Source organism: Vidua chalybeata, chromosome 10 (assembly GCF_026979565.1).
Source record: "Vidua chalybeata isolate OUT-0048 chromosome 10, bVidCha1 merged haplotype, whole genome shotgun sequence".
NCBI lineage: Eukaryota > Metazoa > Chordata > Aves > Passeriformes > Viduidae > Vidua > Vidua chalybeata.
Window position 1 is genome coordinate 22332160 of NC_071539.1, and position 283308 is coordinate 22615467.

The 283308-nt window shown below is 42.8% G+C and overlaps 1 protein-coding gene and 2 long non-coding RNA genes across 4 annotated transcripts; 1 reads left to right on the top strand and 2 right to left on the bottom strand.

The window, feature by feature from the left end:
• Positions 1–24601: 24601 nt before the first annotated feature.
• Positions 24602–212579, bottom strand: HS6ST1 (heparan sulfate 6-O-sulfotransferase 1). Of its 2 annotated transcripts, XM_053951605.1 has the most exons (3): positions 211785–212579; positions 73559–73609; positions 24602–30931 (listed from the first exon to the last, which is right to left on the bottom strand). In XM_053951605.1, exons 1-3 carry the CDS (start codon positions 212300–212302, stop codon positions 30223–30225), a joined length of 1278 nt encoding a protein of 425 aa, XP_053807580.1. In that variant the 5' UTR covers positions 212303–212579; the 3' UTR covers positions 24602–30222. The 2 variants fall into 2 exon arrangements, with proteins under 2 accessions (XP_053807580.1, XP_053807581.1); XM_053951606.1 differs by lacking the exon at positions 73559–73609 and having other exon boundaries at positions 211785–212576.
• LOC128792811 (uncharacterized) lies at positions 40073–56218 on the top strand. The gene is made up of 4 exons (XR_008432566.1): positions 40073–40468; positions 42802–42894; positions 52794–53020; positions 55960–56218. It is a non-coding gene; the product is annotated as an uncharacterized LOC128792811 (long non-coding RNA).
• On the bottom strand, positions 136946–142115 carry LOC128792812 (uncharacterized). Its single transcript, XR_008432567.1, has 3 exons — positions 141957–142115; positions 137480–137535; positions 136946–137077 (listed from the first exon to the last, which is right to left on the bottom strand). It is a non-coding gene; the product is annotated as an uncharacterized LOC128792812 (long non-coding RNA).
• Positions 212580–283308: the final 70729 nt, after the last annotated feature.

Below are 283308 nucleotides of genomic sequence, written 5' to 3' on the forward strand. Positions count from 1 at the left end.
TTGCACTACCTCACTAAAAAGCAAATAACAAGGAAATGAGACTTTAAGATTTCTCTTTCATTTAGCTGTATGGTGATATAAAGAAAATGAATACTTGCACTGACTTAACAAGATGAAAAGTTACTAAAATGCACTTCAGAGTCTGACAGCACCAGTTGTGCTGCCCTTATCCCCTGGGCTTAGACAGGGACAGGGATAACCCATGCTATTGTCCCATGCACTCTGTGCTAATCCTGAAGGGATCCTGCTCCCAAATTGCTGCTTTGGCCCAAACAAGGCACACCTGGCAGTTCCTATGCATACAAAAACATCCCTGAGTTCAGCACACAGCACACACCAGCACTCTCATCTGTGCTCTGGGTGCAGCAGCCCTTCCTGCCCCATCCCCAGGGACTCCTTGCATGCAGCCAGCCCTGCCTGGAGAACCCAGGCCACTGGATTTAATCCCATCCCCAGCAAACAGCTGCAGTCTGCAGCACAAGGGAAACCCTTGAGCCATACAGGGGCTTCTGGCTGGAAGCTCTCTGCAGGCTCTGCACAGCTTGCCAGGTCAGCCCTCCCACCACTCCTTGGTGAAGGTGCCCAGATCGAGGGGCAAACCCTCAGTGAGGATCCAGAACCAGCCCTCAGCAGTCCTGGAAGAGCTGCCTCTGGCTCACATCTCAGCAGCTGCAGCTGGCCAGAACACATCTGCACGTACAAGTGCAGCCTGATCTGCAGTCACTGCAGAAATGCACCCCAGGGAAGCAGTTAAACCTGTAACCTCTGCAAGCAAGCCTCTCCAGTCTGCCATGCCAAACTCAGCAATGGCCACAAAGCCACAAAAATGGCACACGAAGCACAAGGTTCCTCCAGGAACTGACCTTCCCAGAACCTGTCATGCCCCCAGAGCAGCCTTGCAAGTCACCACAAAAAAGTCATTCTGACACTGGATTTACACTTCATGATTCCACCTTGGCTAGCAGTGACAGTGTAAATATCCCAACATTCAAAGCTACCCACAAGGAAATTCCTCTCCATTTAGTCTACCCACCTCCTCTTTGCCACATAACTGTAGTGTCTTATGTTGGAAATGGGGGTGTGTATTCCATTTCCCATCTGTCAGAGCTGGGGCAGTTCTCTGCTGTTCATGGGGCAGTTTTTTCTTTCTCTCTCCCACAACCAATCCTCCCTCCAGGAGATCTCTGCTGTTCATGACCAGTGAGTGTCCCTGCATGGCTGAGAAAATTCCATCATCCCATGGGGAGAGGCTGTGCCCAGGGGAGGAGCCAAGCATTCCTACCTGGATACAATCTGACCTGGAACACCACAGCAGCCTTTGCCCACTGCATTCCCAGAGGAGCAGCTTTCTTCCCCACAGCATTCCCAGAGGAGCAGCTTTCTTCCCCACTGCATTCCCAGAGAAGCAGCTTTCTGCCCCACTGGATTCCCAGAGGAGCAGCTTTCTTCCCCACTGCATTCCCAGAGGAGCAGCTTTCTGCCCCACTGCATTCCCAGAGGAGCAGCTTTCTTCCCCACTGCATTCCCAGAGGGAGCCCAGGCCCATCTCCAGCAGCCCTGGAGCTTCAGAGGAAAACTCCAGCTTTGTCCAGGATCCTACTCTAGCAGAAGCACAGCTGGCACTGTAAGGGCGCAGTGCTGGTCGACTTTCTCCCTGAGAAATTGAGTGGAAAAGCTCTTCCCTAAGAAGTAGATGACTAGAGAGGCAGAATACGCAGCTCCGGAGCTGGCCGAAAGCAAGTGCCGCTTCCCGGCGTCTTTCGGCAAAAGCGGCGCTCCGGAGCGCACCGCTGCCTCTACAGTCATCGGTGCGCCAAGTAGCCGCTTCTGCGCCTCCGGCTGCCTGAGATCGAGTTTGTTTGCAAAAGGCGAAGTACAAAGCCCGAAAGAAGCCATCAAGAAGAGCCTCGAAGCTTGCAGATTGCTGGAAGACGGTGGCTGCTGCTCTCCAGCCTGTAGAATTCACTCTTGGCATGGGATTGGAAGGTGTTCCAGGAAGAAGAACTTTCCTGGGTTTTTACTTAGTCCTCATGCATCCCTCCTTGGAAATTCTTGCTGCTCCCCAGAGGCTCCCAGATGCAGAGAACACGGTGGCAGCTGCTGAAAAGAAGGGCAACTGTGAGTTTGTCAAGAAACAAGAAGGTAGGAAGCCAACTGTGCTTGGCAAGGAGAGGCTGCTGGATTCTTGCAATAATTGCCTTCACTGTGCACAGAAGCCCAGTGCTCTGCTACTTCCTTTTCCGCATTCAGTGAATTACACACTACTGAAGCTGAGCCAGGCTATGCAGCTTTGCTGCGTTTCAGCATCTCAGCTGCCCTTCTGCTCTGCGACAGCTCTCGAGGTTTCTTGCCTTCGCCAGGCTGCAATGTGCTCGCTACTACCAAGAGCTGGGCAGGAGTGGGCAGAGAGGATGCTCATCTGCCAGCAGTTTGCAGGTTGCCCAGGAATGTGCAGCGTACTTGCAATGTGCAGCAAATCCTCTTGCATTTGTAGTTTTAAAATTTTCCTAGGAAAGAACTGTTGTTCCTATTCCCATATATTTGCCTGAGAGGTCCTTAATTTCAAAATCATAGTAATTTAGGGGAGGGGGAAATTTTCCATTTCAAGGGAGGTTCCTGCCTTCCTTAGCAGACACTTGTCTTTTCAAAGCAAGACATTTATTCACCCAACTATGAGTACTGCTTATGGATTGTCCCACACAAATTGATTTTAATATATATATATATATATAATATATAATTACAGATATATTATAGATCCATCTCTTTGGAGTCAACACATGGATGTTCACTAACTTAAAGATCTCTCCCCCAGTGTCTTTCTGACTGCAGCAAGGAACTGGCTGCTCCTTGGAACCCAGGTAATTGAGCAGCATTCCCTAACTGTGACACTAGGAAAATCACTTCTGACTAGCAGCGTTTTTGCTGCCTAGACTTTATTAAGATCACTGCAAAAGAAAGATTGCCTTATTCTTGGGGCACATTGAATTTGTTGCCTATTAGCCAGCTTGGAGATTGGTGAGGAATGAGAGCATCATTTCTTCTGTGTGACGATCTGGAACAAAGAACTCTGCAATCCACCTGATTTTGGCACAGCAGGCTCCTCTCCTGCTCCTAGCCAACAGGAAACATGATCAGAATTCTCCTCCTCTCACAAGTGTTGCTACACCTGAACACAAATACACCTGGAGACTCAGAACCTGCCTTGCCACAGGGCTGTGCCTGGGAACGTGGATTTGCTGAGGATCTGACGAGCCTGCAAGGTGTGGGGGTGTGTGAAGCACTCCCTGGCAGCACCAATGAGAAAGCCAAGAAATGATTGACCTTGTCCAGCTCACAGAGATGAGAGAGAAGGACCAGGACATGCTGGGACCTCTCAGCTGCCTCAGCAGTGCCACAGCTCAGTGCTCTCACCCAAGGCTGCTGTGTTTCTCACCATTCCACCTGTACTCAGCTTTTGGATTCCTCCTAAAAGATACAAAACAGGTTCTCTGCTCTGTTGTTTCCTTAAAATTAATTTTCAGCACTAAAGGTGGTTGGTTTTTGGGTTTTTTTTTCCTCCCCCTTTTCTGGGGAAGATTCCACCACACATCCATCTCTTTTCTCTGCTGGAAAGAGCTGCTCTCAGCTCTTGGACTCTTATTCTCCAACCTTTTCCCTCCATCTAGGTGTTGATTTACTACAATAAATATGCAGTAGGTACTTCCAGACATCAGAATATTTCCCTTAGCCTTTAGACTGTTTTCTTGATAATATCTCCTTTGTTTGGTTGAGCGTTTTTTAATTTAAATAAATAAAATGAAAACTTGTCACCAGAACTGGATAAATTCAATTTCATCCACACTGCATCAAGAAAATATGTTTATGTGCATGTGTATTTCTGTATATCCACCCTCATCCTCTAAGTATTTGCCTTTTATACCATCAAGCTCCACAGGAATCTTTCCACCCAACCCACTGACAATTCCTTATGAACTTCTTTGTCCCAAACAATCCCCAAACCTCCTTGTTGACTCAGGAATTCAGCCCCTCTTTCCTGGAAGTCTTTGTGTTTCATGTTCCTAAACGTGCACTTTAAACTTGCCAAATTACCAAAAGCTTTCTGTGGTTCCCCTGCAGAAAGAGGCCTCAGGGTTTTGTGTGTGATTCTCTGCTGCTCAGCAGCTGCCCCCACAATTGCTTCCAGACCTCCAGGAAAGCGCCAAATAGCACAGGGGAAAAGAATCTCAAACACCTTTTTGGTAGGGATTCCCACTAATTATTACTACTAAAACTTTGCTAACTGGGTTTTAATTCTTTTAACATGTGCCCCAGCAATACAGTAACATTATTTTCTATTAATATTAATAGATGATTATTATTATTTTATATATAACATTTTTATATATTACAGTAACATATATCAAGGTACAAGAAACAAGGATTTTGTGAACTGTTTATGTCCACACTCTGTGTTGCTGTTATCCCAAACCTGTAATTCCTCAAAGTTACACTGCTTTGACAAGAATGATGTCCCATAGCAAATCCCTCAAGAGTTATTTTAGCTCTCCAGGCACCCCTGATCTCCCAGGAGCTTCCCTCTGGTTTCAAATTAATGTTTGGACAAGGAGCTCTTTCTGAGCTTCTCTGAACATGTGCCTTATCTTCCATAGTTTATATCAAAAACCAACTCCACTGGGTCAGTGACTCCTCCAGCCATCTCTGCAGACTTTCTAAATCCCAGCTATTGAGTTGTCCCTTTAGAAAAATCTTAAAATACCAGCTACTCAACATCTACTGCACCAGACTGATGGAAGGTATCCCAGTAGAGGTGATATTTTAAAGATTTTACATGCAGCACATACATACCTATTTCATATCCTGCTTTTTATTCAAACAATTTTGCCATCCTCACGTAATAAAGCTTAATGAGTTAGGAACATTTTCCCAAATGTTCTGCTGCTTGTCCTTAAATTAAACTGCATTTAAGACATGTTCAGGATTGTGTTTTTTTTTCTCTTGGGGAAATAAAGCTTTATCTCTGCTGGCAGCCACCAAGGCCAGTTAGCAGCCCTGCTGACTGAATTATTCCTGCTCCAGCAATGTGCTTCTAACTCTGGATGGAGCCACACTGGTGGGATTTTCTGGGAAAACTCACTGCTGCTGCTCTGTTCAGATCTCTGTAAGAACACATTGCTGTGTTTTCACACACCATCCCTCTGGGGTCTTTCAAAAAAGCCCCAAAAATAAATGAGTGGCTGCTTTTGCCCTCCTGAATCTTGTGATTATTTATCCCAGCATCACTGACTACTGGTTTGCAAGGTCTCACCTGAGTCCCCAAGGCCAGTTCCTTGAGACCAGAGCCACTTTTGCAGAATCTCATTCCCAAAAGTATCCAAATCCCATGAAATGAGCTGGGTTTTCACTCCCACCCTGCTGCTGGGGAGCTGTTCCAACCTCCCCACAGTCAGTGCTGCAGATCTTCCATTTGCCCACCTCACTTACATGTAGCAATATGTAACACTATTTTGGAGCATCACATCAACACTTCCTCTCACATCAACCTCTGACTTCAAATTTACAGCTTTTTTTTTTTTTTTTTCTCTGCCACCACCCCTTTCTGACTGAATAAACCAGCCAGGTTCATTAAAAAAAAAAAAAAAAAGGTGATTTTGTAGTAGGTGACACAATTTTCTGTTGGAAGCTGGCTACTCAGAATCACACTGAGGGAGTTTTTAGCAGTGTGGTACTTTAATTAAGATCCTGAGAAAAAGGATTCTGAGTGTACTGCACAACAATCTCAGATGCTCTGTAGATGGAGCACTTGCACTGCTTTGAAAATCCACAAGTGCCTGCTGACCCCTTCCTGCAATTTCCAGCAATTTTGAAAGTGGGGATTTTTTCCCATGTGGTCTTCTGTGGCCTTCCATGAAAAAAAACCAAAACAAAACAAACACAAACAAACAAACAAAACAAAACAAAACAAAAAACAAACAAAAAAACCCCAAAAAAAACAAACCAAACAAAAAAAAAAAACCACAAAAGAGAAACAAAAAACAGAAAACAAAAAACAAACAAACAAAACAAACAAACAAACAAACCCCAAACACACAAACGTGCCCCACTGTTGCACGGACATTAACACAAGCAATGAGTAGCAGCTCTGTGGAGCACTGATCACTCCCTGGAGTTGCTGCTATTATGTTACAAGGATTTTCAATTAAATTTAAATATAGTTACCTTGAAAAGGTCTCAGTGCTTTCAGGAAAAGAAGCAGCCAAACAGATGAAATCCTGGACCTATTGTGACTGGGTTTTAATTTGTTTGGCTGCTTTGGTGATTGGTTGAGGATTTTTTTTACTGTTTATTAATAATAAAATAAAGTGAAACTGGTATTTCAGCTACCACCAACTTTCTAGGGCAAATCATGAGCCAACACAGAGACGTTGCACTATGTTGAGGTTTATTTGGTCCACTGCCTTGTATCACAACTATCACAAGCTCTTCAAGAGCTGGCAATAAATCTTGTAGAAGGTAATTCAGAAACAATTGCATAGCTCAAGAATCATCTTCCTGCCTCCTCTTTTTCTGGCAGAAAGGACTCAGACTGACCCTCTTATAGGAAGATCCTATTTCCAAAAGAAGCTCTTGTCTCACATCCCACTCAGAGAAACACTTCTGCCTGCATAACATTAACACCTAAGAACTACCATAAGGTTTAAAATCAAAATGTGTCCTTTCCAGACTTTTATTCTGTTCACTGATATAACCAATAAATTTGATTTCTTTAAAGGGTGAGCACTGGATATACAGAGAGTGTTGTGAATGTGTGTCCCCCTTCTTCTGTGTTTGCAGAGCAGCTGAGAGCACGCAGTGGCTGAGTCACAGAATTACCTGGTACCATCAGAGGGGCACAGAGAGCTGAGGAGATGCTTTGTCCACTCTTGGAAGCACTGAGTTTCCACATTTTGCCTGAGTTTCCAAGCCTTTCTGCTTGCTTCTTTTGGACAAACCCACTGGGGAGCAAGATACAATCCTCTTCCTCATTGTCACAGTTCCTGCCTTGCCTGTTTTCCCTCCACCAGAGCTGATGCATGAAAAATCTTGCCAGCTCATATCTGTGGAATAATAAATGTACCTGATCAGTCTGAGTTGCTGATCAAAGCAAGAATTGAATTCTAAAAGCAGAAATGTGATCTGAAGACAGCCAGCCCCATCAAGCATAAACTGAATATTTTAACATCTGGAAGTTGATTTTAAAAGCTCTTCAGCAAAGGCCAGGAATTTCATCAAGGAATGAGGTATTAAAAAGCTCTTACTACAGGGACCCAGCCTTGCAATCACCTAAATGCTGCCCAGCTCCTTTGCTCACTCATTCAGTTACACAGGGCTGTAAAGCTTTCATGTCTGTGCAGCAGAGAACAGGACAGAAGCTGCTCCTGTAAATCAGCAGCTGCTCAGAGCCTTACCCACAGCACTGACCAGAGCCAGTCTGAGAATCCAGCTGCTGCCAGCAGTGGCACCGACTTGGAGGAAGAAATTAATTGCTTTAGGCAACAAATCCCCCAGTCACTACCTTACAGCAGCCACAGAAAATCAGGACTTAAAAGAAATACTTGTTTTACATCCTTTTCCCACTTTCTTCGTGTTTGAGCCCAATACAGAGATGACTCTGAGATACAACCTTTTCATGCCATGGTATGCAATTCACACTCAGACCCAAACTTTCCTCTGTTTGGATCTACAGCTCCCCAGATGGGGAGGGAGGGGACAAGGAGTCACATGCCTGGAGTGCTGCAGGAATCTGCAACTCCAAATGTCTTTCCAAGACACAGAATTCTTAGCCCACCTGTGCTCACCCAGGTGTGTTTGCCAAGAAGAGGGGAGTGGCTCCTCAAGCTGTCTCCTAAGCTTTGTCCAGCAAGAGTTCAGAGGTGTCAGACACTCAAAAAACCAAAAAAGCTCTGCATGCTGCCAGTTTGTGTGCCCCAGGCAAATAATTGAAGAATTACTGAAATCAGTAGCCAGGATACTCTGATAATCGAAATCCAAAACACAGCCAGAAGGAAGGGAAAGAATTAATTCATCATCTAATTATAAAAGCAGCACAGAGCCTTCTCTAACTAATCTAGTAGCAGAAGGCAAGTGATCAAATAAAAACAAGCAGTACTGAACTACAAAGACAGAAAAACAAACCAAAGAAACCCACTGCTGCTGAAATTATGGACTCATGACCTGAAAGCAGATACATTATTTATTTCAACTATTTATGTCCTTTTTTATTCCCTTTTGGCTCCGATTTGCTGTCACTGGTGTGTTACAAGGTCATTAATAATGCATAGCAATAAATAATATATCCACAGTCACACCAAGTGAATTTTGTTTGTAACTATGGCCCTGTGAGCATCTTGAATTTATTATACTTGGGGCCTTTTCTGAATGTTGGCTAAGACCTGTACACACAGACTAGTTCAAACCTATAAAACAACAATATTTTGAGCTAAATTCTGGAGAAAAAGCAGACATGGAAGCAGTCAGTTGTTGGTTTCAGCCCAGAGAGCTGCGAGGAGGCATGAACCGAGGCACCAGAACCTTGGCTAGACAGTTCCACACAAAACACCTCCTCTGTCCTTCAAGCAGCCTTTTGGATCCACAACTTGCAAGAACATTTTCAACTGTTTGTCACAAAAAAATGCACACCCACACCAGCCATAAAATCCACCAGCTTGCATCTCCTCCTGCACTTGAGATGGAGTTCTGTGGGGCAGAAGAAGTTCTCTGGAATGGAAGAGGGGCCATTCCTTCAAAGCCTTATTCCACACAGCACCAGGCAGCTTCACTGTGAGGCCTGAGGGGAAAAGAACCAGCCCAGAACACAGCCCAGTGAGTGACCCATGACAGCCCAGAGTGAGCTCCTCAGCATTTTTATAGGAAGAGGTAAAGCCAGTATGGGAAACATCATTTCCATTCAGGTGAAAGCAGCAAAGTGACCATATTTCTATCCAGAACCAAAAGAGAAGCTCAGTATGTAATAGGAACACAAATTGAGCCATTCTAGCTTTAGAAGGCGAAATTTGGATTTTAAAACAAAACAAAAAACCAAAACAAAACCCCCAAAACAACCAAAAAAGACCCCCCCAAGAAACAACCAACCCTGCACTGTACTAATGCTTTTTACTGTTATTAGCAAAGTAGTAAAATATAAATCAATGCCTTCTGAACATCTCACTGTCAGTAAACTGCACAATGGAGTAACACAGGTACAATCTGAGCTGCATCTACTTCACCTATTATCCCAGGGAGAACTGGTCCCAGCCCTGTTTCTTTCACCCACTGCATTAACTCCACACCTGGAAAGCAAATAGTTTCAGCAAGCTGCTCAGATGAGAATAAATGTTTGGAGCTGGTTTTTTTTTGGTGGGGTTGTTTTTACCAGTCCAACTTTCCAAATGTACTGATTCTAAGGCCACATCATCACTGTGTACAAAAAAGTGGGAGCACATGAATTTAAAAAGAAAAAAGAAACAAACAAAAAAGCCTCCATCTATAGTGGAAGGGCAGAGATGGGACTAAGCTCATTTTTCACAGATGCTGAAAATTACATAAATTAGATGCAAACCTTTAAAGTAAAAGCAAGGAATTAAATGAAGCAATCCTCTAGTTGTTATGAGAATACAAATGAACTTTCTGATGCCTGATCCATGTCACTGCATTAACAACTCGTATCTCCATTGAAGCTGTAAATAAAAACTCCCTTTATATGTGTTCCTCTGCTGTCATGCAATATATTCACCTTCTAAGTATTTACTTAGCAGTCCTCACCTATTATTTAGACACATTTGAATATAGTTATGATCACAATTCAGATCTGCATCAAGTCTGATGGGAAATGCAGAAAGACTCCTAAGCTGTCACTGAACTCTGAGTTAATTAACAAGGAGGTGAGAAATGGAAACACCAAGCACGAGACTGCCAACAAATTTCAAACTTAACAATTATGACACAGCTGCATCAGTGTGCAGAAAAAATATTTATTTGGGCAGTTTAAAAGCGAAGCAAAGTAACTTAACAGAAATTCAGGGTCCTGACCCTGCTTTAAGGTCAACAGAAAAAGAATTTTGATTGAGATAACCATTGCTTATCTGCAAGGAGCTGAGTGCTACATCACCAGGCATCAGCTTTTCAAGCATCTCCTGAGAGCAGGCCCAGAGCAGGTGTCCATTTTCTCTGTTATCACAGAGCCTGTAGCAAAAACCAGAGCTCAGTCTAATCAGCAGTTCCAAGGTAATAATTTCACACCACTTGGCTGAAGCAGAACTTCACAGCTCATCAGGTAACAAGTGGAAAAATCACTTTTGTCCTAAATTAGTTTCTTTTCCCCTAGTGAAGATACCATCAACCCCCCTGTCACCAGGTATTATTGGAGGCCTGTTTAGTGTAGAGGCCACGCACAGGAAGAGATTTCATCACAGAGCTCAACTCTGACATTGAGCAGTGACCACAAATTCTCACTTTCACTCACCAGTGCTTGCTGAGATTTGGATATACAACATTAAGTGTAAAGCCTGTCCTTAATGCAGGCCACAGACACGGTCTGTGTGCAATAAATGGAGAATGTGCTGTTGTAACACAGCAAATAGAGCCCAGGTCACCTCTGGCAGCCTGGAGCTCGCCCTGCAGGCACAGGGACACCTCCCTGATCTGCCTGAAACCTTCCCATCCTGTGGTGGCTTTTCCTGCAGTCCAACCAACAGAAAGATGCTCACATAAAATAGTTCAGAAAAAGCCTGTCTGCCTTGGAGGTTTGAATCCCTCTGTTAGGGCAGGGGCAGGTTAGGAAACTCCAGGCAAACCTTTCTGAGCTGCAGGGACCCCAGCTCCTGCAACCCCTCCCTTGGCAAACAGCACAGCTGATCTGAGCACAGCTGGGTTAGCCACAGTCTTCAATAAAGTCATTGCCCCTCTGGGATCCCTGCAGCTCTCAGCAGTGATCTTGTTTTTATGTTTTTCAACCTAAACCAGTCACATTTAAAGTGACAACGCCACCCATGAAGGTGCAAATTAGAAGTGCAATCCTGCAAGGAGCGGTGTCACAGCAAAGCCACCCAGCAGTACCACATCAGCAGCTGGGCTGACATCAAAACACCCTACCCTGGTTATTCTGACATCCCAGTCTGGTGAGAATTCCACAGATTCCAAGACTCACAGAGTTACTCAACACAAGCCCGTTCCCTGTGCAGTTAAAGCATGACATATGGTGGCACACAATGATCTTGAAAAACTGAAAAACTTGAATTATTAGCCTTCAAAAATAAAAATGGAATCCTGCTGCTCTAGACTGTTTCCATGCCAAAGGCAGTAGCCAAGCAGTGGCTTTTCTTGTATTCATAACCAAAACCAATAGAGAATATCCAGAAAAAAAGATGCACAGTAAATTCCCTGAAAACTGGCTGCAGTTCTAGCTTGTCTCTGTACCACTGGCACCTCTATTATCTCTTAATATGGTGCAGAAAGTCCAAAGCCACGTGTCTGGCCAGGCTCCTGTGGGCATCAGCATCAGAAAACCCCAGGCTCCAGCTAAGAGAGAGGATTTGCTAATTCCAGCCTCTTCCCATCCCTCAAATTTCTTGCTAGTGCTACAATCTCAATATGGGGTTTGGCTCCAGTGGCAGAAAAAGTGAATGTAAGAGCCAAGTTTTCAAACCTAGCCTGGAATATGGAATGTCCTGGAGATCTGCATCCCCTGCCTTGCGTGGTGCTCAAAGATCTGCTCTTCCCAGCCTAGGAAGGGATGTCTGTGACCTGCCCTGTTCTATCCAGAGCTATGGAGAGGCAGGTTTTGCACAGAGTGAAGCCATTCCTGAAAATTTAAACAGCTTTTGGATCAGGACCCTAAATTCTAGGGAACATAAAAGCTTGTCTCAGACTGGGTAGGAGAGCAGACACGAATGAGTGAGGAGAAAAAAACCTTCCTAAACCCTGGTCTGTGAGACCTGACAATGCTCACGTGGTGTGCAGAGACAAACCTTTCCAACAGAGCTGTAGAGAACAGCACCTAATCCTGCAGTGTCCTGTGCACAGGATCTGAGGCCCCTTTATGGAACTGACCCAAAGCTGAGCTGCATCTTCCTATGCAGACCATGAAGTCCAAATGCTTTACTCAGGCTTTGTGCCCTGCTCTATTCAGAAGCATCACACCACGCTGACCAAGTTTTTCAGACAGCCTCAATATAGAGATGGATTTAGGATCTCATCCTCAGTTCTGACCTGCTCTCTCATCCCTCCCTGGTGGGCCAGGTTCCCATGGCTCTGTGCACCTGAGTACTTCAGGTGATGCCTTAGGATTTTAGCTTTTATTTTCCACGTATTTGTAATCCTGCAGTTCTTTAGTGTAGAACTCTAAACTCCACACACAGTGTGAGCTGCTGCTTTCCCATTTTGGTCAGACACAGCAATTCCACTCCAGGCCTGGCAATCAAGGACACCTCACTGCCTCAGGCCCTGAGAGATGGAAACAAAAGTGAGTTGGGGGGAGCAAACTTGGGGTAAATGACTTCATTACCTGAATCTCAAATTGGAAGATTCACCCCCAATATGCAAATGGCCCAAACTTATAAAAGTGTGAAAACCTGTGACCCATGGTTCATTTTTGGGTGCAGCCCCTGCGGGGCTTTGTCTGCCCTTAATGTACTTGAAGGCCCTTCAATAAATAGAACTGCTTTTTATTGGTTTGATTTTGTCTGGCCTCTGTTTTTAGGTAGTCCCAAAAGGCATCACAGGAGCAGTGTCACAGCTGCTCAGCAGCTCACGGATGGGCAGACAGGCTTCCAGACAGGTCACTTACTCCAGCTACCTTTAAACACTCTTTTCCTTCTTCCTCCTCCCTCTTTTCTCAGAGCAGAGCTGTTTTTCTGCCTCTGGGGCTGAAGGGCAGGGAGGCAGCCGTGCGTGCACACATCCAGCAGCTAACTGTGCATGATTCCCTCTGGCAGCCCTGTCAGGACTCTGGTGTTTGTATCCATGAGATGTCACTCTGGGAAAGGCTCTTACACCTGTTCAAAGCCCCTTCAGAATTCACAACCAAGAAATACTCATTACAACCCAAAAGTCTTTTCATTTCAATTCTCATTCCTGGCTGATATTTTTTTCTTTCTTTCTTTTTTTTTTTTTTTTTTTTTTTTTTTTTTTTTTTTTTGAGAGGAGCCTAAGATAAAAGTCGGCTGTGGTCTTCCACAGCAACACATGCATGTTCCCTGAAAAAACCAAAAAAATTCAAAGTCCTGCAGCAAAGTGCATCACATCTCACTGGCCTCAGAAAGCACAGTTTACCACAGTGCTCTCTCAGAGCAGCAGTCTACAAACTGCTCCTGTGGGAAATTCGCTGACCTGGAAAGGAGATTACTCCTTGGACTTCCAACCAGAGGAGATCACTTTCCTTCTCACCAGCACACTTCTGAACAGAGAAGCATGAGTAATTTCTCATCTCTCTTTTCCTTTTTAAGCATGCTTGCAGTTGAGCAGAATGCTTTGAGGACTGAACACAAGCCTCTGTGTTTTTAAGTCTGGCAACAAGCAGGCACAAATACTTCCTCAGGCCTTCCAGGGAGAAGCCCTGAATTACATTTGTGAGCCTTCAGCAGGAACAGCCTCACATGAAGCTGGTGGAAATGCTCTCAAATGCATTCCACATGATGGCTTACCTGATCTGCAGAGCAGGCAATGAGCCATAATTAAATATTCCACAAAACACATGAACACTTGCTCATCACTGTGTGTGGAAGGAGTAGTTCCTACTCAGCTGTCACTTTTGAAAGCAGGAACTGTCTAATCCTTACTTAAACCCTGACTCCCTTTCTCTCCCACAAGAGAGGCTCACTCTGCTTTTCAGAAAATTCACTTATTTCCCCGATTTCTGTGTGAATTTTTCCAGGAGAGTCAATCTGGGCTGGAAATTCCGTCAATTTTGTGTGCTGTGCCAAGTCTCAAAGACTAGAGCAGGGGGTAATTAAAAGGAGCAGATAATTTTGACTGAAAGGCAATGAAACATGAGCTTTGAAAGGAGTGGGGAAGGATTCATTTGCAAGAAGCTGTGCTGTGATAAAAAACTCAAAATAAGCAGGTAGCTTGCAGCAGGATAAGGTGCTGTTGAGTACAGTGGTTACTGTGCTGGACATGCTGCTAGCTGCACAGTTTGTGTACCAGAGCAGGTTCAGGGCCAATCTCTCACTTCTCCATTTGCAATTCAAAAGCAACCCAGGTCTGGCTCCCCAGACCTTCAGCCAACAGCCAGGAATGAACATGACTGCTGAAAACAGTCCATACCTGCACATGGGCTTGAATTCTCCAACAAAAATGTGGGAACAATCTATTTTTCTGCAGCTTTGCAATTACAACTCTTGCTGCTGGGGCTGTCCTAATTTCTCAGTTTGATTTCTGCAGCCTCTCTGTTGGAGTTCTGGATGTTGAGAATTTGAGACTTTCTGTGCTGACAGACTCTGACTCCCAGGAGAGCACTGCATTTGACCTGAGGCTGTGGAGAAGGCTTCCAAAATTGATTGAGAGCACTGAAATTACATGTGTGTAATTTGATTAGAGGTGTGTAATATCACATGGTAGAAAACGTAGAGTTTGGGGTTTTAGAATATAGCAATACATTTGAAACATCTCTCCTCTCCAGCTCTCCCACAGCCACGCTGCCCTCTCGTACCCACATCCATACAAGAGCTGCAGCCCACAGCTTCCTCAGGCTCCCACCTTCTCCTTCCTTCCCTTTCCTCAACTCTTCCTCCTGTTCTGCATGGTATTCCAGCCTGTTTCCCTCAAACTGTCTCCTGGCACATCCCACCCCCTGCCCAGATAACAACATTCACCTTCCTTGAAGTCACTCAGGTCTCCTCCTGCCTTGCAGAAAAGCAACCCAAATGCACATATTAAGAGCTGATCCACAAGTTTGTTTCTACCAACTTACTAAAATCACACCATAATGTTTATAAAACAGATAGCTGGATTTGGGGTAATTGTCCAACTATGCTGTATCTGTTATCTTCAATTTCAGGATTTCAAAATTAAGTAAAAATAAAAAATTTAAATACCCACATTCTTCACCAGCCTTATAAGCTTTCCATCCTTAGGGTATAGGAAATGCTCTGCTACCTAAGGATCTAAAAAAACCCCAAACAAACCATCAACCCCCTCCTCCCCTGGAATGAGAAAACCTTCTGCCAAATTGTTGCTGGCAGCAAAGTGAGAGGCAACATTAACTTTTTACACCACACTTGTGCTCGTTCCTCAAGCCTAGCTGGCCCTAGCAGTGTTAAGGGGCCTGGAGATGCAAAACAAGAAAATATTTTGGTTGTTATAGTGGGTCAGTGTTTCTGAACTGCACACAGCACAGGGACAGGACAGGGACATGGAGCATTTGCAGACTTGGAAGATTTCTCTGTGGAGGGCAGCTGCTACTCAAAGTTGATTTCCAGTTCCCTCAGACATCCCAGCTTTTAGAAAAGACTCCATCCATAAAATGAAAACCCCCCCTCCTATCCTACCAGAGCAAGCAGTGAACAGCCCCACAGACAGAACCCTGGATCTATCCAAGCAGTGCAACTGCTTGTTGAGAGTGGAGAATTTGCTGAGAGAATCTGCTGAGAATTTTAAACCTTCTGTGCTGAAGGGCACAGATGCTCAAGAAAATACTACATTTGACCTGGGGCCATGGAGAAGGCTTCCAAAATTGAATGATAGAACTGGGATTGTGGGTGTGGAGTTTGAATAGAAGTGTGTAATATCACATGGTGAAAAACTTAGAGTTTAAGGTTTTAGAAAAAACCTTAAACCTCTATAAAGCTAAGATGAAGGTTTAAGGGTGGAGGCTGGTCCTTCTTCTTCACCTTCTTCTCCATGGTTTTGGGTGGTATTTTGTAATTGCAGTCTGCATTGCAGGACACGAGGGATTAGTTATTGGGTTAAAAGTGAAAATAATTTAGGTGTCATTTCTTAATTGGATAATTTAGCCTTAAAAGACCTTGCAGAGAAAGGTCATATCAGATATTACTTCCAATACTTCAGCTCAGCTCTCCCAACAACATCCAAGGGAAGTCCAGGCCATCCTCCCCCAGATTCTGCTGACAGCACAGAGAGCCCAGCCTGTGCACATACCCTTAGCATGAAGGAGTTTTTCCAAGTGGAAACTCCCAAATGTATTTTTGGGTCAGCTCTGTGACTGGAGAAGAGACCCTAATATCCTCCATCTAAAGTGTCAATCAGACCTCATAATTTTCTGGGTCTAATTGCATATGAGACTCTGTAGTAGTTGAAACTCCTGAAGCTGTAGTTTCAAATCTTTACTTCTGTGGAATAAAGTATAATCTTGGAAAATTTTTACTCAAAGAAAATAGACTAGTATTTTAAAAACTTAAAAACTATAAAAACCCATAAAACTTCATCTCATAACATGAGAAAGTTTTGAGGGAAGAGGTAGAACAGTCCATCAGGAGATAATAATAAATCTGACAAGGAATTGTGGGATTAAAGGCAGAACTTCACTATATTAGGAAAAATGACTAATTAACTTGTGATTCATGCACCCTAATGGAGTTTGAGAGCCTCATCAGTGTCATCAAATCATTGTCCCCTCAAAATCATGGCTCATTGCCTGCTCTGTAGATAAGGAAAGCATGATAGGGTAACCAGGCATTTAAACAGGATGACAATCATATTAAGGAGGAATTCTGTATTTTTACATGCCCCAAATAGTCCAGTTTCAAAAATACTTTAAGGAAAACCTTTTGAAGTTAGTAACATTCACGTTTCTGAGGGACTAAATGTAAATCTGACAAGAGGCAGCTTTTATTTATTCTCAATGAGACAAGGCTGCAGGTCCTTACAATGATGACAGTGAGAAGCTCCTTTCTCACCTTCCCATTAAAATCATGGATGATGCCAGAGCCCAGGGGTGAGGCAAAACCAATCCTCCTTCCTCAGGATCTGTGTTCCAGGGCCCTGAGGCAGGGGCTCATGTGTTCTGTGTTTTTTTTTGACACAACCAGGGCACATTTAATGAACCAGGATACAAATGCTACAATGCTTCAAAATAACACAATGAATGAAAACCTGCAGCATTTATTATGTATCAAAACCCTAGACAAGGAAAATACTTTTGTGTTTTTTTTTTTTTTTTTAATTTTATTTAAGAGTGAAGCTCTGCAGCAAGAGGAAACAACAGAGTTCTAAAAGAAATGAAAAAACAGCACACTGACCTCCTAGGTCAGTGTTTTAAGCACATTTCTATACAATTCTTTTTTACTACACACCACCGCTTAACAACATGAAGGACCTTAAATATGACAGGAAGAATAATTTGGCTCATGCTCAAGAATTAAATGGAAGCTGCCTGACGAGTCAGACATGCCTGTGGTTATCAAGGTGGCAGAGAGCTTGAGATAGAGTAAGGGAGAGGAGAGATGGGCAGTTAATCAAAGTGATCTTTCCATTTAGTTTATCGTGGAGCATCACTAGAGCTTTGGGTTTCACCCTACCCTTAAAAAGTGTGACACAGTTTGGTGACTACCAGCTCATCTGTCTTTATCCCCTTATGCTCATCCTCTCCAACACTCACTTTCCAGTTTTCCAGACATTTTGGTCACAGAAAACTGTGCCTTAATTACTGAAAGTATGTAAGTGAACATATGGAAGTGCAGAAAGCATCAGACACCTTATAGGCAAAGTTATCCCCATGAGGTGTCTGTGCCAGTAAAAAAGAAATAGAACATCAGTAGGAGAAGAAGGCTTGAGGGGAAAACACCACAGACAAGTCAAAAACAAATTTTGGAGGGTGAGAAACACACCTAAGTGCTTTGAATGCACTAGAGGCTGTTCTGCACTACCGAAGAAATGAATGCTAGAGGCTGGAAGGAGCACACCACTTTCCACCTACCACCTTCCCATCCAAGGAGACAACTGCCTCACATCCTTTCACTGCCAGCTCCTGTGGGCTTTGGCCAGCCCAGACCTGCAGGCCACCTGCACAAAAATGAGGAAGGATGATGAAACAAATGATTTTCACAAAGAAGCCACGAGAGAACGGGGGAAAAAAAATAACCCACAACCAAAAATGTGAGACAGCTAATGAAATTCCCAAACAGACAGAAAACAAACAAACAACAACAACAACAAAAAGAAATATGCTGATGTGGTTTGTAATTCTAGTCCTGCCACAGATGTTACAGGCACTGTGAATTGCTAGTGCCTCTGTTAGTAGAGTTCTTTTCTCTTGACAGGATGAGTAAAATATACACAACTGCAAGAACAGGCCTAGAGCAGAAAGGCCCTAACAAGCAATTGCTAACAAATGGCAGATCACTCGATGAGGAGACAGAAAAGCCTGCTGGGTTGGCATGCCAGCAGAAATCTTTATTTATTGCTGTAATTGTTCCTCCCCACACTGTCCCTGCGGGTGTATGGTTTGATTTTCTTGGGAAAGTCCTTAAATGTACATATAAAAATCCAGACAGCCTGCGCACATCTCCAGAGCTTGGCTGGCAGGCCAGCCCTGCTGGAGGACACCTCTGTCCCCAAAAAAACCCACACCACAAAGCTCAGCTTGGCCAGTGTTTGTGTCCCCGGAGGCTTGTCCCTGTCTCAGTGTGCTGCCATGGCAGTCAGTCCTGGATTTGTCCCTCCCTGGAGAGGGCAGCCATGCTCGGGCCTTTCGCTGCCTGTGGCACAGCCACAGCACTCACCAGGACAGGGGCACACAGACAGCAAAATCAGCCTAAATTACTGACATACTGCCAGGAAAAGCCTGTGTATGCCCTCAGATTAAATACTGTTTCCAAAAGGTTTTGGGTGTCTTTCTCCAAGGGCAACATGAACAACTGGAGATGAGGCTGTGCCCATGAGGGCCAGGACTTCAGTTTTGCGCTTTCCTTTGACAAAGCTTTCTCAGGGGAGAGAAAACAACAGAATTCAGAATAAACACACGAAAAGCCCTGCAGAACAGTTGTGATGAAGGGTCCCTTGATAACATCAGCTAGGCTACTCCTATCAGGTTTCTTCTCCAACAGGACCCCAGTCTCCATTTTCACCTCCAAAACAGCTGAATTTGGTCATTTTAGCTGCTTCAGAAGGCCAGACTGCCCGCAAAACAGAACACCACATACCCCTAATTCTTTGCATGACTTGGCACTTGAGCAAAAACCTAACAAGCAGCAGATCCCTGAGACCAGAAGGGTGCACACCTCTCCCAGCAGCAGTTTTCCAAGCCCCAGGTTCTTCAGGCAGGGAGCAAAGCCTCCATTAATGAACTCCAGTAGCAGCATGGCTTTAGCATTTCCAGCAACACAAAAGGAATGATCACTCACTAACCCAGTAAAATGTAAAAGCCCACGTGAAGTTGTGGCTAATTGGGTTCAGTTTATGAATTCTCACTTAGGATCAAAATATTGGATATGAAGGAAAGAAAAGAACATATGATGAGTAGAAACCAGTCCTGATGGGGGCTGCTGTAGTATGCAAAACATCTGAGCATTCACCAATCTGGCTGAGAGCTCTTGTTCAGAAAACAATGTCTGGCACTAATAATCCAATCCCACAGAAAGGTCTCTACAGGGAAGTTATTTACCATCTCACAGAGGCTGTATGATTTATATGTGTTGTCACAGCCTGTGCCAGAAAACTGATGAGTGATTACCACATACTCATTTGAGGATCAGGTACCCAGCCTGAATTAACTAGATTAGGTCGTGGAATTTCTTTACCATTTACAGCACAACTGAGTATAACATTTGGTTCAAGTCAATAAGGAACTTTTAAATAGAATCCAGTAATAACCAGAGTATGTTAAAGACACTTGAATTAAATGCTTATTATTTATCACTGTTACTCATTCATTGCACAAACATCTGGATTCCAATCTGATAGAATATATTAGTGGGGAAGGACAAAATAAATATAGAAATAAAATCTAGGTCATTAAACATTTGCAAAGCACTGCTACCCCTCATCCATTCCCAGCTCCTAGAGGACAGGTATTCAACTTTTCCATTGTGTTGTTGGCTGAATGTTGTCGTGGTTTGACATGGAAGTGAATTTTTTTTCCAGGAAGTTGGGTCAAACCAATCAGTGGTCAGGTTTGGATATTGGCACCTGGAGTGACCACTGAAAGTATGGACACGCCTCTGAGAACACAGGGGGTTAAAAGCAAGAACTCCCAGGGGAACTGTCTCTTTGGTTCCGGTCGTCAGAGAGTGCAGACTCTCCCCTGCCCAGCCATGGGCTGGGCGGGGGAGGGGAAGCCACGCGGCCTTGTCCAGGTGGGCTGAGGGGCTGAGGGTCTGGAACCGAGCCAGCTCCTGGATGGAAAGGTGGAGAGAAGCGGAGATGCCTTTGTTCCCCCCCCACCCAGAGGGAAAGTGACAGAGAGCCTGGCGGCACCTGGAAATCTGCCGGCAGAGGAGAAGGAGAAGGGGGGGGGGAATGCCCAGCGTGGGAGACGGAACGCTGGACCGAGATATCAGCCGTCCAGGGAGTCTGAACTTTTAACCCTTTCCAGGAAATGAGGGCTTTGTAAAATATTACTCCTCCTTGATTTGTAGTGGAAGAGAGACAGTCCGGGACCTGAGATGTTGGAAGAAGAAATATTTAGGTGGGAGGAGATGATGAAGTAGCTTTTAGCTGGACTTTTCTTGTTAGCCATGGACTGAACCCAAATCTCCTGCAATAGAGACTGCATTTTAGGGGGATGCAGTGGTGACCCAAGGAGACCTGCTTCAGCTTCTAACAGCACAGGAATGGCAAGAACAGAAGAAAGCTGAGGAGGGAATGGTGATACCCTCTGTCTTCGGGAAGAAGATGAGTTCTGTTCTTGGACCCTTGGCCCCAGGGGAAAATGGGGGGGACTGTAGTCCCAAGATGAGAAGCTGAACTGTTATATCTTTGGGTCCGTGGCAAAGCATCCTTAAAGGAGCCCTATGAGCAGTGTGTCCATGCACGGTGGTGAGAGCACTGTGACATGGAATGGAGAGTGTCACACTGGCAGATTTTCTCCGGGTGGTTGCCATGTGTGACAGAGAAACACAGGAGGTGGCAACTGTGTTTCCTGGGGGGTCTGTGGTGCAAGAGAGACTTCTCTGTCCCTTGATAGTTTGAATATGGATTACCTGAAGGATGGTAATTTGATCAGGAATCCCAGGTGATGTTTCATGGTGGGTGTTTTAGGAATTGGGAGGAGGAAGGGTGTTTTAAAAGGTCTTCATCCTGGATTTAGTTTATGTGTTTTCTGTAGTAGTAGTAGTTTAATAAAGTTTTTTTCCCTTTGTTATTAAGCTTGGGCCTGCTCTGCTCTGTTCCTGATAACATCTCACAGCATTTATTTAAGGAAGGTGCATTTTCATGGGGGCGCTGGCATTGCGCCAGTGTCAAACCATGACAATGTTGATTTAAAAGCATCTCAGCTCTGCAGCTCCTTGTGCAAAGGTCACAAGAATCCTTTCAGAGGTGCTGCATGCCCTCCTCTGGGGACAAACCTTCTGTGAAGCAGGAATAGCAGTGGTCCAGAGTAAGGCAGGGACATGAAAGCACTCAGGAGTAAAAAAGCTTATGAGAAGAGCATCACCAAAAGAGAGAAATTAGTAAATTCCCGTTGGACAAAGAATTGCTAAGCCCTAACAAACGTATCACATACAAAAGCTCCTGCTTGTGCTACAGTGTGGTCTGACCAATAAATAGAGACTTATTTTAGGCTTAGAGATGCTTGCAAAATCTGAACATGCATGGTTTCTTTTCCAAGCCACTTAACTTCCCAGATCAATTACAGCAGCCAGGGCCTTGCTAGAGCAGCTTTCCCCCCTTGAACCTCTGATGGCTTTAAGAGATACATAGCAATAATCTATTGTATTATTGCTGCTCAATTAGTGAATATTTCATTGACTACACCCCCTTTATTTGAAGTTTATTAAACAACTGCTGTAGTAAAACTTAAACTGTTAAGTCCACAATATATTTTTTGAGTTTATGTATGAATGTGCCTTGGTTTTCCCCTGCAGCAAAGAGGGGAGCTGTGCCCAAGTCAGCCATTTGGGTTGGAAATTCGAACATTTCCAACTGCAGAAAGCCCATAATTTTATTTTACCTGTGTATAAGTTTATTACATCCCTACTCTAAGTGCCACTGAAGTACTGCATCACAGTGTTACAAACTGCAAGGCCTGGGACTCTCCTAAAATCTGACCATTTTTGCAAAATCCACAGAAATGTGCAGTCACCATTAGATACACATTTAACTATGCAAGGATCCATGTCCCTCTTTCTGCTCTGTGACAACAAAGAACTTCAGCATTACAAGGACCCACACATGGATCCTTAGAAAGACAAAAAGGGAACTTGCATGACCCAAAGATCAATGTGGAAAAACTTTGGCATTATAGTGCTAAAGCAGATTAACTTTGGTTTTCCTTGTCCTCTAGACAGTAGCAAGAGAGGGGTTAGTAAAGAGTTAAAACAGCTCTGTGTGAGTTTGTGAGCCAGAGAGACAAACCAGCCCCTGACAAGATCTCAGCACCACCTTTTCTGATACAGTAGAGTCGGGATCAGCTTCTCCATTCAGGAAGAGCAGGCTGTCACCTGGGGCAGCAGAACAGCCAGGGGCTGTTTATTGTTAGGCTAACAAGAAATCCTCCTTTGCAGGATGCAAAGGAGGGCACTTGCCAACTAACCTGAGCAGCACATCCCCCAGAGGCAGTGCTGGAGAGTGTAAAATCACCAGATAGAACAGAAACATTTTGGATACAAGAATAAAGAAACTGAGTAGTCATCAGTGTAACCAAGAAAAAAAACCCCAAAACTCTGGAGGTTATTCCCTCAGTAATTTCTCAGCTTCTTTAACCCTCCTTCAAGCATCCATTCGGCTCCTCTCCCCTTCTGCAATAGCAGAAGCCTCCCTTCCACCTGCTAGCTAGCTACCCTCCCTCTTCCTCCCTCCTCTCCTTTTCCTGGAGGCTCCTAGCATGGAGAGCAAGAACCATTTTAAAGCTGGTGTAGGACCACCACGTGCAAATCAAAACATTTTATCTGCCCAGACTTCTTGTGGCAGAGCAGCCTCATGGCTTTTGGAGAGGTTGAGGAGGAGACAAAAAGTGCCTTGAACAGGAACAGCAGGGCTCCCACCCAGCATGACAAGCTGTGCCTGCACCTTGGCTGGGTCCAGAGAAATTCCTCCTGCAGCTCAGCAGGACATGAGAGCTCCTGGGCAGTGGCACCAGCACAGCCAGAGAGGCTGACCCAAGGTCTCTGTCCCCTCCCCTCGCAGCTGAGCCCCCTTGGGATCTCAGGTGTCCCCCTTGAGTCAAGGAGTTAAGTTAGAAATATAGTTAGCAAAGATCATATACTGTGATTAGAGCTTAACAAGGAGACTGATTGATACCAGGTGGTATCAATACCATGATGATAGAAGTGGTATCAATACCACCTGGTATCAATTAGTGGATAACTGAAAGAAGGTTGGGAATGACAGGTGATACATCAAGTATGTAAGAGTGCAGGAGCCAGAAATACCATGGGGCTCTAAGAATGAGAGGAGGTTTGGACTGTGACCAGCAGGCCAAGGAGCCCTGCCAGCTTGACACAGGTGAGTTTACCATGAGGAAGAGGTCTTCCTTCCTCCCCAGAAGCCCACTGACCCAATTAAAGGGGACAATTGTGCAGCTGTAGTGGATATTCAGCTAATTATAATATGAGGTGAGAGCTAATGTTTGTTTAAGAGGCATCATAGAAACCATCCTGGAAACCATCTGAATATGTAAAACCTTCTTGGACAGAGAGCAGGAGTTTGTGACTTTTTTACATGTCTTTGGGCAGTTACTCCCCATGTGTCCAGTGCTGTAATAAATATACCCCCTTTTCAACTTTAATTAGTTGAAGAGTTTTCTGTCTGTGCTTCACTCTCACACCATCCCTTACGTGAGTCCTCCAGCAGCACCTGCACAGCCCCTCCCTCCAAATGGGAGCTGTAGTGATGCTTTGGCAAAGTCACAGCTTTGTTACTCACTACAGCTGCATAAATTGTTTTGTTACAGCTTTGCTACTCGCTGCACCTCACCACACCTTATTGTTCTCACTCGGGATGCTGTGAAACACTTTTATCATCATCATCCTCTCACCCCAAACTCACTTTCACTGTGCAAAACAGGACATGTCTCAGCCGGGTAACGGCAAAATGTTTTCACACAACAAAGTACTTCTGAGCATGAAACAAACAAGAAAATCTGTTAATTATTCCACAGTATTTGGTGTAACAACCTCTATTTATTGCCTGCAAATGTGTTCATTGCAGTGCCTCTGAAAAAGAAAACTAAGAAGACTGTACAGCATCAAAGGTAGTATTTAAAAGATGACAGGTTCCATGAGGTTTCAGGGCTTTTTGTAATGTTGGCTCAAATGTAACAATAGGAACCAACAGGTTGTGGTTTCTGCTTGAACATTTCTTGTCCAGGAGTCTGTTTTTGTAGCATAAAACAAATATTCTCCATCAACTGCCCTGGCAACTTTATCTCTCTGTAATAAACAGGCAAGACATATTACACTGAAACAGCATCAAAGGCCAATGCAAGGACAACACACACAACAGATACTCAATTTTAGGGTTTATTTCATCTGCTAACATTCATCCTTGATCTAGACAAAAACAATTAGATGATTTTTTTAAATTTTATTTTTCTTGTGGAAGAAAAAACCTTTTAACACTTTTTGTAAGATGCTATAAATAAATATATAAAGCTTTAAGTCTTACTAGGCTCAAGTTAAAACAGTTGCCTTTTATTTTTTGTTGGTTTTAAGTTCCTGAAGTGGGGGGGAAAGTGCAAACCATACACATTCAGCCCAATGGAATGAGTCCAGCCACAATCACTTTCAGAGAAGCTGAATCTGTTTGATCTACAATATGGAGGATGGGAGGCAGGTGGGGGACAGTTGTATTTTTTTACCCTCAGTCACACAACTCCTAGAGGAACTGAGTTCCTTGGTAAGTAAAGCACTCAAGAAAGGGGAGAGGAAGAAAAAGAAAGTCCTGCCTGCATTGCCCTTTCCCTGCTCTGTGCAGACTGTGCAGCAGAGAGGAAAGAAGAGACAATATAAGCAAAGTCCCAGATGAATGGAAATGACAATGAAAACCAAAATGAGATAGCTGTAGGGATGGTGAGAAATCCTCTGCCTGTCGTGTGTTTGACTGGCAGACTACACATAAACACACAGGAACTTCATATTGAGAGAGGATGGGGAGTTTTGTCTTCTCCTTATGGAAAAAAAAAGATTAAAAGGGGCAATAAAAATAAGTTAAATCATATTCCAATATGTACAAAACAAATCATGCTCAGTAAACCTTTTGAATATAAAATTATTCATTATAGTACAACTCTCTCAATCCAGTCTCAGAACTGACATGTGGGGGAACTGAACAGGGAGGGGGAATTGTGGGGCTCTGAGCAGACAGACTCAAATGCAAATCTGGGGTTTTTTTTCAGCTTGCATGGCTAGGAATTACAGAGCTGGGACAAGACAAGCTTTAACACCCATGTGCTTATCAGGGCTGCATTCACCTTGGCAGAACTCTTGTGGATGGGGTAAAACAAGCAGCCATGGATAGCTGGGACTGTGTGCCCTGGCTCACCTGAGCTGCTGCTCACTGACCTGTGCTACAAAGGCTTGGAACACTCCAGATCAGGCAGTGAACGCCACGCTCACTTCTGCCTCTGGAACATGATCTGCTAGTATTAGTGGAAGTGAAAAGAAGAATAAGAAGAGAACACAGCCAGCCCTGGGATTTGAGTCCAGCAGACAGTGTCAGCTGCACGCCAAGCTCTGGCTCTGGGAATACAGCACTAAGCACAGGCTGGGGGATGAATTCCCGTAGTGCTGCCCCTTTTTGTGATGACTGGAGAAGCCTATGGGATAGGAGGGGTTCTGGGTAACACTGAACACCAGTGAGACACTAGAGATGCTTTTAACCCCAAGGTATGAACCTCAGCCAGGCCCTGTGCTGTGATGCTATCATCACCTTCTGGAGCTGTCCACTGCTCCCTGTGAAGTGACTTGACTGGCTCAGAGGGAAAACTTCCTAATTGTGTGGCCACTGGGGAGTCCTCCTGCCTTGGTCACACTCTCAGCAACTGTACTGCTCTTTTTTGCTCTAACAGGAAGCCCTGGGAGAGAGGATTCAAAACCTAACTGGGATCTTTCTTATGCTGCTTCCCTTGTCATCCCAGTTTTGTAAGCAACTAAGGGACTGTGGGGTGCAAAAACACCAGCTGAAGTGCTCCTTGTTTATTCCAAAATGTTGGGCATAAAGGGAGAAATTCAGACAAGCCAGAAATTCACACTGATTCTTTGATGACTTTTTCTTTTTTTTTTTTTGTTTATGACTTTGAACCCTGTGACAGCCTGGGCTGGCAACCTTACCAATCAATCCTGCATTTTGTGACCTGGATAGGGTGCATGGTGGCACCTGACTGTCTGGAAAACTTTAGATGAGGCAAACTCCTTCAACAGAGCTAACTAGGATGAGAGAAACCAGCAAGAAAATGTTTTCTTCAGCAAGAACACTCACCAAGCAGTGATGTTTACACTGTTTGGGTGACTAAAAGCAAATTGACTTCTTAGCCCTAAGAAGTCACAAAGTCCCTAAGAGACAAGTCCTATCCTGCACCTGCCTGCACTGCTCTCAGACCTCTCCTAACCTGACCTGGATCACGATGCATTGACAGACCCCCTGAACAAACACTTCATGTACTGAACAAGCTCTTGGTGTGTCTGGAAGTCACAGAAAAACATTTTGGAAGACAGGGGCAGATATTGAACAAGAGTCTACTATCTGGCCACTACTTCTGCCAGAGTGCCTTAAAGCTCTTCTCCATTCATCTTAAAACTACACACACACTTGCCATGTTATTGTAGCATTAAAATATCAGTCCTAAAAAGAAAAGAACAGTACCACTTCAAAGTGTGGTACACATAAATCACAAAAAACTACATTCACATTATGTTAAAAAAGTTCCCTTGCACCCACTAAAGGAAGAAGACAGTGCCAGGTATGTCCTGCAACCCATGTGCTGGTACACAGCACTTAAAATAAATTAACAGCCAGAAGCAGAGCAGCACAGCAGCCAGGGTGACGGATGGCTTTGGGGTGATTCTGTTCATTTCCATGACTCAGAATCTGTTTCAAAGTGCCCTATACTTTTCATACCTTGGAGTACCCTTTTAGAGTCCGTGAATTTGTTACTCCCAGTGTAGAGGTGGAGAAACTGAGGCATTTGCATGGGTGCAGGATTTAAATCTAGAAACTTCTGCCTCAGTACTGAGGTCAGCCTTCCTTTTGTGGTTGTAATGAAACGGTTAACTAAAGACAGTTTTCAATATAATTTCATTTCTTTTGCTTGTTGCTGCAATACATTACAAAGAAAATGGTGGAGCAAGGTCTTCTACTGACATGCTTCCAAGGTCAGAGGCTGCTTCTGATTTAGACAACCCTGCAGACAGATTCATTAACATCCAGCTGGTTACTCAGAGCCTGTAACACAGGAACAGCTCAGGCAGACACAGCCTAATCACAACACTGGTCTGAATCCCACAGTCCCAGCAGTGAGACACAAACAGGGATTAGATGCAGGAACCCCTTGTGTGTTATGGATCCACGACACAGGACACACCCTGAAAAGCTTTTGGGGAAAGGTGGAAACTGTGCATGTGGAACAGTTGCTTTTCCTATCTCATGTGCTGGTTTTGTGGGTTAACAGCCTGCAAAGTTGCATTTTTAAAGTACAAATGTTTTCTGCAGTTACAGCAAAATGTGAAAGTGCTGGCAACCAGCAAGCATAGCTTCTCCCAGTCTTGGAATTCAGAGATGAACAAATGGATTTATAATACCTTCTCTTCCCCAAGCCAACCACCAAATACTCCTTCATTTTGCTTCCCAATTTTCACCCAGGAGGAAATGTTTATGGCCAGGCTACACATTTCTGGGAACAGGAGCCATTCTGTGGCAGAAGCACTGGCACAGAAGCCATGGACAGCACCAGCACAAACTGGTACCACCAAATGTGTGGCTGACAGTGTCCTGCTGTGCCTGCAGACAGGTGAGTGCGTTTGCTTGTGCACTTTGCAGCAGCAGGATCAGACCTGACCAAAATCCACCTGAAATCAACATCCTCTGACTCTGTAACAAAATTGTGTTTGACCCCTAAGTGCTCTTTTTGTTTTCTCAAGTTTTTAGCTGTCTTTACTCTTTAGGAGAAAAAGGTCTCCAAAACCAAGGTGTATCCCCCCCAGAAGTCCCTCCTTTGCAAAGCTCAGTCTGAACTTGAAACTGCTGGAAACAGTGCACAGAGGCAGAGAAAGAATTAAAATCCAAACCAAGCAGCACATCAGTGGATTTGTGTGATGGGAAAGGGATGCTGTAAAAATGACATGCTAAAGTTGAGTGTATCAGCTCTCTGCCTCTCCTCCAGTGATTTCAATGGCATATTTGATTTGCAGTTAAAGTGGCCTTTGAAAATCAAAATCATGTTCCATTTGGTTCAGAGTTTACCCTAAACAATAGCTAGTTCAGATCTTAGAGGCTGAGTAATAACGGAGTGAGACATGAACCAGGCAAAAACGGCTTCATTTCCATGCTTCCAGCCAAACAAAGAAGTGCTTGCAACAGCAAAAAAAAATAAGCAATATTTTAATTTGGTGGGTGGAAAGAGGAATTAGAGAAGTCATTGTTGTTCTATGACTCAAAAGTCAATAAGCAGAACCTGGTTAGACTGTCCCCACACTGGAGGATTAAACTTACATGAGGCCCTAAAAAACAGCATTGAAAGAGTTCTGCTTTGAGAGTGGTCTGAGACTAAAAAAACATTATCCATGATTCCCCTTTCCAGTTTTATGAACACAGCTTGTTCATTTAAAGTAAGGGTTGCAGAACAGGCACCCTGCCAAAAGACAATGTGCACTGTCTCATAATTAATTCAGACCCGTAGTCAGAAATTTTCACAGCTCTGGAAGAGAGCCCCATCCTGTTCCCACTTATATCAGTTCTAGTGACTTCACTGGAAGCAGGCTGATGCCCATTACCTCTTGATAAAAGCAAGTAAAAATAACTGAAATAATACAGCTTGGGAAGGTCTGTATGCTTATTCTGGGTCAGTATTTCACATAGCAACAAACATAACAAAATCATCCCCTTGTCACATTCCCATTAGTGACTTATCCTTTGCAGGGTCTGAATTTTGTGCGGATTTATGAAGGAGTAATTAAATTTTTTTTCTTTTTTTTTTTTTTTTTTTTTTTTTTTTTGTAGTATGTAGGATAGGGTTTTCGTGTGCTGTTAACACACAATACTGATAGTGGCTTGAGTGGTAGTGGTGTAAGCTGACAGAACAACATGTGAATGCAGGTTTGAGTCCATGGTTGGCTTTTAACTTGTTTTGGGACCCATCTGGGAAACAAATCTGGGCGTTTTGTGTATGAATTCCCTATTATTTTTGTGATGAAGCTGCATATGTATATGTGATACCAGTGCAGTGAATCAGAACCACTGTGCTAAGTACATTTCCCAGGCCATAGTCAATTTGCTTTAATGTTTCTCATCCTCTGACTGGTTTTCTTCTTTTTTTTTTTTTTTTTATGGTGCTCTACTTTCTGGCAGTGGCTGCCAGCTGAAATGCTGTGACTGCCTGTGTGCTCAGATCCCAGCCTGACAGGATGGCCCATCCTCAACTTAGTCACCATTATCAGTTACTGACAAACAGTGCAATTCCCATCCCACCTCCCCCACAAAAGAAAACCTCTGTTTCCTTGTTTTTGAATTATGTATCTTTAGATCATTAGGCTGAGGGGATAAACAGATTTTTAAAAATCCTACTTCTGCCATTTGTGTTAAAATCGTGAGGATAAGAAACATTCTTCTGTATTTGGCCTTATGCGTGGGTAACTGCATTTGTGCATTTTTTATCTCTGCATTAGCATGTTGACCCTTTTTTTATTTTTATGTATTTATTGGTTTTTTTTAAGAATCTCATCGGTCTTGTAAGAAACAGTAAAAAGACCCTATGCTTAAGGGAGCAATCTATCTTCTGTTTTACAGACTTGTTTTTAAATAAAATATTTTTTGTCAGGGTTTTTTTTTTTTTTTTTTTTTTTTTTTGTCATTTTTACTTCCATGATCTCTTATATGGAAACCCTAGAATATCATTAATATAAAAGTCTGCCTAGGCTACCACTTCTCTATAATATGGCTCATGTAGTCCTCAGTGGGCAAACGTCCTTGCTCTTCGGTCTCTTCCTTGGGAAGTGCTTCGTTGGACCGGTGGAGGAGCCTCTCCTCCCGGTTCTTTATCCTCTGCTCCATCCTCTCCAGCTGCCGCTTGTACTGGTAGCGCTGTTGGAAGAGGTCCTTTGCATAGTCATAGAGCTGCATGTCCAAGTCATTGAGCTCCTCGATCCGGCGGATGGTGTCGTTGTCCACCTCCACCCCGCCCGCCCGCGTGCTGTTGTACTGCATGAAGGGCCGGATGAATTTCAGGTTAAAAGTTCTCTCAAACAGGTACTGAGTCTTTCTCTGGAACTCTGTCAGGCCGAAGAAGGCCATGTCTTTGAGGTTTTTTTTGGCGCTCTCCAGCAGGATCTGCGCTCGCTTGTTCTCTGGGATGAAGGACATGTTGTAGCAGCCCACCAGGCTCAAGTCAGCCAACATCCTCACTTGGCGGTTGTTGGCCAAGTTGTACGGGCAGTCCATGAACTCCTGCAGCGTGCAGCCCGACCAGTCCGTGCCCTCGTAGCACGAGGGCAGCTCTTCAGGAGTTGGTGTCCTGCCATCACACATGTGCAAGGAGGTCTTCCAAGTAGCTCCTCGCTGGACGTGACGCCATTCGCTGAGGTAACGAGATACGGGGTCTCTCAGCAGCGTGATGTAGTAAAATTTTCTACAGGAAGAAGAGAAGACAGAATAAATATTCTGCTAGCAAGGGGACAGATGCTTGGCAGGCAGAGAGCTAGTGCAGACAGCAAAAAACTGAGAGTAAATCAACATCACATCATCCATCCCACTGTACTTGTGGGCAGTTTTTTCCTGCAATATCTCATGCAAAGCCATTTGTGGAACATTAGACCCGTGTTTCTCATTTTAGCCTTGCCAAGTAGACGCACCTTCACCAGGATGTCCGCTGCTCGCAACAGACTACAAAGTCAGAACAAATCACCAGGACTGAACCTGTTCATTGATTTCAGAGAGCAACTGTGGCTCCTGGCACTGCCTGGCCTTTCCCACCAAGCACTGTGTGCCTGCTGTGCCAGCCAGGACCTGCTCTGAAGGACAGCCCAGCAGCCCCTCTGTTTGTGAGCTGGGCCTGTCACCTCCACTCCATGCAGATGCTGACCAGGACACCCACTGCTGGACTGATCTGGCTGCCGAGCTGAAACCTGGGAGTCTGCAGTGAGTAGCAGGATAAAACCACAGGAACATAAATGAAAAACAATGGGAAATCAGGAATGCAATATGCTTTGCAGAAAGAGAAGGCTGAGCTGACAACCAGCAATAATTTATTCCCATTTCAGTCAACCTGGTATTAAATCAAACTTCAGACACACTTTTGACACGAGACTAAATAGAAGGGAAAAGCAAGACAACCAGGAAGAACACACATAATGACATGGGGCGTTCTTGCAGTTCTAAGTACAATGAAGTTCTCAACAATACAAGCTGTCCCTACAGCTGAAAACATGACAGTTGTCTCTAACAGAGACCCTCTGGCTTCAGCCCATGAAGTTCTGGGATTGACAGAGATGTGCAACAGCCCTCTCCACACAGAGGGAAATGGGCTTTTCTTCCCTAACTGCCAGCTGCGTGGGACTGAGGTGTCTTTGTGTTTCCAGGAGGAGGAAATACCTTCTCTAGTTCTTAAAGCTGGCATGTGCTTGCAGGGCATGGGGCTGTGACACTGAGCACACACGGAAGCATCTGGCTTTGGCAGGCAACACACACATGCAGCTGGGAGTGTTTCACACAAGGGTGGTGGAGGATTCATGTCCCCATCAGAAATGCATCTTCAGAATGCTGCTAGGGCTCACTGCCTTGCCAGCAATGTACAGGGACACTGAATAGAATGGCCACTGAGATGGCAGTGAACAGTTTTTTGAGGAAAAAAATATAAAAGTATTCTGTTTTATCCAATTTTAACAGACCTGTGTTTTCCTAGCACTTTCAGTATTATTCTTCCTAGTAAAAACTAAATTTCTGCAGTAAGACCAATTTAGTTTTAAAATAATACATCAAAGCCGTTGCCCAGGAAGTCCCATATTAAGTAATGTTTGCTTTCCTAATTCATTACAAACCTGCTGAAGGGCTGTTCCAAAGCCCTTCAATTTTGGTCTTTCCAACAATGGCAGCGGGTGTGCACTCCAGCTCCAATTCCTCTCCTGCTTTCTGCCTTCATAACTAGGGCTGGTACAGACATTTGTTATTTTCAGAAACTATTCCATCTCTCTTCAATAGCAAGAGTATCTCACTGTCCAGTACTGTCTGTGTTCAGGGACAGGAAGAAAAAGGGGAGCAGACATTTTCTTTTAAAAACTTAAAAAAACCTACCTCTTTTTCCTTCCTTTACCTTGCAGCCTGTAGTGATTCCACCACCTTGACTGAGAGGCAGCCATAATTTATACAGCCTGAGCTAAGAAACCTCCAATGGATGGGATAAAATACAGCAGTGGAAAGAAAAGGAAAGCAGTGATGAATGCCAGATGTTCAATGACAGACAGTGGTGCTAAACACTATCAGCAGTTTTTGACTTGTGAACTGCAGTGGATTTTCGTTTTCACTGATGTAATCCAAAGGTTGCATTTTTCACTGAGCAGGTCAAAGCCATTTATTATTTTGTGGCTACAGAAGCAACTAGAAGGTTGTTTCTCCCTGATCCCTAAGATCAGGGACTCATTAGTGTGTGAGGTAACCACAGACAAAGGAGGAGCTGATTCCTGTCCGAACATGCCACCTGTACAAGTATGGATAGGGAAAAAAAAAAGGAAGAATTGATATCTGCATTTGGCAGACAGGGGAACAACAAATATTAAATGATGTGCATAAAGTCAAATAGAAGTGGCAGAGTTGGCATGAATCTGATTCCTGCAAGGCTGAGTCCAGCTTATCTTCTCTCTGTGTCTCTGTTTAAACTTTAGGAGACTGTTAAGTTAACCAGATTAATAAATATCTGGAGTCCACTGAAACAGAGACATTGAGCAGGACATGGATTGGAGAAAGTTTAAGGAGCAAGAACTTCTTTCTTCACACCTGCACTATAAGAGCTATTACCTTAGTTGAAGTGATACCCTGGTAAATATTTTACCATGAGTGATCTTTCTCAAAGATTCATCTCAATGAATAAGAAGCGCAGGAAATAGGTTACAATTTTAGCAATTCTACTGAATCTAATTTGCCCCTTTCCAGGTCTGTCACGCAGAAAAGTGCTTGAAGGAGAGAGTTCGCCTCCTAACACAGAAATCAGATTTATCTTTGGAAACTGGAACCAGGCCCCTGGAAGTACTTAAGGAAGCTGCCCCAATGGGCACAAAAAAAAATTTAAAAAACAACCCAAAAGCTCCAAACAAACAAAAAAACCCCAACAACAAAAAAAACCCATAACAAAATTAAAAAAAAAAAAACCCAAACCAACCAAACAACAACCCTAACAAACAAAACTAAACAGAGACTTTGAAACAAAAGAACAGTTTTAACTGCCTAAGTTGAGCTGCACCATTGACATAGTGAAAGTCATGCTCCCAAATTTGTATTTAGCTTTCTAGAAAGGTGTTGGTTTCTAAGAAGCAGATTTCCTCAGCCCTCAGGCAAGTGAGCACTACACCTTCCAAGGGACTGAGACCTCAGGAGCCACAGGGATGAGCCACTTGGGTGTTGGAGGGATGAGTGTGCAAGTGTTCACTCAGGAACTACTGAAGTTTCTGTTCTTGAAGTATAACTTGGGATTGCCTTTAAGTTTAGAGAAAAATTAGATAACTGTAAATCATTGTCCATGAGCAGTCAGCAAGCTGGGGGAACTCTGTTCCAGCATGGCTGAGAACACAGGCAATGCCACTTTTTAACAGTGGCTTGAAATTCATGAGGAACCACAAGACTAGTACTTTTTTTTTGTCATCAGAGATAAAATAAACCCATAAAACCCATGCAGCTGTGAGTGCCCTTCATTCAGCAGGGTGTCCCAGACAGCCACTTAACTATAGTGTTCCTAAAGGCTCATTTCAGAAGTGTGGTCTTCTCCTAGCCCAGATGGTTCCACTCAATAGTGCCTCATAAAAAAGCCCCAATTTGGTCATGCAGTGTCATATCTCACTGGCCTTTCTGGACTTAACGAGCTTGAGCAAGACAAATGGACACTGGAGTTAGTAACATTTTTCCTCCCACATGAAGCTGAGCAGAACAGCATTACTGCTCTTGGAGGCTCCCCTTCTACACACCCATGGGGCTGTGATCCCCAGGGGCACAAGGACACGCAGAAGACGAAGTCACACCTCTGCTTTTCCTTGCATTGCTGCTCCTGGCAGTCCCAACATGGAAACCCACCTGAAAATCCACCACTGAGGCATTTGCAGAGCTCACCTCAGACTTGCATGCAAGCTGCACAGTGCCCAAAGAAAGAATCCCTGGCATATTATTTAAACAGAACAAAAGAATGGTTTTGATCAACCCTGTACCTGAACTGAAGTTTCAGAAAGAACAAAATCCAGCATTAGAAAGGAAGGCCAACCTTGTGGTCAAAATATACAAATTAATTCAGGAAGCTTCACTTTAAGTGCCCATTCTGTCAAAATTAGCCCGTTTGCCCCAGACAAATCTCTCTCTCCCCGCCTCTGTTTCCCATGTGTGAAGGGCTGACAATGTCTCCTTTGTCTGTTTTGGAAATTCAAAACATAACATCTTTTGGAGCAGGAGCTGTCTCCTTGCACGATTATGCAAAGCCCCTGTTTCAGCCTGGATTGAGGTCAGAGGACAATGGTTAACTGGAGGCATATTTTCATGACACGGGCGTCAGAGGCACCACTGCCCTACAGGATTCCCACCCAGACCTCTCCTTCCCATTCTCACACAGCAGCACAAAGCAGCTTTAGTTTTGTCAGCAGAGTTTTGGTTGTTTTTAAGCAGGGCCATGCTGCAAATGCAGTCACTGAGGAGCTTGGGGTTAAAAATAACCCTTTCTTGCATGGCTGAAGCTGCCAGTTAGCAATATTCTGTCTTAATTCCTGTCAGTAGGTTCCTCAGCTAATGAAGGGGAAATGAAACCCTTCTTCCTCTAAAAACTCAATTCCTTCTCTTTTGCTAATAACCAGTCAAGATAATTCTGATAAAGTGACAGATTCTAAATATGATGATACCATTTCTCTTCAGTTAATTTCCACTCTTTTTTACATGCCAATGCATCCTTCTTACTGCTGCTGGTCTCTAAATTCTGCCAAGAACTGCTTATTTGACTGTGCAATTCCCTGTTCTTTCCTGTGCTTAAATGCTTCCTCCCACATGGGCATTTTTTTTTTTTTTTAATTTTTACAGGTTCTTTACTGAGCTTTCAAGCATTCCTCCCAGGAAAAGCAAAATATGTAACAAGTCCTTTTTGATTACTGTGGTGGCCTTCCATCAGATAAAGAACAAAATACAGCTAGCCACTTGCAATCATAAATGCTTCATCTGCCTGCCAGGAGGGGGAAGGGGAAGGAAGCTGCATAGGTCAGCTTCAGCCACATAACCCCAATCTGTCAAAGCAACATTCCCCCAGGCTACAATTTTTCTACTGCTAAAAGAAAAAAATAATGAAAAAAAAATCATTCTATATCTTTGTTGAATTAACTGAGCAGGGGGTCTGCCATCTTGCAATAATGAGGAACACTGTGTTTTGTTTAAAGACGTAGTAATGTCAAATTTGTGGCTGATTTAAGGCATCCCTGTAAGTCAAGCCCATGTACTGCACACTCCACAAATCCCTGGTGAGAGTCCTTATTCCATTTACACTGGCTCTCACTGTAAGCAGTTTATCACTGAAACAACCACTGATTTTGCCTCCCAGCAGTGAAATGCACTCGTACACCTGCCCTGCTGTTAGTCTGCAGGGACCAAGGGAAGAAGAAGCAGAGCACTCAGCACCCCCCTGCCATCACCTAAACCCTCCCTTGGCTGGAACACCGAAGGGGATGGCCAGGTAAGGGTTAACTCCACTGAAAAGGAGCAGAGTATCCTTAAGGAACAGGCCCAGCAAGGACTTACAGGTAAGTCAGAAGTATAGGTGAGGGAGGTGTCTCTAATGATGGATGAGCTGAGAATGTGGCAGACGAAAGTCCAGAAAGAATTTATATTATCATTATAAAGTCACACTAAATGTTACCTACAAATAGCAGGTGTATGAAGAACAGTTTCCCCTTTCTGCACAGAGAATAAACTTCTGCTATGATGGGAAACTCTGGGTGAGTCTCCAGCCACCACTGGCTTCAGTAAAAGCTGCCTCCTGCCTTATTTACCAAACCCATTCTTACCACTTTTAAAGCCCCACCTTGCAAAGACTCCACATAGTTCCCTGTTTTCCTTACAGTCGGGTTTCTTGCATAACAAGCACATTCTCAGTTAGAGATTGGAATTTAATATATGTACAATGCTTACTTCCTTTGGTAGCAAATAGCCCTAATTTTCTTCAGTCTATTTCCCCTCATCTGTTGTTCATTTAGACTCTTCCTGCATTTCACACACAATAAACTCTCATTCCTTTAAAAGTCATAGGAACAGAAAGAAAACCCCAAACAAACAAACAAAACAAACGTCTTTTCTGTCCTTTATGTTTAGATAAAGATTGCAACACAAAACCCCAAAAGCCAAGAAACTGAATAGCAAACCCAATCCTCCAGCTCTCAGTTTGGGTAAACACCTTCAGCAGTGATTTCCTTTGCCAGGAAAGGAGGGGCTGTCACTGCTTGCTTTGGGAACCAGGTTTGTTTTGCATAATTGTGTTTGTTTTGCCTGATGGTCTCTGCTCTTGGGACATGGCTGTATTAAAAGACAGGACATTTGGAAATGTAACAACAGCCAACGCTCACACGGGCTCTGCTCACCCTCCAGATCCTCACTCAGGGAGGATCATCCTGGGGGCTGAAATCGTCCTGGGGGCTGATTTCACCACGGGCCAATTCAGAGCCAGCCCTGAAGCAATGCTCAGGCTCAGCTCCAGGAGCTCAATGCTCAGCTCCAGGAGCCTGAGGCAGACGAGAAGAGCCACACCACTCTCTTTTCACCCATGCATTTTATAAAATGTGGGCCACTTGGAATGCTTTGCAGTCCTGGTGATGCAGCCTGTCACCACAGCGTGATGATCCCACCGCAGAGCCTGCCTGGAGAGCAGAGATCCTGTGTGCTGGACCTGGGTGCAGCCAACACCACGGCTGTGTGCAAGAACAGTCTGACAGCGAGAAGGGAGACAAAAGAGCAAGCAAGAGCTCAGGCACTTCACAGGAGGAACACCCACCTCTCCAGCCACTCAAAACAATCTTAAACAAAAGCTCCCTTTTGGTGCTCCAAGCCAGGCATAGGCTGGCTTAAAAACACCAGAGACAGTCAAACACAACTGCAAGGCTTCTCCAGACTGGTGGGGAAGAGACCTGAAGACATGAAACGCAGGAAAAGGTCAGTCTGTGTGCTTGATCCAGCCACGCTGCAGCACTACAGCTGATTTTGGGATCTGCAGGAGCAGTAATGCAGTGTGCCTGCACACAGGGTGAGGTGTCTCTATTTAAAGCTGACCTACAAAGAAAGGTAGGTCTGCAAAGCAATAGTTACAACAGTATTGTGTTCCTGTAACACAGATATTCCTCCTGGAATATACTAGCAAAGGCAGCGGAGCTGCAGTGGAGGCACAAAGGGTATAAGTCAGCCCCAAGGGCACAGGGTTTGTTTGAGACCTGCTTTGTCACAAAGCTGGGAGGGCACATGGAGCCTTGACACCCATGTTGGGAGTGGCAGAGTGCTACAGGCTATTCCATCCTGATTGATATGCATGGTAATGCAAGGGAGCATTTCATGTCTGGGATCAAATGGAGCATCAAGGTAGCTATGGCTGGGCATGAATTTCTCGGAAACCATCAGAAATGGACACTTTCAGGACCACTATCTCCATTTATCTCCATAAATTGAAATGAGGTGCCCTTTTCCCTCAGATCTCAGTGCTGTGCATTGCTGGTACTCACTGTGTTCATACTACACTGTTAGACACTCAGCCCCAGTTCAGATTTGTTAGCTATGTACTAATGGGCTTTTCCCCAGGAAGCAAGTGTGGTCCTATCATCCTCGTGTCTCACGGCTTTTTTATATCCAATTAGCAGAATAGACACAGATAATGAGTTTTAACAACATCTCTGCTTTTCATAAAAATTGCACTGCTGTGTAAGCACAAGAATTTCCTGTTGAACTGTCTCTTTGCAAACAAGTTAATCTAAAAAAAGATACATGGCATGCTATGAACCTTAGGAGTGAACCACCAGCTCATTTTTCAAAATGACAGATACGATGAAAATTGGACAAAAGCTTGGAAAAAAACGTAGGGGTCAGGGTGAGGGGAGCAAATGGGGGTGGAAAGAAAGGCATTCCAGAGCCCTCTGGAGCCTTGGACTCCTCCAGGACCCATTAAAAGCTTATGTTACTTGCACCGTTTATAAACAAGCGCTTTCTTTTGCCATAACTTTCCTCGTGTGAGGAGCTTATTAAGTGTTGACTGCTGTCTTCTACTGCAGCAAGGCACCAAAAATGACAGCAAGTTACAAATCAAATTCCTTTGATTTAGGACCTTTCCCAAGTTCTGGGAGGGTTGTTGTGATTCCTCAGTGACCTCAGCAACCCCCCTAATCGATAGCACGTCGGAATGCTGACAGATGGCAGAGGGAAGTTTCAGTGCCAGAGGGATTACATCAGTGCTGGCAGGGAACAGATGGCAGAAAGGTGGACTGCAACCTGTGCTTATTCTTTGCATTCCTTTGCTTCGATTATTGCCCCTGCTGTCAGCAAGGTAGGAAGCTTCAGGAGGGAAAAACATGGCCATTCTCTGAAAGAAAAAATTTCACTCCCTTCACTTACTGGTTCTGTCATGGAGACTTTCAGTTACATTGATTTTGGCATTACAAAACACAGAGAAGTCAGTAACACATTACACACATATTTACTATAAAATATTTGCTAGAAATGTTTTGCTTTTTATTTTTTTTTTAGTATCTTCCTGTGTGTGGCCACATTAGAACCAAGCAAGTAACAAATCAATCCCTGAAGAGTAATGATACATTTGCAATGAGACACTGAACTTTTCATCTCTATGCCAGAGATCAATGTCCACTGCACATGTAGCATAGGATAGCAGTTTTCACCCCACCACTAGATAAGTGGAAAGCATTTGGGGCCTCATTCCAGCTCCAGTGCTGTCCCCTAACACACTGCCAGTGCAGGCTGCCAAGTCTGTGTCATTGGGGCTGAGCTGCACTGGTTCTGCACAGAAATCTCTGGAGCTTCATGCTTTGTCCTGGGAAGAGAGTGAATGCCAGGGATTTAGCCTCCCCAGGTGTCAAGATGGATGCAAGGAATAAAACAATTGAATACTTTAACTGACAAAGCATTATTTCTGCATCTGATGCCTGCACACTTCAGGATGCAGAAGGAAGAATGACCGGGATATTGCCAAACAGAAAAAAGAAAACCAGAAGCAAGTTGATCTAGAGCAAAGACAAAGCTGATGTAACTATGCAATATGGAAAGATATTTATTTGAAACAGCTGTAAATAAAGCAGATAGGCTAGAATTTGCATTTTCTTTTGAACTGCAAGTCAGCTTCTCTTCTGTGAATCACAGAGAGCTCCAGTGGCTGTGAGATTCAAAAAAGATTCAAGGAAAATGCAACAGCATGATAGGAAATATGGCTCCTTGAAGAAGATGAAATTATAAAGAAACTATAGAGGAAGATGAAGGGAGCAAGAGTAGTCAGAGGAGCAGATACTGATTGCTTGTGCAGGACAATTGAATTCCCTGGCAAAGGGAGGCAATATCTGTGTCAGGCAGCTGCAGCACTGCACCCCTGAGCTGCTCATTGATCAATCCTGTTCCAATCAAAACCTGATGGACGGCCACTTTTATTGATCTGAGTAGGAAGACTCTGGAAACGGAGTGGAGATGCAGAGGATTTTTAAACCAGACTGACAAATCCTGAACATACAAGTAAACACTGTAACTTTCAGCCAGCCAGCCAACATCCAGAAACAAGACATTCTAAGGAAGAAAATACCATCAGCAGCAGAATCCACCCCTGAAAGCAGGTCCAGTGCAAGGACTGGATTCCAAGGAGCTCTGCAAGCCACACAGGGCTGCCAGAAAAAGGGAACAAGTGCTGCCCTGCAAAGCAGTCAGCGTGAGCTGCGTCCTGCCACACACCTCACAGCATCAGGTAGGGGACTGGTCCTAATCCCATTTACCCAGCTCCTTCCTAAAATCAGTGCTGGGGGAGGTTCTCGCATGGATTTTCTTGTGAATAGTCATGCTAGTGGCTTGCAAAGAGCACCAAAGCTCCCTCTCCTCAATTAACTGACTCTCCCTTGCTCAGGAAGAGCAGATGTTGTTAAGCAGCAAAAGATAAACCTCAAGAAAGCAGAGCTACTAATCAGTCACTTTTACATTTAAGATCACTTGGAGTTGCCACTGTCTTATACTGTTTTCCTAATTAATTGCACTGGAATGCACTTAAGTAAGCCCCAGATCAAAGAATCATATGCAGAGATTGAAATAAATCCTGTCTGTGTTGCTAATGCCTCGGAAATGGATGACTTGCTAAGCATTCAAAATCCCGGGTTCCATGGCTCAAAACTACAGATAGTGTGAGATGCTTTCAAAGGAACAGATTTAAGGATGAAAAGAGAAAAGCACCCTTCATTTGCTCGTAAAAGACAATTAAACAAAGGCAATTGTTCAACTAATTTAGTGTGAAGTTTGTGTATCTTAAGTTCCTTATTCTTCACTTTCCTATCACCAGAAATTACAGTTCAGGAGTGTCAATTTTCATTACAGCAAAATTTTATCATCATTACAGATTTTTTAAGATGTGCTTTAATCAAGGGTTGAAATCTTTTCAAAGTCATGATAAATAAAAATGACTGGGGCTGAATGTGTTACCAGTTGGTGCAATAAATCACTGTCTCTTCCTGCATGAGTCTCTTTCTCATGATCTAGAATATCATCAAAATGCTTTGACTGATTTACAGTTTAGTAACCCAGCCATCATCATCCATAATTCTACAATAAACCACACCACTTAATGTAGCTGTTACAGATGTTCAGAAGTTCATTCCCTGCCTTTCAGGAGGAGATATTGACACAGCAGCTGCAGACACCAAGATTAGCTGGGGAAGAAAAATTTGTCTTGGGCACAAAAAACCATCCCATTTTCCTCTAACAATACCCTGTCTTTAAAGCTGAAAGACATGCTGCCAACCTTGATACATCCAGTTTCAATTATTAAACACCAAATATCTATATGCACACACCCACCCCCCTGCCAGCTGGCAGGAGTAACAAGCTGCCTGGCTTCTGTCTGAAACACATCATTTCCTGGGAAATCAAGACATTACTGAAAGCTCTATGCAACAAATACATCAAAGGGTGTGCAGTGAAATCTCAGGCCTTGCCAGCATCAAGAAGCCCAAATTCTGCATGTGGCACTGCCTCCAGTCAGCCCCAAGGAAACAATTGCTGGGATTTGGCTCTTAAAATCACCACCAGAGCCAGGCTGGGCAGGGGGGGGGGGCTCAGCCCCATGAAGACAGAGGGCTGCTCATTATGTTCTCTGTAACCAACATCAGCCCTGCCCTACAGCACCACGGGAGACTGCATGGGCATCATTACTCATTTTTCACAAATTATTGATCTGAAAACAGTAGGTTTGATTCTGGGTTTGAACTCCTTTTGCTTGAGCCTGGAAACAATGCAGCGTTAGCTGGCTTGCAATTAACACTTTGGTTAAAACTGCTTGCTAAAGAAAAGGAGAATATGCAACATGCAAAGCACAAAGTGTGGGTATTTTATCCCAAACAGCTCGAGTGCTTCCTGCCAGCCTCAGCAGCCACTGCTCATTTGGAGCAGGCACACAGACATACCCAACAGGAATTGTCAGAGTGATGGTCTAGCTCACAGAAACAATTTCTCTCCTAAGTGAATCGCCATGCTGAGGAAGCTAACAAAGACTGCAAAATTCATTAACTGAGCAGTGCTGGAAAGGGCTGCTCCAAATCCATCACTGATCTGTCCTGGCCAGCCAGCATCCTGTCTCTGACAGTGACCGGTCCCTGGCGCTGCCGAGAGAGGTGCAAGAACAGCAAAGCTATTTCTAATCACAGGAACCCTCTTTGTTTCCCCTCAGTTGCACGCACAGGAAGCACAAATCAGCCTCGTGGTTTGGGACTTCACATGCACATTTGAGGCTACAAAACGTCAGCAGCCTCAGGATTTCTCTGCTGGGTGATCCCTCAGACCTGTGCATTGTGAGGCTGAGAAAGTTATGAAATATCAAGTGGGTATTTCACAGACAGCAGCCCTGCATTGTGAAGAAGGGATATTTTGCCCTGACAAACCTTGGGTTCTTCTAAGGGTGCTTAATGGGATTCCTTGCCCTGTGGTTAGCAGCAACACTTGTGAATACCAGAAAAGCAGCAATGTGTTGAATGTGATTTTAAGAATCTGATTTTTGATTAACAGATCATTGAAAGACTTTTTTTTATTTAAACACAGGCCAAAATTATTCCCTCATCTCCCATGTGAAGGACTCCAGAGGTGTTCCAGCTGGCCAAAAGGCTGCCAAATTCCTCTGCAGCTCTACTGCAGGTAAGCCTAATTATGTGCTTAAAAGCATATGCTGCATCTCCCGAAGTGCTTCTTTCTACTTGGGAAAGCCTTCTGCCCAAAGAAACCCAGAGGAAGTGCCCAGTGGGACTGTGCTGCTCCTGCTGCAGCCCGGGAATGCCCGGACACCGCAGCGCAGGGGGACCCCGGCTGTGCCCCGTTCCCACTAGATGGCACCTGCCTGCCACGGACTGGCTCCGGCAGGGAGGGACAGCCAGCTCCTCTCGCCAGCACTTCCCTTCTGCTGGGATTTGCCGTGTCTTACACTCTAAGTCCCGGGAACTGGTAACTGGGGCTGTTTCCATCTCCACTGGCGGCAGCGATGCCCGTGTGCCACGCTGGAGTCCCGTGAAGTCACCGGCCGGGTACCGCCCGCACCTCTGCTGGCATGAGCCGGCACAGAGCATCCTCCTACGGCAACCCTCTGCTCGCCCAGCCTTCCTCCCGAGGCTCCGGCAGCCCCTGCCCCGGGCGTTTACACCTCCAGTGTCACAGCCATTCCCTGCTGGCCCCGAGTGCCCTCTGCCTGCGGGGGATGCGGCACCAGAACACGCAGCCCCGGGGGCTGCCTCGGGAGGTTCTAATTGTGCACCGACTGAGCCTTTTGCTGAAGTCTCTGCTTCAGGCCTGACTGAGAAACACCACCTTTAACAGATGTACGCAGGTGTTTTCTCCCTCGTAAGCTCAGGTAGCATGGAAGAGTTTTGCTGGCATAGCTGTAGTGTGAGAAGTGAATAATAAGAGAGCATTGCCGGCCAAACAGCAATGCCAGCAAAAAGTTGTGGGTAGCAATATCCATGTGGTGGTGGGTATGGCTTATTCTGTCTGGGGAAATGGGTTAAATTATGGAGCAGAGGATCCTTGCCAGTGTGAGTTCCTTCCCAAAAAGGGTTTATCAGCACAGCTCCACTGAAATAACCACAGTTTGAGTGCAGGCATGTGCTCTGTCTCCCTGTGAAAACAATTATCACGGAGAAAAACTTTCTTGTGTTTGGTAAATTCTGAGGCAGGTGTGTGGCAATCCACATCCCTGGAGCATGCTGTGCTAAGTCTTTGCCCACTGGGATCTGCTGGACTGGGGCCATTAGCTCTTTCAGATACTCTGGCAAACTGCTGAGCTTGGAGAGGCTTTCAGGTACCACCAACCTGGGGTGAATAAGAGCTGGTGATCTTGTTATATGAGGCTCCATATCCCACAGCTTTGAGTCATTCAATCCCCTGCCTGTCTCTTCACATAATAATTTATCTTTTCTTTGAATATTTTGCCAATGGGAGCTGGAAGGTAGCAGGGCCATTGCAATCCGTTTCTTTCAGTACTCTGGGGGATCTCAGCTCCGTGTATTGCATTTTTTTTTTCATCCTAAAGAGAGGATGTGTGCAAAAGCAAGAGATCTGGAAAGCTTTCAGCATCACAGAACTGCCAGCACTGCTTCCTTTGTCTGCTCCATTTAACCTGGTGATGTTTTTTATTACCAGTTAGCTCAAACACTAGAAACACTCTCAAGTCACCAGTGGGACACGAATATTGGGCTTCAAACTTCCCTTGTTAATCTTTCTGAAAGCTGGGCTGATGCTTGTGCATCCTGTTATTCCAGTCAGCCTGGAGACAAGTGCCAGAGCTGGCACGAAAGGTATGTATGCATCAGCGGTGAATTCCAAAGGTAAATTCCTCCCACTCCATGCTCAGGCTTGGTGTACCTGTTACTACCTGTGTGTGCTCCTTATGCCAGACACAAAAAAGGCAGAAGCAGTTGTGGAGAGGGACAGAAGGGGTCTGCTAATGCAGAAAATTGATACTGAAATAATTAATACAGTAAAGATTCACTCTGGGAAGACAAGGAGTTCCTTCTGCAGAATTCCACAAAGGGAGGAACAGCAGTGACAGATTTGAAAATGATTAAAAAAAAAAAAAAAAAAAAAAGGAAAAAGAAATCCAATCACATCCTCTAGATTTAAAAATTATAAGGACTACCAGATGCAATTACATTCATGACTAAAAGATCTAGCAGAAGCATATTTAAATTCATTAACTTAGTCCACACTTTCCTACCTCAGGAGACCAGCTGCTCCTGGAATACAGGGCACCAAAATACAAACTACATCTTGTTTGTATTTGACCAAAACCTTTTCCAAGTTCCAATGATCTGGCTGTTAACATCTCTTAGGTGATAATTAGGCTCTTGGGGCAGCAAACATTGTTTGGGAAAGAAAATGCACAGAGGAAACATAAGTAATGGAGCTTGCTGCCTGTTGAGGCATCAGTTATTCCACTGTACAAAAAAAGGCACCAGGGGCAAAATGAGGCCATTTTCAAACAGAGCCTCATTTTGCCTGTGTATAGCAGCGATCAGCAGATGCTTTACCTCTGTGTAAACTGTTTAGGTTTTGCTCATTTCTTGCGACATGTGTTTTAACCAAGAGATTCCAGCCCTTGCACACTGTGGCTCACAAGCACGGCTCTCCTCTGGAAAGCAGATGCTGCATGGTTTTTCCATCACTGCTTGACAGACCTTTGGTAGCAGGTACCAGCTGGGGCTGAGATGGTACTTCTCCCAATTCCTGTCCTCTTTGCTCAGGGCATGCTCCAGGGCCTCTGGATGAGGCTCAGGGCGCTTTCAGAGGTACTGTGAAGAGCCAGAACCTCCTTGTGGGATGATGCCTGTTATCAAACCATGCACAGTGATATTCTCCATCTGTCCCAGGAGGACACTAAATTAACAGCAGAGGTACTGACTGACTTCCCTTCTGTTACTGCCAAGGGACCCATTTCCCTCTGATGGGACAGGAGGAGGCTTAATTAAAGACAACTGGGAATTTCTCTTTATGGCTGCATCCGACAGGTAGCTGTCCTCCTCGAGTCTCCCTCCAGGTGCTATGCCTGGTTTTGGTCTCCTCCATCCTGCAAAGCTCACCTCCTCTGGATAATGACCCTTCCTTCTCAAGAGATCTTTAAATATTTCTGCCAGTTGGAGCCTCTGCTGTCCTTGCTGCACAGTCCTCTGTAATCAAGCACAAGAACATCAAAGGACAGAACTGCTCTTTCAGACAGACAGCTATGCCTGAGTCTCAGCTGTCAGTTCAGACATTTTCAGGACCCACTTCAGGATTTTCCTCTTGGCAGTTAGTTCTGATCCACAGCAGAGACCTCTGCACTATAGAAGGGTCTGCTCCCCTTCCTCTCAGAAGTAGGGAGTGCCCCTGGGAAGTTGCAGCATTGCTGAAGAGCTGGAATTCAGCTTGAAACCAACAGATTTAGACTCCAGCCTTTGATGTCATGTGAAAGTCAGTTCCTCACTGTCTGCAAACGTACCTGAAGTGCCCAGCACCTTCCCACCTGGCCAAGGCAGCCCTGGCCATGTGCCCAGGAGCAGGAACACTTTCCTGCTGTCTGTGTCTCTTCATGCCAGTGAAGGCAGTGGAGATGTGGCTGCACCAGCACTGCAATGTCCCACTCAACTTTAGTCCTCCTTTGCCACTGAAGGACTGGAAAAGTCTATTTTATTTTGCTTCAAAAGCCAATAGAAGGCAGCTGACCTGCCTTGAAAAAAAGTTTGGAACCCAAGGATGAGTCAGGTTTCAAAATCAGAGCTTCAGAATGGTCCCTTTTTGAGCACTAGCCTGGGAATACCTCACAGGTGAGAGCATGGAGGGGAGAGCTCCTGAGGGGCTGGAGCAAGACTCTCCTCCAAGACTCATCCCATCCCTCTGGTGAGCAAGCACATAGGGAAGGATTGATCAAAGAAAGTGTAACTAACCAAAAGCAAGAAAATAGTGGGGGAAACAACAGAGAAAAGCGTGGCAAATTGCAGACACTCAAACTCAACTTTAAATTCTAAAACTGTTTCTAGTCATTCAACTCCAGATGTGTGATTCTGGATGTGTTTCTATCTCCTAAGTCTCATGTCTTTGTTCTGACTCAGAGGAACTCCATTTTTTCTTGTTATTTATGGGAATGTGCATCATACATATTACATTGTGTTTCAAATGCAAAGGAAGATTCCCCTTATTGCTGTATTTTTGGGACAAGTCTTCACACTGTTCCAAAAGTCCAAAAAGTACATGCTCAAGTCCATTACAATGTGAGATCACTTTCCTGAATGGCAACCTGGAATTCAACCAGGGATTGAAATTAATTACAACAAAACGTCAACACATTTCATGCAATACCTGTGCTGTGCATGTGACCTTGAAAACAATGATATTTTATTTTGTGAGGAGTTTACATGAAATCATGACTGTTTTCTCCTCTTTCTAGAGCATTTGGTCTCAGAGAAAATGGAGATTATTTCCATAGAAGAGCAAAGTGCCCCTTATCACCATGAACACACAGAACTTTACAGATGAGGCTTCTGATGGCACTGACAGAAACTGGGTGCCAAAGTCCCATACCCAGCACTGTGTCCTGCCCTCATCATCAAGGAGCCTCTAAAGGCTGCTGTGAGCCTTGAGACAGGGAACTGAAGATGATGGATGGCAGATTTATGAATCACATTCCAATTTTTCTAACCCAAAGACTCTTCAATAGCTTTTGCTACCCTTTCCCCTCACAAGAATGTTACCAGTTATCCTTGACAACTGATAGCTCTATATAAGCTTTCATCTATCCCCAGTGAATACATGGAATTTCTTTAACCACAAACTCTCATCTGTCTAAGCCTTTAAGAGTAGCGAAATACTCTGGGAGAAAAAACTCAGAATGATCCAGACGACAGAGTAGGGAAGACAAGGAAGGAAGACAAGAAAAGAGGAGCTTGAGATGAATTGTGATTACATTTGTTAAGTTTAAATTTGATTACATTTGTTAGATTAAATTTGTAAAATTACTTAAGACATATCAGCCTCGAGTACACCATCAGGTCAATCTGGTGGTAAAACAAAGGGCTTCCCTTTTGAAGAGGGGAAATGAAATATATTAGACATTTTCTCTTTTAACACTAGTTTGTGCAGGAGGGGATAAGCTAGGCTGCAAATGACATGACTGGTTCTTTTTGGGGTGAATATTTGGGTGAGGTTAGCTACACACATCATCATCCAAAAGTTTTATTTTTAAAAATGTATTTACTGTAATCTGACCTTTTTCTTTCTGTGGATAAGGTTTTCACAGGTCTTACTTAAAAGCTGCACCGATTCCAGTGTGAGAAAGTGTGACGATGAATTTTTCAAATGATCACCATTAACAGAGGTGAATTACAAACACACCCAGCCTTGCTGCAGGCTGAAAGCTGAACACCTCAGAGGTCGATTGTCACTTTTAATTGACTGAACAAGCCCATAACTCTGACAGAGAACTCCTGTCATTACCAGTGTTTTTCTGGGCACCAGTGCTGACCTCTCTGTTCCTTCCTGTGCTTGGCCTCCCGCACTCAGCTCAAGCTTTTCCAGCCACCATTGGTTTGCTGGAATCTTTTTCCCTGACTTAAGTCACAGCTAGTCTGTTCATTCTTCTGCCAAGTTTTCATTCCATTAGGGCACAATGCAAAGCTCACTGAACTCAGAGGAAAGATCTGCACTGGCTCTTAGGGATTTTGGATCACACTTCACCTGCCTGTCTGCCAAAGGCTTTCCTTGAAGACAAAGCAAATGCTGTGTATGAGTTCTCTTAGGAAAGAGTGACAACTGCTAGGGGAGGACACATGAGGAAACGTGGGGGGAGAAGCCTGTGAGGATTTGCAGCCTGCTGGTGACCCTTGCTGGGGAGCAGCAGTGACAAGAGCAGAGTAAAAGAGAAAACCAGTAAAATCTGTGGAAGAGGGGCAGACAAAAATGATTTCACCATTACACATTATAACAATTGATCCTACAATTGTAACACCTGATCCTGCCTTTTATGCCCAAACCCTTATTTAGAAGAATAATCTGTAGGTAAAGAGGAACTTGGATCTCCATGTTGTTTGGATGCCTTTCTCAGAAAGGAACAGCTAGGACAAAAAAGGGCAGATATGTTTAACTGAGTGTGAGAAATGGATTTGTAAAGAATTCTTAAAACCTGACAGAAAGATCACACAGTCTTGTCTATGTGTATGTAAACACTGAGATAAGGTGTGCTGATTTAGGAAGGCCATGGAATAGAGATGGTATTGTTGAGAGAGAGACTGAGTTAGAAATAAGTTTCAATGAGTTTTAAAATACGTCTTATAAAAAGACTAGATATTTTAGAGAAATAGAATTGTGAAAGATGTATTGTAGTAGGACTATGTGGGAAAAAATATAGGTGATTGATGTTAGAAATAATAGTAGTATTGTGTGGCAAAAGCTAATAGGCTGAAAAACATTTATAAGGATTGGAATACGGAAATAGGTTGAAAATAGTTGAATAGATTGAAAACCAACAACTGAGGACGTGTGGACCCTTCCCAATCCATGCTCAAAGAAATCTTTTGAAAATCAGCTGGAGCTACTTTGCCTTCTGTATCCCCACAGTTCCCTCAGGCTATGTCTACACCAGCAGATGCAGGAACTCTAATCCAGGTGGGATAACCAGTTTGTTCAGAGATGCCCCAGCCACCCTGTGCTGTGTTTTCAATGGGCTGGAGGAGAGCTGTGGGCTGCTCCAGGCAGGTACCCTGTTAGCAGGATAAAGGGATCAGGCTATAAGGAATTGCCACACATATCTCATCCCCTGAACAGAAGCAGCATCAAACATCCTTTGGAAGGACAATTTGAGGGAAAAAAAAAATATTGTCAAGCCTTGTTTAGGGAGCCAAACACTGTTTTCTCCTCAGAATTGTGTCTTATTTGCCATTATCACAATGTCAACCTTGTGTGCCCAGTTTGTCACCTGGGACTCTTGCTGATCTCATTGCCTTTGGCACAAGCACTGGGGTCTCCCAGCTGTTCAGCAGCACCAAGAAAACCAAACTTTTCCCTTGCTAATTCACTAAGAAGCTAGAAGGTAGAGAATAAAAGCCTTAGCAGAAACTTCTCTCAGTTCAGTCCGTGCTCTCCCATGGAAGCACCAGTCTGTCAGTCCATCCTTGTGGCATTTACTGGCTGGGATTCCCACATGCACATGCATATGCAAAGTGGGTTTTACACTGTGGCTGATGGCTATAAAGGCCAAAACATTTATGAATTGCCAGAGTCATGCATTCAGAAAATTTGACTCGGGCCCCTGGAAAACCACTGGACTGGCTGAAAAATTCCAGCACATTAAGCTGACCTCATTCTGCTTAACTCCAAGTACTCTGGCAGGGCAGCCCAGGATCCTTCCAGCTCCAAGTCATTCACTCCAGTAACTACAGGAAAGCTGTGGGAGGAGTCCTCTGCCAAAGCTCCTTCCCTCCAATAGCCATGCCTCTGTTCCTCAGCGAGCAGTCTCCATTTCTGTTAGTTGTGGCCCAGTTCTGCTCTATTTTAGGACTTCCAGAAGCTGTTAAAAACTAATATCCTCTCACTGCCTCCTTCTAGAAACTCATTTATCACTCTGCCTCCTGCACAGTTACAGTTCTCTCTCTCTTAGCTGGCAATTTCTCTCCTATAGTATGAATTCTGGATGACCCTAAGGGTTGTAAGCACATGGGTGCAGTGGACCAGACTACACAGTGGCAGGGAAAGACTTAAGCAACGGGGAGTGCTAGGCAGGGGGGAATTGTGCTAATTAGAAGGGAAAAGGACGGTAAATATCTACAAACAAAAATGCAGAGACCCTCAAGCAGAAGCCCTCCCACCCCCAGCAGTAGCAGAGCTCCCTGTGGTCTCTGCCCCTTTGAAAGAGAGCTATGAAATGCACCAATTTAGTGATAAATTCACACAGAGTGCGTTCCCTGTCATGGCTGCTGACTTGCAGATGTGTCTCATGACAGGTATTTGTAAAGATAAGCAAATGCTAACTACAAGTATGATGTGGAACTAAGAGCAGGCACCTGGCAAGGGAGTTAGTACAGGACAAAGGAAGCTTTACAAAACCATGAAACTAATGAGACTAGGTTATTTCTACATGCCAACTAAAGTGACTGAGCTCCTCCATAAACAGCTCAACCAAAAAATACCTATTTACCTGTGTGCATGAACACCAGGAGGAACTCGGAGAGCCTCTTCCAGGGCAACTGCTTTGTCAGGTTGGATTCCAGGGAAGAAAACTGACCTCCCTCCAAATCTAACGTGGGCTTTTTCTCATCACCAGCACGAGTCTTCATTCACTGATAACCCAGTGGCTTAAAATGCCACAGAAACAATTGCTCAGGGGACTGTAATTTGGTATAAAACATTTGTATGCCTGAAACTCAGTCATCACCAACCTGCTCTGCCCCCAGGCACTGTGGCACATCCTAGAGTGCAGGCAAGGAACATGTGGTACAGCTCCAGAAAGGGCAGAGGAGCTCCTGAATGCCTCTGAACACAAATCTGCCTTATGGCAGCAGTAACTGGCAGTGGTACAAAGGTTGGCTTAGGTTTCCAGGGCTCCTGTGGGACAATAAAGCACCAGGGGATCAGTGGCAGCGTGCAGAGAAACCAACTCCAGCTCCCTGAAAGTGCCACAACACGACTCCAGGACAGAACAGGGCTCCCCTCTGCTGGGATGGGAATTCAGGGATCACTTGCACTGCTGTAAAATCCCTGCCCCAGCACCACTGAGAGTCACAGGGAGCAGCACCAGCCTGGTGTCTGCACCTGGAAGGGCAGTGGAGGGTGAAATACAGCCCACCACGGCCTGATGGAGAGCTCACTGATCACACCACAGACAGCTCTGAGCTCCATTCACTGCTTGCTTTCAGACAATCAATATTCCTTCTGCTTTTTGGTCACATTCTCACACACAAAAAGCAAACAATGCCAAATTTTCCCTGCTTCTCATCTCATTACTGAAATTTTTCTTGCAGCTCACTAATTTTGATCTCTCTCAGGTATGAGCACTCCCAGAAGCAAGTTTCCAGCAGCAAATTAGACAAGCTAAATTACTGAAAGTTTACCAAAGCAAAAGGAAATAAAGACCTCAAACACCTTCTAGACTTTTCTCTCCCTCAAATCAGTAGCTTGTTTATCCAAATAATAATAAAGCAGGCAGAAGGATGTAATTATGTCAAGCACAATTCTTTCCTGTACTAAAATCAAAACCAGAAATCCTGACCTTGAAAGAACATACACACAAAAACACAAGAAAACTTTTATATGTATGATTTTCTAATTTAGGAATGTCCATGTGCTATGTGAGCTGCTCAGCAAATTGAGCCAGGAAATACATTAACTGAGAGCTAATTTAGGGCAGACCTATTTTACCTCATGTTTGTTCCTCAAGGTTATTTCTCTGAAGCAAGGCAGAACATTTGAGAGAGGAGGACGAGTGCAACAAGGAGAAGAGAGAAGGGAGGAGATTTGCACTGTGGGTTTTTGGCTAAAATGGAAACGAAGCTATTTCTGGTGGACTCTCCCACACACATGGTTAATGGATAAATTGTGTAAGAAAAATGTCTCCATTCCAAGGCAGACCCAATTATGTTCTGCATTAACTGAAACATATGGGAACATTTCAGTATAAACAAAACCTGCACTGTATGAGCTTTTTTTCTATGAGCTTTCCAGTTCATTTAACCCTTGATATGGTGCACATTAAGAACAGCCTTGGATTGCTGGTGTAACGCTCTAGTAAGTATTTTTTGGCTCAGATAATGCAGCAGTATCTCTCAGCCTTTACACTGATAAACTGAGGGCCTGCTTGGGGGTTTCAATCCCCTTCTTTGTGCCAGTTTTGCAGCTGAAGGAGGTGGGTGTTATAGTGAGAGCACCAGGTTGAACAAAAGGCAATTTTTTGAATAGAAAGATGGCAACACCATAAAACCATCTACGAGAAGAATGTTACTCACACCAGCTTGGTCGCCCAAATTACTTGTCTGCTTCTGGAAATGCTGCCGCTGTGTAATTCCTAGATTCTCCTTCCTTTTCAGGACTCTGCCCATTCCCCTTCCTGCTGGGATTCCAGAAGCACTTTCTGGTTGCAAGAGTGAACAGCAGGAATTGTGGTGAATCAAGAGGACTCAAACCTGTGCTGAAGTTCGTGCCCCTCTGGGGTTCCACAACACTGAGTCATTTATTTGCCTTTTCATCTCTTTGCCTTCCTTGCCAAGACCTGCCCTGCTGAAATGATCACCTGCCCCATCACTTTTTTCATCAGGTAAATGAGGAGCTATCAAGATTTAGACAATTTTCCTATGTTAAATAGCCTACTTGTACTTCAATGCTAATGTTTACTCTGTCAACTAGTTTACTTTTCTCTTTGAGAGCTCACTGACATTAAATCAGTAAATGCATGTCCAATTTCTCACATCAAGCAAACACCAGCAACTGGGGTTTAGCTCCAATGAAAAGCTTTGGTTTTATATTTTCATATTATTTTATACTTTCATTTATTTTATATTTTCATACATATTTTCATACGATGCATATGGCAGGAAAGAAAACTCACCAATCAAAGCAAAAAGGTCTTTCTGCCTTGGAAAACAAGGGGAGAAAGCTCTTCAGCATCAAGTGACACACTGATTTTCATTTTCTGACCAAATCACTGTGGAAGCAGGAACCTGTCCATCTCACTGCCATTCACCAAAAGTAAAACCACAAAAGATTATTGCAATTTTGACTTCTGAATTACAGGAGCCATTGGGTTTTTGAGACTTTGCTTTTCTCTGAATTCAGCATGTATTCTTGAAATAATCTTACTTCAATTGAACAATTGCCAGCAGTGCTCAGCCTAGTACAATCCAGTGAGTTTTCTACAATCCTCAGCCCATGTTTGTCCAGCTTCATCTGTCTTTAGTCTATTAGTCTTCTGCCAGCCTGCTGTTCTCTTTCCAGACTGCCAATCAACGGCCCTTTAGACTTTGGGTTGAACCCAACAAATTGTGCTCCATCAGCTTCTTCTGGAGGCCTGGTTTCCAGTCTTTTTCTTTCACTTAATTTCCCAAGGAATCCTCCCCTATTTGTTTTCTGCCTTCTCCAGCTGTGGGTACCAGGGCTGAAGAGGGAGAGTGAATGCTACACTCAGAGCTGCAGGGGATGTAGTCACAGTTCCTGGTGGATACTTGTTGTGTACCTATAGTACTTCTCAAGAGGAGACCCATGGCACCAGACCCCACTAATATCCCTTCAGATATTGTTAGGATTGCTGACCCCCTTCAGGTGCTGTTAGGATGAGTGTCATGCTGCTGCTTGAGTATAAAAAGTGCTCATAAACTGATCCCATCTCAGCAAACAGATCGACCTTCTCAAAAAGAGTACAAATGAAGCAACCATAATGATGGAAATACTGACAGGGATATTCTGGACAAATTTCACATTCTGCTACGCAGAGAAACAAGGACTTGAAATTGCTCAGGACTGAAAATGAGATGTTGCAGCATTTGGCTTCTGGATCAGGAATTCTAATCAGATGGAGGAGGGTAATGAACAAAACCTCATTATCATCTAGCAGCCACTAATGTGTGTCAGGAACTAGATGAATACAGGACTTTGCTGACTAGCAGTGGCAGCTCCTATTTTAGCAAGAGCTATGTTTGGGAGAAGGTCTGGAAAAACGAGCCAAAATTCTGGAACCAAGTATTCCTTGGGTACAAAATTCTTGCAAGGTGGCAAGTGTGGGGCAGTGACTTTAATTTTAGGTCACTTGTTTATAAACCAGACTAGAACAAAACAGTAGAGGGAAGCAGTTAATGCTCAGCTGTCTGTGTGTAAATCATTTCCTCTCCAGTCCAGAGGGCAAACTCTCAGCGTGGAGGCCACGAGCAGCATTTCCCCAATACCCATGGAGGGGTAGATGTGCCCAGCTGGCACACTGGGTCAGCTGGGAGGCAGCAGAGGTACCTTCTGAGGAAACCTGGGGCCCAGCTCCTGCTGCTGCTCCAAGTCAGGAAGCTCAGTAGCCCAGAGGCTCTTGCAAAGATCAGCTTTGATGATTTTAATTTGGCTGGCTGGGAGGAGGGAAGGTCAGTATGCAGCTGTCCCCCAAGCTACAATCTCATAAAGATAATTGCACTCTCACTTTTAGAGAGGACTTTCCTCCATAAACACATGCTTTTTTCAAAGCTCTGTGACACAAATGAGTGTGCCCATTGTCCCTCCAAGTGTGGACTGCTCTGGCAGTGCTGTGACACAGGCCAAGCCCCCCTTTCTCTCCCCCATCACTGTTTCCCTGCCTGAGAGGTTTTTACTCTTTTTTCCTAAATGTGTTTTCCTCTTTGTCTATTTTTTCTTTTCTACATGAAATGCAAACCCAGTAAGTAATACTGAAGAAGATGACAACTGTCAGACCTAGAGTGTTCAAGTCAACGAAAATGCTGATGAAATTATTTTCCTTGTCCCTGATCTCCACTGCTGTCAGTTGTGGTGCTTTTCACACAGTTTGAGTTCACTTTCAAATGTGTCATCTTGGCTAAGGCGGGCTCTTTGGGCTCAGAATCACACCCAGGCACCTTAAATCCCTGCATGCCAGAGCAGACTGCTGTGGAGAAGCCTTGTGGGTTTACAGACAGAATTCCTCAACTCCCACAGATGCTCTTTCCACAGGGACAGGCTTGGGAGGAGGAGCAGAATTTTTCCTAGGTATCAAAAATGTTGTAAGAATCTTCTCATAACCTTTTCTCTGTACCCATTAGTTAAACTTGCCCTATTGACCTCCTCCACTCTGTCTGGAGTGTGGTGTAATCACAGACATAAAATCACACAGAGTTCTGCATGAGCAAGCACTTCCACGAGTACAACTCACTCCCTGGGTAACTGGGGATATTAAGAAGTTAAATCCTTCAAACTACTGTTGCGAGCAGCAGCACTTGACATGGTAACCCCAGAGTGGAATAATCCTGGACTCTGATTTAGTCAAGCATCCTTGTCTAATAACTGCCTCAGGCTGTCAGGCTGCAAACCTTGGAAAATAAAGCAGCATCACAAAAAAAAAAAAAAAAATCTTACTTGTGTCACTCCTGGCTAAGAACCTGCTCACCTTGAGCTGCTAGGTCAAACAGGCAGGTCTGAAGAGCTGGGGGTATGGATAGCCAGGCCAGCAACAGACAAATCAGGGTGCAGTTTGTCTGAATGAAAACAATTCCTGCTCTCTTGTTTCAGGGTGTCACACCTGCCCTGTAAGCTCTGCCCCCCTGCTCGGTCAGGGGGGCTCTGCTGAAGGTGGGAGTCTGGCTCTGCTAGGATTCACATCTACACTCACAGCCTGCTTCCAATGGAAATGTAGAGGATTCTTTTCTGGAGCATGCACAGGAAATCCCTGGATGGTGACATTTGGAATTGGGGTCGGGAAAGGCTGCTCTCTGCAGGTCTTGGAGCACACAGCCCTTTCTGGAAGCCAGCATGATCATGGAGACAAGTGCAGGATAAGCAAGAGCCTCCAGTGATGCCACACATCAAGTGGTCCCTAGAGAGCACAGCAAAACTTCAGAGCAGCAGCTTGTAAATAAACAATGAAAAATGAGGAATTTGGAGTAAATTAATAGATAAATTGAGGCCATGACAGACAAGAATTCATGACAACTGGCCCTACTTCCTATCGGTAGCGAGCAGGTTTCCCTGACTCTTCCTCTTTAAAGCACACCATCAGCAGATGAAAACAGCCCTTTGAGAGCACCCCCAGCCTGACAGCCCGGGTAGGATGTGCCTTGCTGTCAGACAGGGACTGAGTGGGAAAGCTGGGCAAGACCAGACCCAGGGACCCTCAGAGAGAGAGACTCCAGGACATCCCTTTGTGCCTTCATCCTGCTTCATCCTCATGCTGAGTCCAGGACAGCACAGAAAAATGGGAGCCTTTGCGGGTCATTTACCACGTGACAGGTGTAACATTCAGAGCTGCTCAGAGTCCTTCCTTTTGCTTTTCAGCAGTGGCTACAGATCAAGGAGACCCTTACAAATTCTTTTTTGTGCACAGTCCTAAGAGCTGCAACTATGCACAGCCACTCCTGGATGGCAGCTAGAAGTGTCAGCAACACTCCCAGGGTTAAGTCCCTTCTTACTGCCAACAATAGCCTAAAGCTCCCCAGGAAATTCTTTGTTCCACACCCTCTACAATGGAGCCCAGTGAAACCCCAGGGCATCCCACAGTGATAATCCAGCCACATGCAAATCGCCTGAGGGCCTGTGAATTAACATTTGCACTGACTGGGTAAGTAAAAAGTTTTCTCTCAGCCATTTTTTGGCACTGCAACACTCATCAGAGCCTTGAGCATACCTCCAGTAGCCACCACTGTGTAATGTTTATTATGGCCTTTTATTCTGTGCACAGGCTTTGGCAAAGATCCAGCATATGATTCCTCTACTCCAAACCATATTTTTCTGGTCTTCTATCAATTAACTTTCTTATAAACACATATCCCACCTCAAAGCCCATTTTAATGGAGAAACCCCAACATTCCTAACAAGTTTTTAGTCTCTGCTGGGCACGACCAACCATTTCCTCAACAAAACCCAGGAACCTTCATACAGTTAATTTAATTTCTTGTGACACACTTGCAGTTTCTGTCATTTTGCCTCTGGCGCTGGCATCCAGCCACAGTGGTGAGTCACTGAAAATTCCATTTCAAGGGTTAAATTTACATGTTTTACATAATGAGTACACACATTTTCCAGTTCCTACTAATGAAATTCATTGAGTCTTCTGTGACTCCACTGTCACTATGTAAATGAAGGCAACCTGACATTGTTGAGAGAGGCACAAGGCTGCTGGGTCCAACCCTCTGTCAGTCAGGCTCTGGAACACAGCCAGGCCTTTGCAGGGTTGTGCAGATGATCCCCACACAACAGCACGCACTTCTGGACCTTTGGGAAGTGGGGGAATTATAAAGTTTGGAAAAATAATAGTCTTTTCCAGATCTGTCATAGACCAGGACTGTCTCTGCACAAGCTGGGACTTCACCATTTGCCACTTGCTGGTTGCATATAAAAGTGCTCATTAAAATAAAATTTCTTACTGCACTTTCTGTTGCTTGTCTTCAGTGGAATTCTGAGCTTGGAAATTGTCAGAAAACACTCGGTCCTGCCTCCCAACATCTGCACATTGCTCAACTTCTCCTGCAAAACATTCTTTTTCCTAAGTGTCCTGGTTCTGGAGGAACACTGAAAAGGCATGGAAAGGCAGCAAGCTCTGGGAAGGACAGGCTGGGAGATGTTTCACCTCAGACTGTGCAGACTCCCAAGTGGCAGAAAATGCAGAGTGAACCAAAGACATACTTGTAACACAGCAACAGGCAGAGAACACAGGCAGCTTTCAGGGACAGACAATGTCCCTGCCTGTCTCTGGACACCTCTCTGTCTCTATTCTGATCTTGACTGGCATCCCTCTCTCTTTTGTCATTTAAACAGGCTGATAGATGTGACCTTTAAATTACTGAGCCACCTCTGACAGCCGCAGCTCTCTGGAACTCCTACAAAAGGGAACTGTCAGGTGACATCAAAGGGAACATCAAGTGGCTGTGTCCTGCCCCTGCAGTCAGTCCTGGGCACATTTGCTGGCTCAGGGCTGCTCTGGTGCCCGCTCTGAGCTGGCAGAGCTGGGTGGCAGCAGGACACAAAGCCCAGCTGGCACAGTGGCACCGTGTCCAGCTGCTGCGGGCTTGCCCAGGAAATCCCAGCCTCCTCTGTTGGGAGCATCCCTACTTCAGATAGTGGTTAGTGAAGACAAAAGAGAAAATGTTCTTCTTAACTGGAGTTCTTGCACTCCAAATATCTCCTTACCAACCTCCTCCCCCAAAGAGCTTTCAAGTTTTATTTCTGTACCTCTGAGACATGTATAATACTGACTGAGGAAATAAAAATCTTACCTTTAAAGAAATGAAGCAGACAGGATCACACAGAGATATCAAAGCCACCAAAAGACAAATCCAGGTCGAATGGGAAAAGGAAAAGAAAAAGAGAGAGAAAAATACAGTTACATTTGTATTTCACTATGAGCAGACCAGCTAAGCAGGGAAAAAAAAAAAAAAAAAAAAAAAAAAAAAAAAAAAAAAAAAAAAGAGACATTTTAATTCAATTTAGTTTGCTTTCTCTGATAAAGTAAAAACAATGGGGCAAATGAAATAGGGTGACACAAAGTGCTTTTGTCAGTGGATAAAGATTTCAAAGATTTATGCAAATCATCTTTTACCAGCATTCCTTCATGACACTACCATGTCATCAAAGGAGTAACAGGAAGGTATTTTGTGTACTATGGAATTTAACCCAGACACACACCACTCCAGCAGAAGTCCTGGGTGCAGAGAGAGGGAGAAGGAAGGGGAGGTATCAATAGATCTGTCTGCACACAGTCAGCAGCATGAGGCCCTTGGCAAAGCTCCAGTTCCCAGTGGTGCCAGCCCAGCCCACTGCATTTGCAGTTATCCCAGAGCCCCGGGCAGAGCTCTGACATCCAGCCCCTTCTCCCTCAATTAGAGGCCACTCCCAGCATAAATAAAGGCAAAGCCTTTGGAGACCTGTTAACACTAAAACAAAAATCCATACAACAACACAAGTTTGGTGCAATGAAGGTGCAGAAAAGGAAGGGGAAGGATTACTTGCAAGAAAAGAAACAAAGAGTGTTTTAAGCCAGAAAATCTGTGAATTTCCTGGGGAATTTATCGGGTTTAAAGGTTTCAAGTATTACTAAGGAAGCTCAATTCCTTTACTGCCTCATCATCAGTGCTCCAACACTGTGCTAAGAAGTTTGACATGAGTGTCTGTGAATAAAGGAAAAAAACCCAAGCAAATGGGAAATTCTTTCTCACAACACCTGTGTCCTCCCCATAATGCCTGCATAAAAATATAATGAATTTGGCATGGTATGTTTGAATTATTTTTATAATTTTTTCCATTTTTGGTAATGATAAAAATTAGAAGCATTTTTTTTTTTTTTTAATCCTAAAAGGAACCTTTTCTGGGAAAGGAAAATCAAGCTGGCTTGAATATTAAAAAACTTTAATTGTTTCTATTTTTTCTACTTGAGCTGCAATGCTTGACCCTAAATGGCACACAACTAAAGAGGTGTTCCTCCAGAGAAATTAAGGTCATAATGTAAGAAAGAAAGATTACAGACAAATACAGAAAACAACTGTGAATGTGCAAATGTGTCTGCCATGGTGGCTGCAGGAAGACAGGCACTCCCTCGTCATGCCAGCCTTGAAGGGAGGTGTCTTAGGTTGGAAATGGGCGTGTGTATTCTGTCACCATCTGTCAGAGCTGGGGCAGTTCTCTGCTGTTCATGGGGCAGTTTTTTCTTTATCTCTCCCACAGCCAATCCTCCCTCCAGGAGATCTCTGCTGTCCATGGCCACTGAGTGTCCCTGCATGGCTGAGAAAATTCCAGCATCCCATGGGGAGAGGCTGTGCCCAGGGGAGGAGCCAAGCATTCCTACCTGGATACAATCTGACCTGGGAACAGCACAGCAGCCTTTGCCCACTGCATTCCCAGAGGAGCAGCTTTCTGCCCCACTGCATTCCCAGAGGAGCAGCTTTCTGCCCCACTGCATTCCCAGAGGAGCAGCTTTCTTCCCCACTGCATTCCCAGAGGAGCAGCTTTCTTCCCCACTGCATTCCCAGAGGAGCAGCTTTCTTCCCCACTGCATTCCCAGAGGAGCAGCTTTCTGCCCCACTGCATTCCCAGAGGAAGCCCAGGCCCATCTCCAGCAGCCCTGGAGCTTCAGAGGAAAACTCCAGCTTTGTCCAGGATCCCTGCTCCAGCAGAAGCACAGCTGGCACTGCAGGAGGGCTGAGCCACCATGGAATGGCACTGCTGCCACCACCCTGACCCACAGGGCGTACTGTGACTCTATCAGTAGGGTTTTTTGTTTGTTTGTTTGTTTGTACTATTACAGTTGTATTTTTTTTCCCTTGTAAAGAACCGTTATTCCTATTCCCATATCTTTGCCTAAGAGCTTCTTAATTTCAAAATCATAATAATTTGGAGGGAGGGGGTTTACATTTTCCATTTCAGGGGAGGCTCCTGCCTTCCTTAAGCAGACACCTGTCTGTTCAAACCAAGACTGGAGATAAGTAGACCCTTGGTGCAGGTGGGTCAGGTTGCTGACTGCTGTCTCCCAGCTAAAAGCCCAACATGCTGTGCCTGGCTGCAGTTCAAAATAATAAATAAATACCCTGAGACAGCAATGCGCCTCTTCTCCTCCCCTGGGCCTGAGCTGGGCGCTGGGAGCACCCTGCAGCCCTGCACACATGTGGGGAGGAGCAGATGAGTTTCAGAGCTGATGCTCCCTCTCCCTCAGTGTGAGGCTGTCAGGAGAACCAGGGCCTTCTGCCAAAGCATTTCTGCCAGAGTATTCTTCCATCCACCTTTTTTGTGTTTATGAAAAAAGACAGGAGGAAATGAAATCTTGGCTAAAGTCACTGTGCTGAAGGACCCAACGGGGCGGAGAGAGCAGAGCTCTAAATGAATTCCAGTTATGATCTCACCCCTCAGTAACTACTGAGCAAAGATGAATGAGAAACGAGCAAGGGCACGAGTAATGAGACATACATTTCATACGGTCACAGAAGGAAGTGGGAACATGAACTGTGTCTGACTTTTACCCCAAAACCTTCACAGGCTGTCTGTTACTACCCTGACACTCATCCATGTACTGAGTTCACTCAGGGAATCCAATCTTTGACAAGGATGCAGTGAGAATCCAGGAAAGAGGTTCAAAAAGCCCTCAGCAGTTAGAGTGAGCCCTGTAAGGCAGGGGAACCCAAAGGGTCTAGAGTTTGGGCAGAGAGTTGGTCTGAGAGCTCCTCCCTCCCACTGAGATCTGTCCCCAGGGCTTTCTTCTCTCTGGGCTGAGGGAAAACCAGTCTGAAAGGGATGGGGAGTTTTGTAAGAACTTCTTTCACAAGATCATTTCTCTCTCCTTCTGTCTCAGCAGAGCCCTGCAGCTCAATTTCCCCATGAGGAGCTGGAACGAATGATGGAGCACATGTCCTCTGCCATGGGGCCTGGAACAGAGCACAGGGATCAAGGAAATTCACTCTCCCCAAGACACTCTGATGCTTGGGGTACAATATTGAGGCTGCACTACAGAACTGGCAGAAGAAGAGTCATACCCAACTCACTCCACAAAAAGATTCCATTTTCTAGGTGAACATGTAATGTTTTGTGTCTCTCCAGTTTTGCTTCCAATTGTGGAAAATGCTGCACTAGTGAAAGACTACACATCAAGGCAGAATGGAATTTCTAGTCTTTATTCCCAGGCCAAGCACTGAATGAGCTCAGTGAACATGGATGCTTATAAAGGCAACAACATATGTGACAACACCCTGACACATCAGAGCATCTCCTGCTGCAGGCTCAGAGGAACCTTGATAGAACATCCATAAAAACACCCTGCAGGATCCTGGAGAAGCTTGCAAAGACTAAGAATTCCAAAAGGCAGGCAGGAAGCAGAAGCCTAAGAGAGCTGTAATGAAGGACACCCAGGAGGTGGATGCACACCCAGCAGCAAAGCCCCCAGCAGGCTCCTGGGCCAGGCAGGGAAGGGCAGCCAGGCTGTGGCAAGGGGCTTGGCAAGGAGGGGAGGGTGAGACATGGTGGCAGCTGAGACCTGGCACTGTGAGCACCCTGCTGCCTGTGTCCCCACCACATGCAGCTTCCTCTGGCTGCTCCCACCTCTGTGGCCATGGCCAGCAGAGGCTGGGGAGCCGGGAGCCCTTGGGGCAGGCGTGCTGCTCTCAATGCATCCTTGCTCTCAATGCGTCCTTGCTGCCGTCTGCATCACCCCCTACCAGCTGCAAAGGAGTAGGAAACAATAATCCTTGCCACGATGGAGCTCAGTTCAGGCTGTATTTGAAGCATCACCACTGTTCCTCTGGTGCTGCCACAGGAGCCAGCACAGCTATTTATACCCCAGCCTTGATCCCAAGAGCACTGCAGCATGGCCATGAAGACCGCAGAGGTATCAGAGGGATTTGTAACTTTATTTTATCTCAGATGGCATGGTACTGATGGAAATATGTTCTGTTACTAGAGATGAGCTGAAGATAATGTGGTTTGTATGGAATTGGACATGCACTCTGTCTCCAGCCCTTGCTCTGAAACAAGAAAGCATTGCTCTCTGTCTGCTGCACTTCACTCCCTGCTGAGCCCAGGGCAGATTCCAGTCATTCCACAGCTCCAGACAGTTTTAAGGGTCTAAGATGCAAGCACATCAAAACTCAGATTTCCTTTTTGTTTATTTCCTTTTATCTCCTGCTGATGGGCACAGTGTCTCCTATCAGCAAAAATAAGAGCATCACCCACTAAATCTCTTTCTGGAGGTCAACATGAGCACACAGAACAATTGTCTAGGGAGAGCAAGATTATTTGCTTAATTCAAAACCACTTTTTTCTCATTAGCTGGCAGAGAAAGGGAAGGGAGTAGGAAAATCAATAAATATAACTTTAATAATAATCACATAGGAAACAGTTGAAGTTAAACAAATGAAGTTTAGTAATGATTTTTAATTACAGGGACTTTCATTTCACTTTTCAAACGGATCTTAAAAACCTTGTCCTTGGAAGCCTCGCTGTATTTATGAAATAATGAATAATTCAACACAGCTGCAGTTGACACTTTACACACCACTGATGGTAATAGCATTGCTGTGATCAATCTGCAGAATGCCTTTCTTTAAAGTTCCCACATCTGGCTGCTCCTACAGCTCTGAGTCACAATGCCTTTTGCAGCCCCTAATTTTGTGAAGACATGCACAGAAGCAGAACTGAACCACTTCCTAAGCTTCTGCATGCCAGCCTACAAAGACTGGATTGCTCCAAGAGACATCTCATTCAGGGCTGGAGTCAAAAGCATGAAAGAGTGGTCTTGGAAATTCCAGCAGGATGGATGCTGGTTCTTGGCTTTGAGCAGGGAGAGGAGAATGCTCAAGAATGTGCCTGCGGGACAAAGCTGCTCCGAATGTGCCCTGGCACGCCAGCTGAACAAGCCAGAGTTTTGTCTCTCTCCCAGGAGAATAATTTTTGGAATCTTCCAAATGGCAAACTGAGGTCTGAACAGGAGAGTAAAGCAGGAGAAGCTCCCTGCTTGACCAGCATAGCAGAAGCCTGCCCCAGCCCCTTTTCCTGGAACACCCTCCATCATCAATGCACTGAGGCATTGTTTGTATTCAGCAAGGAGCAAGCTGCACATGGCTGAAGTGAGCTCTTCACAGCCTGGTGGGACTGTCAGCAAGGTACCAGGGATGTACAACTTCTCAAACATATGGGAAATGGAAGGACTGCCATTAAAAAACAGCAACAACAAAAAACCAAACAACAAAGACATTCAGATTTCTGAAGGAAGTTTTCCATGAGTGAGAGAGCTCTCAGTATGTTTCATGACAGTAAGACAGGATAGAGCTTTAAAGCTCTGCCTTAACCAGAGCAGACCAATGACTTGAGAGTGCATTGTCTATTCTTTATGCTTTTGTTTTTAAGCAACCACTAAATAATTAAGAAATTGTGTGCATATTAATCCAGGTTTTCAGATGGTGGACTCTTAACTCAGTTTTAGGGACAAATCTAAGCCACTTGAATAATTTTTGTACTTCATTTTGTGGACCTTTGGAAACTGGCGAGTTTACAGATGCAGACACTGCTCTATGAACAGCCATGTATTGAACAACTTCATCCACACCATGTGACTCACTGGCAAGCTCATGCTGCAAAATGAGCTCGTTCATTTTGGCTGGATTGGGGTGCCTTGCCATAGACATGGGGGGGAAATAGGGTGTGACTCTATTTCTTGGGGCTCAGAAAACTACTGGCAGCTTATTACAAAACTCTGTGTTTTTCTTCTCATTCCTCTTTGGAATGATGCTTGGCTCTGGGTGGTGTTTGCCATGCAGCAGCACCAGAAGCAGTGCAGTCTGTACACCATTTTGTGACTCACTTCCATAACCACATCCCACAAGGAACAGGTGAGGAGAAGTTCAGATTTCTTTCAGAACCCTCTTGTGGGAAATCCCACAAGCCTTCAATTTTGCTCAAATTCAGTCACTCATTCCTTTCAACTCTTTTCTTGACAACTGATCAGAAAGGCCCTTCAAAACAACTTGTACACTCAACCTTCAATCAAAATTTTAAAAGACATCTAGAACATACTTAGGAAATACTCAAACAGTAATGGCCTTTTCATATGGGGCTAATCCTAGGGAGAAGCCCATGGTCTCTCAGGAGATTTCAGGTTTTATTGATTTTTTAAAAATTTAGACATTTCAATGTAATTCATAAAAACCACTTTGGATGCTTGTGCTCTCATTTACCTGTCAAACCCAACAAAGAAGTAGTGCTAAAGCTTACCAGGGCAGCTGAAAAAAAAATATCCTGAACACCTAGAGGAGAGAAATCTGTGGTGAGAGCCTTTTAGGCATGCTACAGGCAGATTAGAAGATTGGGCTTTGTAGTGGCATCTGTCAAGAGTCCCAGTGGCAGACTCAAGAGGTTTCTGTAATGCTCCCCTGTAATGAGCTCAGAGGTATCTACTGACACAGAGAGAGGAGAGAGTGTGGCTTTGGCTCCTTCCAACACTGGACCAAGTCCAGCAGGGCAGCAGGAAGAAGAACAAACTCTTCTTCTCACAGAGATTTGGGATTTAACTCTTTCTGTTACCTTTTGCCTCGTGCTAGCAAAATGGGATTTCCCCTGTTACAGGGCATGAATACAGTATTGGTCCTAAGGTGTGATACATCATTGTACAAAAAGGTTGGGAATGCTCTAGTTTCCTTTCAAAATTAAAAAAGAAACAACAAAAAGAGCAAGAAGGGGGGATTTAAAAATGAATCCTGCTTTCTCCTGTGTGAAGTCACTGTTAAACTCCAGGAAATGCTTGCAAAGCATGGGAGACCACATACCTGATAAATTCTGTCATCAGCTGGGGATCCTTTTGTTACAGCTTGGCCAGAAAGTATGGATTAAACCTATCTGAAATGCTGATAAAATGAACAACTCCCTAGCAAGCCTTCCATGCCGAAGATGCCATGTGAGTTTTGGTGCAGCTGCCCTCAAGCCTCTTTCAGGCAGGGTTTAGCCCTACAAACTGTCCTATTCCATTGCTAAGTTATCTACCCTGGGCACAGAGCTGACATCCCACTGTGTTTAGACAGGCCCACGTATTAAGCAAACCTTAAAAACACATCCATGAAGTCACTGAGACAAAGTTCTGAGGTGCTGGGAAAGCTGAGTGCTGCATCACTTACAAAGTGAACACTCACTTCACAGGAGCACAAATTTCTGTAAAATTGCCTTCAGATGAAAACAAGAGTTCTGAAAAACTTCTGCTTTGGAGGCAAGCTTTGGTTCTGCAGCACCAGCTTCTCTGCAGCCTGATTTTTCTTAGCCAGAGAAAACAAAAACCAGAAAAATCTTGACTGAACAGATTTTGTTTTGTTTCTTTTTTCTCTTTCTTTCAAAAGAATCGCTGATGTAAAAAAATGTCAAAACACAATTAGGGAGGCCTTTCCTCCCCTTCTGTATGCTTTCTGACAGTATTAAGTCATTACCTTCCAAATTAGTTTCAGAATGATGATAAATAAATGGGAAAAAGAAGTACAGCTAGGGCTAATGCTCAGTTGGAGCCTCCTGTGCTCTGATTCTGGCAGGTCTTCCACATGTGCTCTGGCCCCTTCCTGAGAGGGGATGGGCTGTTCACTCAAGGTCTCATGGAATTCTGGTGTTTCAGCAGAGCACATCATGATATGAACTAAATGAATGCTGAAGCAGTCTACACACAGCAAACCTGATACTACAAACCCCTTACATCTTGAGAAACAGACAGACAGACATTGTCTTAAAGAGAATTCTGCAGCTTCCAGCCCAAGGTAGCACCGGTGCAGCAAAGATCAAACACAAACCTCACTCACTGCAGTGTCTGCCCTTTGCCTTTTGTCAGGACTCTGACAGCAGCCGCCATCACAGGCAGTTCTGCCATACAACAGAGTTTCAAGAAAAGCTAAAATAAATAAGTAGGTTTCTGACAAGGATTTGGGGCTGGAGCATGGTGGGATTGATGTGGCTTTGCCAACGCGGCACAGAATAAGAAACTGAATTTTGAAAAAAAAATTGGTGGGGGTTTGAGAGCTGTGTAATGTTCTGGATTCAGCATCACTGCTGAGAGTCAGGCCAAACCATCCTGCACCACACCTGAGTGAGAGAAAAAGAAGCTGGCTTCCACCTACTTTTGTTCTTCTCACCTGCAAGCTAAAGCTCCTGCAGACAGCTGCAGTGAGCACCCACTCAAGGGATTGATTTCTGGCAGGCAGGAATTCAGCACTGAGCTACTTTCCAGCTATCCTCCTTCCCCCACCTGGAATGTCCCTGCAGCACATCCTCTGGGCCAGCAGAGCTTGTCACATCTCATGCATCTCCCTAGGCTGGCAGCAGTTGAAACTGGTACTTTATGTATCTTGTAAAGCAAGCACCTATTCCATCCAGGTACCACATAAACCAAATCAATCACCTCGCTTTGTCTTCTGTCGTAAGTGGAAATGTTACGGAGAAAATGGAGGGGAAATAAGGCTGTTTTTTAAACACTGTCCAAACTGCCAAGGTCTGCAGGGTGGCATGTAGCCTTCTCTTTGGGAGTCTCTGCTCAACACTTGCAGCTCCATGATTCCCAAAGGAATTACCCCCCTTCCGTGTCCCTGTCTCTGAAATCCTAGTTTGAGGAGAGGAACCTACCAAAGACAGAGCAAAGTGTGCAGCTGGAGGGGAAAGGGGCAGAAGAGCATCCCCCAAATTGCCTGCCCTGCTGCCTGCCTCTTCTGGGCCTCACAGAGGGCAGAGCTGAGCTCACAGAACAGGTGATGACTGCCCTGCTGATGATAACAGATTTGCAGTTAAGGAGCTTTGTCACTTAGCTCTCAAAACCTCTTAATTTAACAGATCAGGGAATAGATAAAGCCTGATCAGCTGGATGGGTCCACCCATACCACTGGGGACAGTGGTGCTGAGCAGGGACTGGAGTTTTTTCCCTCAGATTACTCAAGTGCATAGATTTCATTGGGGATTGAAGCAGATCAGATTCCCCCACTGTCTTCTCTTTGCTCATTCATGTACAACAGTGCCAGGCCAAGCAGGGACTGAGTTAGGAGCCTCCACCTACAGACACACCTGCACACAGTCCTAATTTTTATTGTACTCAAAGTTACAGATTTTGAAAAGGTTCCTTCCGCTCCATAAGGGGAGTCCAAGGTGAAAGTGCAATTTCAGCAGCTGAGATAAAATGAAGAACTCTACAGTGGTACTATTTAAAAAGCCTCCACTTAGAAATGCTGCTAGAAACACACATACGAATTGCTGACTCTTGTGCGTATTTCACGCTGAAAATCAATGTAACTCCCCTCTGTGTACAATATAGAATGATAGAAACACTACTTCTTACAGGTGAATTCAGTGTAGTCAATAATTAACCTAATATATACATTTCTAGATTTAAAATTTTTATATTTAGATACATTTTTATATTTATATATTTATCTCCCATCCCTCATTTGTAAAATACTTGTGAATGTAATTTTGGTTTATGGATCACTCACAGCTGTTTTATTCACAGAAAAAGAAAGGAGACAGAAGAAATACCCGGGCAGGACAAGGTGACAGAGCTGTGACCTGCAGGACAGAGTTTCTTCAAGTTCTTTCTTTAGTCAGTTCAACTGCCAGTGCTGAAACTCTTGCCCATCTCCTGAGCTCCAGCCCAGCCTCAACCTACACTCCCAGGGCTTCTTCTCTTTTCCATAAAGAAGGCAGGAGTTTCCTCAGAATGAAAAATCTCTGTGCTGAAGATTTCAGATAAATCCAAAAGGCAGAGAATAGATTGGCCTGTTGAGGCAGCAAAGCAAAGTTTGGGGTACCTCCTAACAAGGTGCTTAGGAATGACACCTGATGGAGTGACAAACACCCTGGTGGAATTTCAAAAAACCTCTTATGGGTCAATTGTTTGGCAGTTACATCATTAACTGTGGAAGAGGTTTTACAGTGACTTCTGTGAGCCAGAAAGAAGTTTGATAAGAGAATCCATGTTCACCCCTGAAAGAATTCTCTACCAAGGCTGGTGACACAGAACTGAGAAAGAAAGAAGGATAAATGAGAAACCTGCAACTGCCTATCCCAATGAGCACTTTGTTTGTCTCTCGTGACCAATGAGTAAAGTGTAAACTTATGAGCTTTGTAAGAATGTATCAAAAGCATGCCTGCTAAAATAAAACCAGTTTGAAGCCTTCTGAAAATAGAGTGTGTTGCTTTGCATTGTCTCTGTCTCAACTACGACAACGAAATAGTTCATGCAGAAAGGTAAAATTAAGTAATTTTTAGAGACAGAGGACACAGAAATAGTTTAGCTGCTTGATGGGATGTGCTGAAAGCTGCTTTACCACTTAGAGAATTCAGGATTTGGGATTTATTGTCACTGATTGTTCTGGGATCTGCAGCTGCATTCTTCCCTCTTTGACAAACTGTGGTCACATTATGCTTTGTTCCAGTTCAGGACTCTTTCAGGCAAAAGAGGCACAGAGACATCCCATGTGTTGTGGGACCTGCAGGTTTACAGTCCTGCTGTGGCACACAGTGCAGCAGAAGTGGCCAACACACACCCCTGGAGAAGAGAGAGAAAGGCCTGAGGATTTGCAAAAGACATTTTGAGGTAATTTAGGGTGTAAATATAAAAATTAGACCATGTACAAGCGAGGCTCTGCTCAGACCTGAAGCAGAAAGAAGTAACAGCAAGAAAAGGTCAAAGCTACCCTGTACTTTATAACCTCATTTAGAATCATGTTTTCTTATGCACTACAAAATACTGATCCTGCAAGGGACTCCCAAACTCACATTCCTGAAGAACTTCCCATTTTTTTTGCTATAGGGCTTCCTTCCATTTGTCCCTTTCCATCCCTCTGCAGTGGGCAGGGAGAGGAGATGAGTGTGCTGCACTACATCTTTTTCTTCTCCTTAGAGACACTTTTGGGGTTAGTGAATGATGACAGCAGAAATATATGGAAAGGAAGAGTGATCTGTTGGCACCAAAACATGAATTTTCTGGCAAGTTCTGACAAAAAGTAATGAGAAATACGTGCAGTCATGGTCATATCAGCCAGTATTGACTCTCTTGGACTAGTTACCAGAGGAAATCATGCCCTGGAATGCAGGCTGCTCTGCCAGAAGCATTATTTCTTTCTGGAATTTGGTTTTTCAACCAAGAAACAACTACTTTCTGTCTAAACTGAAAATACCAGACAAGAATGTCACATTTTAAGCATGTACTGAAAGTCTGAGTAAAAAGGGAAACAAAAAACCCTTCTGCCCCTTTACCTAGCTCTGTCACTTAATTCAAATACTCCTGTCAGGCCATATAGAAAAAGACTGACACTTTCAGAGATCTGGCTGCTTTCCAGCATGACAGAAGTCAGACATGGCCTATTCTGTTCCACACTTCCTTTAAAATGAGGGATCTTCTGCAATGGGACCAGTGGGGGACACAACAACAACAACAACAACAACAACAACAACAACAACAACAAATGCCAGTGGGTAAGAACCAGTGTATCATTTTGGTGGTTGTAGAACAGAGAAAGATGAATGAGCACTGGTGATGATGGACTTATTTTTTTAAAAAAAAGCATTTGGGAAACTGCCTGGGAATCACACTGCAAACAACTGCAAGCTGTTTCTGGTCACCTAGTCAGGGAAATCAAGCCCTAAGGTTTGCCAGGTTATTCTACATCTCTTTGCTTGCATGGGAGTAAACTCCCAGGGCAGAGAATGAGTGAGCAAAGAAGCAAAGCACAGAGCAACCAGGTGGCTGCAGGATGTGCCAATCCCTGTGCACAAGTGAATTTGCTTTAATTCCTGCCTTACTGTTACATTTTTGTTGTCCCATACCTGAGAGAAAGCTCCTAGAACAGAGTGGGGACATCACTGATAGGAGCTCTACACTTGCATTCAAAGCAGTTCTTTGTGTCCTTTGAATGAAGCTGCTGCATGCAAGCAAAACCAATAATTTTCAGTGAGAATGCAACATTTGGAGACTGAGAGCACGAGGCAAAGCTGTCTGCCTCTTGTTTAGGCTCAACACAGGAATGGGAGGGCAGCAGTGGCTGTGCAGGGAAATGCTGTATGAATTTCCCTGCTGGAGCAGCTTGTTGGAAGGACATGCTGTAGGAGTCAGGGCCAGAGAGGTTTTTGGGTTTCCACAAAGGTGGCTGGCACTGACAGAACACAAGGAAATTTTCAGCTTTTCTGTGGAAAAGGGGAATTTTCAGCTAGGACAGCCTGATGGGGGACTCTGCCTTGCTGAGTTCAGCCTCTGCTGAATTTTAGCAGTTAAATCAAGGGAGAGTGAAGCTCGTTAACTAAATGGAGCTGCATTTGTTGCTGTGCTTTGGAGGGACAGGCCATCCTTTACATTTAGCTCTCTGCATTACAACAAAGCACCAAACAGAAGCACTTCATCTTCACTTGGGCCAGCAGGAGCCCTTTTGCATTACCTGGTGTGTCAGAAACATCCTGTCTTTGATACTGACAGGGCACTGACTCCCTTGCAGCAAATATTTCATGGAGGTCACGTGCTCAGTACAGGGAGATAGGAAAGGAGAAAAGGGAGACAGCAGCAATCTTGTTTATCTGTGCCTTGCTGTGTTCCCAGTCCAGGAGAACTGATATCTGCACCTCGTTCCTCTTGGGACTGCAGGAACCATCTTCACATGGAAACCAGCTAGCAACATGTTACATATAAAAGAGATCATCACCAACTGCTTCACTTGCAGACTATTAATCTAATTTCTTTATGATTATCTCTCCAAAAATTGGATCCAGCTGTTCAGCAGTCTTCACTGAGAGGTTAATGAATATGCTGAGCTTGCAGAACAAAATGTTGAGCTTCAAAAAACTTCTGGGTTCATTTTTAATGAAATGTTTTAGATTATTTGCTTTTAACTATCTTGCAAACTTCAGAAGTAGCCCTGGCATCCTTTTATCTTCATTACTTGATAGTTTTCACAAAAAGAAACTCAGAATGCATGTATTAAAATGCATGATATTGTTGCCCTTTTAGCCTAACTAGTATGCAAAATTCAAAGCCTTCCTGTCTTGTTTCCATGAAAGATTGTTATGGCTCCAATATGCTTTTTGTGAATAAGGGAGGACTGCACAAGAATCTACAAAAAGTAATTCCCCCCCCCCCCCCCCCCCCCCCCGCCCTGAATGCACAAGGGGTAAAAAGAAGGACTAAAACTACTTTTGGAGGCTGGGAGGGTGTTGGGGCAGGTACCCTACACACCTGACATCCTCCCGGCCACCCCTGAGCACCATTTCTAGCTGGGAAAAGATGGATGTGGCCTGACCCAGGGTGGCTGCCTTTCACCTTCTCCACACTCCCCTTTCTCCAGTTCTGTGCCAGGCAGCCCTGCCTTGGTGTTCCTCAGGACCAAACTTCTCCTGTTTCCTCCCTCCCTGTCCTTCACAGCTGCTTCCACTCAAGAAGCTCAGGAGAACCTGAGAAAGCTCAAACACAGTGACCCTGCCTGGCTAAGGAACATCCACAGAAAACATTTAGGACTTAGCTTTGGCTCTGGCCTGCCTTGCCAGACTGCAACGTTGGCAGCATCTTCTGGGATTAAATCATTACCAAGAAAAGAGCATTTAAACGGCTTCACTATTTACTCTCAGCATAGAATGCTTACCATATATATAGATGCTTGCCAGGTCTGTGACTGAGGGCTAATTTTATCTTCCACCACTGCAATACATTTTTCCCCCCAGGAAAAAAGGGAATGCAGCAGTGTAACTCACATCCCTGTGGAACTTTTGAGTACTAATATTGCAAAATAATATATATACTAATATTAATATTATATATATATATATGCTAATACTGATATTGCAAAATACTACATGGCTTCCTCCATGCCCAAGTGTTTCTGCTTGGAGAACATCTCACCTTATCACACAACATAACACAGCAAGAGCATTTCAGGTGTCAGAAAGAAGCTTCTGTCTCCAGAGCAGCTGGTGCCTGCTGCACCTCCAGGAAGCCCTTCATCAGTGTGCTTTATTTTGGTTCTGACTTTATAGGCAATTTCCACCTCACAGCTCCTCAAGGTGCACAATTCTAGTGGCCAAAACTTTCCCAGAAGGGCCTAAATATTTACCTGTCTATTCACTATTGATATTTCACCCTCTTTCCTTCATGGAAAGATTGTTTGGGTGACCTGTGATTATATACCCTTGGAAGAAGCTTGCTTTAATTCTATCTTCTCCTTCTCTTTTGCATCCCTATCTGTGAAATTCACAGGAAGCTCTTATGGGTGGAGATAAAACTCTCATTTGAGGAGCACCACTCCCTCCCTCACCTCCAGGCACAGCAGCACAGATGGCTGCGCTCTCTGCTCTCCCAGGCCAATTTTTTCTGTGGCTGTCTTGCTGGCCTTATAAAACCATTTGGCCAAAGAAGTCAGGAACAGTTCTAACCTATGCTCACACGTGGCACTTTTGCATTTTCCAGCATTATGCCTCTGCATGTGAACCTGTGACATGTTTATTACTTCCCATGTTCCTGTCCTAGGTAAATACCAGCAGGAGAAGTGTGCTTCTGCTTCAGTCCGTCCTGGCCAGCCTCTTGCCAAAATTGTTTTGCAGGATCTGAGTTCCTTTGGGTCAGCTCCACAGGCCTCTGGTGCAAGCCAGTTCTCTTGTCTGTTTATCCCTTAACTAAACACTGGCAAACACAAAAAGGACACAGTACCTTTCTGCAGCAAGAAGTAAACTGACTTTCAGCCTGGCTTTGCCCTTTGCTCTGTAAAATAATAGAAAGAGTAAGAAAAAAGATGTACTTGGTGCACAGCTCCAGTGACTTTTAAGCAAATCTAGAGTTGGTCTGCAGTGCAGGAGTGGACACAGTTTATAATAACTCTGGCATTTTTACATCAGTTTACTATCAACAGGAAGCAAACTGTTTGAGAAATGCCAGACAAATGGCTCTGTGAAATCCTGCAGCCTCCTAAGAAATGCTTTTAAGCAGCTAAACTGGGGAAATCTCAGATGAAACTAAGCAATAGCTTGCAGTCAAGATGCTCTGACAGAAGGACAGAGCTCTGTTTCAGCCATAAGAAAATCCACTCTGCCATCAAGTTAAAGTGTGCTAGGCTAATTATGAATCCAGATAATAATCACAAGAGAAAGTGGGAAAGAATGTTCCCCATGAGTTGTAAAATGCATTTATTCTGCACAACAGCCCTCCTGCAGTTCTGCAGACACACAGACCTGCAGGCAGACAGCCTCAGTCCCAGCTCTGGGGCTAGTGCTCCTCTGCTGGCGTGCTCACCCCTAACCTGTGCCCTCTCAAAACACTGTTTTAGGGGTACAAGCTTTCATCTCCAAAACCAAGATAAGGGTGGGAATGAGCCTGTCCCTGTAATAAGACCCAGCTCAAAAGCCACCTTTACATAGCTGCCTATGAAAGGTAGGCATGAACTCCTCATGTTCAGAGCACAAGTTTCCTGCTTTGCTGGGAATACACAACACGTGGTGGATGTGGAACGCTCTGATGGATCTCATACACAGAGACACAAAATTCTTTACCAAGACTGCCAAAATCACATTTTTGTAACTTCTTTTTTCTTTGTCTTGGACTGGTGGGTAGCAGCCATGAGGAAGGGTGAGCTTTAAAATACTGCAAAGATTTGCAGTGGAAAGGTATAGTTAACTTAAGTTATAGTTAACTGTATTTACTACGCTGTAGTAACTGCATTTCCTTCTTGCAAATTGAGAAGTCCAGTTTAAAATGCCCCTGTACATAATATCTCCTTCCTAGGAACAGTCACCAACTGGTGTAACAGCACTCAGCATTGCAAATTAGTAACGGGTAGGCTCCAATCATCCAGTATTAATTGCTGGATACTGTGGTATTATAAACATTGGCAAGGACATCACAGGTGCAAAAAGCCTTTTCATATATAAGGCTTACCAAGATCTCACTCTAAATTGACATTCAGCTTCTTCATAATGGCAATAAAGAGCTTCACGAGCAGTATGTATTTTAAGAGCAGCTCTGATAGTCAAGAGTAGGTGCAGGCATTTAGAAAGATATAATTTCCACTTTGATTCCCAGTACATGCAACACTCACTGTATAAAAGAGCTGGCTTGTCCTCTATAAATATTTTTGAGGTGACATCAAAGGCCAACTGGAATCTCTTCTATGGAACATACACAAACTCTAGGATTACACACATGGGGAGAGACACTCAGCCCAGGGGCAAGATAATGAACAGCCACACTCTCCTCCCAAGGTTACAGCCCCACATTCAGCCTCGATGGATGCTCCTACCTAGAGATTGATCAGGGCCTGACATCAACTGGGGCACTCCTAATCCAGTGCCTAGGCAACAGATATCTATGTTAAAAAACAAACCCTGACCACTTGGTGGACAGTGCCTGCCAGAGGCAGGACAGAGGCAGAGGAATAAGGACATGTGAATTAACGACCACTTTGACCTACATGCATCCTCATCACTGTAATAGCTCAGCTAATGTTCTTAAAAGGGTTTCTTCAGGCTAAAGAGGAAACTCTCTGCTTGGGGACTGCAGGGAAAACTGTTCTTCTCTCCATCATAAGTCTAAATGGTGAAGAGGGAGCCTGTGCACCAGCCTTCTCAAGGCAGCACTTCTCTGCTGTGCTGCATTCCAGGGGAAGAATGATCCACATTTATTTTGGCAGCAAGGTCAACTGAAGCAGCTCCTGCCATCCATCCCTGCCCTGCACAGCTCTTTTCCACCCCCAAAGCATTCACTCCAGTGCTTCACGGGGGTGAAACGCTGGGCTTGCTCAAGCAACTGAGACAAGTTAAAAATAACCCGGCAGGGAAGGAAGGGAGCCCTGACTGCTCTCCCAGCCCAGTGCAGCGTGCAGCCCTGGAGGCAGTAGCTGTGGGAGGCAGGGACAAAGGAGAGGGCAGAAAAGGAACTGTTAGCCCTCGAAGCCACCAATAATTAGATCTTCAAACCGTGCCCTAATTTGATCCTCACATCCTCCAACCTTGTGGAATCACACTGTTTCTGCCTCGTTTTATATATTTAGAAAAGAATGAGTTAGTTACTAACCAGAAGATAACTCCAAAAACATCATATGAAACTCCAGCCTCCTTACCACTAGGTTTTGGGGTTTTCAGAGTCACACAAACTGGGTCTCTCTTCTCCTTGCAGTTCAACTGTACTTCCCCTACACATGGTTTTTCCATGGGTCCAACCAAATATATGGGACAATCACATTCTAAGCATTTACCAAGAAAATGCAGCATTTCCAGCAAGACAACTCTCAACCTGTTACAGTATTACAGTCCTTTTTCTAGATTTAAGAAACAGGCTCAGAATTCTTAAACAGATCCCCAAGAGACTCTGTTAAACAGAGAAGACTCAGAAATACCACAACCACAGTGCATCTCAAGACAGAAAGAGTCTGCTGAACTTCCAGGGTTACCAAAGGCAGTCATCTACCCAAATCATGCTCCCACCTGGCCCTGTGTTTTTGCTGAGCAATCCTGTGCAGGGCAAGGTAAGACCCAGTGACAGGACAGTCTGCTGTGGGCAAATATCCAGCTAGCAGCCAAAGTGACCACTGGCAGGACCCTGGGAACCTCCACTGTCAGAGGCTTTAAGAAGAAGTTAGCTGAAGATCTGTCATGAGCAGTTTATTTTGAATGGATCCTGCCTGGGGGCATCAGAATGGAGCAGACCTCCTGTCCTTCCTAGGCTGATCTTCTGGAATTCTGATGAAAGCAGAGAGAGTGGAAGCCTGATTCTGATCCTGTCTCTGAGACTGGCTTTTCATTCATCCTTGCAACTACACCATTAGCTCCCCAGAATGCTGTCCTTGCCGTAAAACTGGGATTAAAGCACTTCCTAGTTCATATGAACACGTGAAGTGCATAGGCACACAGACAGAAGTATATCCATGATGTGTATCTCTAGCTCCATTTGTATCTATAACCATTTATCTACAAAACACACGTGCACTGCTTCTCTAATGTCATTCCATTAGAAGCATGAACACAGTAGGTGAGAAAGAAAATGGAAAAGCATTGAGGCCAAGGATACAATAACAATAATTCCATAGCTGGTGCTCAGAACTGCTATTTTTGCAGCAGAGACTCCACCTCAGACTAGGAGAACTTTTCTGATGACACAAGTGAGTTATTAAAACTTCTGACAGCAGAACAAATAACCCAGTGCCATGGTACACTGGAACCCACAAAACATCACACCTATCAGGAACGTTCCCTTTTGTGCCAGTGTGTGCCAAAATGAGGACAAGACAGGCTCTAGGATAAAGGAATATTCTCCAGCTCTAGCCACGCTCAGAGGCTGCATGAGAGGCACAGACTTACGTGACAAAACTTCTGCGTGAAGGTCCCAGAAGGCAAAGAAGCCGCATTTTAAGGGACCCTTTTCAATTAATGCCTGAGCAGAGCAGGCATTTGAACTTCATTGGAGCACTCCAAGGAACAGGAACAGAACACAGAAGAATCTTTCTTGGCTTATCTGTTCAGCTGCCACTTCAGCGTGCCAGCAGCTGGACTATACTGCACAGCCTTGCATCCTACACATCAAATGGAGTTTACTAAACACATTCTACAGGAACACAGTACAGGATTCATACGTAACAACCAGGCTCCACTTCTACAAACACAGGGCAGCCAAACTTCGCTGCTGCTTGTTGAATCACACTGATTGTAGCTCAAAATCTGCCTCTGCTCTTTGCACACAGACTTTGCAGGCACATTCATGGGGGCCAGCTGAGCTTTCTGGTGTCCTGCATGCATCTACATACATTATCTGTGGCCAGGCAAGAGCTGAATACCTACAGACAAGTTTTAAACAGCACGCACTGCACAAGCACATTTCTGCAGAGATTAGATGTCTGTTCTCGAGAAATGACAGGAAATGACTGGGGAAAATTTATGAAAACTGAAATAATCACCATGCAAATCACCAAAGTGGGTTTGAGATGCAAAGGGATTTAATTCATCAATTTGCACAGATTAGGCAAAACTGAAATTCACTGCATTAAGAGCTCCTATTTATTTCTTAAAACCTTTCTTGGCAGGGAGCCATTAGGTACTTGTAAAAGATTAGAATTATTGGTGTTTGATGGGCTCTCCTAAAAGGAACAGACGGAGAAAACCGCATACTGGAGTCATTAGGATCATCTTCTGCTAACTCCTGTATTTTACAAAAATATACTTTAAAAAGCATAAATAGATGACAAATTGCCTATCACCTAGCATGATTCCTGGCCATCTGCACTCTGTGAGCACATTTTTCCAGGCAAACCACCTGCACTCCACAAGTGTTCCTCCCCGCTCCTGTTGACACATCCCATAGGCTGAAAGATCCATTTTACAGACAGCTTTGTTTAGTCCTGCCACGTGAACACTCAGCAACTCCTCCATAGCTGCAAATCAGCTGTTTTAGACCACCAAGCTGGCTCCCTTCTTCTTTTCAGTACTGTAAGTGGGCTGACTTCAGTCAAGATGCAGGACAGTTCTCCTGGCTGCCTGCAAACCTTCCCCATGAGCATCTGTCAGCAACAACAGCTCCAAGGCAATCAGCAAATCTTCCCTGCTCTTCTCACCCCCAGACATCCCTTGTTTGGATGATGCTGCTCCTAGGAAAGAACCACAAACATTCCAGCCAACATGATTTACAAGCTAGGACCTAATCTCAGGTTTTTATTGGGCAAGAGATTAGCACCCCAGCCCATTTCATTAACGGTGCATCAGCAGACCCAATTTGTTGATTGACTGAAGTGATTTGTGAGGTTTGTGGAAAGAAATGCTTATGTTGACCTTGTGGTCCAAAAAAGAAGAAAACCAGCAATTTCTAAGGCAGTTCTACAACCAAAAGACATACCCAGAGTAGAAAAAGCAGTAGTTTGTGATTTTTGAGGTAATTAGTTTTCAAAATTATGTTTATGCAGACCTCCTATGTTTTATCCTTTAAAAATGTCCTTTAACTTGCCTTCAGTGCTGCTTCTGCACTAGAATACTGACAAATGCAGCTTGAGAAATAATCAGAATCAATGTGTCTCATCCTGCAAAACCTGATTTTGAGCCACCTGCTTGACTTCAGCACATATGGGACTGAGTCTGAGACTGGGGTCACTGATTATCCCAGGAAAGTGGGCCCAAGTTCAGTTTCTCACAGTATTTTTCCTTTCCCTTAATCTGTTGGTCACCCTGAAAAATGGTTTGAATCGTTGTTGTGCCCACTTAAAGGATTTATCTTTTTTTCCCCCCAAATTTTGTAAAAGAATCGGATTGTTTCATAGGTCCAGATGAGGGTGAAAGACATCACAGATTTTGAAATTCTCCTGCAAACAGAAAGGTGTTAACTCCTCTGGTGTTGGCCCAGCTGCATTATCACTGCACTGTTTACTGCAGCTCATAGAGGCACTATGAGAGAGCTGGCTAAAAACCTGTGTCAAACAAAATGTATTTGTCATGAGCAGCCTTAGCCACAGCCATGTGGCCATTTAATTCCAGTGTTTGGTGAAAATGAACTGTATACTGACACTTCTCCTTGCTTTAGAATTTTACATCAGGTGCTAGCAGTGCCTAAACCATAAGTAAAATAAGGGATGGGATAAGAGGTGGCCCAGGAAGAGGAGATTTGGCAGCAGGGCAGATGCACTCAGCAGTGATGGGCTGAGGAGCACTGCTGTGCAATCTGCTGTGCTGCTGGAGGCTCAAACCTGCAGTTCTTCTAGAGACTGGAAAGGTTTTCAGCCTTGCCACCCATCTTTTAAGATCAGCCAGTAACATGAAGGAATCTTGCACAATTTACCAAAGTGGTCTCTTTGTTAACTTGAGCCGTTCCAAAGAGACCACACGGGGCTCGTGCTTTGTAGGATGAATAAACAAAGCTTAAATGCTATGGAGTTCTGAGATTTTCTTGTTTTGCTAAGTTTTTTCCCCTGCTTCTTATGTGTAATACAGATTTATGCCTTGCTTGCTTTGAAAGGTCGTGCTAATGCCAAAAATTACCACAGCACGTGAATCAAGTGAATGAAAGCTGTGTAACAGAGAAGACCTTTCAATTTAGGCTCCTTAAAAGCTCTAGTATTTAGTTTAAAATTCCAACAGTTAATGAGCAATTTTTGAGAAGGGATGTCCTTGTTAGGAATTCAATAGCTCTACTCTTTCAATTATCAAGTAAAATCACACTCATGCTTGAATACCTAGGAGCAAAAATGGGTACAAGCCACAAGCACAAGAACATCCTTTGAAAAGGTCACATTTAAAAGACATTCCAGAATGCAATACAAGGCAGCTGTGTTACCTCCCCCAAGAGCCTGACATGTTTTCAGTCCTTTTAAATATAATTCTAGGGAAATGAACAGACTTCATTTTTCTCCTCGGCTTTGCAGAGACATTAGCCCTTGGAACACAGGTACTCCTGTTTTATGGTGTCCAAGTTTTGACATTTATTCTAATTATCTGTGCTGGGAGTACAGGTACAGCCTTCCTGACCAGTCAAATGAGAGAAAGCCTCCCCTGGAAGGTGATAAAAGCACCTCAAACAGAAGCCTCTCTCTCTGTTAACAATATAAAAAGCCTGAAGTTCAATACTGAGCTGCTGTTATAGCTGTGATGGACTGAAGTTGCACATTAGCTCAGATTTAGAGTGAATTAGTATGAATACACATCCCTGTGCTTAAGCACCTTCAAACCCAAGGCCATTCTGGAAAATGCTAGATAAAATTCAGTTATGATTTACAGATTGTAGGTTCTTATACATTATGCTCACATCTACATAGGTACAGCCTCTGTGTGTGTGTGTTTTTGGAAGTTTTCCCCCTTTCATTTGCTCCTGCGTGTAACCAAAGGTTGGGTGGGACTTTTCAAGGTACCACGGGGCAGGGAGCTGCATGGGGAGAGATCAACTCGCTGCTGCACTTTCTACTCCTCTGGATCTACACTTAGGGCAAGGAAAGAAAAACACATCTTCTGTTAGAAGCAGATGACAGTGAGTTTGGGAAGAGCTGCAAGGTTTTTTTTTTTTGGTGTTTTTTTGTGGTTTTTTTTTTCATTTCAGTTATTATCTGTATTTTGGAATTTATTTCTACAAACTGTCACAATAGATAATATTTGAGACATAGAGGAAAAAAAAAAAATCACAGTATTCTGAAACTAAACAGCTTTAGGAAAAGCTGTAGTCACAAGGATAACTGGTACTAACGAGATGACAGCTTGGAAAGAATAAAGCACAGGACTTTGAAATTGTGATTCACATTAGTCCAAGACTTCAGACAGCAGGACCATCAACCACTTCTGCTTCCAAAGGATACTCCCAAGAAACTGCCCTTACTGCTCTGAGTGACAGAAGGAGAAGAAAAAACAGATGATGGGGAGTGGTCAGTCTGTGCCGTGATAATGCATAGATCCAGCATATAGCTGGGTGAGGTGGTTTTTACTCATCTTGGAAAACTTGAAAAGAATGAAAACTTAGCAAAAGTTTTATGGGATAGAGAGCCCTGTCATGTCTCTGCAAGCTCACTTGAGGCTTTCCACTCTGAACTATGGGACAAAAAATGACTTAATTAAAAAAAAAAAAACCAATGAAAAACAATGCCCAAAGGAACAAAACCAAAGAATGTTCATTAGCCAAGTGTGTCCAGCTCCACTTTACATAATGCCATATCCTGGGGAAACCAGCTGCACAGGGCTCTCAGGTGGACACAAGGAGCTGGCAGATCTTCCCCTCACTTCTCAGGAAGAAGGAATCCAAGCCCAACATGTATTTGTTGCTCCTTTCCCAATCCGTGACAGGCAAACGGGCGCATTGGGGAAGGGGGGCCTTGCCAGGAACCAGCTGCTGCTGCTCTGTGCTGTAAAAGAAAGCATGTGTGTTCCTGCATGTGTGTGTCCATGGGCTTGGACAGAGAGGGTGAAGTAATGATTCCCACCCTCAACCCAGGCCAATTAACATTCCCTTGGAGGTTTTTAATTAAAGAGAATGTCTGCCCAACAAAGCAGGCGAGTCTGGGAGGTTGACATCTCCTCTCCTCAAAAAACACACACAGACACACCTCCCAGATAAAGGCTACTTATTATCTGCTCGAGAGACTTTCTGGGATCCATTCCCCTCCTCTGGCCTCACGGTGGCCAAAGCGTCCCTTTCTTATCTGTCTGACAGGTCTACACAATGCTTAATTGACTTGCCTGGGGTCTTGGGTTTTCTTCTTTAGGGAAAGCAGAGCTTTGGGGTGGTGATGGAGAGAGATCCCATCCTTTTGGCTTTTAATGAAAAGAATCCCATAATAATGCCATCCATTTGCAACCATGACCCCCTAGAAGATACTGTGTGGACAACTGTTTTCCTCCCAGTGGGAGCTGGGAAAAACACAGTGCTGAATTCTCAACTACTTTGGCTTTTGTTTCCCTAACACTGCAAAAATACAGCATTCAGGAGATGGAACTTCCCTTATGCTGAAGCTGGACTTTGCAAACACCAAAACCTTCAAAAAAAGTCAGTCTTGCTCAGATGCAGGCACGGCTGACCGCAAACACGCTTTTTGAAGTTTGACACAAACTTCACTTAAGGAAGTTTGAGGAGGGGCAGCTATTGCTGAAAGCCCACACAAATCCTAAATAAGAGCCGAAGGTGCCTGAGCTGAGTATCCTGAATGTCACAGACCCACAGGTGTGAACACAAGAGCACTCAGCCCCAAGCCTGCACTTACTAATGCCTTGGGGAGATGCAACTTCTGTCAAAGGAGCCTGGGGGTTCAGTACATTTTTCCAGAGCAGCAATGGATGGCAGCATGGACCCTGAGCATGGTCTGCTGGGAGGAGCTGAGCCACCTGAAGAGCCCGTGGCTGCCAGCAGGACCCACGCTGCCCTCTCCTCTCCTCCCCACCTTGGCACATGAGCTCCTGCCCTCTCCTCCTGCACCAGAACACAGCTGGTGTCTCCTTGAGCCATGCCAGCACATCGAGCTTTTATGCGCAAACCCACATCAAGTCAGGGAGAAATTTGCACCCCCGCTGTTTTTTCAAAAGTGTTTTTTCCCCCCCAAGTTTAGTGAGGCAAAGCCACTCACAGAGACGCCAATCACACCCCTAAGTCAGTGCAAAGGGACAGGCATGCACAGAGTGGGGAATGGAAGACACAAAGCCACGTCTGCCCCTTGGACAGCAAGCCATTAATTGCCACTCCAGCTCAGACTTTCTGAAGTGACCAAATCCCTCAGGAAGCGGTCCCGAGCACTTGGCCCACAGCAGACTCATCCAAAACTTTGCCATAAATGTAGTCTCAGGAATGGCAGGTGAGAATATGCATTTATAAAATGACCAAGGCTGGCCTGTGTGGTGGTCCCTGCTCCCCATCCTTCCAGCAGCCAGGACACACTGCTCCTGCCCTGTGCTTGCAGCCCTGACCAGGGCCAGAGCAGGGAATGAGTGAGAAGATGAGGGAGTTTGCATCCCTTGCCTTTTTTGGCTGCTGCTGTACCAGACATCAGTTAACTCACTGCAGCTGGTGAAATCTGGATGCTAAAAATTTTTTTCTCTTTCCCAGAATAGGAGGAAGATTGCTAGTCCTGCTGGAAGGGGGGCAACCCACCTCACCCACACCTTGCTCCAAGATATTTTGTTTTTGAATCTGTGGTGGTAAACTTCGATTTTCCCTAAGGATCTATCTAGAAATAGTGCAGCAGAGGAAAAGTGCTCGAGGACGGAGGGCTCAAGGGAGCCTTCCTCTTCTTCCCCCTCATGGCTTTAGGGCAGCACTTTGGAGAGGCTGCTGACAGCTCAGGGAAAGAGCCATGTGTTGCCACAGGGTAGGTGACAGCAGAACACTTACCGTATGTGAACATCTGTGAGATTCATGGGCCTTTAATACACCCTTGGGCTGGGTGAGGTCTGTACACACTGCTAGCTGTATGGAATAAATCCTGGAAATTCTCAGTAGGAAACAAAGAAAACTAGGATTCTTCTAACTACTTGTAGTTCAGAGAACTGGTCACTAGTAGGTTGTACTGGGAGTAAGAAATTGTTCCCGTGACTTGCATGCAGTAAATACACTTAGTGTCTAGTTGCTGCATTAAAATCAATGTTCATAATTAGATAATAATAAATTGGAGAAAACAGAGAGAGACAGGAACTCTCTGAGTGCATGCTAGGGAAGCACCCAGATAATGTAATAAATCCAAGAGGAAATCTGCAATTAAGAATGAGGACATTCCATAAACGGTTTCTCTAATGACAGCTTACTATCTCTTCTATCTTGCATTCTGAAATTAAAAGATGCTGCCTCTGCATAGCACCAGAGCTTCCCTTGCTGTTCTCAGGCAGCAATGTAATTCCAGAACTGTGTCCCAAGCTCACAGCTGTACACTGTGTGCATAGACCAACCAGTCTGTTCCCGAAGTTTTAAATACACAGCACAGGCTTTCTAAAGGTCCCTGTCCTCACACAGCATCCTGAACATACCTAAAGGCAGACAAAGTATACTGAGATTCTCAGGTGAAAGTGTAAAAATGCAATGAATAATGATTATAAACAAAGTTAAAGTCCGTTTTAACAGATAAATGCATCATATATTCCATGTTTGTATATTAATATATGCTAATTAAATCCCTCTAGCACTAATGCTGGCTTGGCCTGGAACCAAAGCAGCTGTCTTGGGGGATTCTCTGCATGGTACTCCCTCTTAAATACACTAGAAGCAGACACTTATCCACTTTTAGGCCTTTTATAATGTTTGCATGGACAAAAATAGAGAAAGAGGCAAAGATGGGAGGCATGGGGAGAAAAGCATAAAAACAAAAAAAGTGATGCAGCCTGGAAGTCAGGAGAAGCGAGTTTCCCGCAGCACAGCCCCGGGGGTGCTTTCTGAGCCTCTCAATGGTGATTCACAGAGCTGACGCTTACTGCAGGAAAGCAGGCTAAAGAGATTATCCGAGTTTGCAATTGTATTTTGGTTTGGTTATTTTACATGCGGCTTCTGATGTCCATTTCTATTGCAGAGACAGAGCTAAAAAGCTCGGCTTTGTTTGCTCCCCCTCAGCAGTGGGGATGTGGGGAGGAGGCTTTTATCGATGTTGCCATGCAAAAAAAGTTCATAATCTCTCTAAAGTCCAGCCTCACTTCTCTTTGTCACTTGGCCTTTGTCTGCTGGTATTTCAAATCTACAAATTCCAAAATGGTTTCCAATGTACTCTTTAATGGGGATGCTTTAATCTGACACTGAGTCCTGTTATTCAGCCTCTAAAGCTGCACCTTGACATGAGCCAAGGAAACTGCAAGGAGCCAGGCACAGTGAAAACAAATATTTTTAAGAAGAACAAAATTATCTCTGCAGAAAATACAACAATTGAATCATTAATAATGTATCTGGAACTCTGCATCAAGCAATATATGCAGCACTGTATTCATAAACTTTGCAGAAAGAAAGGAAACTAAAGACCAAAAGTGTTGAAATTCTCAACATTTAAGTAACATTAACCATTGGTTTGCCTATTACAAATAACTAAAAGCTAAGTTTAAGAAAATAAGTCACTCAGGCAGAAAAAGACTCATCATTACGGGTGCAGCTGAGAACCTCCTTCCCCAAAAAGATTTCTCTGTCAGAGAAACATCCTCTCTTGCCATTTGAAAGACTAAAGTACTGCTGGATGAGGTACAACAAAGGGACATTCCTAACGTTATTACCTTGTCCTCAGAAGGATCAGCCCTCCCTTCAGCCTGCTGCTGTGGTTCTGTGGCTAAGTTCACCCTCCTGACCGCGCACCATGTGGTTAAACCAGTTTATCTGGAGGTGAAGAGTTCACCATTTCTAAAACTTCTCTCCTGTGACCACTTCCAACTCTCTCTGACCTACTTCTCCTAAAGGGTTCAATTTATAATGTATAAAAGTAACTTCCTTATAAAGCATCCAAAACCCTACTAAAGGGTCTGCAACCTTTTCTGGCATTTACTAAAAGCTCTCTGGATTTTGTACCAGCCTTCCTGGCTCTGCAGGGTGGCTCTCGCTCCATCCCTGTGTGCAGAAGAGAAGGTAACAATTTGTTGCTAAATGTGAACATTATTTTTCCTACCATTCAGGGCAGTCAAAGTATTTTCAAGTATGTGAAGTAGCAGTACTGGGGCAAGGGATTTAATGAACTATCTTGTCACATTGTTTTATAGAAATGGATTAAATTTGTTCAAGCTGACTCTGTCAGTGAGATATTGGTCTCCAAGCTGCATCCATATGTGTAACAGAGCACAGGAAGATACAGAGAGATTGAGGTCACATTGAATAAACAAGAATAAGCACAAAGTCCAAACCTCTCTGTGTCTGTGGATGGCTATTTCCAACCCTGCAAACTGAACTACTGGATACTCAGGAAGCTGGACACAGTCCCCAGTGCAACACAGAGCGGGCCCAGAGGAGGTGAGGTGGTGATTTCATCTCAGCTCTTGGGGAACATCAGTTTTCCAAATCTTGCCACACTAGAAAATCAATCCACAGGCCACGGCTCTTAAAGAAGCTGGGGTTCATCAGTTCTGCTGCTCACAAAGTGACTTCTGTGCAAAGGTAGTAGTCTAGGACAAGGTTTTTTTTTTTTTTCTCACACAACATCCCCTAAATGCTGCCACTGGCAGCTTCTGCTGAAAATGTCTGTGTTTCATTGCATCTCCTTCATCACAGGAAAAAACATTAACTTCCACTGAAGTCACTGTTCCTGGAATCTGAATTGCCTTTGCCTAGCAAGCACTGTAGATTAGGCAGAGTGACAGTATAGTGTGTCAAACTAAAGTAAACTAAACTAGCACAGCTCAATTCTTTTTGTATCTTTTACAATAGTTGCAGCTAAAAATAAATGTCAGCCACTGACATACCAAGCACTAATCAGAGTCTGCCCTTTTTTACTTCAGGAGAACTTACAGCATTTTGTTTGCTTTTTGTCAGAAAATTTCCAATCTTAAATCTTACATCCGCTAAGGTTAATAAATCTCACTGTGTCATCCTGTTCTGCTCCTTATCCCTCCTTTTCTCTCTGTGCTCATGCATGTTTGGAGAGCTGTGCCACCATTATTTATGACACTACCAACCCTCTTGTCTGTTCAGACATTTTTATGGCTCATGGCCACATTCCAAAGCACAGCGTTAAGGGGCTTAATGGCTGTGGCAGGAAACTTTTCAGATATCACACATGTGTCAGCCTAATATTTTAATCATGCTGTGCTTCAGGTACAACACTTTGCCCTCGGGGGATTGTCAGGTTACAGCATACTGATATATGTTTCAACAACTCTGCCTCAGGAGGGCTTAATCAAAATTTATAGTGGGGCAGTGCATTCTGTTCAAGGGCATGAGCAGGCATGAGTCTTGCACCTTGAGCTGCATCATCCTCCCTGCCTTGTAGCTGGCTTTTCCTGCATGCAAACAGTTAATACACCTGGGTGAGCAGTAGGTTAAGAGCTGGCTCCCATTTCCAGCACTTCCAATCAAAGAGTGTTTTCTAATCTGCTTGCAGCTGGTGTGGCAGGGATGGAGCTGTCCTTGAGCAGTGTGTGAGCTCTGAGAGTCTCCTTGCGCTGGGAGCGGGGTGAGAGGAGCGGGGGTGACGGGGAACGAGGCACAGCCACCCTCGGCTCTGGCAGGGGGACGTGTTTCCAGGAGTTACTCACTTAGATGACTCTGCACGTGTCTCTGTATTTAATAAGACATTAAAATAGAAGTTGCTTGGATTAAAAGCCTGTCAGTTCACACAGAAACACAAGCCAGAGCCTGAGCAGGATGCCCTAGAGCTGCAGGCAAGGCCCTGACTTGACCCTTTCAGTGCCATCTGGCCATTTCCAAGCTCTAGCGCCAGAGTTTTCAAAAAGTGCCTTTTAAAAGGCAGCTGAGACTGTGGAAAGCCTTAAGGCATGGACACATACCCAGCTAGTGTCCCTTCTAAGCTCTGAAGGCACAGCTCAAATTATAACAATAATCATCTTTTAACTGATAGAGGTTGCTCCCCACAAGTCCCAAAATACCTCACATGCGTTTCCCCTGCCATCTGCCCAGCCTACCACACTACATAATTATGCTGTGCTCAAAGGTTGGCCCCGATTGTGCAGAGGCGAGGCATGAAAAGGAGGATTAAGTCTCCTGACTCGAAAGCTTTGTAGGAAGGACTGATCCAAGGTCAGGCACACACGTCTCTTTCCCACAATGCCTAATGGAAAAAAGTGAACTGCAGATTAAGAGAATGGCCAACAACATGGCTGTTGTTATCTTTTCCCAATCTTTTAAAAACAAAACTTGCACGAAAATGAAAATAAAGTATGCAAGCAGGAAAGAAATGTCTCTGGACATTTGGAACCAATTGACCACGTGCTTTAATATCTAAATTCAGACTGGCCCAAAGGAGAAGCCTGAGTACAAAACATACTAAGAGAGAAGACAAGCATGCTCAGACAGACCCCATTTGGAGAAGACCTTTCCAGAAACTAGTTCCTGGGGCCACAGCTAACACCAATATAATGACAAAAACTTGCATTCACAAAGCTATTTTCTGCCTCAGGCTCCAAACACACCTGCCTACAAGCTCCTGGGACTATCAAAGCTGGAACCTGCCACTCTTTCAACTGTAGAGTCCAGTGCAAATTCACATTTCTTAAGAGTATTTCAGATACAGGCTCCTTTCTAAATGAGAGCGCACCATACCACTTACTTCAAAATCAAATTAATACACACTACAATACAAAATAAACAAAATTAAAAGGGCACTGTTTAAATGTTACAGAACAAAAGAGGTACCAGTTTTACCTATCTTCTATTTTTACCAGCCTTCAGAAATTGAAAAATCACTACAAGAATATAGTACTGACTGCTGTTGGCTCCCTGTGTCCCTGCATGCCAGCCTCCAACTGCAGCTGCTGATCTTACACTTACAGCAGAAACTCTGACAGACCAAAAATACTGGATTGTCTTTCTGCTGTGGCTGTCCAGCTCCCAGCACAGTGAGAGCCTTCTGCTCCCTGGGCTCCTGTGCAGCACTGCAATGGGAACACTGGCAGCAGAACTGAAGCCAGTGTTGAAGACACACAGCTCATGTACACTCATATCTCAGTTCCTGCTCCAGAACCTCCCACAGTGCAAAATGAATATGGGAAAAATAAAAAAAAAAAAAAAAAAAGGAAAAAAAAAGTCATCTGCTCTCTGCATTCGTGACATTAGGAATGTACAATGAATGCTCCAAACCAAACCATTATTCCTCAATGAGAAGGAGGAGCTGGAAGCAATGATTGAGAAAGAATGAAGCCCCAAAAGCAGCACTCCTTGCTGGGAAACTGCATAGCACCAAGGCAGCATTCAGCACAGCTTGAGTGTAGCCACCACTCTGACTCTGAATGGGACAGAGAAAAACCTTCTGGTCTTTGAGGGGAAAACAAAGAAACACCTCCAGCCTTGGTGGGACAGAGAAAAGACTGTTCAGCCCCCAAAACAACAGCAGAGACAAGCCACTGAGGAGTGCTGCTCTCTGCCGTGCTCGTAGCTCTAACAAAAAAACTGCAGGAAAAATAAAGTCATTCTTACAGCACAAAGACTTAGAGAAATGCAGTATGCCAAACCCAGCCTCCCTTCCCTGCAGAAAGCTGCCTGCTGTTCTCAGGCTCAGCTCAGATATGCCCTTCCCTGTGCTGCCTCTGAGATGAGACACTTCTGCCACCATCACCCTGATGCAGAGAAACTATCTCTGCCAACAAATTGACAGAGAATTTCAGTCTTAATAATCATCCTGCCTTGCACTTCAGCCTGATCCACATCCCAGAAGCAAGATTAATCCACTAAGCCTCTCAGCTCCTAGAAACGATACTTACAGGCAAACAACTATCCCCACTCATTCTCTCACTCAGATGAGAATCAGAAAAATGTCTGTATTTGGCTCACTATGACAAGCTGATTTGAAACCTCCTAAGGAGCACAAGCTTGTTGTCTCTGGAATAACCCTGCTTGTCCCTGTGCTTTAGCCTAGCAGCCTGGGGAAGAACAAGGCTTCCCCAGAAGTCCTTTCCAACTTTAACAGCTCTGTTTCTGTGGTCTGTGGAAGGGTTAATCAAGCTGGTTACACAAACCCTGCTCACTGTACATCCCAGCAGGGCAGGTGCCCCCGTGGAAGGGCTGGTGATCACTCAGCTCTTTCCTTCTCCCAGACACAACAATCACAGGTGTTGCTCCACTTGACTTCAGTGGTTCCATCCTATTATGTATTTTTCTGAGTTGCAAAATGACAAGTTGATAGGGAGAGTTTATGGATGTCTTGGCACCTTGGTGAACCAGAATCCATATTTACATTTAAGTCTGAAGCTAGATAGCTTGTCAGGAACCAGCTAAAGCTTCCCCTATAAAGAAATCAATACCTTTGAAGCTTTATCTTGCCACACCTTGAGTATTTTGTTTAGTCTTTGCAAGGATAAGAAAAGGAGTGAATAAAGACATAAAACATCATAGTCACAGCAGTTAAGAAAGAACTGGCTACCAGTTTTTTCTTTTCTTTTCCTTTTAATTTTCTATTTTGAAGCAATTATGCTTTATCCTATGAGCTTCAACTTTTTTGTTCTTATTTAGAGTTTAAACCATTTGAATGATGAAGCTTATTTTTTATGTATTTATAATAAAATATTCTAGCTGTTACAAGGAGCTAGTAAACCATACTTTCACATGTGGATAATATACACAATTTCTGGTGGAAGACCATTGTCTTACAGTATTTTGTTTTCCCTTGGAATCAGAAGGCCTGGAGAAAGACAAGACAGGCAATAAAATACATGCAATGCACAGTTTGTGATAGTCTATGGCTGCTTCACATTAAGAAAAGGTTAATTAGAGCAGCAATATAAAGGAGGTGGCAGTGGGAACTACAAATACTTGTGCAGAAGGCAGAAATAACTTGTCCAGCCCTGCCATGCACTCACCAGGCCCCAAGGCTGTACAGCTAGAACAGATGGCCAAGGAGTTACGTCCTCTTAAGTCTTAGTAAATCTTCCTCCCGCTTTGGCTTCAAATGCATGGTAAAACAGGTCAAAGCAAACCCTGCATTTCTGGGAGGGAAGGTGAAATTAAAAGGCACAGGTAACTTAGGTCTGCTGTGGAAAGTTACAGTTTGGCTCAGCACCACCTCTAACACTCTAACATTTGGAGTCTGTGTCATTTAGCTCCAGAGTCCAGAGTTTTCTAGATTTTTGCCCACTGAGGAAGGCTCATCATGACATTGTTTCTAGGAGATTTGGCACATATGACACCTACACGGAGCTGTGTCCTCCATTTGACAGGTGTAAAGAGAAGCCCTAGGAAGAAACTCCAGGCACCTCACTGCAGCAAAATGAAAATGAAAGTGGATGTACATGAGAGTGATGGGAGTAGGAGAAGAATTTATTGTTCACATTTAATTATCTGAGATAGCTAAGCAGGTTGGGAAAGCCACACAGACATATCAGGGCTTCATCTAAATGTCTGCCAAAATAAACACTTTTCTTTCAGGAGCTTCATGTTCTTGCTCCTTTGGCAAAATGTTTGGCTTAAAATGTTTAAGGATTGATTGAATATGGTCCGAAGGTCCCAGAGCATACAAGCCAGGCAGGTCATTCAAGAAAACTGTGAACTCACAATTTCTTCTAGTTTATTTCTTTGTACACCGCTCTGACAAGCCTTGATTACTTCAACACCTTCCTAAATCATCCTCTCAGGCATCTTTTGCAAACTCACACCTACATTTTGTAGTCTCAACAATAATCCATTCCAGACTGATCTGGGTAGTTTCTAACACATTCTTCCACTCCAGTTGGGCTCTTTTATGATTAAGGAATCATTCAAAGGGCTTTGCTGTAACTAATCCTTTACCCTTCAAACAATAAAAATCAGCAAGCTCGATAAAACTAACGGTAAAAAACCAGAAGCTTGGGACAGCTGAGTTAAACAGAAGATTTATAACAAACCCTCAGCCCTCCAGTGCTGAAATCCAACTACACAGGAGGGCTCCTTTTTCTCCTTGCTCTTCTGAAGGCTTTCTTGATAAAGTTCTGTGACAGGACTAATTCTGTGTAACCAGAGTGTGCTAATTGAAATGCAACCCATCATTTCCTTCTAGGTGATTTGTTCTTAATATCTGTTGTGCATCAGGGTTTTGATACTTAGATGCACCCACTGTGCTATTGGGAGGGAGGAAAAAACCCTATTAGCTGTAGGGTTAGCTAAACCCTATTAGCTGTATGACGAAAAGCAGAGAAATCAAAGGGGAAAGGAGACAGAAAGCTTTCTTTCCTTAGCCAGGGCTGTTCCATATCCCCCATGACTGTCTAAAGCCGGGCCAGCACAGACAAGTTGGCACTTGGTGCCCTGAAGAAACAGGCTGGCAGTTTGGCATAAGGTTTTGAAAGACAGCCTGGGTTTGGATCCCATCCTTGCTCTCCAGCTGACACCTGACTTTGGACAGAGCTCAACAGGAAGAAAGGCATATGGAAAAAAAGCCTTGTCTAGGGAACAATGAGGAGCTAATAGAGAAACCTAAATGAGACATGACTCAATTAATGAGAGCTGATGGGGCTAATGACTAAACAGATGGTATTCCTAAAAAAAGGCGAGAGAGAGGAAATATAGCTGTGATAATGGACCTGCTGTAGTGTAGATGGCAACTCTAATGCTGTCTCTTGCAGAGCATTGAAAGCTCTGAGGAAAAGGAGTGCTCTTTGCCTCAACTGCAATACAGAGCAACCTGAAAAAGGAAGCTTTACCTGGATTAAGGCATCTCATCCCTCCTTCCTGAACTGGAGGATGATTTAATTTAAGAAGTCTCCTACTACAGCCCCCAACAGGCAGGCAAAAATGGTTTTACAACCATATTTTCTATCTCTAAATACACCCACTCTTTGTTTTTGACAGACTACAGTAGAAAAGTCCAAGTCTTTCAAAGTCAGGAGTGCTTAGAGCTGAGACATGGCTCTAACTAAAGGAGCTTCTAATTGCAAAGCACCACACAGTGCTGCTGTCAGCACCTTCCTGCAATGGTAACTCAAGGACAGACACACTGTCCTCTCTTGAGACACTCCTGTATATTGCTGGAGCAGCCTTGAGAAGGTTTGACTTGATTTGATCCCACTTAACGTTGTAACTCTGCAGAAATTACAGGTCAGATGTTATGGGCCACTGGACTGTCAAGGCAAGTCAACATTAGGGCAAGGAGCAGCCTCTGTCCCTTTTGATGATCTGTCAAATACAATTATATTTGTGACATCTTATCATAGGCCTGAGAAACTGTAATGAGCTCAGAGCTACAAATCTGATCCAAATATGCTTCCAGTTCTAACCAGCAGCCTCCTTTTCCGTGTTACCCATATGTTCATTCATCAGCCACTCCTCAGTGAAGCTGCTGTGATCAATACATGCAGTTCCTGTGGATTAAATATGCCACTGCAGCATGTCTGCCCTGCTCACAGCTTTTGCCACAATGGGCCTCTCTGTGGTGTTTGCCAGCAGGAGGGAGGAGGGAAGGTTCATCCTGCTCAGTGATGCGTTCTGACTGACAGGAGTGTCTGCTCTGGGGTGAACTTTGGATTTCCTCCCCTACAGCCTGAGCTAGCAGACAGCTGCCTCCTCCTACAACAATCAGCCTACTGCAGCCAGCATTACAGCCACTCACATCTCTTCAGGCTTTTGCATTTAGAAACAAGCTAGATGGAAAAAAAAAAAAAAAATTAAGGAAATGAAGTTGCTACTCCTGAACATATAAAAATGCTTTCCCAAAAAAGATAGTGCCCTGTGCATCCATTTTCCTATTTATGGGCATCTCTGAATTTGACACTCTAGTGTCACTTCTCACACAGGTCTTGGTGCTGCCATTGGAGAGCACCTTGCTCTGACCCTCAGCAACCCACGAGAGCCCAGCCATGAAAGAATCACCAGCACCAGTAAACCACTAGTTTACTGGGTTACCACCAGTAAACCTGCCCATTCCATCAGGTTTTCCTTCCACAAGAGGAAAGGCAGCAATAGTTACCCATAAGTTTTAGCCATCAAGTGCAGGATATCTCTATCTCAGCAGGGTGTATGAGGATGTTTGGGAGATTTATAGTTGAGCCATAAAATAACATTTTTTCAAGGAATATTTGAACAGCTGCCATCCATCCCAATTTCTAAATGCAATTGTCTTGATATGTCTGGTAACTTGAGACAGTTTGTGATAGGAAACTCTTCTGAACATAAATGGCCTCACCAATTGCTGCTAACATAGTGGACACAGTAATGAACCATTTTATGACTAAAATGGGGAAAGGAGTTGCCCCTCAGGGAGGATTCTGGGATGAATCTGTCAGGTGCAGTGAGATTCTGCTCTCTTAGCTCTCCTCAACTCTGGCTGCTGGGATGAGGCTGATGAGGAGGTCAGCATGCAGATTCTGCCCTGCTTCCCACTGTCCAGAGTGGACTTTCAGCCTTTATTTCCACTGGAAAAAAAAAAAAAAAAAAAAAAAAGAAGAAAAAAAAAGAAAGAAACAGCAGCACGAGTATGTCTAGGCTTGAGTTCTTTCTGACAAAAAAAGATTAAAATATGATCATTATATTCAGAAATATTCAGGAACTGATGCAGATACTATTTGGGAAAGAATAAACCAAATAAAATTAAATTCTCTACTTCTGTTTGAGATCTGCTTTTGAGTGAGTGCCAAAAGCCAATGAGGCTGACTTGCATGAACATTTCCACTGACTCTGGCAGCAAGGAGCATTGCCCAGCTGCCTCCCAGGAAAAGAACATATCCATAGAAATTAAAAATGAGTATTTGTGGGGAAGGAGAGGAAAAGAAACCTCTCAGAAATAAATCTGAAATTACACACAATAATGAAGGATTCATTATTGTTTCAGTCAATTACATTGACTGAAATAATTATATCATTAAATAATTATACATTAAATAATTATATCAAAACTCTATAAAAAATAGAGCATTGTTGTTTCTTTGTTCAGACTACAGAACAAAATAAAAACTATCTTAGGCAAAAAGCATAGAGGGGGAATTCTGAGACAGAAGCACAGAATTAAACTGAACATATTGGCACAGCATCAACAAATCTTCAGAGAAAGCCTGACAGTCCTGCATAATAAATATGCTCCCTCTTCATTACAAGCCTGTCTGCAAGAAACACTCTCTACTAAAAGCACTGCTATAGCAAAGTTCTATTTATAGAAATCCTCGTGGCAATTCCCTACTTCTCCTCCCTCCTACCCCTTGTCAACAATCATGATCTCTCTTGGATGGCATTAAAACACAGGTGAAGCTTGTATTTCCCACTTCAAAAAATGGTAGGTATTACACAGGAGGACCAATGAAAACATGCTAAACTAGTGATACTCATGCTTGTGTCAAGTGAGCTCACATGCATGATTTTTTTTTGTTTTGTCCCCCTCTCCTCTTGTGATTATATCCCTCCTGGAGCAGAACCAGCCCCATGGTGCTTGTCATGCTCTGGGGAGAACTCGTGCAGGTGCCTGTCATGCCATGAGTGTGTGTTAAGGTGTGTTTTAAGGCAGAGGCTTCTTGAGGAACTCATTCCACACTTCTGATTTGACAGCTGCAGTGTGTGCTCCTCTTTCCTGCAGGAACAGGAACAGCAAAGACAACAGCAGCACAGGATCATCCCCCACCTCCACTTGAGCTGATGAGAGCCTGCCCATTCTTTGCAGCTGCATTAGTCCAACAAAACATACTAACTATCCCTACAGTCTTTTTTCCTTTACATTTTTGATCAGTATGGCCATAATATTCTCATTGTTACAACTGATCCTGCAGCATTAGAGCTCCTGTCTCACCAAGGGGAAAGTGGTTTGTGTTCTTTATTTGTTCACTCCTTGATCTCTGAATGAGAGCAGCAGTCAGGAGCGTGGCAGGTGGCAGGGGAGTTGCATGTGATTCCCCCATTTGTTACAAAATGGAGCACTTCTTCATCACTGTTTTTATAATGAATCATCCAGGAGCGAGGCTGGCTGTGTGCAGTGAGATTCTCTGCATTTCCTCTCTTTATTCTCTTATGTTCAAAATCAAAGATTCTTCCTTGTAGTCATATTCTCCACATGTGGTTTGAGTTTCTCGGCCAGGACTGCCTGCATTTGAGGATTACAGAGAAAACCAGGGCAGGGACACCATTGTTGTGGTTCTGACCCTTAGGCACGAGTTATTCAATTGCTGGGTGAGAAAAATTGGAAGCAGAATACTCATTATTTTGCTCTGGGGAATTTACAGTTCTGAACAAAGATTCTGCTGACACTCACAGGTTGCTAAGCTTTCCGTTTACTGGGTGCAGCTCCAGCTTTACCACTCCAACAAAAGCAGCTGCATCCAAACATCTTCAGAAGCTGTTTCCTCTAATCATTCCATCCTGGATGAGTTCTGTCCCCCTGTCCCCAGCTTCCCAGTACATCCAGGGACCTTAGAAATTATCACAAACAGCATCACAAGCCCAGGGCAAAAGAAACCCAACCTGAGCAGTGAGGGAGCAGAACCTTGGTCAGCCAAAGGGTCAGCCAAGAACCAGGAGCCTTTGTGAGACCAGTGAATGAATGAGGGATTTTAAAGCATCAGATGTAATCAGATTTTAAAGATGTAAAGTATCAGGACACTGGGATAAATGAGGGAATAGCTTCACTACCTATGTATCCCTCCTGATTCAATTTCCACTGCACTACTGCAACTCAATTGGGATTTTCATAATTTTCTGCAATAATTAAAATGCAAACAATACCCCTTACAAATATTTAAAACCCATGATGTTTCAACTTTCTCTAGATACAGGCAGGTATCTGCTTTTCTCTTAAAGCTACACTTTCAGTCTGGTACTTCTGTAAAGTAACTCAAATCCAGGAACACCAAGTTTCACTGTAAACAGCAGAAATGAGGTGGTGGCACCTTCCACATGGGCTCCAGCTGTAGTCTCAGTTTGTTCTTAGGATAGGGATTACAAAGACCTGCCAGGTGAGTAATGCATTATTAAAAGAAAACTTGCCAAATGCCAAGTAGACCAGCTCTCAGTGTCTTTTTCCATCCATCTTCAGTGTTGCTTTACCTCAGATTTGTAAATTACCAAAAACTTTAGTGTTTTTAGGAGTTTTCAATTATTAAAGCATAACTACAGAAAGCACAGAAGCAGGCAGGCGAGATTCACCATAAAACTCCAGCACCTTCTGGAGTGTGAACACTTTGCCTTGGGGAGCACTGCTGTTACTATAATGTGGATTTATTCTCCATTTATAAACAAGACTGAACAATCGCTAGTGCAAAATTTCTTCTTGTCATGACAGTTAACAGAAAACAAACTATCATAAAGGAATGAGATGTCCCTGGATACTGATTATGCACACAATGACATCCATTTGAGTTTTGTTTTGGAGTATGAATGCAAAATTGTTAAACAATACTGATGTTTTTCAGTAACCCCCTGGCAAGCGCTTTGGAATTTCTTATCTTTCTTACACTAAATGAGACTACTCAAAATTACCTGTTCGGGTTTTTTTTTTTAACCAAATGACAGTATTTGGTACTACTCCTTACAGATGATAGAATCTGAAAAGTAATTTCTTCTACTTTCATGACTCCTTATGGGAAAATTGGCCTTTTGTGCTTGTACTCAGTAAAGCACTCAGCGTCAGTCCAGCTGTAACTGACACAGAAGCCTCCAGCTGGGAAATCCTATAATACAAATTTTCACTTCCAGCTTCAAACACTGCTTTAATAAGCACAGATTTAAAACAGGAACTCAGAAAATGAAGAAACGTACTTGTAACAACAACATATAGGATTAATGAACACGAAAACGCTTCCTTGTTGAATTTCTTTTGATGCTCAGCAGTAGCTTATTTGCAATCAGAAAGAAAGGTGCTATAGATGATATTACACCTTCCTCTACATTTTATATCTGTATTTTCTATACATATTACAAAGTAATATTAACATTCTCATTTTTAAAAAATTTCAAGATACTATTCTTTTAATTTAGTCCTTTAATCACCAAAAAGGTTTTGTATTATTTTAAATGGGGAAAAAAAAAAAAAAGCAGAAGTCACATTTGTTCTGCCAGCAATCACTGTAACAGGCAATTTAGCCAAAGCTGGAGGGATAAAAGCCAGGAGAGCTGCCAAACCTGGCAGCCCCAGTAGCTGTGGCAGGTTCCTGACCCCCAGCAGGAGGGTCCTGCTCCTCCTGCTGCAGCTCTCTCCACTCCCAGGAAAGGTGAGATAAGCTGAAACAAACAGAACTCGGGAAGTTTTGAATGAAACCTTCTGGAATGTCAATAAAAAAACAGGCTTGTGTTTTATTCTCTAGAGTGTTTCAAAGCCTGGGGAAGAAAAGAAAAATAAACCAGAATCGAAGGCAGTAAAACCTGTTAAGGTAATGAAGGATTAAGCCCACTAATACAGGCAGGCTGCCCTCAGCTCCTTGGCACAGCCCCACTCTCCTGTGTCCATGCCCATCTCCAAGGGGCAGCAGATGGAAAAGTGGAATGATAAGACCAGCTAAGGCTGCCTCCCTCACAAAAATGGCACTATTTTAACATGGAAGGCTGACTTTTTGTGTTTAATCTCCAACCGATTTTATTTCCTGAAGAGTTCCTTTGAGAGAGGTGGTTAATGAGAAAGGCGCTATAGAAATGAAGAATACAGCTGATTGCATACGCAAATCAGCATGTGCATTTTCTTTGGGGAGGGGGATTTGCAGATGAATGGGTTAATGATAAAAGCCATTGCTGGCATTTTTTTTTTTTTTTCTCCTCTCCTCCCAAGCTCTGCAGCTGAGCAGGATGGGATGCGAGAGGGGGAAGGATGGTTAGGGACAGAGAGATTAAAAAGTATAAAGCCATTCTGACTGCTTAAAAATATTTTTGGCAAGCCTGGTAGCACCGGTTGAGGGAGGACCAGCCTCCAGGGGGGAGCACATGCTTCAGATGTGACTCCCAGACAAGCTTTTCCCTCAAAGCCTGCACTTTTCATTATTTGGGAATGAGACAAAGAGAAGAGAGAAGCGTGCCAGCGGAGGGCACCGAGCAGTTATTCTCCCAGGGAAGGATGCCTGCCTTGTGAAAGGCTGGAAAGGAATCAAGAAACAGAGAAACAAACAGAGAAATGAAAAAGCAGGAGCCTGAGCCCTCCAGAAGCAGTAAACCTTCCCTTCTTTTCTTTTCTTTTCTGTGGTATCTTTGGAAGCTGCTGCTAAGGCATACTGAAAAGGGTTTTTGTCAGAAGCCTTCCCCGCAGATGTCTTCTGATCCCTCTGGAGGTATTTTAGCCCCTAATAATACAGCTGTCACTTTCTCCCCACAGCTCTAACAAAAAAAAACAAACAAAACAAAACAAAACAAAAGAAACAAAAAAAAAAAAAAAAAAAAAAAAACAACAAAACAAAAAAAACCCACAAAACCACGGGGGGAAATCTAACAGTAATAAATTTCTGCCGAACGGAGCGAGCTGCCCCTGAGAGCCGCCCCCGGGGCCCGCGGCCCGCGGGAGGCCCAGCCCGCACACTGCCCTCACGCCGCGCGTCAATGACAGCCAGCCTGCCGGGAGCGCCACGGAACACGCCGGGCCCGCCTGGTCCCCTGAGCTGCCCGGAGCTGCTGCTCTCTCCCACCTCTGTCTCTCCTCTCTGCCCGGCTCCCTACAAGTGGAAATGAACGATACATTTCTCTCGATGCAAACGCCAGGGAGAGAGAGGCGAGGCAGCACCTTCGCCTCACCCCCTCCTCTACCTCTCCTTCCCTTTGTGAGTTCAAGCAGATAATAGTGAAAGCCAAGGCCCATCTGTGGCTTCTGAGCAGACTTTGTCCCAGTTACTTAGGCTCATCTCTAAGCCTGCTTTAGGGTCCCTGCAGTTTAATGCATCTTTAAGAATTGTCATTCTATCACTCCCCTGCTCTGCTGCCTCTGCGCTCCCTCCCCTGCTCCAGTCCCGCCCGCTCCCAGCCTCCCTTTCCCCCAGTTAAAAATCCTTCACATTTGAATGACTGCATTTTCATCATCACTCAGCTCAGAAACAGAACCTCCCCCCTCTCCTTCACATCCACCTTCCTGCTGAATAAAAACTGGGCTGGAGGAGCTCTTTTCACGCATTAATTTTTTAAAAGCTCTCCCTTACATTTCATATCGAGCCCTCAGTGTGTCAGGCTGCCTTGGGACAGCGTGGCAATGCTCACGAAGCCAACACCTTAACATTATCAATGCATTTGAACATCTTGAAAATTCAATTCTTCTACTTTTGTTCCCTCACCTCATGCTGCACAGAATGGTAAAAAAGGTGAAAAAGTAATTTTCTTGAGGATTATTAACTTACTTTGCTTTTTTTTTTTTTTTTTTTTTCGCCTCAGTGCTGGCTAGGGAATACTGAAGGTCCAATAATTTTTAAAAGCACCAAATACATGAAATTAGTGAGAGCTGCTGTCTGGGCTCAGCACCTCTGAAGAGCCAGATATAAGTTCACAATGAAGAAAAAAGTTTGTCTGCAACTATTAGCATTTATTTACAGCCAAGACAGAACCCTGCCACAAATGGAATATATAATGCCCATCCCACTGGTCCCTGATGGGGGCAGGGACAAAGCTGCTCCGTGGCTGAGATGAAGCTTGTTCCTTTGTCCTGCCCTGTCTAGAGCAGGGCATGGTGTCCTTTTACAGTGACCTCAGGTTTTACTGGACAAACCTTCAGTGATCCTTGTTCAAGGACCCAAACCATCAGTGATCCCACAGTTTCAGGTTTGGTCCCTCAGGGAACTGGAAGGCACTGGGCAGCCTGTGGATATCTCTACACCTGAGGCAGGTGTGTTACAGCCTCTGCCCCACTCTGCAGGGCATGGCTGCCTGCAGCTACAGCCAAAGAGAGAACTCTAGGTTCTAGGTTCCTAAACAGACAAGGGAGGAAGAGGACTGGAAGAAAAACAGCATGTTAAGGATGCAGAGTCTTCCTGAAAGTCGTGGCAGAGCAGGGGTAGGGTGGGGGATAAAAGTCCCAGTCCTGTTTTTGAAGATTTTCTCTCCAATCAGGATCACCTCCGTTTCAATGGAGGGAGACTGGGAGGGCTCGAGCACAAAGGCATCAGATCCTTCAAGGGCAAAAGCTCCATCCTCTGTGAAAAAGCCTTATTTCTTCACACTAGAAATATGTGAAGGAAAAGACCTTTCTCCAAGGCATGAAAATCATTTGAGTTGTTACATGAATGGCAGATCCACTTAATTCTGAAAGCTGGAGAGCGCCAACATCTGATATCTGACTTGATCTTCCCTCTCTCACATGGGGTCAGACCTCTGATTTCATGACCTCTTAAGTGACAGTGGCCTTGAGCATGGAATTAATTATAGTAGTAGATTTCCTAACTAAACATCACATTCCAAATTTGGAGAATACAGCAGAGCAGAAAAGATGCTCACAACCTCACCTTAGGATTTACTTTAGCTAACAAGTAATTCCTAACAAGTAGGAAAAGAAACCAAGTCGTTTGTCTCCTTCCCTCCTGCTGCCCAGCTGCCTGCCTGACACTGACACAAAGCACCAGCAACTCTGACAAGTCCTAAGCAAATCCCAGATTGGATTTCTCTACTTCCTCAGCAGTACAGTTTTCACAAAGTTCCCATGACACTGGCAAGACACATTTGCAAAAATCCCAGCACAGCATATTCCTTGACACAAATGAAAAATGTAATATGCAGATCAGAGAGAATGACTGTGCACTGGCACAGAGCAGCCTGCTCTGGATTGACTGACAGTGCTATTTGATGCACAGGAGAAACTCTGCTGGAAATGCACTGGATTTGCTCAATAGATCTGATGCTTAAGTCATAAGACCTCTCTGTATTCAGGACAGATATGAGCAAAAGGATGTTATTCTGAAAATACAGCCATTTGTAACATTTCTTGCACACAGAACAAGACTGACAAAAATGGGAAGATCCGTAACTACTTGGAGAGAATTAGGAAAATTTATTTTGTGCTTTTAGAGAGGTGGAAGAGGGAATGTGTGTGAGAATCTGTATACTCCCTGTCAGAACATGCAATAACAACAATCTATTTTCTGTCTCACACTTTGGAGCTGACTGAAAAGCAAGTAACTCCTGATAACAAATTACAAGCAGTGTTACAGCTGCTTCAAAAACACATAAAATCAGGCTGCTCTTCACAGTCCACACATATTTGGTATTGCAAATATATGACATACACTTGAGCTGTAAGAGGGGAGGCTGTCTGAGGCTGCAGTTTCTGGTATGGGGCAGTGTGACAGATTCTCTGAACAGCATTTAGGGCTCAGATGCCCCACAGAAACCTTTTCCAGGATGAGCGCAGTCATAAAACACCAAATCCTCACTGTGGTGTAAATGAGCTTCTTTCATCAAAATTTAAGGGGTGATGTTGATTCACATCAGCGATGATCTGGCCTTATTGTGTCTGCAATCTAAGGAGGATTACCTACCTGTACAAGTGATCAGTCAACATAAAAACAAGATTGCAGACCTTAAATGAGGCTAAAAGCAACACAAAGTAAGGCTCTCACTAAGTCAGAAAGTTCACTTCAGACACTTGTGAAAATTTCATCTACTGATATCTATGTGCTCATAAGAACATGCACTGTGGAGTGAAGCAGGTGGGAAGTGCACTAAGAGGCAGGAATTAATAGGTTTAGCAAGGATTAATAGACAGACTGACATTGAGAGGCTGGGGTTTGTGAACAGCACTGTGCCATCCTACACTCAGTGTCACAAGGACCTCCAGAAATGTGGATGAATAAGCAATTCAGTCTAAAATCAGGCCATGCACGTGTGGCAGGCATCTGCTGGCAGGGGTCTGTGTGAGGGTGGGAAAAGGTGGGGCTCTGCAGGACAGGGCTGTGCCAGCTGAAGCCCCTCTGTGCAGACACGTTTGTACTGGCAGCACATGCTTTTGGCTGGAAAGCTCATTTCATGTGTGTGCTCCACTCCAGGGAGAAATGTTACTAAAACAGCTCAATGAACAGCTCTGCCAGTGCAGCTGATTGCACAGCAAGAGCACTTCATCCATATGGTGGCTTTTCCCCTGAAAAAGCACTTCCAGTGTAGTTGTCCTAGCAATTCTTAGGTTAACCCCAGCAGTGACTCCAGCTTTCACCCAGGACTTTGAACTCGAATTTGTAAAGGTAGAAAAATCTCCTTTAAAACTAATCACCTCAACCAATTCTGCCTTCAGGTTGAGCTCTGTATCTTGGATGTGTGACACTGATGTTCAGCAGCTGTGTGATGCAATTAGCACTCAATGTTCAGACACACAAAGTGACAAACTAAAACGAAACCCGTGAATATCTGTACCACCTATGTACTGAAGGCAAATAAATGACACAAAAGATGGACTGCTGTCAAGACATCAAACCTCCTTTCCAGATGAGAGTATCTGGACTCCACCACTGTGCTGCCTTGGCCAGTGCTAATTATAATCACACTTCTAGTTCCCCACCCTAAAAGGAGGCAGTTTAGGTGACAGAGTGTATTAGTTGACACTGAAATGCAATATAATAACCCCCCAATTTCCTCATACATAAAATTACAGGAACTCTAAATAATGTATATCAGCTGCTAACCCTTTGAAATGGGAGGCAGTCTTCAGTCCAGCCTCAGGATGGAGACAGAAGGAACAACTTCTGAAGACAGAGTCTCTGTGGACTGCTGTGAACACTGTCCCTGTCTCATTACCCCTCCCAGATTGAGGGGAGAAATCCAATTGGCCATCAATTAGGAAGAGTTCCCACTGAACCTGCAGAAACTCAAATTCACTGTTAGCTCATTAAATGTGCTAGCATTTGTAAAGGTTCAAATGGGCTTTTCAGGCTTCAGCCCAGCAAGAGAGTTATTCCTGTTGCTTGTTAGATAATTGTCAATTAATGAATTTAAATGCTGCGTGGCAGTTTAAATGAGAAACTAACAGCTCTCCACAATCCAATAAAATCAGATGAAATTAAGTAAAATCAAAATGTTTTACACAGCATCCCAAATAAGTGACACTTAGGAAAGCTCATGTGTATAAAAAATGTATGATTTCAGAGTCTTTGAGTGGTCCCACTTCATGGCTGTAACCACCAGGAACGGAATGAGATGGCATGCTACATTTCCAAGTGGCAATACATCAAGCAAGACCTTTTAAACCTCTGGTACCTTCTTTATCTTGTTCTTACAGACTGTTTTAAAGACTTAAGAGTTACAGCCAAGTCATTTACAACCCAAATCACATGGAAGTTTCCCTGTATTTTTTTTTCCCTCTTGTTCTCACAAAACATTAGTAACAAGAGGCAGTTATTCAGAACTAGTCAGCACAGGGCATACCCAGCACACATCACTCTTCCTTTACCTCCCTACCTGTAGACACCTCAATGCCAAAGCAGGAGTAAGATGCACAGCACAGGGGAAAGCAGACTGGAGTATTTATTTAGAAATCAGCATCTTGGTGAGGAGAAGACATAAACATTTTGCCTGGGGTGCTGGCAGAATACACACACCTTCCCTGAGTACATCAGAGTTCTGCAGGACAAGGTGCTGCAGTTCCACTGTGCATAATTTCCATCCCTCCTGCCCTCACAGCCACCTGGAGGATGCTGCAAGGGGGTCAAGAGCAGGCTGTCTGCCCACCCCAACAGAACCCCTCCCATGCCAAGAGGGGTGAATTCTCTACATCCCCCACACTCTTCATGCTGAATTTACTACCTGACAATCAAAAAGGAAGGGGCTAAACAGTGGGCAAAGCATAGTAAAAGACAGAGAGATGGAGCAGAGGAGGGAGGACGTACACAGGCTTCCACTACTTCAAAACAGTTAGATCTGTTAGATTTTAAATTTTTGACTGCTTTTAGGAAATCAGAAGGATCAGCAGAGCAGCACTTTTGGCTTAGAGAAACAGAAAAACAAAAGCGTAGCTACAGCACTCTGATACCGTAAAAGAACCCACATGAAAAAGGTGAGATAGATTAGCTCATAAAGATACAAGAAAATTGTATAGAAAACGAATCTAGTTTATGAAAAACTAGATCAGTTCCTATCTCTGAATCAGACTTTATTCTAAAGGTGAACTGAGTAATCAAATCAGACTGCAAGGTTATCAGAAGTTCAGTAGTTTCCTTCACATTGCCTGTGCTCCTACAGAATATTACCTATTACCACTTGTAATTTTGAAGAGAAAATATCCTGTAAAGAGAAAAGCTGTCTCAGAAACCAGCTCCAAAAGTGTCACTGGCCAAGCAAAACTAGAACCACTGAACTTCTGCCTAAGCAGATATGGATAAAAATTCAGCAATCCTGTCCTCAATATTTTTAACTGCTAGAGAGGAGACCAAAGCACATCTGCCTCCACCATTTCTGTACTCAAGCTTCAAGACCACCAGTCAGTGTTTCTGTTTGGAACAGCCACGAGATGCCACATCAGCAGCATCATGGAGAGATGTGTTGGCAGAGAGGACAGGCACTATTCCAAACCCTCACACAGCTTTTCCTGGTTTCATCACCCCAGGGAGATGCCTCTACATAACAAGAACACGTCTGTGGTTGCCAGTTTTCAGCTACTACTGTCCTTCAGGACCCAGGCATGTCTGTCACCTTAAGCAAATAAGTGCATGTTCCAGCAGTCTCCTCTGCTTCAAAACCTGTAAAAAAGCCAGTGCTCTGCCTGCTGGACTCGAAATGAAGATGTTTGATTCAAGTCCCAACAGTCAGTCAGGAGCTCCAGCAACAGGCTCCAATGGTTTATTGCCTCCTTGGCTGCTGGAGTCAGAATATCAGATTTTCCCAAATGCTTTATTGACCTGCTATGTGACCCTCACTCTCCAGCTCTGTATTTCTCCTTCTGCCTCTGGTCTATTTTTTTTTGTTTGACTGGAGGTTGGTTCTGCAGAGAAATCTCCTGGTGCACCCAACCACAGGACCACCTCTCACCTGGACTGTGGTTGCTCCTGCCAGTCTCAGTGTAACAGCAGGAACACCACACAGAATTGTGCAGCATTATGGAGTAAATTCAGTCAGCTGTGTTAGACAGGAATGTAGGCACCAGCTGACAAATGGAAAGTTATCAAAAAATTTCACAAGGTAGCAGGACAAAGGACTCTGAAATATCTTCTTTTGCATAAGTTGTAGTGTAGCAGTGGAAAAAGGAGTGAATTAATTACTGGAGTTAATTTGATTTCTAGTGTTTAACATGCAGCAGCTCTTCAGTCTGGACTTCTTGCCTACAATACCTAAACTTGCCAAGCAGTCACTCACCCCTGTGTTGGGTAAGCCTGAGACAGTTTAGTTTCCAAGATCAGCAGGTGCACTGAGTCCACAAATAATCAGAACAGTTTTGGGGTGTGCCCCCCAAACCACCTGAAGCTACCACTCCATAACAGGGCCCTTCACGCTGCACCTTTTGCTTCCTTACAGACAGCTCTTCCCATATGCTATTACCAATATTATTAGCACTGAAAGTTTACTCTGCTGTGCAGTTTACAAGCAGATCAATACACCATTTTCCCTCCCACCAGGGCACCGTGCTGCTTATCCTGTGCCTTTAATGCACTGTTTGACTTCAGCAGTGTGTCAGAGGCAGGGAAAACTGTGAAAAAAGCTCAAGAATCTACTTGATGGAAACAACTCATTCACTGGAGTGAGTTCCTAATTTCCTCTCAAGGAAGCCCTGAGCTGCGTCCCTGGCAGGCTGGGGTGGGGCTGGCAGCAGTTGTACCTGTGCTGCAGTGATGGCAGAGAGCACAGAGCCTGCTGAGGTGATTCAGCACACTCACTGCCATCAACTCCACTGGCTGAATCCTGCCATCTGTTCTCAAAGACAGGTGAATGTGCTTATTGTGGAAAGTTCTGGATTTTAATGCTGGCTGCTGTGACCTGGGATGAGCTGTATGATTGATGCAGCTGGCAAGGCTGTGAAGCTGGCACAAAGCCCCTCTCAGAAATGGCTGTCAGGCCAATATGATTAAAAAATAAATAAATCAAGGAACCAGAAGCAATTCCATATACCCATCCCCAGTCAAGTATACATTATTAAAGACAAGGCTGCCAACTCTCTTAGGATGGCCACAGTGGAAATGCTGTGGTATTTTCAAACCCCAGTTTGTTAATCCTTTTAGTCCCAGCAATAAATATGGAATCCACAGGACAAAGCCCCAAAAGACCATTTGTGCACAGATACATCCCAAAGCCACAGTGACTTGCAAGCAGAGACTCACAATCCAATGTAGCTCAAAGCTAAGGCTAAGGGCATGGATAAGAAACCCCAAAGTGAAGTGCTGGTGCCTCATGACTAGTAATAGAAATGCCAAATCAGACAACATAAGCTGATACTAAACTGTGATTTCATACTCAGCTTTAACAGCTACAGATAATTCCCCATGCAGGATGTCTTACACTGTTTGCCACTACTTTGATTTTGTATGATACTTTCTCCTTGATATTGTTGGACATACAAGATATAAAGCCTTCAATGGGACTTCCTCCTGCTGTTAGCAGCAATGTCAAAAATCTTCCTGAAAGTTACTTAATTACAATTCTGTTGCAAATACTTAATGAAAGGAATTTTATTTAGCCTTTGCAACAAAAACCCACCTAAATATTCTGTGAGCTGCCTTTATTGCCCTCCAGCAGGTAAATGCTGAGAGAAATATATGCAGCTTGTGCTTGGTTAGAACATTTCTGTAAGAAGCTTAAGTGAGGAGTCCCTTAAAGAACTGAACTGGCCCTACACAAGAAAGTATTTGACCTTATCAATACGGTCAAGGATTTACTGAAAGATTACAAGAAAACAACAGGTTTAATAGGTTCAGGCAAAGGCTTCTCTGCCCACGATCAAACCAAAGAAACTCTTACACAAATAATTCCCTGTCAAGTAGGACCATCTTTCCTAAAATCTTTAAAAAAAAATTAACTCACACTCTCCTATTTTTTACCAGTTAAGATACTTCTCAGGAAACAAATGAAACTGAAAATCAAAAGGTCTAACAGTTAATTTTCATGTTGGTCAATAGCACCTATAAATCATTATGTGAACCCAAGATATTTCTGTAGTACCCAGACAAGCTGTATCTTTACTTTTTTCATCTTGAAAAATGTATAATTATCAGTCTTTACAGAACAACCATACAGCAAAATTCAACAAGGTAACTCACTGGGTGGCTTTAAATTTTTTTAAGTAATTTTCATTCTTCATCAATGGATTTAAACATTTTAAAAGCAATTAAGCTAAGTAAGAGAGACTCAGCTGCACTGACAGTCACATTTCCTTCTAAAAATCACAGTGAGATTGGTTTCACCATCCTTAAACACGTAAAATGTTTGCTACTTTATATTTGCTAATTCAGTTCCTTTCTTCATCAAATTACTTGTATTAGGTTAGAAACATGAAATAACTCCCCAAGGCAGGAAAATACTTATGAGATGCTATATGGGAGAAGCAGGAAAATAAGAGGAAAATGTATCTGGGACTGGAGGAAGACAAACCAGTCACACTCCTGTCACCTCTGGCTATAAGAGCCTGGGAAAATTGCTGCACTGTAGCTGGGGACAATTTTCCTGATAATGATGGCTGTAACAAGAAAAGAAAAAGAGGTTTTACAGGGAACTGGGAAATCAAATGAAGTGTAGGTGTAGATTGGTAAAATCAGCTCTGTGCACTAATTTTGAGAGTGGGTCAGTACTTGGCATGGCCATTGTTAAACCTTTTGACAGCCTTCCACCCCTCTAACACCCCAGGGCAGAGGGGTCTTTCATCTCCTTACTTGTGTGGCATCTCTTCAGAGACACTCTCTCCAGGGGAAGAATATAAGGGCTGGAGATGCACTATCAGAATTATTTAAGCCTTTGAGAATTTAAAGTAATGGGTGTTGTTTTCTCTAAGTTAGTACAGTTTATCTCAGCTGCCGTCAGGGGAGTTATTCTGGTGAAAAAGGGTGAGATGCTCTGTTTTATTCTGAGGGCTTACATTGCTCACTTGTTCTCTCTGGACATTTGAATTCCCAACACATCTACTAAGCAACTCTAGATTTTGAGTTATTATTTTCTTCTTTTTCTTTGATCTTTGGAAAGATGGATTACTTTTTTGCTTGTCTGACTGGACCATCTGCTGATATTGCAGGAGGACATGTTGGTATTAATAAACTTTATATATTCGTGTAATAATTTTGCTTGGGAACCCAGCTGAATTTGTTTAGCCTGTTCTCAGTATGATGCTGTCAGCCACTGATATTCTGAGGGGAAAGCCATAAATACTTTTCTGAGCCTGGCTAATGATTTTTTTTTTTTTAATTTCAATCAGAATAATTGCATGGTTTTGCTTGGGAAATAATGACTTGCAAAAATGCACTCAAGAGGGATGTAGGAGATTTAAACAATGCCAGATGCGAATGCCTTCTTTTAGCAATGAACTGCCAGGCACTTCCCAACCTCAGTAACTATCTTCAGGAAAACAAAGCACACAGGATGAAGGAAAAATTACACTGTGCATTTCTGAGAGGCACACATATGCAAACCAATGTCTGTGCCCCATTCATTGATGCAAAGCTGAAGAGTTCTTGCTTTCTTCCCTTAAAATCTTCTGTCCTTCTAGACCCAAGGCCAGCTCAAGTCTCTCCAAAAGATAATTAAAACCATAAATAATTTTGGAGCCAAAACAAAAATGGCAGGGAAAAAATAGGTGAAACTGTATCTCCACCTAGTTTTAATTCAGAAGAACCAAGAAAGAATGGGATAACATACAGCAAAACTTCTCATCATCCAGGCTCAGCTTCTCTGAGACTCATTTTGGCTTTTGGGTTGTCCACCTGTATAAGCAAATCCCTATAAATAAATCAACAGTGATATCTGTATCCTTCCCAATGGGTCAGCCATTTGACATCAGCTTGATTCCTATGGTACCAAAATGTGCTGTGACTGAAATGTGTAAGCTGTACTTGACCAGTGCACAGATATTGTCACTTGCCCAGGACAGACCTATTTGCAACTCTTTTTCCTCCCAGCATCACCAAAAAGTAAAGACACAGCATGTCTGGGTACTGCAGAAATATCTTGCGTTCACATAATGATTTACAGGTGCCACTGACCAACGTGAAAATTAATGGAGATGCTGGGAAAATAAAAGGACCAAAGCAAATTGGGAACAAGGCATGTTGCTCTATAGGCTTCATAGAAAAGGCCACTCACAGGCACACACCAAGCCACAGGGGTCTCCAGGGAAGCAAAAAAAGCCTGCTCTGACTTTCAGGCATCTTCTTAATGTAGAAGAGGTTTTACAGCAACTTCTGTGAGCCAGAGAGAAGTTTGATAAGAGGATTCGTGTTCACCCCTGAAAGAATTCTCTACTAAGGTTGTTGACATAGAAACCAAGAAAGAAAGAAGGATAAATGAGAAACCTGCAACTGCCTATCCCAATGAGCACTTTGTTTGTCTCTTGTGATCAATGAGTGAAGTGTAAACTTATGAGCTTTGTAAGAATGTATAAAAAGCATGCCTGCTAGAATAAAACCAGTTTGAAGCCTTCTGAAAATGGAGTGTGTTGCTTTGTATTGTCTCTGTCTCAACTATTGATTCTCAACTACAACATCTTAACATCCCATTCCTTTGTCCCTTTACCCTGTATCATCATCAGCTTTAAAAGCCCCCATGCTTCTACCTCCTAAGAGTTCCTTTATTTCTGCTGTGTGCAGTCAAGTTAAATGCCAAAATAAAAGCAGGGAACAGTAACTGCAGAGGTGATACAACAGCATGAAGCCAGTTTAGTCATTCTTACCTCCTTGTGATCAAAATCATAGTTCCGTATCTGTTTGCAACAATGCCATAAGAAATGAAAAAAACAGGAGTAACTCTGCCAATAAATTTTCAGACAATTTCATGTTAACGATAAGGCAATTCAATTTACAGAAGTAAATCTTTTTGGTTATGTTGGTATTTTGAGTGCAAAGCTATAAACCAAAACATATTAAGAAAGAGTTACTGTTGTATAATTGATGTTCCAAAGAAGAAAAATATTGATGCTAAGGGATGATGTTAACTGCATTCCCACTTGAATATGTTATGGCACAATATTTAATTACATGCTTGCATTTCTCAAACATCTATTACAACCTATCTTCTGCTAGACATGATGCATGTGTATTATTGGGCTGAACAACATGATAATATATCAAAAGAAATCTCAAGAATTGTTTTCCAGTTATCACAACAGAATGTCAATTCCCTTCCACCTCAGACTTACACCCAAACCAATGAACCATGGCAGCCCTCCCTCCCACACAGGCCAGCTTTGAGCAGGAATGCCTTAACCTGAGGGATACTTTCAGAATACTACAAGCAAGCAAAAAAAAAAAAACAAAACCAACAAACAAAAAACCCCCAAAAACAAAAAAAAAAAACGCAAAAAATAATATAATAATAATAATAATGCAAAATACACCAACTTTCACCAAGGATTTGCTGCTGATACAGCTGTATTGAAGCTGCAGTGAAGGCAGGGATTCATTCACATGCCACTCTGAAGTACACACAAGAAAATCCAGCATTCTCTGTACTGGATATATGCTTTCTCTTCACTCCTCACATCATTCCAGAAACGTAAGCCACCTAAATTCACTTGAGGATACATGCAACCTTCAGCTGAGCTTGCACACATACCCAGGTTTAGTAAACTACAAATTCTGGCTGATTTTTCCTATGAAAGGCTGCAAAGTAGCTCTGCAGGACTATTTAACATTTACGTGAGCCTTCACACTCAATCACACGAGTATATCAAAGTTTAGTGTCTACACCAGCAAGGCTAATATTTCACTTCAAAGAGGTGTTGGTAACCCCAGCTGGTGACACTGCACTGCTCTGTCACTGCAGGATGAGCCTCAGCAAGGTGACCCAGGCTGGGAAAGCTGGGATGCTCATACAAAAATAAATTTGAAACTTAAATTTATGAGGTAGAAAACACCTTTGGCACATTTTTTGTTCTTTTATTCTAAATTTCACTCAAATCTGCAGGATTCACATATGCTGTCTTCATCCTGCTAAAATCTGACTTGATTTTGCCTACCTTGAGATTTCTGCTTATCTCAGGATTTCCAGCTCCTTACTCACTGCTAAGCTGGGAAAAGTTTGCTTTGGTTTGTCATGTCTCAACATAAGGTGTGTTACAATTCCAGAGACTGAGGAGGGTTCAGGAACTGAAGAAAATGAGGATAGGGAAAATTTCAAGCCCAAATTATTTGAGAGCCAGTGGATTCCTAGTCAGGCATAAAGAGAACCTGTTTGGGCTTTTTTTAAGGGAAAAGTTTGTTGTGAATAGGGACTGTTCCTTCTAAACAGGATTTATATGTGTTTAAACCCCCCCATCGCAGCTGACAACACCCCAAGGGCACAGTTTGCCAAAAATGGTAGACAAAATGTCTGGAAATCCTTCACATGTACAGCTGGCAAACTGACAGTTCATGTGTCATTCAACCCCCAGCAATGAATTCTTACTCTGACATCAACCAAAAGTGCTGTTCCTTTCAAATCTGCTACCTTCCCAAATTCCTGTGCATACAAATGCACACACATTTTGTAAAAAGAGTAACAGTATGGTTAATAATTCTGCTAATTGTTCTTTCCTGCACTTAAGTAAGTGTTATCTTCCCCATTTCAGCCTTTACTGAACACAGTCTTTTCAAGGACACACCTCTCAACTACAGTATTAAAAGCCTGTTTTTTTATTTGCAAGAAGAATTTGGGAAAAAAAACAAAACCCACAACAAAAAACCTACCATATTGCCATTGTGACTTGGTACACAGCAGGCAAAGCTGCATGTGAGAGGAGCCTCCTTTTGAGTGCAAATCCAGTGGTTTCATTTCCCAGTTTTTCTTTAATACCATAAACACAACCAAAGCCACTCCTCCAACATGTGCATGTTTCCCATCTCCAGCTACATTTCAAAATACCACTTTTTGCAACCAGATTGAACATTCTCAGTGAAGAACAAACATTATTTTCGAAATAAATAATTTCAAAATGATGACCAATGATAGTTTTTCTGCAAGGAAAGTAAGGGCCAGCTATTTGTGCTCGAGAAAATCCCTGGCACTGGAGGATTAAACTCAAGGGCTCACAATATCCCTTATGTACTGGAAAGGACAGCAGGTAGATGCTCCCAAGAGATTTAATTCTAATGCTGCATAAGCCACTCACAGTCACAAAGACTTTGGCATAAATACAGATTCCAACTGTTCTATGTAACTAAACAAACTCAGAAGAACCATTTATTGCTGGCAAGCCTGGAAAAGAGCATGTGAAAACCACAGAGAAGGAAAGGAAAGGATATCTCACACAGCCCTCAGTGGTGCCTTTGGGAGGAGAAGGAGACAAATTTCCCTCTTCCCAGAAAAGGAATCACCATTGCTTTGAATTTTCCAGCACCAGCTACAATTTCCCTGGATAACTATCACTTACACTGAAATAGTTTTAAGAGAGCTACATCAAAGGAACCTGTACACCACTGCACAATATTTATTTGCCCTCTGGGAGAAAGCCAGCACTGGTGGGTAAGCACAGGAGTGCAGGGCTGGGAACTTTAAGGAATGTGGGACTTGGGGAAGAAAGTAATAAATACATTGCTGTGAGCAGTGTTCAAATACTTTGGTCAGAAACATATTCTGTCCCATATTTCTCCGGTAAGTTTAATTTTCACCCTCCATGTCCTACTTCTGCAATGCTCAGAAAATCACTAAACTGAAAATAATTGGAAGCTGGAGAACTATTAAGGGGAAGTATCACATATGCGTGCCCTGTTTTAGTCTTCCTGGGGCTATCAGACTAGATGGATTTTTCTCCTGCTCCAGCACAGCTGTTCTTATTCTCTTTTCTTTCAGAAAGGGTAACATCCCATATGAACACAATTTAAGGTCAATATATGCTTGTGGAAGTGTATCAAGATTACATATGCATGTGTGCACACGAAATTCCAGAGCTGGATGGCTTCAAACTCTGCTTACACAGATACAGCTCAGACCTACAGCTCCATATTATGCTACATGCAATATTGATGGTATTTTGTTACATTTCAAATTTTAAAGCTGTAACACACAGCTTTTAAAGCATGCAGTTTACATGAGTGTTTTTACAGTTGCAATTACCCTTTGCTTTGGAGTTCACCTACGCAGCCAAACAGCTTCTCAAAAAATGGCAATTTCTGGTGTTTTGGCTATTGCAGCATCATTTCACAGTACTGCATTAACCAAACACATTTAAAACAAGATTTAATCCAATTTAAAAAAACAATATGATTGGTGAATGAGTAGCAGCACAGAGACAGCTACTCTGCCTCAGCAGCACCAGCAGAGTCACAGATATTATGGGGAGGAAAGAGGCAGGAAACAAGACTGAATTTTCAGCAGTTGCCTACAAATTGCTATGAAAATAAATTACAGCACTGGCAGGAGCAGTGTGTGGGAGATACCTGCAACACCCTCCAGATAATGCAGTCATCAGCAGGGAGTTCCAAAGCTCCATGAGGATCTCAGGGCACACAGATGGTGGGAGAAGTTTGGGCCGTCCTGTGCCACTGACCTCAGGGGCAACGGTCCAGGCTTCAGGCACCTCTCTAAAAGCTCCTTTTTCACATCTCACAAACCCTTTTGACTCTCCACACATCTCCAAAGATGGGAGGAAGTTTTCCAAGACTCCAGAAATTAAATACTTCTTATTCCCTGTTACGTAGTTGATAATTAGAGGAGGGCTGGGGGAAAGGGTTTGGGACACTTTTTGTGTTTCAACAGACTTAACACATTACAGCAAACTGCTCAGCAAACACTTTGTGGAGTGGGCAGAGAGTTTTTGAGCTCAAAGCTATACTGATTAAATATATTGGTAGGTGTTCTTCCATTTAAAATCCCACTCCCATTTTGAATTACACTTAGAAATTATTTTGTGACTTCCTGGGGAGATCTGCCTCGCTGAGGGAAAGCAAAGAGTTTCCTCATAGAGAATTCTGAATTCCAGTGCTTTTCATTGCAACACTGGCACAAAGTGGGAGGTTAGCAATTTCCTTGGCAAGAGACTTGTGTTGCCTCACTTCATACTGTTTCTGGGTTAAATGGAAAGCTTGGGTTTGGATATTCTTTTCTTTTTGTGAAATGGCTCATTTTTTGGGACATGTATTTATAGAGCATTGGGATCATAGCATGACTATTTCTCCTCTGTGCAACACACCACACAAAAGTCACTTGTAATACAATGCATACAATGTGGGAGAAAGGCAAAGAAGAAAGAAATATTAATATTTTTTATAAAAAAAGATTTTACACTTACCTGCATTTTTCAGTTCATAAATGAAGAGAAGAAGAACAGAAGATCCAACAACAGTGAAAATATGGAAGAGAGAAAAAAAAAAAAAGACACACTGTTAATTCAGAAAATGAGGTTTGTATAACACAAACAGCTTGGTGCTGTAAGAGCAGAGGCATGGAGATCTTGCCCACTGTCTCTCTGCAAACCAGATCACATACACTGGATCTCAGAAGGTGTAAATTCATGGCTGAATCCCCTTTCAGGGTTGGAACAGCATGTTTATTTTATGGCTGAGGACACAATTTGTTGAAACAAGCTTAAATTGTGGAGCGTGGCAGTTTTTTTCTTACAGCACAATGAAAGCCTGGTCTAAGTATTTACTTTCCTGAATACACTTCAGATCAGCAGTATCCTGAAGATGATGAGATTTTTGGCATGTTTTTTTATGTGTTCTAGTAATTTTAAGGAAAAAAAAAGGTCAGAACAAAACACTTTGGCAGGAAAAAACACTGTTTTTCATCCCTGAAGAGGGCCCTTACTCCTCTCTTTAAAGGTCTCTATGCTCAGAGAGAATTACCACTTATTTACCACCAAAGTTCTTTCAAGGATTCTCAAGTTCAGTGCATTTTTTTCTCTTTCCACATGATGGATTTGAAAAACACTGAACAAAACCAGGCAGACAGGACTGTCTTTTCCAGAAAACCCTCCTCTTCCTCCCTCCATGCCGCCCTCTCCCCAGATCCAAGGCAAAGGCTGAGATGAAAGGCTGCACCTTAACGAAGCCTCTGTGTGCAGGAGGGAGGCTGAGCTTCAGCTCCTGCCCTGCACACAAAGAGAAACCATCAGGAGCCCGAGGCTTACAGGGAAAGGCACTGACAGGTTCCTTTTAATTAGCCCGAAAACTAACTTGGTGAGAATAGCTTGTCTGTATCAATAGCTCTAATTGACTGCTCTGAAGACAGACAGAGCAAATAAAGCAGGGGGTAATTATTGTCTGTGACAATTTGATTGACAAGCTTGTCCCCTGGAGGAGAATCCAGAGAGCCCATTGTCTAGCAGAGCCCCCAAAATAAAGCTTTTGCTTTCAGAGGGCTCCATTAAAAAGGCCAAGGGAGGCCTGGGAGATTTGGCATTCTGTTAATGGGCTAACAGCCATGGCAGCCAAGGGCTCAGGTGTGCTCACTGGGGAGGGCAAGGAGGAGCACAGGTGTGGCTCAGCCCTGGGCAAGAGGAGGAAAAGCAGAACAGGGGAGGAAGCTGCTGCCTCACTCTCCCTACAGCACATTCAATGTGAAAAACACGTTCACTCTCCTGTGCAAATTCAAAAAGTTTAATAAAGGACAGTGGGAGACAAGGACCATAGGGCAAAGGTTATCATGGCCAGGTACACCTTGGCACCCAGCCAAAAGCATCCCTGCTGTTTTGGAAACACCTTTATATACCGTTTCTATTACAGCAGCCTGTTTCATATTCATGAACAATTATGCATAGTAAACTTTTCCCCAAACTAGTTTACATGTTTCAAGAATTGTTTAGCATGGTTCCTCCTTGGTTCCACCTTTTTAGAGCATGTATATTCCTTGGGTGTGGTTTTAGTCCATTTTTATCACCTCCAGTTTTGGGCCTTGGCCCACACTGCCTTCAGACAGCAAGTGCTGATGGTTGGCAGATCTGTAGCAGTGTCCTCATCCCTTGTTCACTGGATGTCATCCCATCCAAGCAGGCACAAGCATACTTGTAGCAGCTATTTCACTACTATGTCTAAGCTTAATTAATAACAGCAATTAAAACTAGATCTTTATAACAAAGTTACTTTAACACCACACATATTAAATCCATTTTAGTATTTGCCAAAAGCCAATGTTATAATATGTATCTATAACACTCAGCGACTCAGGGCAGCAGATTTTCAGTTCATGGCCTGTCCTGCTTGAGTCAGGAATACATAGTGTTATAAATAACAAATATAGTTATTGGCTTTTGCATTTATGTATTAGCTTTTGTTTTGCAAGTTATTATTGATCACAAAGATCCTGATATAGTACAATTTGTAATTCCTTTTAGTGTAATATTTAGCTTTTTAGTATAGTATAATCTGTCAGTTTATGTATGCACCATATAGCTTATATAAATAGTAAATAGTGATTTGGTAAATACATCTTAGGCCATAGCACAAGATTAAATAGAGACTATGTGATGTTAAAATGCTTTTATGTAACTATCTCAGAGAATGGTGTAAGAGAATTAGGTGGTTCCTTGCATTTGCAGATTGAGTGATAACATAATAGTGACAAAACCCAGAACCCAATTTACTCCCTCCTTGTTATAAGGGAGTGTAAAAACCACAGGATGGAACCACAAAAAGATATAAAATATATTGGTTTAATATACAAGATGGCATGAAGACAAGTCAAAAGTTAAAACCAAGCAAAAGAACATCTAAACTCCAAGGAATAATGTATAAACTCCTATGAATATGCATGTGCCCCCTGTAATGTAACAGTATAGAAAGAACGTGGGCTTAAGTTAAGGGTGTGCTTTTTGGCAGATGGCCAAGCACCCCACTGCTGGATTTTATCCCTTTTATCCTTTATTAAACTTTTATAAAAAAAATTCTAAAAAGCGAACCTTATTTTTCACAATGGGAAGCAACTGAAAGGGATGATGTTGTCCAGTCTAACACACCACAAATGGAAGAGCTGCTAGCCATGCTTGTTTTCCTGACCACCAAGCACAACCCAAATGAATTCAGGCCCCATTTTTAAACAGCACCTTTTGAAACGATTTCAGCAGAACTAAAAGCTCCCCAAAGCACTGTGCTACCTGCCAGGCATCCCACAGCAAAGGTGAGGGCCCCCCAGAAGACCAAGAGAAGTTGGCAGGACAGAAACAGGAGGGAGCAATTAGAAACAAGCCTGACAGATAACCTGGAAAGAACTAATACAGACACCTCAGTGCTGCCCACTTGTTCACCCAGTTGGAAAATTCTTTCGCCTCTAAAGAAACATCACTCAGGAAAAGTTTCTCTACCGACTGCTGGCCACACTTGTTTTCTCCCTGTGGAGACTCTCCGAATGTGTGTGTTTAGGGAACAACAGTGAAAATGAAAAGTCAGTATTACTGGGGGTATGACTTTAATTTTGAATTGTTTAACTATTTAACCAGTTACTTGGATTCTTATGGAAACATGTGATATTCCCCTCGTTTTGTTTTTTAATGTCAAGACAATTCCATTAGAAATTCCAAACCACTTTGCTAAGAATATTCCTGTTCTCCTCATCAGTGAAAATAAATTATTTGGGCATTTTCATTCAAGAATGACCCTTCAAACCAGGCTGTTCTTCCATCCATGGTCACAGAGCACAGGAAAGTCCCAGCCTGTGCCAGGAACAGTGCTAAAGGCCCTCAGGCACATGGGATGGGGCCAAAGCTCACTCAAGAGGAACAAAAGATATTCATCGGTTCCAGGCTGTCACTGTGTGTGACAGGAGCAGCCAGGCTCCCAGCAGGGCTGGCTGCAGACAGGTAGGACACTCACAGAGGGAGAGGCAGTGCCTCTGAGAGCTTCCAATTTAAATGGCTGAGACAAAGGATGAATGGGAAACTGAGCGACAGGGGCTGCCCAAAGGCTCAAAAGCAGGCCAGGGGCAAAACTTGAGAGACCCCCGAGATGTCCTGACCTCAGGCTCAGTGTCCAACCCATCAAGTGTCACATGCCAGGTGACTTCCATTCTGTGAAGGGCAAATCAAACATGAGGCAGGGCCAGTGTGCAGCTCAGGCTCTGCAAGGGTTCAGCTGTGGGAGCTGTATCCTCTGGCACCCACAAACAAGGCTTTTTTAATGCCAGACAGTCTGCCTCCTGAGTGTCTTTACAAAGAGTGCTGCAGGTCAGCAGGCCCCAGACTGTGTTCCAGCCTCCCAGGTGGTGGTCCCACAAGAGTTAAGAATTACTGAGTCATGAACACAGGTCACTTTATAAAGTTCAATCTACTGCTCTGCCTGGAAGGTCAAAGACATTACCTCAAAAACTGAAACTGTGCTTAGAGGTCATTGCCCAAGCACAAATTGCAACAGCACAACCACACAAACCACAAAATCTCCAGAGACATTGCTGGAGAAGTCAAAGGGTAAGAGAACATTGCAGCCTAGACCTTGAGAAAGACACAAACCCTGAGGCATCCTAGGTCTTGGCTGTGGAGAGTATCCCTCATCTGCAGAGCGCAGCCTGAGCTCAAAGAACACTTAAAACTTTGAGCGACACAAAATATTTTAAGTCAAAGAATCATCAAATGGTTTGGGTTGGAAGAGACTTAAAGATGATTTTATGTGGACCCCCTGCCATGGGCAGGGACACCTCCCACTGTCCCAGGCTGCTCCAAGTCCCGTCCAGCCTGGCCTTGGAGACTTCCAGGGATCCAGGGGCAGCCACAGCTGCTCTGGGCACCCTGTGCCAGGGCCTCAGCACCCCCACAGGGAAGAATTTCTTCCCAATACCCAATCTAACCTTGCCCTCTTTAATTTTAAAGCCATTCCTCCTTAAAGCCACTCCAGACCCCTGCCCAAAGTCCCTCTCCAGCTCCTTTGGAGCTTCTTTAGGTACTGGAAGGGGCTCTGAGTTCTCCTTGGAGCTTTCTCTTCTTCCCAAGGCTGAAAAACCCCCAGCTCATCAGAGAGGTCAATGACCAAATTCATGTAGAAGTTTCATTTTTGCTTATACCAAACCAATTTCATCTTCTGGGTCTTAGACCTTTCTCCCATATACATAGACAAAAAAAAAAAAAAAAAAAAAAAAAAAAAAAAAAAAAAAAGAAAAACCCTTTAATTTTTTGGACTGTAACTTTTTGCAACATGCAACCCATTTGTAAGTAAGTAACATTGATTCCCCCCACCCTTAATCATATTTCTTGGCCAATTTACTGGTCACTGACTATTTTGCTGCCATCTGTGTGTATACAGAATGTAGAAGCTCACTCTACAGCAGATATCAAAGTGAAAATTCACACCTGAAAACAAATCACAGGCTGGAATTCTACAGAAAAAAGGTGTAAGAAGCAAAATAATTGAGCATGTAAATCAAGAGAAAAATCCAGCAGGTACAGTGACAAAAGGCTTACAGCATGCACACAGGACTTAAGTGACCACTGCCATGAAAACATAAGCCATGTTTAAATCCACAATTAGGCTCACAGCAGCAGCTCAAAAACATAACCAGGTCATTACAGCCTGAATCAGATGAGCCAGGATTCTACATGATCTGGACTAATGCCAAAGCAAAATGAGTCTTTAAGCTTAACAGACAGAAGTCCCAGACTGATAGTAAAGTCTCTTTTGACTTCTTCCTACCTTCCAGATCAAGTAGAAATGATTCAGCCCCCTTCCAGACTGCACTTTTGAAACTACAGTGATGCAAGTCCTACCCAGGAGCCCTTCTGCTGAAAGGTACTCTGGTGTTGGCTGGGAATTGTTTCCTAAGGCTCTGGTTTCAGGCACTCAGGTGTAAGCAGCTGGCACCCTGAGAGAACATTTATGCCAGGGCAGGATTGATTGGGAGGCCAGTGGTGTTCCCTTCACCATCAGAGTGCCACCCATCGCTCAAGGGAAATATTCTCATCAGATCTGTAGCTCCAGAAGCAGCTCAGATTTCTGGGTGTTACTTATAATATTAACTAGCCCAGCATCCACGGGGCAACAGATGGACCTGAGATATTTCTGTGTCCCCAACCTTGCTCCTGTTAAATGTCTGCAGTTTCATGCGATGGAGGAACATTTTAGCTGACAAAATGGACAGAAGCAGCTGCTTCTGGAGCCATGAGCCTTGGGTTTGTCTGCAGTTGGAGATAAAGAGCCAGATTCTGAAAAAAAAGGGCACAACATACATCTAATACATTCACTGCAAGGGACACGGGCATCAGGGCTTGAAGGCAGTGAATTTGGATCAAAAAGCTGCTTTGAAATGGGGGATAAGCCTGTTGCAGTTCTTCCATGGCATGGGGGAAGAGATGGCTGGGGAAAGGATGAGCCTCCTGCTCTGGAGAGAGGAAGAGAGATTTTCCAGAGCTGATCAGGCAAAATTTACCTATCAAAGAAAGCAAGTGAGCAGTGGAACTTACAAAGGCTGATTTCCCAGGGCTTGGGGTTTGATTATCCCATGTCTGACAGAAGTGGGAGCTCTACTCAGAGCTTCTCTAGAAGCAGAGGCATGTGTCCCGTGTGGGTTCATTAATGTCTAATAATGCAGCTGAGCTTACCCCTAAACCTCCCCTCAAGCAGGGAATTAATTTGTGTGTGCCTCTCTGCTTTGCCTGGCCACCTATTTTCACTGAACTTACCAGCTGAAATTGCCTAGTGAATTCAAAAGCTTTTACAACAGGAGTGACAAGCATGAAATTAGATGATACAATCATAGAGACCTCATTCCCTTCAGAAAGCAGGTTAGAAGTAATTTAGGACGTTTTTCAGCACAGAACTCCTAATGGCTGACCATTTCAGATGGAGATTTTTATTATGTTTTCCTGTACTGCTAAATAGGAATAACTAAGGGACCAGGGACTGAAATGGGGTGATGCCTGGGCCTGTGGGTGACCCAGGCACAAAACATTTCAAGTATGAAGACCAAGCTAATTGGACCCACACTGCCACGAGCAGAGGCATGGCAGCTCCTCCCCCTGCCACCAGAGCCACCAGGAAATTCTTCCTTCCTTGGCTGTCTCTAAAAGGACACTACTAATGACTACTGCTTATTTGTATTGTAAACAGCCTCTCTCAGACCTAGGAGAGTCTACATGACTCTGCTCCTAACTGGGACCCAATTATTCCTCCAGGTCCTGTGCTGTGCTGAAGGTTTCCAAGTGTGGCACAAGGACTGACCCTACAAATAAAGAGTCACCACTGCCTTGCATGTGCTGCATGCTTTGAATCCATTTGCGTGTTTTAGCTGCTGGCACTATTAGGGGAGATGCTGTTCTCAATTAAAACCAGCCCGTTGCTTCCCTAGGCTTAATTAGAAGCAGGGCTCTACATTCTGGCACCAGCAGTATTTTCTTTTCAATTAATGGATTTAACAGGCAGCAGATGCCAGTGTCTTCCTTTCTCCCCTCTCCAGCAAGCATCCCACCCCTATTTTAAAATCATCAGCAATGATTTTAATGAGACAGCTAATTCAGATATTGCTTCTAAAACTGAGAATAGTTGTAAAAAACCCCAAATAAATCCATAAGAAAGCCCACAGCAATATTCCATCTTCTCTCTATTTTAAAGCAGGGGAGAAATGCTGAGCAAAAAGGAGAATGGTGAATTAAATACCGTGCAAGCCATGATGGTCTAGGACTAACCTTCTTGTGTGACTTTCATTAAGTCCAATGGTAAGGCTCCAAAAAGACTGCAGTTAATTTTTCTTGATCAAATAATTCACACACTTCAACTTTCTTGCATTGTTTCACTGATCATAAGTTGCATTGACCATGAGTTACTCCTCCTATTGGAAACTGTAAATTTCTAAATAATAGAAAATTTATATTATTAAATATATAAAGTTTCTATATTTATTTATGTAAGTAAATGTGGTGTTGTTATATAGTAACACATCATAGCCTTTACTCTAGTAAGATTATTGCCCCTGTTTTAACACTGTTGCCTGATTTCATTAAATGCTGTAGAGACCTTCCTCTCTTTAAATGACTACTCCTCTTTGGCTGGAATTTGCCAGACTTCTCTGCTCCAGATACTTTGGTCAGGGATTCAACAGGAATACAGCACACTGATTTAAATCTTGCTTGCTTGGAAACTTAGTTAAAAACAGCACTGGGGGAATCACTCACAGCTCAGGATGACAACACTCTGGCCAGCCACGGGGGACTTACAAGGAGGCTTCAGCTATGTCTGATAACAATGCTGCCTTTCTGGCAGGTCTGGGCAGGAGGGTGTTCCAGAGGCATGGATGAATCACATGTAAAATCCTGCCTCAAGTCTATCAGATAAAACTTCCTCTTAAACCTCAAGGGCTAATAGCCATGAGATTAAAGGATGATTTCATAGAAGAGTCTGATAGCTGTCCTACTCCTGCTTTGCTCCTTACCCTGTAAGTAAGGTAAGGGGAAAAACCTTTCCCCCACCCCTTGTGAGTAAGGAGGAACAGAACCAGGGCTCCCATTTCACAACAGTGAGCCACCACTGCTTCACAAAGCAATCCTGAAACCCAGCCATATTTAATGCTTGAGAACATCTGTCTGTCCCAAGTGCCATGAAACATTTTGTCATGTGGAGAGCCTTCTTTTACTGAGACTGTCCCCTACAGTCTCCTGTACCTGGCAATAAATGGCAACATATGGCAATATCTGATAGGTTAGCCTACCTTGTTCAATGTCCTGAATGTCTAAAATCTACAAAATGTCACAGATTTTATTTCTGAGCACTGTAGTACAAAAGGTCCAGTGTCCCCCTTTTCATGTCTTGCAACCCAGGCCAGTGCTGGTGTTCATTTCATGGCACAGGGCCAGGAAAGAATAGTTTGCTTTCCTTTAGTCTAACAAAACTAACTTGCCTTTCCATTAAGCAGCTGGATCAGATCATGTTTAAGAGAAACTGTCCTTAATTAATTTGATAGGATTAAATTTAATTTAGAAAAAGCATGGGAGCTGCCCAAGGGAAAATCTCCCTCCCCACTCTGTAACACAAACTGGTTCCAATTCCATATTCTTTTTCGTGGAAACTGTGAATGTGATAGATAGGGTCATTTATAGCATTAAAAGAGGGAAATAACATAATTGTTGCTGACATCAAAATTATTACTCTTATTCCAGGAAAGCAGGTAACAATTGGGAAAAGAATAACCAAACAGAAGGGCAAAGGGAAGGCAAATAGGGGAGTTTTTTCATATGGTAGGTCCACTTTTTGGAAACTGAAATGAATCTGGGACAGTTTCCTAATCTAAAAGTGTTGTTTACATCAGAACTGTGCCCTTTAAATGCTTTCTTATTTCTACTTTTTTTTTTTTTTTTTACTGAAAAGAAAACAAAGTATGTAATTAAATTCCCTGTATGAGCAAACCAAAACAAATCTATAAAAGAGCATTGCTCACAGGGAGAGAAAGAGAGAGAGAAGAGAGTCCAGAATTGTTTTACTCATGTTTTAAACATGTACCTGAGATGACTGATTTGGAAACTTGCTGGATACCTGGAATCTAAAGCACATTCTGGTTCTGTGGACTACACTCAGAACCTGTCCAGTGAACATCTCTTACCAGGGACAGGCAGGACAAAGTTCTCCAATTCACCCGGATGGAGCTCAGCTCAGTGCACTGAAGCAGGCACTGCACAGACAGAACAGTGCTGTCCCTGGCCACAAAGGTGACTACAAAACTTGATTTTGGTTCTCTCACCCAGCACTCAGCTACTCCAACTAATTTCCTACCACTTCTATGATAGAAATCCAATTCTATCAGCTCTGCTTGCTGTGACAATATTAGAAAAGTCTTTAAGCATGATTAATGCTGATAGGAAACACAGAGAAAGTTTGATATGCCTGTTTTTAATGATTCTTTTACATGCCTCATTCTTCCAAGCTTTATGAAACTCCTTTTCCACGTTGGAAGACCAAGAAACAAATGGTATTTGCAGAAAGCTTCCTGACCAGCACACCAGAAATTAAATGAGGCAATTTAACTGAAAGAGCCCACTTTGAAGGAGACAGTAAAAGCTGCCACGTACGAGATTTAAAAGAACTGAGGAAGAAGAGGAACTACTTTGACACCAGGCTGGAGAAGATGGATTCTGTCCAGGAAATCACAGCTTCTGGTAAGTCTGGCTCAGGCATCCTAACTCAAGGATTTTTATCTGATGCAATCCCTTTTGTACATGCAGGTTTGGTTTAGGAAATGCAACTCTGTCTAGATGAGAGTTATTGATATTTTTCCTGATGTTTTTCTTGGCATCCCCTCAGAGCCCCCGTTTCAGAGCTGGCTGATGTGCGCAGGTGCTGCAAGAGCTCCTGTTACAGCCCAGTCTCAAAGCCAAAGGCTTTATTTAAAAGTCCCCTCCAAGGCCTCATCTGCCAGAATCATGAGAGGAAGGTCTTGAGAAAAACCCTTTGGGGTTTCTTTTTCATTTCAGTTTCCCAAATCCACTTCACCAGGCCAAAGTGACTTCTGTGTGAGATGAAAAGTGTTCACTAGAGCATTTTAGGTTTTGTTTGACACGGACCTTACCTTGACCATCACTGTTACCACAGACTGGGAACAGCTCAGCAGCTCTCTCCAGCCTCTGTTTTTCACAGTGGATGGTTTCATGGCAAGCAGCCTTTCTCCTGCCTTTCTGTCTCTACTACAGGCAAGCAAGCAGGGATGGACACAGATCCTACACTTTTTGGAGGGGGAGGATGTAAAATAACATTGAGGAGACAGGACAAAGAGGGACTACAACAATGCAACCATCTGGTGAAACAGCACGTAGATGAAAGCACAGCTTAATTTGGATAGAATTGTGGTCTTTTCATTTATTAAAAAAGTCACTCCAGCTCCCTTGGATTATTGTGAATGAATGATAAGGGAAAAACTCATATATTCTTCCCCTACTCACTAAATGAAGTAAAAATGCAGAGATCTAGCTGAGAACCAGCAAAGCCCCACTGCAGCACCAGTCAGAGACTGTAAAAGGAGCTTACACAGAAGCTGGCTCATTACACACCTGTTAATTCTGGGGATTGTGCTTTGAGCAGTTTCTGGGTTTTACAGTCTATCCACTTTGCTGTTTGTACAGGTGTTTATGCACCAGGGAAACAGGTTTTAAGATGGGAAAACAGGTACAAAACCATAAACACTAACAAACAGAAGGTGTCCAAGAGATTTGAGACAGACCTGTTCCAAGCGGCTGTTGTTCCTTTAAAATATTGGTGGGAAGGATAAAGGAGCTTTGGGATTTGAGCAAAGTTAGACTGTCCTGCTCTGAGCTAATAAAAAAATTCCTGTTGTAGTTCTCATCTCAGTGACAATAAGTCAACTCAATTTCTTAGCTTAAACAACACTTTATGGGATCCAGTGTTTATATGCCCTTCAAACATAGGAACTAAAAGAAAAATGAATGCATGCAGTGAAATACAGGACTGCTTAAATATTATATATATACATATATACTTCAGAGGTCTTAAACATTCAGTGTTTGTTCCTAGGAGTAACTAAATTTGAAAACAAGAAAAGACACATTACAAATTGCTGCTAATTGTGCCATCATTTTATCAAGTGCTAAACATTCCTGCCTGGACACTGCCTCTTCTTTGCCATAGATCTAGCAGCAGGGAGCTCTTGTAATTATACAAAAATACAGCCTGACTGACTTTCTGAGATGGGAATACACTATACATCCTCTTGCCATGCCAGGAAAATGCATTTGGCAGCTGACTGCTACAGCTTGCCATTAAAGAAAGGCCAAACATCCAAGAGGAGGCAGGAGAGCTCTTCCTGGAGTGAGCAATTTCTTCCTCCTGCTCATGATCCCAGAATTACATTGCTCTCATTGAATCCGTTCATCACCTTAAAATGAACACCTCATTGCAGTGCCCAGCACATGAAGAGTGGCTGAATTTCAACTAGTTCCTCTGGAAATGCTCAAAAAACACACACACCAAAGAAACCTTTCAGACATCTCCCAAGCAGACTTGGTGAGTCTGTTCTTAACACTCACCTTTCTGCAGCAGAAAAGGGAATTCTTCATTCCCACTGGCTGATTTAAACATGAGTATTTAAAGAACTACTGAATCATCATGAAAATCTTAGAAAACATGATCTCCACAATGTACAGATAAGAGAATGTGCTTTGATATTTCAGCTGATTAAATAACTGTCATCAAAAGCTTGTCCTGCTTTCCCATGCAGATCAGTCAGGCCAACAAAAGGTATCATCTGTCTGTGAAACTGTGATACCCCTAGACTTTCATCACTGCTGCTATTTCAATATATTGTCTTCCAGTTGCCTAAAAAAAGGCATTTGAGTGAATGCAGACTAATCTAATATGTCATCTGTCTGCTTGTCAGTTGTAAAAAAAAAAAAAAAAAAAAAAAAAAATCACTGCAACATTAGCTTAGAAGCTGAGTGAGCAAGTATGGCTATTTATTGTGCCCTGACCAAAGAGCAGGAATGGAGAATATGCTCCATCCTCCTCACAAACACCAGTTCATCTAATTCTCAGAAAAGAGGTAACATTTAACTTCTTAGAACGTAGGAAATGGGTGATTTAAAAAAACAAACCAAAACAGAACCCCTCTGGGCTAGGTCTTCCAACCAAGACAGTAGCTCAAAGTTCTTGGACAGTTCTAAAAGATGAAATTTTGTTTTTCTAACTAAATCCAAGTGTGGCTTTAATATACTCTGCTTCTGATCATCTTCTTTGTCCTCTCCCTCACATACAAAACAGATCTTTACCCTAAAAAAAGTATGTCAATTCATGTGAAGTTCATTACCTCATGTTTTATACAGTCATGGTTTTCACACAGAACTCAAACTTGCATTTGATTATTAATTTAATATTATAGTGACATAAGTTACTCTGGGAAAAATAAGTAAAAAAAAGCTAATATAACAAAGCTTATGATTTTGAAAAGTTTCAGTTTTTGGAAATCATGAAGCAAAATAACCCAACAAAGCACCAGAGCAGTGAAGCAGTTTTAGCATTCCTGTCTACTTAGAAACTGAAGAGCTGCATTCCCAAAAGAAAAGAGCATATTAGCAAGTTTCTCCCAGACTTTTAAAAGAAAACTTCCATCTTGCCTATCCAATAATGCAAGTGCTCCTCTCAAAGGGCACGCCCTGGCATGAAAGAAATAAGGATGCACTCCCCAGCACAGCCCTTGCAGCCCTATTTTCATGTTGTAACAGAGAGCACCCCGAGGCAGCTCAGCAGTGCACCTGCCTGAAATCTGGTGGGAATGTAAGGTTTGGACTTTTAAGTTCAAAGCTAGGCCAGGCAGCTGCTGGTTTTGTTCCTTCTGTAAGCAATTCCTTCTAAGATTCAATCAGGAGTGATACATGGCCATGACCAGAGCATCATCCTGCATTAAAGATGTGCTTACTGCTCTGGGTAACCATCCTGAGTTGTTCATGTTCTTCTGCAGTTGGACAGAGTAATGCAGAATGTAACATGTGAAAATTCCAATGAAGTGGGTGCTTGTTTTGGCAGGGCAGATTGAACTGGCTGTGATTAAAAAAAAAAAAAAAAAAAAAAAAGGAAAACAGCTCCCAATTTTTGATCAGTAACTGGGCTTTCACAGTTTTAACAGTTAGCCAGCAAAATGTTTTTGGGAAAAATACTCCCAAACCTGTGCAAAAAACAAGGTTACACGTTAAACAGGCTAAATGAGTTTATATTGTGTATCTCCCATTACAAACCTGTCCCTACAGTACAGTAAGTATTATGTGTATCAGTTGGGCTTCATGCATCCAGTGGGAGAACTATTAAGAAATTAATCAATTTCATTGCCAGGCTGTTTCACTTCCTTCCTCCCCCTATCCTCTCAAGCTTACATCTTCCTTCATTTCCTGTTCTAGCTCTATAAATCACTCTCCTTCTTGTATATCTATGTTTGCCTTGAAACTGCATTCCTCTCAGCCACTAATTTTTAAATTAGCAGTAAAACCATAGGATTTCTCTGGCAAGAGTTACTCCACATAAACTCTGGCTGTTGACTGTTTGTGGTTGTTCTGCCAGACTGCTGGCAGTACATGCACCACATTCAGCTCTACATGTTCTTTCCCTCAAAACCAGAGCAGTGTCATCTTCCAGGTTCCTCGAGCCAAGTCAAACCAAAAAAATATATCATTTGTGTGACTAACTAGAGGCCAAACCTGTGGAGATCCAGCAACCTGCACAAAGAAATTCTTCTGCAACGTGCCTGGCCATGCAGATGAAATAGTTGTTTGATTGTTGAATAAAATAGCCAAATTTCAGTCCACTATGGGATAGATACTCCTTACATGAAGAACTATTTGAGCTCTGTGGCAACCTGTGAAGTGTGACTAGCTCATCAGAGAGGATTCTCTGCAGAAGGTAGAGCTGGTTAAATTAATAAAAGCTATTCCAGGATGGAGACCTGCAGCAGGCCAGCAGACAGCAGATCTTGTTCCAGGGACAAACTCCACTCTACCACCCCCAGCTCAGGACGTGTTCCCTGACTGGGGCAGATACACAAGTGGGAGAAAACTTTCCTGCAAAAGATCTGGCATTGCCCCTGAAACACAAAGGGGTCTGAGAGTGAAGATCACTGCAGGAGCTTATTTCTCACCATTCCCCTTTACATCCCTTGAGCCAGCAGAGAAACACAAATGGTTCTTGATAGGCATAACTGCTGCCAAAACTGTTCTTTGGAGGAATCAGAAATGCATACATATGCTTTATTAGCTACTCACACAAGGACAAAGCAGACAAACTGAATTTCATTTGGTTTTCATTTGAAGCCTTAGATTTCAAGCACTTTTTTCATGTCAGTCCAACTGACCTTGACACTTCTGTATTTGTGATGGAGTTTAGGTGGAGTCCAAAGATAAAATTCTCTCTTTTGTTTCTTGCTTCCCATTCCTGATACTAAAAACTGGTGAATACAGAGTATTTTTCTGAAAATCTTAACAAACAAACTGTATGGCAGATTTTAGATAGTAGATAAATGTGTATATCACCATCTGAATCTATTTTACAGCCACAAGTCATACATATTTGGGCTCAAACCCACAGTATTTTACTTTAAACAATATTGGTTGTATGGCAGATAAATAAATACAAGAAGAGAGAATTTATCTACATTTTCAATGAAAGGTTCATGAAGTCCCTGGTATTAGGCCATTAAAATAACACAGAACTACAAAGAAGAAGATATTGTCCTCAAGTGAGCAATGAAAAGAATAAACAGAAGAGAAAAAACCCTCAAATGATCTTTCCACAACACAGAAATGATACTGGGCTCAACTCCTGTATGCTCCTGGGTAAGTAACTCCCAAGGGGTTCCAACAGCACTCTGCCTGGCATTTGAGGATCTGGAATTGAGGGGGAATACAGCAGCATACCTTTACTTTCAACCAACCAACACAGAAAGCTTCCCAAATTAAACAGGGAGCTCCAGGAAAATAGCTGGCTTAAAACTGCCCAAGACCTGATGTTCCAAAATCACATGAGTAGCAGACAAGCACTGAAATGCCCACAAGGACCTGTGACCCCTGAGCTATGGTGTGATGGATCAGCCTTCCAGAAACAAGATCAGGATGACGTGATGGGCAGCACTGTACTCAGTTTGCACAGACAGGATGAACACAAATTGATAGCAACGAAAGTGCTCCACTGGCTAAGTCAGTCCTCTAGATGATTACTGATGACATCTTCTAATCTAAAAACTCAAAATGTCTAGAAAAGACCAATGAGGAAGACAAAACTGATTTTAGTGAAGACCTGGAACCTAGACAAACACATACTGTCAACAATACAGTACAACATTTCTTCCCCATTAGGGCTGTCCCAGCAGTGGCTCAGCCACCCAGGGCAGGGGTGGAGTCACCATGCCTGGGGGGATTTAAAGAGAGATGTGTGGATGTGGCACTTGGGGACACGGTTTAGAGGTGGCCTTGGCACTGCTGGGTTAACAGCTGGACTGGATGAGCTCAGCAATCTTTTCCAACCTAATGATTCTGTGATTCTACAGCAACAAAGCAGAGCAGGCTGTGCCTTTTCAAGCATACAGTTCAGGGAAAAGTATGTGGAATTAAACTGAGATTAAGAAGAGTTTACCACACCCACACCCTCTCTGTTATCTATTGCACAGGTAGGGTAAAGGGGATCAGTTTTGTGTGTGGAGCTATTACAAAAATTATGTGCTAGAAAGGCTTTTTTGAAGGAAGCTTTTCGTTCAATTAATAAAAGACGCAAAGAGTAATAATTAATTACTGTCTCAGAATACTAGGACAGAGGAGGGATGTTACTATTTAAGCAGTACTAGTTCTAGAAAGAAGAAAAATCCAATTCAGAGGAGTGATAGGCATCTTCTCTGAAATCTTCTCAAGAAACGAACCACCCATAGAATCACAGGTCAGTAAATGAATGACACCTTCACAGGCATGACCATAATTTGTCAAAACAGTATTTTTACCAAATTTTGTACCTGGCACAGGGAAGTTTCTCAGTGTGCAGGAGTAGAACCTGGCCCAGCTCATTTGACTGAGCTGGGACTGACTGCTCAAGTGCCAAAGCTCCAGGAAACCTTGACTGAGGTCCACAGCAGACCTGCCCCACAGGGAGCTGCTGAAATCCAACAAAGAACAAGTAATGAGCGTCCCTTCATATAACCTTTGAAAAAGGACAGTCCAACCACCTGCAAGCAATCCTTTGTGGCTCTCAAAAAAGACAAGTGTGTGATTTCACTCTAACAACCTGCCCACCGCCTCTGTGTGCCCAGCAGGGTTATAAAGCTCAGCTCTGCTTCTCCTCCTTAAATGAGGAAAGCAATCCAGAATCTGTGTGAGATGAGAATCTGTGTGGTGAAGCTGCCTAAAGGTTATCACAGATATTTGGAAGAAGTGGCCAGATTCTAACCATATGTCACACTACAGGCAAGCACTTTTCTTTTTTAAAGAAACACAGTCTTGAGATTGTAGCTTCTACTGGTCCCTGACAGGCAAGCACTGATGATGACAGCACCTTGCTCTACCACCGGGCTGCCACTCAAAACCATCAGGTGGAGGAAGATGGGCTTGATATTTATTAGTTGTATTATAACTAACAGTATAATTATTATAATATATATGTATAATTATATCCTATATTATATAATAAGTATTTACATAGATTTAATATATAATATATTGTATTAGTATAATTATTATAATATATATTATACAGTATAATTATAATATTATAACTATAACTGATTAGTATATAAATTAAGGAGCTACCTGCAGCCAAAATGTGATTCTCTACATGTAAGAAATCTCCTGTAAAAGCACCGTGATGTCAACAGAAATACTGGCTGTATAAATGTAGCCAAATTATTACTAAATATGCTTCCTGGCAGCATGGGAAAAAGGAAGAAATTCCAGGCCACAGCTCATCTCCTTGGTTGAAAAGGAGTCAGCAGCTGCCAAGGACTCTGCCTGCCTTGCCCTGTTCAAGGTTTTTCACCACTTCTGAGAGCCATGGGCAGGATCTTGCTGCCAAGTTCAGTATCCAGAGAGCAGTAAAAGCTTGGAGGAAGGGGCTGCTGGTCTTTGGGATGTATTTACACGTATTTGCAGAAGGGATTTTTGGTCCACAGGCGCTTTGGGAAACATCTATTGAAGTAAGGTCATAGGTTTACCACTGGTGTGCCTCAGGGGGTGATACAGGGCACACATTACATGCAAATCCTCAAGACTATAGCCCTAAACTACAATGTTCATCTGGAATTATTTTTCTTTAATGTTTTTACTGTAGGAAAAAAAAAGAAATATTGCATGAACAGTAGCATATTTCAGGCCTGAACTTAAAAAGACCCCTTTCTCTGGCTATAGGGGTATCCCTTCAAACAAAGATGAGCAGACTGACCCAGCTCTGAAATTTCCTCTCACTAGCCACTGTGACTTCCTATTTTCAAAAGTAATGTATTTCTCACAAAGATGAAAGTGTTTTTCAGAGCAATGCTATTAACAGACATCCTTTTGCTTGGTTTTTGTTTGTGTGGGTGCTTTTATTTATTTTGCTACCCTTAACAGTAACAAAGCTAATTTCAAAGCATCAGGGTTTGTTGTCTTCATAGCACAAAACTGACAGATGTTTCATATGTTAGAAATAAACCTCAGTGATATTCCTGTGCTGCCTTCAATGAGTTTTGGCTTTTATTTTTTCATAGCAGGGGAAAATACAGGGTTGGGGCGCAGGTTTGGAGGATTCAGCAGAGTTGTGTATTTTCTGCAGCATCTGCAAGGTTTATCTGACTGCTCCTGAGCTGGGATTGCTGCAGGTAACTGAAAAGGGAGCTGGACAGACAGGTGTCACACGAAGTGACACCCAGACTGACACGACTCTAACAAACACCTGCTTGCTCTGAAAACTGAGCAAAACCAAGGCCAGTGAAAAAGCTGCAGCTGAAGATGTGATGGGTGATGAGTGGAAGGTGTCCCAGTCCATGGCAGGAGGGTGTTCTTTAAGATCCCCTCCGTGCTGTGGTTCTGTGATGCTCGTGGGCAGAAAACAAGCACAAACATGCTGTGCCTCCTAACAACAGCCACCCTGCAGGTTTTGTTAGCCTGCAAATCCTTTCTCTAGCAGGAGCAGTTCAAAAACTGCTCTCCCAAAACCTCACTAAAAGACTCACCTTTGAAACCCATGGAATTTTGTTCCACCTGTTAGAAATGATACCACTTCTAAAATGCTTTTAACTAACTTTGGTCAAGGGTCTGTTCGTGTTTGCTCAGGGGGGAAGGAATTGAAGTTTCTTTCCAAAAGACTCTTTCACCAGTCAAGGCCTGAAGACCTCAACATCAACAGGTTGGGAGTAGCCAGAGGAAACACAGCAGATAAGTGACCATGAACAAACATTAATGAACATCAACCCCAAACATCATCCCCTGGTTTGCTTGGTCTGAGGAAAGACTGAGAATAGAGAGAACTGAAGAATGAATCTAAATAAAATTAATCTAAATAAATGAAATTACTCAAAATAAAATAAAACGAATCTAAAGAAATAAATGAGCATCTAAGGTGAAGGGATCAATAGCCAATAGGAGATCAAAGACTAAGAACTGTGTAATTTATGACCAATGAACTTTGGGGTTTGTCTGTATAAATATGTGAAAAATCTAGACCCCAAACATCATCCCCTGGTTTGCCTGGTCTGAGAAAAGGCAAACCTGAAGAATGAGGACTAAATGAGCATCTAAGGTGAAGGGATCAATAACCAATAGCAAATACTAAGAATTGTGTAATTTAAGACCAATGACCTTGAGAATTTCTTTGGGGTTTGTCTGTATAAATATGTGAAAAATCTAGTAAAGAGCCACGTGTGATGGAATCATTTTCACTGCACAACCCAGGCAATGTGTGGATTAAATGATTTCTGTTGTACATCCTGGCCAGAATAAAGCAATGCCTTAATTTTCTAACACTGAAAAGATGCTGGGGAGTTTTTGTTTTTCCCCTCAGTTTCTGGTGACATACCAAACTAAAGGCATACAATTTTAAAAGTTACAAACCCCAGTGGATTGTCCCAGAGAACCCAAATCCCAGAGTGCTTATTATTAAGCCACAATGGCAAAACCAGTAAAAATATGAAAATTTATGGTGAATTTTCATTTACCTTGGAAAGACCACGAGCTAGCTCCATTTTGAAGTGCAAGTCCTGATGAGATTATTCCTTGCCAACATGACACCAACTGCTCATGCCAGCCTGTGCCCCGAATCTCTACTTGCATAAATCTCCAGACAATACTATTTCTACTATTGATAATGATAATAAAAATACCTCCCCCACATCAGGCCCGGTGAGAAATCACAATCTGAAAGCATTTCAAAGGCTGTCAACCATGAAAATCAATCAGTGCTGACAACCTCAGCCGAATCAGGGCTCATGGAGCAGTTTCCAGCATTACTGGAGAGCTGCCAGCCTAATCCTCTCGCTGTAAATACAGTGCTGAGAGCCTCCCTGACAAGGGAAAATGAGCAGATTACATGGGGAGGTAACAAGCTTGAACTGCACCATGTCATGAATGGTGGGGTGGAGGGGAGAAATCAGCCTCCCTTTGTACTCCCAAGTCATTTGTTTTGTACCAATCCTTTGAGTTAAATATTCTGGCAAGAGAAGTTACCTCTCCACACATTACTCTCAAAGTAAGGTGGTGGTTGTAAGAGGTAAACTCTTGTGCCTTGCCCAACAGAAAAGAAACCATTTGCATGTTCTCAGCTTCACAAAACCAGCCTGATCTATGCACTCAACAGCCACCAAAAAATAGGTTTGCTCTGTGCTCCAGGAATGGAGCCCAGGTGGAACAATACAGCTGGGTTCTGCAGGTTCTGCTGCTTCCTCTGACCAACAGCTGCTGAGCATCCTCTGGGCTCTCACTTGGCCATCCAGGGAGCAGAATTTCAAGGGAGTAGATGGGCACAGAAATGCACCTGCAATCAAACTGATTACTCACCACAGCTTCCCATGTATGACGTGCTCTGAAATGACACTGGCACTAAGCCCTGTTTGTTTGCCCTTGTGCTACTCCTGTGAAACTAAACCAAAATCCAACAATGAAAAGACCACTGATGATTCACAGATTTGTATCATTCCTTACACCCCGGCCAGAAGTGCTTAAGAATTGAGCCTGTGGCTTTACCAGCCCTACTCTGCTGCCCTGTGCGTTCCCTGAGAATGAGCCTCCCAGCTGGGAACTGCAAACATTTTACAGAGCTTCCTCCTTGCTGTTAGAGCTTCACTGACAATGTTACAGATACATTTTATATTATTGGCTTTTGGTAAATATTGGATTTTATATGTGTGGTGTTAAAGTAACTTTGTTATCAAGATACAGTTTTTATTTCTGTTGTTAATTAAGCTCAGTGAAAGAGCTGATATCAGTGTGCTTGTGTTAAAATGCCTGCTTGGATGGGATAATATCCAATTAACATAGGATGAGGATGAGGACGCGGCTACAGATCTGCCAACGATCAGCATTTATTGTCTGAAGACAATGTGGGCCAAGGCCCAAAAACTGGAGGTGATAATAAAGGACTAAAACCACAACTAAGGACTAAAACCACAAGGAATATACATACTCTAAAAAGGTGGAACCGAGGAGGAACCGTGCTAAACAGTTCTTGGAACATGTAAACTAGTTTGGGGAGAAGTTTACTATGCATCAGGGTCTATGAATATGCAACAGGCTGATGTAAGGGAGAAGGTATTTAAGGGGTACCCCGAAGGTAACAGGGTGCTCTTGGTTCAGGGCCAAGATGCACCCAGCCATAATAACCTTTGCTCTATGGTCCTTGTCTCCCACTGTCCTTTATTAAACTTTTTGAATTTGCACAGGAGAGTGAACGTGTTTTTCACACCAGGAACCCGTGCAGAGCTCTGTGTGCTGCAGACATCAGCCATGCCTGTGTGCAGGTGTGTCCCAGAAATGAAGGAAATATCCAAACCCTCCAACGCTGCCCAGCTTTTGGTCTTTGCTGCTGGACACCACAGCTTTATTATTTCAGTGGCTGTATTTTTAAAAATACTTCATGCTCTTGAACAAAGAAGTGAACTCTTCAAAAGGCTGCTTTACATGTCAGTGCTCACCCAACAGCTGTTACAGACAATATTCATGCCTTATTATTATTCATGAATGTTCAACCGAACCATTTTTTTTTTGTTTCCACAAATGTTAGGGAAATGGCTCCTTTCTCCAGAGCTGAAAGGGTGTTTGTGTAAGAACAAGAATCCCCATTATTACCTTGATGGTCATTATTCTCAGTTGTTCATTTCCTCCCTTTAGAAATTTAAATCATGCAATCAGAATGGAGCACCACCACCACCTGACTTGTAAGACACTCACTCACTCCCAATTCCAAAGAGAAAATAATTCAAATAGGCTATTTTTAAATAACTGTTTATCCATACTACCCTGTGAATCAATGTCATGTTTGCTGAAATCAGAAGGAAAATGGCTTGGAAAACAGCTCTGTCCACAGTGAACACTGGCATTTTTTAGCCATAAGCTACTGATCAGCTTTATTTCTGAGCAGCTCTGCACAACCAGCCAGCATGTGTGTGGGTACTGGGGGTGAAATCAAGGGGATCAGAAACTCCTTGAGAAGATTGAGAAAATCTTGACACTTTTAGCTCTAAGTATTTGCTTTTTTACTGCACCTTTAGTGAACATTATCCATCTTAGGGAGTTTAAATTAAATTTCGTGGAGTATTTTGATCCAAGTTGGCATTCTCCAATCTACTTATTTGGCAGATGGATTTATGTGATGTACAAACAGCAGATAAAGCACAGGCAACCTGTAAAGCATCAGGAGGAGAAACAGATATTTTTTACCTCTTCTTTGGACTTGCTTTCATGCTTGATAAACTAAAAACTTCCCTACTTGAAAACAGCATTTGAGCAACAAAGTTAATCCTTTCTCTGCCTCCATGCCCGGAAAATAATCTTATAACTCATTCTGGAGCTGAAAAGAGGTAGATAGGGAAGAAATTCTCCGCTGTGAGGGTGGACACAGGGTGCCCAGAGCAGCTGTGGCTGCCCCTGGATCCCTGGAAGTGTCCATGGCCAGGCTGGATATTGGGGCTTGGAACAACCTGGGAGGTTGTGGGAGGTGTCCCTGCCCATGGCAGGGCGTGGAATAAGATCATCCTTAAGGTCCCTTCCAAGCCAAACCATTCAATGAATTCTGAGAGTCTCACCTGTGTTGTTGGGCAACTCTGTTTTCTGAGCAAGAAGTGCAGATCCAGAAGAAAATCTGTCTCAAAAAAGAGGTTTCAGTAGGTGGAGAAGAGGAAGGATAACTGCTCTATACACAGATAACAAATGGTTGTTTTTCTTAGGAGCACAAAAGCACAAGGAAACTGCACACAGAGCTGTGCTGGGGTCTCTCCCAGGCAACACATTCCCAGCCCATATGAAAATATAGAATTGGTAAACACCAAGTTCAAAGGTACCAGTGTATCAAGACAGGAAAGACAGAGTATTTCAAAGAGTTGAAGGAAGACCTTGCTACACCTGTGAGGAATAAAAAGGCAGATGAAACCTAGGCAGAAAAATATTAAATCAGGCACCCAGAGTGTAATCCTGGCTGAACACATGCAGTGATGGGCTATAAATTGATCATTTCAGAATCCAGCTTTGGGAGTTAACAAGACTGCTGGATAAAAATGCCAGCTCACTGCTCCCTAGCTGTCTAAAAGCAAGGAGAGTGACAAGAATTAAGAAAAGAAAAGCAAATATGAGACTGATAAGTATGATGGATGTACAGACAGAACAAGACTGTGTTTTCCTACCATGTGAAAAAGGATGCAGCTGAACTAGAAAAGAACCTTCAGCCTGAAATAGAAATGACTAAGCAGGCCCAGGGACAAGGGCTATGGAATGCTGTGACACAGAGCAGATTCCTGGAGACCAGGTGTCCACTGTGCCTTCTGGGACAGGGAAGTGGCCAAGGAGGTGGTTCTTCACTCAGTGTTCAGTTAAGACGGTGAAAGTCATCTTCACAGAAGGCTGTAAATGCTAAGAGGAACACAGGTTCAGAAAGAAACTGGAAAAATCAATGGAAGTCACAGCTGAAGATGTCACCTCTGACTCAGGGAAGTCTTTGAGGATGGAACATCACTATGATAATTATACTCTTGACCTGTCCTGGTGCTATTTTGCAGAATTTCAGTCTAGCTGCTGTTGGATATGGGGGCTATGTGGACTTTTGCAGTCTTACATGATACATCATTCTTTAAAATAAAAAATAACCACCCCAACAAACCAAAAAGAACTTAGTCAAAACAGATTTAAATTGGGTTTTAGTACAGTATCTGAGTACCACTGAGGAACCCATTCAGTGAAGCTGATATAGGAAAAGGCCTCTACAAGAAAAAACAAAATTATGACAGGTCCTTATGACACTTCTATATCTGTTCTGCTGTGTTTGTATAAAGAAAGAACCTTACTTTCAGAATGCTCTTACATTATAAAAAGTAAGAAAAATCACAACATAAACATAGAGAAAAAAAGTATCTATATTCCCCCACACTCTAAATTAAGTCCACTACAGCAGTATTGCCAGAGTAAGCTGTCTGAAGCATTCAGCAGCTTTGGCTGGCTGGCTGAAAATCAGGAATCTTAATACATGTAGGAGACATCAAGCACAGTTTCACTGTCCTCAACTCTGTGAGTTGAGGACAAAAATGTTATGTTATCCACCTGTACCTTGCACTATTCCTCCTATATTAGCCATATCATCAGGATACAAGCTTATTTGGGCTGGAAAATCCTATCCACACAACATACCTTTGTTCTTATGATTATAACCTGAACAGAACTCCCAAGGATTTCCCCTAGTCTGCAAGTGCAAATGGCAATGGTAAAAAGGGAATTCAGAATAAAAAGGCCAACCCCTGGGACAGTGGTAGTAGAAATGACAGAGGAAATCAACTATTAGAAATTAGGAAAAATAGCTCTGTGATTCAGAGAAAATACATAATTTAAAAAAATTAGGAGAACCCCCTACAAAATCAAGGACAAGAGCCACCTGTGAGTGCACTGGGTAGCTCTGAATTCCCCACTGGATCTGAGCTGCCATTCAGACCCTGAAGAGATTTCCAAGAACCAGTTAAACCCCACAGGAGGGAGCAGAACACAGAGAGGGAGAAAAGGAAAGGAATACCCTGAAACTCTTCCAGTTTCCAACGGCAGGTTGGCAGGGACAGGGGGCAGGGCAGAGACAAGGGGCAGGGCAGAGACAGGGGACAGGGCAAAGTGTCTTAGGTTGGAAATGCAAGATGTGGCGGGGGGTGTGTATTCTATTTGCCATCTGTTATAGGAAGGGCAGTTCTCTGCTGTTCATGGGGCAGTTTTTTCTTTATCTCTCCCACAACCAATCCTCCCTCCAGGAGATATCCTCTGTTAATGGGCTATTAATTATTAATTATCTTCTGTTCATGGCCAGTGAGTGTCCCTGCATGGCTGAGAAAATTCCATCATCCCATGGGGAGATGCTCCGCCCAGGGGGAGGAGCCAAGCATTCCTACCTGGATACAATCTGAGGTTTAGATCCCAGCTGGAACTGCAGGAGGGCTGAGCCACCATGGAATGGCACTGCTGCCACCACCCTGACACACAGGGGGTCAGCTCCTATTCTGACTCTGGCAGTGGTGTTCTGTAATGCTGCATTTTTATTTTTTTTTTTTAGATTTTAATTTTTTTTTTTAATTTGAAGGCTGACTTAGAACAGAAACTAGATGGAGCTAAAGAATAAAGTAGGGATTTATTAAGAGGCCTCAATAAATCCACCTTGGGCAGCACAACCTAAAATGGCCACAAAATGCATGAGCGCTCCCGGGGGCTCTCACTGGGATCAGCTCTGCTCCATTTGCACCTTGCAGTTCATTGTCCCATTCCAGCTTTAGCCCATGCACTCCCATCCTGCTTGTTTTTCTCTCTCCAGCCCACATTGTTTGTGCTCTTGGGCCTGAGATTTGGATCATTTGTCCTTGGTGCCCAGCTGGAGCAGGAATTGTTTTGTCTCCCTACTCTGTGAAGAGAGCTCAGCATCCCCTGATATGAAGCCCAGACCCACACACTAAAGCAGCACAGAATCTGAAAAAATATAAAAGCTAAAACCTGAGGCATAATTTCTAATAAAGAACTGTCATTACTACTATTCTATCTTTGCCTGAGAGCCCCCCTAATTTCAAAATTATAATAATTCTGAGGGAGGGGGGTTTACATTTTCCATTTCAAGAGAAGCTCCTGCCTTCCTTAGCAGACACCTGGCTTTTCAAACCAAGACACAGGAAAGAGGACAGGGCAGGGAAAAGGGACAGGGCAGGGGCTGGATGAGGGGACAGGGCAAGGAAAGGGCACAACAGGGGACAGGAGGGCTGCAGCAAGGCCAGGCTGGCTGCTGCAGGCTCAGGCTGCCAGCTGGGGAGCAGGAGCAAGAGCTGGCAGCTGGAGCACGCTGCTCCCCATCTATCATCTGGTGCAGACCTGGCCTTCAGCAGAGATCCTGACAGCAGAGCTAGGATCTCATAAAACCCTGACAGACTGAAAGTGAGGCAGCCTCCTGCCTGTCTCCTCCCTCACTTTGAAATGTGGAGTAAAGCTGGGCGAGAACAAAGAGAGGCTGATGATTGATAACAACTTAATATCTTTGTGCAGCTTTATCAGGCTTTTTAACTAATGACTTAAGCAACTTCACCTCTACAAAATCAATCATCGTGTCATAGAAGTCTGAAACACTACAAAATGAAGTGCCTGCCCCAGGGATATAGAGCATGTGTCATGTTTAAAGTGAACCTAATTCTTCTGGGGGTCCCTGGATGTTACTTTTTACTTTCATGTCCCTTGGAGATATTCAGAGAGGGAGAGAGACACAGCAGGAGAACCCAAAATCAGTGCCTTCCCCCTAAAGAAATTATTAAAGCAATATTTAGTCCACCACTAAATATGAATATAGTGAATATACAGGGATAGTGAATTCTGTATCACTCAGAGATATAGAATGGAAAGATATGGAAATGGTGGCTGTCCATTTTTAAGAGAGAAATAACAAGGAAATTTAAAGAAAATGACTGATGGCAGGAATGAGAAAGCTCCAATTAAAAATAAATAACTTCCTAATTCAGGACTTGGCAGCTCTCTTCCCTCAGCAGAAAGTAAAAAAAAAAAAATTATACTATACCCCTCTTTTCTGTACATAAAAAGGAAAATAAAAACTTCTGCATTTAGCCTTGCATTCTCTGAGGCCTCCTCTTGCTGGCAGAAGAGCTGAGCAGGGCTCTGAGGAGCACGTGGCCCTTTGCCTGCTCCTTGTGCCACTGTTGCTGTCCCTGCACCAATGAACCCTCCTTTTTTTTCCTTCCCCTTTTGCCATTTAGGCAAAAAAACATTCTTCTAATTTAGGAAAAGGAAGATTTTTCTCAAATTGAGTCAGATACCTAAAAGTGATAGAGGCTTAACTTCCTAAGCAACTTAAAAAAAAAAACAAAACAAACATCATGTTCTGGTTCAAGCTTTTGTAACCCTTGACTGGATATTTATGTGACAATGACTTCCATGTTGCACACAGCCAGGTGAGATCATGAGAGTTTTTCTCTACAGACAGGAGATATTTGTACAATGCTTTGAGTTTTAAACTGTTTCTATTTCAATCCTATTTGTAACCATACTAACCTTTTAACAGCAGGGCTCTTGCCAAGGATGAATTATTTGCCAGATTTTTTTTTTTCCCAAAAGCTCAAATCTGATACAAACCCTAGATTCTTCTTCTCCTGCTTTCATACAGTATATAATTCCAACCTCTCCCTGTTCATAAACTTTACAAGAACTGTATTTAGACAAAATCTAAACTGGCATATTTTCCATACACTTCATGGAAATATTCCTAACCACTTCTGCAAGCAGCTGAAGATGTGCTTTTATTTTGCCATGAAGTCACAAAGTTTAATTTGCAACATCACAGTTGCCTCTATGGCAACAGATGGTGACATCAAACACAGGATCATGACTTCACTATGGGATCAAGAAGGATTAGCTCTGCACCGAGGAAGTTAAGATCTAATACAAACAAATAGCTCAACAATTGCAAAGAGAATTTACAGTGTGATAGTTTACTCCCTGTGTAAATGTTCTTCTTGTTTACTCCAGAACAAAAATCCCTTTAAATCAACCAGCTATTTGTAAATTAAACACAAATGGATTAGCTTTAAAACAAGCTCAAGGGTTTAGGATGGGGTTTGCACACGTACCCAGTTATGGCTGCACAACCTATGACTTCCACCCACACTTATGAAGAAAAGAGGCCAGAATTACAACATCATTCCCTCACCATAACCTCAAGGGCTTTCACCTGCCTTAAGCAGGTTATGAGGGCAGCATACCTGAATATAATTTTTACTGAAACATCAGCTTTGAGCACTGCTTGTTTCCTGTGAAAACCTTGTGGGGACAGTTATTTAATTACCTGATATATTATCTTTCCTAAGATAATCCTTAAATGGATGAATTCCCTGGCCTTTCACCTTTCCATTACCCAAACAGGACCTAACAGAGGGGTCCCAGCTTGAAAGGCCCCTCTAGAGACATTATTCATCACTAATGTCCCTAGCTAGAGCCAGCCCTGGGTGGGACAGCATGTGCAATCTAAGAATCAGCTTCCCCTGAGGGAAAACACAGAGATGGATCTTTCCAGGACACAGCTGAGTCTGATGGTGGGATATGGAAATCCACATTCTGCAGCTGTTGCAGGGACTCTCACAGGTGGGAGAAAAGACAAAAGCCTTAAAGCAGCAGCACAGGGGGAAGGTCCACCTTGGGAACTACCTTTACAAGAAACTGAACCAGTTCTGCTCCTCTTTGTTCCTGGGCACAGGCTCTCGGCACGTTGATTCTGCTCCATCTGCAACCTGTGTGCTACACACACACACACACACTGGGCTGTCAAAGTGCCCAGACACTGATGCCTCAGGTTAATTTAGCTTTTATATTTTCAGATTCTGTGCTGCTTTAGTGTGTAATTCTGAGCTTCATATGAGGGGATGGTGAGCTCTCTGAACAGAGCAGGGATACAAAACAATTCCTGCTCCAGCTGGGCACCAAGGACAAATGATCCAAATCTCAGGCCCAAGAGCACAAACACCATGGACTGAAGAGAGAAAAACAAGCAGGATGGGAGTGCATGGGCTAAAGCTGGAATGGGACAATGAACTGCAAGGTGCAAATGGAGCAGAGCTGATCCCAGTGAGAGCCCCTGGGAGCGCTCGTGCATTTTGGGACCATTTTGGTTCATCTTGGGTGTAGCCCTGGCTGGGCTCTTGTGCTGCCCAAGGTGGATCCATGGAGGCATTTTAATAAATCCCTACTTTATTCTTTAATTCTGTCCAGCCTCTGTTTTAGGTCAGCCTGCACAAGGCATTACACTGACACGCGTCTTTTCCACTGCAGTGGATTCCAAGTCTTTCAACAAGTGGCATTTAGCTTTCTGAGAAGTATTCACAGGAATTCTGCTGGACCACAGTATCCTCTGTGTCTGCACAGACTGTTTTTACCCTGAAATGGTGCCAGCTTGGACAGCTTTGCTGTAAGTTGGGCACTGTGAGTGTCCCCACCCTGCCATGACAAAACCACCATCACAGGATACAAAACCCAACCTCTGAGTCCACACCAAGTCACTCTCACACCTCTTTGCTGGAATGCCAACTAGGGTAGGAAATTCTGTGCCACTATCAGAGTTTTCTTTTATACAGACACATCTATTAGACTACCAGTCCTGTTTCATAAAGCAGATTGTGTTGATTAGCAGAGCCCTTAAGGGATGGTTTTGAGCAGTTCTCTCCAGAATTAAAGTCAGACAATAGCTAAAGCACACAGCAGGGCAGGAGAGGTATTTTAAATCTCCCCATCCATTTCATAGGTTTGCAAGTGCTCTCTGTTATTGTTAGAGGACTCAGCAGGCTTTGCTGGACAATCCTTATCAGTGTTAGTAAGGATTAGCTTACAGAAAGGAACTCGCCTAGGTAAATACATTCATTTTGCACATGCACAATTAACATAAAACCAAAGTAAATCAGGAAAGCAATAGCATCAGGGGAACTGTGGAGACTGATGCAGTGGGACACACCTGTTAGATTCCCTTCCAGACACATATAGTTTGAGTTAACAGGTTTTTTTACCTTCTTCCACACGTACTTACGTGATAATGAGAACTACTAGAGGCTATGTTTGTCACCTCCACTTTTCCTGTCACATCTCAATTCCAGCCAGCTTCCCTTGCATTCCTACTGAGCCCAGCTCCTACCTCAGTAACACTATCAGATTCTGTCTCCTTCCCAAAGAGAAAGTCAAAAGCTTCTCATTCCTAAAAACCTGTTGGCCTGAGCTAAAAGCATCTTTACCTCAAAACACTTAGAATTCAGTGAAAGAGAAGACTGACTACAGAGAAAGGCAGAAAATCTACCTCAGACTATGCTGCAGACATTTGACAAGCCATTTAAATTCTGCTCCTCAGCAGCCAGAAACAAAGCATGGTGATAAATACACCCCTCTCCTTACCTGTTAAAACAGGGAGCTCACTCTGTGCTACCCACAGCAGACTGCTCTGCCCAAAGAACTCTGCAATTCCTCTGCAGTGAGAAAATATGAGGAGATCTAGGTGTTTGGATCTATCAGCATTTAGCCCAGGTAACAGGAGGAACATCCCCTGAGCACACAGTTAACAGGAGCTGAAGGCACCTGCAGAAAGAGCCAGCTTGCAGAAAAATATTTTGCAATATCCCTGAGGCCTAGAAGCATTAAAACTAAGAGGTAAGTGTTCCCCAAATGATGAGCAGGTTCTGGGATGAGCTGTGTGCAGGAATCCCCAGTGCAATCCATCTCTAGGTGTGAAGAGGAGGAGGATTGCTCCTTCCCCACCAAACAGAAAGCAGGAAAAATGAAAGTTCCAAACAGAAAGCAGGAAAAATGACAGATCCTGCACAGAAAACGAGGAGGAGGACAAACTCTTCTGGGGGAGGTTTCAGAAGTACCTACTAAAGCCCCTTCCTAACAGAAATCAGGCCTGAGCTGTTGGAGGGGAGAGTCCAGCATTTCACCCATGAGAATGCTCCTGATGAGGAATGGTCAGCTGCAATGGTGCTTTAGCTGTGTTTTAACACACACTCATAAAAATTATTAGCAGGGTTTGTGGCCTTTGACCTTGCTAAAAAGACATGCTGAAGATCCATGTTTTTTTCTGAAATGGCTCTTAAAATGAGCCAGGTGCCTGCATTTGACCCAGTTCTGCTCGGTGTTCCCAAGAGAGCAATGTTGTCTCCGAGTCCTGACCAGAGGATGAACCCAGAGCTGAGGCTCCAGGGATCCACCTTGTACAACCCTGTCTCTACTCAGGCATGACCTCCAGAGGCTCACATCCCCATTCATATTTCACATTCTGCAGATGTTTTCCCCCTCACTTTTGCTGCCTGGTTTTAATGCACCACTGCTCTCTGTACAACCCCCACTTAAATATATCTTACTTTTTGCTGTTAAGCAAGCAACAAGGTGAGAAGCAAAACTGAAAGGCCTGACAGTCCCAACATCCCACTGACATACTCCCTTGTTTATGTCAAAAACCAGGGGCTGTAAGTGACAGAAAGCAGCAGAGAGTGGAGAGTGCACAGAATCATTTAAAAGGTAGCAGTGACATGAGAGCCTTCAGCAGGCCAGAGTGATGTTTGTCAGGCTGGGAGGGTGGGATTGCATTAAGCTACATTTCATTATGAAAATACTCAGAAACTATTAAGGGGTCCCATGTGGCTGCTCCAGCACATTTAATTTAATGTCTTTCCTCTCCAGTGACCAATCCACCCCCCACGTTCTTACAAACGATGACTTGTGGGTCTTAACCTAACAAGTGAAGATATGTTTGACCCATTAGCTACCCTATTTAAAGGCTTTTGTCAGCCTTTAGTACAGAGCTCAAGCCATGGTTTTACACTGAGGCTCCAGATCACAGAGGCAGATGGTGCCATAAAAACCCACCTCCCCCTACCCTATTTATCCAGCTTCTGTTCTGTAACTGACATTCATTCTTTATGCACCATTTTCTAGGCACCAGCTATCCCCACAGACCTGGGGCTGGGGCAGGGGGTATCTGAAATGCTGGCCACAGGGAGGGGAGTGCCTTGGTCAGTGTGTGTGTTTGAAGCTGCTGCTGCTGGCCTATTTCTCGGGAAGAATGTCCCAAAAGTCAAAACCCACACTCCAAGTGCAAAAACCCCTCTGAATGTGTAAAAAACTCCACTAATATTTGGGGAATTAGAAATGAAGTAAAAGACAGAAAGTATTTCATCTTGATAGTACAGTGCCTGTGTCTGTTTTAAGTTTCCTAGTCTCATTGCTCAGATCCAGTTTTCCCACCCAATGTATGTATTTTCCCCTTCCAGAAAGAACTGCGGGAAAGACAATGAATCATGACTCTGATGGCTACAGAAGATGATTTCCTAGTAAGCTGCAAAGTTCACAACCTTCAAAATTAATCTCTTATACTCAAAACTTACTCAAAAATAAAGCCTGCAGACTTAAGGGATGGAGAAAATCAAAACACAAGGAAGTCTCTTTTACATTACTTTCCCAAAAGAAACTGTAAGACTAAAGAGAGGGGAAAACCCCACAAACCTCAGGCACTCAGGACTGAGGAAATGTCAAGATACAACATACATGTGCATTAATAATAATTAATGAAGAATCCTGTTGGGTATCCTGTCTCATAGTCAATGAGCAAAGTCCTGACTGAAAAGGTTTCCAAAGTCTAGTTTGTTTAATTTTCAGAAGGAAAAGAGGAAGATTAATATTGTGACTTGCTGGTAAAACACCTAGATTACAGGGCAGTGTTAATTTCATTGCTGCTCAGGATCAGCAGGACATCACTCCTGCCTTTGTGCTGTGGCTGCAAAGCCCAGAGCTTGGTGAGTGTCTGATAAGGGGCTGGAGGGAAGCTCCTGGCCCAGCAGAGTCTCACTTGCTGAGCTCTACTACCATGACATGTACAGCAATGAGCTTTTATTGATTTTTGCATTTGGACCTGCCTCAAACACTCAGGCCATCTCTCTACAGGAAAAAAAAAAAAAAATTATGTGGGAATGTAGGAAGGAGAAATCTGGCGCTGGATGCAACAGTAAGTGAACAAACAGTATTTCAAATCTTCAAAATAAATTGAGGTCTTTATCTAAAAACGGGAAAAAAACTATAAAAAAGCAAAATATTCAGAACTTAAAGAAGGTATCAATAATGAAACAGAGAAGGAGTTAGTGAAAGGACACATTGGCTCAAATTTCCAGTTGAATCTGTTCCGAGAAACAACCACTGTCCCCACAGTCAGTTCTGCTGTTGGGTATGCACTCACCAGCCCTGCCCCGGTGGTTTCCCATGGGAACAGCCAGCTCAGCCAGCACGGAAACCCATCCTGGGAGCATCCCTGCACACCTCCCAGCCCTGCGGCAGAGGCAGCACCCACCGGGGCCCTCCCGGAGTCCTGCCCCAGCTGCCCTCTGTGCCTGTCCCCAGACAGAGCCTGCAGGGAAAGCCTCCGCTCCTCCCTGCTCCTGGGAGTGTTAAACCCTCCACGCTCCCGGCACGAGCAGTGATGCCAGCATTTATTGTGATAAAAGAAAGAAAGGCCTAAAGCAAGGGGCCCGCGGGCCGAGCAGGAGCGCTCCCGCCGGGGATGCTGCGGCGCCGGCGCTGGGCCCTCTGAGCAGCGATGGCTCCGACGGTCCAGGTGGCCCGGCACGGGTTCACTGGGTCACATGCCCCTTTTTATCCTGTTTTTTTGTCCCTCTGGTTTGGTTTCTGTTGGGATCCTTCATTTGCATGAAGGTTTAAAGGCGCTCGATTGGCCCACGACAGTTCTGTCCTGGCTCGTTTCGCTGGGGGTGGTGCACTTTACATAGGTGTAATACGGTACCTTGAGTGCCGTATTTCTTATAACTGCCCTTTTAACCCCTTTACAATATAATAACCAAACTAACAGTGCATGCTCAACAACTACCAGCTATTTTACAACAGTTTCTTACCTATTTTTAACAGGAGTGTCACTGCCAAACATCTCTGCGGCTGAACCGCCCAACAAACAGCCCACAGGCTGCAAGCAATGCCATAAGCTCACGGAATCTGTGCCCACAATATGCCCACATTGTGGAATAACCCATCCATGGAGTCTGCCAGCAGCAGAATCCGGGGACCATGGGCTGCTCGGACCAAACTGCTGCCCACAGCAGCTCAGGCAGAGCTGATGTAACCACACAGCCTCGAGCAAAGGAGAATTTCCTGTGTACCTAGACCAGGCACCAGCCTGAGCACTCACGTCCCAGACTGTCAGTATGAGTCTCTTCCACAGCACAAAAATCAGTGATGATTGCCCCAGATGAACAACACAACAGCTCATCATGGTCAGGCACTCAGGCAAACCCCCCGTGGGACAATCACCAGGCAGCTAAATGTCCACAGCTGGGCAGACACTCATGCATCCCGTGCATGCATGATTGCCAGCAGCCCTGCATCCCCCTGGCTTGCCCAGCCCTGCAGGGTTTGCAGGGCCGGCCTGGACCCCACGGTGCAGATGTGCAGGCACAGCTGGGCAGGTGCAGAGCAATGGTAGAGAGCTCCTTTGGAGGCTCAGAGCCAGGCAGAGATTAATTACCCACAACGACAGCAGAGGCATCATCATCTCTGCCTCTTCTCTGCACAGCGTTTATAAAATCCAGGGCAAGGCATTTAGCAGTTCGTGGGCTCAAAGGGCCAGACGATTTGCAGTGAAACTGGAAGGACAAGCAGTGCTGCCTGGGGCTGTGATTTACCTGGCTGCTGCTTTAAAAACAGACTGGATGTGGCACTGGGTGCCAGGGTTTCGTTGAGGTGTTGGGGCTGGGTTGGACTCGATGGTCTTTAAGGTTTCTTCCAACCCAGGGATTCTGTGAATTCTGTGCTGGCACTGGGCAAGTGACCCAAACTGGAGTGTGAGCACTTTGCTTCACTGTGTGGGGAGGTGGGAAGTACAAAGGTCATGTTCAGCATCTGTATTTTTCAAGAGTCATTATTTGTGATCTTGAGGTCAGATTTTACCTATTCTATAAAAGCAATCTTTCTCCTTTTTGCTATATTTTTTTAGTTCAGTTTAGTTTTGCTGTATTTTTTTTAGCAATCTTTCTCCTTTTGCTACATTTTTAAAGTTCAATTTAGTTTTGTTGTATTTTTTAAGCAATCTTACTCCTTTTTGCTATTTTTTTTGGTTCAATTTAGTTTTGTTGTATTTTTAGCAATCTTTCTCCTTTTTGCTATATTTTTTTAGTCCAGTTTAGTTTTGCTGTATTTTTTTTAGCAATCTTCCTCCTTTTTGCTGTATTTTTCTTAGTTCATATGGACTTGTGAGGGGAAATTCAATAATTTGTGAAGCGGTAATGCGTAGAGAACATGCTCCAGGCTACTAATAGGTTATTAATAGAGCAAAAATTGCTGCAGATTAGAGTACATAAGCATGCTGCCTAATTGCAAAGAAAAATGTCTATCACAATATGTGGCAGCTGCAGTGAGGTACATGCCCTGAAATCTTGGTTTTCTTTGCATCACTTATCAGCTTGGTGAAGTGTCATGATAATCCACAGAAGGAGCCACGCAACAGTGGGGAAATTCAGTGAGAAGGTTTTAAAGAAAAGGGAACACACTAATATCATAATCCTGCTTCTATTCTGTCAGGTAAGCTGGATTCTTGGAGCCTCTGGAAAGGTGTTTTATGCTAAGCAAGTATCTGACAGTTCCCCTGTCCTGCAAAAATTAAGAACAAAATAAAAGAAAGAGATGGATTCGAATCACAACTGATTTAAGTTCATCAGAACTGAGTTCAAAGACCCTGAAGAGACCCTGCTAACAAGACAGGTTCAACTGCACCTAAAACTTCATTGAATTACACATTTTCCCAGACAGTCCATAAACTCTGAGCAGATTTTCCCCCCACCTGCTCTAGTAACCTATTCCAGTGCATAAGTTCACCACTTTTTCTAACATAAGCACGAGCTCCTTGGCTGAAATTTGGACCATTAATTCTCAAGCTTCCCAAGTACCAGAACATGCAACACCAGCCCCTCAGAGCAGCAGCAAAAGCTGCAGTGGCTGAGCTGACAGCTGCTGTTGTCAGGGGATGGTCTGCATGCTACCTCTCCTCCTTAATCCCAGCCTGTTTGTCTCCTCTTTGAATGAGATGACAAGTTCAAACAGAGGCAGTCATTAATTACATGGTTTGGTTTGAAGCTAGCTCAACGCAGGAGCTAAAATAACCAAGACTTTTCATCACTGCTACAGCACAAATGATGCACAACCCCCTCTAGAACTGTCTCCTGCCCAAATGTTGCTTCTCTTTGTCTCAGCAACCCTGAGCAGGGTTAGGAGGGCCCAGGAGAGGTTTAGGCACAAGAGCTCTGACACTGCCCTCTTTATCCTGGTCCCTCACCAGACTGGTGCCCAACTCCCCAGAATTGCTCCACACGAGGGACAGGCAGCAATGGGCTGGTTCAGCTCTTCTAGAAAGGAATATCTTCAACAACCTGGAGCAGCTTCTGCTCTTCCTAACCCTCCTGTTCACAGGAGCTCTTTCTCCCTGGCAATGACTCCAGGACCAGGGACATCCCATGCAGCTGCCACAGAGTGTGTCAGATGGGAGCAGGTGGCTGTGCTGGACCCCCCTTCTCTCCCCACGCTCACAAAGAGCCACCCCCATCCCTCCCTGCAAAGCAGCTTCTGAGAGAAGGCCTCCAGAGAGGCTTCCTAAAGAGCACACAGCCACATGCATGCTGACTGCTGTCAAGAAAGTCCAGGCAATGAAATATTGCTCATTTAATGCTGCAGGAACATGTGGGGACACAACTTCAACACGCTGTGTCACCCTGGGAACGCGGGCCTGTGGGACTTGGACAGCTGAAGAGAATGAGCTGAATCTGCTGCCACTGCAGGGGTGGGAAATGCCAGGATGGCATGTGACACAGCACCTGGCTCTGCTGAAGCCAGCAGGGTCCCTGCAGAAGCAAAATGTGCGTGCTTGGTGATTCATCTCTCCACGTGCCGGTGCTGGGCCAAATGGGCAAACTTCATGTGCTGGAGATAAAATTCTTCTGCTTTTGCCGTTCCTCTGAGCTCAGCAGGGCAGATGTGGTTAGTGACACTCCCAAACTCTCTAGCTGGGACAACTACCTCTGAAAAGAGCCACAGCAATGGTCACAGAGCTGCTGAAAGTCACCTGCTCCTCTGCAGGCAGGCAGCTCGTGTTTGGTTTCCCAGTTGAACCAGTACACAGAGGCAGAGCACCCCATCTGTCCCTCGCCAGACACTGGGCAGGGGCACATCTGCCTCCAGAGCAGAGCTTCCCTCCTCTGCCCTCCTGCCCAGCCTCGTGCTCCTGCCAGCACAGGCACCTGGGGACACATCAGCCAAAGCACAGGAAGCACCTTGTCACACCTTGTCACACCGTGTCACACCTTGCCAGCTCTGGGGCAGTCTGACCATCAGTTCCTGTGAGCAGCCACCCTGCTGATGGGCTGGCATTTCTGGAATGGGAATTCTAAGCTGGTCTGTCCTGCTTTGCCCATGGAGCCCGGCCCCTGGGGATTATTTTCTGTTCCAGTCCTTGTTTCCCCTCCTTGCAGCCTGACAGAAGTTAGCAGGATAACTAACTACCTCTGCTGTGCACAAAAGCTCTGAATGTTAAATCCACCAAGTATCTGTTCCCTACACAGGAAATCTAACAAGGAGGCTGCCCTCTCTACTTTCTCCTTTGTCAAGCATGTGGGCTCCCACATTATGCATGCAGGCTTTCTATAGCTGCATGTTTCTCACACATAAATACTCATGAAGGAGAGACAGTCCATGCATCTTTATTCTGCAATTCAAATTATCCCTCATTTTTATCAGTGGAAATCCACTGTGGTTTACTATAGCAGCTACCCTATTACATCATGCAAGAGTAAAGTGCTGCCCTGGAATATCAGTATCTCCACATTCTGTTTTTTTTCTAACAAAAGGAATCCATTAAAAAGTCACACAGTGATGACAATTAAAGCTTCTGTTACAAGGACACAAGTCAGCTCCCCAGCCATGGGAAGTGCTTCACTTGTCTCAGTCACATGGCTATATTAACACTCTCAATAGATGCCAGCATAGTCTCATATGTCTAGGTGTGTTGGAAATATAAAAAACCCACTTAATTTTGAATTTAAAAAATAATGGCTATGTCTAATAATGTTTTAGAGTCAGTATCACATGGTAGCAGCTCTACTGCTCAACAGGTAAATGATTTCTGTCTGCATTTATGGTGATATGGATTTATCCCTTCAAAAGTATATGAATACATTTCCTAAAATGGTGAGATTTTTCAAGGAGCCCTTCAAAGAACGCTTTGTAAGCCACTGTTTGTTTTAAACAGTGAAATTTTTGGAGAAGTTAAAGAAATCTCCAGCTCCTATTGAGTTTGAAAGTGCTGTAGACTCTGAATGCACACGAAGGTGCCCTAGGAAAGAACTGCATCTTTGATTTGTAGGCACAAACAAGGGGAAAATGACAAAAGTGGAATTCTAGATAAGAGAAGGTGGCTTTCACTCAGCAGTCACTTAGATAACACCATAAAGCTTTTCTCATCAGCTGTAGGTGTGCCAGCCCTGAGTGGCAGCACTCATTTTACCTGGACACTGCCCTGGCCCCTGTACAGAAGGGGAGAGGGAGAGGCTAAAAAATCCCACAATAAAAAACAACTCTCCTTTAGAGCACAGACACTTACCTAAACCACGTCAAACGAGCAAACATGTGCAGGTCAGAGACATCAAGGAAACATGAAAAAAGAAAAAGAGGGAGCACATTAGTTGCAATTCCCATTGGCTTGATGGCAGGAGCTAAGAGTGCCCCACAAAATCAGACTCAACCTTTATTAGAGTGAAAAAGTGTAACAAAATAATTCTGCTCCAGGGCTGCCTTTTTGCTGTGTGTTAGTTTAGCAGTAGTGTGATTCATGCAGATGAAAAAACAGAGAATTCAAACCAAATCCTTAGTGCACTATGCATGGAACACAACTGTACTGTTGAGGTTATTTTGTTGGTGGTGGTTTTTTTTTTTTTTTTTTTTTTTTGTTAGGATTGGGATTGAATTGTGAGATGGTATTTTTTGTTTGGACTTAGATGTTTATTAGTTTTTATTTATATTACAGTCTCACAAACTGTGAGTTTTATAGTAGCTTACTAATAAGTTAAAAATGGAGCTGTATCTCTCTCTACAAGGTTTTTTAAGGATAAACTTTTTAATTAAAAAATGACAGCTAAATGATTTTTATTTTTAACCCCACAACTAACTACTTGTGCTGTCTAATGTGGACTTTTAAATCTAATTATACAATACTACTTAAACTTATGAAGAAGGTGAAGAAGAAGGACCAGCCTTCGCCTTCAAACTTTTATTTTGTCTTATATGCATTACTATATTCTAAAACTTTAAACTTGAAGTTTTCCCCCATGTGATATTACACACTTCTATTCAAACTCCACACCCATAATCCCAATTCAATTATCATTCAAATGGTAATTCAAATTCCAGTTCAAATCATTCGATTTTGGAAGCCTTCTCCACAGCCCCAGGTCAAATGCAGTGTTCTCTTGGGATCACAGGAAGTCTAAAATTCTCAGCAACCAGGGTTCCAACACACAGCTCCACCTGCAAGGCTCTCAGAGGCTGCCCTCCCACGGCTGCCTGTGGTGCCTTGGCCACACAAACACTGACTTTCCCCTCACATCTCATTGACTTTGGTTAAGCACTTTTAGGAACTTGATTCCTATTGAGTCCATTAATTCTTAGCTGTGCTAAGTCCGGAGCAAATTTCAAGAGTGGACAATCATCAGGGGAAAAAATTGCTTTAGGAGAAAAGGAAAATAAAGGACAGGAATATGAATAATTTTCAAAATATCTTTCTTTTGCACTGTTGAGTTTTTTTCCCTTATTGAGGCTCCTGTTACAATGATATTTATTTGATACAATATAACTTTATTCTTTCACTCCATTGCATGACAGAAGTCTTTAATTCTTAACAAAGATTTTGTATGAGAGCAGTCAGCTCTCACTTCCGCTACTTGCAGTAACTCACAACCTACATTTCTGCTGCAAATGACATCAGCAGTTAGCAGGATATGCTTTATTAACCTTGACTACAAACATTTAACAACACATTTCAGTTTGTGCTTTCTTTCCTTAAATCATGGATGGACATTTCCAACAACAAATGACCATACTATTGCTCCCCAATGCCTTCTTTTTCAGAGTCTTTAATTTTTGTCTTCTGAAACCTGCCAAAGCTTACTGTGATTTTATCTTGAAGCTTGCCATTGCTTTTATACAAAACTTCCTCGTAACCTCTCTGTTAGATCAAACTAATTTATCCTCATTAAAAAATGGCCAGCACCTCTCAGGGCATTCCTCCAGCCCTTCTGTGAATAGAGGAGGATCATCAGTTTTCTATTTTATCCATTCTCAGAGCTGGGGCAGCAGCTGATGGAATTATGAGCAAAATCCAAAACAAACAACAGGAAACAAATCCTTTGCAGTACAGAAACAGTCACCTACAGAAAGCTCTGCCTGGATGGCAGACTGGGCAAATTCAAAGAAAAATCCACTGAGAATTACTAAATACAGTAGGAACTGCATATCTAGGGCAGGAAATTTCTTGTCTTTACTCAGGGGAAGGAGCATCCACCCTTGCCTTGTTTCAGTTATCTGTAGCTCTCTTTCTTTGTGTTAAGGTGAGCCTTTAAGCTGACCCAGGACAGTGACATCCTGGCACTCAAAGGTCGAAGCCTGGCTCTTCTCCAGGCTCTCTGTGGCTAGAAATCAGGACAGGGGCTCATCAGGACAAAAGGTGCTAAGCAAGAGAAAATGGAAAAAAAAAAAAGATTAGGGAGGTGAGTAGAACAGCTCCCCTTACTCCATGAGATTAATCAGAAAAAAAAAAAGTGCAACCAATCCATTCAAAGGCAACTAAATAAACTTTCTGCACATTTGGCTTAGTGAGTAATATTTGAATTTTGAAGGAGAGATAATCCAGAACCCAAAGGAGGAAACTTCCTTTGTGTAACCACAACAGTGAGGACTGGAGCCATGGGTCGAGTTGAGCTCAGCCTGTAAAACCTCAGTGCTCCATCCCACAGCCCCAGCACTGCCAGGGAAGGGCACTGCCTTCCCAAAACAGCATTTTAAAATCAATCAAGCAAATTATGACCCTCTGCTCCTTCCCTCATCACCAGCAAACGTCACTCCGTGCTGTGCTGGCTAAACCAGTGTTTTCCTCGCATTTTTCTTAATTTTAACATAATTCAGGCCAGGCTAGGCAAAGTGCAGATGCTCCTCCAGCACTGCCTGGTCTTTATCAGCAGTAACATTTTAGTCACTGTGAGGTTCTGCTGCCACAACTCAGCCCTGATTCAGGGCTCCAGACCCACTGCCTGGTTAATGAGGATAAATGCACCTCTATCTTTACAAGGGAGGGCTTCTGCAGGATTTGAGCTGCAGAGATATTAAGAAGAAGAACTGTTGCTGGCTGCCTTCTGCAGTGTGTTAGAGACACCTACACACAGTCCCACAGCCAGGCAGTGACAGGAATTGAGGTTGGACTCGTGTGGCATTGCAGGGAAATTATGCCAGCCCTCCAAGGTTGACAGATGCAGCAGGAGCAGCAAGGGAGCAAAAAGGAGACAAAGCTATTGGTAAGATAAAGAGATAACAAAATTAAACATCTACAATGTGAACTTCTCCCTAGCTTAGGATCAGACTAATATTAGACTAGCTTAGGATCAGACTAATCAACAGCACAGCACTGAACGAACACAATGTGATTTAAACTCCATTTAAATCCCTCTCTTATTGCATTTTTAAAATGCCAATTCCCACTTCCATGAGGACAAATGAGTCCTCACACACAGATCAGGTATCAGCCAACTACACTATAAGGGAACAAAGCCCAGTTAGCATCCTCCACTACAAGGAATTTCCTATGGAAAAGAAATAAAAAGGCAATGTTTTCTGCATTCCTGGGCCTTGGCTGGCTGTGGCAAGACAGCAGAATTCCTTGTTTCAGCATTTAAGCAGGGTTTTAGTTCAAAGCCTTGGGAACAGAGTGACAGAGAAAAACAGCTCAAATGATTTTGTAGCTCAGACTCAAATGATATCATCACTTGGCATTTCTGCTAAGTGTCCCCTCTTTTGTGGAGACATCCAGGAAGCTCCACGGGCAGGGATGAACAGAGCGGAACAGGAAAGGCTCTGGGTAAGATCTCACATGGCTGCACCACTCGGGGCAAGGCCAGCTGGCAGAGGAACCTGCTGAGACTTCACCCCAGCACCCCCTGTGCAAGCTGAAAAGAAGATGAAAACCAATTCCACTCAAACCACGTTTTTCAAAAGCCTTGATGACTTTCACTGCTCTCTAGAATAAGCTGGCATTTCAATGAAATAAAACCACATGGTAAATGCTATGAGTTTTTTTCCAGATTAGTCATATAAAGGTTTGTGTGGAATGAAATTAGACTGATTCCTCTTAATTGTCACTGAAGAGTTTTCTGTTTCTGTATGAAGTGGGTTGAATTTATATTGGGCATTGATGAAACTACAGTTTTCTCCCCTAATACACATTTAAAAAGCATTCAGTATTCCACTTTAGGAGCTTCCCTATTTAGTGAACTGAAAAGCAGTGATAAGGTGTCTCCAAAAAAGTTAGCTTTTCAGGCAGTAAAAGTGATACCTTTATGCTGGAATATTTGTTTTACTAAACACTGGATAGTATTTTTCAGAACTGAGAAGAAGATCTAAGGATTCATCACAACCAAGTGTCACATCAGCCATTCCATACAGTCTTTGAAACCAACAGACAGTTTTGGGGCACTGGAATTTAATTTGTTTTCCTCAAACAAAGCAAGCATGGATATAAACCTTACTCTTACTGAAATCAGTAGCTCTGTCTTCAGTGACAGCAGAATTACATCAATACCTTGCATGTTTGGAATCCCACCTGCCTTCAGTGCAGCACAGGTTTTGAGAAACAGCACAGAGCATGGTTCTGAAAGGGTTACTTCTTTACAGAGATGTTTACTTTACAAACACAAAAAAACATTAGGATCTATTTTTACCAGCTTTTCCTGTAAAGTGTTTTTCTTCCTTTCAGGTGTATATTTGTATTAAGGAAATAGGTGTGTTTTTTTGTTTTGTTTTTCTTTTTTTATTTTTTTTTTTTAAATGAGAAAGAGAGATCCAAAGATTTGCTTTGATTGAAAAGTGGCACAGAGAGGCAAATGCATCCTGAGAAGTTGAGAATGTGCTGGATCATGAAGCACAAGGGTTCCCAGACCCCTGTCCTGCTGTACAGCTACAGCACCATTTCACCTCCTGGGCCTCTTCTCATCTTTGACTGCAGGAACCTGAAAGCAGGGACTGCCTCCTACCATATTATGCTCAACAGAGAAAAAAAAAACCCACTCACATTTATGCCATTTTGTTCCACCAAATTACAGTGATTTTGCAGACTTCCCTCATTATTTCTTCTCAGAATCTCTCTGACTGGATTTGGCAGAGCCAGAGTGAACAAGCACTTTAGAAACCAAGATCTGCCTTGTTTCAGAGAATTTGTCAGTGCCCATGAAATCACAACCTTGGCTCAAGGGCAAGTAAAGCTGTGTGTTACACATGCTCTTTTCTAGTTTCCAATGCTGCTGCTGATGGGAATGGGTGAAGCTGAGCTCTCAGCAGAGGTTCAGCCCTGTCTGCTCACACCACCTCACCTGCTGCCACCAGCACTTCAAAAGCTCAGCATGGCCACTCCTCCTGCCAGCCCAATGCCCCTTCCCTGCCTGTGCCACACCTGATGATAAACAACCAAAACAAAACCCACTGGGGGGGCAAAAAACCCAATTAACCTGCTTAAAAAAAGATTATCTGAGTCTGCTTGCTCTTCCCTGCTCCATGGTACCAATGGCTTAAAAATTACCTGCACACCAAGTGGACCTGTGTGGCACCTGGGCACAGTTGTCAGAACAAAGAAATCAGTGCTGAGTGTCTTCCCCACCAATGGCTTGGCCAGGTACTCACAGCTCTCACTCTCCTTGTGGCTGCAAGGCAGCTTGAACCCCAGCTTGGTTTCTTCCCCAACCTTTCCTTTTTTTTTTTTTTTCTGTTTGACAACTTCAAAAGAAAGAAAAGTCTTAATTAACACAGGAGTATCAGCTCCTGTGATTACAAAAACATTTCCAAAGTCTGACATTTCTAGAGTCTTTCAAAAAGTCTGCTTGAGTTTTCCTCAGTCTTCACAGTACAAACTCTTTGGATTATGAAACTTGTATTCAGACACAGATAATCAGAGATAAGTACAGAAGGTTTAGAGATCAGTAGGTACAGAAATCTAAACATAGAAATCTAAACTTCCATATGCTGGTTCTTGCACTCAGGTCTAAAATTTAGAGAGGGGGAAGAGACCTAACATGGTCAGTACATAACTTCCCCAGGTTCTCCTAGGCTGTACTCTCCTTTGTGCTTAGCAATTAGAGAAATACCAGATAGTCACAAGTACCCAGGTATCTTATCAGAGTGAGAACCAGGAATTTTATCAGTCATATTAAAAAAGTAAACATTCTGCCCCCTTCCCTTTCCACTGCTTCCCTCAATAAACTACTCCAGCCCTGACATATGAGAAGCCTTTGCCCAGCACACACTTTCCTGGCAAAACCAAAACTCCACAGGACTGCTGTGACATGATTATCCTGTTCCCTTGATCCTGCAGCAGGGAAGGGTCGAGTGGTCAAATGACACCATCCCAAGGTGGAGCGTGCCAAAGCAGCTCACTGCTCTCCTGTCTCAAATCCCACCAGGAATCTGCACTGTATGAGCATGGCGGCTTCACTTGAGACTTTTATGATGTGAGGAAAGGAGAAGAGGGAGTTAAAAAACCCAAATCCTCTTGGGAGTCACTCAACTCACAGGAGCACAGCAGACATCACTGTCTGAGCCAGGAGGAGTCGGAAGCTTGAGGGACCAGTGATCACAGCACACTGAAGGAACAGGGAGGGCTGCTCAGCTGGAGTCAGGATCTGATTCTGTGGGGTCTGTCTGCAAAAATGACTGAACTGCAGTCTCAAGGAAGCTTGCTGCTCAGACTGAGCACAGCCCTGAAGCAATCTGGTGTGTCTATCAGCTCTGCCAAGGGAAAAGGACAGCAAAGGGACAGAAGAGCAGCGGGGTCAGAAACGTTCAAGCAGAGGTGAAGCCACTCAGGATCTGTCTGGTTCTGAGTTAATTTTTCCACAGAGGTTTGTATGGCACTGTGTTCTGCACTTGAGCTGGAGACAGTGCTGACAGTCCAGGCATGTTTTTGTAATTGCTGAGCAGTGCTTGTTACACAAGGCCTTTTCTGCTCCTCAGCCCACCAGTGAGGAGGCTGGGGTGCAGGAGGAGTCAGGAGGGGACACAGCCAGGACAGCTGACCCAGGGGCTATTCCACACCCTATGGCACTGTGCTCAGCACAGAGAAGTGCAGTGGGATGGCATTTGTCTTCCCAAGTCACTGCCACATGTGATGAAGCCCTGCTCTCCTGGAGATGGCTGAACTCCTGCCTGCTGATAAGGGAGGAGTGTATTCCTTGTTTTGCTTTGCTTCTTTTCCTTTGTTTTGCTTTAGCCTCACCTATTGAACTGTCCTCACCTCCATCCCTGCGTTTCTCACTTCTGATTCTCTCCCCCATCAGTGGGGAGTGAGTGAGCGCCCGTGTGGGGCTCAGCTGCTGGGGTTAAACCACCACAGAGCCCTCGTGGGGTGAAGCACAGCTATGGGGAATGGGAAACACACAGCCCTTCATGAATAATTCACAGAGACACCAATACCTGCAGTGCAATGAAGGCAAGAAAACAGACACATAACCAAACCAACACATGGACACCTGGGAACGAGAAAAAAACCCCACTGTTTCTTTCATGTGGATATCAAGAAGTCTAAGCAGCCCTCAGACTTTCTGTGAATACATTCCTGCCTGGGTGGCAGGAGCAGCACAGTTATGTAAGGTACATGTGGTTTCCAGATTCCAAACAATACTTTTATGCCAAAGTGATATATAGGCCAGCTACTGTCAGAAATGAAAATGCTGCTCATGAAGGTATTGTCCTGTGCATCAGCAACAAAAGGAATAAAACAATCTTGCAATAATTTCCCCAGGGCTGGGAAAAAAAAAAAACAACAAACCCAGCTAACTGTTCTCTGCACCATGGTAAACTCACTTTGATTGATTCTGATAGAGTGAAACATAACATGCCTCCAATTAAACTCACTCCAAGCTTAAAGGATACCTCTCTTATCCTTCAGCCAACAGTGACAAATAGGAGACACAGAGGTCCACATCTGTATCTCAGCCCACCTATTTCAGTAAGCTTTTAGTAGAAGACAGCAATGGTTATGGAAGCCCATCTTCGTCTGTTGGAGTATAATTTTAACACCTCCTAAAATTTACAAAGGCACTTCCACCAGCCTGTCTAAACCATGCCAAGCCCAGCTGCTCAGTACAGAAGCTTGCCAACTGTCTGTAAAGAGCAGCACATCTTTAAGTTACTGCATAAACAAAGCGACATCAATTTTTCTGAACATCGGTACAAGTCACAAGATCTTATTTCAGCAGGGCTCAAAGCAGCAGCAAAATGACAGCTGCCATCTCTGTTGTGAAAAAGCACTTCAAGAGAAAAATTATGCCTTGGTTTCAGGCATTGTAGGTATATACAGCACCCATTTCCTTCTCAGCAATCCAGCCCTTTCAGGTTCTGTTAGGATAAGCCTAAGCACTCTCTCCTGTAAAAGCAAAAAAAAAGATTTAGATTTGGAGGTGCAGTCTGCTGCAAGATCAGGCTGTAGGCAAAGACATCTTTGTGCAAAGAATAAATTTTCATTAACCCACTCTTGGGGTTTTGTTTGTTTGTTTAAGCCTGACATTTATTAGGTTTGAAAAAGTATGTGTTTGTGGTGAAGGTGTACCAGTGGTATAAGCAACCTCAAAGCACATACAATTCTTTGACAACTGAAATGAGCAGGAAGGCTTTTCACCCCCAGGGATCTCCCTGGCTGAATTTAACTGCAGGAAGCTCCCATGTTTTGACCTTGCTTCTCAGCCCTTCAGGTTGCTGTGAGAGGGAAGCAGAGCTTTCCCCAGCCCAGGCATTCCTGCACACCCTGTCCATACGCCAGCGTGGGACACAACCATCACCACAGAAAAATTATCTGCAACTGGAGGCTACAGAATAAACTTTCTCCCAGGTGTGGGCATTTTTCCTAGGGAATCTTGATTCATTTTTTTTGTCCTTCTAGGAGGGACCTGAGATGGATACAGGGGAGCTATGCCATGGCTATAAAAATGGGAGGAATTTCCAGGTCCTGGCCACATCCTGGGTGATGCTGGATCTGCTCTCCATTCTCTGCTCAGCAGCAGAGCTGAGGGCAGAGAGCTTGGCTGTGAAACGAGGATTTCACAAGCCCCGAGACACAACACAGCTTCCCTCCCGTTTTCCCTCCTGACCAGCCAGAAAGGCAGACATTTAATATCCAGGCTCATTACTCGTCCTAATGAAATGTCAGCACCAAACACACAGGTGTTTAACTGCTGCTGGAATGCCTGCAGACGCCAGCAATCCCTCAGGCAGGGAATCATCCCCGTCAAGAGCCTTGAAAAGGTCACAAAGGCAGTGCAAGGTCGCAGGAGACCTCTGACCTTCATTTGCTGTGCTGAAGGAGCTTTAGTTCTCCCTCCCTTTGCCTTCCCAAGCCCCCAGAGCATCCCCTGCTCTCCCCCAGCCCTCTCTGGCAATGCAGCCTCTCGAGGGCTCTTCTGCCTCATTCACAACAAGTGCAAATGTGTGACCTGACCGGGACCCAACAAAGGCAAGTCACAAACAGCTCCTGAATGGAGCTGCAGCTCTGCCTCCCTCCCTCTCCTGCTCCGCTCTCCGGAGAGGCTGAGTTGATCTGCATGACAAGCCCCGAGCTGGCTGAGAGCATCCTTCTCGCAGGGCAGGGCTGTGATTTATGCCTGTGGGTTGGGAGCCACAGAGCTGGCTGCAGGCAGTGCAGGAGCTGTGCAGGAGCTCCTTGACAGGAACAAAGTGGGAAAGGACAACCAAAACCAGGGATAGAAAAAGGGCGAACAAAAGAGGAGAGCGGTGGGCGAATTTAGGCAGGCTCCTTCCACTTGAAGCTTAAAAATTATAACCACTGCTAAATGTTCTGCCTAGCTTGCCTTTCCTGGAAAAGGGAATGGGGTAGGGAAGATGTTGGATTGAGCCATTTTCTGACCCAGACATGGGGCAACTGAGAGGGGTTTTAAACACTTTTATCCCATTTTCAGTCTCATGAGAAGGGTGAGACAATACAGATGTTATAATTCACGCCATCACAATCAGAAGCCAACTATTTCCTAATTACAATACACTAGAAGTGTTCCTTGGCCTATCAGCTTTAGCCACACCATGCTGAAAATGCCTTAAAACCAATCATCTAAAATCACCCCTCGTGGGTCCTACTACAATGCACCTTTCACAGTTCTATTTCTCCAAAGTATCCAGTCTCATTTGCAAGGCCATCCTTTGAAACTTGTTTCTGGCTCCATTTCTCTCTCAACCATGTCTGTCCTATTCCATGGCATTTCTAAGTCAGCATTTCTTATCTCAAGGTTTGCATACAGATGCACACTGTGTGAGCCTTCTGTCAGGTTTTGAGAATTTTCTACAAATCCATTTCCCACAGGAAAGGGCAGAACTTCTGCACAGTTGTTTTATTTTCCTCCTGCTCCAAGTCACACACCTAAAAAAGCCCACAGGTATTTGGACAGCTGGAGGCTGCCATTGCAACTGTGCAGCGTTGTTAGAAAGCAGGACAAAAAGGAAGGGGGAATAAAAAGCAACATTTTCAATAAAGCAGCCAAAGCCACAGGGGTTTTTTAGTTCTGGCATCAGCTGCAAGCATACAAGTATTTGGCAAGTCCCATCCTGCTCCTTGGTTGCTGCAAAATCACTCCACCTTTTGGCACAACTGGCAGCATCTGAGCAGAGCTCCACCAGAAGGAATACAGCAGGGCACAGAAAGAACTTGTTAACCTGCACTTACCTAGCTTGGCTCAAATAAATTCTCTGTAAAAACCACATTAAAATGTAACTGCTAGCTGACAGATTTGTTGTTTACTTCAACAACACCTGCAGCTCTATCTTGGACTCTTAGAGAAAATACTATAGATGAAGCTATGAATTTCAGTTTCTGCTCATTTATGCCTGACTGAAAGATTCTCTAGTTGTCTTCAAAGTGTTTGAGCTCACCTAAAAACTGAGATGAGGAATAGCAGCGGCTAATGAAACCAACTGACCTTTTTCCAAAGTAGAGGGAAGCCAATACCTATAAACTCACAAATCTTGTATTTACTGGGCACAAAAATCAAGTCCTCATTTTGTAGTAAACACACAAAAAAAACCTGAAGAAAAAGAGTTTATGAAAGGACCGTGACACAAGGCATTTGAAAACATGTGTGTCAGTAAAACCCCTTTTGGTTCACATGGGCTTGAGTTTTTTGTTCAAGCTTTTGCTTGGAATTTTTTTATCTCATTCATGGTGCACAGTAAAATAACCTGCTTTCCATAGAGAAATGTTCTCTGTGTCTACTTCAAGTTGTATTGCCTTTGGACTTCCCCTTTTCTTCACCCTCTTCTGCTACCAAAGAGCCTCGTGTCAAAAACACCGTGAAATCCTTACTGACACTTCCTACTTCTCCTTTCCCACAGCTGCTGCTGCAGCCAGGATCTAAAGTAAAAAAAATCTCTGCCGAACTTGGAAACACGGGATGAATGCTGAGGGATTGCCCCACACCCATGCCCATCTCAGAGCTCCCTGGTGCTCTGGGTTCCCTGTCCTGGAAGGGGCAGAGATCAGCATCTCAGAACACAGCTTTGTTTTGCCCTCTCTGTGATGCAAACACCAGGAAATTCCAAGAACTCTCCTGCAGCTCACACACCTGAGCTGCCCAGGTGTGAGCACCCTCTCTGCTCCAGCTGCCCAGCACACACAGAGGCTCTGCAGGCTGTCAAACTGCTATTTATACAAATAAAGAAATGAATTCTCACAGGCATGCTCTCATTTTTGCAAATTGAAATCTATTTGGGCAACTGCTCAAAGAACAACTGAGGATTATAGTAAAAGCACTCCTGTAATGCCAGGGCTTCCACTCACATGACCCCTATGACAACTTAATTAACAGTTTAGTTACTCAGGTCAGGTTGCTCTATTCTCTTCACAAGACCTACTGAGCCCTGTACATGGCAGCTGGGCACAGGATTTCCCAAGTAAATGGGGGTATCAGAACGGTTTTAAAATTCTCCTCTCCTCTCCTATTAATTCTCTCTACAACTCCTTTTCCCCCTTTTAATTTCACCACCATAGTCATTCATTGGCAAGCAGAAGTTGGCTCAGTAAATTATTCCCAGCTCAAAATACTAAGCTTTCAAAGAAAAATGTGAGTAAATTCCACATCAGCCCTGAAATTCCCTTGAGTTTATGAGAGGTCAGGGCAGCACCAGGCAAAGCAGGGAAGAAAAAGGTTTACACATTCCTGGCTAAGAATACTCTTTCCCTTCCTCCTTTCAGCCCCCAGCGCTCAAAAAATCCCTGTATTTCAGGAGCAGAGGTAGTAGAATAATTAGAAGTTGGACAGAGATGAGAACTGTGCTTTGAAAATCCAGTCTGGACCTTCCTACTCCTTTAGGGAATAGGAACACAAGGTAACAAAGGACAGTGAGCAGTTCAGTTCCCAGACTATACTGCATAGTTGAGCCATCTCATATGCAAGCAAAGCAACAGAAATATGTTAAACGCATAAAGGGGAAGTTTTTACTTCTGTAGTGAGCTGCTTTTCCTTTTTAATATCAGTATGAAGAGCATAACAAACTATCTGTTTGCTTTTATTTCAGATATTCAGCGTATCAGTCACCAGACTGCTATGAAATGGCAAATGCATTTCTACAGCAGAGAGCAGCAGCTGGCTGTGCTGAGATGTGCACACTGCAGAGATACTCCAAGTTCATTTTTCACATCTGAGGTTTCACACTAATGAAGAAAACAGGAAGTGGTTGCCTACAGCTGAAGCCAGCAGCAATCCATTACAAGGTGAAAAGTTTGAGTTTCTAAATGTAAAGAGTCTCTTTCAGACCATTTTCCTACTTTCTACAAAAGACACCAAGATGAAGACCATGAGCAGTGCTTACAGCTGTGAGCATTTAGCTCTTGTGGGTCTAATGATTCATTTGTTTCTATTGCTGTTCAGAGCAGTACCTTGACTTAAACAGACAGCATGGGCAAGTGGACAAAATGCAGATCTAAACCACCAGCTTCTTCCACAGCCCTGTGCAAGCCATGTCATTTGGGAAGTTGTGCCACAGGTCACCATTTATCCAGCAAGACTGCCCCTGCCCATCCACCTCAGGAACAATCTCCTCAGAAATGCAACTTGTGACCCTCTGCTTCACAAGAAACACCTCCATGCCCCAGCTCCTGAGCCAGCTCAGCGAGGCTGCTGAGGCTGAGGGAGGGATGTGCTGCAGGACCCTTGGGCAACTCAAGTTTTTCCCCCATTAAGATTTTGTTTCTTGGCCTGAGAGGGTTCCCAATCTCTAACAGAGGTTTCCCTTCTCCTTCTCCCTTTCTGTGGGTACCATGAAATCACACTTGCTAAAGCAAAACTTCATGAAAATGTTTCTCAGACACATTTTCTCTCTTTGCTGGGTACCAGAATGCATCACTTTCCAAGAATATCTTTCACCAGAAAGATATTCACAAGTCCTCAGGCAATCCCAATTCAGCTCTGTCTCAAAATGCTCACTTCGTGCCTCATGTAAATCCCAGCTGGCACCACACATTTCATTCTGTGTATTTATTTATAACTTTAAAAGTTAAAACTGATTTTCTCAGAGACTCACAACATGAGCGGAAAAGCAGATCACGTGCAGTGGGAGAACTGCAGGGGAAGCATATCCCTCATGGTCTTTTCCCTTTCTTAGCATGTATTAAGGGATTCATATTCATTTCTCTGGTAACACAATATTGGCCTTGTTTCAACAAGGTCAGAAATTCCCCACACAGACTTTGCCACTGCTTCCCATTCCAGTATCTGCACCACTGCTCTCCCTGCTAATGGCATCTACTGAGCACACTGAAACATCAGACCATGGGGTCATTTTGAAAGCTGGCTCATACATTTTAAGAGACAGACAGAGCTCAGAGAAACTCTGTTTTGCTATGAGAACTGTGATAGGAACTGAAATAGTATGTCCAGGAGCAAAAATTTATGTGTTAGGGAAAAGAGAGCACAAAAGTGCTCTGCACCCTGTTTCTTAATTCCTGAGGGAAAATTAAGACTATTTTTTAAGATACTGATGGTGCCTTCTCTTCATTGACAATTGGCACAACTCTTCAAACCTAAGGAAGGAAATAACTATGGCCTGAATAAATAGGGAAGAAAGAAGATTAGCAAAGAATTTCAGATGACATCAATTCTAGCCAGCAGGTGCTGCTCTGGCAATAGGAAGTTAAGAGTTACAAAAGCTTCATAAAAACAACTGCATCACATGAAGACAAAGAAACATCATATGGATGCAGAAAAATGAACAATTAAAACTACAACTGTCACATGGAGAAGAAAACCATAAATATTTCAGCCCTATTCTTATTGATGCTGCATGCCACAGCTCCATTCTGTTCTGCGTCATTACATCCTCACTGGCTAATTTCACAAATAACAACCTATTAACAACATGTCAACTTCAAACCGTTGTTCTCTCTTCTCGTCCCATTCTCTGATATTTGACACTGGTATTGTTCCAAGGACATTTGAAACATCAGGAAGTAATAATGAAATAGTTTCTTGCCCCACTCCAGTGTAAAAAGCAGCCCAAACATGCTGTAAGTAGAGGTGAAAAGGAGAAAGTCACAAAGATTTTTAGTTTAAAAAAAAAATAATTAACTGAATCATTGCTCAACATTTGCCCCACCCCCTTACTTCTGTAACCTCTCCTCTTTCTAAACCACTTCCAGTCCAGAGGGGAAACATAAGGGGCTTTCTAATAATAGAATATTTATGGACCTGGAGACCTGGGGGCCTTGAAAAGAAGATTCATGCATAATACAGGGACAGGACTTGCTGTATGAAAGGACAAATTTACCACACTGGCAAAATGAACTAAGAGGCATAAAACCCATTAGAACCAAAAACCAACTACCAGAGAAAAAAAAAAAAAAAAACAACAAAAAAAAAAAACCCCACCAAGAACCAGAATCCATTAGGAAAAAAACCCAAAACATGGCTCACAAGTTGTGAATACTGGACAAGAACCAAATACCAGAACTAGTAACCAGCATACACTGGACAGAGTAATGACATTTCCTATTCCAATTTATTAGCTGATAAATGATCAAGTTAATTAAATTAACCTTTTCCCACCAGCAGTTAACTGAAAAATTCCCTCCCCTCTTAATTACAAGATTAGGAGAAACTAAAAAATAATTGCAAGTAACTTACACACTGGAAGAACCCTCAATTCTTCAATACAACATAAAACAGATCAATCACCAGGCACTGCTCTCTACCTCCAAATAATGAATGATACAGAACCTGATCCATTGGCTGCCAAAAAGCCAAAACAAAGGTGTTCACACCATTCCTTCTTCTCCCTGAGTGGCTGTTGGCACAATTCTGCTCATTCTTTATCAGCACAATTCTAGTCCTATAATGAGAAGGCATAAAAGCAATACTTTTTTGTTCTTTTTTAAACTCCAGCAAATAAGAAAATTATAAATAATAAATACTGATTAATAAATAAATAAAAATAATAAACACATAAATAAATAAAAAAGAATCAGAATGGGGCTGTTGCAGATGTCAGGAGTGTGTCCTTCAGACAGACTATAAAGCTGTGTTACAGGCCAACCACATGAAAAAAAAAAACCAGATGTGAAGATATCCTGCCTTCCCTCAGCAAGCTGAGCACCAGGGAAGGAAAACCTGCTCCTTCTCTACCAGGAAGGACAACCTTCCCATCCCAAACTCCTTTTGTCTGCTGATTGTGGAGGTCCAAAATGCACAGGCTAAAGACTTACAATGACACAAATCCTTACAATGACACAAATCCCCACGTGACCATAATATGCTCTGCAATTGTACAAAACTACTCTTCACTGCAAAAATACTCTTCACAGTGTGAACACAATCTGATGGCCTTCAACATTGCCTAAAAAAAACCATTACAGCACCAAACGTCCTTTCCTAAGGAGATTTCCACTTTTCCAGGGTTTCACGGGGAAGGTTTCTAGAAAACCTAGGTAAAGAAGCAGGTGTGGCATTTCACCTTTTCCAGTTTGCACAACTTCCTTGAGCAGCTGCTAATGGACCCAAGGACCCTGCCCCTCCATCAAAATTTAGGATAAAAACTGAGTGAAAGTGTAACTCCATCTAACAATGAAGTTTCCCAAAGACATTCAAATGAAACAGTAATCCAGGACTGAAGAAAGGAAGTACAAAAGTTGAAAACCAAATGATATCCCCTTGGAAATGTATTCCCCAGCCGCATAAAAATCCCTTATTTTCACACTGTGGAGCTCACAGGGACACCAAATGGTACATCAGGATGGGAGAACATAAATAATTTTTAAGCTACAAGCAAGCCTGGTCGAATTTGCTTGGCTTGGGTCTTTCACAGCCACCTTAGAAACAGGTCAGGGTATACAGAAGAGCTGGGAAAGCAAAGGCTGAACAGCAGCTATGGCAAAGTTTTCATCACTGCAGATGCAAAGGGAAATGGCAGAGCCCCCAGTGGGGCTCCCTCCTTCAGAAATCCTGGATTTCCAGGTGCTGTGGCAGCCCCAGAGTGAGCAGGGTGGGCTGCTCCCCTTGGCTCGTGCCTGGTGCTGAGCTCCATGTGGCTTTACTAGAGGGCAAGGAAACACAAGGTTCATGAAACACCCTGGCACCAGCCCTGGGCAGAGGGAGCAGACAGAGTGAGTGTTTTTCTGCTTTGTTCTTGCTTTTTTTTTCCAGCTCTGAAGCAGCCCCGAGAATACGAAGAGAACGTTGTCATTTCAACTTTCTCTGAGAAATGAAATTAGAATTTGCCCTTCGATTCTCTTTGAAAGGCATATGAGGCCAAGGAAATCTTTTATCAGGATTAGAGGTGAGGCTGAAAGCAAATGGTCTCTCTTACCTGCTAAAAAAAAAAAAAAAGCATTCCATTTCACAACCTCCCACCCCCTGGGCCAAGAGTTTCATGCATATTTGACATGTTTTCCATCTAGACAGCAATACAGCATTTCTACCCACTTTCTTTCTTCTTCTAAGTGACACAAGTGCACAGTGTTTCTTTCTGAAATTTATTTTAAATTTGAATTATTTTAAAAATTGAATTTATTTTAATTGAATTTATTTTAATTTTGCATTTATTTTAAATTGAATTTATTTTTAATTGAATTGTTTTTTAAACCTGAATACTTTGGGGTTTTTATCTTGACTTCACATGTTCTAATTAAAAAAAAAAAGAAAAAAAACAACAAAAAAATAAGGTATATATTATGAACAAAAGCTGTTTGCAGTAAATTAGAAAGTGCTTATGGGGTTGTTATTTACTAGTTAGGATTGCCATTACTATTACAGTAGAACCTAAAGGTTTTTAAGCAAGATCTGCCATTCTACCATGCGAGGACATACACAAAGCAAAGGCTCATCCTGGCCCAAGGCACCTACCATACTTATAAAAATCCCAAAAGCAGGAGGTGAGAGTGAACAGACAGATGCTAACAAGAAAAACACAGAAAGAGGCTGAAGGTGCTTGCCCAGTGCTATGAGAAGTCAGGAATAAAATGCAATGTGCATCACTGAACTCATGCTGTGATTTCCAACAACTTTAATTGGAGTCCTGGTTACAAGGGGATGCAGTAGAAAAAAGTTCCCCCTAACAAATCTACAACACAATAAATAAAACTTTTTAATACCTGGAATAACCCACAGGTCAACTGTAGCAGATTTCTGCAGCGTTTAATCATTTCAATACCTGTGAATTTTTGGGTAAAGAAGTATTTGGAAAAATTCATGCAATTTAGACTCAAAAGAATTTCTTGAGCTAAGAGAAGTGAATGCTGACTTCCAGATGCTTTTCCACTATTCAGAAAATGCAAACATTGATTATAAAAACCACTGTATTTTTATTTTTCTTTTCAAAGTCAGAATGGGTTGTGCTGTTGGTCAGTGAACTGGAAGGTTAAGTTACAGCATATGTGTGGAAATGACAGCAAACACTGCAATGAAAGCAACTGCAATAAATGCTTAGAAAAGAGTAAAGTAGGCAGAAAAATGCTTGTTTGATCGTTTCCCCAGCGATGTTTGTTTTCAAATTGTCATCTCCTCTGTTGCCTGAAGTTAAAAAAAGTCAAACTCTTGCAGTTTGAACTTAAGGATGTTTTCAGTATCTTGTTTTATTTCTCCCCTAAACAAATCTGTACTTTTCTATAATATTTTTGTTGAAATTGATAGAAACATAGCAGAAGTAACAAAGTGCTGTTTAAAACCTGTTTAATCTTAACCAAGACTGGTGGTCCAGAGGTTACCTGTGCCTGTGAATGCACTGAGGTCTCCTCCTCCTCCTCCTCCTCAGCTACTCTTTTCAGCCTCCATTGCCACAGCTGAGTCTAACTGCTTAAAATCACTGTAGAAAAAGCAGCACACTACATTTTAACACAGATTCAAAGAAGGCACCTGGAATTACTATTTACCCTGCCCCTCCACCAAATTTTAGGATAAAAACTGACTGAAAGTGTAACTCCACCTAACAGCGAAGTTTCCCAAAGACATTCAAATGCAACAGTAATGCAGGACTGAAGAAAGGAAGTACAAAAGTCAAAAACCAAATGATATCCCTTGGAAATGTATTCCCCAACCCTGCAAAAATCCCCTGTTTTCACACTGTTACAGCTGTGGAGCTCACAGGGACACCAAATGTTGCATCAGGACGGTACAACATAAATAATGCCACCCCTAGCAGGTGCCAATTCATCCCATTTCTTTCCCCCCCACTCAGGTGAACATGCTGAATGTCTAAGCCTTGGAAGGCTCAACCAAATCTCCAGAGAGCTTCTGGCAATATTTGGCTTCTGCACAGGGAGGCTTGGGAAGGGAACAGTTTGTACCCTGCAAACAGGCAAATGCAATGGAACAGATTTGGAAAGATGACAAATCTTGCACAGATACAAATGGAGCTGTCCACACCAGCTCCACCTTTCTTGCTTTTCCCTTTCATCCCTCTGTCCCATCTTTCCCCAAGAAGGATTTTGGATCTGCTCTCAGTGTATTTTCAAGGGAACTGTAGCAGCTGCAGACTGCAAGCAAGCAGTGTATTTTCCTGATCAGCATCAGGCAGATGTATGAATTGGATGCTTTGGCTTTGCATGTTCAAAGCCCGTGTAGGAGTCACTGCAGTGGTCCCACTACTGTTAGAATTAGTGACCTTGTGTCTAAGAAAGGTGGGCTCCCTTTTCCACACTTCATTTGTCTGGGAGAGCTGAAGTGCTGTGTTCTGGTCTCCAATTTCTTTTTGCCTGTCCACTTAGCGCTGCTGTCCTTTCTTATTACAGTACTCAGGAAACCTGAGCAGCCACCACTCTCATCAAGAGCCCGACACCCTCTGGCCCCTGGAAGGTGCCACAGAACCCTGCCAACGATTGGGGTTTTCCCACCTTGCTCACTCTACTTGCTCACAAATAGATCTGCATGAACGGTTTTCAGAAATAATTGCATTAAAGATGGAGACAGCAGAAACAGGAGGAAGAATGTCCCAGGGATGAAGGGACACCTTAGGAATTGTGGAGTCTTTCACCTAATTAATGAGGTTGAAGAAATTCCAGCTAACATATTTCATGACAGACTTGCCCCCCACGTTTTTGCATTTATATCCAAGTGGTATCTACTCATATTCTACAACTATTGCACAATTATGTTCATATGCATAATGTATACACACTAGCACAGCAGGAGCACTTAAGATATGTTTCTATTTGCAGAGAAATTCATTATGGGAAACAGAAGGCTTTTCTCTGCAAGGAAATTTGTCCCAATGGATGTAGGAGTGGTTTTCTCTCCCTTCTCCCCTTCTTTTGCTGTTACTCATTAAATGGATAATTTCCTTTTATAAACAAAGGAGTATATATAATAAGTAGGCATGTTTGGAGAGATCATTAATGAAATAATAGTCTCCTCATCTGGCAGCCTGAAAGATGAAACCTAAAGCCAGGAGGGCTCCCAAGAGCCAATCCCTTCTCAGCTGGAGCACCCAGCCCCTCTCTGAGACCTTCAGAGTGCCTGGCCAGCAGCCAGGTATCTTTTAAATACCTCATAAGGCAGAGTGATGATTTCAGCAGAAGCTGCTTACATGTGGTTTAGGGAACATAAATCTTTCCCATTTCACTGTTATATATGGAGAGCTCCAAGAATATTCCCTCTGCAGTTTACCTTGACTGCTTCTTATGGAAGTTTACCACAGATAGATTTTGACAACAGCAATTCCTTAGAAATCTGTTGTGGTTTCTAAAGCATCAAGCTCCCTAAGAGTAAGCCAGAAACTTGAGCCAGCTTGCAATATATAGCTTTTTGTATGAACAATCAGGCGAGTGTTAAGACATTGGCCAGTAAAAATGAAACAAAAACATTTAACCTGGCACTTTGAGAAGTGTCCAGCTTATCACTGGGGTGACTCCTGTATTGAAAACATACTCTATTTGGAATCTATTTGCTAAGTTTCATTATTCTTTTATTTATTATTCTTTTCTCAGCATTGTCAGAATCCATACTGTTGTTCCACAAAACATGCTTTGAGTTACTTTTCAAGATGAACTAAGAAAAAAAACATTCCAGTGTTCCCAGGTGCTCAGAAATCACCAAATCAGGTGAGAAAAGTGCCTGAGGAAATATATTTAAAATACACAGGTAGGGTATAAGCTCTCTGCTGGGAAAGCTATCACAAAATACAGGACTCCTTCCAGCTTTTGTTTGTTTTTTACCTGTGCAGTGGTTAGGTGTTGTCCAGACACCAGGCACCCAGGACAGCTGCCCTCACCCTCCCCTGCGACAGCGGGACAGAGGAGAGAAAATTCAACAAAGAGCTCATGAGCTGAGATAAAGACTGGGAGAAAAGACCCCAGTGCCAAATAAGGCTCATCTCAGAGATATAAAGTAAATTTATTACTAACAAGGTCAGAACAGGAAAACTGAGAAGTAAAACAAGCCTTTAAAAACACCTTTACCCCCTCTTCCCTTCCCACTGCCAGTGCAGGGGACAGGGCGTGGGGGTTTGGGTCAGTTCATCTCCCGAGGTTTCTCCCACTGCTGAGAGAGGAGTCCTTCCCCTGTGGGGTCCCTCCCACAGCAGACAGCTCTCTGTGAACTTCTCCAGCGTGGCTCCAGCCTCACGAGCAGCAGTCCTGCCAAAACTGCTGTGGCGTGGGTCGCTCTTCCACGGGGTGCAGTCCTGCAAGGCCAGGCTGCTCCAGCCTGGGAGCAAAGGCCCTCTGTCCACCGGGGCTCCCCCTGGGTCACAGCCTCCTGCAGGCATCCACCCACCCGCTCCGGCATGGGCACCTCCCCAGGGGCTGCGGGTGGATCTCTGCATCCCCCGTGGATCTCTGCATCCCCCGTGGATCTCTGCATCCCCCGTGGATCTCTGCATCCCCCGTGGATCCCCAGGGGCTGTGGGTGGATCTCTGCATCCCCTGTGGATCCCCAGGGGCTGTGGGTGGATCTCTGCATTCTGTGGATCCCCAGGGGCTGCAGGGGCACAGCTGTCTCACCATGCTCTCACCACGGCTGCAGAGGAATCTCGGCTCTGGCCCCTGGAGCACCTCCTGCCCCTCCTTCCCCACTGACCTCGGTGTCTCCACGTTGTTTCCATCACATGTTCTCATCTCCTCCTCTTCTCTGGCTAGAAAAAGCTGTGTCCCCCTTTGTTTTGATTTTCTTATTAAATCTGATATTACAGAGGTGTTACCAACCTCTCTCATTGTCCCAGCCTTGGCCAGCAGCATGTCCATCCTCAGAGCCATCAGGGACTGGCCCTGCCAGACATGGTGGAAGTTTCCAGCAGCTTCTCACAGAAGCCCCCTCCGTGGCCCCCCTGGCTACCAAGAACCAACGCAGCCTGGAATTACCCTCTCAGAAATGATATTACAAGCTGCCAACTGTTCCCAACTCAAAGCAGGAGGGGCAGGTTGCACCTGGCCCCCAGAGGGGTAGGGGAGCTTTGGAGTGAGTCACATGCAGCTCAGGTAGCCTGAACTCCATGATCTTTTCCTGTAGAGTGTTATCACTAATCCTTTCTTATTCCACACATACATCCACTTTCCCACCAAGACAGAGTGCAGATAATTGCAATCCAATCAGGGGTTTGATTTTTTTCTTTAAATGACTACCAAGTGCAAGTGCTGGAGTTCAGCACCTCAGAGAGGCAGAGTGAAGGGCTCAGCCTGTGGCGGCCAACTGCTCTCACTGGCCAAAATCTTTGGGTAGAGGCACAGATGCATGTACAAACTCTCTTCTTTCTCCTCTTTTACTGTGAATGGAATCTCAGATGCTTTTAAAAAGCCCAATTCTTAGTTGCAGTTAAGAATAATGAAATCTTCCACCTTTAGCAGCAAACACCACAGGATGAAGGCTCCACCATCATTCTGGCCTGAGTTATTAAAATATATCTTCAGTGTTGTCTGGGCTCCACTACAGCCTGAAATGGCATGTTAGATTGGGTCCAGTAAGTCTGAGTTCCTTCTCCAGAAGGATGCTGACAATGTCTGCACAAAACAGTGCAGACCTCTTTTCCCGAAAGGTCTGTAAGAGCTTTAAGCACTACACAGGGAACACTTCTGGCTAGAGAAGTGCAGGACCACCCCTCACATCCATGGAGTGTACCTGGGCAGGAGCTCAAGGGGTTAAGCCCCCCAGCAAAGCACCAAAATAACAATCTAAAGTCTAGAAAATTTAGGCCCAAGTGTTCTCCTAGAAGTGCACATCATGAAAACTGTGACTTTAAAAAGGGATAATGAGTTATGAAAGAAATTGTGAAGTCAGGGTCGTTCCTTCAGGGCAGCTTCTGGTTTCTGTTGCCCAGTTCTTCATCTTTCAGAACAACTGAAAGATTCTGGCTGGCTGTGTAACACTGATGAACATTATCAGCTAAAGATCTTTGTCTCATTAAAACACTTAAGAGCTTAAGCCAGCAGAAACAGAGAACTTGGGGAAAGAAAAAGCATTTGTGAGCTTACCTAAGTTATCTGTTAACCAGAAAACTCTTATTTCCCCCAAATATCCCTAGAAGCCTTTGTTACTTATACTCCATTTATCTATTATCTTTCTCCTGGCAAACCTCCTGGGATCAGGACATTTTCTCTCCCTTTTTTGACTCAAGACACTGGCTTATGGAACTGCTCTCCCCTCACCATGTGCTTGAAGCTCAGAATTAGAACTGAGATGTTGAACTCCATGTGCTGATTTTAAACAGAGAGTTTAACCAAATCAGCCCCATCCTCATTTCACTTTAATTTTAAAAGCTCACCACTCCAGGGTAGGGAAAAAAATTACTGCAATGAAGGCTACACAGTAAAGACTGTAAAACCAGATCAAAGCCTAACAAGTCTTAAAGGACCCTGACTTTCAGGACCCAAAGTCACAAAAACATAGCAGCAATATGAAACTACCTTTGAAGTCTACTGAGGTCCTAAAGGTCAGCTTCATGGCACAACTACCCTTCAGTAAGTAACTTACTGCTGCATTCAATGCTGCATGTGTTGCTACATCAACACTTCCATGCCTACCATGGGCAACACATTCTTAAAATTACTTCTACAGTTCCAGTAGAGAAGTGAAAACTGACTGCAAAGGTGGTATTTTTCCTCTTGTAAATATGTTCCTTGGGAATTATCCTTAAAAATATTTGCTGTTTCTAGGAACAAGTAATTTGTCCATGCATCAACCAACTACATTCCCTGCAGGTGGTTGGGAAGGAAGTGTGTCCATCCACTTCCCCATCCCCACAACTTACTATTCACTAAGCTAAAATTTCTGAAAATTACAATTGTCAGGACAGGAGGGTGAGTGGGGATGTGCAGACACAAAACAATGCCCAGTCACAAACAGAATTTTTTTTCCTAATGACTCTTCTTCCCCTGGATGAATAATTCAATCTAGTGGCCTATCAAGCCTATCTAGAAATAAAGGAGGAGCTCCTAACTTTTGGTCCTGGTTAAAAACAGCTCTCAAAGTTCTGTGCAGAAACAAAGCTGGGTGCTCATTGCAGAGCTACTGATAGAACTCCAAACATCTCCACTTGCTCATATTAGACCTACAGACCCCAGATATGCTTCTTACAGTCCAACTACTTTTTCTATGCAGTATTTGGGCTCTATCTTTCACACTGATGTAATTTTAAGAGCAGTTCTAGCAGAAGAAAGGAGGCCTTGCTTGCCACCTGGACCCACAGTGCAGGCAGTATGCAAGATCAACTCAAGATCTTATTTTTAGAGTCTAATTCTTATGGAGAAACAATATAATTCTCTAGGTTTTTGGTTTCCTTTCACGCTCCGCTGGCATGAACTCATTTGTTAATAACGCTCATCTGCGACGGCCCACTTTTATAGTCATAAATTTCACGGCAGATTACAGGCTGTCAGAGAGCTCCCCAAACATCAGCTCCCTCAGAGAGGAAAGTTTCACCCACTCCCTGCCATCCCTTGAGCCCTGACAACAGATGAAGCTGCAGCAGGGGGAATTGTTTTACATCTGTGTGTCCCAAGCAGAAATGAGCAGCTGTGATGTGAGTGCAGTCACAGAGGAGCTGACACCCCACAGCTAAACCAGAGGTAAAAAATTCTGAAATTTCACCTCCTGATTTCTGTGGGAGAGCAGCTCCATGGAGATTAAGAGAGGAAAAAAAAAAAAAAAAAAAAAAAAAAGTCGCAGAACCATCAGTCTCCCACCTTCCAGGATCTCTAGATCCAACAAGCAGCTGTTTTTAACAGAATTAGAAAAGGAATGGGACAAAAAGCAGGTAGAAGCTGGCATATTAGGAAGTCAGAATGACTGGAAACTTTGTATAAGGGAATTTTAGGGTCTTCATGCTCTTCAAAGTGCCATTTGTGCATGTCATAGCTCAGCTACTGCAACAGATTATCTGATCAGCAAGGAAGGGACAACAATGGAAAATCTATTAGCTGGTGGCTGTGGAGCATCACAGGTCTATTAGAGATTGAGTGATTAGCCTGTCGGGTGGCAGTCAGACTTTCTCAAATCTGGTTCTCAATAAACTGTGAAAAGTCAATATAACACAGAGTGAAAATTCAATTCAGGGTAACAAAGAAAAAATAGCTAATTATTCTTTCACAGCACAGTAAATGCTCCCAGGTCTCCTTTAACAATGGATTAAGCATTATAACAGACTATTTATATACAGATTAACAACAAAGATAATCTGGGAAATAACACAAATAAAAGCACCAAAATAAAAATTCTACATACCAAAATTCACAGAATTCTACAAAGAAATTCTACAAAAAGAAAAATTCTACATGCCAAAATCCACGGATTTTTAAACATTAAACTACAAACAAATGGCTCTCATACTACAGAATCTCTGTGGAAGACCAAAAAGATGACAGAGTCAGCAGAAAAATCACCTTATCTCAAGAAAGATTTTTTAGACAATTTATCAACTTGAAATTGCAGAATTTAAATTATGAACACAGCAATCAATATAGTATCAGTGCTTTGGATCCAAGTGTGACAAAACCCAGAGCTTTACAGACATTGCTGGGTTTGCCAGCTCAGTTTTACTAGAGAAAGTGCAGGTGAAAAAGGCAAAGCAAACTTTAAATGCTGTAGATTTTCTTGGAAGACTGGTAACAATAGCAAAGAGCACGTCCAAGGAATTGGTTTGGCTTGTGGATACTTTGCTCTTGCAGAAGCAAATGCTGCTGTGGCCTTGCACTGACTCCTTCATACTGGTTTTGAATAATCAGCTGTGCTAGTGGTCTTGTGACACACCAACTGTACAGCACCTGAAAACATGGGTATAGGATGAGGAAAAACCCCAAAATCTGTATTTCAACCATACTTCAACATTAGTCTTTCTGAGCTGTGTTGAGGCAGACCTTTGTGGCACCTTGTGCAGAAATCAGAAGTTATTTGGATTAAAGAAAATCTATTGGAATCAAGTGCTTTCAGGGATATTGTTTGAAAGTCTGGTCCGCAAAAACTTGCATAAGTACAACCAGGACACTGGTGACGTGGCATGGCATAAAAACAAAGTACAAGAAGAAAGTAAATAAATAAATTAATAAATATATGTATAGCATTGCTTGGTCTGCTGTTATAGCAAACTGCAAATGGGAAAGCAGAGTTTCTTGGTATAATTCAAACTGCAGAGACCTCAGTATGAGCTGTAAAACCTACTCATGCTAGGAGATAAGATGCAGGTGCTTTGTGCCAGACAACATGAGGTACCACAGAAACCAAAAAGAAGGTTCTACCTTATTTTTGTTTGATCACAGCATTTCACTCTGCTCACCTGAAGGGCTGTCAGTGGAAAGAGCATAGAAAAGGAGGAGGAATGCTGAATGCCAGCCCAGAACTTGCATGCTTTGCTACTTCTACTGTCTCACCTTTCTCACGGAAGAAATTGCTTATCCTTGGCATGCTAAAGACTAACACAGCCTGGTACTAATATCCTACCTGAAAGTGATGTGAGAACATCATTAGACAGAAATGAAGAAAATAATCTAATACTTGTTACAGGTTTAGTCCATGATTTCTGTGGACTAAAATGGATAACACACATTTTAAAACCACATCAACAGTACCTTAAGGGACATGGGGCCTGAAATCTCTCCAGCTCTGTGATCTCAGTTACAGATGTCAGGCTTCTTTCTGATGGTCTAAGAAACTTTGAGATCTTTAGAGATCCTTTTTTTTTTCTTTTTGAGAAAAATCCAGTAAAAAGCAATCTAAGTAACACAAATACTTGTTTTCTAAGCTGAAAGACCATAGGGCTCCTTCTCTTCTTCCAACACTTTAAATCAATTGGGAAACAACAGGGCTGCAAGACAAAAACCTCCCAAAAGGAACTCCCTGTCAAAAAGGGTGTATTCCAAATTCCTCAGATCAAATCTACTTCAGAACAGAAAGGGATTTCTAGCACAATGCCACAAATTCATGGATTGATGGAAAAAAAACCAACAGTTTCAGCCTAGGTTTGGTCTACCTTATTTCTAGGGAAAGGCACAAAGGAGTCTGAAGTACACCATGATGCATTCAAGCAGTCAGAATTTCACTGCCTCATCTTCTGGCACCACTTTTTGAGACTGAGATTGCATGAGATGATGCACATTCCTGTCTTACACCTCCCCTGGATGGGGAAAAGTGATCAGGGGAAGAAGCAAAGCTGGCAGAACTTCATTGTGAGGCAGGCATGGCCAAGCCAAAATCAAATCGAAAGAAGAGTTGGTAAATACAGGGCCTGGAAAAACCCTTGCAACAGAAGAGGAAGTTCAGTCACCAGAAGCTCAATAATTAATTTAAAATCATGAAACACAGTCTCAGAAGCAAATCTTTGTCTTTAAGACCCCAAATGCCCAATCCTGTAGGCTGTGTGCAGCTGCACAAATCTACTTAAACTGCCAAACCCAAGAAGCTGAGCAGGAATCTGCAGCACTCAAATTCCCACAGACACTAGAGATAAAGAAGACCAGGAACAGCATCATTTTAGTGTTTGCTAACCAATTCCCCCTTTCCCCCAAAAACCAGTTTAAATTACATGATGTTTATCCTAGCTGGATACTTTATTTATTTAAGACAGGGATTTGCCATCTGGTTAGGAATCAAATAAGCTACCCAGACTGAAATCAGCAATAATGACATTTTCCCCTCTGTTAAATGCTATTTCTTCAGAACATGCACACAGTGTTGGGTGTGGGGGATGCAGGGGAGAGGACAGACAACCAAAATAAACCTCACCAAAGCAACAAAAACCCACCCAAAATGAACCAGTTCTGCCCATTCCGGCCACCATCATCCTCATGCTCTTTTCCAACACCTCCAAATGTGCAAGAAGCAGGCAGTAATTGCATTCCTACCTGCACAGGATGAGGAAGAAGGCAGAATATCTGAAGAGCTGCCAAGCTGCTTACAATAAGGAGTAAGAAAATGCATTAACCCATAACCCGATCTCAAGTAAGTACTGAAGGTTTGGGTTAGTAAATATAAATACAAGACAAGAAATGAAAGTTGAATCCATTGAGGAATTAGCACTTCTCTGCTCGAATTTATTCCCAAGAGAAAGCAAATGCATCAAAAGCTGTAGGTGAAGGACACATTTAACTTCTTTCTCATCACTTGAAAACTGTTATTTAAACTTAAAAGCTTTCTACTTAGATTAAGGCATTAACAATTACAAAAAAAAAAAAAATCTGTATTCCTTTCTCAACACATATTCTATTTCAAGGGTTCCCATAATGACTTTTTGCTGCTTTTTAAGAAGAAAGACACAAGACTGATTACTTTTGTTTTGGTGATTATTCACCAAGCAGCAGAGACACAGACTGTATAAACTTTGGCTCAGATACTGTAAAACTCAAACACAATTAGCTCTACTTCATGTCTGCCAGCAGAAGCAGCAAAGACATTTAAAATGTACTATTTACTCTCAGTTTCCTGCTCCGCCTTCAGCTGTGTCACCCCATTTAAAGGGGGCACAGAGCAGCACAGGTGCATTGCTCAGACTGGGGCAGCTCCACACCTGCAGAGAACAGCAGCAGCATCCTTTCATCCTTTTATCCTTTCATCCTTTCCCACACCTGCTGCAGGCCTGGGGACACGTACAGACAACGGGACTTGCCAAGCTGGGACACCCACAAAGCTTACCTAGGGACAAATGAAACTGGACTAAACCAAATCCACACACCTCCCATTTTATGCTTCACTTGAACATGTCTTAATCTTAACTTGAACACCTCTGCTGTATTTGTTTTGAACTTACTATTTTCAAAAGAGAGACTTCTTCCCTCAGGGAAAAATTTTCCAACAATCTGGTATTTTTTACTTGATCACTGCATGTTTCCACAGTCCACTGCCATTGTTTACTTCCCCTAAAATTATTACCAGGCCCACAGATATGATAGCTGGATGTTTTTCTAATATACTTTTCCTCTTTTTTGTGGGTTGTTTTTCAATTCCTTGGCTCTGAACACTCTTAAGAGCTGTCACAAATTAAACTGATCATAGCATCTCCAGTTCCCAACAAGAGGACAACCCAGTTCTCACTGAATTAATAGGAGCTTTGCCACTGATGGCAATACAAGTAGGATCATGCACTCAACCTCTGTAAAAAAAGTAAATAAACATTTTCATTTTCATGTCTGAATTGGTAAATGCTGGAATAATAGCCTTCTTCTCCTTCTAATAACAGTGGGAAAAAATTTAAGTATAATTGCAATTCAGCTGCTGTGTGAAGGAAGGAAAACAAAACCCAGTGAAGCTTTTTATTACATTTGCTGTCTGCAGAAAGAATGAATGATCCCTTTGCATCTTCCTACTCCATTTTGAAGAGGTGCCCAGCTCTGGTTGGACATGCACGGAACTCCTTTATTTACTGTGGGCTATACTGCCCCAGATGCTGCCCATGCAACACGGAAATGAAGAGCAAAAGAAATGGCAGAAATGGCTTTAAATGGCCTCTGCAATTAGCACACAACAGTAAAAAGCAGTAAATATACAGTATTTTTCTGTATAACAATAAAAACGTTCTTCTTTAGGAAAGAGGGAAGTGGAGACAGGCCATGGAGGCAGTGTTACTAATTCCTAAGGACTGAGAGTACACAAGACTTGGGACTGCAGCACCTCACTGCCCCAATCCTCAGCTCAGCACTAAGAGAAGCTTTGGTTAACAATGGGATATCCACATCAATTTATAGCAGCTCAGGAAATAGCTGCTGCTCTCTTTTCTTCCTTATCCATTTTCTTTTTTGAAGCATCAGCTGTTCAGCTACAGACACAAACATCCAGTAAGCAGCGTGTTGAAGAGAAAGCAGAAAAGCAACCCATCTATAAAATAGCCCAATGTAAATCCAGCTCCCACTCAGCTGTTCCATAAAAGCAGACCTTCCTCTTTACATAAACAACAGGAGACAATCTGTGATCAAGTAATGACTCAGACTGAAGGGTTTAAATGATTTTGTGCCTTCAATTCTATTCAGAATCTGGAGAAGCTGACTCTGCATTTTCCTAGTGCCACCCAATTGTAACCTCTAGGACCTTCCCCTATACACAAGGAAAGGGAAGAATTTGATTTATACTGCAGGGAGATCTGAACTTTGCTTCCTTCCAGGTATTCTGTAACCTGTAAAGAGAACCAAAGGCACTAATACAAACAATAGCCATTTTAGGTGTGTCTGAGGCCACAATTTTTTCAGAGCAGATAGTCACTGATCATAATGGCTGGCTGGCTCATAACTAAAACCTCTTCTTGTGGAACTAGCTCTAATTAATTAATTAAAGCAGCAAGGAGCCAGTTGGGATTTTTAAAAATTAATGTAGGTCTCTTATAAACTTGAGTCTCTTTGCAAAGCACTGCTAGAAAACAGGAAGCCATGTCTAAAACTGCCTTCAGCACATTCCATTTCCAAGGAAATCTGTTTCCAGTCCAGCCAGGAAGACTGATCACAGAATTACAGCAGTCAGTGAACTACTAAAATGTTTTAATGCAGTGCTCACAGCCAGGTACCCAACTGAGGGGAAGGATTGGCAGCAAGAAAAAGTCAAGACAACAAAATACAGAAAATCTCAAGTTACAAATCCAGCATTATTCATCACGAAACACAACAAAACAAAAAAAAAATCCAAGAAACATCAGTGGAATAATCAGCTGCTGAAGAGAAAACTTCCTGCATAAGCAAAATCACACTGCTCCATCATTTGACATGCTGCAAATGAACAAAGAAATCAAAGATGGACCCTGTAATTTGCACAGCTTCTGCTATGTGCATTCAGTGTTCCTCATAAGCAAGTGATTCAGAGATAAAACATTTTATTTTCAGATGCTATAATGTCCGAGGCAAAAAGGACCTTTAAGTTATAACTCTGCATTTCTCAGCTTTTGTGAGACGACATCAAGCTTTTAATGTCACTTCTGGTGCAAACATCTAATGCTTGCTCCTGAAAGAGACATTGCAAAATATATTGTTTCTTCCCCCAAGAAGCATCACTGTTTTCACCCATGCCACTCTGTACCTGCTAACACACCCACCAGGTAAATCACTGGCACATGTTTTTGCTGCCATGCCCCAAGCACGTGTGGCATTCACCTCCCTCCCTTACAGCTGAGCACTGAGCACACAAATGATTAACCCACTTTTTTCTAAGCACCAAACACATCTAAAGAACTCTTTTCCTTCATCCAGGCACACAGCACAGCCCCCCTCTCTTTCAGGAGTTGCCTTGCTATCAGGATTCAGAGAGGGGGGAAGCCACACAGAGCTCTCCGAGAGCACAATGGGGCACAGTTGTGAGGAACCATAAGTTTTCATCAAGTTCTCAACAGCCAGTTGGCATGTGAAAGCTTCATTTTCTTCAAAAGCCTGCATTTCTTCCTGTCCTGGTGAATATTTAACAATCCTCTGCTGATACTGTGCTAAGAAATCATGCATGGCATGTTGGTTTAATAATGTCTTTGGCACAGGAGATGGCATCTCGTACTCAATCTACCACAGAAGCCACTCCAGTCAGGTGGAAACACTCAGTAGGGGGACTGCTGATTTGTAGAAGTATTTTTTTTTTTTTTGGTCTCATTTGACTGCTTTATCAAACTCCAGGCCTTTCCCCAAGGAAAGGGAAAGGAGTTCACAGATGATAGCTGAAGTTCAGGCCAAAGAAGAACAGCTATCCACCAACAGAATTAAAACAGGCAAATAAAAAGCAGGAATCATACAGTGAGCTTCATTCTCTGTATTTACTGTACAGACAGGACTTAGGGTTTTGTTTTCAGTTTCCTCTAGCCCTTCATGGCTGTACCAAAGTGTCACATTTGGGGAGGTGGTTCATGGCACATGCCTTTGCTCAGAAAAGCAGCAGCAGGAAAAGGTTGCCTCGTTTTCCCTTGCAAAATAAAGCACTGCACAACTGGCTCCTCACCCCAGCTCTGGATTAAATTACTTCTGCAGTTTCAAGAGCTTCATGCATATTTTCCACATCTAAAGACAGTAAAGAAATGGTTGGAGGCCATCCCCCCTTATCACTCTCTCACTGTGATCACCAAGCTTTACAAAGAACCACCTTGTACTTCCTAAAGTCACAGAGAGGAACCAGGACAGTGTCACCTCCTCTAAGGCCCCAGCCTTTCCACCATGCTCTCAATTCCGAATTTCTTAGAATTTATTCTGTGTAACAAATGTCAAAGCACAGCTAGAGCAGAATAACCTGTGCAACGTTATTACAATGCTACTGATGGGATCACAATTAAAACCAGGCTTTAAATGTATCATATGCCACATGAACTGTATCAATTATATCTACCCAGGATCTGCTCTTCCTCAAAAAAGTCAACTTCAATTAGTCATTCCAGTTTTTCTTCAGGCAAACATAGCTAAACCAATCTCTTCTTGTAGGGAATGGGAAATTAAAGGACTATTAATGAAAATTTTGTAACAGACTGGCAGTTTGTTAAGAAGTATGTGCAGGGTAGTTTTATCCAATTGGTCTTATTTCACTGTTTTCTCTTTCCCTACTCATATAACTGCAAACATCACACAGTAGGCACTAAAACTTTCTAAAGTAAATTCAAAGCAAAGCCAACACAACTGCTGAAAATTCCACACGTCACTATAAAAACCTCAACCAGTCCAAAACTATTTTTACAAACACTATTTTTACTGTCTGGATGGTCTTACCACCCCCACCCTAGTCTGGCATGACTCGTCTCTTACAAAGCAAAATCTGCCTCATGTGCTTTTTTATAATGACATTTGCTGATTTCAAGTAAAATTTGTATTAAACTCTGCTTCAACAGATTTACCTATCCAGTGTCAGGGTCAACACAAACTTAGAGAACTCAGGTTTAAATTCTTTACAAGAGAAGACTGAAATCAAGCAGCAGAAAAATTAAATGAGAACATGAGCCAGTAAGACCCTACATGAGTATTGGAGAGGTCTCCCTGCCCCACAGCTCCAAACTACTTTGACGGAAACAAGGAGTTTAGTTTAGGGGTTGTACCTATTCTCATCTCCTGTGAATGCAGGAAGAACTGGAAAATATCTCATATGGAATTGATAGTGGACCTACTGGAATTCAAATATTTACCAAAGGGGAATCAGTCATGCAATGCTTTTTCCTGCCAGCAATCATATATTCTCAGCATGGATAACATTTTCACATATAAATAAAGCCACACATCATTCCTGCCTCTACTCGGAAAGTACTGAACTTTAACAGCTATGGAAAAAGAAAAATACAGTGCATCAAAATCCACCCAAACCTTCAGACTTTCATGCTGAATTTTTAATTTAAAAATACTGTTCACATACTTAAAGACATGCATGTGCAGTAGTATCTGCAGATTGGAAATCTCTTTCAGTACTTGTGTAAATCATGTTAGATATTACCAGCTATAAGCACTAAGGCTGGAAAGCCAATTTCCATTAGTTCTGGTTCTGACCAAGCCACCCCATGGAAATATTCCAATTGTTTGTACCACTTCAATTATCTCAGTCAGACACCTAAATGTGTTTGTTGTACACCCCATTTCAGCATGAGGTGTCATGCTACACCAACACGTCAGTTCTTACAGGGGGAAATGCTTTATCAGTAACTATTTCTCTCAGCATGGAACAAGCAACAGTGGAAAGTGCAAACCAATTTAATTTAACAGGAGGGATTCCTAGCATGGCACGCAGTTGTCCATTAACAGAACAAACCCCTGCCTCCCTCCCTTCCTCCAGTTGGCAATTGCAGCAAATCTTCCATGAAAATACATTTCCTGTAATGTTCTGGTCATGGTTGGCAAGAGCTGCAACCCATTTCCATAAAGCCACCATGTGGAAAATTGCCTTGGCTGTTAAAATGGACTAATGCAAAGGAATTTTTTTCTTAATGTTGAAGGCATCAATCCTTTTTAAGAAACCACCACTTTGCAGGACATTAGCTGATCACCCACCAGCTGTAAGGCAGAACCCTCAAACTAAACAGTAAGAAAGAAAAAAAAAAGCCCTTCATCCAAATATCACTTGCAGACCACTAACTCAGCAAATATGAGAAGGCTGAAGGAACTTTGCAACAGCAGCTCTGTTTTCACCAAACTACAATCTCATGCTGCAACTGCTAATCAACAAGCTTCCACAGTATTAGTTACCTCCAAAAGTTAAATCTGCAGCCAAGAGGCTGAATCACAAGGCAACCCAGCTGTTAAGGAAGATGCTGTATGGCTTGCAGGGCTGGAATCCCATTCTCCAACACTGTTGCTACCTGGTGCAATTTACTCTTTAGTTCCCAGGGACTCACAGAGATCCTCTTTACTCACTCTGGGCATACAGGGCTGATTCAGCCCATAATCCTCACCTACACCTGTCTCTGGCCTCTGCTACACTGTTTTGGCACAGGTGAGCAGAACACATCTCTCTTGCTCCCTGAGCTCCTCAGCTGGGCTGGACCAAGGATGATATTATCTCTGCTTTAATATTATCTCTGATATTTAACTGAGGGGATGGGACCACAGTCAGGCTAAAAATGATTTATGGCTCAGGTAAGCATCAGTCTCAGAGGCCGTGAGGTTTAGGAGGGCAAGCATTCAGCCACAGCTCAAAGTGGTCACAAGTTCTTTGTTACAAGGCAATATGTAACTTTCTGATCTAATGGACAGTTGCCACAAAGTTTATTTTGCTTTTCTGACCTATCACCTTTACTTACTTCTGCTGCAATGAATATATTTTTATCCAATGGGCTCCTATCACATGTACACACATATGCTTCTATTATAACTCCTAAACTCTCAGCTTACTCTATAGAAAATATTGTTGTGATACATTTCTTGACTACAAAATTTTGATGGCTGTGTTTCCAGGCTCAAAGCTCTAAGATACAGGAATACAACAATGGGTTTCCCAGTTTTGTCCTTGCTGACTTCAGTACGAAAATAAGATTGACATGAACATAAAAGCTACTTTACAACGTTCTTCTGTCTCTTCAAACTTCACTGGTTTTCTTTTCTGGAAAGAGAATCCCATCATATTATAAAGGCTTTTTTTTTTTTTTTTTTTTTTTCAATCCTGAGAGGTAGCAATTGAAAAAAAAAAAACAACCCCATGAGGTAAGAAAAAGGAATACAGGAACACTGTATGACTCTTTGCTGTACATCAGAAAGGTGCAGTGTTTTGCTACCATATGTGCTTAAGAGAAGCACACCTATTTCAGAGTACAGAAAATGCAATTAAAGGGGTGCATGAGAAAATCTACATAATGCTGATTTCTTCCTGTATAATCATGTTTTCTACTTATCATATCTGCTATGCAAAAATTGAGTTTGTGCAGGGTCAGTGAGCAGCTAAAGTATCTTAAAAGAAAAGTCTAACCTTTCCTAATCACCTGTGCTTCCTTTAAAGCACTCCATTAGCCCTTGCCCTGATTTATCATTCCCACACTGTCCCTGTGATTAAAAGCCTGATGGTTTGTTTGCATTTCTACTTAGGCTGATTATTTTTTGCCCTTCCTCCAACTTCAGCCACCCTGCAGATGACAGAGGTCTAAGGGTCCAATTCTCATCTCCAAAACCAGGATGCTGCCCCACAGCCCAGCTCCCCTCGTGCCCACCACACTGAGAATGAGCACTCTGTGTCTGCTTTCAGCACTGGCCACTGGGTTTTGCTGTAATTCCAAAAAAGTTTCAATTTTTTCCTCTGTCTAGACTTGAAAAAATTACGTCTCCAGAAATACTAGGCGGATTGAAAAGAGAAATCATGTTTTGATGCAGGTCCCGAAAAACCCCAACCTGAAAAGTGTCATGGGTTTTGCTTGACAAAGCAGCTGCTGGGTACTTTTGAGAAGAATGCCTTCCAACCCCAGCCTGGTCAGACAGGTACTGCAGGAGCACAGGGCAGACAGAGAGAAAAGCACAGCTTAATGGAAATGAGCAATAACATATAGGTTCAACCTAAAAAATAACGCTCATGTTATGTCAGAGACATGGCTGGTCAAGGGGCAATGCCAAAAATTAAGCAGCACAATGAATTTCCTGCTGTGAAAACACAAAACCAGGAGCCAGGTGCCATGACCTAGCCCAGCATCTGAGCTCACTCTGGCATGGTTCTTGAGCATAAATCACACTTCTGGGGGCTAGGAGAACAGTGAAGTGGCTACTGGCTGCTTGCAGTTTTGTCATCATCTTCTTTGTAGGTCTCTATTCTTTAAGGTAATCCTTACGGATTTATTTTTATAAAATGAATCCTATAAGAATTATTCATGAGATATTATTACCTTACTTATATTTAGCTTCTCATAAACTTTAACATAACTTTATCTAATAATCTATGACACGCGTTATTTTAAAACCTCTTTTTCTATTTTCTGAATGCCAATGTATCTTAAAACTTTAAAAGGTTAACTTTATACTTTCTTAAAGTATATTTTATGTTATGCTTTTAGCAAGGTTAAGATCTTATGAAGTTGATTTAGTGAGTAATAATTCTATATTATGATTTTTATTAGTTATAAACTATTTAATATCTTTTTAATGTTACTATTATTGAAAGATTTTTAAAAGAAATATATTAGGGCAACTCTTCTGGTTAAGACCTGGACCCTGGCCAAGTCCTAGCCTTAATTAGAAGAAAAATATGCCAGCCCAGGTGTTTCTGTACCCTCTGTGAGGGTGTAACTGCTCCTCAGAGCTGGAAAATGCCACTGTGTGCACGGAGGAAGCTGATGGTTATGCAAAGGGATGATGCACACCTCAAAGCACAGGGCACTCTCCAGGCAGGCAGCTCGTGGCTCCTGAATGAGTAACCTCACGTATGCCAAGTGCCAACGTTTGTTGGAAGTATTTGTAAGGCCACAAAGACACTTATGTGTACAAAGGGCACCTATTTTTGGTCAGTCAGAAAGAAAATTCCACAAATGAAAAAATAATATAAATCTGGCTGAGTCTTGGCAATCTGTTATAATGCTGAGTAACACAGTAAAAATGCACATTTTCTTGCTCAGACATGTCTACCAGCTCATGTCTACAAACTGGCTTAATATTATCTGCTGAAGGTAACAAGAAAAATAACACACCAAGAGTGTTTTGTTAGCAGTTCGGCTAAACCAACAAAGGTATCCTTCATCACCTCTGGAATCACAGAATCTTTTTTTATTAGAGTAGCTGTCAGTATTAATAACTTGGCAAAGAGGTGTTTTAATAGGAAGTCTCAACCATTTTCACTGTGCTTCATCACCCTCTCATCCCACCAAGTTCTGCTTTTCATTTTTCACCCCCAAGACAACAAAAAAGACTAGAAAGAATTGTCCCTTCCTTTCACCAAAATTGGCAACAGTCCTTTTTTATCATCATGACAGGCCAAAACAACAATACATCTCCTCCCATGGCCGTGTGTTTCTCTCTCACAACTGGATTATTACTGTGTGGCACATCAAATGTTAGAAAAACACCATGCTTGGTGTCTGCCAGCTTCCATGATGCTATTCCCCTTGCTCTAAAAGAGTATTATTAACTTTGGTTTGTACTGCCTCAGTACTTTTTTTTTTGCAGGCACAGAATTCTCATATATTTATAACTCATGGCATTTCATGAACTCGTGAGATATTCCCTGTTTCTTTCTGAAACGGAAAACAGTAATTTCAGCAGAAATATGAATTTCATTATGTTTGACTGACAAGCTCAGGCCACATAACTGACTTAACATACACAAGGCATGCTCCCTTTTCCTTTGATTTATGAGTCTTCACTATAGTTTGTTTTTTTCTGCAGGAACAGAAGCAGAGTATATTTATATAACTATTCTATCCCCCCCCCCTCTTTAATCTGAAACCTTTATATAGAACATCTGTTGCTGCAAGAGTAACTGAAAATTACTGTGCTGTAGTAATATACCTCATGGCAGTCTAATACAGCTACCAAAAATCCAACCCTTCACAGGCAGCAGCTCTGAAAAACACCAACACCTTTGAAAAGACAATTGCAGTAACACTGTCTTCTATGTTGACCTGCCACTAAATCATCCCAACTCTTTTCTTTTGTTTCAAAGTAACTGCCACAAAGAAAAGATCTTCTTGTGCTTTTCAGATGTCTGCACATTATTTCAACTTCGTATTTCTTGTCAGGTGATTTAATTTTAGAAAAATTAAACATTTTTCATTAATGAACCCACATCTGATACAGAGCTCTATCCCCCACTTTAGCTCTGACCCCAAATATATCATCATTTACTTCTGTCATACCTTACATGCAGTGATCTAGCAGTCCACTAAAAAAAATCACTTCAAAACGGTAACAAATTTGACCATACAAACCACACAACAGTGGAGCAATAACCTACAGCAGAATGCCTTTAAAACACCCACCCAAACAGCAGCAATTATATCACACAGCTTTTCATGCTACCAGAGGCTTTGAAAGGAAGCTGACTCAACAGTCAGGGACTGAAGAGTGAGCAAAGCCAAACATGAAATTTCCACTTCCTCTACACATGCTTTCAGCACAGAAAAGGACACAGTCAACAAAATAACGAGCTCTGGCTACCTCTGCCTTGGGAAATGGGCTCTGATGAAATAAAACCTCCAAACCCCTCAACCCACGCTGCTTCTCTGCCTTCTCCCTGCACACCTGAGGTGACACTTTGGACACACAATTGCTAATGCAACTCAAACTGCAGACATCACCTTTTCAACATATTAGCCCAAAAATACATTTAGCAACAATTGTTAAATGCTTCTTATTTTTCACATACCAACCTGAAAATCCATGAAAGGGTGATTGCCAATGTTTCACAGATGCAAAAAAAACAGGTTTTCTACCTCTGGGGTGAGGAAACATAATGGTCGTTGTAAAGGGTTTTACTATACAACATTGCACAGGTTTTATTAAGATAATAAGTTGTTTTTCCAATCACTGTTCAATTAAAACAAACAAAATGAATCACTGAGCCTTTCCTTCCCCTGCAGCTGTATGGCACACTCACATTTTGCAGTTCTTTTAGGTGAATCAGTGGGAAATAAAGAACATCTCCTTTGTAAACTTCCTCTTCTTCTCCCACCTCACAGCTCCTGCCACCTCCCTTAGAAATAACCATGGAGAGAAATGGTCTCACCTGATCACTACACAAACTCTTCATCTATTTCTTTAAAATAATTCACTTTGGAGTTCCTGGGTGACTTCCCTTCAGTCACCCAGTGCCCACAGGCGCAGAGGGGTGAAAGGGCACAGTGGCTGCCAGGACAGACGGAGAAATGCCAATTTTTGGTTGTGGGCTGTAAAACACCTGCTTTCAATGGTTCTGTTTTCTCTGCCAGCCCTTTTCTCTGTACAACCTCCCACTTCTGACCCCAACTCATTTCATATTTAATTCTAAAAATTCTTTATTCCAAAAGGACAGTCATAGTTCACAGTCTGTACTCACTACTTTACACTGACCATTGCTGAACTGTAATAATCCACCCAAAACATAGATCTTTAAAAAAAAAAACAGCAATGTCAAGCAGAAAGACTTTGATAGGGACATACAGGGCCAAGATCACTGAAATGCACAGCAGCTTCATTTCAAAGTGCTCTTCTCTCTTTTTTCTCTTTAGCAGCTAATGTATCTGTCAGGACAACAAAATTAAGAAAAATAAAATAAAATTGCCTTTGCAGATCCGCCACTGACTCAGCTACAGCTCAAACCCTTTAGGTACAAACTGAAATCACTGACCCAATTATAAAGCAGCAATAATGCCTACCTTTCTTCTTCCCATCTTCCCCAGCAGTCTGGGAGCTCAAATGAAAAAGCCAGAAAGCACTTTTCTCCTTGATGCTTTTGCTACAGAAAAATCAAATGTCTCAAGAACAAAGTCCTGTAGGGAAGATGCAGCAGGCAAGGAAGAACCACCTGTGAGTTCCTTACCCTGGCATTTCTCAGGTGAGCCCCCAATCTTTCCTATCAGCACTACTCACTGCTTCGAGGGCACCTGCCAAAACCCTCAAGGGTTAATAGGAAAGACACTGGTCCTGTTCCCTTCTGAGTATTCTACAGAAACATAAGTAATTTATGCTTTCATGTGTAAACTTTAATGACAAAAGAGACCAGAAAATAAGAAATGGCAACTTCAGATTGCAAAAATGAAGAGGAAATTAAGGTAAGGAAAAAGAGGGGGAAAAAGAAGACTGATGTATCTGGAATATTCAGTTAATTAAGGGCTTCGCCCTGTGAGATGTTGAGCAGGTTTTTCAAGGCAAGAAAAAAATCTGAGTTTACTGTGATTTTAGTGGCCTGAGTCTAAACCTATTCTCAGTAGGTTCAGTAATACTGCTGAAAAACACCACCACCAGGTTAAAGAGCATATTTCATTATATTTTATGAACAGCAAGGAAAATGTAGGAAAAAATACAAATTAAACTGTTCCTTGCAACACACTACTAATGTATCCGTTTTCAAACTGAAGATAGTTCAGGATGCTCAGGAAAGTAAGCACATGACAAGTTCAAGAGCATTTTAACCCTATTCCCAATTATTATATTGAAAAAAGAGCCAGTAAGCAATAGTCACTCTTATGCTTCTTTTCAAGAAATTTTTGCTTTATTACCATTATAAAATGGTACTTCTAATCTCTGCCAGTTTCTTTTTAGAAATTAGATTTGTGTACTTCTTAAGAAATCAAGATGAAACACATTAAATTTGAATATTACATGCAAAGTTTCAGAAAGAGATAGGAGCAAACTTAATCCCTGTAAGATTAAAGATCTGCCTGAGCCTCTGCCAGTGAACATCTGTAACACACTATAGAAGATGAGGAAGCTGCTCATTTCCCATTAAAAAACAATTTTATATATATGTATGCAAAGAATATAATGTGCCTGTTTTTATTATTAAGAAACAAATGTAGTAGATTTTTACTGTCTACTTGTACTGATCTCTGGATGTCATAAAATACTTTGTTAGGCACTGCTTTGGAAAAATCAGAGGCTTGGCAGGTGCCAGCCAAATGGTTTTGCAATCCTCACAAACTACATCTCACTAAAACACTTGCGAGAGGAGCAGCTCCTGAGCCACCAGTGCCGGTTGGTTTGCAAAAAATGAAATTTATTTTCAAAACAAGTATCAAAAATTGAGTATTGAAATAGTGAGAAAAGCCAGGAGTGACATTATCCTTCCTGCTGCTGGAACGATGCCCCTCCAGTCCTGCAGAATGACATTTTGAGAGCCAAGTTACAACCAGCAGCAGGAGGGACCTTTGCAAGTGGGACAGCAGCACTGAAAAATGAAATTGTGTAACACAGGTGAGGAGAGGAACGACCTCCAAGAGAAGACAGGAAGGAAGGACTCAGCTCTGAGCTGTGACAAATGGGACACCAAGGGATTGGCACCCTGAGAGATTCCTGCTGAGCTCGGTGGGTGCATCTGTCCTGTTTGCCTGCAGGGCTCAAATGTTTGGGCCTTACTCAAACTCAGTCCCAGGCCTTGCACTTCTTGTTAACAGAAAGAAATGCTCATACCTGAGAGTACTCTCATATGTAATGCTCATAACTGAGAGCAGTCAGGAGCACACTCAAAAGTTCTGAGGTTACTGCCCATTTAGTTTGAGGAAGCCCTGAAGCAGTTTATTATGGCCCTGGGCTCTGAAGGACAGCTGGCATGGGAAGGGAGCTCAGCAGAAGCTCGGGACTGTTCTCACAGCACTGGTGATGCCTTCTGCATTTAGTTTGAGCTGGGCCTAGAGGAGAGCACATGGAAAATCTTCAGAACCACATCATTACACATACCTGTACAGATCACAGGGATACACTCCACAGAACACACTAATCCCTGTGGAAAAGGCAGCGTGCTGCACGCCAGAGTAAACTCTGCTGGAGTTGAAAATGTTCCCCCATTTAGCTTCCACCTCCCTGCTCCCATTCAGCAAACACTGTTCTCTTAAAACATCAGTGTGTGCAGGGCATGAGACAGCAATAGGCAAACCCCACAGATATACTGTCCACACGTGATGGAAGCTCAAGCACCTTGCCAGAGCTCCTTGCCAACACAATTAAATTGTGCCATTACAGATTCTTCAGACAAGGTTTCTAATAAAGCATTTCCCACCTCGCTTCCTGCCAAAATTCAGAAATGCAAGTCCACATTCATATATGCCCTGTGGAATGGCATACAACTTTTCATTCTCTTATTATTATTTTTTTTTTTTCAGTGATGCTGCTTAAGGCAAGTGTTGGAATGACCAAGCATTAACTCCAACATCTGTTCTCTGAAGCAGGGGAAAACAAAACAAAAGAATAAACCATGCTCTTGTATTCCATCCCTTTATATTTCTCAGATAAAAAAAAAAAAAAAAAAAAAAAAAAAAGCAGGAATCCTTCTTGCTATTGAGGGCATCACTATCTCTTCCTTTAGTCAAAACTCCAATCAACAGAAAACCAAACTCCTAAATTCTGATGGACACCTTTGTTGCTTCTTGCCAAAGACCAATTGCACAGGTTATAGAGGTGCAAGAGCTGCTGAAGCTGATCACATTGCGCCTTTTGCCTGTATACCATAAAAATCACAGGGCTGAAAAGCTTAGAATTGGGCAGCAGTCTGCTCAGACACAGCAACTCTCAAAGATCAAGCAGTGGCAAAGCTTGTCCTCAAAGCCATTGATCCAAACCTGCTTTTTCAGAACCTCTGGCATGTGTGTGGTACCTGCCAAAGCTCCCCAAAACCTAAACCTCCCACATCTCTCTGCTCATGGAAACCAAAAGTTGGATGTGAGCTAGTCCAACCCAGAAAACAACCTGTCTGCACCCTACAAATGAACTGAATAACTGTGCACTCTCACTGGAGCCATGGCAGAAAGGCTGAAACCAGAAGAGGCTTGAAGGCAAATGGAGAATCTTGGCCAGCGAGTTAAGGCACGTTCCAGTGTCCTCTTTATGCCTTCCTTTTCTAGCAGGATGCACTGCATGCAGCACATAAACCCAAGCAGTGCTGCCATGCAAGGCCAGAGAAGGATTAACAACACCAAAAACTCTGTCCTGTTGCCACTGAAACCAACTGTGCTGAGCCACGTCTGCATGGACAGCCCAGTCTTTCTTCCTGTCAGACATGAGTCCTTTTTTGTCCACTCCAGGCTAGATCAGTAACACAAAGCATCTTCAGTGTGATACCTTATCCCCATTTCAGCTCTGAGCTCTCCCACTGCCACGAGAGCTCTCAGGAGACAGCTGCAAATGAAGACCTTTAGGAAGTGTACCTCTCCTGAGACTGTTACCCATGATTGAATTTCATTACTAAAGTGTTGAAACTAAATCCAGCCTTTTTTTCAGAAGTGGCTCAGAATCCTGTGACAGGTTCACTTAATTCCGTGGCTTTCAGAATGAATTCCATCTTTCTCAGATTGAGAGTTACTGAGGGCTGGCATCTACAATTCTTTTTTTCCTCCTGTAGAGGAACAGACATAAAGAGGTAAGGGATGGTAGCATCAAATAATTAAAAGGAAAAAAAAAAAAAAAACCAAACGGAACAATTGTAATTGCTCTCGTGAGGGAAAGAGAGTTAATGAATAGAGCCGTACCCCAAACAGCTCCTCCTTGAGACACCTTCCTTCTCCCAAGCAAAGAGAACTCTGATAAACTATAGGAAGAATCAAAACTACAAAACTACACAAATGCTGAGAAAGCTGAACTCCATATTTAAAGCCCAGACCCATGTTTATTTCTGGTACTAGCACTGTGTCTCTTTTTGCCTTCAAACACGAGTGGGAAAACTGCTCCTGTCTCCTGGGCTAGCTTACAATTCACTGTCTTTATAAAAACTTCTTCAGAGCTGTAGAGTGCCACTAAAAAGGAAAGGAAGAAAAAGAACACCCAGTACCTGCCCAAGGTACTGAAGTGATGGCCACTTGCTATCTCCAAAAGCCACATTTTAAACGCCAGGTTTCTCCTACATTCCACATTGTGGGCCTTTGAAACAACTTTTCTAACCTGAGTAAGTGGAACATTTTTGGGCCTTGTGTCCAAGGAGCACTGGGATGTAAGTTTGGTCCTTGAATGACAGAACTGCAGTGAGATGATTCATGGATGTCAGGATCACAGTTTGGACACTGCTCAGTGACACACTCTGTCCCTGTGTCCTGTTCTACCACCACTTCTCTATTTCCAAGGAGCAGAGGAGCACTCCGGCATGCCACAGAGGCTACCTGGAGAAATCAGAAACCATCAGTGGAAGTGTTAGAACATCACAAATGACATGGCCACCTGCATAGCTCAGTTCCTCCATTTCATTCTATCTTGCTCAAGTAAGGCTTCAAAAGAAATAGGGGTCTGCCTGGTGCCATATGGACATTTTAGAGAGAACATCTGTTACCCAAGAGCAGCACTGAAAATGCTGCCCAGGAGGATGAGAGCTTTTAGCACATTCAGCATTGATCCTGTGACCCTGGGGGTGACAGCTCCAGGTATCTCCTTACCTGACCTCAAAGCACTGGTCCCAGCTCCATCTCTAACCAGGCAGAGCACTTAAAAGAACCATCTGCATGCTAATTCTCCTGCTGCCCCTCTTGTGATGCCATCAGCTGTGTGCAGAACAGAGTGAAGAATGAACTGCTCAAAACTTGCCTGTAGCTTTTCCATACAGGCCTGGAGGTGTGATTTAAAAGCCAGGCTTAGAAGCACGTGAACTTTTTTACAGAGCTTAGAAGGAGCTTAAACAACCAAGCCTTTGTTTCAACTTGCATCATCAAGCAGAATGGAAAATAAGAAAGGACTATGTGACATGCAGGATAGTCCCAGTTAAATGACTTATAACTAGGAAGGGGGAAGAAAAGCCAATAACCAGAATGAATCAGTATAACCAGCTCCTCCTCTGAGCTCCCTCACTGCTATAAACAGCTGCTTAACTATTTTCTGGAGCAAGAGGCCAGTTTCTTAATTAAGAATAAGGTTCTGAGTTCCTGCTCACACCCAGTAACTGGGGTTGTTGGAAGGAAGGACTGTTTGTGCTTTATCCTGTGGGAAGCTGTTAACGCCCAGTTGTTTCCCCCACGTGTTCTCTCCTCACTGACCCCAGAGAAACCACTCCACATGAAAAAGAGTTTTTCTCAAGACAGGAATATTCCAGCAGTATGCATGATCCAGTAAATCCTGAAGCACCCAAGAACTTTAGAACTGACACCTTTGGAATTTGCTAGCACTGGTTCCTATCTATACTGTTTTGGGTGGTTTTTGCACATTTTACATGATGATTTTCAGACTAATTCAGCATGTCATGGTTCATACAGATAGAGCATCCAGCTTTAGTTTAATGCATCTATTTTAACTTGGTTTAGTTACCAAACATCCCAACATGAGCACAGATTCCCATGAAAAGGAGTGAAGTGCCACATAAATTCCTTGGTGTGCAAGTAATTCTACTTATTTCCATAAGAGAAAACTGTTCTCAGATCCTTTCTGCACTATGCAAGAGTCTTTAAATCTCACTTACCCACAATAGTAGAGCTGACAAATATAACTGTTCTTTTTGCTCTCATGAGCAGTTATTTCCAGATTTGGGATTGGCTGGGCTTCAATCCAGAAAAGAAAATTTTCACGACAATCCCCAAATAACTTCAGAAATTCAAAAGAACCAGGAACTATCCTAATTAGGAAAGGAGTCAATTCATCCTGCCTGGAGTATTTGGCAGACCAAGCATCCCACATCTCCAGAACGTTCAAAGAATCCATCCTTCAATTTCTGCAAGGTTTCCAGCTGAGTGATGCCCTGACAAGCAGTGCTCCATCATGGCTAACCACGATCCATGCAGCAGCCTGGACAGACTGTTGATCATCCAGCACATTTCACAAATTGCAGCTGCACCCCTCCTGCTGTGATTTATATTGTCATTACAGGCCAACTACACCTCAAGTGTTAAGTCATTCCCCTCCAACACCAGCTAGAGCACAAGAAGAAAATGCTCTCCCCAAGAAGGCGTTCTGACTGAAAGCCTGAGGGGAAAGTTAATTCCAAATGGAAGCAGTCATACTGTGGCCAGTCTGCAGAAAGATTTACTGCTGCATTTGTTTCAAGATATTTAGAAAACTGATTTAGAAGATCTTTACTCCCAGAGTCTGACTGAATGACAGGAAATCTCATGGTTACCTCAGTAACCAGGTTACACAGTCCAGTGCAAGCTCCCTCCCTCAGCAGATCCCCAGATTCCACCATGCTGTACAAGACTGCTTGTGGCAAGGCACAACCCACTGCTGTAAGCACATGGATGAGCACTCAACAAACACATTATTGTCACAGATTTGGTGTCCTGGCACGTGCCATGGTGAGCAATCGAGCCTTTGCCCCTGTGGGCATTTTTTAAAAATAAAAAGTACAAATAATTTGTATATTAATTAATAAATATATAATATATATTATTAATAAACAAATATATATTATTAATTATGAAATATATGATATACATTATTAATTAATGAATATAAATAATTAATGAACAACTTTATTAAAAATTGTGCTTTTATAAAAAGTACAAATAATATCCCATTCAGAATGGCACATGGATTACCAGTTACACTGCAGAGGAATTTGAAGAAACTGAGTATGTCCACATTCACATCCTGTGAATCTGTTCTCAAGAACAAAAGCCCTTACACAGCTTTGCCAGGCAATGGCTTTTCATCTGTGGTAAACTAAGACTGGGATACAAATATTTCCCCATTGCTTGTGCAGGCAACGTATTTCAAAAGAGCTCCAAGGTGACCCCAGTTAACAGACAATAAAAAATAAACTATTAATTAACTGTTGTTGAAGTACTTCAGGTCAGATGGCAAGCAACAGTCTCCCTGAGTGTGAAAATCAGGCAAAGCTCTCTGCTGGCCTTTCAGAGATGATACCTGGGCTATTCCCAAATACAGACTCACAGGCATGGCAAGGACCTTCCCTTTGTGCACAAAAGAGTTTGCTGCTGGTGCTGCTTCCTTCTCACACTTCTGTGCTGGCTCAGTCACAGGGGAGATGCTCCCTGAGCAGCTGTGGGGACAGAAGGTGGGAGCAGTGCCTGCTTCCCCCAGACTCCATGAGAGGAGCATCCCCTGCACTTGTGAACACAAAACCTGTGCTGAACGTGCCCAGCAGCCCTCACATGCAGGGATCACCTCACAGCTCAGCACCATGCAAGCTGGCTGTGCCAACAGCGTGCAGAACCCAGCTTTGGCACTGTCAAACAAACCTGAGACTTGCCTGGGCAAGCTGGGACAGACAGCCTGGCTAAGAACAGTCTCTGCTCACTTCCCTGAAGAACAAATTAACGTGGGCAGGCATCCAGCTTCTGTAATGCCCAGCTTCCACAGCCCTGGCGGGGCTTCTGCTGGGATGGAAATGGGATGGACCATTTCCTGTCTGCTTTCCAGCCAGTGGAATCAATCCTATTAAGCACAACTGTTTCCATCAGCCCATTTCAAACGTTCAGACAAAACAATTGCATTACTCCTGCTGACAGCTCCCCTTACACGCACTGTGGAAACACTTCAGCCAGCCAGGGGAATATTTCTTCCCAGGAACTGCTGTCTTAAGCAGGTTATCAGCTAGATAGAACTGCTCTGGCATAAGCACAGTCCAGAAAAACCCTCAGTAATGTTTCTGAGAAAGGGATGTCCAAGGAAGACCTGTGCCCCCCACACTGCTGATCACACAGGAGCCTGCTTCCCAAACTGAAGACCTGAAGTTCCTTCCCAAAGGAATGTGGAAAACTTCTGTATCACAGCCACCACAAGTTCACCCATTTCCAGGCACTAATCCTGATTTTGGAGACGTCCCTTGCTCTTTGATTGTGTTTTCAGGGTAAGACACCTCTCTTTTTCATGCACTGCTGTTCAGAGCAGCTGCTACGAGCAGCGTGTCACAGCATGGGAAACCTTCAGCACAGCTGAAGGCAAATCCACGACCTCTCCAGTCATCTCCAGGCAGCTAACACTAAGAAAAAACGCTGGAAAGTTACACAGAACTTGCCAAATTCTTCTTCTGAGGAGCTGTCTAAATCACAATAAAAAAATACATTCTTTGCAGATAGAAGCTAAAAGATCTATATCTGTTTTAGAAGTGAGGGAGGACAAATGTCTTTAAAGTTATCTAAGCTAGTTGTCTCACCAACTGTATTGATTCACACAAGACTTCTCAAGTATTTTTCTTGCATGCTGTAGTCCAATATTATTTCTTTAAAGAACTGCACACAGTTTTGGCAGCAAATCCCAAGGCAAAGGAATTAGGTGGAAAGAAAGGCAAGAAATTGAAACCATGTCTTCACTAAGTTTAAAGACTTTATGTCTATTTTTAAAAAAGCTTTACTGGTAACTAACAAACCATCTACAACCTGAAAATCCTAGTCCACACAAGTTATGTATGATTCCTTCTTATTTCCTTATTATCTCTTTTTTTTTTTCTTGTATCCCACATGTCAGATGCTCCTTTTACACCTGAAAGTTAACTACAGCTCCTCCTGCCACTGAATAACTCCCTGAAAATCCTTTTTTGGTGGGAGCCACATTAGACCTCATGACATGCAATCAAACCAGAGTTCACACAATTCAGACAATTGTGGCAGCTGGTTTTCAGTCCCTTCTTGGCACACCCAAGTCACACACAGGAGATCACCTGCAGCCAGCCCTGTGTTAATAAAAACAGTCAACGACAGGGTTATTCTTCAAATTCAAACTCATGTATCATTCAGTGATTTTTGTGTCACCATTTCAATATTTGGAGTGTCATTTTTTCTTAAAAACAGAAAATGAAGCTCATATAAACTGCTGGCACACTGTCTGCCTGGAGCCCGAGTGAATTCTGAACAGTCAGGGTTGAAAACTGGGAACTGTGAGGTGGAACTGCTGAAAATAGCAACTGGCTACTTTGAACTTTCTACAAGGTATGTGTTTGCTATGTATCACTGCCTCCATAAACAGGTGTCAGCTTCATCCAATTTAGCCAAAGTCATGGAAACAACCCCTTCTGAGTGGTGTTAGAAGGCAGTAGCATCTCACCAATAATATTTAAGTGTATTGACTGCATTAAATTTGACTGTCCAGATTAACAGTTGTTTCTGATGTTGGCACAGTTATATTTTGTATGACAAAATCTCTCTGACCTATTACCAAAGGGGCTCTTCAAAAATCAGAACAAAAAGAGCCCCCCCCCCCCGGAAAAATCTGGTAACTTATGACAGTGAGAAGGGTTAGGCAGTAAGAGATCTCTAAAGGGAAAGAGGATTTAATTTATCAAGCTCAGAAACATAGATTGAAGCAATCAAGATGATGACAACCTGAAAGAAAGTATGAGTTCAGAGAATAGAAAATAAAATTGCTCAGCTACTATAAAGAAATAACACACTGCTCAGAAAAAAGCCCATTTGCAAAGTACAAGAAAAAGAGCAGGATTAAATGCTGGGCCCAAATAATGGCTTCAATAATGAAGGGCAATATTGAGTCATTAGCATTCAGTGTAATATTACATTTCAAAATCAAAGCCACCGACAGCAGCAGTCAGAGACATGATATGTGTAACACAAGCTGGTTGTTAAAAATACAGGACCTCACCACACTGCCTTTGGCCAGGTCTAAGGCTCCACTGGGGTCAGGTTATACACACATAGAAAGATGGTGTCATTTTTAAACACATTTGTGAACACAGCCAAATAAACCAAAGAAAAATTCAGTGGGGAAAAAAAATACTTCAGATGATTTATTTTGGATATGGTGCAAATAATCACACCAGCCAGAGGAGTACAACCGATGAGGGAATCTTCTCTCAGGTGCTCAGAACAAGAAGTTCCAGTTTTGCCCTCCTGGAGGAGATGCCAAGGCACTTCCTTACGTGAAAGGGCTCCTTTTGCATTTGTGTATCTCTTTTCTGTGCAGTACACCACGGATGAAGTATTCCCCTTAATGGGGGGTTTAATCTAAATGACCCCTCCTGCACTCTCTTCAGCAGCCAGAATAAATCTGTTCCATCTTCCTCCTTGCACAGCTACCCACATCACATCTGTCTTTTCTCTTTCAAAGGCCTAAAAAAAGGCACAGGTGGCAAGAGAAGAGAAAGAGGAAGAGAACAGAAGAAGGTAATCCTGTCTTTTGTGATTTAAGTCATGTTAACAGAAGGGAGGGTTTAATGCTTATGGCTATACTCAGCGATTCCTGCTCTGCTTGTACTTTTGTCTATCTCCACCAGGAAAGCAAAACCTGTCAGGAAATTGGTGAGTCAGCATGCTGCTGCTGTTTGTCTTAGCTGTGAGGCATTGATTTTTTTCCCTGATGCTTTGATATAGGGTCACAGGTATCTGAAACAAAATCTTTACTGAGAGCAAGGGGGTCATGGCAGCAAGAGCTGTTAGTTTAAACAAAAAAAGTCAATTCTGTTTTTACAGTATTTGCTTGGATGTTTAAATTGAGACAGTTGTGAGAAAAAAATACAAGCCACACTTTTCTATTAAAAAAAATAAAAGAATGACTGGTGCAATGCTTTTCATAAAATCTTCCAAAAGTCACTGAATATTTCACTGTTATCAGGTTTCTTATATGTGTGTATAATTAGCACTAGAACTAAGGCTAACATGTAGAGTAACTCCAATATATGGAAGAAGTAGGCACTTTAAGATCTTTAGCACTTGTCCAGAAACAAGGTCCCTTTCAATGTATCTGAAATTAGTGGAAAGTCACCATACATTTTCAAACTCTAAGCTATTTGGCAGAGAAATCTCAAATAATCTTGTTAGTACTTGAAGGTTAACATTAAGCAAAAGGAAATTTGGTCTGTTTTAAAAACAAAAATGCAAAGGCTGCTTAGGAAGCTCTGAGGTTTTCCCCCCATGTAGATCCATACAAGTGATCACAGTATTTCAATCTGCAGTGAGGTGTAATCAAAGAATCTCTGCTGAATAGGATGGAGATTAGTTATGAAATAAAACACAGAGTCAGACCATAAAAAGTTAATTGCAAATAACTGTTTTCTTGTTTAAACTGGCAGGAAATTCTGAAATATCTCCTCTAGAAAAACATAGGTGAGCTACAATGTAGAATTTACCACTAAAAGGCTGAAAGGAAGGGAAAAACAGCCAAGCAGTAACAGCAAGTGAAGAAACCAAAGTGACTGGGCAGCAAAGTCTGTACACTAACATGAAAGTCTGAGATTTATGGCCAGAGCCAGCTTTAAGACACCCTGAAAAGTCTTTAGGTTGAAATGAAGGCACAGACCTGAAGTCTGAAATTAATATAACACCAGGTGCCATTTACTATACATTTTTAAGAGGCTTTGAGATACACAGGTGAAAGAATGATATAATTAGTACTGCTAAGATATAATTAGTACTGATAAAAAGTTCAAGTTACAGCTAAAGGTGGATAACAGGACCTTCTCAACCCTTTCTGGACACACCACTGAGAAAGAGATGCCCCAGAATATCTCATATCCTTAACCTTATTCAGCAGTTTGTAGGGATGAAACACATCCAGTGTTGGTTTTCTTAGTTCTTATAGAGACAAGGTAACAGAGGTATTTTAAAACATTTTATTCCATTATCAGTCTCGATGAAGAGTGAGACCTAAGAGATGTAAAATTCAATGCCATACTATCAGAAGCTAACTTATTTCTATACTGTACTATTTCTAAACTATAAGAAAACTTATTTCTTGGTTACAATACTTTATAAATGTTTTTCAACTTATTAGCTTTTCCTGCACAATCCTACTATTATTTTACAAATCCATTTCTCACAATCCAGAATAGAGTCTTGTACTTCTGTACTACCAAGCACAGGAATGACACAGATTGACACAATTTAATAAACGCAGAAATTTAGCTAAACCCTATTAAGCATACGTTGTGCTTTTCATCTGATGAGCTCTCCCTGAACCTGGACCTTTCCTGAAAACCCTTTTGCCACCCCCAGGAGATGCCAGGCTCCAGCAGACAAGCACAGGGAAACAGCTCCTCCTTTGGCAGCAGCACAGGACTGTGTGAAGCACCCTCTTCAGCTCTCACACCTGACATGTACAGTGCAGGCTGTTTAAGGCTCTTGGTGCCTTTGTGGCAATCATCTCCAAAGGACTCTTCAGAGACATTCTCAAGTCTGCATTTCCTGCAGAGTTCTCTGTTACGGAAACAGAAGGGGGAACAGAACTACATCAAACAGCGATTACAGAAGCTGTGTCGCCTCAAGTGGGTTTATTTTCCTCATCATTCTATTTCAATTCCTTTACAACAAGCAGAGGCTGGGGTTTTTTTTTGGTTGGTTATTTTTTTTTTGCTTGTTTGTTTGCTTTTAAGGTCAATCATTGGCAAAACAAGCAAATTTCTAATGGGCTACTTCAGCTCTGTGTTCTTCCTGTACTTTGTTTATTCTCCAAACATAGTAACATCTCAGTTTATGAAAGTCTTTGCTTCTGATATATAAGTATACATATACTTCTGTCCACATCAAGCAAAATTTCATCAAAAAATCTTCACTTGGTAGCTATCACAGTTGTGATTATTAGGAATTAAAGACCATGCTTCATCTTTGCTTGACAAAACACAATTTCAGGCAATAACAGAGAAGTCTTCTCTGTTGTAGTACTTTGTGGAAATAAAAGCATAAACAAAGCTTTGTGGAGTTAGACTGTATCACTCTGGCTTTCTAAAGCAAGCACAATCCCAAGTGTTCACTGACAAAATATTACCTATTTAAAGCATTGCTACCACAAATTTGGTAAAATTGCTTCCAAATAGTTGGAAGTTTAAAATAAAGAGAGATAAACCAGAGATTTTGGTTCTTTGACTAGCTGAAGGCAGCTGTCCATGCTGCTTTCCCATTTCCCAAGATTTACAAAAGCCATAATCTGTACAAGACAGCAGGATGTATAGAAGGGAGACTCTGAATGGATGTCATAGGTTTGATTAGACAGGTATTGCTAAGCAAATTTAAAATCAGGTGTGTTCTCTCATTACAGTCACTCTTTGCTTCCAGGTCAAAGTCACTCAAAGAGCACAGCCACAACCCCTCTTGATTAGCTTTATCTTGATTTTTCTGGAGCTCTGCTATTCCTTGCTGTTAATAACATCTGGGGTAGGAACATCCTGGCAAGGAGTCATCCAGAAGTGTGGGCATTGTGGACAAACGTGACTCAGGTAAGACACATCAATCTCTCGTATGAAACGAACTCACAAGGAAGTTTTCTTAAACAACTCCAGCCCTGCAGCTCCTGAACTCCTTTCCAGTAAACGGGTCCCAGGTGAGACTCCTCCAGTTTCTGCAACAGGCAGACAAAAGCTTCTGCTTGACTGCTGGACAAGCCCATTAACCCCACAAATCAAGGAGGGAAGGGGCCACCAGAGGAGGCTGATCTCCTCCTTCCTAGAAGGAGCAGAGGCCCAGGGAGAGGGCAGCATTGCAATGATCTCCAGCTGTAACTTCATCTTCTCTAGCAGTGCTTTCTCCAGGGGTAACACGACCTCATCCAGCTCACGTTCTTGTTTCCAACTAAAGATATCCAACCCCAGCCTCCTGCAGGGAAGAGTCCTCACCACACTCCCCTCCCCAGTCACACCAGGTAATTCTGCAGCTGTTCTACCAGGCAACATCAAATTTTTCATGCTATTTTTCACCTAAAGCTCCTACAGCACTAATGAAATCCAAATTCCTTCCATCACAGATTTCTTCCTCTGAAGCATAAAGGTGACACAATGGATCATATTGGTTTGTTATTCCTTGGTGAGTGTTCTCCATCTCACACTGACAAACCAGGACCCTTCAGCAGAGCCCTGAAAACTGGGCTTGGCGTTGCTGTGGCCAAGAAGTGGCACACAAAATGTTACAAACTCTAATAGCTAAGCAATTAACCTCAAAAGTGTTTGCCTGCACTAGCATGCTGGAACCCATGTGCATCTACAGAGGACCAGTCCTTAATGACTCTCCTACTGGGAGTATCTAGCAAACCATCCAGTTCAGTTATTAGTAAGACTCAAGCCAGCTCTTCTAAAGAAATTATTTCAAAATTGTTAAAAAAAAAAAAAAAAAAAAAAAGGAAAAAAAAAATGAGAAAACAGAAAAAAAAAAAGGAAGAGGTGATTATCCAAGTGTTTACTCTGAATACTGTACACTTTAATTTGTAGAGCAGGAAATGATAACCAGAAAAAGGCAAAATCTGAGGTCTAGGCAAAGAGTATTTGCAAACTTTTTAGCAAGAAAAACAAAGTTACTATGTTATGATGCAACTTTTGTTTAAAGATTAATGAAAACCAGCCAAATGTCTCATTTTGAAAAATCAGGTCAGTACAAATACACACACATCCTTTTGCTTTGTCAACAACAGCAACTAAACCCCAGTAAGAGGAATTAAACCAGGCATACCAGCCAAAAGTCTCAAGCTTAGATAAATGCAGTACCCCAAACCTAAGGCAGCTATTTGAAGAGTTCCAATTTTTTGGTAACTGTCAAATTTAAGGATTTTCACTACAAAACTACCTGGCCCTTTGGAATTGTTTGGCTGCAAAAGACCAGCCTGGCTTTGTGGGTGAGCACAACCAGGTGCAGAAAGTTTCCTATCAGACTAGGAGGATTTAAAATACTCCACGTGCCAGAGGTTTGAGAAATGAACCAGGCTACTGAAAATAGCTTTATATTGATATTTCTCCACTGGTCTTTATGATAAACAAGTCTGAGTTGAACTGGTGAGTGGAAAAAAATGCCCCTTGCTCCCTGCAGACAGGTATTACTCAACACCCAACACACACAGATCCTAAAAGAATGACAAACCCAAGCTTTTAAAAAGTGCTAATATTATAAAAATTATTTGGCAAAGCGTTTCATTCTTGAACAGTTGGTTTCTTGACAACGTGTTTCTGCAGCTCACAAGCACACATATAATAAAAACCTCATCAAGAACAGATCCCTGCAACGGGACAGATATGTAGCTGGAAGCTGTGAAAGTTCACACTTCAGAAAAAACAAACTAACAAACTGCTGAGCCCTGTTAATTGTTTCTTAAAAAAAACCACCCCAACCCAAAACATAAGCTGTAAATAGCTAATCAGAGAGATTCTTGACTGATCTGCATAACAGCAAGTTTTACTAACCTGCCATGGATTTCTTACATAAAAGTATGTGGATTACAATTTTTTTCCTTTCTACACATATGAAAACTTGAGAAAAAATACTGAAATCAGAAGCACGCACACATTTCAGTTATTTTTGTCCACAGAAACCAAACTCCTATGACAGACTAGCACAGAAACCCATACAGAAAGCCAAGGCTAAGCTCATGTCTTGAGGCAGCTCATTAAAAAAAATAATAAATTAAAAAATCTACACAGTGCTAAGAAGTATGTGTGTCCAACACTCTACCAGCTCCATGGGTTCTCCCCAGCAACAGGGAGCTTCCAGAAATGCAGTTTTAAAGGAGCTGTATGCCTTGAATCCTTTCCGCGGGAACAATGCAGCTCCAGGAAAACGCCAGCTTCGATGCTCTTGTTCTCACTAGGCAGCAGAAACCAGCAGGACAGCAACAAAGCCTGGGATATCTGGGGTTTATTCAGGGTTTTCTTTGGGAACAGGCAGGAGGGGAAAAACACAGAATTCCTTTGGTGTAATATATTTTGTTTTATTGCTTCTGCAGCACATTAGAGTTGAGTTCACGGATGACGTGAACTCCAAGTACAAGTTCAGAACACCCAGGGCTGTGCTCCTGTGTTGGGAGCAAACAAGGCACTGGTGGGTCAGCTGACAGATTTTTCTAATTCTGGAAGCTAAATTAAAGAAACGAGTTTGGTATTTTTTCTTTTCAGAATCAACTGAAGACATTTGATCTCTGAAGTTTTCAGTGAAACAAATTGGAGGGAGCAGTTCACACTTCCAGCTTGCACCATCAGCATGGTGACTCAAGGCACACATCTTAATTTTGCTTCTTTTTAAAAAAAGTCTTTTGCAACTGTTATTTATGCCCAACAGCACAAAGAATAACGAGGCCTCCATTCCCCAAATCTTGGAATTTGCCCTCTGCTAAAGCCATGAGAGAACTGCAGCTAAGTGCCTTAACTGATAAGCACAGCCAAATCCAGAGTTCCTTGGAGTCCCAAGTTTTACAACCCCCAAACAAATCAATCTTTCTTTCACTGGCTGTGTATAAAACATAACATTTGCTTCAAGAAGTCCAGAAGCCTTTTGAATACAAAACACGAAAGTCACCAGAAGGGGGTGGGAAAGGGGTGAAAACCAGTACTTTTTTGGTGTGCTGACCCATTAGAGCTAACACACCCATCCCTGACACTGCATCAATGCAGAAAAAAAGAAAGAAAGAAAGAGAGAAAAAAATGCAGCCTTTGGCAATCTAGGGCTCCTAATCATTACGTCTGACACAGAACAACTGAACAATGAAGAAAGTTGAATTGCATTGCAAATTTATGTTCCATGCCCAGGTTATGGAATGCAGTGCAATAGGGCACTGGGCAGCAACAAAACTGCATTCCTTACAGAGGGAACAGCTTGAACCTCATGATTTGTGCATGTGGGCAATACTGAGTGACCTTCATGCTTTCCAGCATTCACTAGAAGGCAGATTTATTTGTAATCACAAGTCAGCTGTTTTGTTTTTGGGGACAAACATATATTTGGAAGAGCCAAGGTTTAAACTTTGTATTAAGCAGCAAATGCAGAAGCCAATACATTAGCTTTAAAAGCTGAATTTGAAGACTACACTCCAACATCCAGATTGGATAATATTAGAATCTGAGAGAATGGTTGTTTGCTGCTCCTTTTTCTGTTTCCTTTGAGAGAGATATTTTCATACTTCAGTTCCATTAGAAAGCAGGAGTCTCTCTAGCATATACCTTATCTAAAAAGATGTCCCGTTTCAACATAAGAGATCCAACACTCACAATGGACAAATAAAGTGATATTGCTCTTACTGTAATGGACATAATACAAGACTATCTGTATTTTAACAAAGAAAACCCATCACATTTTTATTTTAAACAAGCACTGCCTGTCTCTTATTTGCAATTTTCTTAGGCATGAAATAAACCACGTTTTGGATAAGGTGCCAACTGAACTGGACTGCAGTACAACAGATTCTAGGACAGTATTATTAAAATAGCCAGCAGCTGGTTGCACTAAAACCATCCCCAGGATACAGTGATGAGTAAATTCTGGGTTTTGTTTAACAGAACAAGGTGATAAACCATAGATTAGCTAAAGCTTCCGCATCATAGTCCTTGAACTCCTGGAAAGGAAGTTCTAACTTAGATTTAAAGGAAGTCGAGAGACAACATTGGGCACAACTATTTCTTGATATGCACAAACATGAAGGAATGGGACAGGATTAATCATTTTTCCTGCACATCCAAAAATCAAGACAATTAAGAAGCATGTAGAAGCATACAGTTCCTGATGTTCCAAAGCAAATGGCAAGGAAAATCTTACTTACAAGCATGTGAGATAAAGCAACAGACTTTTGATTCTCAACTTCCTACGAGTTGCTGTAAGGAATTTAATTGCTACCTCACAACCTTTCTCAGGTACCTGTACAAAAAAACCCACCTGCTGAATAGAAGAAAGTTGAATACCGAACACGTAACAAATTTTCATACAAAACTGCCAATGGAAGCACACAAGGCTCTGAGACAATTCATAAACCCACACAGGTCTTTATATAAGGTTAATGGTTTGCTAGCCAAGTGCCAAGGTTCACAAAACGGGTAATTTTTGTTTCTTTTTTTAAATCAAGTTTGAACTTTGTGCATTTTTCCTAACCACACTTCACGAAAATCTCAGCAGCAACCTAGATGGGCAGAAGATATTTTACTCAGAGGTGCTCTCAAACACCTTATTAATACGAGAGCACAGGAAAGCCTCAGCCCTTCAGCTATGTACTTCAGTTTGCTGATGCTGGGTCAGGCAGCACGACAGCAGTCTGAGCATACTTGGATGACTAACACTGAAACGGGCTGAAAACAGCAGCAATCATGACAGAGACAATAAAGAACCCCAGCAATCGCACACAGCTCCAAGGAAAGAAATATCATTAAGAATTGCTTTTAAAAAACGCAGGGAAAACACAGTTATGATGCCCCAACGTGCTTTCTTAAAGGCCATTTTTCATTAATGGGATTATAATGTATGATACTAACAACACACCTATAAATAAAGTATATGGCATAAGGAAATATGAGCATAAAATCTTGAATGAAACTTTAAGGTAAACAGACTACAAAGTGTTGTAATACAATGACTAAGGAACGCGCATAGTGCTAAAAAACAGTGATAATTTTAAAAACTGTCTTGTGAAATGAAAGACAGCAGCTAAAATTGAGCTAAAATAATACCATCTTTTGGAGATCTTAATATACACCACTGTCTTCACTACAGTGCTTCAAACAGAAAATTCCTCTGAAGCTGATAATTCATGAAGAGACCAAGGCAGAGGAATGATGGGCTAACAGCAGAAATACACTGGGTGTTCCACACCGGTGCACCGAGGGGTGCTTTAGGATGGCTCTCCCCCTTCTCCTGGGGCTCATAGGAAGAACACTCAAGCACTCAAGGAACACGTATAAGGTAGCTGCTTTCCCCAAAAGTGATCACTTCAGGTCTCCCATGGAAATCAACAGCAAGGAACATAAAAAGGGGGTTTAAGGAGTGTTTTCTGCAATGTGCAAAAAGCGGTGTGCAGACTGGGGGGAGTAAACGGAGGAGGGGAGCATGAGCACTGGTGGGCTCGTGTGCCTCTCCTCGGCTGCACCGGAGAACAATTTCAGCTGGAGGAACAGGGTTAGGGCAAAGCTGGTTACAAAGACAAGCTTGAGACTAAGGGTGGGGTATAAACGGCTCTTAAAAGGTGACAAGTGATGTCTGAGATAAAAGCTAAATGTTTAAAAGAGAGGGCAAACAGCACAAAGACGCGCTCGGTAAAGGTGCTCAGAGGCTGCCAGAGCAGACCATGGGCTCGAGGGTGCAGCGTGCGAGGTGCGTGGGAGGCAAAGAGCAGGAAATTTGCAGGAGGAAGGCGCAGGGCACAGCCTGGAGGACGGGAGGGGAGGACAGGTGAAGCAGCCGAGGGAAGGCTCGGGGCAGGTTGAGGCAGAGCACGCCGGCAGCGCATGGCGGGGGGCTCGGCAGGGAGGCGGCCGGAGCGAGGGGCAGCACGGCGGGCAGGGCACGGCCGGGGCACGGACCTACCTGGGCGTCTTGGCCGCGGCGCTCTCCCGGCGGTCCAGCACCCCGGGCACGCAGTTGGTGAGCTCGGTCCAGTCGGCGTGCAGCCCGCAGCTCCAGCCCGTGGAGAAGCGCGAGAAGAGCCAGGTCTCCCTGCGGTTGGGCCGGTAGCAGGTGCACTTCTTCTGCCCGGGCCGGCAGTCGCACGGCACCTCCAGCCGCACGTTCTGCACCAGGTGGCGGCCGAAGGTGGTGCCGCCGGTCTTCTGGATGTGCAGAAAGACGATCACGTCCTCGCCCTTCATGTCGAACGCGAGCTCCCGCTCCAGCTCCCGCACGGGGAAGTAATACTTCTTCACGTAGTGCGGGTCCGGCGTGGGAAAGAGGTCCAGCTCCTCCGAGTAGGAGCGGCCGCTGGGGGAACCCAGGCTCAGCCCCGGCCCCACGTACTGGTACAGGATAAGCATGAAGCACACCGAGACGGCCACGATCAGCAAGAACTTGCTGGTCCTCTCAACCATGGTCCTTCCCGCACGCTTCATGTGTCACCATCTCCCGGGGCTGCCGGCGCTGGGCAGACTGCGGCGGTGCCGGGGGGTGGGCGGCGGAGCTTCGGCGTCTGTGCCAGCCGCCTCCCCCCGCTGCTCCCCGGGGCAGAGCCTTCCCCGGGGCCGCTCCCTGGGTCGCCTCGGCTCGCCGCCGTCCCCGCCCGCCCCGCCGCGGGCAGCGCCGGGAGCGGGGCAGGGGCAGCCCGCAGCCAGCCGCTCCGGAGGCGCCGCGGCACAGCGGCAAACTTGGGAGAGAGAGAGAGAGGGAGAGGGAGAGAGAGAGGGGGGCAGGAGGGGGGCGGAGAGGCACCAAAAGGCAAGAACCAGCCTCCTCCCGCCCTCCCTTCCCCGCGCTTCAGGAAGCCACCCCCATTCCGGCGCTGCCTCCGCCGTGCCCCGGCCCCCGCGGCACCGGCGCGGCTGTGCCCGCCCCCGCCGCCGGCTGTGCCCGGCTCGGCTCGGCTCGGCTCGGCTCGGCCGGGCCGGCAGCGAGCGCTTCCTGGCCGCGCCGCCCCGCCCGGCATGCACAGCGCCGCCCGCGCCGCCCCGCGCCCGCGGCCACGGCCACGCTCCCACCGGCGGCGGCCCCGCCCGAGCCCGCTCCGCTCCCGGCCCCGCTCCGGCCACCGCTCCCCCGCCGAAATCCCCACCGCTGCGGACCTAGGTGGGCTGCGAGCCGGCTGCGCCTCCCCGAAGCACTCGGCTCTTAGCGCTTCCTCTATGTGCCGCCTTAAAATTAATCCCGAGAAGCGGAGCTCGGCGCTCCTCGGGGGCTAGGTTTCTGCTCCCGCTTTGAGGCAATTGGCGTGGGAATAGGAGTGGGTCTTGCCGCGGGTCTGCTCCCGCTGCGGCCGCCACATGGGCCACCGCAAGCCTCCGGTTGCGATGTCGCAGCTGGATGGAAGAGGAAAATGCTCCGGCCACACACAGGGTGATGATGGCTGTGAGCTGGAAGAAGCCTGGGCACACCGTCAGCCATAGAATGTGTGAATAATAATAATGATAATGATAATGATAATAATAATAATAATAGGTGAAGCTGATTCAAAAATCGTCAGGGGTGTTATTTATAGCAAACTTTCCCAGCGAAGTGCTTTGTGCTGCTCAGTCAGGCGGACTCCATCCAGCACCGGGGCTGCTGCAGAGTTGGTTTGTCATCCTGAGTCCCCCAAAACGAAGCAAAGCCTTGAGAACGCCAGGAAGTGCCCGGCACGGAGCCGGCTTAGAGCGATCTCCTCTGCAGGGCAGCACTTGGCAGGGGAAGATGTTGCTGCGGGGGTCGGTGCGGTCCGGACCCGCAGAGCCCGGCCGGTGTGCCCGGAGCCGGGCATCCCTTACCGGAGCAGCGAAGGGCAAGGCAGGACCCGCGGCCTCAAAGGCAGGTGGGGGTCACTGCCACCAAGTGTCCAGAGAACCCCTGGAAACACCATTTAGTGCCTCTCTGAATGTAAACGGAGGATGAAGCATGGCCCCCTGTCAAAGAGGGAGGTTAAAATGTCGTGGCAGTCATGCTGCCACCTCATCGAGACCCGAGTTATTGTCTGTGCAGAATAAATTATACGGGCAATTGTTAATTTCTAGCCAAAAAAAAAAAAAAAAAAAAAAAGGTCTAACTGAAGTGCCCTGTTCTCCTGTCGTTACTGCTGTTGGAGAAAGTTTCCTTAAATTTCTGGTCCTTTTTCAAAATAGAAGTTACAATTAGATTTTAGTGCTCCAGCAACTGAAATATTCCATCCGGTTACATTTTTAAAATGCAAGTTTTAGGTTACAATTTAATCCAAATCAGGTTACATTTTAATCCAAATGCTTTATGTAAATGTAAAGGAATTCATGCCGATGGGTGATTGTTAAACACTGGGTCAAATTTATAATGGCCAAGGAGGAAATGAGATCCTGGATTTTCATTTGAACACCCTGACAGATAAATCTGCTACATTTTGAGATGGCTGCGTTACTCACAAGTTATGGAGCCCCAGTGAGTTATGCAGTTCTTCCCAAACAAGTAACAATAAAATGTTTATAGCGCCCAAAAGCATCGTATGTTGTGTTCAAACCATTCATTCTGTTTGATATTTTCCTCTTAAAAGTCTGCTTCTGAGTCTCCTCTTCTCATGTAGGTTAGTTGCTCCAGAAACAATGATGTCATTCTTATGCACAGAGTTCAGATACACTGAGAAGCAGAGCACAAACCTAATTTACAGGTTTTGAAATTTATATTATGATTTGGGAAATACACCTATGTAAACATGATGTTTACATACGTCGTTGCACTGTGCATTGCAGCATAAAAAAAACAGAGCAGATTTTTTGATTGCAATGCGTTTGCCTACAGTTCTAAACATGTAAGAATTTAGAAATGCCAGAACTGTGGAGAAATCAGCCATTAAATTACTTCCAGTTACATGAGCAATTGTTAATGAATTGTTTTAAACTCTTAACATATAAAATATTTTGCCCTTTTCATTAGTTATAAAGATGGAGATATTTCGTTATAGATTTATATTTGTGGTAAATATAGTGCCTGTTAGTTTGTGAAAGATCTTACTAAAATTTAATCCATATAAGATAAACAGACCACAATGGAAAATGCAGAGCTATGGCTGAAAATGTGCTGTTTTCTTTACTGCAGCACCTTCATCTAAAAGTGGGAGGTTGGGGAACGTGCTGGAAGCGTAGGGAAGGCCTGTACCCATCTGATTTTACACTTAGACAATTACTAATGCTTTTATTTTTATGAAGTGCTTTGGAATCCTTCCCTGATAATTCTATATGCTGCTCTGAAATGTTGGTATTTTAAAGGTTCTTACAGGTGTGACTCACCTAAAATGATCGCTTAAGGAAATACTTAATCTCTACTTATATTCAAAATTCCACTGAAGACAACGGTAGAATAGTTTTTCACTGCATGGGGAGTTAAACATCAGGTACCACATCCGTGCTAATTTAGATTAGCAGAATTTAGAGAAGATCCAAATAAAGTTAGAATAAGAAGATTGACACTTTCCCTGGCTCCTGCATTGAAAACAACAATGTAAAGAGGTGAGAAATCTGACAAATGCAAGTTGTTCCTGCTGCCCCCTGTTATGTACTGTACCTGCCTGTTTATCCTCCGAGTTCACCTCCACCATGAATTTAGCCATTGTCCATCTTTCCAAGCTGAATCTTCCACTCTCAGGCCAGACCTCCCCAGGCTTTCCTAATCTTATCTGGAATTCACCTCCCTAGTTCTGACTAGCTCCTGAGGCAAAGCCCATTTTCCTGTGAAGCAGTGAGACTGACAATCTGCAATAATTGCAATGCCTAAAATCGAAATTTTTACACAAAAAGAATTTTTTTTGGGGGGAAAGTTGTTTTTTTATCTCTAACCTGTGGACTAGAGGAGCTGCATTTCAGATTTTCTCTCCACATTCTCCTAGGCAAATGCAAACAGAAGACCCCCCCATGGCCCTCTGAAAAAGTTCCCTGTCATTTTAGTGTCCATCTAATCCATTGCATCCTTCCACTCCAGAACTGTGCCACACTGAGCAGATCCCTCTTAGACAAGCAAACTGAAATATTATGATTGATGCTTTTGTAGGAATCCAGTTGATCTTGGAGGATAACCTGCATTGATTTTCAGTGATTTTCACATGACTGAGTTCCTTCAGGTAGATTTGAAAGGTGTTTTTGTACACACTAACCTGTGTCTGTGAAGGAACTGACTTTGAATTCTCACTACAAAATAATTCAGACTGAGGTCAGGCTTAGGTAACTAGCTAAGTTACCTAAGCTTGGTCTACACTCAGCCCTTTTCCTGGCTTTCCTAGCTATGTAAACCAGCACTCATGATTTATTCATGGTAAAACCTTGCTAGGAGTCAGGTACAAGGATTAGAGATCTTCTTAGAGATAAGGATAAATAGACACAAATTTTGAACAGGCAGTTGAAAAGTATTTTATCATTGCTTGCTGCTGGCTGTAGGATGCCTAAATATTTATGTTAAATCTACTAAAATATTCTAATCCAATAAAATATTTAAATGTGAGTTAACACTGAGGGGAGGACAAACTCGGGTATCATCAGAGTATGGCTTTTCACAGGAAACCTGCCATGAGAAAACAACAGTGAAAAATGTGTGAACCACACACCACCTCTGCCACCAAAACCTCAATGAAATACTCATCTCAAAGCTTAATAAATAAATAGTGGCTTTAATAGGCAAGGGAAGTCTAAAGGCTTCTTGACTCAGAAGATACAATAGTTTCCTGTGAACTAGTATAACTTAGTTAATCAAAACATTTCAAAAATCTTCTTTTAACACTTGCAAACCCTAAGAAATACCTCAAGAAATGCCTTACCCTGAAATAAAGTTCTACTACTCACTCTTAAGAAAAAAAAAAAAGTGTGTGTTTACTTTGTTTCTGGAGTATAAACTCCACATTAGCCCAAAGAGGTTGAAACAAACCACTTGTAACCTCAATTCAGCTGTTTGGGTTTACAACCTAGTTCCTTTAGGAAGAGTGGGCATGTGATACTCATTTGCTTTGCTGATGTATGTGCACAATATCCTGAGTGAATGCTGAGGGGTCACGAATCACAGACCACAGCCCTTCACCTGTAATATCAACATTCATATACATTCATATACAATATAACATTCATATACAATATAACATTCATATACAGCAAAGTGGAGAACTCTTGGTTTTCTGATATAAACTGGTTTTGCTTGTCCACTGCTGCTGCAGCATCAGTGGCTGTTATTAGCCCTGCACATTTGCACAGAGTGGCAGCACTCACACATCATTTTCCTGTGATGCTTGTACTCCTAGCTGGAAACCTGTAGCAGTTTGTAAACTGTAACGTAAATACTCCACTGCCAGGCTGGTCACAACCCCACAGAGATCTCACAGCCAGCGAGGTGATCACTGATCCCTGAGCACAGCATGGCTCCACTTAATTAAGAGAAGAAGGTATTGAATGATGCCAAAATCTGTTAGACTCAGCAATCCTGCTTCTGATTTCAGGCTCTTGCACTGCTTTTGGGGACCATGGGAAAGTTCTCCTGTTTGAAAGGTACCAAAGACAGTCTTAGAAACCCTGGCAGAAACCAAAACAGTGAAGGCAGTGACAGTTGTCCTAAATGAAGGAAAGTGTAACTTCATCAGCTACAGAGGTCAAATCTGTGTTTTCAAACTACCTTCACAGCGCTTATGATAAAATCCTGCTCCCTCCCCTCATATGGCTGCCATGGATCTATACACATGTCACTGCCCTGGGCTGTAAGATCAGTGTATATTCTATTTCCCATCTGTCAGAGCTGGGGCAGTTCTCTGCTGTTCATGGGGCAGATTTTTCTTTATCTCTCCCGCAGCCAATCCTCCCTCCAGGAGATCTCTGCTGTCCATGGCCAGTGAGTGTCCCTGCATGGCTGAGAAAATTCCATCATCCCATGGGGAGATGCTGTGCCCAGGGGAGGAGCCAAGCATTCCTACCTGGATACAATCTGACCTTGGAACACCACAGCAGCCTTTGCCCACTGCATTCCCAGAGGAGCAGCTTTCTTCCCCACTGCATTCCCAGAGGAGCAGCTTTCTGCCCCACTGCATTCCCAGAGGAGCAGCTTTCTTCCCCACTGCATTCCCAGAGGGAGCCCAGGCCCATCTCCAGCAGCCCTGGAGCTATAGAGGAAACTTCCAGCCTTGTCCAGGATCCTGCTCCAGCAGAAGCACAGCTGGCACTGCAGGAGGGCTGAGCCACCATGGAATGGCACTGCTGCCACCACCCTGACACACAGGGGGTCAGCTCCTATTCTCACTCTGGCAGTATTTGTTTTTTTTTTTTTTTTTTTTTTTTTTTTTTTTTTTTTTTTTTTTTTTTTTTTTTTTTTTTTTTTTTTTTTTTTTTGTTTTTTGTTGTTTGTTTGTATGTACTATTGCATTTTTATTTAAATTTTCCTAATAAAGACCTGTTATTCCTACTCCCATATCTTTGTCTGAGAGCTCCATAATTTCAAAATAGTAATAATTCAGAGGGAGGGGGTTTACATTTTCCATTTCAGGGGAGGCTCCTGCCTTCCTTATCAGACACCTGTCTGTTCACACCAAGATGGTCACTTAGCAGGATGTCAGCTTATGACTGCTAAGACAGAGCCAGTTAGTTCATAATTGCATTTTCTCTCTTGCAAAGGGAAGATGATTGAAACAGACCCACTGCAAAAGCCTTCATGTGCAGATCAGTGCTCAAGAGATAAGCAACACTGGAGCTTCTCTAAGCCACAAGTGCGTGTTGCAGGTCATGCCTGCAGAGGCCGGGCTTGCATGTGTGACGTTGGAAAGACCTGAACTGATCTCTCAAATGCACAAATGCACAAGTCCAAGCAGGAAGCTGGGACTGCAGCTGAAGAATATATAGTTTCTAAGGTACTAATCCTTGTAAGGAAGGAGTTTGTGGCTCCACAGAGAAGGCACAAGGTGCCAGCTGTTCCCCATTCAAAGTCTTTTTTTTCCTGCTTGTGCCACAACAGCTGCAAGATGCTGCTGCCTGGGCTTGATGGAAAGGACAGGCCTATTTGGCAGTGGCATATTATTAGCATTATTCCCCATTCCTTCATGGGGATTAAATAAACGTAAAGGGAGCTTGGCTCCTACAAGATTTCACTTCCCCTGAGTCTCCCTCGTGCAGCAGCTGTCCACTGGGACATGCCTGTTAGCAGGGAACAAGTGGAGCCCTTTCAGCCTTGCTCTGTAAAACCCCTCAGAACACAAATCCTTGGCTCCTGGCAGGGAAATCAGTGTGATGTGTTTAGAAACGCCGAGATACTCCCGTCGTGGAAGGCAGGCTGCAAAGTTTTTGGCTCTCTCCACGTGTATAAGCTGTAGCTCTACAGTCAGAAAATCAAGTTTTAATTAAAAATATTTCTCATTATCACACTATATACAAAAAATCAAACCTTTTAGTATAACAATACTTCTTTAGCTCAATATACACTTAATAACTCTTTTTAATTACCACAAAAATAGTTTTCCATTCATAAAAATAAAATTTAACCTACTATCTCAACACACAAAAAATAAACCACATAACATTAAAAAACTTACTCTACTAACACCCAATATAAAAATAAAACATAAAAAAAAATCCGTTAATATGAACCAAACTACAAAGAGAATTTTAAACCTTAAAATTAAAAAAAAAAAATTCTCAGCATCTCTTTTTCTGAAAAAAACCTCTCAAACATTTCTTTTTTCTGGAATAGTTTCTGTATGACAGCTTAGTAACTTCCTGCATTCACTTGAGGCTTAAGACTGGCTTGTGCTCAAGCTGGCTGTCACGGGTTTTTTTGTATTGTTCATATTAATCTAAATATTATTGGAAATACAATTGTTTAATCTTTATGCTCTTCAGTAAATACTGCACTGCACAAGGGAAATTCTTGTCTCTTTGCTGTTGGGACTTCCATAAACACAGAGATGTCCTGCTAGCACATGCAGTGTTTTAATGTTTTATGCCACCATTTCCTTGATCTTTGTAAAAAACTCTTTTATAAAAAAAAATCCTTTGTAAAAAAACCACAGTTTGGAAATTGCATTCTAATGCATATGTGCTTACAGAATTTTGACTTTCCATATCTCTGTGATTCTCTGGGGAAAAAAAGATGGAACCTGCATTTATCCTTCCTTGCTGATAAACAGTGAACAGACAAAGCAGGGATGCTGAAGTTCATGAGAATGGAGTTACACGCTAAAAAGTGACTAATCACTTTCCCATTTAATCCTCAAATTAAGAAGTTATATAACAAAGTGAATAAGCTGGAAGCTATCAAATAAACTGGCTATATAGCAATTAATGCTTAGAAATGTGCAGTTAAACTGGAAGTGTGCGCAATTCAGTTCTTAGGAGGCTTTTAGACAGAACTCAACCACCTAAACAGTGCAAGGATTTTGAAGCGCACTGTTTAATATATTTTTTTTAAAAAAAGAAGTGCACTAACAAAGCCAAACTGTGAATAATCACAGCCTCTGCCTTTTGTTCACAGCATCAGCTCTTTCAATTTTGTTGCTTGTACAAGCAATGGAGCAGAGGAGCTGTAGGGTTGACCAGTGAACGTTTGAATACTTTCTCCCCAAATAAAAACCACTGGTTTAAAAATCCCTTAGTGTGAACAAAATGCCCCCTTCTCTCTTACCCCCCCCTTCATTTTTGCAATATTTGAAGCACTGTAAAATTATTTCAGAGGCAAAGCAAGAGGAAGAAGTTCACATTCCAGCTGCCTCTGTGTAGTAGGAGCTGCCAGAACCAAGGGATGGGGAATTTTCCTGCACTGCTGCCCACTCACCAGGCCATGGATCTGGGCACTCCCAGACCTGTTGATGATGTGAACAGAAGGGATTTTCCACAGTTGGTTTTATCACAGGGGTTGTGATTACCAGCATCTTATCAAAACCGTCCTTACAAGTGATACCAAATTGACACTTGAGAGCACAAGGAAAAGGAATCTCGTGGAGATCACAAGACTGAAATGAAATCCACAAAGGGAAAACTACTGCAGAAGGAGCTCTTGGGGGTTGAACATTTTTAGGCAACAAGAAAATTGGGAGAAAAGGCTGAAATGCCATGAGGCAAACACGTTCTTGATCACAATGAAAGCAGAGGGGCCCGTGCATGTGGCAGCAGCTCTCTGGCCAGAGAGCAGGCACAGACTTTCCCAGTAAAAAAAAAAGCTGTGAGAAGACCAGAGGAAAGAATGAGAAACAATTCTTATCTCCACTTGTTGCACCTGCTGCTGTGCACATGTAGAATGTGTCATAGAAATTTGTTTACCAAAGAGTGATTTCTTAATTGGACACTAGACAGCGTTTAGATAGATTGACCAATTAAGTCAAAACTATATCTGACTGGCTGTAAAAGTTACCAAGTTTCTTAATAAGTATAAAATAATATAGTATAAAATAATATAATAAAACAATTGATCAGCCTTCTACAATCAAAAAGTCAATACTAATTATTCCCCAGCTAGAAGCCTGTGGTGACACATGCAGGGTATTCAGGCTGCTTGCCCAGACTGAATTTCACCTTCTTTTCTGGCCTCTTCTGTCAGAGGTGGCACTTCTGTCCCTTCTTGACCCTTGCAGGGTGACTTGGCAGAGAGATAAGACCCAAACAATACCTAGTGCTAACTTAAAATTGCACCAGATGAAGGAGTGACCAGCTCCAGAGGGGATCATCAGCTAAGCCTGATATGGGGACACAGGGAAAATAAATGTAGACCCAGCAGTTTCTGCTCTGAGAGCTTATGCATTTTAAGCTTGATCTACTTAAGGCATTATCCATAGTATGTGAATCTCTTAATACTTTTTCTTGATTTCTATCCTGAGCATCAGTGATAGCTGGTGGCACAGACTTGCCTGCCTCTTCAATTTTGATATGAAGTCCTAGAAATTGGCTTAATATGTACAGATGAAGTACACTGGTATTACAGCCAGCTGGGATTAAGGACTCATAAGAACAATAAGAGGAAAAAAAACAAATAAATGTGAGCCTACTAGTTCATATATAGCAGAAATAGAGAATTAAACTTCACAAAAACCCCACTGAAATATATTATTTAGTTTTAGTGTAAACACAGAAGTCCCAAGTACCCTGTCACCAAGTCTCACAAGCCAGGTAAGCATAAAACTCTCTATGGTTCAAAACCAACAGAACTTACTCTGAACTTGTGCTGATTTTTTTCTAGATTTCATTCCTAGGCACTGACAATTTCACTTAACTGATTCCTTCTCTCTGTCCCTATACTTCATCCCGCTCGTAATTCCATTTATGTCTGCTGCAATCAAAAACCCTGCCTTGTTCTCCTCTGTCAGAGAGGTTATGGTCAACAACTGTTCACAGCCAGAATTCCAAGAGAGAATTCCACATCATTCCCTGGGAGGATGCAGTGTTACCTTCTTCATTGTACCACATTCTAACCACTGGATAATGCTGAGTGGAAACAGGAGGAATTCCAAGAATTCTTTATCTCTGGTAATAAAATAGGACCTAAGCAAAACCAGCCAGCCCTGACAGATTGTTCATGTTCTAAAAATACAACACAGAACACACACACAGTGCTGTAGGAAGCCCAGCAACCTATTTCCCTTAAATATGTATCACAGAAAATGAAAGAAGCTGAATGTATAGACAGCAATTCCCTTAATAATAATAATAAAAAAATAATTAATAGCTAATAATATATTTTACTGTATAAAACAGAGAATATAGAAAATATTATAATTATAATAATAATTATTAATTGTTAATATTTAATAATGAATAAATAATTCCATTTCCCTTAATTTCAGAAGTTTTAAACTCTCCCTCTGATATATTTATTACCCAGTTAAAACACTTGAAGCTTTAATATCACTGGGGCCTTTTCTTTTAATCAGCCATTTTTTTCTGTCTTCTTTGTCCTCCAAGCTGCAAAGTTTTGTTTATCAGCAATTATCTACCTTACTTACACTGCAAAGAGGATTGAAATATAACAGGGGGTACCTTGCTGAGGCTTTGTCACGGACAAAAATACAAAATATTTGTCTCTGCCCTCTCCTCAGGTGGATCTGGGGTGCCTGTACTGAATTAAACCTGGCTCTAATGTTGCTATCACTAATTGAAAAATATTTTGTAATTTCTTCTTGCTTGGAAAATTGTTAGAGGAGTATTCTTAGTTAAAAGTGGATTTTAGTTAAAAGGCTGAATTTGTGGGCACATGGGACATTATTTATAAGAATAATGGTTATCTCAGACTTAGTTTCCTAGATTTGATGAGAAGTTTCATGACAAGGCAGCTTGCTGAAGCCAGAGGTGAGAGATCATTTTCCCTGGCTCAGACACAAGTGTTTCTTTCACAGGACAAACTCAAGGGAAAGCTGTACTGTCTAAGAAATGGAAGAAGAAAAATTTCTCTCTCCAGCCAGAATATTAAACAAATCCACGTATCTGTCATGTTGGTAACCATTTGAAAAACAGCTTTTGAGAACACTAAGATAAGAATCTCTGAACAGAAACAGACTGTTTAATACTATTTTTACAATGGAAATAGCCTGGAAAAAAAAAAAAAGAGTTCACATAGGCTGGATATTGTTTGAAATAAAGCTATTATTCTTTCTAGTTTGTGCTTCACAATATAGTGTAATGTATAATAATAGTTCCCAGGGTGGACACTGTTCTACAATGAAAATTATTTATTTTGGAATAATAAGTTTGCTTGAAATGTAATGTAGGTATTTTAGTATAACACACACACAGAGCTGATTTTCTAGAGCAGTGTCCACACAGAGCACTACTCTAGAATTCTTCCTGTGGTTATTTCCTACCTAACAGAGACATGCTGTGAGCTTCTGGAAGGGATTATGGAAGTGCTTTCTTTTGAGGTAGAACCTCACTGTATGAGTGAGGCTTCTGTTGTAAGAAATACAGCCCAGCATTTGGGGCTTTGTATCAATGTTAAACTATTGCATCATTTCAGGACAGATGTGTCATTTAGGTAGATACTTGCATTATTAAACAACAGGAAAATAACTGTTGAAAAGCAAAAGCCAAGTTTAGTAATTGGAGAATTTTAATTCAGAGTTTCCTCGGCTCCTGCTGCCAGGTTAAGAGGGGGCATTTTTTTCAGAGAAGAAGAAGGTGCAGGAAGGAAGTTGTTTAAACTTTGTGGGTGATAGAGAAATGGAAATTGGAAAAATGTATGTTATATTGAAACAAAAACGGTAACAAGGCAGAACAAGCCCAGGACATCCTTGCAGGAATGCACAAATCCTGCTGGTAACTACAGCATCCCTTGCTCTCACCTCTGAACACGATCCAAATGTCCCAAGTAAAGCAGAAACCCAAAAAATTTATGGGCACTTTATTATTGTTCTTCAGACAATCTGGCCACATAGACTCGAAAAAATTCCAAACCATTCCTGGAGATAAATCCTTGTCTTGGTTTGAACAGGTGTCTGCTAAGGAAGTCAGGAGCCTCCCTTGAAATGGAAAATGTAAACCCCCTCCCTCCAAATTGTTATAATTTTGAAATTATGGGGCTCTCAGACAAAGGTATGGGAGTGGGAATAACAGTTCTTCATTATGGAAAAAAATAAAAATGCAGTAATACAAAACCCCACTGCCAGAGTCAGAACATGCCCTGACCCCCTGTGTGTCAGGGTGGTGGCAGCAGTGCCATTCCATGGTGGCTCAGCCCTCCTGCAGTGCCAGCTGTGCTTCTGCTGGAGCAGGATCCTGGACAAGGCTGGAGTTTTCCTCTGAAGCTCCAGGGCTGCTGGAGATGGGCCTGGGCTCCCTCTGGGAATGCAGTGGGGCAGAAAGCTGCTCCTCTGGGAATGCAGTGGGAAGAAAGCTGCTCCTCTGGGAATGCAGTGGGGCAGAAAGCTGCTCCTCTGGGAATGCAGTGGGGCAGAAAGCTGCTCCTCTGGGAATGCAGTGGGCAAAGGCTGCTGTGCTGTTCCAAGGTCAGATTGTATCCAGGTAGGAATGCTTGGCTCCTCACCCCGGGTGCAGCATCTCCCCATGGGATGATGGAATTTTCTCAGCCATGCAGGGACAGTCGCTGGCCATGAACAGAAGATAATTAATAATTAATAGCCCATTAACAGAGGATATCTCCTGGAGGGAGGATTGGCTATGGGAGAGATAAAGAAAAAACTGCCCAATGAGCAGAAGAGAACTGCCCTTCCTATAACAAATGGGAACAGAATACACACCCCCAGACACATCTTGCAATTTGAGACAATCCTGGAGAAGATTTTTGTATTGGTTTTGCAGAAATTCAAGTAAAATGGGGTTAGCACTTTACTCTTCATAGCTTCAAGGAGCAAACAACTGCCTGCTGATACGGTCAAGCCTCTGTCTAGCATTTGTTGCCACTGGACTGGCAAGAATTCCTTTAAATAGGTCCAAGAGAGTCAACAATTCCACATGCAAAATTGTAGAAACAATACAACAAATGAATATGTATCAGGAGACTGTGTTTGTTTGGATTTTCTGATCTGCAGAGATGGAAAATTTTTGTTCCCACGGCTTTTTCTGGTTGTTGCTAACACAGCAGCTGTAAGCCCTGGACTGCCAGTGCCTGGTAGCTTTGCCAATAGAACCTCTGAAAAAGATGCTCAACTGTAGAAAAGGTAGCTAAAAGTGCACCAGTAAGTGGAAATCAGCGAAATGGGTGTGGTTTCTTTGCTAAGAATATCAGTTTTCCTACAAAAATGCCACCTTTAGCGGCATTCATGCAGGCACAGTGGGAGCCTGGCAATCGGAGTGCCTCTGGCTTGAGCTCAGAGCAGGCTTTATGGCAGCTGCACTGCAAAGAGCTGTGGAAGGGCAGCTCTGAGCAGCAGTCAGAGTGTGCTTGTGTGCTCACTGCCCAGCAGTGCTCCCTGGCAGCAGCCACAGCAGCAGGATGTGCTGTTCTGTGGCGCTGCTTTGCACTGCTCAACTGTACAGTGCTGTGCAGGGGAAGGTAAAAACGGGAAAGGCAAAATACTCTTTTATTATCTCCCTGCTTAGGTTCCTCAAGATTACTTTCTACAAATCACTGTCATTTTGGGAAGGGTCTGGTGCAGGAAACACACACCCCTGAGTGGGAGGAATAGCAGTTACGGTTTCCATGCAGAGCTGGCTTACTACTCCCTAAGATTTTGAAGGCTAGGAGCTGAACTGTAAGAACTTACAGAATGGTAAAATGGCATTGATTTTAGCTTCCCCTATTGTGTCAGCTGTAATTTACAATGATTTGGGAGCTCTTCAGATAACTGAGCCTTCCTGCACTGGAGTGGAACAGGCACCTCAGTAGAAAAGATAATGTGGGCAAGCTGAGAGTAGAAATTATCAGACCTCCCTATGTTGGCCACTCCTCAGAATTATAGCCCCAAAACAAGCCTAAAAAGTGCAGTGATTTGTCTCTAGGAAAAATAATTCAGACAACTGTTGTGGCATGCAAGAGAAAAGAGGTGGAAAGAAAAATGAACATCATCCTCCCACTTGAGATAATCTGGAGAGAAGAAGAAATAGGGTCTTGGTTCTGGACATTAACCTCTGTGAGAAAAACAACTTGTGCCTGTTCTGTGCCACTTTATCTCTCCCCAGACCAAGATGAGGGTTTTGATGCTCTGCAACACATTTCACTTTGCCCAGTACTGCTGAGGGAGGCAGCTGTACATTAAACCATAAAAAAGATCCTGCTGTAGATTCACTTTGCAGATGATTCTCAGCAGTGAACTACACTGCATGCTTTTAAAAAAATCTACAGCTTGAGTCATGTGGGTACAGGAACATATTGAGGATGCTGATAGGAGAGTGTGCAACCACTCTCTCTAAGATCTTTTGATCTTCCAGATCAAAAATCTGGGTTCCTGAGCACAGAGACCTATTTATCAGTGCCTTGTGACTTTGGATAAAGAATGATAATCACAGTGACAGGGAAGTTTGAGGAAGTACCATAGTCAGAAAACATTTGAACTAGAGCCGTATCACAGTGTACTGCCACCTCCTGTATGATTTTTTTCCACTGTGGTAGGTTTGATAATCACTGGACCTTGTACTATTAAGTTTACTAACTTGGTAAGTTTTATGAAATTCAGGCCATGAGCCATGAACTTTACTTGCAATATTTAGTCCAAACAACTGCCTAAGTCCCTGCGTTTGTGGCATCCTGCCCCAGCTCTGCACAAAGCACAATCCTGTGCTCCCTGCACTGTGTGGATGGAAGATGCAGCCACACAAATGTGGCTTAGCTTTAGGCACTTGAATATCCAATTTTGACTACATTCTACTCAAATTTACTTTTGTCTTCTTACAGAGACTATAAAGGGAGAGAAAAAGGGAAAGGTTAATTAGTAATTATTGTTTCCCTGCAAACAACTACCTCTAAAGAGACAAATCTTTTATTGTAGTAAAAATATGTAAGACAATCCAGTGCATTCAAATTTGTGTTCATCCCATCTTTTGAGTTGACAACAATGTAATTCACTGAAGATGGAGACAGTAGAGGAGTCTCAGGCATCTTTTGAAGATAATTAACTCTGGTCAAATGGAGTTATATCTGTGCCAGAGCCTAAACTGAGCACACATGAAATTTAGGCTATAACAAGGCAGATCAGTGTTCTATAATTCTAATTCTAATTCTAAACAATTAGGGGCAAATGCTCTTTGGGCTGGTATTCCTGAAGACAAACTTATTTTTCCTGTGTCTAATTCAAGATGCAGAAAGCTTGTGATTACAGAAAAAAAAAAAAAAAAAAAAAAAAAAAAGCTGCTTGGCAATCGTATTGTTTCAGCAAATTTCTTTACTTAGTTTTTATTATTTTTTCTTTATAAGTAATAATGTTTCGCTCCTTAAAACTTCATCATCCTTTGGTCTTGTTCTAAATTCTTTTCAATTCTATCTCTTAAAACCACAGGGTTTTCTTTTGCTAACTGGAATTTTGTATCACAACTAATTTTTAACAGTGCATCCTGTTGATCATTAAGCTGATCTCATGAATCAGTTGATATTGGAATATTCTCAACATTTTCTCTCTGTGATTTTGGACACTGGTCTGAGTCACTGAAGCAAGTTTTTATATGTTGCTTACTTTTAATCATCTGCCTTGTGCTTCATTAATGCAATAAATCCTCCCGTCACAGACCTCAGATAAAGATGTAATGCTGATACCACAAGTGTCAACTTAATTGTTTCAAAATATTATGTATTGTTGAGAAAGCTGAGCTCTTAACAAGCTGCTTTTGGGACTCCTCACTCTTTTGAATTTTTGGATTTTTAAATAAACTTTCTTCAGTTGCTAGAGGCTGTGCCACTAGGCTCTTCCATAAACCCTGCTGAGCATCCTGGGCACCACTCTTTTCCTTACTCTCACCGAAGTAGGGTCCTGCTGCCAAGGGGGTGCTCTGAAGTAGCTTCAAAACTCCATTTCCTGAGGCTGCAGCCCTGTGAGCACTCAGGGTTTTCTGTCAGCCTCTTCAGGAACTTGGTGGCCACCAAAGCAAAAGGGCACTCAAGATTTGAGAGGGCTCCAAAATACCACCACATTCATTTATACAAATCTGTGTACCTCTTCTCTTCTCTTCTCTTCTCTTCTCTTCTCTTCTCTTCTCTTCTTCTCTTCTCTTCTCTTCTCTTCTCTTCTCTTCTCTTCTCTTCTCTTCTCTTCTCTTCTCTTCTCTTCTCTTCTCTTCTCTTCTCTTCTCTTCTCTTCTCTTCTCTTCTCTTCTCTTCTCTTCTCTTCTCTTCTCTTCTCTTCTCTTCTCTTCTCTTCTCTTCTCTTCTCTTCTCTTCTCTTCCCTTCCCTTCCCTTCCCTTCCCTTCCCTTCCCTTCCCTTCCCTTCCCTTCCCTTCCCTTCCCTTCCCTTCCCTTCCCCCTTCCCTTCCCTTCCCTTCCCTTCCCTTCCCTTCCCTTCCCTTCCCCCTTCCCTTCCCTTCCCTTCCCTTCCCTTCCCTTCCCTTCCCTTCCCTTCCCTTCCCTTCCCTTCCCTTCCCTTCCCTTCCCTTCCCCCTTCCCTTCCCTTCCCTTCCCTTCCCTTCCCTTCCCTTCCCTTCCCTTCCCCCTTCCCTTCCCTTCCCTTCCCTTCCCTTCCCTTCCCTTCCCTTCCCATGAAATTTGAGGAAGGGAGAGGACAGGGGCTTACTGGTCAAAAAATTAAAACTGAAAAATACTAGAAATTAAGGTGCTTATGTAATCTCAGTTTGCCCCCTTTTTTTGCTGTGGAGGATACAATATTGAATTACATCATTACACATGTATTTTTTACTTTTAAAGGGAACAATTCTAGCCCCAAGGGCCTAAGCAGAAAATTGGAATTAAATCACAAAATGGCTGAGTAGGTTCATGCAGTTGTTTACAACTGTCAGCCTCCTGTCCCAATTATCTTCCACTTGTTTCTGGACTTTATGGCCATGTAAATAGTTATAAATATGCCCCAGATAAGTTCTACTTCCCCTTGGTGCAGGTTTGCAAGTTTAACAACTACAAATACTACACTACTGATCAAAAATGCCTGAAATAATACAGATTCTGGGTCTAAAGATATAACACAGAAATTTGATAAATCAAAAATGCAAATGAAGGATACTCATTTTTGCACCTGGTGCTCATGAATTCTGGGACTTTAGACAGACTTATAATAGGGAAACTTTGGAGAATGTTGATATTTTACTACATCATGAATCTTGAAGAATTACAAATTGCATATAATATATATATATATATACATACCAATATTTTGACTATTATTATTATTATTACTATTATTTTGGCTTAAGACATATTAATAAAGATAATGATAAATATTATTACAACCAAAATATCAACAAAGATTTCTAAGAGCTTTTCTTCAGATGAGCACATTTATGAGAAAGTAAACTGTCTGGGAAATATTCACACTGTCCCTGAAACAATCAATAAATAAATGCAATAAATAAAAGAAGAGCACACTGTAATTCTGAGTACAGCAAAGGCATTGGAATTCTGCATCTTGGTTACATTCTTTCCATGAGCAACTAATTTAACCTCTCTCTATCACTTCTTGGTTTTCTAATTAGTAAAATAGGAATTGCTTACTTAAAACAAAAACAACAAAAAAAAAAAACCCAAACCAAAACAAAAAAACATCAAACAAGCAAACTTTGCAAGCATTATGAAGCAGAAATGTTATGTGAATTATGAGGTAGGTAAGGTCCTGTCAGTTTATAGTAAACCATCCTCACAGCGAGGGGTGCTGTGATAACCTGGCAGTTGTGAAATTGAAGATTCAGCATTGTTCATACAGTGAGATTAGAAAGGTCATAACACTGCAAGCTGGCATTATTTTCATATTTGGCATCAAGCAAGATTGCCCCCATAGCGCACCTGCCTAGCTGAATATTGATTTGGCTTCACTGATTGCAAATGGAATGTAAACTGATTAGAAAGCAATTAGGAGTAAATCTTTAGGAACAGGGTTTTTTCCCCTTCTTTCTTCTTAGCCAGTTAGCTTCTTGTGAATCTGACTGTCACTTTGCCACTGACTGGCTAAAGGCAGGGAACAAGAAAATAAATTATCATTGCTGATTCAACTCTGAGCTGTGAAAATAAAATGGCTTTATCTATTCTGTTCCTCAAGGCTGAGAACCTCTGCCATGTTTAAAGGAATAAGAAAAACCCAGGTATGGGTTCTTAAGGAAACACTCCCATATTACCTCTGACCTTTGTACAGTCCTGTTGGAGCTGCACTGATAATAAAGTCTCTTGTTGGTCCCTTTAGCTGCTCACTTAAATACTAATGCAACAGTCTAAAGGAAAAGTTGCCATGGATTCACAGTAAGTGCCTGACCTGAAAAAGAGTCCAATAATGACAAAGGCTAAAAGAAGTTTTGCTTTTAAATTTGTCACCAGGAACTAACTAATGGTTAGTGCTATTCCACTCAGAGTTTACATGTAGTCCTATGCCACACAACAATTTCCCTGGAGAAATAACAGCTTTTTTGTACTGTGAGTAGCAAAACTACCGAGGTCTGGGTTTGTGCAGATTTGTACACTGTGTTCCTGAATTCACCCCCTGCTCTGCAGAACTCCCATGTTTTTACCACGCTCCCAATGCTCATTGCCTCCCCCACATCCTGGATCTGCAGTTATACAACACTCAGACTATTCCAGGGGTGACTCATCATCTCTAGCTACTAAATATATCAGAACAGACAAGAATGTGTGGGTATATCCATATATAACTGTAGATATCAGAATATTTAATACCCTATTAAAGGATCTTCATATATTGGGATAGTAAAATTCGGCCCACTCAGCTTTCTCACAGAAGTTGGCAGCTTGTTTCTTTCCTATATACACATGAGGATTTCTCCAAAAAAGCATGGGAAGTTCATGCCTTTGGAAATATTGCTCATTCCTAAAAGTTAACAGGATGTTAATGTTAAATTAATGTTAAATGTTAAAACCCTGCTTGAGGTACTTATGTTAACATAGGTGGCTTATTCTGAGGTATGGCTCAAAACAGACACAAATCTGCACAAACTCATCTGGTACAAGAGGATGGGCCACAAATGCTCTGTTGCCATTACCTGGCTATTTGGCACTGATATTTCCTTTACTTGAAGAACCCCTAAGTTACAGAGCTGCAACTTGAATGAAAGGAAGCAACTGAAATCCTTAGGTTGCTACATGAAGGAGCTAAAGCAACCAGCTCACCATCCTTTCCCTTTCTTTGCTATAATTTCCATATTATTTCATTAGAGGTGTCTTGCAAGGAGAGCTCGATGGTTCTCATAATGTCAAGGACCAAAGGACAGTTTCAGAGGGCTGAGAAGATGGGTAATTCTGTCTTTCTTGTTCAGAAGAATTGAAAAAAAAAAAAAAAAAAATTTGGCATGCCAGGAGAGGTCTTCACTAGGCACAAGAATCTAAAGGTTTTAAAGAGTCCCTTGATCGCGGGAAAAAAACACCATCTTATATCTTATGGATTTAAAGCCTAAATACCTGTTACATCAACTCTCTGCTTGTCATGAATCAACTTTTTAACCTGTATTTTCTCCACAGGTTAAGAACAGCTTTCAGATGCTATGAAAAGCTGGGAGTTTCTGCACAGCTCACACTTCAAACTGGTACCCTCAGAAAGCTGGACAGCAAGCCAGGCTGTGCCTCCACGTCTCCTGTGCTCTGAAGGGAGAGGGCTCTCAAGCTCCACATTTGACAATGGAAGTGATTGAAGCTTTAAAATACTTAAAAATTACAATTTTTGTTGTGTACCATTAATATTTATGCTGTCATGAAAGATGTTTCTTCCTATTTGACTGAAGAAGAGTTTGTTGCATGGGAAGCTCAGATTTGTGATATCCTTGGCTGTTTCTTTACTTTCATGTTCTTAAGCTTTGTGAGGGATATAAATACAAAACTGCCACTTAGTAAACTTGAAGAGTTCTTAAGACAGAGATTTTTCTTGTGGCACAGACAAGGGTCCTTATTGCCTTTACCACTTTTGCCTAATATTTATTTATTCTGCCTCCATGTAATGTGCTCCTAAAGCTACCAGCTCAGGCTTGCTAGATCATCTCCCTGTGTATGCCACTGCTTTCTTTTCCTTTAATTTTTATTTTCTAAAACAAACATCTCCTAATTCATTCTTGAAAATGAAAAACATCCTACTTTCTTGATCACTACTAAGAGTCACTTGCAGAATAAAGTTTGGTCACTCTACAATTTCCTAAACCACTGTTTTTCTTGTGTTGCAGAAAAGTGAGAGACCATTGAACTCAAATTATACTAAACAGTATGTGGACAAGAAAGGCCAAGATTTGTTGAAGTTATGCTACTCCAAGCCAGTACTGGCAAACATTTTTTGGATTAATGCTGCTGTAATTTTCCCAGGGCACGCAGCCCTGAAGAAAGGGAAAGAATGTGGCCAAGAAAAAGCAGAATTCCTGGCTGTAGCAAATAACTTAGGATGGAAGCTCACAGAAAATGAGGGTAAAAGAGGCACAGTGGGAAAAGGAAGAGACAGGAAACATTAACATTTTTGCAATTTAAGTGGACTAGACCATTACTTTGAAGATTTAAATTTTCCACTGATCACAGAGAAAAATGGAAGCTATTTTGGCTGAAAGAAAACACGGTCACATAATGAATTTCCACTTAAGTATAATGGCAGTACTGCAGTGCATTCCATAAATAAAGTATTCTCCAATTAAACAGAGACATTTCATTTCTCCTTCCACCAAACACTGAACAGAAAGAAAAGATCACTTGTCCTCTTCTAACCTAGACTTAGATCTAAAGTGTATATGTAACCTAAAACTCTATATCAATATAATCAGAAAGTGCTGACACAGAACACTGGCATGAAAAACTTCTCCTGGCCTTTTGGATTGTCCAAATTTAAAGGCAACAGATGACACATTCCTTCCTTTACAACAAATACCTGTTTGTTTGACTGATTTTAAACCTGCATGGAAGTATTCCTCCTGGGTCATACAGTTTTCTTCTCAATTGCAAGTCCATTGGTGTGGTGACTGTGAATATTTAGACATAAAAGCATGGGGGAAAACCAGAAAAATCTCACTATCTTAACTGTTATTTCTACAAGGGAGCTCAGGCAGGCAGACACCTATTTCCAAATTAATTTAATTGTGGTGCAGGTCCTGCTCAGTTATAGTGTGGTTTTAGTGTTCTTCCAGAATTTACTTTTTGCCAAAAATGTCACTGAAGTGGCAGAAAGCAAACTAGAATAAACACACTTAGGAGATACTTTTTCATTGCTAGTTAGATGAAAACCCAAGCTTTCATTATTTCTGAAATGAAGTTTTTTTTTTTTTTTCCTTTTAGGTCACTTCTCAGAATGGTGGCAGGTATTTGTAATCTATCCATTGGTCATGCTGCCATCTGCTCATCCTGCTTTCCAGAATTTAAGACATGGTGCTTGTTGGGCTTGTTGGAAGGATTTTAACCTGAACTGGACACACAGCCTGAAGGGAGCACAGTGAATATTTTAGCAAGCTGGGTTTGCTGCTCTACACCTTCAGCCACTTCTGGAGAAGCTTGTAAGTAACTGCAGTAAAGCCTCCATGGAGCATATGGAACCTGTGATGCTCTGATGGATTGGTATAACATCACATTATCACCCTTAAACATTTGCTGGTAGATTTCCATGTTCATACTTTGGATATTTATTGGAGATGTAGGAGCAGCAGCAGAATACAGAAGTGGTAATATTTTTGTAAGTGTGTGAAGGAGCAAGGGGAGCCATAAGTTTCAAAAACTGATGTTTCTACTTCCAAATGATTGGGTATGTGAAATGTGTCCTGCAATTTTGCTAAATTTAGCTAGTTTCTTAAGTTCTATTTATTAGCAATCCCTAGAGAGGAATTCAAATGTGAACCATTTACAAGGAACTTCTCAATATATGAGAAACTAAGATTTGCTTTGGTGTAGCTACATCTCCTTTCACTTTGTGAACATAAATTTTTCACAAATTATACTGACTGATAATCTTTACTATATGGTTAAGTGTGGAGCAGTGAAATATACAACTCCTTTATGGAAAACAAAATGAACAATGAAACCCAAATAGAAAACATACCAGTTAGTGCAAACAGAACCAAAATTCATGATCCCAAACCTTCCCAGGGACAGCAAACTGTAGGACTACAGGTGTCAAGGAATTCCTGGTTGATGTTTACAACTCTGCCTACATTATTCTTGAGGAAATACCTTTGGTTTGTCAAAGAGATCAGCTCTATGAGATATGGTGTGAGCCCTATGACAAAGGGCTGCTATAAGATATACTGAAAAAATTAGATTGACATATGAAAAAAATTATCTTGGCCTAGTTCAGCAGCCTTGGACCTCCAGTGACAGGCACTGTGGAGGTGTGCTTGCTTTCTTATGGAGGTGATTTGGGTTTCCAAGCTCTTCAGGGTGTTCTCATCCATGAGACTGCCTCACTGCTGAATTTTGAAGCTTTCTTGAGCAGACACAGCACTGAACTGCAGACTCCATTTGCAGATCTCCTTCTGTCCTAATGCTGGGATTACTTCCATAGCTGAGCTCAGAATAGCAACATTAAACATTTGGAGCCATTCTCTCTCCTTCCAAAGCACTCAGCTTTGATAGCAATTCTGTATGTCTGCTTGATCCCTGCAGACACATGGAAGACCTCTGTATGAATCCCAGGGTGGGATTTAGCATTAAGAGACAAATAGCTTTTTGTGTGCAGAGCAGTGAAAATTGGCAGCAGGCAATGTGTGAGGAGCCAAGAAAATAAATGTTTCATGGCTACCTATTCTTCCTCCCCTCCTTATCTTAAAGACTTTCAAGGACTTTGGATGCTCTGCAGTTTAAATGATTAGCTAAAAGTCCCAAATTCATCATCTGAGACGGAAAATATTCAAATTGCTTCCATGCTCTTGCTTCACTTCAGCTCTTGTGTTTTTGCTTGAGAGGTGCTCACCGAATCATATCAGCCCATTAGCTAAGCATACATGACACAGTATGTGTGAAATGCCCTGCTAAATGTCAGGATGTGTGGCTTACCTGGTCTCTTTAAATTAACTTCTGCAGTCTTTCAGTGTCCAAGCAGAGGTGGACATTCATGAACTGTTTTAACTTTTCAAAGTTTTAGCATAAATTCATACTGTTCCTGGGGAGCAGTGCCTGAAAATCTTCAGGGCAGACAGACAAAAAGACACAATAGCATCATAAGCAAATTGCAGCTCAGGAAAACACACTTGGCACTCTTCCATTTTTCTTCCCACAGGTGAAGGCATCTGTGTTCCTTGGCCTGTTCCATGAGAGGCTGAAGTGAGGTACAGGTGACTGCCTCATCCCCAGACAGCTTTGGAGGGGCTGCACAATGTTTGTCATCTGTGCCCCGAGCCAAAGTTACCATGTATTTCATTCATGCTGCACAGAAATAATTCTGGAAACTTAAAAAGATGCCAGCTAGGAAGAACTACTGGGCTGATGTCTTGGTTTGAAAAGACAAACCTGCTGTCTGCAAAGGAAGGTAGGAGCTTTTCCTGAAATGGAAAATGTAAACCTGCTCTTTACAAATTATTATAATTTTGAAATTAAGGGGCTGTCAAGTAAAGATACAGGAGTACTAATAACAGTTATTTATTAGGGACAAAAATAAAATAAAATAAAAAATGCAGTAATAGAAAACATCACTGCCATAGTCAGAAGAGGAGCTGACCCCCTGTGTGTCAGGGTGGTGGCAGCAGTGCCATTCCATGGTGGCTCAGCCCTCCTGCAGTGCCAGCTGTGCTTCTGCTGGAGCAGGGATCCAAACCTCAGATTGTATCCAGGTAAGAATGCTTGGCTCCTCCTCTGGGCACAGTATCTCCTCATGGGATGATGGAATTTTCTCAGCCATGCAGGGACACTCAGTGGCCATGGACAGCAGAGATCTCCTGGAGGGAGGATTGGTTGTGGGAGAGATAAACAGAAACTGCCCAATGAACAGAAGAGAACTGCCCCACCTCTGACAGATGCTGATAGAATACACATCCCCAAACCACATTTTACAACCTAGGACAGCTGATTTATCCCAGCTATGGACATGCCCATCATTACTGCCAGTTACTGTCTTGAGAGGGAAGAGTCCACACCTACCACACTCTTCAACCCTTATTTTTGCTTAGACTTCTAGTCTGAGCACCTCTTCACTGCCCTCAGCTGAGAAGACAATTGAGCCAATTGGAAAAGGTCTCAATATTCTGGTCCCTTCTCTGCAGGGCTCTTGCCCACTGTACAGGGAGCAGTTGTGCCTGCCAGGTGGGCAGGAACACCAAATCAGGCATCTGATCAGGCTGGAGGCCTGGGCATACATTTGCCTCTTGACTGGAGGCAAAATTTTGCTTTTGGATGGCTTTGACGTTGCAGTAAGGTAGAAAAATTAAAAAGAAAGGCTTCATAAAATCAGGCCTGCTCTCCTGGAATCAGTGGCTGGCACTGGAACTTTGCAAGTTCCCAGGTGAGAACAATCCTGGTGTGAATAGTTCCTTAACACAACAATCTGTTCCTGGGTGAAAAACAACTAACACCTACAGAAACATGAATTCTACCCCATGAGAACCAGTAAAGAAAATATGTAAACAATTTAAGAATAGAGAGATTTGATGGACAAGAAAAATACCTTTTACTAACCAATAGAGTAATTAGCAAGAAAGCTACTGACCAGTTGGAGTACCACATGAGGTCTGTAACACTGTATAAAAAGGAGTTCTGTGAATAAAGAATGGGCTTTTCCTACCATGAAGAAAATGGAGTCTTGTGCGATTCATTCCCATGTGATATGTCTCTGATATTTCCATACCACTTGGAGCAGGTTGGTTTCTGGCTGTTCACAGCACCCAATCCCGTGCAAGGTGCTATTTAAAGAGATCCTTGAGCTGAAAGGAGTATTTTACCCTAATGTACCGAGGGAGCAGTGCAGGAGGAAAATGTACAAGCAGGGAACTTTATCCTGCACACACCGACCCTCCCCTACCCTGGCACGTTTCTCAGGCATCCCTGCTTCCACTGCATCCCCAACCAGCCCTGAAGGCAGTGGGGCATTTGGGGAGCCCATTCTCCCAGCTCCTCCCGGTGGTGAAAGGGAAGAAGAGCACAGCAGAGCTTCCTTCCAATGGCTACATTCCCCTCTGAGGAGAACATAATCAAATCTACTCTCCACGAACTCTTCTGGACAGTATCTCAAAGGCCTGAGCTGCCCCTTTCCCAGACCCCTCTGACTGAAGCCTCAGAGTAGCAAAGGAGATGCTCAAGACAGAGACTTGTAAAACCTTGAATACCTGTGCATTCCAGCACAGCCTGTCCAGTCTCATTTGGCTCTGGCCACAGTGGTCTCTGATGCTGCACTCTGGAAAGGATCACCCAGCCTCCTCTGTCACCTACTGCATGCTCTTTGCAGTATCCTCCAGTAGAAGGAAAATGAAAATACTTCAACAGTGCTGGATGGTGTGCTGCCCAAGGAATATCAAATTGGAAGCAGCTGTGCTGGAAGGTACCATCTGCACTTGCAATATAGCTCTTTCATTTTCAAATGATTGGATGTACAGGAAAGGTCCTCCAGCAAAGCAGTGGATATTTATTTGAGAAGTCTGCTGACAGAAAATCCTTCCACCACGGGCAGAATCTTTGCAGCCAGCAGATTTTGCAGCAGTGAACTGACCACACTGTGCCCCACACATTTTTCCTATATAAAATCATCCTTTCCATCTCTACAGAGCACAGTGTTTCTGCCAACCATTCAGCCTCATACTGCTGCAACACAAAAGTGAAACCACGACTGTATGGAAGAGGTAGGTGATTTCTGAGAGGTTTTTTGGTTAAAAAGACAAGAATCCAATTAAAAAGAGCAGTGATGGATGTGTGGTTAAACCTATTCCTAAACTTAGTGTCCTTTGACTTCTCTTGGCTACCACTTTTGGCAGGTAGACAACAAAAACAATCCCTTCATCCAGCCTAATGGTTTTAGCAGCCAAAAGCTGAAAAGCATCCACCACCTTCTCTGTGGGACTCCTAGCACAGACCACGAAAATTCTCAGCCCAGCCCCACTCAGAGGCTTGCAATACCAGTCTCAGAGGCTGAAGGGGACCTTGCACAGGGGAATGCTGCAATTAGCAATGGAAAACCCTGATGGCTCTTAGCATGTTTCTCAAGTTCTGATTCAAGCTCACTGGCAGCCTCACCTGCAGTACAAATAACCCTAGAGAACCACCTACTTTTGCCTTGACCTGTCTGTAACCCAGCATCTGAATTTGTTAGGAATTGATGCCATCAAGTTCTCACACGGGATAGCTTAGAGTGGGGTTATAAAGTTTATGAGAGGAAAAAAGGTTTTCTTGAAAGAAGGAATTTGGAAAGATTCCTGTTAACTCATCATGCCATGTTTGCAAATGTCTTATCCCAGCACTGAGGAGTGGCAAGAAGTGCATTAGCAGTAAATCCATATGACAGTATGTATAGTGGGGGCCAGCCTTGTCTTCATACCTGCTGCAGTAATGTCTGTGCAGTCAAGGGAAACTGAACTGCTTTTTCCTTCTTCCTTGAATTCTAGGGTGTGGATGAGTTATTTTATAGAGTGTGAGGGTAGCTTTGCTGTAACTCTTGGTGTTGCAGCACTTCAAAGAAGCAATCCCTTTAGTTAGAGATGCTTATTTCAACAGCCCACTAAGGATTTGGGGCCTGCACCCACCTCTCTTCTTGCTTGGTTAAGGACAGAGGGAGAAAGAAAATAAAGGAGAACAGGAGTGAGGTGAGGCAAGCAAGCAAGAGACAGAAGGACATTTTTACTGTGATGCTGTATTGATGATAAATGGATTCTCCATTCCAAGCTTGACTTGCAGATTTGTGTTATCTCTTCCTCCACCTGCATGGCTCTGTACATGCAGACATGAATCTAACCTTGTCATCTGACCAGAGCTGGGACTGTTATTCCAACCAAATGCCTTCAGAAAGGAAAAGGGAGCTTGTGGCACTGGCTAGGGGTTGCAGACAGCACAGAGGTCATGTGAAGGTTCTGGTTTGTTCCCTGAGAGCTCCTGCTGTTTCTGACACGTTGCCGTGCATTCTGCTGGTGGGGTGAGCTCCAGCACTGTGCTCAGCAGGGAATAGGCAGGCCTCTCCTGGCATCACAGGGGGATGGTGAATTGTCATAAGGATAGGGGGAAAACATATTTCAAACCATGTTTTTAAGAGTTTGGAAAAGACTGAAGTCTGCAAAATACTCAGAGGAACATCGTGTTCCTTTGACCTCAAGAGAGGGATTTCTCTGTAGGTGGGGAGAGCTCTTCTGAGCATATTTCTGTGTCTGCTGTGGGGCAGGGAACACTGGAAACCTTGGGGGAGCAGTGAAAAACAAACAGCACATTCACAACAACTTCTCAAAACATCAGAGATGCTGAATGGTGGATGTAGAGGTGAGAACATCACCGCAGCACCAATAAGTTGGGGAAAAAGTTGTTTTTTTTCCTTCAGATCCTTCTTTACCTCTTCCTTACTGATTTCCTGCATAGTTCATAATCCTGCTTGGCCTTTCTGTATATAGCCCTAGCCTCAGTAATGGAATGCAGTTTCCTGCACCTTGTTTTTTGAGAGAAGGGAAGCTGCGACTCACCGTCAGCTTTGCTGAAATCACAGTATGGCACAACGCCCTTGGAAAAACTTCTGTATTCTCCCAGTAAAAAGTGGCTGAATATATACTGGAGTAGGCTTTTCTATAAAAAAAATGTAAATATCCTTCTTACCGTGCCCATCTTATACTTTACATCAGAGTATTTCCTGAGGCTCTTGCCAGTTTTTCTTTTATTTCACTACTTCTTCAGTCAATAAATCATCACGGATCTCATTTTCATTTGTAAAGTCCATTACTGCAGCCTTTAAAGGGCACCTATTACTGCATTTCTAATAATACTATGTCTTTTTTGTGGAAGCAAGTTCCCACTTAATGTTGAAAACATCTGCCCAGACCTTGAAAGGCTTCCTGACTTAGAGGATGCCAGTGATTGGTGTCCTGGCAGAGGGGTTTGGTAGCCCTGGCATCCCTTCATTAAGTCACTGGAGGCATTTTATGTGCCAGCAAGAAAGGAAAGGCAATTAAAAGAAATACGAAGGATAGAGAAAGTGAAAAGAAGAGAGAAAACTACACTAGACAAGGGTAAAATTGTTGCCTTTTCCATATACAGACTATGTTTTCCTAAAAATACAAGTTTAAATTCCAAGTCAATATGCCAGAGACTGAAGAAGAAGGTGAGAAGAGAGAAAATGCAAGTAGAAGAACTTGATCATCAAACATGATCATCATCAAACCTAATTGTAATAATCACACCTTCATGTCAGGTTCTCTGAGATGGTGCAGCACACCTGGAATGCTCCTCTCCTCATAGGGTTGATTCATAATAATCTAGTGACCACCAAACCCACAAGTTCAGTGCTTGAATAAATCAGATTGTCCAATCTATCTTCAGGACTAAAATCTCTTCTAGCAATGATCCCAAAACACAAACAGAATGCAATTTCTTAAATATTGCAGGATTATCTTCCAGTTAGCACTGTAAGCTTTACCAAGTAGAGAAAGTATTATGACATGTTTGAGAGATTTTCTGGTACAACATTTTCTAATGGCAAGTCCAAATCACATGCCTACAGAGCTTAGCTTTAGACTTAATTACTATCTAGGCAAAATTTGCTTGAGCTTCAAAGCTGGATTCCCATGTGCCATCGAAAAGCCCAGCTCTACCCTCGGCAATCAGTACAACAAAAGAAAACCAGGGAAAATATTAATCCTATTCAATTCAATGCCACTGACTTTTCTTTCTTTTTGTCTTGACAAAATATGGTGATTATGGGGAACCTGAAACTAATCTCAAAATATGACCAGGTAATTAATCTTTTGTATTCTTTTCACCATTAAGCTGAACTTCTCCCAGATACAACATTTTCTGTCCTCCTTAATTCTGCAAATTTCACAGTGACTTTACCTGCTTAAAACGGTTCAGTTGCTGTTGAAAAGAATCATAAAATTGTTTAGGTTGATGAAGACCTCTAAGATTATCAAGTCCAACAGTTACCCCAGCACTGCCATGCCTGTCACTAAACCACTCCCCCAAGTGCCACATCTACACATCTTTTAAATCCCCTCGAGATGGTGACTCCACCACTGCCCTGGGCAGCCTGTTCCAATGCCTGACCATCCTCTCAGTGAAGAAATTTTTCCTAATATCCAATCTAAACTTCTCCTGGTGCAACTTGAGGTCGTTTCCTCTTGTCCTATCACTTATTTGGGAAAAGAGTCTGACTGTCCCCTCACTACAACATCCTTGCAGGCAAATGTAAGAGAATGAGAAGGTTTTCCCAAACCTCCTTTTCTTGAGGCTACTTCAAGCCACTTCCTCAGCTTCCTCAGCTCTTCTCTTCAGACTTGTTCTTTAGACCTTTCACCAGGATAGATTTGATGCTCTTCTGTGACTTTACACCTTAAGAAAAACATCCTTGGGACACTGAAAACTGAGCTTGCAAAAAGCTCAGGCCTTTGCAGCAGAAACACAAGGCATTAATTGTGGTACAATTAACACTACAGCAGCACCAGCCACTGCAGGTCGCAGCATCTTTCAGTGTCTCAGTTTTTGGTTACAATATTTTATACTTTAGATGGAGGTACCATTTTGTTCACAAATGAGTTTATGGTGCAAGTATCTCCAGACATGACATCTATGGGCAGTTTCCATGCTGGAGACCTGCCCAGAACAGGGGCAATGCTGCCTCCTGCACTTGACAAAGATCATCCTGCTGAGCTTATCTGTACCTATTGGCAAACTGACTTCCAGTTTGTGAACTTCCAGTGTGAACTTCCAGTTCACAAATGTGCACTGAGAACCAACAAATTAGGGTGAAATTCTGCATTTCTGCTTCTCTTCTCTCCTCTCTTATGAGAGGAACATGCAAGAAATATGTTTTAAATCTTAAGGCTCCATTGCCTCTTCCCTGCCTGGTTTTGTATTCCTGCTTTACAGGGCAGTTATTTGAGGTCCTACAATTTCCATGTCCCAAGTTTGGCAGTAAGAGCATAAACCCTAACAGGAGGGTTTTAGTACAATTGTCCACCACAACTGAGATTTAAAGCTATGATGGCATAAAACACTTTTCAAAGAACTTTCAGTTAAGTTTACCACATCATGCTTATGTCCAGAAGCCATTCAGTGACAAATGTCACAAAGTAATGGCACAAAGGAAGCAAAGTGTGTGTTCAAGTGCAGTAAAACTCATAAATTTGCTCTTCCTGGGTACAATGAGCTCTCTCACAGCCAGGTTTTGCTTTGGCAGGACTCACAAACACCTATCCAAAGGTAGCTGACTACAAGCTGCTTGTACTGATAAACTATCCTAGCTGTTAAAAGGATAAATATTGCTGTATAGGTCCTTTGTACTAGCCCTGCTCACTCTTTTTTAGCCTTCTAATTCCTATTTAAAAAATATGCCTCAGTCAGGAAACAAGAACAATTTTTATAACCAAGAGGAAGTCATCCCAGTCCTTCACTCACACTCAGCAAAGAGAGAAGGAATTCAGGGCAGGGTGTCTCTCCAGGCACACTGCCTGGTCTTTTCTCCCATCCACTCTCTCTGCTTCTTGCTCCACTGCTGCTCGACACTCACACTCATTTTGCTTCATGGTTCTCCTGCTGCTAGACGTTCCTCATTCCTTGCTGTTAACCTCTTTCTCACAGCAGTCCTTTGCTGCTGCTTTTCAGTTTTTCAGCTGCTGAACTCTGCTTTGCTGAGTAGTTTTTTGGTAAAAGAGTTTTCCTCCTAAAGCTGGAACACAACTTTTTTTTCCTGAATACAACAAATTTGGTTAATATAAACCATAGAGAGGACTCAAGTCTCTCAAAACTCTACACTGTGGGGGGAGAAGGGAGGGGAAAGATTCTGGCTTTTTTCCCAATAACATAGGAAACATAATATCCTCCTTCAGTAACCACAGCAATGCTGCATGCAAGTGTAAATAAACACAATTTACAGAGTTACAGCACGGATATTATTGGGCAATCTGGGTAAATATGCTAACAAAATATTTATATTGTATGTTTATATAACCCTGCAATATCCTTGGAAAAATCCTTTGCCCGTTTTTTATGTGCCTGGTGGTGCCACAGTTTCCATGTGTGCTGCAGCCAGGGCTGGCTGCCAGCATTCACCTGCAGGTAACTCCATGGAACTCCTCACACAAACACCACTAAATATTGAGTTTTATGTGGTCTTTTTGTTGAGGTTGGGATTAAATGTGTAAGACAGCATTTTTTGTTTGGATTTAGATGTTTATTAGTTTTTATTTATATTATAGTTTCACAAATTGGGAGTTTTACAGTACTTTAACAAACTAAAAGTGGAGATGTATTTTTTTTATAAGGCTTTTAAAGGATAAACTGTTTAATTAAGAAATTATACTTTAATTATTTTTACTTTTAACTTAATAACTAACTACTTGTGGTTTGTAAAGTGGACTTTATTTAATTATACAATATTACTTAAACTTATGAAGAAGAAAGTGAAGAAGGACTAATTTCTGTCTTAAAACTTTTTTGGTTTATATTATTATACTTTAAAACTTTAAATTGTAAGTTTTATACTATGTGATATTATACACGTCTACTTAAACCATACATTCATAATTTTAGTTTTATAATTTAATTTTGGAAGTTTTAAAAACAGTTTTATGTTAAATGTAGTGTTTTCTTGGGGGTTACTGAGCCCAGGGCATCAGGAACCAGGTGCCACTCAAGGCTGTGGAAATGCAGCAGCTTCTCCCCTGTCTGCCAGTACATCATCTCCTTGTGCTCTTACACATAGCTACAAGTATGGCTGGAAATTACTCTTCCAGCAGGGTAACTTAAGAGCGTACTGGAAAAAATAGTTTAAATTATTAAATTATAATAATTTAATTATATTTAATATATTTTAATTTATTATATTATAGTAAAATAAATTGTTAAAATAATAAAAATAATTTAATATTTTAAAAGAAAATTAATTATTATTAAAATAAATTAAAATACAAATAATTTGAATTTAAAATAATTTCAATTAAATTAAAATAATTTAAATTAAACTATAATTATTAATAATATAAAAATAATATAAAAATAATTTAAATTAAATTAGCTAAATAATTTAAATTAAAATAATTTAAATTTTCAATTTTAAAAAGCCAGCTCCTCCTGGCTCAGCGACATTGACATGCCCTTGTTATTGCCCATAGGATGTCGGTGAGTCAGTGGTGGGAAGTTTGTCCTGGGGCTCTCCGGGCTCCGCCAGGCGGGGCCGGTGTCGGTGCGGGAGCGGCAGGAGATGGCAGCAGAGAGCCCCGGCACAGCCCCGGGCACCGCCGCGCCTCCCGCGCACCCGCTGGGGGCTCTGGGCGCCCCTAGAATTCAAACCTGAGAGGGGAAACTCCTAAATGCTCCGAAAACAGGCTCAGCTCAGTAGCTGGCTCCTAAAGACACCGGCAGTCACCCCTGCAAGGATCCCAAGGCTCTTCTCTCTCCTGACTTTTTCATCAGCAGAGAGAGGAACTGTAGGAATGGCAGGAGTGGCTCCTTCAGCAAGTGAACAGTCCTGGCACCATAAGCTGAACTTCTCCCAGATACAACATTTCCTGTCCTACTTAATTCTGCAAATTTCACAGTGACTTTACCTGCTTAAAACGGTTCAATTGCTGTTGAAAAGAATCATAGAATTGTTTAGGTTGATGAAGACCTCTAAGATTATCAAGTCCAACAGTTACCCCAGCACATGCCAGAGCTGGAATTAGATATGCAGAAGGAATTGGACTAAAAGAAGCTCCTTGAACTTGGCAAGAGCCATCCTGCAGGTTTGTGACCCCAGTGTCACTGTCAGCTCTGCAGGGACAGCTCAGGGCACTGAGGCAGCTTCCACCTTCCCCTCCTTTGGCTCCTTGATGGAATTTTTGCTCATGGAAACAGATCATTGTCCTGCTCTGGTGAGGAAATCAGATGGCTCCTTCCTCACTGTGCCCAGCAGCTAATAAAGCCTGGCACAGCAAATCCTGGGCTTTGGGGAGTTCCTCTCTCTGGGATACATCCACTGCTAGAGGAAGCACACAGGAGACTGTAGGTGTAGCTCTCACTCACATCTCAACTCACAAAGGGCCTGTGTCCATGTGTTTGCAGTGGAAGACTAGAGAAGGTCACTTATCCAGTCTTCCACCTGCTTTCGGGTTGACTACATGCTTGGAAAACATGCAAAAATGAATACTTTAATTCCCAAAACACAAAAATGAAGACACAAGTATGGAAGAATTACAAGGCATCTGCTGCATGAGGAGTTGTCTCCAAATTCCTGAATAATCATGTTTATTTGAGATTTGCTTTTCTTACATCAGCTCTGGGAGCCGCTGATATAACGGAAAGATATCCCAAAGGATGTGGATGATATTGGGAACCTTGCTGCAGTTAAGTGAGGGCTTGTACTCCTTACACAGTGTTGTAGACCTGTGCTGTGCATTAATAGCAGGAGATTTCTGTCATTACTGTGAGCTCTGACAGCTCTGAGAGCTGGACTTGCAGCTGTGCTCATGAATGCTTTCATACGGGATTTAATGTAACAGGTAAAGAAATAAGCTTTTCTGTCCTGGTCTGGAATGCCAGCCCTGCTCTGTGTTTCTACACAAAAACTCACACAAAAGGTTCCCAAGATTGTTTACTACTGTGGTTGGCTTCTAATGAGGGAGATTTCTCAGGAGTAATTTGACAAATTGTCATGCAAGGGCCCACTGCATTTATCAGTCAGTTAGATTGGCCATTCTCCATGGATACAATACAGGGCAAAGAATTTTGACCATCCTAGCAAGAGACCAAATATATTTCAGAGTGGCAGGAGAGCTCTGAGTGCTAAAGAACAGTAGCTGGAGCCTTGAGAACTTTTCGCTCTACCAAAGTTCAGATGAGATGAACATTAATCTGAAAAGCTCTATAGAACTGTAAGTCCCATCCTCTGAATCTCTACTCTGATTTCCTCCAGTGTCTTGGTGTGAACAGACAGGTGTCTGCTGAGGAGGGCAGGAGCCTCTCCTGAAATGGAAAATGTAAACCCCCTCCCTCTGAATCATTATAATTTTGAAATTAAGTGGCTCTCAGGCAAAGATATGGGAATAGGAATAACAGTTCTTTATTAGGAAAAATTAAAAAATACAAATTCAATAGTACAAAAAAAAAACCAAAAAAAAACACCCAAAAACCCCACTGCCAGAGTCAGAACATGCCCTGACCCCGTGTGAGTCAGGGTGGTGGCAGCAGTGCCATTCCATGGTGGCTCAGCCCTCCTGCAGTGCCAGCTGTGCTTCTGCTGGAGCAGGATCCTGGACAAGGCTGGAGTTTTCCTCTGAAGCTCCAGGGCTGCTGGAGATGGGCCTGGGCTCCCTCTGGGAATGCAGTGGGGAAGAAAGCTGCTCTCTGGGAATGCAGTGGGAAGAAAGCTGCTCCTCTGGGAATGCTGTGGAGAAGAAAGCTGCTCCTCTGGGAATGCAGTGGGGCAGAAAGCTGCTCCTCTGGGAATGCAGTGGGCAAAGGCTGCTGTGCTGTTCCAAGGTCAGATTGTATCCAGGTAGGAATGCTTGGCTCCTCCCCTGGGCACAGCATCTCCCCATGGGATGCTGGAATTTTCTCAGCCATGCAGGGACACTCAGTGGCCATGGACAGCAGAGATCTCCTGGAGGGAGGATTGGCTGTGGGAGAGATAAAGAAAAAACTGCCCAGTGAAGAGCAGAGAACTGCCCCAGCTCTGACAGATGGGAAATAGAATACACACCCCCATTTCCAATATAAGACACTAGAGACCTGTCAGAACATACTGACGGCTGTTTCTTCTCTGGAAGAAACAAAACATTTCCAGCTGCGTTAAGTCTTCAATCCTGACTTAGGTAAGGTAAGGTTAACATCACTATTTATCCCTGCATGGTTAGGTATGTGTTTTCTCTACAGAGCTGAACTTCTACAGGACAATGGAAAACGAAAAAGAAAATTGAGTTTTTGTTTCCAGGCCACTTAACTGATTTTTCATTTTGTTTCCATTTTATGATTTACACACCCTCACACACATGCATAGACACCATCTCTCTCTTTTTATCCAACTGTCATGATCCAGTGTTGCAAGGCGCTGCAGCTGAGGTCTGCTCTTCCAGGTTTACTGTCTTTATTGATATGGTGTCACAGCCAACATAAATTGTCTCTTCTTTTGAGAAGATCCAGCATCAGAGGGTTAAATCTGGCAAGCATCATCCCTGTGAATTGATAAGAGTGCAGCTTGTGGATGACAGCTCCAGAGGTTTCTGTAAGACGCAGATGAGGTGAATATTCCAGTTTAGATAGTGCCTCATAAATTCTTTCTTAGCAAGTCTCCCCTTGGGAACTGCAACCCTCTTTAGGCTTGTACAGTCTTGTCATCAAGTATGAGATTCTGAAATCTAGTAAATAATTAGCCTGAAACGAATACCTCAAAGTCATATGTGCAAGTAATATAAAGTGAAGAGATGCAAACCTTGTAGAAATCAACCTATTATAATGCCAGCATAATTATCAGTCCTTTCTGCAAGCCTTTAAGCAAGCACAGTTTTTTTTTTTTTTTTTAATTACTATATTCAGTGACACTTTAATATCCTTGACTTGTCATTAAGTATCACACAAGTCACTACTTTATTTATGAGGTTTGGAAAAGTCTTTATTAATGGTATTCCAGGGGTTTCCCAATAAATGTAACAGCATGGTGCGTGGAATAAAAAACCAAACCTCATTCATGCTCCCAGGTGAGAGTTACCAATACCTTTAACTATCAGATTGGGCAAAAGTGATGAATTCCTTTATTGAACAGGTGAATTTGGGGTCAAACCAATTAGCAGATAAGCTTTTATTTAAAGGGAGGTTTAAAGGTGCTTGTGAAAGAGAAGATAAAGCTTTTTCTGTCAGTTACTGCAGTCTGCGTGAGAGCAGTCCCATCCTGAGGAACGGGCTGCACTGAGGCTGGGCAGGGTGTGCTTCCAGTTCTGCTGCTGTTCACACAAAATAGGATTTGTTTCTTCATGTGGCTCTACCAGGCCAGTCACCACAGCCCTAAAAGGGACTGAGTGTCACTGCAGTGTTGGGACCCTGGTAACTGGACAGAGTAAGACTAGAAAAACGAGGCACAGTAATGGTTGGAAACTTAGAGATAGACAGAAACACAGAATTCTTGTTATAAAACCCTCACAAACCTCATCTTGTAGGGAAACGTCCACTGAGGGGTATTTGTACACAATCCAGTTAATGCTTCCTACCCAGGAAAGCATCACTGAGAAAGGTACAAGGAGCAGAGCAGCAAAATCTTCTGGAGAAGCAGCTCACAATTTCCCACATCATGTTTTAATGTGCTTTAGTCCATCTGATCTAGCTTGTTGCTTCTTAATGGATGGGCTTTGTTTGCTCTAATTACTTCCACCAGTTGTCAAGATGTTAAATATAATTTGTTGGTCTGGTTTCCTTTCCAAGTTACCTTGCCCAAAGGACTGTCCAAGAGGACTTTGCTTGCTGTCTTTTCTCCTGAAAACCTCTTGATTTATTCTGAAAAGCATTGATAGGAAAGCTAAAAATACCTGCAAGAAAGTTTTAATTGTAATAAGGGCAACAACATATTTAGAACTGAAAATTATCTAGCACATTCAGGAGCCTTGAAATCACAACTTGGACAACCTACCTAAAACCCACAGTTACCAGCCTAGAGCACGAGTTCCAGTTTGCATGTTCTAATCCCCTTGAAAAGAGGGATTTAATAGCCTAACAAACTATATTCCAGCTCAGTGCCTTCAGAGTGACTTTCAAAGGGATTACATCAAAGAGCTGAAATATATTTAAGTGCTCTTAGCACCAGGTCACAAAATTCACTTTACTTCTTATGTTTCTTCAGAGAACTCGAGCTTTGGTTTCTAGAAGCTCTTTCGAGGCTTGCTTAGAATCATTATTATTATTTTCCCTGGATAAAATAGCTTGAGATTCACAGGATAATGTGCAACCATTAAGACAAAAACCATGATACTTACTGTATGTGGTTTAATTTCAATTTTTTGCTTACCAGTGTGTCCCATCTATTTTGTGTAGGCATCCACAGTTCCTCGTGCACAGCCTGCAGACTGCACAAGTGATGTAATTACTATAATAATTACTGTAATAAATGTCTTCTTCCTACTGAGTGACCCAGAACAAAGGATTTGTGGCCATCCAGGACCAGAACGAGAAATTACACTGATTTCGCTGTTTAGTAAATAACTGTTTCAAAGTTATTTCAATTGCATCAGGATCTTTTTAGTCTCCTATCATCACAGAGGAAAACCATGTTATTCAAAATCACACCTGAGCTGTCCATACAGCTGAGTCACTCATCTGTGCCTGACAAATCAAGAGCGTGGCCCAAAAAAGCAGGAGTCCTTACACAGCTTTTCCTGTGTCTACACTACACACATCCAAGTCCTTTCTCTTCATCTGGGCTTTCTATTATTATAGAGATAGAAAATTAATCAGATTAACAGTAACTTCCCAATTCTGGAATGATTCTTGAATTATTTGGGAGATATTCCTTGATGCCAAGAGGTAGGGCATAATCACATTACATTTTATTTTATGTACATTTCCAGCATTTGTAGTTTTGGTAAAGAGGATGAAGCTTGCATGCAGAATAATTTAAAAGTCAGGCAAATAAATCACTTATTTGAAATCCTGGACTTCTAAAGCCATCTCAAGATTTTTCCAAGAAATACAACACAACTTTAGGTGAAAGATGGCCTTTGGAAAAATTGTAGGGCTTTGCCAAAATGATTCCAAAGTCAATATATGATACCCAAAAATTACACTTGTTTCATCTCTTTCTGCTGCAAAAAGGCCTCTCTCAAATTTTTTCAAGGTGGGCTGTGCTGCCCACCTTGAAGCTCAACTCTCAGCACAAGCAGTGCATTGTAAGCCTATCACTCACTTGACCATCTATTCTAATTTTTGTTATATCAGCAGTTTGTGATGCTAATTAAAAGTAAATTTACACAGTACTTACATTTATTTTTTTATATGACAGTAATTCACCCTTCTGCATGAATTAAGTCTTGCCTGCTTGGGTTTTGTTTTTAAATTCTTTTTTCTTCAGCTATTCGGTGAAACAGCCTTAAAGCAAGGTCTTGAAATACTATCATGAGATTTCATACTATAGGCTGTAAGGATTATTTTCATAATTTGAATAATCAACATCCTTATCTATTTTTCAGTTGAAATACAATGAGCAATTCGCTCATGCAGTTCTGACTAGAATAATGTTTAAAAAAATGGTGGAACGAGGAAAAGCTGTTTAATTTCATCTAGGTTCATCACAAAATATTCAGCTTTTACTGATTCTGATAGAAAAGACAGCATATCCTGAAAGCTGGCCCTGTTAAAGACAGCAATGAGAGGAGTTTGGTTCTTCTAATGCTGTTGCAGTTTTCCAAAGACCTCAGGGTGTGGTGAGGAAAGTGTGATGCTCCTCTTGCAGCAGAGACCTGAGGGCTCTTCCCTGGCATGGTGAGATGGTTTTACAAGTTTAAGCAGCCAGACACTTCTCTCATGTGAGGGGAAATGACACAAGAAGTAAAAAGAAACCAAACCCAGGAAATGCTTTCCCAGAATGTGTCAATATATGTTAGTGTTGGAAGGTGAATTTTATCTCCACTTGCTATCTAGTCTAAAGCTGGCATTCTCTCCTTTGATAAGGAAATGACATTTGCCCTCTTTCATCCAGTTATTTCATCCAAACACTAAAGCATCAAAGCTGAAGCCGTGGCTCTTAAACATGATGAACAGGAAAGCAACACAGAGAAAAATCCTGTTGGTGTGGTATAGGTGTGTTCTACTGATAGTTTTATATTAAAAACTAAAAACCAACACTCTACATATGCTCAAAAATTAATAAGGATGCATTTTTAGGTTGTCCTGTTAGATGCTCCATCTCAAATTTTGCAGTCCAGAGAAGGTGCTCCTTTGGAAAAATAATAGAAAATCAGAGTAAAGTTGTTTGTAAATTAGTGCTGTTACAAATAATCTAGATTATTAAAAGTTTGCCTCTAATATGTAATTCATTACAAGCAGCACTTCTTCCAAAGAAAACAGAATATTTAATTGTAAACTAGTACCTCAGACCAGCTTAAGGCTATATACATCAATGCCCCAGTGAACAAACAGCTTGTGATTGAACAGGATTGTTGGTTTTCACCATTTTACACTTGAATTGTGTAGGAATTAGGGTGAATACTAGACCATTTCAACATGGGAAGGGCCAGGAAAAGTACCAGAAACGGTGCAGATATAGAGACAGAAAAATGTGTGTGAATCAGCACCAGCAATACCCAGCAGGAGAAATGACCATAACATCTGAAGTGACTCGTGAGATTCCACAGCAGACATTCACAGTGAAACTATAGAGAGAATCCAAGATGTACCTGCTTTGATCTCCTTCAAAAAGGTTTTCTTATAAGGTATTAAAAGGTTAATGATACTTTACAGCAGAAACTGAGTTCTCTGTGCAATGGGACTTGTCACTGACACACTCTTTGACAGCTTAAGTTGCAGTCAAGCAAAGTGTGAAACAACGTATTGCATCTATGCAAAAATTTCTTTCCTGAGTTTCTATCTCAATTAAGATTATTGAATATTGTTATAGATTTGTGGGGAAAAAAGCAGCAAATTGCAAGCAAGTACCACTCAACTCCTCTAATGAAATACTTAATCTACTAACTCTAAAAGGCTGTATAAAGCTAATGATTCTTCTCACAACAATTACACCTCAACCTGTTTTGGAAGAGGAGAGATAAGTGTCCAAAGGTGCGGATTACTTTTCAGCCACTGTAACTCCCACTGACCACAGAGAGGTCAACAAATTATGTGCTACCTCTGCTGGCTGCCTTCAAATTCATATTTAAAAATCAGTTTCACAAGATTTTTTATAGAATTTGTTGCAAGTTTGCAATACTTGTAGTAATATCCTAGCTCTGTAGCTTCCTTTTTGTTCCTTATACTTAGAATCTACTGAACATTTTTGCTATCAAAATATAAAAAGGAAATGACAAAAAGGACTACTTCCATAATTCTGTTTTGGCTGATTCTGTATTCCTGCTATTACTCGCTATGCTGATTTTTTTAACACCTCCATCCCACATTATAAGTGATAAAACGCTAGAATCGAAATCTTTCCTGATTTTCTTTTGTCATTTAGTTCCATTTTAGTTATGCTTAAACACTTCTAACTCCCAATCAGAAATTCATTTTTAACAGAAAGTCATACTAATGTCAATGAGCTTTATATCAAACATATCATGTCAAGAAAACAATTAGAGAACGAATGGTTTTGAATGGTTTTGCTCTGTTTTTTAAGTTAAATGTCAAGTAATTTTTAGCTGATTTAAAAATTCTAGTGTTGCACTTTTGCCATGGGTTCCTGTTTGCTTCAAGCAGCTGTAAACCCATGCTTTTAAAGAAAAACACTCCACTGAGTTCCCAACACCGCATCCACACACTTCACATTGGAATAGACATTGGAAAAAAGACTTTTCATTTGAGAAGCTCTTGTGACATTTACATTCTCTGGACAGAGAGACATAATTCTGTCTCAGGATTTCTTGGAGAAGCACAGAGAGAAGAAGAGAAACCAATCTTTATCTCTGCTCCCTTGTTTTCCCCATGTGGAATGTGGTGTGGAGATTGTTCACCTGCAGTGATTCCTGGGTTGGATTCTGGTGAAGGTTGTTTGGGGTCAGTGACCAATGGGATCCAGCTGTGGCTCGGGCTGTCAGCAGTTTGTGAGTTAGTTAGATGGGTAAGTAAGAAGTAAGTATGTAGAATAGGATAGTATCTCTTTAAATAGTATATTAATGTAATATAGTATAATTTTAATAAAGTTATCCTTCAGCCTTCTGTTCTGGAGCCAGACATCAGCATTTCTTCCCTGAATCCGGGGTTTGCCGTGTTTTTACTGTAAGTTCTGTTATAAATTATTTTATCTGCTGACATAATTCAGATGTTAAAGAGGTTGCAGCCTGAGCAAGCTGACCTTGTTTGTTGGCAAAGCCTGAGAAGAATTGCCTTAAAGAACAAAAGTAGGAGTGTTTTATGCCTCTGCCCCACTTCTTCTGCAGAAGACTGGAAAATGGATGTTGGTAATAGGAAATAGGTTAGCCAACATCCAGCTCATTCCTTCTATTTTTCATGTGCTTGATATACAATTTAAATACAACTTCCTCCCCTTTTGGAAAGGCTCAGTTGAACAATGTGTTCACACACAAAACTTTTAGAATACTTTTTTTTCTTAACTTAAAAACAAATAATAAAATTAACTTAACTCTCATTACAATAAACTAAACCCTAACCTATACTAATCACACAGTACTAAGTACTATAAAACAACAAATAAAACAAAAAAACTCAAAAAAAAAAATCAACAATTACCCTCATCACTCAAACTACAACCAACACCCCAACTACACAAATTATAACTAAACCAAACAATAAACCTAAACCCAAAAACTAAATCCAACAACCACTAACAATCACCAGAAAAACCCCACACAAACAAAACCAATCAACCAATAACCAACATTTATTTATTTATTTATTTATTATAATAAATAAACCCCTCAGCACCAATTACTAACACAAAAATCAAAATTAAAACAACTAACACAAAATCAAAAACCACTATTAAATCCTATTCCCCAAAAAACCTTCATAACCTAAAAAAAAAAATTCACTCAACAACCTAATAAATGTATAATGAATGATTTAATAATCTTTAAAATACTACAAACAAAACTACAATTCTAAACAATACTAAAACAAAACATTTAAAATCCCTATCACATAATCCAATTATCAACTAAAAAATAATAAAAACCCCTAACCCTCACAATCTCTAAAAACAAATCCTGTGCACATATTCCAAAACACTCCTCAGAGCTATTTCCTAACAACATTGACACAGATGTGTGTCAACTAGCAAGAAAATATCAGTAAACAAGCTTCCAACACTAATAAAGAAGGTCAGGGTTCAACTCACACCTACCCAGAATTTCCTAGCCACAAACTTCAGGCACAGTGGTGACCTGTGACTGCCATTCCTGCCTCACTCTGACAGAGATGCCTCAGGTTTTAGCTTTTGTATTTTTCAGATTCTGTGCTGCTCTAGTGTGTGGGTCTGGGCTTCATATTAGGGGATGGTGAGCTCTCTGCACAGAGCAGGGAGACAAAACAATTCCTTCTCCAGCTGGGGACCAAGGACAAATGATCCAAATCTCAGGCCCAAGAGCACAAACACCATGGGCTGAAGAGAGAAAAACAAGCAGGATGGGAGTGCAGGGGCTAAAGCTGGAATGGGACAATGAACTGCAAGGTGCAAATGGAGCAGAGCTGATCCCAGTGAGAGTCCCCGGGAGCGCTCGTGCATTTTGGGACCATTTTGGTTCATCTTGGGTGTAGCCCTGGCTGGGCTCTGGCGCTGCCCAAGGTGCATCTACTGAGGCCTTTAATAAATCCCTACTTTATTCTTTAGCTCTGTCCAGTCTCTGTTCTAGGTCAGCCTGCACAAGGCATCACCAGAGTCCTAAAAGCATCTCTGGACAGAAATCCTACTTCAGGTAGCACAGAGGACTGAGCAGTGAGACCAGGAACAGCTTAGTTATCTTGCAGATGAGCTGGAAATAATTTCCAGTTCATTTAGGTCTCTTTTCTTTGTCTAGCATCTTAAGGAACCAGGTTGTTTCCTTTTAAAAGCAAACTGGTTATTTCTTTTTTTTTCTCCCCCCATTGCCCTCAATCTGGTCAGTGCTTCAGACTGATTTTGACACAAATTTTTTTTACAGACATTAGCTGATGGCCATGGACATTATGCTGTACATCACAATACAGATGGTTTGGGTGCTTCAGTGACTGGTAGAAGCTCTAATGACTAAACCACAGATTTTGTTGCCTGTTGGGATTTTAAAAAATCTTGGGATTTTTTTTTTTTTTTTTTTTTTTTTTTAAAGCTTAAACATGCATTTCCAAAATTACTCGCAGCTAGAATTCCTAGTGACAGTTTCAGCCCTGGGGGCAATTCAGTGCACCAGGAAACCTCTAGGTGAAGAGATGGATATGTGACAAGCAAATCAATTCCTTGCTCTGCAAATACAGTTTCATGCCAGTCACTTTAATACAATAGTACGTAGGTGGCACTTGGCCTGCAAGGGTCCCATCACTAAGGAAATAATTTTCTGTGTAGGTGCAAAGCCTCCTATAAATACTGGAAGCTACACAAAGCGCTTGTGTTTTCACTGCCTTCTGTTGGGTATACTGTTTTGCATACTGTTGGGTATGCAAAACCAATTCTTTCCAGTTCCAACACATTATTCTGCCTGGGTCTTCTTCACCTTTTTACAGCCAAGAAAAGCCCTTTCAGCCTTTTGCAGCAATGAAGCATTAAACTATTTCAGTAGTTTTAAAATGGCCACAGAGTTGGGTCTGTGCATCTTCCCAAAGGGTTTTGTTGCATAAGAGCCAAAGTGAACCACTGGGAGCCCAAACAACCCTCTTATTCTGTCTGCAAAGTGTCTGACACAAAGGGCTTGTTCACAGTGATGATTCTAGATATTGCACTAAAGTAAATGATAAGAGTCAATGAAAGTTCAGGAACAGTAGAGATCCATTAGTATAAAAGGAGCTGGAAAAATTAGATTCTAATTCTGCCAAAAGTGCAGTGAAAACATCACATACTGGGATTAACAATCTTCTGAAAACTGAGCCATTACTCTGGATTTTGGAGCAGTTCTCTGACTGATGGGAGCCTTAGGACAAGTTATCTGTCTTACAAAAGACACCAGTAGCCTCCACAAAATATTGAGAGGGAAAAACTCATTCAAGAGTCTAAATATGTCACCTGAAGGTTGGCTTCATTGCTTAGCAACATAAACTGAACTCTTCTTGCCAGATTTCTTCAACAACAGCATCAAAGCAATCTGAAAGGAGAGTATTCATCTTGGGATTGTAGCAACCATGAGATCAGAGCTTTTACAGTTTGCCAGCACATACTTTGCCTTGTTGAGCCTTGCTATTCAATTAGAAGATGCCATTTCAAACACTGAGAAGCAAGCCTGATAGTAACAGTGCTGTAATTATGGCTGAGTACTCATATTGTTAGAACATGATAAACCAGGCTGCACAATTATTAAAGTAATTAAAAAAGGCCTTTGGTCAGCTGGCAGCAGCAGTTGGGGTGGGTGAAGAAGGTCTTGAAACAGGAGATGCTGCTGCATGTTTCAGACTCCAGCCTGGTTTTGAGGCCAAAGACTCATTTACAGCAGGAGCTGTATATGGCTGGATTCCAAATAGTTGCAGGCACTGTTGGATCCACCTTTCTCCCTCTTTCTCTGTGCAATAAGAGGGTCACCTGATAATACTGGACCTGTATCTTCTAATCCCAGGGAGGATACTGGTACAAAGAGAAAGAAATGCTATCATCCCTGTATCACCCACCTTTCCCTGATTCACTGGAGAGCATATGGCCTTATTCCTGAACCCCTCTTCTCATTTTCCTTTGTATCAGAACAAAGTCAGAAACTTTAGCAAGAATGCCAAACAAAAACCCAGGGTAATTTCTACTTTGACCACATGTACTCTGTCCTTACATACAGCTATATTGAACTAGATTTGTGTCTACTGGAAAAGCTTTTCAAAGCATGGTCCATCTCTCAGGATGAAAGCAGTTGTCAGAAACCTGCCCTGCAGCTGCAGTGAAGCCCTTTGGGCACGCTTTGGTGGAGGTTGTGATGCTGCTGGGCTGGTGAAAGGCATGTGTAAGAGAACAGTCAAAGTTCCCCTCATTTTTGCCTCACGTTTGCCGCAATGGCAGAGACTGAGATCCTGGAGACCCCGACTGGAGTTCTGGCTTGGAGAGGTGGATGATTATTTTTGCAGGTGTGTTTGCTGTGCCACCACGGACCACTGCTTTGAGCAGGGCCTGGCAAGGACCTGGCAAGGAGCAGCTTGTTCTACGTGCTTACACTGCTTCACGAAACCTGCTCAACCCACATATTTTCCCACCTCTTGGCCAAATGAACTTTCTGGGGTAACTTTGGTGATCTCCCATGGAAGTTCCCTCATCTGCCTCGTGACCACTGTGATGGATGGAGATTGAAGGCCCCTCCCAAGGACTGGGACCGAGACCCCTACCACAGGGAGGAGGGCTGGCCTGATCAATGCGAGATGTTTGCCCAGGTGTGGTCACTGGACCAAGAAGACAATGGCTCTCGCTCACTGCTGATAACATGGCCTGTTCCCCCTCGGTGGCTTCATTGTACCTGTTCCCTCTCAACGATTTCAATAGTCATTCATTGTCTTTTGTCTGTTCCCTGCCTTGACAGAGGACTATAAAAGACCCCTGAGTTAACCAAGACTTCGAGGTTCTCCCCGATGCAACAAGACAGATCTCCGTTGTCCGCACCGGTGAGGATTTCACCTGCGTTGGTAGCTATACCCTTCTCCCTCCTTCTCTTTTTCTTTCTATCCTTTATCTCCTTTTCTGACCCTTCTATCACATTTGCTGTTGGCACTCAATAAAAAGTGCATTTGTTGTGATTAAACTGATGGTCCCCTGCTGTTTGCCTTTTGCTCTTTTGGGATCGGTAAAACGAACCATCACAACACCCCGCATGTCCTAGCAGATAGTGACAGCATGAGACCATCAGAATCCCCTTGAGGCAGCCTGGTATGATGGAACAAAGCATGCTTTATTGTGCTTTAGTGCTCAGATGACCCACACAATTATCAAATTAACGCTTCATTCACTTGGTTTTACCGAACCTAAGTCATACCATATTTTAATGTTCCACAGGACTTGAGCTACTGTGGCTTAAGAGTAAATTACGGAAGAGTGGTTTAATGAAATTCTGTGTTGGCTAAGAAAATATAACCTGGTTTTGCCAGTTATAAGATTTGCAGGTTAAACAGAGTTTCCTTAGTTCAGTGTACAAAGTCAGCATGGTTGTTGGGATAATTTAAGGATTCAGTGTGTAGAGAACTAAAAAAAAAAATGTTTCTAGGGCAGTGAGGTGGCACTCTTATGCTTTTCTTTCCCTTTCTACATGAAACTATTGGATCCTTTACAGCAAACCTTAAAGTGGATTAAAACCTAAAAATTGATTAAAAACTAAAAATACAGTGGATAGCAGAATCAAATGCAAAATTCTAAAAAAAAAAACCTCATTAAAATTAGGAATGATAATAATCATTAGGAAACCTAAGATGGCTAAATACATTAACAAAATTGCATTTGGTACTCCTGTTTTTGTACTAAGATATGCAGCTGGAAAGGCTGAATTAGCAGGTTAAAACCAGCAACAGTTATAAAATTCTCTATACTTAAAACAACTGGTTTTGGTAGCATATCTCAGTTCTACAATTAAATTCATGGCCTTGTAATGAAGACAGACTTAAAGAAGGCATCCTTTTTGTCCCTATCACAGCAAATTACTTTTAGCTGCTTCTGGGGGCCTTGCCCTGGAAATATAATATATATATATGTATATGTCTGTGTGTGTGTGGGTATACACATACACATTATACATACTATACATATATATTATATATTAATGTATCTCTATTATATAGAATATTGTACATATTATAAATATATACATATTTATATATATAGTGTAAAATATAATATATCTATGTATCTATATACCTCTATCTATCTATCTATCTATCTATCTATCTATCTATCTATCTATCTATCTGTCTATCTATCTATCTATCTATAGTGTAATATACTGCAAGGTTTACCCCAAAATTTTCATTTATATTTCGACACCTCACCTTATTTGAGTCACAAGTTTTCTTGTCAAGGGACAAAGGTATAACTTTACAGACACTCCAATATATGGCTTTATATTCTTTGGGTAGTGAGAAAGTAGCAAATCCACTTTCTAAAATATTTTGTTAATACACAGGTATTTTTGTTTTTGTGCCTGGGTAATCTTATTAAGCAGAATGACAAGTTTCTAGAAAGCATGGCCCACTGACATGTGGCACTGTGCACACTTTACAGACACTTCACCAAATTGGGATTACTAGCTACTGCCCTAATATTGCTGAAGAAGTGATTGTCACTGTCCAAAGGCCAGGAGCTGGTTCTCCCCATTTAGGCTGTATGGATCCTTTTTCCACACGTGATTTCTCTAAGGATTAGTTTTTTTCCTTGTAAACATCTAGTAGAAATCACTTAGACTTCACAATAAATGCTAATTATCATGATTCTGAGGCAAACACTAGGACTAAAGAGAGTAAATTCTCAGCTGATATGGACACTATGTTGTCATCAGATGAAGTTCTGGTCTTGAATCAAGAGAGAGACAGATGTGAAAAGCAGGAAGTAACTTTATACAGGTGTGTTCTACTTTTCCAATATTTAAAAATCAGAAAATATTTCCTTAGTGCGTATAAACCCCATGAATATTAATTATTTACATATTTTAAATCTGCAAACTCAGGGGGCTGCAGTGCCAGTCCTTGTGCTCATAAACCCCTGTGGCTTTTCATTTCTCTTCATGACTGAGTCAGTGGCACACTCTACGAGAGCAGCTTTATCCTTTTCGTCCCAGTGTGCAGCCCAGAAAGATTTTTAGCTACAAATTCTTTAAAGCTGTCAAAAATGTTGACTTGGCAAAGATTTTATCAGCTTTGCCTTGATTGCTAGAAGGGAATAACCAGTGATAAAAATCATGTGCCTTATTAATATATAAATAAATTATGATAGCAGCCTTTCTGTCTCCAAGAGGTTGGGTGAAAAATGGCTTGTCATGGTTGGGTGGCATTTACTTTTCTATCTGTCAATATTTGGAGGATTTTATTACTTTGCAGTGCCAAGTTTAAAATGGCTAATGGAAATACTAAAATGGAATTAATCTAACTAAATAAAACTGGTTCTCCATGTGTTATTCCCTTGACAGTAACTTAATGTGCTTTCTGAAACAAAGCTATGGTGGAAAATGGGTTATATTTAAATTTATATGTTGTTCATTTACTTACTCTCAGAAACTTTCTTTTCCAGCAGAGGTGAGCCATGGTGCTTTATGATAACTATACCTCAAATATTTACACAGGACAGAAGGTTAGAAGTGGCCAGAGGGTTTCCAGACCCACTGACTTACCAAATGTTCTACTTTTGAAAATCACCAAGAACACAGTGGCAGCTAATTAACCACGTCAGTCACAGCACTGCACAGCCACAGGTCAGGGCTGCAAAGTCTGGCCAGTCTAACAGGGGTGGCCTAACATGAAAATTACACACACCTCTAGCTGGCACTGCACTGTTTAACAGAACTCCAGGTTTTGTTAAACAGAGGACCTGTGCCAAAAAAGAGCCCTCTTGCCAAGTTAGCTGTGCTGCCTGCAGTGACAGCACCACTTTGTCATGTGTGGGCTGGATGCAGCCTGCATTTTCTGAGGGGCACTCCATCATACCTGGAATAGCTGCTGTTCAGAGACATCAATAACGAGAATATTTCTAGTCTATTCATGAAAGAATCATAGAATCAGAGAATTAATCTTTATACTTCTCATTGCAGCATTTTTAAACCTTATACACTGACTCCCATCTTTTTCGGAAGAGTTTAATGAGTTACTTTAAATAAAGAAATGCACACTTCCACTTTGGAAAGCAGGAGACGGAAGACTCAGGAAATGAAACAAAACTCTGAAAACAGCACAAGCATTATCTGCTGAGAGTGAGTTGAACTGAAGAACCAGCAAGGCACCAGAAGCTGAGAAACACAAGAGATGATCTCATTGCCAAAGCAGCAACCACTCCAGCCAAGATTTGGGAGGCAGGCAGAGATGCCTCAGGTGTCTGCAGGAGAGCTCCTGTTCCATGCACACACAGGGGTGCAGCTCCACTGGATCACAGAGCTGTTATGAGCAAAGCTCTCTTTATGTGGTGGTTTCACTTGTTGGGAATTACTTTTTATGGTAAAAGATTATTATTTATGTCATATTTGGAATAGTATTGATTTGTATAAAATCACATAAAATCTGAGCAGATTTTTCAGTAGCATCCAAGGCAGAAACAAGACACACAAATAGTGCACACAAAGCAACCTTTCCATTTTAGGCACTGAAAACAAGCAGGTGTTTCATAACTACACCGAGAGAAAAGGGAATGGGAAGAAACTATGGCACAAATGTTGTTTTGAGTTTACCCACCTTCCTTTTGCGTTGCATTGGCCACACATTAATTACAATTCCCTGGCATTTACTTCCTACCTACAGATTCCACAAACAGCAGCTTTGTCATTAAGCTGAGCTCAGACTCAGTCCTGGTACAAACACACAAGGATGGGACTTTTTGGCACCTTGGAAAGATTCATGGCAATTCCTCCTTCTCTTCCAATAGCCTGTATGAAGTCTCAGTCACTTCCTTTTCATCTTTTAAGATGTCACTTTCAGCATGTCCAGGTCTTACCCATCACTGCAGGGAGCCCCTGGCAGCTATGCAGGTGCATCATTAGTCCACAGGAAACAGATGCAATCCCCTTATTTCTAATTTCCTACAGAGGCTCACCCATGACATCCAAGTCACCCAAAAGGAATGCAGTAGAGACTGAAAGGCAGAGTTTCTGTGAGCCATGCCCCACTTCTGGCTTCTTATCAATATCAAAACAGTGACCCTTGAAGGAGGAATAACACACTCTGGCTCTGAATAAATTGCTTTTATTAAGCTAAATTATATTACATTAATACTATACTATACTAGAACTATATCATACTAAAAAGATACTAAAGAAAACCTGTGACTGTCTCCAGACAGTCACTGCACAGCTTTGACCCAACTGGCCAATCAATCCAAACAACCATCACCAGTGTCCAATTAACAAATCACTCTTGGGTAAATGATCTCCATAACACATTCCAATGTGCCAAACAACAGGAGCAGCCAATAGAGATGAGAATTGTTTTCTTCTTTCTCTGAGCTTTCTCACTGCATCTCACAACTTGCCAGAAAAAATCCTGGGAGAGAGAATCATGTCTGTCTCTGTTCAGAGAATGTGAATACTACGTATCAGTTTCTTTTTTCAAATGCCTCAACTTGTCCAAGGTCCTTTATCACCCATTGGTAAAACTGCCATTAAGAAAAATTGTTAATTTTTCTCTTATTTTCTGTCTACAGAGCTGTGCCATCATCATCTTCAATTGAATCTTTTCCACTCATCCCTTAAAATTTCCTCTGAGCAGCAGAGTGCAGCTGACAGACACACTGGAGGGATTCAAGCACTGTGCCTCCTCCCAGAAAAGATGGAACAAGAAGGCTGGAGGTGACTCACTATGAGCCAGCACAAGGTTTTGTCTCTTGGGACAGTTGTGGTGCCCATACATCACCTCATGTCAGAGTAAGGCAGAGTCAGCCTGCTCAGTCATTGCTCCAGAGCATGAAACAATCCTGAATCCTGTGGATTTCAAATTGTAGCAAATACTAGTGGTGACTTTGAGCCCAAGACATCAATTTAACCATGGTAAAAAGATCATGGATGCAAGAAGTAAAGATTTTTACCCATAACCAGAAGCCTTGAAACTTTTATTGCCAATTCACAGTTGGTAAGGGTAATAAGATAACACAATACTTAACCTAGCTCTACTTTATAAATGGTTGCAAAAATATGCAATTCATGGACCAAATTGTCTTTTAGCAATAAACGTTCTTCTGACCAAATCTCATTGGCAGCAGCATAGCATGAGCTGGGTAATCTCCCAGGAATGGATTTAGTAATGCTACATCAGTCTTGATCTTCATCCCAACTTCTTTTAGACCTGCTACTGATATGAAAAAAGATCTCATCTGCACTGTCCCATGTAAAACTCAACTCTGAAGGCCACAAAACACAACTGCTCAGAAGTTACACAAATTCACTTGAGCTCCAAATTAAATGCAAGAATTAGTGTTGAGCTTGAGTCCCTGTTCCTTCAGCATTTCCCAGCAGCATCAGCTCCTCCTGTCCCTCAGCTTTAAGGGATATTTGGTTGTTAATCTACATGCAGAAACACTTTCTCTATAACTGAACTGTCTCTTTAAAGATAAAGCCCTGAATCCTGGCTCTTACATCTAGGACACTGGACAGACACATTGCCAAAAATGTCACTGAATATAATGTTGTACAACTCACAATTAAATGGTATAAAGATATTGTCATGGCAAGAAATATAAAGATCTCTAACAAGTTAACATTGAGCCATGCCTCTTCCACTCTGCAGTTACAAAATAAAGAAATTACAGGAATCTTGAGCCTACAGAAAAAAATTATACACAGGGTGTGGCCTTGCATTCCAAAATAGTTTTTCCACAAATTGATGAAAAACATGTTGACAGCAACTATTTGTAATCCATCAGTAAATCAATTTTTCCCAGTGGATTCCTGGGTTGTAATGAACTTGTTCATTCTGAGTGCTCTGATCTTGAAACATGAATTTTCTTCTTGTTGTGGTATGGTTTACGTATAGGGAAGTATGGTTTTGTGGGAATTAGCTTTATCCATATACTAAAAAAAAAAAATTGAGGCCCTGCTCAAGACTGGAGTTTGCTGTCTATTAGGTTGTGGTTGAAGCAGCTCTTAAATCTGGGGGTTCTATATAGGATCTTCAAATAATAAAAATACTACCACGATTTCTTTTAAAAATATTCTGTGGAGGAGGTTTTCATTTTGATGGGACATCATCACCACTGCTGAATTTGTTTAGCAGAATGTATTGTACTGAACTGTAGACCTTTAAATTGATTTCTCTTCAATTTAATAAAATTCTCTGGTGTTAAAATGAGTTTATTACATTTATGCATTTGTTGGCCAGGTGAGATCAATATTAAAGGTAGGACCTGTAAAAGTTGGTGAGTTTGCTCCCGGAATTTAAAAGATTAGCTGCACGTGCAGGTCCATGTTGCTGCTTATGGGGTGACCTGTGGTTCATGCATTCCTTCTTCTTGCAGAAAGTGTTCCCAATATTTTTTTGGATCTGTGGGTACCATGAAGGTGATTTAATGGTGTTCATGTTTCCAGGGGATTTGACTCTAGCTCATAGCCTGGAACATTTCCTAACCTGTCGTTGTAAAACTCCCTCCCATCCCCACAGAGGAGAGGTGCTGACAGCAGCTCATTGTTATTCCCATGTGCTTTTTCCCATCACCACAAGTGCTGCTTATGTTATTCCATTATCAACTCATCCTTATTCTTCTTGTTGCTTTGCTGTCAAATTCAGAATCTCATCACTGACACTGATGAGTGATCTCCTTGTTTGCCCAGAATTTCCCTGACAGGTCTGATGCTGCTGCACTTGCTCCTGACAGACTGAGGCAGGAAAACTGGCCCATGCCCTTGGGAATTCATTTTTTTTTTCTTTTTCTTATGGACTTGCAATCAATTCCATTGTGTGCTAATCTCTTTCCTTACTGCTGTGCCACAATTTTTTTTTTTTTTTTTTAACTTCTTGAGAGTTATCATCCCAATCAAGGTAATGGCAGGTGAACTTCACCTCCCAACTATCCAAACATTTTCTTGGATTGGAAGGGAGATGAGGAAGCAGAGGGCCAAGAGAAGGACAAGAGGGCAATAATTGGGATCCTGTGGCAATCTCTTTCAGGCAGATGCAGTGCCTGAATCAGGGAGTATCTGCATAAGAGAGAGATTTCTGTTCTAGGCACCTGAAACAGCATCCTCTGTGGTAAAAATCTCCACAAACTCTTAAGAAACTGAGCAATGGCTGAAGATAAACAGTGGCCAAGGGATGTTTGCCATAGAAAACAATTTCAAGGGGTAGTTGAAAATGTTCTTGATGATATTTTATACTGGTATTCCATTTTTATACTCCAGAGCAGATAAAAACTGTGATAAAAACCAGCTCCTGGATTAGGGTACCTCTAGACAGGCTTAGTCTGACAAAGTGGTGAATGCCCTAAAATGCAGATCTGCAGTAACTGAGGCTGGGACGTGACTACAGCAAATTTTTTTTCCTTTTCAAGTTGTCTTTTGCATCAATTCCAGAAGCTATCACTTTTACCTTAGATGGGTGATTTCCTACAATCAAAAACGTTGCGGTTTCACACATGAACATGGTTAAAACCAGAAAGGCTGCCAGTGCCTCTGAGAGAAGCACTAACAGTGAAGAAGGGCACAGAGGAACACAATTATTTTATTTACCTGTGGTTCTTCCAGGCCCACACAGGTGCAAAGCTGCAAAACCTAATTTGCACCAACAAATATTGCAGTGCTTAAACTAATAGAAGCCATTAGATTTTCCTGCTATAAACATACAGATTTTCATAAAGCTCAAGGAATAAGTCTGCCTCATCATAACATTCATCTTTCCAATTGATTCAGCATTGATCCAGCATTGATCTTTCCAATGCTCTCATTCACACTCAGTTCAGAAAGTGGCATTGCAGACATGATATCATTACATTTGCATACCTAACAAATATAACTTCGATGTGTACTATCAAAATCTGTCACTTTTGATAAAGATACTATAAATCTTCCATGTCCTTAGTCAGTTCTTCAGTTCATCACTAAGTGGAGTACTGAGAGATCTGGGATGTTCCACAGTTAAGATCAATTCTGAGACATAAACTATGTAAAATTGAACATAGAAAGTAAAACAAAAAAACAATTTTAACATGAGAATGAGGTGTCCTACATGCCCAAAGTTTATTGCCAGGAGATTTTTTCTAAAAGGCAGCCCAAATACCTGGAGAATCATATCTATTGTTGAATTATCCTTATCCATCTTGCTTTGTTTACACACTTCAGATGTTGCTGCTGAACTCTCCCCTAGGCATGAAAGATGTTGAAATTTTACCAAAGGCGAAGGCAATATGTGTGCAGTTTGCAAAGTGATTTAATTACTGCACAGTCTGTTGGCAAGAGGGATGCTGAAAGCCACACAGCTAAGTTGCAATCAGTGCTGTGCCTATGCAAGATTACATTTTAAGGAAAGGAAAATAAAAAATGGGTGTTGCAAATAAAAGACATGAAAAATGTCTTTTCAGCACTGAAAGCTGAGGCCAGGATTTCTGAAGATACTTAGGTAATAAATTGGTCATATATGGCCAAGATCAACTTTCTATCAAGTTCTAAATTACTATTTCTTGTTTCTTTATTTTTTAATGTCCTCGGTCTTGTAGTAAAATAACTTATTCGTTTAATTTGCTTTTCCGTCTTCCTTTAGATTGAGAAACAAATTTCTGATTTTCTGATTTACAGTAAATAGTGGGGAGGAAGACCATTGTGAGGATTTTATTCCTGCAAAACTGGCACATCAGTTATTTAGGAAGGTATTTGCTCATCTCGTCAGCTATCTTGTGTACTAATTAAACTGATGGATTATTAGCCAGGGAGAAATCTTCAAAGCTGTTTTTGGAATGCTGGAGGCACTTTGCAGAATCAAAAATGCAAACAGCTGGATGGTTAACAGGAAATAATTAAATGCACAAGTGATGTTGCAGCACTGCCTGTGGGTTGTTACAAAGCCTCTTCCCTCTCCCGCCCCAAAGCAGGTCTGTTAATGGCACTACACTGAATAAACCTTGAACACTTACCTTTTGTGGGAGGGGTCCCCGCCCTCCCTTGGGAGGCAACTTCAATATAGCAAAAGTTGTCAATCACATGCTGTTTCCCTCCCCAGTTGAGGCTGTCTGTCAAAGCTTAACACACTCCCCAGTTCTAGAAAGTTCTTCTCTTCTGTTAATCCCATTGGACCCTGTTAGAATGCCACTCCTCTCCTGTATCCCGATTGGTTCATTACATGTCACCCCATCCCGTCTCCTCCCCTCTACCCTTTACCCATTGGTTGGTTTGTGCCCTAGCCACTCCTATCCCTCTGCCCTTATATTCTCGGTCCCGCCCGAATGCTGTGCTCCCGAAGTCAGCTCTTCCTTCGGGAGGTTGCTGCTCCTGGCAATAAACTTCTCGGATCCTGCTGCTCGGGAGACGTCTCGTCTTTATTTGGTGGAGCTTTCCGGGTTACATCTACCCCTCCCTGCGGACCGGTCAGCCGAGGATCACTCCCCGGACTGGCTGGGAACCCAGGGAACCCCCGGAGGACCTAATTCTATACAATTGGCGCCGCGAACACGGTGATCGCTGCCCCGGTTTCCGACGAGCGTCTCCTGCCGCGTGAGGATCCGTGACCCTGCGCTGCGGGACTAAAGCGCCGTTCGCCGCCAATCCCAGGAGTAGCTGTTCTTCTGTTTTAAGAAGACTCCTATCTCCTGGATCTGCTGACAAGTCGTGGACATCCGATTCTGCAGCTTCAAGGGAAGCCCCGGATTCCACGACACCAGCAGAGCTCCACTACCCCGCCTCAGCCTTTCCTTTCGCCGCGTCGTAGTTGGGTGAGTGCAGCTGCTCGAGGAGAGCAGCCGACGCAGGCTCTTATCTTTTTCTTTTCTCCTTTGCTCTGGTGGGGATTCTCTTCTGCAGTGAGGAGATGGGTAACCGCCTCTCCCCTGCAAGACGAGACTTTTATTGCCAAGTTAAAGCTACCCTTCAGTTGGGGAATGTTTCTTTTAATAAGCGGGTCCTTAAATCTTTTGTTATTTTCATTTTTGATCATTTTCCAGATGCCTCTACTGAGGATGTTCTTTCTATTTCATTCTGGGGAAAAGTTGGGCGTTATATTTATGATTTACAAGTTTCTGGGAATTTTAGGGTCGGGAGATTTTTTCCTATTTATGATATTATTTTTAATTTAGTTAAACAAAAAGGGGAAAGTTCGGGTCCCAGTTTTCCTACCCCTTATTCCGCCCCCCTCGCTCCTAACCCCATTTCCCCTAAGGGTGGATCGGGAGATAGATCCTGCCAAAATAAGGCACAGGGTTGCTACCGTCTCCCTGCTGCCTCCCGTTCCACTCTGTCCTTCTCTTGTGCTGGGACTGGCCACTCCAGCACGAGCCCTATCCATTCCCTCGATCCTCATGCCCCCAACCCCAGTTTTACTCCCAGTTCTAGTTCTGTTTTAATAATACCTCAAAATGGCGGCGGCCTCGTGGCCGATTGCCCTGAGACACAAAATGGTGCCTCCTCCTCCTCAACTCCTCCCAAGCCAGGGGAGGGCTGGGCCCGGATAAGGGCCAAGGCAATTAGGGATGGGGACCTAGATCTCGCTAGGGATCTAGGCCCAATTGCGGCGCCGGTTAGGCTCAAGAGGGGGAAGGAACCACGGTGGGAACAGCTGCCATACACGGAGGTGAAGGAATTGAGGAAGGCAGCCAAGGACTATGGGAGAAATTCCCCATTTTTTAAAAACATATTGGACCTTACGTTTACTGGACATACTTTGGTGCAGCATGACATTCGATATATAGCAAAGGCTCTGCTGTCCCCCACAGAATTTCTTCTGTGGGAAATACATTGGAAAAAGCTATTAAAACCTATTCTAACCAAATACGACCTTAAGGAGGTGCTGGGAGATGGCGCCGAGGGCCTGGAGGCGCTGGCAGGGGAAGGGGAATTTAGTAAACCAGAAGATCAGATCCTCCTTCCCGACAACTTGCTAAATGACATCCGAGAAGCTGGGAAGGAGGCCCTACTAAAAATGCCTGATGGAACCACCCCTCTCCAGAACTTCACATCCATCCTCCAGGGCCCTGATGAGACTTTTATTAAGTATATTGACAGGTTAAAGGAGGCTATAGACCGGCAGATTGAGAACGTCGAGGCTCGAGAAGAGCTGCTGCGTAAGATGGCCTTGACCAACGCTAACCCGGAGACAAAGAAGATCCTGCGAGCTCTCCCCCAGGATCCGGAGCCAACCATCGCCAAGATGGTCGAGGCGTGCACGAAAGCCGCGTCGATGGAGCAGACTGTGGCGTTTGCGGTGAGCAGGGGTGTGGGGGAGGCAATGGTGGACCTCATGAACACGCGCTGCTTCGGCTGTGGCCAGCTGGGCCATATACAAGCCAATTGCCCACACTGGCCACCAGAGAGGTCCTACCCTCATTATAACCCCTCCCCGAGACCACCTTACAGGAATCCTCGTTATCATCGGCCGGGAAACGGGAGGCGGAGCGCGCTGAGGGGCCGCGCTACGACAACAAATGGCCCGTCCCAACGCCCTGTGCTGCCATCGCTCCCGGAAAACCACTGCCCCAACGGCACGTTTCTCCGGACATCCGCAGCCAGGAGGACGGGCTCCGACTCCTCAGACGGACTCAACAACTGAACAGTGCCCGCCGCCAAGTCCTCCGGAGTTCCATCCACATTATGTTTCCGGATGAGGACTTGGTCCGTGTCCCGGTAGGATTCCTGCCGCCACCATACTGTGACCACCCCGTCACAGTGCTGTTCATCGGGGACTCCATCAGCACGCCGGACGACCTCACCATCATCCCGGAGGTCGTCTACTTCGAGCCAGGGGCAGAGCTCAACGTCTCCGTGGTGTGCCATCATCCTCCATTCTCTCTGCCGAGAGGGTCTCCTTTAGCTCTGTGCTACATCTTACATATGCACTACAAGGACACTGGCTACATCTCACATATGCACTTCAATGACACTGGCTGCAACATTCTATCAGACTTCCCTACGGATCAAGACCCTTCTGCTTTCTTCATTCAGAACGTTAGCAGACAAAGACCAATTATTAAAACTACTTTTATCTTTCAGGGGAAAAACATTTCGTTGGACCTGATGGCAGACACCGGTGCGGACGTTACCATCGTCCCTCAGGCAGAGTGGCCGCGCGACTGGGAGTTAGTGTCCCCTTGTGGCACAATCTCCGGCGTGGGAGGAGCCGTCAATTCCCGACGCAGTAAGCACCTCGTGTGTGTAGAGGGGCCGGAGGGCCAGATTGCCACAATTCGGCCTTTTGTAGTTGCATCCAATATCAAATTATTAGGCAGGGACGTGTTGTCCCAATGGGGTGCCCGTCTCGACATCCCTAGTCCTGCGTGGGATTTTTAGTCTGGGCCACTGCGGAGCGCACCTCCCCACCGCTTAATTGGAAGACTGATACACCGGTGTGGGTGGACCAGTGGCCCTTGCCAATCGAAAAACTTAATGCGCTCAACGAACTAGTAGAGGAGCAGGTGCGCCTAGGGCATTTAATACCCTCCACCAGCCCTTGGAACACACCTGTCTTTGTTATTAAAAAACCCGGCAAAGACAGGTGGCGCCTGCTCCAAGACCTACGCAGGGTTAATGATGTTATTGAAGATATGGGACCTTTGCAACCGGGCCTTCCCTCTCCCTCTATGCTGCCCCGGGATTGGCAGCTCGCAATCCTTGATATCAAGGATTGTTTCTTCAACATCCCGTTATACCCCGGAGATGCTCCCAGGTTCGCGTTTTCGGTTCCGTCTATCAACCGAGGTGAGCCGTACAAACGGTATCAATGGACCACTCTGCCCCAGGGAATGAAGAATTCTCCGGTGCTCTGCCAAACCTTTGTGGCACAGGTCCTTTCCCCAGTTCGTCGCCTTTTCCCAGAGGCCATCATCCTTCACTATATGGATGATATTTTGATTTGTGCTGCTAACTCAACATATCTACAAGCCGCCTTAGACAGGACAGTTAAAGCCATCAAAGCTGCGGGCTTTCAAATTGCGGAAGACAAGATCCAGCTGTCGTCCCCCTGGAAATACCTGGGCTTCCTGATTACGGGAAGGACCGTCGCGCCCCAGTCTCTTGTCATCAAGGACGACCCACGGACCCTGCGGGATTTGCAGCAGCTTTGCGGTACCATCACCTGGATCCGACCTCTCCTGGGACTCACCACAGAGGAGCTGTCGCCACTTTTCCACCTGCTGAAAGGCGACGGTGACCTGGCATCCCCACGACATCTCACACCGGATGCCCGTGAGGCCTTGGAGAGAGTCGCAGCTGCTATCAAGTCCCGCCAGGCACATCGGGTCGCGCGGTCCCTCCCAATCCAGTGTGCCATCCTGGGTAAGTCTCCCAACTTACATGCCCTGCTATTCCAGTGGGACGACAGCCAGAGAGACCCACTCCTTATCATCGAGTGGCTGTTCCTCCCCCACCAACCCGCCAAAACAGTAACAACATTTCCTGAAATCATGGCTAAACTAATCATTAAGGCCCGCCAGCGCCTCCGGACCCTCGCAGGGTGTGACCCAGCATGCATCTATTTACCATTAAATTTGGACCAATTGGATTTCCTCTTACAAACAAATGAAAATTTGCAGATTTCAGTAGACAGCTATCCTGGTCAAATTCAGATACACTATCCCAAGCACAAATTATTTAAAGACACTTTATATCTGGCCCCAAAAATTTTTAAAAGCAAAATACCATTAAAAAATGCTCTCACAGTGTTCACTGATGGGTCAGGAAGATCCCACAAATCAGTGATCACTTGGAAGGACCCGGACAGTCAGAAGTGGGAATCTGACATCCAAATAGTTCAGGGATCCCCCCAAATCGCTGAACTTGCAGCGGTTGTGAGAGCCTTCAGAAAATTCCAACAACCTTTCAATCTGGTAACTGATTCGGCATATGTAGCCGGGATAGCAGAGCGGGCCGAACATGCCCTGCTCAAAGAAATTCAAAACAAAACGCTCTATAGCTTGATCTCAGAACTAATTTGGCTGATCTCCCACAGAGAGCAACCTTATCATATTTTGCATGTTAGGTCACACACAGACCTGCCAGGAGACATCACCGAGGGCAACCGGAGAGCGGACACTCTGGCTATGTTAGTGAACACTGCAAACTCAGCAGCTTTGGCACCCACCCTGCCAGATGTTCATATGCAGGCTAAGATGAGCCACGCCTTTTACCATCAGAATGCTCCAGCTCTATGCCGCCAATTTAAGATCTCTAAGGAGCAGGCGCGAGCCATCTTAGCCACCTGCCCCAACTGCCAGTCCCACGCATTACCATCAGTAGCGACGGGGGTTAACCCCCGGGGACTGGGAGCATTGGACATCTGGCAGACAGACATTACTCATTTTCCTTCCTTTGGGCGGCTCAAATATCTCCACGTGTCGGTGGACACATTCTCGGGGGCAGTGTTCGCCTCCACACATACGGGGGAAAAAACCAAAGACATTATAAAACACCTATATATGGCTTTCTCCACTCTGGGTGTCCCAAAAACTATAAAGACTGATAACGGACCAGGGTTTGTGTCCAAACAGTTCATGGAATTTGTGCAACTATGGGGCATTGACCATGTTACTGGAATTCCACACAACCCTACAGGGCAGTCAATCGTGGAACGGAAACACCAGGAAATTAAAAAATTATTAGAACAACAAAACGATTCGGCCATCACCACGAGCCCTGTAGAGAGGTTGTGCAAGGCCCTGTACGTTCTCAATTTCATGAACTGTTCAGACCGCGAGCCAAACCCCCCGATCCTGCGCCATTTCCATAATAACACCAGGGCGCAGTTGAAGGAGAGGCCTCCTGTGCTCGTAAAAGACCCTGAGTCCAAAGTTATCAAAGGTCCATACCCTCTAATAACGTGGGGGAGAGGGTATGGATGTGTTTCAACAGAACAGGGCCCCAGGTGGATCCCCGGAAAATTCATCAAACCATACCGGGAAGACATCTCTACAGAAAGCCAACCCCCGGAACACTCCCCCGAGACGCCAGCTCCATCAGAAACCGCCGTCGCGTGGAGTCGAAGGAAAAGGAAGAAGACTAGACCAGCCAGTATCGCCGTCAGGACCTTAATAACGAACCAGTATTTCCCGCCCACTTGGACTGTTTATCCTCTGACCCCATCCCCTACCATCCCTCACCCTTTTCCGTCCTACCACTTTCCTCAACCCTTCTTCCCTCATACCTGACCTGATTTTGTTTTCCTGTTTTGTTACTATTTCGATTTACACGGGGGAGGATGGGGATTCAAAGGGGTCACTATTCTTATTTCCATTATGTGTCTATTTATTAGACTTTGGTCCACCCAGAATGGCAGTCGCAGCAGCCAGAACACCCTGCAGTGACCAGCTTCCTGCAGCAGCACTTTTCATCATCGTGTGGTTTCACCTGGCAGGAAGCTGGATCGTACCACAGCCCAAAGAGAACGTCTGGGTCACGCTGGCAAAGTCCATCGGGCAGGAACAACTCTGCATGGCCATGGGAGGTGTAGGCAACCCGTTGTCTACATGCCTGGTGGGAGTCCCCCTGTCGGAAAATGATTTTCCATTCACAGTGATGAAACCCAACCCAGCGGACTCCTTGGGGAGTTGGATAAGGACACTACTGCAGGCACCACAGGAACCCCAGGAATTGGACCTACTGGGGTCCACGAGGGCTCATTTATGCATTAGATTCTACACTAAGGCCCCTCAAGGAAAAATAGAGTATAACATCAAAGAGGTTACACCAACTGATAAAAGATATATTAATGAGTGGTGCAACTATACTAGCCTGATTCTGATCAAGTCCTACCCATACCCTAAGGAGCTCCCTCGGGGTGTGTTTTTGATCTGTGGGGACAGGGTGTGGGCTGGGATCCCCTCTAAGATCAAAGGGGGTCCCTGTAGCCTTGGCAGGCTTACTACCCTAACCCCCAACAAAACACAAATTATGGATTGGAAAAGGGGAAGTCAATCGGCACGCCAAAAAAGATCTTATGGAGAATTCGGCCCAAATTGCGACTCGGAAATTTATGATTGGGGCAAAGGAAAGAGGGTCGCTGCATCCATCTTTTTACCGTGGTATGCGGCAGCAAAGGCCCTCGGTGAGATTTCTCACCTGGGGTGTTGGATGAGTAAGCAGGCCAATGCTACTTCTGCCGCCTTATCAGATCTCTTGGCGGAAGAAGAGACCACCAGGCATGCCACCTTACAAAATAGAGCGGCCATCGACTTTCTGCTGCTCGCCCATGGCCACAGTTGCGAGGACTTTGAGGGGATGTGCTGCTTCAATTTGTCATCGAAGAGCACATCCATCCAAGCCAGCATCCAGCGGATCCAGGCGTTAGTGAAGGACTTAAAGACTGAAACTGGGGCTGTGGACGCTGTGAACAAGATCTTTTCTCAATGGGGTGTTCCTGGGTGGGCCATTCCAATTGTTAAAGGTTTAGTTTGGGTTTTAATCATAATTTTCTTAATTTCTGTTGCGTTAACCATCTTTAAGAAATTGTTAACTAGGACAATGGGAAATGTTTTTTTAATAAACCAAAAAGGGGGAGTTGTGGGAGGGGTCCCCGCCCTCCCTTGGGAGGCAACTTCAATATAGCAAAAGTTGTCAATCACATGCTGTTTCCCTCCCCAGTTGAGGCTGTCTGTCAAAGCTTAACACACTCCCCAGTTCTAGAAAGTTCTTCTCTTCTGTTAATCCCATTGGACCCTGTTAGAATGCCACTCCTCTCCTGTATCCCGATTGGTTCATTACATGTCACCCCATCCCGTCTCCTCCCCTCTACCCTTTACCCATTGGTTGGTTTGTGCCCTAGCCACTCCTATCCCTCTGCCCTTATATTCTCGGTCCCGCCCGAATGCTGTGCTCCCGAAGTCAGCTCTTCCTTCGGGAGGTTGCTGCTCCTGGCAATAAACTTCTCGGATCCTGCTGCTCGGGAGACGTCTCGTCTTTATTTGGTGGAGCTTTCCGGGTTACATCTACCCCTCCCTGCGGACCGGTCAGCCGAGGATCACTCCCCGGACTGGCTGGGAACCCAGGGAACCCCCGGAGGACCTAATTCTATACAACCTTTGATATGCTGCTGGCTTGTTCTTTGGAGAAGCATATTCCTTATTGACTATTATTATGCTATTACTGATTTTATTGAATACTGGTTTTATTTGCTTTGCACATTTTACCTTGCACGCAGTGTGGACATGACACCCCAGCTGAGTATTGCTCACAGAGTCACCTGCCAAGTCACACTTATGTGCAATTATTGTTGCAAAACAACAATTATACTCTGCAATATTGCATTTAAAAAAACCTTGGAAAAGCCTGATGAAGCCTGAAAAGAGAAATCCTACCCAGCGTGTTATTTCTGTCCAAACAAGTGAGCAAACAGTCTGATTCCATGATGACAAAACCTGTGAAAACCTTTAGTAATACCAGAACTTAATTGATTAGTCTGAGATACTAAGTACATTCTGGCAAGATGTAATTAATTAAACAATTTAATCTTTATCAGTTTATCACATTTGTACTTAAGGGTGACCCATTCAGTACAGGTGCAATAAAATCACCTTCACATTTTCAACTTTCCACTGGAAAAACAGGAAAATTTGAGAAACGGAGAAACCAGGAAAATTTGCTGAACTGTGGTTCTGCTATCACTCCTCCTCAGAGCAAAACTAAATGACACATCTGTTATATATACACAGGTGTATATAGACCAGAAGCTGTAATGGTGTGAGAAATTACATGCAAGGACTACTAGTTCAGATGGATCAACTTCATGTTTTCAGCTAAGAACAAAGCAGAATTTTAGTTAGTCTGGCAGATGAGCTGGGGATGTTTATTCTCCAAAATGAATTTGAGCCAAGTATTCAATGGTATTCAGCAGTTTATTCTGATTTTTTCCAGCCTTGTTTATGAATAGTGGCAGGACTCCAATTCTTTTCAGGAATTAAAAAAGAATTACATAAAAGTGCCTGAATTGGATTCTATCTGCCATTTGGTAGAAATACAAAGATGATGTGAATGCTATTAATGGATTTTGAGTTTGACACGTTGGGCCTTGTTAGCAAATCCCACCCATCTGAAATATTCTTCTTAATCACATCACTAGCATGCAGAACCTCCATGTAAACAATCATTCTTTCAGGAACTTACCACATTTCACAGGAAATTTTGGCAGAAGAGTAAGTACTGCAGGGTTTTTTTTGCTACTGTGGTCCTTGTAAAGAATAAAGCTTACTGAAAGTTGTTCCTTCTGTTGCTAGGCCTCAGCTCTTTCTAATGTCAAAACAAGAGTAAAACATAAGAAGTCCTCTACTCAAAACCTAAACGCATAATTTAGCACATTTCTGAAGTTTCCTCTATAGGTGTGTTGTGTGCTTGAGATTCCTTATCCCACCCAATTTGACTGATATCCCACAGGAGTCTCAGCATCCCAGGATCAGGATCCTTCTTTTTTGCAGCAGAGTGACTGTGGAAATACAGAATTGTGTTACTTGCATGGTCCACCATCACTTCTACAAGTTGGGACTTCCCATCTGTGGACTGATTTTTCTTGCTCACCTCAGCTACATAAATGCCCCAAAGCATATTATATACTAACAAATTGGCTTCCAGAATGAGAAACACTGAGCTCCAAGAAAATGCAAAGCAGAATTTCTCACAGAAATCCCTGTGATTGAGGCATTTGCTGTTGCTCTGTCTGTGAACAACCAGGCCTCTGACCTCTATCCCATCCAGTAATGACAACAGAGTGGTCAAATTCACAGGAGCCTGCATGCTCCTCCCTAATTCCACACTGGTCCTTGGTAATTCCAGCTCTCTAAGCAGATGTGATGAAGCTCTTGGATTCCTTGACTCACTAATACTGGTTTTATTTGTGAGGAAATACCAGCATCTGGCCTAACAAGACAACTGTATTATACAAAATTCACTTTCCGCTGTGCAGGGGCAGAAAGTACCGAGGAGGGAAGGAAAGCCCAAAATGATGTCTGAGCAGCTTTACCTTCTATGCAGTCCGTGCTACCAAGATGTTAGAGGTCTGCCCGGGTGCTTTACCTGAGAAAAAGCAAACTGCATGTCTCAGAGCAAAAACCAGTGTGATTGCACTGGCAGTGCCCCCAGAGGAGACAGAATGTGGCTGGCAGAATCAGCACTTTGACTGTGGAGTTAAATTGTGATTTAGGGACTGTTCTTACTGCGACAATTTACCACTGGAAGGGGAAAGGTGGCCCACTGCTCTGATGCTGTGGTACTGTGTGCTGTTAAATTCACCTCATTTGAGTGCCAGTACACTGTCTGATGAGACTATGTTAGATAAAATCCAGATAAATCCAGCTCAAAAATCTTTGGCTGGCTGCAGGATGGTGCTGACATGTTTGCTCCAAAGCAAGGAGTATCTAGAACATGCTGAAGAATGGCACTGAAAAAGGGATTAAGAAAAAAATAGCATTGCTATCTTTACCTTTCTTATTAGGAAATGAAAGTTATGCATAAAATTAAAAGAATCGGGGTAGAACAGCACTGACATGGGTACTGATTGTGGCATCAGGCTCAAGCAGATATCTTCCTTCATCCTTAGGCTTCAAAAGCCATTTCACAGTTCACAAATCCCTGCTAGCGCTTGGCACTTCCACTGATCAGACACAGAATAAATGACAGGCCAAAGAAGAGCAGGAAAAAAGATCAGTACTGTTTATGGTCGGAAAAGTGTTTAATCTTAATCAGCAACATTGTTTTTCCTTTTCTGTAAGGAACAAAACTCTATGGAATGCCTTGTTTCTTTAGGCCACTAGCATTAGAAAAAAACTGGATTTTTAATTAAAAGCCTTCCTCATTTTCTCTGACAGAACCAAGAAAACAAGTTCAGGCCATTTGCTCAAGCACCTAAGCTATAGAAGCTGCTGGAAGAGAAGCTTTCAGCAAAAAGCAATATGCAGTCTTCTTCAGACTTCATCAGCCAAACAAATGCTTCTTCTAACCCTGTTATTTGAGGAGTTCCTACATTAGATACACAATAAGGCACTGATGTCCATGACAGAACACAAAGGCGCCCCTTCTGCTTGAATAATAAATTAAATTAAAACAAAAGCAAGTATTTCCTAGCAATATTAACATAAAAATTTGAAAAAGAGAACAATTATTCAATACACAGCAGAGAGGACTAAATAAAATACTCTGTCCATTTTGGGGTATTACTATGAAAACTGCTCTTCTTCTGAGTTGTTTTTCTGTCTTGATGAGAAGAGAGGTGTGTTCAATAAATGCTTTGTCCTACAAGGGAAAGTGCAAGCAATGTGCATCTAAAAAACCCTATCAATACTCAAGAAACTGCCTTCATTTTTAAATATTTAGGTTCTAGATCAGGAAAAAGAAAACCCATAAACCCACAGCAGTGCTTCATTACCCTTATTTTTATAGGAGATTTTATAGGAGATTATTTTTGCAAAATGAGATTATAATTTTGCAGGGAGATTATTTTCCAAGATTATTTTGCATGTTCTCTCAAGATGAGAACATGCAGTCAAGCAGCTACTGGCAAAACCACCCAAACTTTGATTACTTATGCTAATTTCTTATTACCTATCTGTGGCACCTGAGGCTTTGGGAAGAAGAATTCAAGTACCCAACTCCTATTTAATTCCTTCTCTTTACTGTTCTTCACCAAAGCTTCCTGAAGAACATTTTTCCTTTCTTTTTTAACAAGGCCTAGTACCAAGAAAGTTAATATTCGACTAGAAATTTGAATTAAAGTTTAATTTATTTCTTCCTGATACATTTTACTTATCAATATTCTTGTTTCAGCAGCTTCCACAGTTTGTGGCAGCTTATACACTTCTGAATTGTAATAAACCACTGCTCATGGTTTAGAAGAGAATATGGAGTTAAGGATTAGCTGGTAAATGTTACTGCTGGTCCCAGACATCCTTCAGTGCCCCATGACAGTTTGGTATAATCTTTCCTCTCCCATCTGCCTGATTTTCATGGGGCTTTTTGATTGTAATTCACATGGAAGTCACTTTTTATTATATTCTGGCATTTATAAATAAGAAATTGGGTGTTTTTAGTCTTTTTTTGTTTGTGTAGCACTCAGCATGCTTTAACCCACTTTGGACACTTGCTGATCTGAATTCCCTGTGGGCTGGGCTAAACTGATCTGTCATTATTCACACAGAAACAAACAGTGACCATTCAGCTTTTCCATCAATCTTCAGCCCTACCCAAGTGTGTGCATGCACTGACATGAGGAGGACATAAGGAAATGTCTGTAGAACCATGGTTGGAAGGGACCCACAAGGATCATCTAATCCAATTCTACCCTGGCAGAGGACATCCCCCAGATCCTCACCATGTGCCTGAGAACATTGTCCAAATGCTCCTTGAACTCTGGAAATTGTTTGCAAAATGTTTCAACATCTGCCTCCATGAGTGATTTTTTTTTTCATATTCTGCTTTTTTGCTTGTACAGCAGGCAACCTGGAAAATTTTACAGAGTTCTTCTTCTACTCACCTGGATTTGAATGTGTTCTTTAGAGCATAGGAAGCCCCAGGTGAGCTGAACTGAAAGGAAGGAACTGAATTGAAACCCCTTTTGAAAACTCTTTGTCAATCCAGGTATTGTCAATGATGATTCACTTTTGGTAGAGGTTTTACAGCAACTTCTGTGAGCCAGAGAGAAGTTTGATAAGAGGATCCATGTTCACCCCTGAAAGAATTCTCTACCAATTTTTGTTGACATAGAAACCAAGAAAGAAAGAAGGATAAATGAGAAACCTGCAACTTCCTATCCCAATGAGCACTTTGTTTGTCTCTCATGACCAATGAGTAAAGTGTAAACTTATGAGCTTTGTAAGAATGTATAAAAAGCATGCCTGCTAGAATAAAACCAGTTTGAAGCCTTCTGGAAATGGAGTGTGTTGCTTTGTATTTTCTCTGTCTCAACTGTGGCATTCACTTACTTCCACTAACCTGTATAATAGTTATTGTGTAAGCTAGTCAAAGTTTAATTCAAATTTTATACAAAACGTGACACTCTTTTTCTGAAAGTAGGAGGAAAAGCTGAAGAAAATGCTAAAGTACTTTCTCTAGAAGATTCTCTGGTCATCCTAAACCTCTGCTTACTCAAACTCCTGCTCCTCCTGCTGAGCTCATGGCTCCAATTGTTTCTGACCATCTCTTTGGAGGGGAACTCCACCAACAATGTGCTGATATTTACCTTTCTGTTCTTTCATAAATAAATGACAGAACACACGTTTATCTGCACAAACTTCCAGGCTCCTCCTTTGAACTCCCCTGAATTGTCCTCTTTGTTTTTATATGTCCCTAAATTAGTTTCTCAAAAGTAGTTCAGCCTCTAAAGCAGAACAAGAGACTGTGGACCAAAAAGTGAAGTTACATTCACTTGGCAGTTATGCCTAATTTCTTGGGCATTGTTTAAAAATCATCTGCTTTAAAGATACAGACTTTGAAATAACCTTGGTGGTTTTTTTGGGGGAGATTTTTTCGGTTTGTTTTTTTTTTTTTTTTTTTTGTATAATATGGGTTGAGTTTTTGCAGTATGAAGTTGTGGAGTTCTGAAGAAGCAGAAAGGTTTGGTAGATGTGGATTATCTGTGATTCAGCTGCACTGAGTTTCCTGACTTTGTTTCTCAAAATATATTTGGAAAGGCCTGAAAATGAAGTGCTTATTAAACTATCAGGCATATTTTTCTACTTGCTGCTCCTCATAAGAAATACAGAAATGCAAATAGTTCTAAATCGAAAAGTTAATTACTTTACCATAAAACAATACCTGTAATTCAGGTGCTGGAAGCATCACAATGGGGTACACAGGAATGGCTCATTGATCTCTAAATCAGAAATATCCTGGATCAAAATATCATTCACCATATGTGAGATGCACTGGATTACTGCTAAACACAGGCACAACTGCAGAATAAATATAAGGGGAAATGGTATTTAAAAACATTATTTTTTTTCTTGTAGCTGATACTTTATTCTATATTTGACCTGTATTTCTACATGTTTGCAAAAATACTTGATTTACTAAAATTCAGTATTGTTAATTAGCTATAGGGGAACAGAGAAGGGTACTCAAAGCATTTAAGCTTTGAATTTTTATTTTCATTTTTTTTTTAATATTGAATAAGGGCAACTTGTGATATTTTCAGTGTTTTTCCAGTATATGTTAGAGAGGCCTTTGTGGACTACAGTAATCCTTTTTTCTATTAACTATGTACCTTCAAAGTTCACTCTGGCATTTCTCATACACTTGACAATATAGGGTCAGGAAAGGAGGCACAAAGTTCATTGGAGAGGTATGAAAACTGCAAGAATTCTCACCCAAAGCAGGGGCTGCAGATATTCCATCTCTAGAGCACTCACCCAGTGTGACACAGCTATCTTAAAGGAATAGAGGTGGCCTAGACAGAGCCATTTCCCTTTGTTTCTACAACTAAAATGCACTCTGGAGCAGCCTGATTCCCCCTGCCTGTGTGTGCAGTGGGCATGAGCCTTCTGCCCAACCTCATCCAAAATTTTCTTTGCCTCCTGCTTTAGTGTGTTCACCCCCAAAAGCAGCAGCAGCCTGCAGCTCAAACATTAATTATGTGACTGCAATTAGAGTACTGACAGGTCTAGTGTACAGCTGTAAAGCAGAGAAGATACAAACCACAGCATTTTAAATTTTCACGTGGGAAAAGTTTTTTAACTTAAGGATTTTAAGTTTCCAGCAGAGATTTCTGTGTTATGTAAAAGACACTTAAAATGATTTTGCTCCAACATTTGCACTGATGAGCTATCACTTTCCTTATAAAATTTAACTGCACTTCAAACAGCACAATGGAAGTACTCTTGCTATTTTTTTCCCCTAGTCCTCTCAGTTATTATTACTGAATTATTTAAAAAATGGGGTTGTGCTGTTTTCAAGACCAAGCTGGTACTTGAAATCTAGGATTAAATACTAGTATTTAATATTATCTAGCATTATATTTAATAATAATATTTACCTAGTGTTAAATACTTAGCTATCCTTCCCCCAGAAGGCAATAGAGCTTCTTTGTCTTAGGGCAGGGGCTCTGAACCAAAGTGGATCTTCCCACTCTTTTTTCCCAGACCCCGCAGTCTGAAGGGCATCCTTTATAGCCCTGAGACTGCTAAACTCTTAGCCAGGGGCCAGTCAAAGTGGGTATGAAATGTCAGAAATCTGAAAATGACACACATTCCCCTCTTCTAAGGTCAGCAGTGGAAGTGGGGGCAAAAGTAGGGCTTTTTCTATTTTAACTGTTCTACTTTCAGACTTTGCAGCTGCAGCTAGCTCTAATTTCTCTGCTCTTTCTGTTTCTAAGTCCTGCTCTCCCAGCTTTCTGAAAGTCTTCTGACCTTTACTATTTCCCACAGGTCAGTGTGAGGACACAGAGGGGTTAAACCTCACAGCCACAGCAGCACAGAACCAACATGGTGCTCTCTGCATGGCTGGGAACTTGCTGGGAGTGGGAGAGGTAATTTAATTCTGTAAGTCAGCTGAAAAGAAGGCTGAGCTGCAGCTCCTTTGCAGCAGTTTTTGGTGTGGCTGACCTCCACCATGACTACAAAAGGGGTGGGAGGGAGAAATGGCAGAGAAGCTGGGTCCAAATAATGGAACTTTGGCAAAGGACATTGAAATAAGAGGTACAAAGACCACAAGAGCTTTCTCAGGCTTAGGGCTGGAGGTCCCACAATGCGCTCCTGTCTTCCAGAAAGTTTTTATTCTGTGTAAAAGAATATCACTGTGCTTCATAGAAATAGCTCAGTGCATTCTCCAAAAGCCAGGAGGTTCAGTTCTCCATTTGGCATTGCTCTGACATTTCAGGGCCAACTTCACTTGCAGGAATCCAGTCTGACACAGTGAGTAGCCCTCTCATGCAGTTACTGAGAGAATTACTATTTTAAGTTTAAATACTTAATCAAGCTGAAAATATGCACGTGGGACAGATATTTTAAAATCCAATTTAACTGTCACTATTTTGCAACCTGTGGAGCTGCACACTTCACTATCAAAAAGAGAGAAGATTCACAGTTCCCCATCAAAAGGCACACTGCACTCAACCTGCAAAGAATGAGAAACGGAGCTTTTAAAAAGTAATCTAAAATAGTTCCCCTCACAAAGGCAAGTGCAATCATTAATATTTCTAGTCCTTATGATAATAGACTTTTCTTCCTGTGAGGCTAGGGCAGATGGAAGTAAATGTTCATTTTGTATGATCTCAGACCATCCTACTGAAGCAGGGTAAACTGTACCATCTCAGGCTCCAACCTATATCAGCTCTAGCATTGCAAACACAAAGGCAGAAATG

Bases quoted from the DNA above. Each gene is read 5' to 3' on its own strand.
- HS6ST1 (XM_053951605.1), bottom strand. From the start codon at position 212,302: ATGAAGCGTGCGGGAAGGACCATGGTTGAGAGGACCAGCAAGTTCTTG. The intron at 73,610-211,784 runs GTAGGTCCGTGC...ATTATTTTACAG, and splicing joins GCCGCGGCCAAGACGCCCAG to AGCAAAGGGCAAAGCCAGGC. The intron at 30,932-73,558 runs GTACTGTGTCCT...TTCTTCCTGTAG, and splicing joins TTACTTCTTGCTGCAGAAAG to AAAATTTTACTACATCACGC.